A 288,358-nucleotide genomic window follows, 5' to 3' on the forward strand; every position below is an offset into this window, starting at 1 on the left:
TGCACGAAACTGAGGAGGCATCTATAATGTTTTTGCCATTTTGAAATTTTACAGTAGGATTATAGTCAATTTGCGTAGATACAATTGCATCAGAAGAAAATATATCACCTAACCAGTCAGAGGGGTAGGCGTGGAGAATGACATCGATATAATTTCGTTAAGCTGTTGTACGCTTTTTGGAAGACTTCCTTCACACTGTAAATTTACACGTGAAAAACAAATAAATCAAATCAAATCAAAATAATTCTGAACATCGGTTACTGTAAGGGGATTATCAGGATTAGCAAGCTCAATGCACTCATGCACGGCCTTGGCTGGCAGAGAAGTGGGTATAATCTCATACATCAGAACACTTACAGAAACGATACCACCTTTAATGAAGTGACGATTAAAAAGTGTTTGACTATCATTGTCAACAATCAGGGTATTACTAAAGATAGGTTGATTGAGGATGTCTTCTCTGGTCTCTGGTAGCCAGAAACGGCCTTGAATTAGCCGATCCCATGCTAACATGAGTTCACATGTGTAATACGGGCTTAGCTTATGAACAGACTTGCGGTTAGGAGTAATTTGAAAGATACCACGCCCAAGGCTCATATCTTCATACATATTCAAAAAATACAACATTAATTTTTGTAATTTAATATTAATGTTATTGCTTAATATCTGACTACAAAATTTAATTCTAAGAGCATCGCTTGTTAATTCAATGTCGCTCAAACTGAATCCCCCTCTGTCGATTGGTAAAAGCAAGTTAAGATACTTAATAGAAGGTTTTTTACCTCTCCAGATAAAATCGACTACACTCTGACGTAATGTGGTGATAAACCAATCAGGGACTGGTAAAACAGTAGTCAAATATACTAAGGGAGTTACGATGAGCGAATTTATTATGAGAGATTTACCCTTAAAAGATAATTTAAAAGGTATTTAAAAGGTAAAAAGGTCTATTTTAAGAATAAAACCTGGATTATTATATGAATTTACATACTCAATTACATTTTGCATACTAAGCACGTTTTCAGAAATATCTCTTGATTGAATACAACAAGTTTGATCTTCTGAAATAATATTCTTACTGATACTTGTGATTCGTTTGGCAGGCTTTTGCAATCATTTTGTAATCGACATTTGAGAGGCTTATTGGCCTCCAATTATTTAAACTACGAAGATCTCCTTTCTTGGGTATAAGGGTAAGTATACTTATTTTCATGGATTCACAGAGTTCGTTGTCATGGAATGATGTCTCAATGAGTCTAGTAAAAATATCGATAAAATCCCGCCAAAACACTTTGTAAAATTCAGCAGTTAGTCCATCTAGTCCTGGACTTTTGTTCGGTTCCATTGCTAACAGAGCGGCTTTCAACTCATCTAATGAAATATTTGCTTCACATGCTTCATCGTCCATTGGCGAGAGAAATCTTCTGAGTTCACAAAGTATCTGATTCCGCGATTCGTCGTCGGTTTCTCCGGCTTGGTAGAGGTTTGTATAAAACTTTACTTGTTCTTTCATAATTTCGTGTTGATCGGTGATGATTAAGCTCTGGTCAGTTAGTAGTTGTTTCATTACCTTCATTTTTTTCGTTGATTTTTCAAGATTAAAGAAAAACTTTGTTGATTTTTCACCCTCCTCGTGCCACTGAATTTTAGACCTGAGGAAGGTTCCTTGTAATTCTCTTAATGAAAGTTGGTTCGACTCATCTTCTAGGTTTTTAAAATGGGTACAGTCGTAATCGGAGAATTTTTGAGCTTTGTATTTCTCGTAGTCAATTTGTTTTGTTGTATAATTGTATTGATTGTATAATTGAGGATTAGCTTCAGTTTTTAAAGTTACCTTATGCGATTGAACACCACGAACTTCTGGGAGGGAAAATTATGTGATAATAATCCTGCATGAGAATGCATTACATGGGAGGGCAAGTAATCCCTTCGTTCGTGTAATGTCTCAGTAGAATCTCAATCAAACTTCAACCTATGGTCTCGTTTAATTTAACGATTCTACTTCCCCATTACACTTCACTACGGAACTACTTGAGATTTCAAAGCAGTGTTCAAGCGCATACGAACAGAAAGATTACAAACGAACACAAATTCAAAGTTCGTATCTTTTTTAAATTGCTTGCTGAGCAACAGAAACATTTCTTTTCTTTTTAAACAAGAACTGAGGTAATTTCATAACCACTTGGTACAAAGGATAACATAACATTCTTACTTTCCATACTTTGAAAATAAAAAAAGCCTGGATATAAATATCATCAATGTAGCTAAGGCAAGAAATACCCAATTTCCTGAGCTCAGCCAGAATAGGTTTGAGTAGTTTAGTAAAAATGCGAGGTGCTGAGGCCATCCCATTTTGTAGGCAAGTATACTGATAAAGTTTGTCTTTGAACGCAAGTCTCAAAAATTTTCGACTTAAGAACTAATAGGTACTGAATAATAGGCGTTTGCACTGCAGAAACACATGCACTTTTGGTATTAGCCTGGATATAAATATCATCAATGTAGCTCAGGCAAGAAATACCCAATTTCCTGAGCTCAGCCAGAATAGGTTTGAGTAGTTTTCTGAAGCTAATCCTCAATTATACAATCTCTCTTTTTAAAGTTACCAATAATTCAAAATTTGGAATTCACTGTCAATAACTTTAAAAACTAAGAAAACAAGCTCCACATTTAGTAAATGGCTTAATAATATTAACTAAAATATCATATAATTGATTTATTGTCGAAACGTTTAATTCGATTTTTAATTTTTTCTTCTCTTTTCTTTCTTCAGGGAGTCTTCTATATTGTTAAGCTATTGCATGCTTTATAGAAGACTTCCTTTCACCTTGTATATTTGCACGTGAAAAAAACAAAACAAAATAAACCAAATCAAATCAAACCAAATTCCTACCAAGAATAACAGACCAATGAACTTCATGTACAGGCGAAATTATAAACCAGATAAAATCAGGCTTTTTTAACTATGAAATCGAAAACAAAAACTGGAACGATGTTTTAAGCCAAACTGATGTTAATGCTGCTTAAAACACCTTTCTTTGAATCCTTTAATTATACCTATAATAATTGTTTTCCAATATGTTATGTAAGCAAAAGGAAACGACGTAAAAAGAAACATCCATGGATTACAAGTGGAATGTTGACATCTATCAAAAGAAAGAACAAGCTCTTTAAAAGTTATTTAACAGCACCTACTGATGTTAACAAGGCTACGTATAAGCATTATCGCAATAAGCTTAACCATATTATTAGATTTTCTAACAGATTGTATTTCTATGATAAATTCAAAAATAATAGAAATAATATAAGTGTAATTTGGAATACAATTAACGAAGTTCTAAACACCAACCGAAAAAAGGTGGATATCCTGCTGCTTTTAAACTGGTGATCAAGAAATAAGCAACGAGAATGACATTGCCAGCTACTTTAACAAATATTTTGTAAAAATTGGACCCTCACTTGCAAGAAATATTACAAATAAAGGTAGAACAGAATATATTATTCATAATAATAACAGAAACAGTCAATCTATGTTCATTAATCCTGTCAGTGAGGAAGAACTTTCAATAGTTGCTATTTACAGCCTGAAACCCAAAAAAGCAGCAGGATATGACGATTTTAAACCAGATATAATAAGAAATGTTATTCACTTTATCGCCAAACCATTGACTTATATTTGTAATTTATCTTTTACTTCTGGTACATTTCCAGATAAACTCAAGATTGCTAAGGTTATACCAATTTTTAAAAAAGGTGACCAAGATGTATATAAAAATTACCGTCCTATTTCTTTTTATCATGTTTTTCAAACATTATCGAAAGGCTTATGTACAATCGTATCTTTAAGTTTCTAACCAAGTTTAATATCCTGTGCAATGATCAATATGGCTTCCGCCCAAAGCATTCTACAGAACTTGCTTTGGCAAATGCTATTGAAAGAAATATGTACTAGTCTTGATAATACCAAAATATGTATTGGAGTGTTCCTTGATCTCTCCAAGGCATTTGATACTATTGACCATACCATTTTGCTAAGTAAATTATCTTTGTATGGTGTAAGGGGAACAACCCTTGACCGGTTGAGCAGCTATTTATCCAATAGACATCAGTATACTTCATACAAAAACTCTAAATCCGAACACGCTTTAACCCGTTGTGGTGTTCCACAGGGCTCAATATTAGGACCACTGTTGTTCATAATATATGTCAATGACATTTGCCAGGTGTCAACAATTGCCAAGACTATTTTGTTTGCTGATGATACCAATATTTTCTTTGAGTTCGAAAACGTACATAGAATACATGATACTGTCTCTACTGAATTAACTAAATTCACTTACTGGTTTGCTGCTAATAAGTTATCACTTAATGCAGACAAAACTAACTATATAGTATTTAATGGAAGAAGAACGCTTAACTGGAATAATGACATAATAATGGACGGTAAAGTAATGACACAAGTATCAACTACTAAATTCTAGGGGTTAATATTGATAGTAAACTTCCATGGAGTGACCATATTACAAAAGTTTGCAACAGCGTTGCAAGAGGTGCAGGAATTTTATTTTTTATTTATTTTTTTATTTTTTTGCCACAAAAGCCACAAAAGTTTTAGCAATGCTAAAACATTTCCTTCCCCAGAATATACTCAGAATGCTTTATCAAACTTTAATAGCACCACTGACATCTGTATTACTGCTTGATTATCTGGTCTGGTACAAGTGTTTCTCATTTAAGTCACCTTAAATTACTTCAAAAGAGTGCAATACGTCATATATCCCACGCAGCAACCCGTGAACATACAAGCCCCCTCTTTAAGAAACTCAATTTATTGAAATTAGATGACATTATAAAAGTTAATATTGCAACATTTACATACAAGGCTTGGAATGGATCATTGCCAATCAGTTTTCGAAATTTTTTAAATAGCAACACAGATTTCCATAATCATAATACCAGAACGGCTAGCAACGCACATTATAAATCATATAAAACACGCACTGGTATGTTAAGCCTCAGAAACCGTGCAACCAAAATTTGGAATTCTCTGTCAATAACTTTAAAAACTAAGAAAACAAACTCCACATTTAGTAAATGTCTTACTAAAGAAATTATCATGTCTTATTAATTATGATTTAGCTGCATAGTCGCATAGCAGCATATTCACATATTGAAGCGTATACGTATTGTTATTAACATTATTTTCACTATTTTCTATCTTTTCTTCATGGGAGTCTTCTGTTTTGTTAAGCCAGCATAGGCTTTTCATAAGACTTCCATTCACATTGTAATATTTATGTGAAAAAAAAACAAATAAATGAATGAATGAATATATATATATATATATATATATATATATATATATATATATATATATATATATATATATATATATAAACATTAGTGAGAGAGGAAAAATGTCCATATCTTATGGATGAAATAAATCTCTGTCTATCTAATATCCTCATCAATAAAAATACTGTTAAAAAGAGTTTCATCGTTCTCTTCGCGTAAGAGAGGGTTATGTTAAATTGGTTGGATAAGCATCTCCTCTCTTGGCATAAAGGGGACTTATAGGGTGCGAACACTCGCGCAAAAAGAAACGTATAATGCCGGTAATCTAACCTAGTTTCGAATGAGATGTAACAAAAGTGTTGGACACCACCATCGATCCCAGAAAATACACACACACAGCTTGCTAGACACTAGTGTACTAGTCAGTGCATACAGCTGCGGTCAATACCTACAACACAGTGTACAGACAATACAGCGATGGACATCTTAGGTCCAGCTAAAATATAACAAGGTATCACGTTTCATTACCGTACTGTACTGTCTGCACTTTGTAGCGACACGAACAAATCGTCACTTGCAAGCCACGGAAAGTTAACTTTTTCAGCTCGCCGAACGTGGTTTTGGGCGACTCTCCAATGCCTTTAAATTGAACCAATTTTGGCTCAACTACAAAACTCCCCAGCCCCCTAGCTGCCATCCATGCACTTAAAAGCTTCTTGAAGGATCTTATTACTTAATTTCTGTTTCATACGTTTTTAAAATAAACAATTAAGATGACAAGCAAGAAACATAACATATGTAAAGACATTCTAGTCATTCATGCTCTTCAACATGCAAGCCACAAAAAAAAAAAAAAAAAAAAAATCAAGATTGATAACGGGTCAAAAAAAGATGTTCTCCTGATGCTTTTTGGAACATTTCCCGAGATAGAATAACAATCGGGCGGATCGATATCGACTCTAATAGTAGTATGCCACCCTAAATCAAAAAACTTTATTGAAATGTGCAGACGACACTGCCATACAATTTTACAAACACATATTTTGTATAAAACGTGCGTAGGCTAACAATGGTTTTGTATTGTTTTAAAGAAAACATCTTGCCTTGCTGTGCGGCCTGATGTAGCCACCGAAATGGAGATGGAGTTCGTTTCTACAAAGACGAAAGATTTAGGAGACAAAATTTCAACTGCATGACGGTCTAGAGGCCTACCAAGCTGTTTGAGGTGGGGATAGGCATAGGGCCACAGGCACTACTACTAATCGGTACTAGGCTAGGCCTAGGCTTCAACAACTAGTATTACGGCAGTAAGAGTAGATCGGCATGTTTTGGTCATAAAGTCCAGGATTTCCTGTTTAGTTCCATTTTAGGCTTGGCTTACTACTTATTTGAGATCAAAGCAAACAAGCATAGGCCTATGGCTTCCCATGTCTACAGTAGGCCTACGACTGAGTTATACGACTGAGTTATAACAAGCCTAGCCTAGACCTACAGTAGTTATACCAGTGCAACCAATGTAACCAAGATTCTAAAGTCTGACTGTAGCTGGGCTGAGTTAGGCCTAATGGACCTATATGCAGACAATTAGCTGTGTATCTCAATCATAGGAATTGAAGTTGAATATGGCCATAAGAAGTAGCCTCCTACTAGTACTACTGTGGGCATAGCAATACATATTCAAAGTGGGACAAACTAAAACGAATGACAGCGAATGACCGAATGACAATTGACTTTGTACAGGGTAAATTATCATTTGCGAATGACAGCGAATGACAGCGAATGACAGCGAATGACAGCGAATGACAACGAATGACAACGAAGGACAGTGTTGAGTGGAGATAGAATGATTAACGGAGTGGAGTAAATGCGGTTATTGGTTTTCTGCCCAAAAATGATTGAGGAAAATCGCATGTTACGTGGTTGTAGGGTTTTGGTGTAATTTACGGATAGAAACCACAGGGAAAGATTTTGTGTGAGAATGCGCTTGAGTGCTGTGCTTTTTACCTCTGTATAGATTTATATAGAAAGATAACTGAAGCCGTTTCAAGATTATAGTATTGTTAGTTTCTAACAATTAATATCGGAAAAATGACGTTAAATTTACTTTTTAATATCAGACTTACAATTTCGCTTACTATAAGGTGCGTTTTTATCTTGTCCGTACTTTACTAGATCTAGATACCCACGAAGTCTGAACTGTGATATCCGGTTGAAGCAAATGTCTGTGCTGTCATTATTGTCATTCGTTTTAGTCAACGCATTTTTTTAGTGTGTACAACATATTGTCATTCGCTTTGTGCAACGCAATTGTCATTCGTTTTAGTAACACCCTTCAAAGTGGCTATTCTTACTACTAGTCGTAAGAATAATTTCCGACTACGCATGCGCAGTTGCTATTTTCACGACCAGAAGTACTATTTTTACGACGAGGAGTACTTAACAATAATTTCAGGTTAGGGTTAGAGTAAGCGTTAGGATTGAGGCTTAGGGTTATGTTTAGGGTTAGGGTTACTGTACCCCAGTACTATATGCGCAGTTGCTTTATTTACTTTACTGCGCTTGAATTTGCCTTTGTCGTAAGAATAGTTTATAAATAATTGTTACGACTAGTCGTAAAAATAGCCACGGCCATACATATTACTAGGTCTAATGCTATGCATGAAGGCCGAGACTGTCTATAGATGAACAGTCCTTCTCAAATTCACTCGAGCATTAAGAATTTGTTACTTGATAAACTACCCCAAATACTGCCACTAGGATTCATCCTTGAGCGCACCTAATTAATTCACCAGTCAACATGTATGATTGTAAACATAAGTGCTCTAAATCTAATGGCCAGCACTACTTTCCTGTGCTTGAAGACATGTTTGGCTTGACCACTGAAATAATACTGTGTGTGTTTAATCATGAATTTGTGCAGAGGAGCATTAAGTCTGCCTAGTATTACCAAATGGGGTAGATATTCAATATCCCCTTTTTTGGCCAACAACAGGTCGAGTCAGTTGGTATTGCAATTAGTATATGGAAGATGGTAATGGCTTAGCCTAAGATACTCCTAGGGTAAGCACCTAGCATGTTATGCAACAACGCTTTGATTGAAGATTTGTTAACAGACTTATCAGCCATAAGGCTAGTCCTAAATTAGCTAGGCCTTACTCAGTTACAGTTTCAGCCAAAAACTCCATTAGGCCTATACAATTTGGCCTACTGCCACTGGCTGAAGTTTAAAACGATAGGGTTAAGACTTAGACTAGACTCAGTGCATCAGCAGAAATCGTTTAAGTCAAAGACTATATTGCTAGTGTTTTGCAGGCCTGCCAACTCTCGCGGTTTACTGTACAACTCTCACTGCAAGTCTTCAAAATTTTACGAAAGTTTGTTATACCTTTGAGTTTGACATCAGTGTCCTCGAAATTGGGTCTGTTCACGTTTCACGGTTGCCAAAGGTAGCAAATTTTCAAATTACAGTACAGAACTTCTATTCTAAATGAAAGAAATATAATTAATATCTGCAATTCATGAATTAGGATTGACCAGACCTTAAAACTATTCTGGAAATTATATTCAAGATGGTAGAAAAGTGTGACAATCTATAAATTTTCTAAAAGTTGTTCTTTTCTTAATGGTGGTGCCACTCCACCATTAATCAAACATATGTTGTTCATTTAAAGGCAATAATAATGAGTAGACAAACATGTTATTAATTCATAACCTTACTGAAAAAGATATATAAACTCTTAATAGGTTCCAAGTTCGAAACAAAGAAAAGTGATCAACAAGACATAAATTTATTAAACACAAGCCATGCTTGTTATTATACTAAGCAATACATTTCAATGTGTAACGCGCAGGCACACAAAATTCTTAGTAGTTGCATATTTGCACGCACTGTACAAGAATTGTTGATTGTACGCACCTTATTAGCAGTGTAAGAATACCTGCTTTTAGCACATTCAGTCATCGAGTAATCTTTTGTTAACTTTCAATAAGTATTTTTCAGCATGATTGGAAATCCTTAATAGCAGTATATTGTCTACAAAACTCAGACATAAATCACTTGAACATCAGTTGGTATGATTGTGTATGGTTCTGAATGCTATTTTCCTCTTTTTTTTAGGTGGGTGTGGATATGATTGGACCCCTTGCAGAGACCATCAATGGAAATAAGTACATCATAACCCTATGTGACTATTTTTCAAAATGGCCAGAGGCTGTTGCTGTAAGAGACAAAACAGCATAAACTGTTGCAAACTTTCTGTTTGAAACCATGGCCAGGTATATATCCATCTACTTTGTTTTTACTTTACATAACATATTTTTGAAGTTAGTTATGCAGACCTGCATTTGTTCTCAGTTTTACCTGTGACCCAGAAAGCGGCCAAATGGTTACAGGAATTTCTTGAAGTTGTTTTATAAGTTAATGTTAATAAAATGTTAGTGGGATAACGGTCAGTGCATCCAAGACCATGTGTTATCTCAGTGCTTAACTTACTTGTTTTGAAAGAAGTGCTAAAAGAATCTCCTGATTAAACCACACGGCCACTCTGAAGATGCCAATAGTTTACTGCATTACTCATAACCAGTTCTTTAACAACTTGTTTAATTTTTCATTTATTTAAATTTGGGTGCATGAAAGTTGTCATCTCAGACCAAAGAGGAGAATTTGTTAATTCTCTGAACAAGTCCCTGTTTGACATGACAGGGGTGGGCCACAGAGTATCCTTCAGCTACCACCCACAGACCAATGGGCTGGATGAAAGATTCAACCAAACTCTGCAAAATGCAAATGTCACTCATCAAAGTTGTCAATCAAAACCAAGATGACTGGGATGAAACACTATCTTCCATTCTCATGGGGTACCGTACAGCAAAACATGGTTCTACAGGTCTTTCGCCTTTCGTTGTGATGTTTGGAAGGTTTGTAAAAATTCAAACCTACCATGCTGAATAGAGGTTTACATTTGTAAAGGTCATATATGGAGAAAAGCAATAAGGGACAAGAGAGTTTGGAAAAATCCTGCATAGCTACAGTACACTGATCCTCTATAGGATAAAATCTCATTTGACACATCCCAGGTCCTGGGAAAAACTGCTAAATAGAGGACCACCAATAACCCTATTTAAGTTACAAATCCTAAGTAAGTACAGCAAGTACAAAAGATGAACATTCATTAAACTATAAAAGCATGCCAATTAATTTAGATACATGCAATTAATGCCACTGATATTGGTTTTGTTTTTCAGTTATATATCATATTTTGGGCTGGTATGCAATTTGGACCTATAACAGCACAGAATATACTTTTGTTTTATATTTCTGCTGGTTTGAGTATGTGATGTGACTCAGATTTATGGTTCCAGGGTCTTAATAGTGAAAATAAAATATATAAAAATTTATTTATTCTTCAGTCAACAAAGTGTTGTGAATAATTGATTGTTAATTATCTTCATATATCCAGAGAGCCATTGTTACCAGTCGACATTGAAGACTCCATTGTCCAACCAGAATCTCCTGATGCAGCGATGCACAGCGGGAGAGGGTTTTTCAACTCATGTCACAGTCACAGGACATAATCAAAGGTTTTGTAAAAGAAAATATTGGCAAAGCCCAAGAACGGCAAAAAAAGAATTTTGATTAAAGGCAGCAATCAAAACAGGTAATTACATAATGCTATGTTGTGCATTGAAAACTGCACTGTAGTTAAATGAATGGCAACATATACATTGTATTATGATGTTTATGTATATATGCTGGATTTTGTTTTATTCAGAGCTTCAAAGTTGGTTCTATAAGTGTTCTCGTCCGGAATGCTAGAAAGGATGCCCGAAGAGGAGGGAAGCTGGAAAACTCTTGGCTTGGGCCGTATGAAGTCAAGGCTGTGAATGAGAAAGGGCTGTACACACATATTAACAGTTCCACAGGCCTTCCTTTGAAGAAGAAATTCAATCCATTTTACTTAAAGAATTTCGCACAAGTAAGATTCCTTTACAGTCTTTTTGTTTGGGAGGGGGGGGGGGGGGTCGGGAGAGGGGGTTGATTGGCATGATTCCTCCATAATTTTCTTAACAATAATCAGTAACTTGATGAGTTCTGTGCTGGCTTATGTGAGGGTAAGGGCTGTAGCTGTCTTCACACAATAAATCAATTTTGACTCAATGGCTTTAAAAAATGAAACATAATTGCCAACAATAAAAGAGAGAAGAATAAGTTAATTAGTAAACTCCAGTTTCCAGACAAATGTTTTCAAATATTTGATTTTATTTGCTTAGTTTCGAGAGGAGAATTTTATGTGATGTCAGTTTGAAACTCAGCAATTAAATGTTCAACTTCTAATTAGCTTCTTGCCAGATCAACTTGGTAAAACCACATATAGTAACTATTTTCTTTGGTGTAGGTATCATGCATGGTAATGAGTGGGCAGGGTTAACATGAAACTAGTATCAACATGTTGCTTGACCATTACAACATTTTAATCTCTGGTTTATTCTGCTGATTGAATGTTTGTAACGGGCGGGACCAAAATAGATTTTAGCTGACGTTCTCTTGTTAGCTCCAATCTGAAGAATGGTAGGTTGGTTTGAGGTGATCCTTGCAGCAATGATGAGCTAAGGAGGGTCGTTATTGCTTTTGGTGCAGATATTGTGCAACAAAATGAGTGGGCAGGGCTTAACATTAATAACTGTTAGCTTCAATCTGAAGAATGGTAGGTTGGTTTGAGGTGATCCTTGCTGCAATGACGAGCTAAGGAGGGTCGTTATTGCTTTTGGTGCAGATATCGTGCAACGAAATGAGTGGGCAGGGCTTAACATTAAAACCTGATCTGCAATTGCTCACCAACCATATGTGGTATGACTAAATTTTATTGTGCTGAGCAGGTTTGTTACACAATGCAATGTTTTCAGTACTATTATTTTGCTGCATATTGATGAGATGTGTGACAAAATAAGGTTCAGCTGAAATTTCCTTATAAACACAGAATCGGAAGAATTTTATTCCATTTGAGTTGATACTTAACATAATGATACCTCATAGCCTGCAGGAATGGTCCGTCTCGTTTTCTTGGCAGATATTTTCCACTTTCGCCCATGTTTGTTGCATCTCAATCATCATTTCCAGCTTTTTCTAATATTTGTAGAGCCTTAATTACTATTAAGTGTGTGCAAACCCCCTTCCCTCCCCCCACACACAAACAAACGCATACATAAATTACTCATGTTACATCATGGAAACCATAATGCATTTTACCTTGGTTGATTTTTCATATATTGAACAAACTAAATATTAAGAAAATGTCCCTTAACATATTACTTAATTCAAAAGGGAATTGCGATATAGCATCATTACGGTAATGTTGCTTTACCATTCCAATGTTGTTGTTATAGGAGAAATGATATACTGCTTAAATCTTCATGGTGGTGGCAGCAACCCAATGAGATTCCTGGCTTGCAGCCGACAATATCAGGAACTTGACCAAAGTTGGTTGAGTTGATAATCTAACACACTGTCTAGACTGAGTTTGCAGCAAGAACAGCCATCAAATTACCATTTCCCCAAAGAGTGGTGTAGCTGGGAACCACATTGCACTTTGCATGTGTGGTTGGAGTATTAATTTTATACAGGTTGTAAAACACTGCATGAAGTCACATTTATTCTTTCATCAACATTGATTCTATCATCACAGAAATCCTAAATGAAATAAAACTGTTAGCAAACTGCTTATCCACTAGAGAGCCTGTGTAATAGAATGTGTAAAAGTAAGTTGGCCTGACGTTTCGATCCTAGCAGGATCTTCTTCAGAGGCTAAATGACAGGTTACAGTAACAGAGGGGACAAAAACACGCACAGAATACAGACAGGTTAATGAGCACGGTGAACACAATGAGATGGATGAAAGGGGATTATAAGTAGAAAGCAACAGGAGAAGAGGAGAGGAAGGAGATAAACTGTGGAGGGACAAAGAGAGGATTAAAGGCACAGGGTGAGGAATAAACTGGAGAGGGACAAAGACAGAAAGGTGTGAAGAAAAATGGAGGGGAAGAGAGCTGTGAGAGGAAGAGTGAAAGGGGGGGGGGGAAGGGAGAAAGGGGAGAAGGAGTAGGGAACAGAGGAAAGTTAGTCATGTCCTTCCTGAATGTTCAGCCCATGAGGTTGAATGGTACGAAGGCGTTGCATCCAGAGCCTCTCTCTGCTGATACGTACTAGGTCAGGACGGCTACCTAAGGATTCAATCCCCTGTAGGGACATGTCGTTAATGGTATGGTTGGGAAGGTTAAAATGTTCTCCAACTGGGGTCTCAGCAGTGGCGGATCCAGGATTTCGCCGAAGGGGGGGCCCAGATGGGAAATGCCTAATCGTCGTCCTGGGGGAGGGGTCTAAGGGGAGTGGGTGCCCCCCTCCCCTTTGGGAAAATTTCACAAAATATGGAGGTCCTCGGTGCAATCTGGTGCTACTTTTCGTGAAAGTTTGGAGTAAAATTTATTTCCAATAAATCATGTATTCATGGTTTGCCGGGCATATATTTGCAATTTCGAGCAATGAGCTGGGATTTACGTCTTTGGGGAGTAGGTGGTGATGCAAACTACTTTTTACCATGCTACTCCAGGCCATTTCATCTTGGATGCCCCCTTCCAGATGGAGACTATTGATGCAGTCAGAGTGCCCCTCTCACCTTCACTTTATCAGAATGATGGTGTACTCTTTTTGCAAATTTATTTTACAAAAAATTACACGCACAGTGGCGTAGCTAGGATTTTTTGAGTGGGGGGCCATGGGGGGCTGTTCTTTCTTGTGGGGGGCGGAGTTTACTATCTAAGCGGAGCGCCACCTTGGTTGGCGCGGAGCGTACAGAGAAAATTTGAGATTTCAGCACCCCCCAGATCGCAGGAGATGGCACCTGTGAGGCAAAATAGCGACCAAAAAGATGTGCAACTTTGGTGACAGAAATGCAAAAAAAGTTTTTTCTCTTTCATGCTGATTGGCCTTGCCAACTCAGCCAGACTTTTAACTTGAGGGAAGTTGGCATCATTTGTCGTTTCAAGCTGTCAAGGCCTTTCTCCCAACTCAAACCCCTGTGGGCTACCGGTAGATTTGCAGGATATGCCCACATGTGGACTTAAATAGCATTAAAGGAAGGGGGTGGAAGACTAACACGCATCGATGTTTCGGTAATGGTCCACATTGATGGCTCGGTGCTTATTAGGCCATTTATTGGGTTTCTTGAGGCAGCTGTCATCAGAATCTGGCTTTTTGTGCCAATCGATGACCGATAACATGTATTGGTATGTAAATTTCTTCTTCATATATCTAGCAACACTCTAAAAACAAATGAGTGGATTTCATTCCATTGGAGTGATCACTCGGCGCACTTCAAATTAAGAGTAAAATTTAACTCTATTGGAGTTAACCCTCACTCCTAATATGAGTGAATATAACTCTATTAGGAGTTAAGATTTACTCCAATGGAGTGGAAATTCACTCTTATACCGGAATGTGCTCAGTGATCACTCCCATGGAGTGAAATTCACCTATGTTTTTATCAGTACAGTACAGTGCATATCATCATAGACGTACGTACGTACGTACTACGTACGTTCGTATATCAGACGCACTCGATACCCACGATACGATACGGTCCTGGAGAAACTATTTCCACTCATCATTTTTTAAGGCGATACAGTAGTGAGTATTGAACAGGCACAGCCGCATGTTTGCAGGAAATTCAGAATTCCCAATATTTTATATCTCTACCAGTAGTGAAAATCATGTTTCGACAGTTTCGTGGACATAAAAAGTTGTTTTGTGGAATATTCAATGACATATCAGGGGCGGATGCAGGATTTGTGACAGGGGGGGGGGGGGTCTGACTGGTCCAGCCGCGCCTGAACGTAAGACTATCTAAGCGGAGCGCCATCATCGGTTGGCGCGGAGCGTACAAGAAAATTTTTGGCTTTACAAACCCCCCAGATGGCCGGAAACGGCACTTCCCGAGTATTCTAAATAGCATGTACCTAGCCTGAAAATATGGATCTCATGTCTGCAATTTCAGGCCCCCCGTAGCTACGCCACTGATCACGCATGGGGCACTTTCCCTCGAACGCGGTAAAAAAAAAAAAAAAAAAAAAAAAATCAGGATTTTCAAAAAGGGGGGGCCCGGGCCCCCCGGGCCCCCCCCCTGGATCCGCCCCTGCTCAGTCTTCATGGTGTTGACTGTGGATCTGTGACCATAGAAACGCTTCTTGAGGGTGGTTTTGGTTTCGCCATGTTGGCGAAACCAAAACCACCCTCAAGAAGCGTTTCTATGGTCACAGATCCACAGTCAACACCATGAAGACTGAGACCCCAGTTGGAGAACATTTTAACCTTCCCAACCATACCATTAACGACATGTCCCTACAGGGGATTGAATCCTTAGGTAGCCGTCCTGACCTAGTACGTATCAGCAGAGAGAGGCTCTGGATGCAACGCCTTCGTACCATTCAACCTCATGGGCTGAACATTCAGGAAGGACATGACTAACTTTCCTCTGTTCCCTACTCCTTCTCCCCTTTCTCCCTTCCCCCCCCCCCTTTCACTCTTCCTCTCACAGCTCTCTTCCCCTCCATTTTTCTTCACACCTTTCTGTCTTTGTCCCTCTCCAGTTTATTCCTCACCCTGTGCCTTTAATCCTCTCTTTGTCCCTCCACAGTTTATCTCCTTCCTCTCCTCTTCTCCTGTTGCTTTCTACTTATAATCCCCTTTCATCCATCTCATTGTGTTCACCGTGCTCATTAACCTGTCTGTATTCTGTGCGTGTTTTTGTCCCCTCTGTTACTGTAACTTGTCATTTAGCCTCTGAAGAAGATCCTGCTAGGATCGAAACGTCAGGCCAACTTACTTTTACACATCACAGAAATCCTCATAGAGGCATACATTTCCAGAATAGGGACTGATATTGACCGACTTAAATTTCATCTGATCTTGAATTTGGTATGACCTCTATGTATTAACATATTCCTTAATTAATAAAGAAAAAAAATGCAAATTTGTATTCAATATCCAATAAATGTCTCGGAGCGTTTGAATTTTTTATTGCAAGAAAGAATTTTTTAACAAAAGGAATCGATATACATACAGTATGAACTTATCCACAGTGTACTAACACAAATAATTGCTGACCTGTGCTGTGATAGGTTTTTGAATATAGCTGTTGCATGTAATCCATAAATTTAATTATTCTATATTTCAGGAACTAGTAGCCAGTATCATCAGTACGAACACACCAGATGAGGTTAGCAGCCCAAGTTTGAATATGATTCAAATATCCAATAAAAGAAATTTGAATTAAAGGTAGTCTGTATAGGCAACAAATTATAGCATACTTTTCTGAAGATTTCAAAAATTACATTCCTTGAGATTCTTATTTCCAGATTGGTCTCAGACATTCGAAATGAACACACAAGATGACTGAATGTCTCAGTCAGGTAAATTTCCTCCAGGGTGGTAATGACAACAGTTTAAAATGTTGACCAAATGTGACCGTATTGGAACTTTTGGCATATTTGGGGCCAAACAAACCTCTGCCCCCCTGCACAATTTCCCACCCCAACCTATGTTCTATATTTCTCTTTCACAATATATGTTACCTTCTTACAGGGAGAAACATGATCAAGGTCAATACAGCCCCACAGTTATTGCATATATATCCAACTCTTGCAAAGAATACTGGTTTTTCTATTTCAAATTGAGTTTTCCGTTTCATTATTTTATGGATATAGATCCATGTTATTGTGAATTTCTTGATCGTGGAAAATCACTGGCCATGCTCGAAAAGTCACATTAAATATTGTTAAATGTTTTTATTTCAGGAACAAAGCAATCCTGTTACTGTAAAGGTAAGTAACCTAAGACAACCCATGCAGCTTTAGAAATAAATTCATTAAGGCAGGGATTGCAAGCTACGGAGGTGCAAGACTTCATGTGACTTGATCCTCCCCACCTGGAAATGTTGAAAAATGGAAGACTTTTAGTGTGCCAGGACCATATCCTTGACAAACTTCTATGCCTGGAGAAGGGAAAATCCCAACCTATATGGGCACAATTGCAAGGGGCATTTTGTGATGTTCCAACCCCATCCCAAGGATTGGCACTTATTGCAGAATATCATAATTTTCACTTCAACAATGAAGGTTTTAAGTTTTATTATCCCCCAAATATACTAGATTTGCAACATGGGCACTCTCTTTGTCAAGTTCATGATACCTCTACTCCTTTCTCCCAGTAGCATATTCCAACAAATGGTTATTAAGATATGATGTGTTTATCATTTTACTTGATGAGAGTAACTTTTCAGCTACAGAAGCTAGTGACAGACTTCCAAGAGAGTGCTTTGAAACATCAAGCAATCATAAAAAAATAGATACAAATGAATGCTGCAACCCTAAACTTTTCCACTTATATTGATGAGCCACCCATGTCAGATGTAGATTTCCTACAAATCTAAATTTTCCTTCTTTTATAGCTTCTTTGCAGCATCATTCAACTCTATGATGGACATAGCTCTGAATTAATGGAAGTAATCAAAGCTCTCTTCCACGCAGTTTCAACCTGAACTTCATGGGCCTCCTGTCTCGCAAGGTTGAAACAGATTCTTCCAGAGTTTGATTCAACTGCACAGGAGGATGCATTAGAATTCCTTGGTGCAGTTTACACATCATCATGCACTTCCTGTAACCAAAGCCAGTGCAAACTTTTAGATGAGTAAGAGATATAGATCGTTCTGTGAAAAGCATCAAAGCAACCCCCCAAAAAATAAGTGAACTTTTCAATGTATTATTTAAATTTATGCCATGTTGGCCCAAATATTCAAATTTGGTCACCTTTGGTCAAAATTCTATAAACTGTTTTTATTACAACTTTTGAGGAAATTTACCTCACGGGGACATTCAGTCATCTTGTGTGTTCATTAAGAATGTCTGAGAACAATTTGGACTAAGGGCCTACATGAAAGTAACTTGTTAAAAACTTCTAGCAATTATAGCATCCTATAATTTGGGGCATATACAGACTACCTTTAACATTGAAACTGATTGGGAATTTGCTCAGGTTTGCAGGGAATTAGTCATATTTAAAAGAGGTATCATGGCACAAGTTAGATCTGACTGATAAACTTGCATCAATACAATGAGGATGCACATTTTGTGAGGCTGGGTTTAGATGATAGTCTGTATCTGATTTATAAGTTTGTTGCTCTTAATAGTAATTCTGATAATTTTAAGTAAAAGCTGAATGAAAGTTTTCATTTATACCTGATAATCCAGAGGGTAAAGGAACAAATGGAAATTGCAATAGATATGCAACATTGTTGTAATGAGTAACTTATTTTTTCCTTTCCAGGTACTTCTTCTTACATACAACAAATGAGATGAAGTGGACTTCCTGCAATTAGACTTGGCACTGTCTGACAAACTCATATCCAGTAATTCCAATATATCCTAGTAACAAGGGCTATATGTCATGCTTGAGTATGCAGGGGCACCTTGAGGTGTCTCTAGATTGCAAAGATCTTGAAGGCTTTTGTGAGTCCTGGTGAGTTCCTGCAAACTCCCTGTTTTTTTCATATTGTTTTCATTCCATGCTGTTTTGTGTTATGTAAACTTGTTTCAATATGTAACACAATGCATTTTTGTGAAGTAGCAGTATGTGTGTTTATGAGTGTAATGCTAAGAGCCTGTCATTACGATAACTCAATAAACTGACAAATGAACAGTAGTCAAATTCTGAAACTATTAGTGATGTAAGTTAATGGCCAGAATTCATATGTTGGAAATTTTCAGGTTTAGAATCCAGCTTGAGTTGAAATGATCCCATTGAGCAGTTCTAAATACTGTATACAGGCATTTTTTCATATTGACTGTAGATCTCTGGTGTTATGTCTTTCACAATTTATTAATTTATTAAGTGTTGTGGAAAGAGTTAATTTCACATAGGGTGACATGTATATGTGAAATTAATTAACTAGTTAATTGTATTTAATCGTCCAGTGTGACAAAATTACACCAAATCACCATTGTCGCCCTAAGTGGTGAGTTTATGCTATGTCGTCCTAAGTGTTGTGAAAAGAGTTAAATTTACCTAGAGCAAAGATGTCGCCTGAGGAGCTTTATGTGCAATTCACTACTTTTTAATTAAATACTTTGATAATTGTATTAGGCAGAGGGATTATTATAAATAGCACACCATCAGTCCGGTTCTCCTTCAATACTTCTCTCCAGAAAGGACACAATTTTCTGGCCAATGGTTCAAGAACGGGATTGATAAAGTATACCTTTTGTATTAGAAACCATTACTTCATCTAGCCAAGGATGTGAAGAATTATTAGTCTCCAGTAGTTCTTGATTCAGTAGTTCATATTCAATTCATGTTGAGTTTTCAGGAACTATTACCAGTTATGCAATGAGTCAGGGCTAGAGTCACTAAATTTCAGAGAAATAAAGTAACTCAAACACAAGTTCATGGACAGTCTTCCCATAGATCTAGATTATGCAGTGACCAAGACCAAGATTCAACAAGTGATATCTTTATTAAGTATCTTGATAGTCACTAACTTTTTCATGTTTGCTGATAGTGGTTGTACCAGATGTCATTGTCTTAAACTCCACAAGTCACAAAGTAGCATTAATATTCGGCATAATTTTTTTTCTACTAGGGTCGTGAATGAGTGGAATGGTTTGCCTGAGAAAATTGTACTTGCAAGTACTGTAGTGTGAATGGGTTTAAGAATGCTTTGCACAAGCACTTTAAGCATTGTAATCGGGTCTGATCGTTTGTGTCATCAGTTTTCTTCCATCTCCTAAAGGGTCTTTGATGGGGACTTGAGTGTCCCTCCTGATCCTTTTTCTTTACTAAACTAATCTTAACTAATAAGGTCAAGCATAAAGTATGTGTGCTGTAGGCCTACGCAATTGCAGAAGCCAACCTTCTTAACCTTTTTGAACTAGCACTTTTAAGGTTAACTTAACCTTTTAGAAGGTTAGCTTAACTTTTTCTTTGCAAATGTAACACGAACACTGTTGAGCAAGAGTCGTGCCAGTGTGACAGGGAATAGTGTCCGGGCGTCTCACGGACACTATTCCACGGGAATTGTGTCCGTAGGACAACTTTCTCGGGGGGAATTGTGTCCGGCGGACAGTATTATCTGTCCGGACGGACACTATTAACTAGGAAAAAACGTCCGTGTGTGGTGATTTTCTGTCCGTGGACAGGGTGAGAGAATACTGAATAGCACGGATAAATGTGTCCTACAAGCTCTTCTGTATGGAAACGTAGTGTAAAAACATCAGGACAGCAAGGCTTCTTTGGAGTATGCCTTTTCATCTTAATTGGATTTCTTAATGGCAGGATTTATAGAGGAACTTTAGACCAATTTCGCTACATGATGAACGGCTGAAATATATGGTCATTAATGATTTCTTGCATGATACTATTTGGACAGACACAAATGAATGGAAATATCAATTTAATTTAAAATTTATTGCAAATTTAATTCTCCTTCATGTTCTCTGGTGCATAAGATAAATACATTTCTAAAAAATGACAAAAGTGCTGCAAGACTCGTGCAACATCCTACGTCTATTGTGACATAGAACAACTGTATCTGTTTCTTTATTTTTAGTACAAGCTGTTTCAAATACTTTGTTTTATAAAAATCATCCAATTTCCCTTCTACTTTTAATACTAATGCTTGACAACCATTGACAATAACAGATAGCCTCACATCTGGTAACTTTTGAAATCTTGGGGATCTCAAGACAAAATGACATTCACATGGGAAAAAAAGGTTACATAAATCAAAGTAAACCATGCTTTGGCGTCCACAGTTGTAGCCTAGCAGTATTTGTTGGTCAGGCAATCAATTAAAGGTAGACTATTGTTAATCCAATTATCGACAGGCTGTGAATGTTAACTATGGTGAAAATACTTGGGAATTCCTTTTCATGTGATATATTTTAAGATTGGGCAATGCCTAGCTGGTTGGAAATGGTACTTGGGAAGCAATATAAAATCATATGGTATAGGAGCAGAGGGTTTGTGTAGGGTGTTTTCGTGTGTTCATGACATGTCAACCATCGAATCATGATATATTGCCTGCACAGTCAGGCAGTGCATTATTCATTAGAAGGTATTTCCAAACGAATATCTCACCATGCACAACTGGTAATGATAAACACCAAAAACGTTTGTTGCTACGATGTATTGTTAATGGGCATAAAAGCCTCTAAGCTATATCAATTATTTTCAACAAAAATCAGCTGAAAGTTATGTTGCATTGGCTTTAAATATGCCAGATACTAAAATATGGTCACCTATGGTCAAAATTATTAAACTGTTTTTGTACCACCTGTAGGAAATTTACCTCACTGGGACATTCTGTCCTTTTGCATGTTCTTTTAAAATGTCTGAGAAAAATTTGGAGATTATAAAGACCTCAAGGAAAGTACTTCTTGATGTCACAATACAACTTTGTGGCCTATACAGACTACCTTCAAATGACATGCTGCTGGTCACACTAAGTATCAGGCTTAACATAAATACTGGGAAAGGAGGCTGTGTGAGAACCAGTTCTACTACACTCAGATTGTTTAGTGTTAGTCAAAGTATCTCAATGACTATTGTTCAAATGTTGGAAAAGAAAAAAAATCAATTAGGGCTAATTGGGAAATGCAAGCTGAAGCCAGTAAAATCATATTTGTACACAATTCACACAACTTGGTATCAGTTAACATTTCTCTTGCTTTTGTCTACATATTTGGCCCACCTTTTCCTTTGACATTAAATAAATATTCTTTGCACTTAAAGTTTGGTCTTGACACAGTCAACAGTATAATCACCTGAATCCTTTACTGGGGAGCATCCAAGGCCAGTAAACACTGGAAATAAAAATACACATACATACACATACATATATACACACACATACACACACGCATACACACATACATATACACACATATATATATACAAAACGTACAAGTGCAGCTGTCTACAATAAATTATCCAGATTACCATTTTGTAAATAAAATAGCAGCAAGATAAATAAAACTATAAAACTATCTATACACATTAATTCTGAATTTTGGTGTTATTGCTTTGTTTCTCAGATTATACCTAGTAGTTTCTCGAAGTAGAGAGTTAAGTTCGGTATGCAAAGAATGTCTGTCATTTCTCTGTATGCAATTTACACTTCTAATGAACTCATTTTTAGCAGCATTGTTTACAGTACTCATAAGAAAGTTAAAATCTATATTAAAAATTCTAGAACAATACTTTAAAAAAAGAAAAAAATTCTCTTATTATCTTTAATTAGTAAAAAGTGATACCAAGCAGAAACAGCATATATTAGGTGTGGTAAGATATTGGCAGTAAAAACTCTTTTGCTTACATCAACATGAAAATATGGAACTATATACGATAGAGTTGAGACTATGAAGTACACCCGTTTAAGTATTCTGCTTATATGACCAGTGAAACTTAGTTTGTCATCAATACAAACACCTAGATATACTGTATGATGAGTGCGTTCTACTTCCGCATCTTTAATTGAGATTTTAGTTAACTTACATGATACAAGACCTTTTCTACGAAAACGCTTATTCAGTTGCAACAACTACATAATGCATCACAGATAAAGAAACTATATCCCAGTTGTTACTTGCCTTGATATACTTGAATGGCATATGAGGACAGCTGTCAAGTAGCATGTATGCATAAACCAGACTGTGGTTCTATGATCCAACATGAGTATCCTTTCATATGAATGGGACATACTGACACACTTGATCTTTAGTAATACAGCAAGAAGTGACAAACAGTATATTCACAATGACAGATGCTGACACAAATGACCACTGATAGCCTGCTTGTACTCACTCAATGTGATACATACTACAGTAAATATGAGATTTCTTCCAGCTTCCTCATCTTGAGATATCAAGTTTTAAAGGTTTACAAACTTTGACCACTGTTAATCTCCACAATAACAAAGGCCTCTTTTAGCCATGTGGTATACTTACAGACTAAATATGATATCTGTTCAGCTTCCTTTCTTGAACTTATAATTTTTACAAGGTTTCACAACTTGAACCCTGTTTACCCTTTGACATCCACCCCAAAAATATAGGATATAATCAATATGATTCACATACATGCCAAATCTTACATTTTCCAAGCTTCCCTTCTAGAGATAGCGTGTTTGAAGCCAGGTGTCATACCGCACACACAAGTATTAACGCATAGGTTTATTAAATCAGCAAACAAATTAAGCATTGATATTGAGATGACGCAATATGACAAATCATTTTTTTCTAACCCATACCGTCACGACTCTAAGTTTATGCTTAGAACTAACAATGAATGTATGCTATATCAAGTGAGCTGGCTTCCCTCATCTTGGAAAGATAATTGTTCTGCTTGTTTTAGCCAGTTTTCTGATAATTAGTACCTATTCGTGTGACCAAAGCAAAGCATAGCAGAACAGAATTTAAAAAATTAGATGGTGAATGTAAAAATTCCATTTACCTGAAGAAAGACGAACTAACTGCCATTTACTGTCCTGGATGTGACACATGAGTTTATAGATTACAACTACCAATAGAACAACTTAATTTCTACGTGTGGTAAAATAAATGCTTGTTATGTGAGACTTTTGTTAGAATTTTGTCACCTTAGAGTCCTTTGAACTTCACAATCAACAAAAACAATCCCAGGATTTACTTATACCATCATTCTGACTGGAGTTCTCTGGGAACATTGCTCTTGATTCAACCTTACAATGCCATTACTAAATGCATTATAAGATAATAGAAATACTAATTCTATTCAGTATACTAATTGTGTGCACATTTTCCTCCTTGCCAGGGGGAGAAAAACAGACCCTTTGATATATATGGAGGGGGAGGAAGTGTGTGTGTGAGAGGGGGGGGGGGTTATGAATTGAATTGAAACCAATCTAGTGTGGTTTGAACAGAGGGAATGTGTGAATTAAATATTGCTTAATATAAGGACACTTATTGCCGGTTCCAAAAAGTGCTATCTGACGGCATTTATGCTTTGTTTTTCTTGTTGCTTGCTGTTTTTAATCTATCTTGCACATATAAACATACTTAAACTTTAAGCTGGATTTTTTTTTTCTGGAATTGTCTATCAGTGGGGGTGGGGGGACAAACAATAACGATATGCATGAAAGAAAGAAACCTTTTTATCATAAATTATCAAGTTCTTGTCTTAACCACTGGTTGTTATACTCAAACACCTGATCATCTCCAACCTCATCATATTCAGCTTGGATAGCCTCCCTTCCTATCCTGGTGAAATGCTCTGACCCTTGGCACCAACCTATACCTATACATAAAAGTTTAAAATTATTGACTGAATAGAGAAGTTAATAAGTAACCACATTCAAGCTAAAAAAATGCATGTTTACACCACATATCATATTGAAAAGATAATTGTGCATCAGGATCATTACTTTGGTAAGCTTTTGCGCAGTTGACTACAGGCTGCTTCAGCTTCTGTTTCGGTGCAACCTGTGACAAGGTGGTAGAGATGGTCCACAGCATGAGAGACAAGAACGTCATTGAGGTAATTCAGCCTGCAGAAAAGGACGCATGAATAGTAAGCATTGCTTCAAAGTTACAGAAATTAAATAGAAAGTAAATATTACTGTGAAAACATGATTTCAGCAATCATTACGAATGGGTACTTCAAATTAATGTATGTTGCAGCATTCGGTAATAACAAGGTGAAGCATTCAGACTAGCAATATTGTTTATTGCCACAAATGCAGATCTGATCCTCCATGAGCATGCGAGCATTCAGACTGTAGCAAATTGATCCCCCAATTGTGGGTCTGATCCACCGTGAGCATGTATGGAGTATATTCAGACTATAGCATGTTGTTCGCCCTTGTGGGTCTGATCCTCCTTAACCATGCAATAATTTATACTATAGGACGTTGATCACCCAAATTGTAGGGTCTAATCATCCTTGAGCATGCGAGAATGCAAACTATAGCAAGTTGATCGCCCTTGTACGTCTCGTCCTACTTGAGCATGTGAGATTCAGACTAGCAAGTTGATCACCTCATTTGTGGGGTCTGCTTGATCCTCCTTAAGCATGCGATTATTCAGAGTATAGCAACTTGAATCCCCAAGTGTGGGATCTGATCCTCCTTGAGCATGCGAGCATTCAGATATACAGTATGGCAAGTTGATAGCCTATTGACGTCTGTACACATTCCTGTGTATTGTATCAAGGCCAAGCTTAGAGTGAGATCTGATCAAGTGTGACCTATGTGCAGCACTAAGGTCACGTCTCGACGTAAGTCAGTGTTAGATTCAAATATTCTGGCAGGACGGGCCAACAGCTCAAGCACTCAATCACAGAAAGTAAAATTCATGACAAGGCAAGGCTTAGGGCGATAAACTTACAAACAATGATATGACCAGAAGGACTGGATCCCATTTTTCAATAAAAAGTTCCTTTAAATGCAGTGCTTAACCATTGAAAGTATACATATCATTACTATATAGCACAACAAAAGTTTGCAACAAGTAGCGAAACATCTAAAAGCGTTTGGCCGAGCGATGATGATAGGTAACAGGTAGAGCACCTTTATCATTAATATAATCAATATTTGTTTCTGCTTGAATTTTGAGAGTTGCTTAAGCACTACAAAATTTTGCTTGTAACTGCCAATGTATACCACTTAGGTTGGTATCAGTAACTGCATGATTATGGAGTGCATATAATCCCACTTTAATAAAATATTTAACACTTACTGTACTTCAAACTTTTTGAGTTTCTTCAATTGGTCATACAACTGCTTCGTGGAACTTGAAGAAAAACTGTTGCAAACAGATCTCTGTTGAATCAAAGCAAAGAACACAATCATAGCACACTGGAAACTTACTTAACCATGAATTGTAAAAATAGGCCTGGGGGGGGGGGAGTCTTAAAAAACAAATTTCCAGAGGACAAGAAATTCGGGCAAAAGTCCTGAAAAATTCGGGCAGCCTAAGAGGAGAAACATATATATATATATATATATATATATATATATATATATATATATAACTTAACCATGAATTGTAAAAATAGGCCTGGGGGGGGGGGGGGGAGTCTTAAAAAACAAATTTCCAGAGGACAAGAAATTCGGGCAAAAGTCTTGAAAATTTCGAATTTGAAAAATGCCCGAATATTTCCGTGTAACACCACCGTAAGCACAGCTCACCTGGGCTACCACGCTTTTGGCACGATCAATTTTTTTTCTAACTAGTCAACTGTATACCTGGACATCTCCGACATGAGTGTATATAAGAAACATTTTCTTTTTGATGGAATGGATGGTGGGGGGGGGGGGAGTGCCTACAAGCCTAGAAGTACAGGTTTATCATATTCTTTGTTACATTTTATACTGTTTTGTGAGACAAATTGCAGTCTCACCCGACACAGCGACATTATCCCGCCTACGTGTCGTTGAACAATGTATGTTTTTCTGGAGGTAGCTGAGTACTGTGTTAAAATAATAAATACGGTAACTAAATATGAGCTTAAAAAATATACTGTCCTATTTTTCCTCTTCAAAGTGATGTAACCATTTTTTCTTCTTCTAATTTGCCAAATTTTTGGGGAAGTGTAAATTTCTAAAATGTGAGGTTATAAAATAAAGAATGTTTATATGCAACTTGCAAGGCCTCAGATGTGCCGTTTCCGGCAATCTGAGAGGCTTTTTTTGCCAACAATTTTCTTGTACGCTACGCGCCAACCGATGGTGGCGCTCCGCTTAGATAGTGTCACGGGAACTTTCGGGCACAAAACTCTCTGCCCCCCCAAACTGAAATGGTCCCGTACGCCTATGACCTCGGCCCACAACATTAGGCTTCTGTACTAAATGTGGTACAATTACATATCATATATGCGATCGTTCCAAGCTTCTGAAATATTATGTTTAGGAAGGTGCGTTAGTGTAGGGACAGGTTAGAGGGGAGTGAGGTAACTTTGGCATTTTTTGACTTCAAATGACCTTTATGACCTCCGACAAAATCAAACAGTTTCTTTTACTCAATGTTATGCACTATCTTACCAAGTACGAGATCTGCCCAAGCTTCCAATATTGAGATACCATGTTTACAAGGTTTCACAATTTGACCCGAATGACCTTTGACCTCAAACAATACAATACGCTTCTTGTACTCAACAATGTACTCTTTTGCACAAACTATGGGATCAATCTAAGCTTTGATTTTTACAATGTGGGCGGTACAAAGACACGCACACACACGCCAGCATGAATGAATAGGTTACGATTATTATCAAAGCCAGGAAAGCTGCTCTTCAGAAATGGAACATTAAATTGCAGAGTTTCAAACTAACATCACATAAAATTATGTTCTCAAAACTAAAACAAATGAAATTTAATTTCTGAAAACAATTGTCAGGAAACTGAAGTTTTCTTCTAATTACCTTATTCCCGTCTTTATTATTGTTGGCAATAATGGTTAATTTGTTAGGCCATTAAGTCGAAACTGATTTATTGTGTGAAGACAGCTACAGCACTTTACCCTCACATAAGCCAGCAAATACTCAGAACTGATTAAGTTGCTGATTATTTTTAAGGAAATTCTGGAGGAATCATGCCAATCCTCCTCCTCCCCCACCCCCCCCCCCCCCAAAAAAAATACTGCAAAGAAATCTTACTTGTGCAAAATTCTTTAAGTAAAATTGAATTGAATTTCTTCTTCTGAGGAAGGCCTGTGGTACTGTTAATAAGTGTGTACAGTACTTTCTCATTCACAGCCTTCACTTCATACGACCCAATTAGCCAAGAGTTTTCGAGCTTCCCTCCTCTTCGGGCATCCTTTCTAGCATTCCGTACGAGAACACTGGAACCAACTTCGAAGCTCTGAATAAAATAAAATCCAGCAGATATACGTAAACATCATAATACAATGCATATGTTGCCATTCATTTAATTACAACTTCAATGTACAACATAGCATTATATAATTACCTTTTTTGGTGCCTATTATCCAAATTCTTTTTTTGCCATTCTTGGGCTTTGCCAATATTTTCTTTCACAACACCTTTGATTATGTCCCGCGACTGTGACATGTGTTGAAAAACCCTCTCCCACTGTGCATCGCTGCAGTCTGTAGTAGGAGCTTCTGGTAGGACAATGGAGTCTTCAATGTCGACTGGTCGCAATGGCTCTCTGGATATATGAAGATAAATTAACATTCAATTATTCACAACACTTTGTTGACTGAAGAATAAATAAATTTTTATATATTTTATTTTCACTATTAAGACCATTGAACCAGAAATTTGAGTCACATCACATACTCAAACCAGCACAAATATAAAACCCTTATATATATTCTGTGCTGTTATAGGTCCAACTTGCATACCAGTCAATTATGATAAATATATAGTATATGAAAAACAAAACCAATGTCAGTGGCATTAATTGCATGTATCTTTTAAGTTAATGGGCATGCATTTACAGTTTAATGAATGTTCATATTTTGTACTTGCTGCAGAGTGTACCATATACAGAGTTAATATTTATTTGTTTAGATATTGTAACTTACATTGGGTTATTGATGGTCCTCTATTTAGCGTTTTTTCCCAGGACCTGGGATGTGTCAAATTAGATTTTATCGTACAGAGGACTGGTGTAGCTATGCAAGATTTGTCCAAACTCTCTTATCCCTAATTGCTTTTTCTCTGTATATGGCCTTAGCAAATGTAAATCTCTATTCAGCAATGGCAGGTTTAAATTATTACAAACCTTCCAAACATCACAGCAAAAGGTGAAAGACCTATTGAACCATGTTTGGCTGTATGGTACCCCATGAGAATTGAAGACAGCATTTCATCTCAGTCATGTTGGTTTTCATTGACAACCTTGATGAGTGACCTTTGCAGAGTTTGGTTGAATCTTTCATCAAGCCCATTGGTCTGTGGGTGGTAGCTAGAGGATTCTCTGTGGTCTACCCCTATCATGTCAAACAGGGACTTGTTCAGAGCATTAACAAATTCTCCTCTCTGGTCTGAGATGACAATTTTCATGCACCCAAATCTAAATAAATGGAAACATTTAAATAACTATTGTTAAATATTGATTACGAGTAATGTAATGAACTACTGGCATCTGCAGAATGGCTGCATGGTTTAATCAGGAAATCATTTCAGCACTGATTTAAAAACAAAAGTAAGTTAAATGCACTGACCATATCCCACTAACATTTCATTGACATTAACTTAAGAAACAACTTCTATAAATTCCTGTAACCATTTGGCCGCTTTCTGGGTCACAGTTAAAACAGTGCAAATGCAGGTCTGCATAACTAATTCCATGTAAAGTAGAAACAAAAGTAGATGGATATTTACCTGGCCATGGTTTCAAACAAGTTTGCAACAGTTTTTTGCTGTTTTGTTTCTGTACAGCAACAGCCTCTGGCCATTTTGAAAAATAGTCACATAGGGTTTATATGATGTACTTATTTCCATTGATGGTCTCTGGAAGGGGTCCAATCATATCCACACCCATCTAAAAAAAGAAGTAAAATGGCATTCAGAACCATACACAATCTAATCATACGAACTGATGTTCAAGTGATTTATATCTGAGTTTTGTAAAATGCTAAACATTCAATTGTTTTTTTATTTTTTATTGTAACTCACACTGGAAGACTCTGTTACCAATTTTTTTCTTCATTACCAAACCTATTACTTACTGACTTGTTCAAACCCAGCTGTTATATGGAAGTCCAATGGGAAATCTCTGAAGTGAGATGCAAGTCACATGCAGTGATCTAGCTGACAACCTAGATGGTAATTGTCACTAGGGACTATCATAGGCCTGGTAACCATTTTCATCACCTTTGAATGTGGGGTGGGGGGGGGGGGACAGATGTATAAGTACCTGGATGAGTGATTGATAGTTAGTCAGAAAATTGCCTTGGAATCTGTCAGTGAGATGACAGGGTTACACCTAACTGATGTAGGAAGCATACATTGGTACAACCTCAGTGGCGTAGCCAGACTTTTCCATCTGGGGGGGGGGGGCAAAGGGGGGGCGAAGGGTCTGATTGGTGGGGCAGACTAAGCTAGTACAAAAGACATACCAAACAGTTTGCATGACAAATTGTGGCAAATCGGGTATTGTGTCAGCAATGTAGGGTACAGATGGTCACTCTAGTTAGCTGACGTTTTATGTTATTTCCACATAGGTTTTATTAACGATAAAACAGATCACTGAAAAAGTCATCGATAATTCTTTAAAAATCTGAATAGACTATGATCTTTCTGTCAGTATTCAAAGATGATCAGCATGACATCTGACTTGCCTGGGAGTGTAACCACCCCCCCCCCAATCAACAAAAAATGTTATCATTCCCCCTTCGGGCCCTTCTTTTGCACTTTCTAGGGCTCACTCAAACAGTCTAACGAAGCTTAATTCGCCTATTCTGATGACTGTCTGCAAACTTATCAACGAATTTCGCGCCCTATTTACAAGGTGACCATATTTTCGTGACTGAAATCGGGGACATTTATTGCGTGACTGATATGGGGGAGGGGTTTCCTTTGGAAAATTTTTAAGTGCCTAAGGTGCTTAGATGTAAAATGGTGATACTTTGAAGCACTTTCTAAACCAATTTACGCGGTTCTTTGAGAGCTTGTGATTTGCTCATGCTCACACTATAAGTGTCGTTGTGTCCCCGTAGTTGCCATTTATACGGTCGAAAGAGTGCTAGGCTAGATCGATCAATATTTTTAACAGTGTTTCCCCTTACACTGGCCCACCTGAAATACTGGTTATAAGTTCCGTTCTGCAACTGCACACTTGACTAAATTTTGTTTTTACAATTATTTCACTAATAATGTGGGATATTTTCGAAATTCCTGAACATTTTGACGAATCGGGGACACTTGTTCATCGGGGACAGCACACTGTAATCGGGGACTGTCCCCGAAAATCGGGGACGTCTGGTCACCTTGGGCCTATGAGCTCACTACGGAAACACAAACGTATATATAGACTACTAGGCTGTTCTGTGTTGAATGTACCTAACCCAAGAAACACATCGCGATTGGTCGCGTAGGCGTAGCAAAACGTTGTAAGTTTCAGTCAAAATGCAAATTGTTTCTAAATACTGTGATATTCATTCTGCCATACACTTCACTCACGTGTGAATCATTTCGGAACACAATCCAGGGATCAGGGATAACCTTGTGAACATAAACTGAACGTAGCCTCCGTTTGTGAGTGCCGCGGAGACCGTTTAATTAAATCGCCAACCCGTTTCCACATTTGACAATACAGAGACAGTGGCATTCTTTGCGCTGCTGCTTGGGTCAAATTATTTTTCAAGGCAATGTTCCCATGGAAGTGATTTTTATTTTGGCCACCCAATTTCGCAGATAGAGAATTAGGTAAAAGGTAAAGAATAAAAATTGCATAAAAACCATGGTAATATGCACATAGGCCCAGCAACATATTTAGTGTGCATTCAAGTTTTTTTTCTCAGTCAATAATTCCATTTGGGGGGGCAAGTGGGGGGGGGGGCGAGCATTTCAACTGGGGGGCTCCCCCCGCCCCCCTGCCCCCCCCTGCCCCCCCCCCCCCCCCCCCCCCCCCCGCTGGCTACGCCACTGTACAACCTATACTTTGGTATCTATATTGTAAGCATTTAGAAATGTTACAAATTAATCTTTGAAGGGAATTTGCAGATTTTTTTATATTAATGACAGAAATTCACACTGTAGAGTTACAGTATGGAAGGAAAGACTTCTTGGTTATTAACCAAGTAGCAAATTTTACTTAAATAGATGTTGAAATAAGCATATGGGTTCATTGGGGATGAATTTTGGACAAAAGGCTATGGCTCTGTTGGTACTTTAGTTATGAACTGCATATGAATGTACGTACCTAGGACATTTTCTCGGATACTTCTTTATGACAACAATTCAAGTACTGAACTCTGTTATGTTCATGTGTCATTCTTGCTTCATATCACAATTCAGTTTTCTTTTCATTTTGAAATTCATATCAGATAATTATGAAGTCCTATGTAAAGGTTTTCCTGTTGCTTTAATTATACGCAGCTAAAAAACATACCAAAATGCGTTCTTAGCGAAATTTGTGTTTATGGCTGCAGTACATGAAAATTCCCGACAGTACTGCGAGTCATTAAGTCTACTGAATGTACCACCATCATGATCATCTTTAATATATGCTTAGTAAATTATAACTTTAAGAACAAATGAATGAGCTAGATCTTTCATTCTCTGGACAATCTCCACACATACTCCTTATTCTCTTGCACTGGCCAACAAAGGGATGCAAACTTTAAGCATCGGTTGATAACTTGATATGCATATGGTGAATGACTTTGCAGTTACAATCATGCAAACAAATATTGCTTTTAGATGACAAAAAACAAAGTGATTTTGTGATAACTGTGCTGCTTGTGAACAGTATTTTCGACCCAGGCCTAGCATTAATAAGCTGAACGCATAAGGTGGTCCATATGTATTCCATTAACATGTAAGGCCTATGAGGTAGGATAGGTATTTGAAAAAAAAAACATGTTACACAACTTCCATTGCAGATTCCATCAAAATCAGGTGTACATGTGCCTCTGTGGCAGTAATGAGTGTCCGGGCGTCCGTAGGACACTTATTACTAGGAAATAGTGTCTCATTTGCGTGAATAGTGTCTCAGGGACACTTTCCCTTGCTTTCTACGCCACCGTGGAAAGTGTCCGGGTTCTCTTCAAAGAGCTTTAACGTGGTTCTGTTGAGTGACAAACATTTCTGGCCCTATCTACGTTCCCTTATTACTTAAAAGGAGGTAATTTACTAGCGAAGACCAGGTTGACAATGTTATATATCGGTCAGCATGCACCCTCAAAACTCGGTTAAAGTATAACTAATACTTCGAGTGTCGACTGTTGTGGGAAGAGGCGGCAAAATGTTATTATTATCATGGAGACTACACTCCAGAGGGACGCTGTCCGCTCTATTTCGATCGTCGACTGTCAGAAGGCTGCATAATGAATGTTAAACTTATCTTCCGAACTAATTAGTCATGTCTGTCTGACTCTGCTGCTTATCAATCGTTACTACCATTAGGGTAGTTGTTTGGAAGGTCGGAATTTCTAAACGTTGGAGAAAGATCAACCATGTAGGTCGAAGGTAAATGTATTTTAACCGATACGCGGCGGTGATAGTTCCCCGCCATCCGGAGCATGGAGGTCAAATCCGGGGTCAGAGCATGGAGTTGTTATGGAAAAGCTCCCTGGTCAGAGTCAATATATTTTATTCAGTACGCGGGAAATGTGGAAATCTCCCGCTCTACGTTCTAGGTGTGACATGCGTATTTGCATTCTACTGTAAAATGTATACTGCTGTTTACTCAGTGAAGTAAGCCGAATGTGCCGTCTACGTCGTTACATGTCGCAGGCCCAAAATTTCTTAGTAGCTGCATATATGCACGCACAGTAATTGCATTAAGAGTTGAGACCGTTAACTTACTTAGCCCGATCTGATATTACAAGATGACTTCTCCTGACCTGGATACCGATGACGAGTAGGCCTACATTATCATTGGAAAATATCTTTCGTCAGGACTGTTCCCTGAAAAGTCTACGTTAAATCGAGAAAGATCGATAAGGGGAAGATCAAAGAGTTTTAGACTGACGGGAGATGCCGATCTAGTTTACGTCGGCCCACATGGCAACGAAGATAGGCCCTTGGCCAAAGCCCACAAAATTAAAGCTTACAAGAAGGGTTTGGCAGTAAGTGTGTTATTTGTATAAAACTTTTAGGAATTATTTCCACTGAAGAAAATGATTCCATAGATATGCATATAACTTGAACTAAGTGCATTGGCCATTTGGGCCTTGCAGATTATAGGCCTAGGTATATATTATTATTTGTAATCACCTAAGAGTAGAACTGAAAAGTCTAAACTTTATTAGTGTTAGAGAATATCGTAATGCATAATTAGTCGGCAAGACACGAATAGTATTAGGCTACTATAGGCTAGCCTACTGTAGCCTAGGAGTAGGACTTCGAGAGTTAACCCTATTTGCAAATAATTTGCTTTATTCAAATTCAAGCCACTCCGATTGGCAATCTCTGAAATAAAGCCTACTTGGTATAATTTTTGTTACTCTGGTAGCTGCCAAAACTCCCAGATGAGCTGTCAGTTACATATCAGCTGTGTATTGTGTACCCATGCTACCATGAGTATACAAGCTTTTAATTTCAATAATGATTATGTGTTTGAAATTGCTAGGTTAAAAAAAAAAAAAAATCTTCAGGATAGGACTTTTCAGATTTTCTGAAAGATATGTCCTGGGATTAGTCCCCTTACTAGTTAAAACACAAGGTAGCAAGGAAGAGGGGGGGGGGGTCCCTGTCTTGTCCATTTGGAGGATCAATTAAATTAATGAGTGTTACTTTATTATCTCTTTCTTTTTAGAGGTTTTCCCATATTTTTTTAATTTATTGATGCCGGGATGTGCACAGACACTGCAGCAGGTCGAATATATGCTATAGGTAATCAGTTGGCCACCTGCCCATCACTTCATTGTCAGAAGGTTAGCTGTGTTGGCTAATAATTTTTAATAAGTTTAATGGGCCTCTTTGCTGGTGATATTTTAATTATGCAAACATGTACATGGTTATGGTATGAATATTCATTAAACATTCTTCCACAGTAATTAAGGTTGTTAATATATGCACAAAACAATGTTGCAATTAAATTAGTGCAGGTTAAACCATGGAGCTATAAACCTGGGATTATAGCTCCATGGACCAAGTTTATATCATTTATATTAAATTTGCAATGTATTATCACATTTAGACACTGCTTGGTGATATACTGTAGTATTGCTAGAATAGTGACCAGAATGGACCTAAAAAACTAATATAGGCCTAGTGTAATCTCTTTGACAAATTTGAGGGTGGGTGAATAAATTTCTATTCAGGAGGATAGCTGGTTGTTGAGAGAAACAATTGAGCAAATAAAATGCACAACAATTTGCTTTCATTTTATCCAACATGTTATCATGAACTTATTTGACCAAATGATAGGAGTATTTTGGTATAAGACCCTAATTTGAAAGAAAGGGATCTGAGAAGGTGGCTAAATCAATAGAAATATCAGGTTCATTTCAATTTCTGTAAGAGTCCTTGTAGGACACGAGTGGTGACAATTTCACCACCTAAGTATTATTTTCATCTGCATTTCAGCAGGAGGTGTGACAGGGAATAGTGTCCGGGCGTCTCACGGACACTATTCCACGGGAATTGTGTCCGTAGGACAACTTTCTCGGGGGGAATTGTGTCCGGCGGACAGTATTATCTGTCCGGACGGACACTATTAACTAGGAAAAAACGTCCGTGTGTGGTGATTTTCTGTCCGCGCGGACAGGATGAGAGAATAGCACGGATAAATGCGTCCTACAAGCTCTTCTGCATGGAAACGTAGTGCAAAAACATCAGGACTGCAAGGCTTCTTTGGAGTACGCCTTTTCATCTTAATTGCATTTCTTAATGGCAGGATTTATAGAGGAACTTTAGACCAATTTCACTACATGATGAACGGCTGAAATATATGGTCATTAATGATTTCTTGCATGATACTATTTGGACAGACACAAATGAATGGAAATATCAATTTAATTTAAAATTTATTGCAAATTTAATTCTCCTTCATGTTCTCTGCTGCATAAGATAAATACATTTCTATAAAATGACAAAAGTGCTGCAAGACTCGTGCAACATCCTACGTCTATTGTGACATAGAACAACTGTATCTGTTTCTTTATTTTTAGTACAAGCTGTTTCAAATACTTTGTTTTATAAAAAATCATCCGATTTCCCTTCTACTTTTAATACTTATGCTTGACAACCATTGACAACAACAGATAGCCTCACATCTAGTAACTTTTGAAATCTTGGGGATCTCAAGACAAAATGACATTCACATGGAAAAAAAGGTTACATAAATCAAAGTAAACCATGCTTTGGCGTCCACAGTTGTAGCCTAGCAGTATTTGTTGGTCAGGCAATCAATTCAAGGTAGACTACTGTTAATCCAATTATCGACAGGCTGTGAATGTGAACTATGGTGAAAATACTTGGGAATTCCTTTTCATGTGATATATTTTAAGATTGGGCAATGCCTAGCTGGTGGGAAATGGTACTTGGGAAGCAATATAAAATCATTTGGTATAGGAGCAGAGGGTTTGTGTAGGGTGTTTTCGTGTGTTCATGACATGTCAACGATCGAATCATGATATATTGCCTGCACAGTCAGGCAGTGCATTATTCATTAGAAGGTATTTCCAAACGAATATCTCACCATGCACAACTGGTATTGATAAACACCAAAAACGTTTGTTGCTACGATGTATTGTTAATGGACATAAAGGCCTCTAAGCTATATCATTTATTTTCAACAAAAATCAGCTGAAAGTATGTTGCATTGGCTTCAAATATGCCAGATACTAAAATATGGTCACCTATGGTCAAAATTATTAAACTGTTTTTGTACCACCTGTGGGAAATTTACCTCACTGGGACATTCTGTCCTTTTGCATGTTCTTTTAAAATGTCTGAGAAAAATTTGGAGATTATAAAGACCTCAAGGAAAGTACTTCTTGATATCACAATACAACTTTGTGGCCTATACAGACTACCTTCAAATGACATGCTGCTGGTCACACTAAGTATCAGGCTTAATATAAATACTGGGAAAGGAGGCTGTGTGAGAACCAGTTCTACTACACTCAGATTGTTTAGTGTTAGTCAAAGTATCTCAATGACTATTGTTCAAATGTTGGAAAAGAAAAAAAATGGAATTAGGGCTAATTGGGAAATGCAAGCTGAAGCCAGTGAAATCATATTTGTACACAATTCAGACAACTTGGTATCAGTTAACATTTCTCTTGCTTTTGTCTACATATTTGGCCCACCTTTTCCTTTGACATTAAATATTTTTTGCACTAAAAGTTTGGTCTTGACACAGTCAACAGTATAATCACTTGAATCCTTTACTGGGGAGCATCCAAGGCCAGTCAACATTGAAAATAAAAAAACACATATATACACATACATACATATGTACACGCATACAAACATATACACACATACATACACACATACATATATATATATATATATACAAAACGTACAAGTGCAGCTGTCTACAATAAATTATCCAGATAACCATTTTGTAAATAAATAGCAGCACGATAAATAAAACTATTTCTATACACATTAATTCTGAATTTTGGTGTTATTGCTTTGTTTCTCAGATTATACCTAGTAGTTTCTCGAAGTAGAGAGTTCAGTTCGGTTTGCAAAGAATGTCTGTCATTTCTCTGTATGCAATTTACACTTCTAATGAACTCATTTTTAGCAGCATTGTTTACAGTACTCATAAGAAAGTTAAAATCTATATTAAAAATTTTAGAACAATACTTTAAAAAAAAATTCTCTTATTATCTTTAATTCGTAAAAAGTGATACCAAGCAGAAACAGCATATATTAGGTGTGGTAAGATATTGGCAGTAAAAACTCTTTTCCTTACATCAACATGAAAATATGGAACTATATACGATAGAGTTGAGACTATGAAGTACACCCGTTTAAGTATTCTGCTTATATGACCAGTGAAACTTACTTTGTCATCAATACAAACACCTAGATATACTGTATGATGAGTGCGTTCTACTTCTGCATCTTTAATTGAGATTTTAGCTAACTTACATGATACAAGACCTTTTCTACGAAAACGCTTATTCAGTTGCAACAACTACATAATGCATCACAGATAAAGAAACTATATCCCAGTTGTTACTTGCCTTGATATACTTGAATGGCATATGAGGACAGCTGTCAAGTAGCATCTATGCATAAACCAGGCTGTGGTTTCTATGATCCAACGTATGAGTATCATTTCATATGAATGGGACATACTGACACACTTGATCTTAGTAATACAGCAAGAAGTGACAAACAGTATATTCACAATGACAGATGCTGACACAAATGACCACTGATAGCCTGCTTGTACTCACTCAATGTGATACATACTACAGTAAATATGAGATTTCTTCCACCTTCCTCATCTTGAGATATCAAGTTTAAAGGTTTACAAAATTTGACCACTGTTAATCTCCACAATAACAAAGGCCTCTTTTAGCCATGTGGTATACTTACAGACTAAATATGATATCTGTTCAGCTTCCTTTCTTGAACTTATAATTTACAAGATTTTCACAACTTGAACCCTGTTTACCCTTTGACATCCACCCCAAAAATGTAGGATATAATCAATATGATTCACATACATACCAAATCTTACATTTTCCAAGCTTCCCTTCTTTTTACCTGAAGAAAGACGAACTAACTGCCATTTACTGTCCTGGATGTGACATGAGTTTATAGATTACAACTACCAATAGAACACCTTAATTTCTATGTGTGGTAAAATATATGCTTGTTATGTGAGACTTTTGTTAGAATTTTGTCACCTTAGAGTCCTTTGAACTTCACAATCAACAAAAACAAGGGACAAACTAAAACGAATGACAGCGAATGACCGAATGACAATTGACTTTGTACAGGGTTAATTATCACTTGCGAATGACAGCGAATGACATCGAATGACAGCAAATGACAACGAATGACAACGAAGGACAGTGTTGAGTGGGGATAGAATGATTAACGGAGTGGAGTTATTGGTTTTCTGCGCAAAAATGATTTGAGGAAAATCGCATGGTTATAGGGTTTTGGTGTAATTTACGGATAGAAACCACAGGAAAGATTTTGTTTGAGAATGTGCTTGAGTGCTGTGCTTTTTACCTCTGTAGATTTATACAGAAAGATAACTGAAGCCGTTTCAAGATTATAGTATTGTTAGTTTCTAACAATTAATATCGGAAAAATGACGTTAAATTAACTTTTTAAAATCAGACTTACAATTTCGCTTGCTATAAGGTACGTTTTTATCTTGTGCGTACTATACTAGATCTAGATACCCACAAAGTCTGAACTGTGATATCCAGTTGAAGCAAATGTCTGTGCTGTCATTACTGTCATTCGTTTTAGTTAACGCAATTTTTTAGTGTGTACAACATATTGTCATTCGTTACGTGTAACGCAATTGTCATTCGTTTTAGTAACACCCCAAAAACAATCCCAGGATTTACTTATACCATCATTCTGACTGGAGATCTCTGGGAACATTGCTCTTGATTCAACCTTACAATGAAATTACTTATGCATTATAAGATAATAGAAATACTAATTCTATTCAGTATACTAATTGTGTGCATATTTTTCTCCTTGCCAGGGGGAGAAAAACAGACCCTTTGATATATATGGAGGAGGAAGTGTGTGTGTGAGGGGGGGGGGGGTTATGAATTGAATTGAAACCAATCTAGTATGGTTTGAACAGAGGGAATGTGTGAATTAAATATTGCTTAATATAAGGACACTTATTGCCGGTTCCAAAAAGTGATCTGACAACATTTATGCTTTGTTTTTCTTGTTGCTTGTTGTTTTTAATCTAACTTGCACATATAAACATACTTAAACTTCAAGCAGGATTTTTTTTCTGGAATTGTCTATCAGTGGGGGTGGGGGGACAAACAATAACGATATGCATGAAAGAAAGAAACCTTTTTATCATAAATTATCAAGATTCTTGTCTTAACCACTGGTTGTTATACTCAAACACCTGATCATCTCCAACCTCATCATATTCAGCTTGGATAGTCTCCCTTCCTATCCTGGTGAAATGCTCTGACCATTGGCACCAACCTATACCTAAACATAAAAGTTTAAAATAATTGACTGAATAGAGAAGTTAATAAGTAACCACATTCAAGCTAAAAAAATGCATGTTTACACCACATATCATATTGAAAAGATAATTGTGCATCAGGATCATTACTTTGGTAAGCTTTTGCCCAGTTGACTACAGGCTGCTTCAGCTTCCGTTTCGGTGCAACCTGTGACAAGGTGGTAGAGATGGTCCACAGCATGAGAGACAAGAACGTCATTGAGGTAATTCAGCCTGCAGAAAAGGATGCATGAATAGTAAGCATTGCTTCAAAGTTACAGAAATTAAATAGAAAGTAAATATTACTGTGAAAACATGATTTCAGCAATCATTACGAATGGGTACTTCAAATTAATGTATGTTGCAGCATTCGGTAATAACAAGGTGAAGCATTCAGACTAGCAATATTGTTTATTGCCACAAATGCAGATCTGATCCTCCATGAGCATGCGAGCATTCAGACTGATCCCCTAATTGTGGGTCTGATCCACCGTGAGCATGTATGGAGTATATTCAGACTAGCATGTCGTTCGCCTTGAGGGTCTGATCCTCCTTAACCATGCAATAATTTATACCATCGGATGTTGATCACCCAAATTGTAGGGTCTGATCATCCTTGAGCATGCGAGAATGCAAACTATAGCAAGTTGATCGCCCTTGTAGGTCTCGTCCTACTTGAGCATGTGAGATTCAGACTAGCAAGTTGATCACCTCATTTGTGGGGTCTGCTTGATCCTCCTTAAGCATGCGATTATTCAGAGTATAGCAACTTGAATCCCCAAATGTGGGATCTGATCCTCCTTGAGCATGCGAGCATTCAGATATACAGTATGGCAAGTTGATAGCCTATTGAAGTCTGTATGCATTCCTGTGTATTGTATCAAGGCCAAGCTTAGAGTGAGATCTGATCAAGTGTGACCTATTTGCAGCACTAAGGTCACGTCTCGACGTAAGTCAGTGTTAGATTCAAATTTTCTGGCAGGACAGGCCAACAGTATATATATATATCTATATATATATATCTATATATATATAGATATCTATATATATATATATAGAACGTTTTTCAAATTTTTGCCCGACAATTCATTGATTTTCTTTATTTAGCATCATGATGCCCGAATATTTCCGTGTAACACCACCGTAAGCGCAGCTCACCTGGGCTACCACGCTTTTTGCACGATCAATTTTTTTTCTAAGTAGTCAACTGTATACCTGGACATCTCCGACATGAGTGTATATAAGAAACATTTTCTTTTTGATGGAATGGATGGTGGGGGGGGGAGTGCCTACAAGCCTAGAAGTACAGGTTTATAATATTCTTTGTTACATTTTATACTGTTTTGTGAGACAAATTGCAGTCTCACCCGACATAGCGACATTATCCCGCCTACGTGTCGTTGAACAATGAATGTTTTTCTGGAGGTAGCTGAGTACTGTGTTATTATAATAAATACGTTAACTAAATATGAGCTTAAAAATATACTGTCCTATTTTTCCTCTTCAAAGTGATGTAACCATTTTTTCTTCTTCTAATTTGCCAAATTTTTGTGGGGAAGTGTAAATTTCTAAAATGTGAGATTATAAAAGAAAGAATGTTTATTTGCAACTTGCAAGGCCTCAGATGTGCCGTTCCCGGCAATCCGAGAGGCTTTTTTTGCCAAAAATGTTCCTGTACGCTACACGCCAACCGATGGTGGCGCTCCGCTTAGATAGTGTCACAGGAACTTTCGGACACAAAACTTTCTGCCCCCCAAACTAAAATGGTCCCGTACCCCTATGACCTCGGCCCACAACATTAGGCTTCTGACCCAAATGACCTTTGACCTCAAACAATACAAAACCCTTCTTGTACTCAACAATGTACTCTTTTGCACAAACTATGGGATCAATCTAAGCTTCGATTCTTGAGATATCGTGTTTACAATGTGGGCGGTACACACACGCCAGCATGAATGAATAGGTTACAATTATTATCAAAGCCAGGAAAGCTGCTCTTCAGAAGTTGAACATTAAATTGCAGAGTTTCAAACTGACATCACATAAAATTATCTTCTCGAATCTAAAACAAATGAAATTTAATTTCTGAAAACAATTGTCAGGAAACTGAAGTTTTCTTCTAATTAACTTATTCCTGTCTTTATTATTGTTGGCAATAATGGTTAATTTGTTAGGCCATTAAGTTGAAACTGATTTATTGTGTGAAGACAGCTACAGTCCTTTACCCTCACATAAGCCAGCAAATACTCAGAACTGATTAAGTTGCTGATTATTTTTAAGGAAATTCTGGAGGAATCATGCCAATCCTCCTCCTCCCCCACCCCTCCCCCCCAAAAAAAATACTGCAAAGAAATCTTACTTGTGCAAAATTCTTTAAGTAAAATTAAATTGAATTTCTTCTTCTGAGGAAGGCCTGTGGTACTGTTCATAAGTGTGTACAGTCCTTTCTCATTCACAGCCTTCACTTCATACGGCCCAATTAGCCGAGAGTTTTCAAGCTTCCCTCCTATTTGGGCATCCTTTCTAGCATTCCGTACGAGAACACTGGAACCAACTTCGAAGCTCTGAATAAAATAAAATCCAGCAGATATACGTAAACATCATAATACAATGCATATGTTGCCATTCATTTAACTACAACTTCAATATACAACATAGCATTATATAATTACCTTTTTTGGTGCCTATTATCCAAATTCTTTTTTTGCCGTTCTTGGGCTTTGCCAATATTTTCTTTCACAACACCTTTGATTATGTCCCACGACTGTGACATGAGTTGAAAAACCCTCTCCCGCTGTGCATCGCTGCAGTCTGTACTTAGGAGCTTCTGGTTGGACAATGGAGTCTTCAATGTCGACTGGTAGCATTGCTCTCTGGATATATGAAGATAAATTAACAATCAATTATTCACAACACTTTGTTGACTGAAGAATAAATAAATTTTTATATATTTTATTTTCACTATTAAGACCATTGAACCAGAAATTTGAGTCACATCACATACTCAAACCAGCACAAATATAAAACCCTTATATATATTCTGTGCTGTTATACGTCCAACTTGCATACCAGCCAATTATGATAAATATATAGTACAGTATATGAAAAACAGAACCAATGTCAGTGGCATTAATTGCATGTATCTTTTAAATTAATGGGCATGCATTTACAGTTTAATGAATGTTCATATTTTGTACTTGCTGCAGCGTGTACCATATACAGGGTTAATATTTATTTGTTTAGATATTGTAACTTAAATTGGGTTATTGATGGTCCTCTATTTAGCGGTTTTTCCCAGAACCTGGGATGTGTCAAATTAGATTTTATCATACAGAGGACTGGTGTAGCTATGCAAGATTTGTCCAAACTCTCTTATCCCTGATTGCTTTTCTCTGTATATGGTAGGTTTAAATTATTACAAACCTTCCAAACATCACAGCAAAAGGTGAAAGACCTATTGAACCATGTTTGGCTGTATGGTACCCCATGAGAATTGATGACAGCATTTCATCTCAGTCATCTTGGTTTTCATTGACAACCTTGATGAGTGACCTTTGCAGAGTTTGGTTGAATCTTTCATCAAGCCCATTGGTATGTGGGTGGTAGCTAGAGGATTCTCTGTGTTATACCCCTATCATGTCAAACAGGGACTTGTTCAGAGCATTAACAAATTCTCCTCTCTGGTCTGAGATGACAATTTTCATGCACCCAAATCTAAATAAATGGAAACATTTAAATAACTATTGTTAAAGTATTGATTACGAGTAATGTAATGAACTACTGGCATCTGCAGAATGGCTGCGTGGTTTAATCAGGAAATCATTTCAGCACTGATTTAAAAAAAAAAAATAAGTTAAAAGCACTGACCATATCCCACTAACATTTTCTTGACATTAACTTAAAAAACAACTTCTATAAATTCCTGTAACCATTTGGCCGCTTTCTGGGTCACAGTTAAAACAGTGCAAATGCAGGTCTGCGTAACTAATTCCATGTAAAGTAGATGGATATTTACCTGGCCATGGTTTCAAACAGAAAGTTTGCAACAGTTTTTGCTGTTTTGTTTCTTACAGCAACAGCCTCTGGCCATTTTGAAAAAAAGTCACATAGGGCTTATATGATGTACTTATTTCCATTGATGGTCTCTGGAAGGGGTCCAATCATATCCACACCCATCTAAAAAAAGAAGTAAAATGGCATTCAGAACCATACACAATCTAATCATACAACTGATGTTCAAGTGATTTATATCTGAGTTTTGTAAAATGCTAAACATTCAATTGTTTTTTTTATTTTTTATTGTAACTCACACTGGAAGACTCTGTTACCAATTTTTTTCTTCATTACCAAACCTATTACTTACTGACTTGTCAAACCCAACTGTTATATGGAAGTCCAATGGGAAATCTCTGAAGTGAGATGCAAATCACATGCAGTGGTCTAGCTGACAATCTAGCTGGTAATTGTCACTAGGGACTATCATAGGCCTGGTAACTATTTTCATCACCTTTGAATGTGGGGTGGGGGGGGGACATGTGGATGAGTGATTGATAGTTAGTCAGAAAATTGCCTTGGAAAATGTCAGTGAGATGACAGGGTTATACCTAACTGATGTAGGAAGCATACATTGGTACAACCATGGAGTTTACCTCCATTGTACAACCTGTACTTTGGTATATATATATTGTAAGCATTTAGAAATGTTAGAAATTAATCTTTGAAGGGAATTTGCAGAATTTTTTATATTAATGACAGAAATTCACACTGTAGAGTTACAGTATGGAAGGAAAGACTTCTTGGTTATTAACCAAGTAGCAAATTTTACTTAAATAGATGTTGAAATAAGCATATGGGTTCATTGGGGATGAATTTTGGACAAAAGGCTATGGCTTTGTTGGTACTTTAGTTATGAACTGCATATGAATGTACTACCTAGGACATTTTCTCGGATACTTCTTTATGACAACAATTCAACTACTGAACTCTGTTATGTTCATGTGTCATTCTTGCTTCATATCACAATTCAGTTTTCTTTTCATTTTGAAATTCATATCAGATAATTATGAAGTCCTATGTAAAGGTTTTCCTGTTGCTTTAATTATACGCAGCTAAAAAAAATACCAACATGTGTTCTTAGCGGAATTTGTGTTTATGGCTGCAGTACATGAAAATTTGCGACGGTACTGCAAGTCATTAAGTCTACTGAATAAACCACCATCATGATCATCTTTAATATATGCTTAGTAAATTATAACTTTAAGAACAAATGAATGAGCTAGATCTTTCATTCTCTGGACAATCTCCACACATACTCCTTATACTCTTGCACTGGCCAACAAAGGGATGCAAACTTTAAGCATCGGTTGATAACTTGATATGCATATGGTGAATGACTTTGCAGTTACAATCATACAAACAAATATTGCTTTTAGATGACAAAAAACAAAGTGATTTAGTAATAACTGTGCCGCTTGTGAACAGTATTTTCGACCCAGGCCTAGCATTTATAAGCTGAACGCATAAGGTGGTCCATATGTATTCCATTGACACGGTAAGGCCTATGAGCTAGGATAGGTATTTGAAGAAAAAATACATGTTACACAACTTCCATTGCAGATTCCATCAAAATCAGGTGTACATGTGCCTCCTGCTGAAATGCCGATGAAAATAATACTTAGGTGGTGAAATTGTCACCACTCGCGTCCTACAAGGACTCTTACAGAAATAGAAATGAACCGGTATTTCTATTGATATAGCCACCTTCTCAGATCCCTTTCTTTCAAATTAGGGTCTTATACCAAAATACTCCTATCATTTGGTCAAATAAGTTCATGATAACATGTGGGATAAAACGAAAGCAAATTGTTGTGCATTTTTATTTGCTCATTTTTCAATTGTTTTTCTCAACACCCAGCTATCCTCCTGAATAGAAATTTATTCACCCACCCTCAAATTTGTCAAAGAGATTACACTAGGCCTATATTAGTTTTTAGGTCCATTCTGGTCACTATTTTAGCAATACTACAGTATATCACCAAGCAGTGTCTTCATGTGATAATACATTGCAAATTTAATATAAATGATAAAAACTTGGTTTAACCATGGAGCTATAATCCCAGGTTTATAGCTCCATGGTTTAACCTGCACTAACTTAATTGCAACATTGTTTTGTGCATATATTAACAACCTTAATTACTGTGGTAGAATGTTTAATGAATATTCATACCATAACCATGTACATGTTTGCATAATTAAAATATCACCAGCAAAAAGGCCCATTAAATCGTACATTATTAGCCAACACAGCTAACCTTCTGACAATGAAGTGATGGGCAGGTGGCCAACTGATTACCTATAGCATATATTCGACCTGCTGCAGTGTCTGTGCACATCCCGGCACCAATGAATTAAAAAAATATGGGAAAACCTCTAAAAAGAAAGAGATAATAAAGTAACACTCATTAATTTAATTGATCCTCCAAAATGGACAAGACAGGGACCCCCCCCCTCTCCCTTGCTACCACGGTGTTTTAACTAGTAAGGGGACTAATCCCAGGGCATATCTTTCAGAAAATCTGAAAAAGTCCTATCCTGAAGATTTCTTTTTGTTTGTTACCTAGCAATTTCAAACACATAATCATTATTGAAATTGAAAGCTTGTATACTCATGGTAGCATGGGTACACACTACACAGCTGATATGTAACTGACAGCCGATCAGCCGAAGTCCTACTCCTAGGCTACAGTAGGCTAGCCTATAGTAGCCTAATACTATTCGTGTCTTGCCGACTAATTATGCATCACGATATTCTCTAACACTAATAAAGTTTAGACTTTTCAGTTCTACTCTTAGGTGATTACAAATAATAAAATATACCTATAATCTGCAAGGCCCAAATGGCCAATGCACTTAGTTCAAGTTATATGCATATCTATGGAATCATTTTGGCCTGACTTTGGAATCCGTACCATATGAATGTGCAAGCTTAATTAGAATCGGCAGAATAACAACTGTATAATCCGGCTGAACGTTTTCTTCAGTGGAAATAATTCCTAAAAGTTTTATACAAATAAACAAATAATACACTTACCGCCAAACCCTTCTTGTAAGCTTTAATTTTGTGGGCTTTGGCCAAGGGCCTACCTTCGTTGCCATGTGGGCCGACGTCAGTCTAAAGCTCTTCGATCTTCCCCTTATCGATCTTTCTAGGTTTAACGTAGACTTTTCAGCGTACAGTCCTGACGAAAGATATTTTCCAATGATAATGTAGGCCTACTCGTCATCGATATCCACCTCAGGAGAAGTCATCTTGTAACATCAGATCGGGCTAAGTAAGCTAACGGTCTCAACGCTTAATGCAATTACTGTGCGTGCAAATATTCAACTACTAAGAAATTTGGGCATGCGACATGTAACGTTAACGACGTAGACGGCACATTCGGCTTACTTCACTGAGTAAACAGCAGTATACATTTTACAGTAGAGTGCAAATACGCATGCGTGAAATAAAAACTTTGTCACACCTAGAACGTAGAGCGGGAGATTTCCACATTTCCCGCGTACTGAATAAAATATATTGACTCTGACCAGGAGTTTTTCCATAACAACTCCCTGCTCTGACCCTGGATTTGACCTCCATGCTCCGGATGGCGGGGAACTTTCCGCCGCCGCGTACCGGTTGAAATACATTTACCTTCAACCTACATGGTTGATCTTTCTCCAACGTTTAGAAATTCCGACCTTCCAAACAACTACCCTAATGGTAGTAACGATTGATAAGCAGCAGAGTCAGACAGACATGACTAATTAGTTCGGAAGATAAGTTTAACATTCATTATGCAGCCTTCTGACAGTCGACGATCGAAATAGAGCGGACAGCGTCCCTCTGGAGTGTAGTCTCCATGATAATAATAACATTTTGCCGCCTCTTCCCACAACAGTCGACACTAGAAGTATTAGTTATGCTTTAACCGAGTTTTGAGGGTGCATGCTGACCGATATATAACATTGTCAACCTGGTCTTCGCTAGTAAATTACCTCCTTTTAAGTAATAAGGGAACATAGATAGGGCCAGAAATGTTTGTCACTCAACAGAACCACGTTAAAGCTCTTTAAAGAGAACCCGGACACTTTCCACGGTGGCGTAGAAAGCAAGGGAAAGTGTCCCTGAGACACTATTCACGCAAATGAGACACTATTTCCTAGTAATATGTGTCCTACGGACGCCCGGACACTCATTACTGCCACACCTACACCATCAGTAAGCCAGGGGCACCAGCATATGGCATTATTTTCACAATGCTAACCCTGGCAGCTAAGAGAAGAGGCAGCAGAGTCCACATTCTGACATATATGCTCTTCAAAGTATTGTGCAAAGTAAAGAAATCTTAAGGACCAAACCATTTGACAGCTCCTACATATGCCACCACAGCCTACATGTGGAGAGAGGTGTCACATCTCTCAACAGTATCTTGCAGTGCAACACAGCAGAAAGCCTTGAAAGTTTGATGGCACTTGCCAAGTTTATGGTCATCAGCTTGATTGCCTACTTCCCTGACTGAGTGATACTGTTTTAACTCATAACAGTGAGTGTGGATAGACTCAGTTTACAAATTACTGGCATCACTGATAAATATTGTCATCTTCATCATCAGTGTAGTTTTTCATCCTAGAGTAACTGGTCATGAATCAGTTGATCTTTCTTATAGATACTGGACTGGTTTATGTTTTTAGTTCTACCATGTAGCTTGTACTTTCTCTCTCTGAGTTGTGCTCTCCTCCATCTGTATGCTCTGCCTCTCTTACGTAATTTATCACATTGCTGTTTTCTTTGCATCTATTTCAGAGTCTGGATAAATGGACTATTTGAGCTCACCTTCAATACTGCAGCTTCCATCTTCCTGGCTATGGACTCTTCAGGCACATTATATGTTATGTGTATGGAACTGTAGTCCCTGTACTGACCAATGCACGAAAGTGTGGTACTATGTTTTGGATTGGTCACAGTGAAAGCCTTATTGATGACATCTGCTTTTGAGCGGAAGTCTCAAAACGAGTGGACCATAATCATTTGCTGCAGGTGGGTGTCTCAGATATTTTGTTTAGCTTCCTGCTGTCAGTGTGGGATATTAGCAGAGAACCCTTTGCAGCATTTGGCATACATGGAAATGTGTACTTCCTGCCCCTCTTGCATACAAATGAATGCTTTTGGCAATATAAATGATTTCCACTGTAGTACTTTGCAATTAGGCATTCTAAACATGTTGATAAAGTGCTTTTGATATTTCAGATATAAGAAATTTATTGACCATAAAAATTGGCATTCAGTCCATCACAGTAAAACAGACAATAAAACAATCATAAATACATCGAAAATACATAAAATCTGATTCCTAAAACGAAAAATTAAGACTACTATGTCCATGTTCTGACACATATATTTGGCCTATTTCCTACATAATTCATTGGCAAGATTGAGATTAGCCCTTTGCAAGAAAGAATGCCTGTATCTCTCGGTTCAGCATCTCATGACAATTAGTCTGCCTGTTTGATTGCTGTAATCTACCCGATGCCCCAGAGGATGATGACATGATTGACTTCATAGTACACTGTGATACTCTGACAAGCAACTCATCTACTGAACTGAGGTCATGTGACCGACAAACTTTCCTTGCTTTAGAAACTAGTCTACTTAACTTGGTCATGTCTCTAGCAGTAGTATTTTCACCCCACGCGGCTAAACAGAATGTAATGGTGGTCTTGATTGCCGATTTTAATATAGAACAGAGAAATAAGAGTTGGTCTAGTCCGAATAAATTAAGCTTCTGTAATAGGAACATACGCTGATTAGTTTTTGCTAGAATACGTTTTACATGTTCATCCCACTCCAATTTATCAGTAATGGTTTCTCCCAGGTATTTATGAGATTGTCAAGCGCTTCTTAGTCACAGTTTTTGCAGGAACATATCAGAGGAGAATACTGCTTTAATATAGTCAGTGCTCTGCGGAGTGACTTGAGTAGGTGAACTTGATCTAACAGGTTAAGTTCACTTTCAGAATGAGTAGTTACAGCCATTGTACTACTGAACCTTTTACATGCCTTGCCATCAGCATCAGTTGTGAGACACTTGACCATTAGTGGATTCTTACCTGTAAGTAATTTGGATTCACAAATCTTTCCACCATTTTGTTCATCTGAGAAATAGGGCATCTTTGCTGAACAGCCCTCATTGCCTGGACTTTGTACCTTGTGATCCCTTCTTCTTTTCATTTCACCCATTAAGCACAACTTGTTACTGTGATGGTAACCAATAACAAATGTATCCATGGTGACATTCGCAACTACATATCTGCATTGGCTTGCAGGAGCAAATGGAGTCTTACTTCTTGCATTATACTTAGAGGGTTGTGATACTGATGATCATATTCTGCCTGAATTGGAAAGTCTTTGGAGAGGCCATGCAGTTGCAGTGTCTTCTTAATTAGAACCCTCTTTTGTGCCATATTCTTTTTGATTAATTTCTTTCATTACATGTAGGTACAAACTGGTTGTAGTGTACTGACCACAGGACTGGGAAGAGACATGCTGTTGAGCAATCTACGAGCTGCACTTGAACTGCCCACTACTCAGAGGCAGCGGGGGCTACCCTTTCCTGGGAAAGGCATCCATACCTGGTGCTCATCCTGTAGTAAGTAATGTTTATATGTACATGCTATTGTGTCTGGGCTGGGTAAAATATAATTCCTTATCCTAGGTTGCCAGGGTCAGCTCTGTGCATCGTTGTCTTTGTAGAGAGTTTCAGAGTATGTTTGGTAGACCAAACCAACTGTGAATAGGAAATAACGGCTTTCAAACAGCATGTGTGTGTATTTGATTAGATGTGTGTGTGCGTGAAGCTATGGGGTTGGAATGGGATTTATTGTGATTGGTTATTACCCAGTATGTGAACATAGAGCATTCGATATTATTTATAATTCCTTTTGAAACAGGATTACTGGAGCATGAAGTTGATGGACAAATTTAGGAATGAGAGGAACACATGCAAGCAGTAAAGAGGAGAAGAAACAGTTAAGTGACACCTGTTCCACTGAAAAATAACCAAGTAGATGACCCAGCTAGCAAACAAAGGCATAAAATGTAAGTACAGGTATAACTTTTGAGAATGAAGCTCATCTTGAGGAAAATAGACATCATTAAATAATTAACATACTAGACTAAAATTGCATTATGCAGTCCTATTCACAAATTTGATTTGATTTGTTTATCACGTGAATATATTCAGTGTGATAGGAAGTCCTCTAAAAAACCTTCAGATGGCTTAACAAAGTAGAGGACTCCCTGTAAAGAAAAGGAAAAAGAAAACAAAATATATAAGAAAAAATGAACATGTTCAATTAATAAGATGCAATCATTTTTTGAATAAAGTTTCTTCTGAATGATTTTGCAGAAGGTTTGTTTGTAATATTGTCTGATAGAGAATTCCATGTTTTGATTGTACGTGCCCTTAGTGGTAACATCCCCATTGTAGAATTATACCTGTTATAATGTGCATTGCCTGAAGATCTGGTATTGTAATGATGAATATCACTGTTACATATTAAGTAGTCATTAAAAGCATTTGGTAACAGTCCATTCCATGCCTTATAAGCAAATGTAGCAAGGTTAACCCTAATAATGTCATCAGCTTTTAACAACTTAGAACGCTTAAAAAGAGGATTTGTGTGGTCCCGTGGTTTGGCATGTGTGAGATGGCGGACTGCTCTCTTCTGTGTAATACAAATGGGATTCAGATTGGTATATCTAGTACCAGACCATATGTTACAACAATACGTAATATGTGGCTGGACTAATGTCTGATCGAGAATCTTTAATATGTGTTGTGGCAGATAATGCTTAGGCTTTGCTAAAACACCGGTGTTTTTTGCAACTTTTTTACAGACAGTTGTAATGTGGTCACACCATTTAAGTTAATGATCTATATATATGCCTAAAAATCTAGTACTATTGACTTGTTGTAGTCTTTTACTACCCATAGTAATATCAGCATTCCATGTAAAATTTTTAGAAGTATTAAAAACTATATAGTTTGTTTTATCAATATTCAATGATAATTTGTTGCCAGCGAACCAGTCGCTGAACTTGTCTAATTCAGTCGATACTTCAATATGAAATAAAGTTCTCGATTATGATACGAAGAAAATATTTGTGTCGTCAGCAAACAAAACAACTTTAACTTTATCAGAAACATTGGTAATGTCATTAACATATAGGATAAAAAGCAATGGACCAAGTATAGAGCCTTGTGGCACACCACATTGAATTCTCTCCGGTTGGGAATGAGCATTTTTGTAGGATGTATATTGGTAGCGGTTTGCTAAGTAACTGTCGAACTGTCGATCCAATAAGAGAGGTTCCTCTTATGCCGTAACGGTGTAATTTATTAAGCAGAATTGTGTGGTCTATTGTGTCAAAGGCCTTTGAGAGGTCCAGGAAAACCCCGACACAGGTACTATTCTTGTCAAGATTACTATACAAATTGTCAATGGCATCAGCTAATGCTAGCTCAGTGGAGTGTTCAGGACGGAATCCATACTGTTCCTGGCATAAAATGTTATATTTTGAAATAAAGTTAAAAATACGATTATACATAAGCCTTTCAACTATTTTGGAAAAACATGATAATAGTGATATAGGTGGATAATTTTCAAAGTTTTCTGAATCCCCTTTCTTAAAGACAGGGATGACCTTGGCAATTTTTAGCATATCAGGAAAAATATTGGTATTGAACGACAAATTACAAATGTGGGTTAATGGTTTGGTAATAAATAGGATAACTTGTCTTACAATACCAGGCTTAAAATCATCGTATCCAGCTGCTTTGTCGGGTTTCATGCAAGAGGCTGCTGTTTTTAACAACTCCTCCTCACTGACAGGATGAGAAAACATGGAATGAGTGTTAACATCAATGTTCACAGATTCCTGTGATTTACGTTTGTGGTTGATTTTACTTGCGAGTGATGGCCCCAGATTGACGAAAAAGTCATTAAATTTATTAGCAATGTCATGGTCGGTGTTAATCTCTTTGTCACCATCCTTGAAAAAGAGGGATACGATGATTGTTTATGACCTTTATGGAGTAGTTGGTTAATGGTATCCCATGTGCCTTTTGGGTTACTCCTTGCATTATCAAATTTATTGTTGAAATATAATTTTCTAGAAAATTTGATAACATGATTGAGCTTATTGCGATATTGAGAATAAATAGTTTTATTTACACCAGACGGGTTCTTAATATGTCTTTTAAATAGCTTATCTTTTCTTTCGATAGAAACTAGAATACCTGCAGTAATCTACAGGTGTCTCTTTGGACGTCTCTTAGATTTGGTGACGCATTGCTCAGGAAAGCATTGATTATATATGGCATTGAAATTGTTATAAAACATAGAATAGGCAATGTTTGCATCAGTTTGGGATGAAACATTTTCCCACGAAGCATCTCGGATTGTTGAGAAGAAATTCTGTACATTTGTTTTGCAGTAGTTCCTCACATACATAGGGCCCCTTTGCCTACTTTTGTGTATGGCAGTTTGGAGAAATAATGGATAATGGTCACTGAGATCGGTTACAAAGATACCAGTTATTAGTTTGCAGTCATCATTGGTTATAACATTATCTAAAAGAGTTGCAGAAGTGCAACCCACACGGGTAGGTTTGGTAATAGTAGGAAACAATCCACTGGCATATAGTAAGTTTAAAAAGTCAGCAGATTTAATATTGTCAGCAAGATCAATATTATAATCACCCATAATGTACACACTATGTCGTTCATTTGGGAGTTGGGTTAAAATTTTGTTTACGTGTGTCAGAAAAATATGCAGTGAACTTTTTGGAGGCCTATAAATTACGCCTATGGTATAATTTTTCATTGCTGATGTTATGTCAACCTCTATGAACATTGACAGAATCATTGAAAATGCTTATATCGTTTCTGAGTTTGACATTTAAATCGTTGTTATCAAATAAACAAACACCGCCACCTCTCCTTTCGGGACGATGCCTTTCAACAAGCGTATAGTTATTGATATGGATTAGGGGGGATATATCTGCAGTAAGCCAGGTTTCGGTAAATCCAATGACAGAGAAATCCTCCTTCAATAGAGACGTAAATGTAGTTATGTTGTCTAAGTTTTTGTTAAGGCTTCGACTATTATGGTGGAATAAAGACAATATGTGTTCGCTAGACATCTTGTTGTATGAGACAATATCGTAGTAATTGCATGCGATAGCTTCCTCCCCTGTTTCGAGGTATTTTGCAGCTTGCATCGCTATAAATAAATAAATGTATAACATGAACGCCATCATCTTTGCATAGGTTCTGCTGAAGAAATCCTTTGTTCTGACATTTCTCGCTCTGCTGAGATTAGGAATAAATGTTTTCTTCTTTAGTCTGATACTTTGAAAGCCGTCTTCGTCTAGGGATATTTGCCTTTTGTGGGGTTGGATGTTTCCCCTTTTTGTGCTTGCCCCCTCCATCCGCTGAGATCCAGTCTCCGGTTGTGTTCTCCGTTGTTCTACTACTTTTTGTGTTGGCAATGTCTTCTTTTGTTCAGTTCGCTGTTGTTGGTGGGTTTTCTTTGACTCCTGGTTAGGATTACTCGGGTGTCTGGAGTTCGCGTTATTGTTCTTCTTTGCTGTTGAATCTGTGTTTTGTTCGGATTTCTGTGCCCTGACCTCGTTAGCTTCTTGAATAGCGTGATCGTCCTGTTCAACTGACCCAGTGACTAATCCCTCAGACTGATATTGTGTTTCGTTTTCATGTGTATCTAGGGTCGAGCCAGCGTCTGTGTTGTCATGGCGACACTCTTCAAACGTCTCAGGACAATTAAAGCTTTTATGTCCAAGTTCTTGGCATTTAAAGCATCTGACCTTGGGGCAATTAGCTTCCCGGTGCCCTTGGACATCGCAAACTTTACATTTGTAGTTAGGACAGTTTCTCCTGATGTGATCGCTTTCCAAACACAGATTGCATACTTTAGTTTGACCATTGTGCTTTAAGTTCATATTAATCCCGTTAATTCTAATTGCGTAAGGCAAGCTCTTGTGTTCTTCAGGTAGTTCTAACTGTACATATCGTATTCCGTTCTCGATATTTGGGAATCTGGGTAAGGTCTTTCGTTTCCTTTCACCTCTTATTTTACACCCATACTCACAAAGTTTTCCTGTTAGATCTTTGTCCTGTATGAATGAAGGTACTCCGAAAACACTAACAGTTAGGAACGTTCTGTTGACACCAGTAGAAACTGATTCCCATTCACGAGGAGTCCACTGTCCAAAATAAGATCAGCTTGTTCCTTTGCTTTTAATGTGATAATCCAGCATCCCAAAGATTTCACACAACTTGCAATTCCATCTCTACCAACATCATTCATGATAGCATACAAAATTTCAGTATCTTTATATGAACTGTCGGCAACTCTGATGCTACACTCCTTTAATTTCTCCACTGTCGCAGAATCCGTACTAACAATCTTGTAGGCTAACGAACGTCGCAAGACGTCATTGCCGAGATCTCCAGCGGAAAAAGTATTCCAAAATTGGAATAAAATAAAATTTTCTGCTAAATATTGTCTCAATTAGTGTCTCAAATAATACAATTTGCAATGATGTAGTGAAAACCACACTCTATTTAACCTGGGAGATCATTAGAAAGTAGAAAATATAAGAGCTCCTCAAGGAACAGTGTTAACAGGTTGACGGTTGGTTATCCAATAACGGTTGGTTATCCAATTTTTTGACTTCATGAAGTCAGACCAACTTAAAATTGATCTCAAGGATTGGGCTTTTTGATAGGTCTATTTATATGTAGAGATATGCACTAGTTAATTGCAATTTCAGCCCTCCAAACTAGTGTAGGGATATGCACTAGTTAATTGCAATTTCAGCCCTCCAAACTAGTGTAGGGATATGCACTAGTTAATTGCAATTTCAGCCCTCCAAACTAGTGTAGGGATATGCAATAGTTTATTTGCAATTTCAGCCCTCCAAACTAGTGTAGGGATATGCACTAGTTTATTTGCAATTTCAGCCCTCCAAACTAGCGTAAGGATATGCATTAATTTATTTGCAATGTGACCCTTCAAACTGGTGTAAGGATATGCACTAGTTTATTTGCAATTTCAGCCTTCAAAACTCCAGGAAGTTGCGGGTAAGGAACCTGAAAAAGTTTGTGGTCAGGACCATTGACAACATGGTTTATACACGAAATCTAAGATTTATGTATATATCCAAAAATATCAGTTATTTTTAATTAACTTTCCCTGCGTCAGTTTATCATCAAAAGCTCTATGAGGTAATAACATGTTTCATTTGTAACTTTTCTAAGATTTTGACTGATATGATGCTTTTTTTGTAGTTTGACGTGAAGTTAGCTGTTGCAGAAAATGTACGTTTGCAGTGTATGCTGAGGGCAGCTATGGAGACCAGGTACAATCAGGTAAGTTCGTTCCTTACTTTTTAAACATCTTAGGTCCAAGCATGTGTTATATTATGTGATATGCCTGCTACTACTGTACTAGATGGAATAATTATTTCAGTATGTGAACGAAGACATTACAAGTATTCATATTTGCTTGCGTTTCATTTTTATATTGTAGGTGATTTCTGTTGGTAGACAGCATAGGGCTAGATAGGTTGTACATATTCTGCGGTATTTGCCAGTAGCACCCTCAGTTTTATCACAAGTTTTTGTAGTATAAGATGGCCGTGTCCATGTGTTCGATAAAGGTAACTGTTGTGTACATATTGTTGTTGGCGTTGGTACATAATAGTATTCCATGGCATTGGGATTAGTTGGTCATATGTACACTTAGAGTTGTAATAAATAAGCTGTATTGATTCCCTTCAGCTATCATCTATTGACAAAGCAAATATTTTTTTAGATGGTTATGGATTTTGGACAAATTTAAGATTTTATATCTTATTTTTTTTTTATCATATGTCGGTTATAGCCATGATTTTTAGAATAGAAGGTTTATTTTTGACATGAGATGCATTGTGGGTTGCATGGCATAAGCATTTAAAAGAGCCTTCTACTCCTTACTATTAAAGGAGCCATTCACTCTTTAATATTTTCTGAGCATTAAAGGAGTGTTCCAACATTTAAAAGCTAGTTTATGATTTTATCAAGCATTGTTTATTACACATTTGTTTTCCTTTTCCTCCTATTTTTTGATGTAGAGCTTGCTAGTGGGGAACAAAATACCAGCGCTTAAAGAGAAAAACTGAGTTCTGCCTTCCCTTGCCATACTATATCTCCCCCCCACCCCCCCCCCCCCCTTTGGATGTCGCAAGCAGACTTCTCTAACCACCCAATCCTTTACATATAAACAATGTCCAATCAATTGCCAGGTAGTGTTTATAGAGTTATAGAACAACAGTGTTTGTTTCAATTATCAAGGAGACTTCTCTGCATATGCTGGTCTTCTCTACTTTCAAATGCTTTCAAATGCTAGCTAATGGCTAACTTGATCAATTGTCTTGCATTCTTTTCTTGATATAGTTTTGCCTTCTTTTGTGTAATCTAAATAATTAAGTCACTCACTGTTTTATTTAAAGGCAACAATGAACTAAGGCATTTTTTTTGGATCAACAGATAACTTCTGGAGATGAGTGGAATAACCCCAATGTTGGATGCTTCTCGGCCAAAAGATGTTTTTCTCATCAACTTCAAAGCAGTTGCTACATATTGATAGATAGTGTTCAAAGTTAAAAGTCTGCCAAAGCAATAGTAATAAGAATAATAAATCCAGACCAGGTACTAAATGCATTTAACATGTGCACACTTCGGCAGCCGCTGCTGTGAGTATCCACCTTTATAATTACTTTCATGATTCTTAGAGCAGGTTCCTTTTTTCTTTACTTGGATTTTGATCACTTTTTTTTTTAAGATCTTTAGCTTGACTTGTCACATTTCGATTTGTTTTGACTAATACCTGGTTGACTTTATAAATTTGCTGACCACATAAAAGAAAAGAAAAAGAAGAAAAAAAACTACCTTAAAAGCAATGGTGTCATAGATTATGGAGGATTTTAAATGTTCTTTGAATATTCAATATGTTTGCCTAGCATTACCCTTCCTGCAAGTTGTTGACCAAAGCAAATCGTTAAAAGCAAAGATGTCATAGAATATGGAGGATTTTGAATTTTTTGCTTTGAATCTTGACAGGTCTCAACTATGAAGTGTGGCCTATTGCCGATCAGTCAAGATGCCTTGATTTGTGGTTAGGGTTGAAAATGGACAAGATTAGTCAACTCGAAACACAAAGTAAATGGTATGGATTGAGTTAATCTTTGTTATGACCCTCTCCTCTGAGAAAAGTTATCTGAAATTTTCAAACTGTTTCCAAGCAATATAATCAATTTGGAATTTTTATTGTCTTGGGAATGGTTGTATCTCCTAGCCTACACGGAACTTGATTTTGCCATTAGCATAGTCTACTTCTGTATCAATATGTAGTCATTACACTCTCCTCAACTCTCTCCACCCCCCAAGATTCCGCTTCTGTACAAACTTTTGTTTGCTATTTCCTGAGTCAAACTAGGCTCTGAGTAACAGCAGAAAGCCACCCGCAATAGCAAAGCCTGCTCCATGAAATGAAAAGAAAATAACAGCGGTTGAAAAAGTATGTTTGACTGGAATAATTGCTAGTCTTGATGCGACTTGCCGACTCCAAATTGGATTTATGGATTTGGATTAAGGCATAGTAGGGGATGTTTGCTTTCTAACATGTATGTGCACTAATAATGTTGACAGTCAGCGATAAAGTTCCCATAATATTCTTTTTGATGTCTGACCCCAAGGGCAAGGTTACCCACCTGGGAGATGTGTATGTCCTGAAGGTTCAGCAACACACTTTACTAGTGGGTTAGGATTTCAAATGGTGGGGGAAGTGGGGGGTGTTGATGGGCAGGAATGGGAGTACTTGGTTCTCTCTTCTCCCTGTAGCATCAAGAGTTGGTTGTCTGGGTTTTATCAACCTACAATTTTATCAATCGGTGTGTGTGTGTGTGTGGTTTTTTTTGTCGAGTCTTGGTAACAAACAATGGTCATTACAAAGTGGATTATCTGCTTTCTAATAAAGTTACCCTTACCTAACACGAATATAGTCGATAAGTATTCAAAAAGTATTCAAAGATTTCCTTAGTATTCAGAAAATTTACCATATAATACACAGTACAAAATAAGTATTCCAAAACAAATACGAATAACTATAAGCCTTCGTCAGAGCCAAAATATGTAAATGAGTGAAGTATTCGAATACCTGTTAGGTATTCAAATAGGTATTCAAATAGGTATTCGAATAGGTATTCGAGTAGATTTGGAATAGCTATTTGAATACTTAGCTCATTTACATATAAGTATTTGCTAATTTAAATAATTCGGCTGTGATGAATACTTATAGTTACTCGAATACTTATTCGCTAGTATTCAAATACTTGTATGCTAATTAGTTATTTTATGACGGCTTAACGGGTTTCTGAATACTTACTCGAATACTTATTGATTACTTGTATGCTAATCAGTTCCAAGTAAGGAGAGTTAGGAATTTGGCCAGCTTGTTGTCCTAGTTATTGATTAAAACTCTCCAAACAAATAATGAGAATAACCAGAATTCTGAAGTCTCCTTTTGTATTCAACAACTATAAAATTACAAAACAAAAATAAAATACAGCTTCTTCAATTTCATGTATCTTGGAGCATTCGTGCACTTGTATGCAAACCGTTTGTTCATCTCTTGTGGCTGTGGCTCTGTCCACTGGTTTCTGCCACACATACTGTGAATGTACTCTGAACATAAAACAAATAGAAATAATTAATAATGATAGGGCACAAATATACATTGGCACATTAACCACCCACCAGAAACGGAAAATATAATATATAATATTCAGTGCATAATACAAGGACGTCGGAACGCGGGGGAGAGATGGGTGGCTTTAGACCCCACTTTTTTTGCAAGCACGCATGTTTACACATGTCTTACAACATGTTGCAAAGTTTATATATAACCTTACTAGCCCTCCCCCCCACTGTAATAATTATTAAAATGATGAAAAATTTGGCTCCTTGCATATAACCACATATGAAAAACAGAAATGTAATCACATTAAACCCTGCATGCCCAACACTTAAACGTTTTGCATTTTTATAACGCTATTTCAATGGTAAGTAAAATCTCTGTAGTACGGTAAGAGAAACATCAGACTTGAACGTGAAGTTTGACGAGGTAAAACTAGGAAAATCCAATTACTGAATGTTTAAATAATTACCAAACATAGGCATTGCCCCATGCACGCATAAGAATAAGCTTAACTGTAGTAACCTTATAAGTTTAGGCCTAAACAAGAAATATACTACACATGTAGCCTTGTCTTATTTTAATTTGATTATTAATTTTATTAACTGCAAATATGCTGTTTATCATGGCACAAGACAGGAGAAAATTAGAAGCTGAACTTGGTTATTGTGCCACTGTCAGAATGTTTCAAATGATTACACATAGAAATGAAACAGAAAAAAGGTCAACATACCACTTATTTTGATGATTTTTCTAGAATACGGCCCCTTTCCTCTCCACTTTATCAAGCAGACTGCATTTTCAGTTGCATTTTCTTTGTCCAACACCGACTCTGTACTAAGCGGACTCCCCACGGTAGGTAGGGTTCTCCCCTTGTAGAGAGCGGACTCCCCATTTAGGGAGCCATTTCCACATGTAGGGAGGGTTCACCCAAGAAAGTTTTTTAAGTTGTGCTATTTACTACTTTTGTATTTTTATGGTAGCTTGAAGTGGATGGGTGTATATTTCCTCATGCCCCCGACCCCTTCCCACCCAGGATCATTTTACACACAGCAGACCCTTAGCAGGCCTCAAAAATTTGCTGTGAGAACTTTTAACATTCTTAAATCTCTCCTCCTTAGTATTACTATTCAATGTCCTCTTAGTGTTATGTTATGTGTCTTCTTAGTGCTATGTTATGTGTTCTGTCATTCTGACATCTTTGATAGATGTCCCAAAGAGTGTCTGCCGGTGAAGTTTCAGTAACCATATTACCCAGAAATGAAAAATTGATGAGGTCACACCTGCATCCAACAGAACGAGGCATTTAGCACTCATGCCACATGCTCCTTGCAGCTGGTGCCAGGACCGCGGTGGCAAAAGGCATGAATTTTTAATGCCTCATCCTTAATGGCAGAGAGACTATGAATAGAAGTGTTATAATGTTACCAACGAGAGTGTTGTCTACTCTTTGAATTTCAGATTAGGCAAGAGCGTTTTGGGGATAAGACGCACCCTGGACCCATCTTTGAAGTTCTGGCAGGTATAACTTATGGAGATGCTTGCAGAACACACGTGCGTTGGAATTTTCCTTGTCTCTGGCCCCCTCTACCTTCCATTCTTCTCCCCACCCCCTCTATTTATCTATTAAGTCCACATTCTTAAAGGATATCTCTTGTTTTAGATTATGAAGAGCAGAGCCACCCACCTATTTCTGTTTATAGATTGTTTATGATTTGCATACTAGTATAAAGTATACCAACTAAGTTTGGTAGTATGTCAGCTGATAAGGCTTTTTGTTTCATGGACAAGACCGTAATAAGTTGGTGTAGGGTTACACAGCAGTTGTACGGGTATGCTACTGTAGACAAGGACAGAATAAAGCGCCCTCGCTACCTGTTGTGTTCTAACGCGTCTCATACCAGCACAGCAGTGTCCTGTTTCATTTAAGCTTTTACACTGGTTCGAGAGTAAACCACCTGTATCAGCCGGATGACCCTCTAGTAATATTGTAAACATTGATCAAGATCTAATATGGTAAAGTTTGATCAAGGTACCAGTTTACTTAAGAATAGAAAGTCTTTTTTTTCTGTCTGTAGTTAGGTAATAGCTTGGCTGGCCTATCCCCCAATCCCAACAATTATTTTTATGTTATTTGATTAAGCAATATCTTGACTGCACCTACCAATGGGCTGCCAAAAACTTAAGTATCCTTGCTTAGAAAAATTTAAAAATCTTCATCATTAATCCAAAACAAGCACTAAGTAATAGAAAGAGAGAAAATAAAAGGGAGGGGGGGGGGGCAATTTTGTTTTATCAATGTGCCTGGTGTGACAGTCGTTAGGATATGATTCATGTGTACTTATTAAAGTGTTGTGAAAATGATGGATGGTCTCGACATTCCTTCCGTTAGGTTCTATGTAAGTAATATCAATGAATGTACCACAAGAAAGTACATGAGCTACGGGGAAAAGTTGAGATATTAGCCACTCCCCCCTCCTCCCCCACCCCACTCCACCCAGTAAAATGTGTGGGTAAATTGACACTGAAGCTAGTACTTGGACATGCCACTGGAGTTGCACTTCATGTTCAAATCAATAGGTTGAACAAACTTCCATTGATAAGATCGAATTAATTGATCAATCTCAACTTACTAAAGCCAGCTTACTCGGAAACAAATATCTTTCAGTTATGGCTTTTTTTGATATTCTTCATTAATGATTACACAAAGTGATTGGTTTTAAGTGTAGAAATCATGTCACCTTTTATGTGAGTCATAAATCAATGCTTTGCTTTACTTTTGTTGGTGAACCCGGTTTGATCAGTGCTGTTCTACCAACCTCTACCCCCCCACCTATACCCACCCCCCAAATTGCAGTTGTTTTCGGATTGGTTTGACTAGACTCACATGTTTGAAAGACTTGCCTGCAGGTTTTGTTTACTTTTCAATTGAGTGCTTTGTTTTGAAATTATTTTTGAAGTGATATTGTTTTCGTAAGCTTCACTTTCACCCTTTTTTTGCATGAAAAAATGTTTTTATGGTAATGTGTGTATCTTTGCTGAACATCAGATAGAAAAAAAAATACAAGAAGATAATTTCATAATGAAACTATAGTTTAGAGAATTAATACCCAGGAGATTCTCAAAGAATATTATTTTAGATTTGCCAGATTTTCTGAAAACATCAGTTCTAATCCTGCCAGACTCTATGTTTATTGTTCAGTTAAAGTAGCATTCAGCTTGAAAAATCCCAATAAAAAACCAAACCATGTATTCCATATCAAATACGAACATAATTGATGTTCAAATGATAAAAATTACACAAAGAGGAAGTTTTAACCTCCGACTATGTCCATATTAGCTGTTAGCGTTAGTCTTTACCATGTTTTTACTGTTTCTAGCTTTAGTGTTTGGCTAACAAACAGTTTAAAACAAAAAAAATGGGGAAAAAAGTGCTCCTTTAATCTAAATTGCCTGCATGGAATATAGCTCCACTTTTAGTCAAATTACAGTAGTGCATGTCACCTTTAAACCCTGTCTTTCTTCAATCTCCTTAAACTAGATCCCCCAAAATTGCTTGACTTTCTCTCCAAACTGGGATGTTGCGTCGACCAAAAAGAGGGGAGAAAGGAGAAACTGTTTTCTTTCTTAATTCAGCCATCTTTTTGGGCATTTGCTACAATGATGTGATTTTGCTGTGACGTTGTCACAACTTGTCACAAAGTGTCACAATTCTGTATTTACTCTGTCGTTGTCGTTGATGTTGTTGCAAGTTTTGGTTTTCCTTCCCCACTCGGTCGACCAGGGTGCGCCACTGTCGGATTCTCGTGACGATATGTAACCAGGCCAACAGGAATAGGAAATAAATTTAATAACAAAACAAGAACAATAGCGCATCTTGGGAATAAAAGCAACCAAAATTTCATCATTTTGTCACGGTGGATTTATATTGCAGACTTGAGGTTTCCGTATTATCTATGAGGACATTGTTAGAACAAACATCAGTAGCAACTGAAGTTCTCTCTCACCCTGTTTACTTCATCCATTTTCATTTTTCTTGGTGGTGATGGGTGTGGGGAAGTAGGGGGGGGGGTTAAATGCCACCCTGAATATTTAAAATATGCAAAATTCTTAAAACCACAGAAAGATCAAATGTAAGAGAGGATTAAGATGTCATAATTTAATTTTCATATAGCAGAAGGGACAGAGGTGATCAGGCTAATTAGCCATGTGAAGTTGCACCTCTTTGGGCGTGGGTTGGAAGGGGAGAAATACACCAAGGGTTTTGTACAGAAATATTGCATAATATTGCCTTCACCTGGTGGTAATTAGAATTGAATGAAAAGTGTAGTACGTTAAATGCTACTTCACAAAATTGATTGACCTTTTAGCTTTTAGTTCAGGCTTCGTCTCTGAAATGCTCTCTCAACCGATTCTCCATTCAGTGATAAAAGGACATCTGGATTCAACTTTTAAGTCTCTGCTTGTTTGTTTGTTTCTGTCCTCTCTAAATATGAAAGTCTCAATATCTGTCCCATCCATGTTTTGCCATGCCAAGCATCATATATTTAAGGACTAATTGCACCCATTTCGACGGTGCTGAAGGAAAACTCATTAAAGTGTTTTTAGGGAACTATCCAGTAGCTACTTGACCCGACTGTCAACTTATTTTCTATGGTTTCAATTTTTTCTTTAAATCCATTGGGATATGGGTATTTTGAGTTTTTCATATGACGTAAACACAAACAAAAATGTTGGTCATGAATAGCACACAGCTCCTCTGTTTTTACTTACATTTCAAAACTGAGTAAATTGGTTGGTTTTATAACTTGCCTCGTAGTTGTGTTCTGATGAATATCCTTCATTGTTTGTACTTACTTTCATGTGATATTTAGGTATAAAGCCCCATTATGCCTTCCATTATAAACACGAACAAACTGTTCCCTAACCCTATTTTGGTACCATTGTGTAGTTAATAAGCAGACAATCTTGTAGGTGCATTGTTTGCCAAATATTTTTGGCCGAATCTCAGAGAACGAGCGAGAATAGAAACCTCCAAAACATTATTATTCAGACCGTCCAGATGGAATGCATAGTGGGACTTAAACATCAAAGGACAAGATGTACAGTGACCTTTGAGTTAATGTTATATATTCTTTGATGGTATGATATTCCTTTTATTACCCTTATATTTCTTACATCATGGTGAAGCATGTAAAACCTACCTTTATAATCCCCACCGGTTTCATACACAGTGTATCAAAGACTGGAACAGTATGATCTATCTCTTTAACTGTTTCCATTCATTTAGAAGATAGTACAGTATTCAAATGGTGGCCTTTACTGTAGAGTTTACTCTGTTGTTCACTCTGATAGTTGAGTATAATTAAGTGACATAATATATGCTGCAAGACACTTGGGGCGATATTTTATGAAGGAAGTACGTTCCTTTGTAGCTACTTGTTCTGTTTGCTATATGATCTAACTGTTAACAATGAATTATTTGACAACCTGTAGGCTTTATTTTCACACTCAAATGAGTACTTATTAATGATTACCCACATTGTTGATTATTATAGATGTGATTGAACACACAATATCACAACCTAATTAAAAGGCTTGTATTAGTATAAATCTCTCTCCAGAGGCTCCAGTTCACTGTACTTTCATCAAGGGATGTCATTTTCTTATCATGTTTTCAGTTTTAGTACTTTTATCTTTTATGTTACTGTTTAATTATCATTCAATTATGGTGTGTATGTATGCATGCTGTTGATAAATAAAAAGGATTCCAGCTTCCACGGAGTGGTAAAATAAATGGCTGTCCTTTGAGTTTCAATTATAAAGCTAAGATTTATATCAGAGCTGTAACATTATGTAAATGTGGTTTTCTGTTTCTTAATCTTGGCGTCCAATTGCACTACACATCCAACAAGTGCAGATACCCCCTCCCCCCACTCCAAAGATAAGAATGGGGTTACACGGCCCTTGTAATAATAATAATGAGCAGTTATTTTTACAAAGCTTAACCAAACACAAATGTAGGAGAAGCCCGCACAGGCGTATGGATCACAACTTACACTACGGGTGGCTTCCAATTCAACATTTTATATAAAATTTAGAAACTCATTTCAGATGGGAAAACTGTAGACTGCTCTTGGATGATTAAACCCACCTTACATAGAACCTCCTGATTGCCAAACCTCATTGCTTCAAATGCCATTGCCTTTATCCACTTGATCACAGCACCAGTGGTTCATCCTAGATGAAACCTGGCAGAGGGAGGGGGGGGGGCACCTAAGATACAGTTACAGCAACTGAAGTAGATATAACTATTGATTCTATTAAAATTTAGCAAACCTCTACTTTACCCAACCTCTACTTCAAGACATGCATAAGGAACAGATGCCCTAGAACTCTGCACAAAAGGGTAAGACTATCACAGAAACAGTGAATTTCATTTAATAAATTCATTTATATTGGAGAATGGGTTAAAAATTCAGACCCTTTATCTAAAGAATCTCAAATGTGACATTTTATCACAAAATTCAAGCAGTTTTTGCCAAAATTTGTTGTATCTGAAAATGTTCATGCAGCTAGCTAAACAATTTTAGGCTGACATTTTTATGTCAAGATTCGCCCTCAAAAAGTGTAAATTATTATCTTTAGAATGTCTGTCCCATGGATACGCCAGACCTACACCCTCGCCCCCCCCCCCGGGTTGATCATGACAGTAGGCCAACTGTCTCGCCTAGGCCTAATGCCAGACCAACCCATTCGGGTAATGATATATTGGTCATTAAAACAACTTTTCTGGCGAGATTCGCAGCGAACTCAATAAATAATTATCTTGAACAACATGTTTAATGACCTTAGGCCTATGTTATGAGACCATTTGAATTGTTTCGTTGTAAATGTAATTATTTCAAATGGATATGCATCTAGCATGTCATTGCTAGTTTTTTTTTTTTTTTTTTTTCAATTAATACGTTGATATATTATGCGGTGTTTGTCCCACATGGCTTGCCATAGACGCACACGGTCGTGGTCAAAGGTTAAGCAACGGAGCGCGAATTGTGATCTGTATATAAAGCTTACGAAGGGTTACACGAGCAGTGCAGTTCGCTTCCTGGCAGCCGTTTGCTAACAATTCATACGTAATTGTAATTTGTAGCCTATTCTGTATGGGGGGGGGGGGGGGGTAACTGCCAAAGAATGTGAATGGCAGATATATTCGCCAGCTCGAAGGTTGTGTATTAGTTTTGTGGAGCAAGTTAGTACTTCACATTGTTTGAGTCAGCGAGCGTGAGAAATTACGCTAGCCTATCATATAATAGTATCGCTTAGGCCTAACGATAGGCTAGCTCACGTAGGCACTGGCGATACTAGTTGGAATGCTAATCTAGGCCTAATATGATATTCACTAGACAATTAACGTAAGTAAAGTAAGTCACTTTATATCTTCCGACAAAATACTAGACCTAGCTGGTTGGGCCTAATTACTTTCTGGTTTAGGCTAGTACAGTTAGGCTAGGCCTAACTTAATTAGCCTAGGCCTAAATGTCTTTAAATTCCTACCAGAGTAGCCTACCATAGCCTAGGCTATGCCATCTAGCACTTAACACTAACAGTAACACATCCTCAAGAAACTAACTCGCAGCCGGACAAATTAGCTTAGGATGAAAGCTCTCCCTCTTTCCTTTTTTTTGTTTTCCATCATGACAGGCAAGGCTGTTGGTTTCTTCTCCAACTTTCAAGAATAAAAACAATAGTTTCCTTCCCTGAAATTATTTTTAGGGGTTGAAACCAACGTTTTTCAGGGGAGGAAAGAAATACGGCTTGGCTGTGGAAAGAATTAATTTAGGTATAGTGAAGCAACTGTACGTATAGTAAATGTGTCTTGTGATTTAGGAGAGTTTGGTGAAAGAAAGGAACATATTTCAAAGAGACACTTGTACTTGTAGTAATTGAAGAAACTGGTAAATAGGAAAACAAGGAGAGGAACCAAGGAGGGCATACCTACTGTATAGGCTAAATTGTCTATGTTATTTCATTCCCACAATGAATGCCATACAAGCAAACAACCCATTACCACTATGAATTCCACGCATGTAAATTACCCCATGTTCGCATACAATCCTATGCAAACAATCCGGCCTAGCCTATTCACAAACATTTTTTATCTTCCAATCACTGAACAGTTACACAAGGAAGATACCTGGTCACATTTTCTATTTTCATACTATCACAACTTTCTTTAGCTTACTCTAAAAGAATATGCAGTCAGAGCCCGGTATGACTAATTACCATACCGGACCCATTCGGACCATATCGTACCATACCGGACCATATCGGACCATACCGGGTATGAATAAGTACCATACCGGACCCATATCGTACCATACCGGACCCAACCGGAGGCAAAATAAATGACCATCAGACACCACCGGACTATATATCAAATGCTTATTTTTTATCCTTAAATGAATCCCGAAAACAATGAAGTCTATTTGGAATGAAATAATTCACTTGTTTATGAACTTTGAGGTATAGGCATTACAAGAGAGATACTAACAATTTTTGTCCATTCGAAATAGCTTTGAGTTTGACCCACAGAAATTCATTAAAAGTTCTAAATTAGGATTAGATCTCGTACTGAAATATCGCTGACCTAATAAGGTGATCAAGAGTACAATTTTTATGTAGAAAAAGGGCACATTTTTAACCTGAGGAAAAGTGGGGGGGGCACGTGTCCCCTGTCCCCCCGGTTCCGCCGCCCTTGCCTCTCACATAATCCTGCAGAAAGGGACCCTGTGGCCTGATGCGTCAGGACAAAGGAAGGCGGACGTAGATTCCTGGGGGACTTGGATTCCTGTTACACCGGCCCCATTTGGGTAAAATGGCCAGCTGAACCCAGATTTGTTGTCAACATCCATCCCAAATTCCAATTTTGAGATGAATGTTGACACATAACCAGCATTTTAATGATAAAATATAATAAATATGACTCCGGTGGTGTCTGATGGTCATTTATTTCGCCTCCGGTTCGGTATGGTACGGTATGGTCCGAATGGGTCCGGTATGGTAATTATTCATACTCGATATGGTCCGAATGGGTCCGGTATGGTAATTATTCATACCCGATATGGTCCGGTATTGTCCGATTGGGTCCGATATGGTAATTAGTCATACCCGTCAGAGCCTACAGAACAACAGTCTCCTCCCTTGAAAATAGTAAGTTAGTTTCCTTAACCATGTTATTTTTCACCCTTAACTTTACCTTTCTCCCTTTAAATCTTTTCTTACAGTTATTCCACTTACAACATCTATTCTTTCCACATAGCCTAGCCAATATGCCTCCCATGAAAAACCTTAGTCAACTCCCCAGGATATGTTAGTTTCCAGTGAAAACGTACTTGACTCCCCTATGATGTAGGGGAGGTAAGTTACTCATCTTCATGAAATCATTTACATTTATAAGTTACTCAACAAGTGGGAGGAAAATAACGTTGTTAGGGGAGGGAACAAATGGCCCCAGGCTAGGCCTACCACCAAATGAAAATGGGAAACCTAGGCTAGCCTACCAAAGCGAAGGCTAGAAAGAGATGAGGACGAACTAGCCTATCCTAGGCTCCAAATACAAGCAACGGTACTTTGTAAAATGAAATTCTCAAGCAATTAGGCCTAGCTCTGTGGTCTAATTGATGTTAGTGATGGTTCAAGTATGGAGAAAACTCTCCATGAAAGCTGATGTTACCTAGCATATAGGCAACTAAATTGATATACATGTATTAATTTAATCAACTAGCATAATTTTGACCTGAAGCTAGGCTTAACAGTATTGGTCCAACTCTCGGCATATCTTTATCAGATCATAGCCTTCTTTTGATGCCTAAGGCATGATTTTATGGTCTGCAGAACTGTTTCACTGAAACTTTGATTATTATTAAACCGAATTCAAACTTTGCTAAGTCAACCTCTCATTGTTGAGTAATTGTCTTTAATTTGGTTTTTAATTTGAAAACATTGATTGAAAGTTGTGAGGAACACAACTCATGGTAAACACATATTAAGAGTATTGAGAGATAAGTACAAGATATAGTATCTCTGTCCTTGTTGATATAGAATATTATTACACAGGTGCTAGAAGTCATGGAAGCACATGAGGGTTTACCATGAATATACTAATATGTTGTTGGTGATCTTTGCTAAGTGTACATGTTGTAGCTTAATTGTCGGTCCTTATTTCACTTGTCAAGTTTCTCGTTTCAAGAATGATGTTTATTTCAGACATATTTCAATTTTCCAGTTCCTCATGAATGTGCTTGCTAAGTTTGTTTAAACTAGTACATGCTCTCCAAATTGTTTGGCTGATGAAATGTTCTCAAAATGTGTTGAATTCATTCCTTTCAATCAGCTTGACTATTATAGTGAACAATATACATCAAAGGAAGCTTTGGCATTTTACAAAGTACTCCATAGGTTTGATAGCAATGTCTAGTAAGGTTCATTAAAGAGTCATATTGCAAGTATTAAAAATAAACAGGCACTTAGTAACAAAAAGAGGTACAGTTTATTCATGTTTTTAAACATTCATCAAAAAGGTATCTGCATACGCAAACTGGAAGATGATCTTATGTAAAACTACTTTAAAAGAAATACTAAAATTTATTTCACACCAAAGGTATATATATACTGTACATATTGCTTTGATATTTGTCTTTACAGCATTGCATTGGCCACACTGATTCACAAGGAGACTCCATGAACTGTGACTGTAACATCCTGCTGGAGGTCTGAGACATTGAAGATTCTGTAATGCTTCCGTTTGGGTATGCAGTTTACTATAGTAACACAGAAATATTTTTTAAGCTCTGGTATTTGTTTCGTTTATTTCTGCCATTAAACCACAATCATATACATTTGTTTATACATAATTATATCAATGAGGCAGCAGTCAGGGTTGTTTAGGTAGTCAGGGGAAGGGAGGGGAGGAAGGGAGGGAGTGTATAAAAATGAGTCTAGTTGCAATGTCTATCTGCTTTCCAATATATGAAATCTTCTTATCTTTTACAATACTGTCTCAGGTGAAAGAAGAAGATGAAGAGAATTGAAGGAAAATTGTGAGTCTTGGATGTCTGTAATGAAGCTGGATCAGGTTTAGAACAAGTGGTTGAAAGATCATAAACTCCACCAAATACGAGAAGATCCTTCAAGCCTGTCCTCTACAGAGAGATCTGGAAGTGTTATCTGGAGGTGATGTAACAGAAATTGGAGAAAAAGTAAGATTCAAGGAAAACATCAGTGTGAGCCAGTATCATGAACATCAGTCTTGTCCCCTCAACAGTTGATTGTTGTCAAGATCAGTGCTAAATGTAGGAGACACGGTGCCTTAGCCTGCTGGAACCAGTCGGTATTTGGTGTGGTCTGTTTTTGTGCTAACTGTATGAGACACAGTGCCTTAGCCTATTGAAAAAGGTAATTGGTGTGGTGTGTTTTTGTGCTAATTGTATGAGACACAGTGCCTTAGCCTGTTGGAACAAGTTGGCATTTGGTGTGGTCAGTTTTTGTGCTAAATGTACGAGACACAGTGCCTTAGCCTGTTGGAACCAGTCGGTATTTGGTGTTGTCTGTTTTTGTGCTAAGTGTACGAGACACAGTGCCTTAGCCTGTTGGAACCAGTGGGTATTTGGTGTGTTCTTGTTTTTGTGCTAAATGTATGAGACATGGTGCCTTAGCCTGTTGGAACCAGTCGGTATTTGATGTTGTTTTTTTTTGTGCTAAACTACTATTCTTACAGAAAGGCTGAACAAGTTCCAGGATATAGTTTGTACAGAGTGACACATTCCACTCATTCCAAGCAACCATGACAACATCAAAATGAAGCTAATTGGTTTCTTAGTTTATTGGCATGAGATGCTAATTAATGTAGTCTGTTTTTGTGCTAAATTATTGAGACATGGTGCCTTAGTTTATTGGTATTAGTTTTTAATTAGAAATGTACGAGACATTTTTGTGCTAAATGTATAAGTCCTCAGCCTTAGCCTATTGGAACCAGTCGGTAATTGGTGTGGTGTATTAAATTGATAAGTTCTGCCTTAGTTTATTGATATGAGTTGCTAATTAGTGTGGTCTGTTTTGTGCTAAATTAATGAAACCTGTTGCCTTAGTTCGTTGGAATGAATTTGTAATAAGTATTTTGGTTGTCTAAAATTAATGAGACATTGTACCTAGTTTGATGGAACGAGTTGGTATTTAGTGAGGTCTTTCTTGAGAGTTGTTCAAACCAGTGTCCAATAACTTTGATCTGACCATAAAATTCCATTTCTTTCACAAATTGCCCCTCTAGAAGAGTATACATGTTTTGTCTCACGGCTGACAGTTTGATTGTTAACAGGGTTTGACTTTTTTTACCTTTGCTGTTACTTTGAAGAAAAGTGACTAATTTGTTTTGTATTCCTCTCCTTTCATCAGAGATCTGTGGCCTATGTTGCTCAACAAGCTTGGATCCAAAATGATACTGTGAGAGGAAACGTTCTGTTTGGTAAAGATCTGAACTCCACCAAATACGAGAAGATCCTTCAAGCTTGTCCTCTACAGAGAGATCTGGAAGTGTTATCTGGAGGCGATTTAACAGAAATTGGAGAAAAATTACGTTTCAAGGGAAACATCAGTGTAAGCCAGTATCATGAACATCAGTCTTGTCCTCTCAACAGTTGATTGTCAAGATCAGTGCTAAATGTACGAGACACGGTGCCTTAGCCTGTTGGAACCAGTCGGTACTTTGGTGTGGTCTGTTTCGTGATAAATTATAAAAGAGACATTGTGCCTTAGTTTGGTGGAATGAGTAGCTAATTAGTGTGGTCTGTTTGTGCTAAATCGAAGAGGAGTACTGTGATAATTTGTTGGTAGTTAGTGTGGTGTGTTTGTATTAAATTTATAAGTTTTGCCTTAGTTTATTGATATGATTTGCTAACTAGTGTGGTCTGTTTTGTGCTAAATTAATGAGACCCGGTGCCTTAGTTTGTTGGAATCATTTTGTAATTAGTAATTTGGTTGTCTTAAATTGATGATTGTTGCCTTAGATTGTTGGAAAGAGTTGCCAATTAGTGTGGTCTGGGTTGTGGTAAATTAAAAAGACAGTTGATTGTTGTCAAGATCAGAAAACTCAAAGATGAGCTGATTTGATGGAAAAACACCAGCTAAGCTGGAAAGCTGCAATATACAGTCAAGGTTAGTCATAAGAAAGAAAGGTTCATAAAAATGTAATATATATTTAGTTGTTTCCACCAGTAAAGTTTCAATCACAGCCTAAAATTTGTTGGAATTAGTTTTGTATTCCTCTCCTTTCATCAGAGATCTGTGGCCTATGTTGCTCAACAAGCTTGGATCCAAAATGATACTGTGAGAGGAAACGTTCTGTTTGGTAAAGATCTCAACTCCACCAAATACGAGAAGATCCTTCAAGCTTGTCCTCTACAGAGATATCTGGAAGTGTTATCTGGAGGTGATTTAACAAAAATTGGAGAAAAATTACGTTTCAAGGGAAACATCAGTGTAAGCCAGTATCATGAACATCAGTCTTGTCCTCTCAACAGTTGATTGTCAAGATCAGTGCTAAATGTACGAGACACGGTGCCTTAGCCTGTTGGAACCAGTCGGTACTTTGGTGTGGTCTGTTTCGTGATAAATTAAAGAGACATTGTGCCTTAGTTTGGTGGAATGAGTAGCTAATTAGTGTGGTCTGTTTGTGCTAAATTGAAGAGGAGTATTGTGATAATTTGTTGGTAGTTAGTGTGGTGTGTTTGTATTAAATTTATAAGTTTTGCCTTAGTTTATTGATATGATTTGCTAACTAGTGTGGTCTGTTTTGTGCTAAATTAATGAGACCCGGTGCCTTAGTTTGTTGGAATCATTTTGTAATTAGTAATTTGGTTGTCTTAAATTGATGATTGTTGCCTTAGATTGTTGGAAAGAGTTGCCAATTAGTGTGGTCTGGGTTGTGGTATATTAAAAAGACAGTTGATTGTTGTCAAGATCAGAAAACTCAAAGATGAGCTGATTTGATGGAAAAACACCAGCTAAGCTGGAAAGCTGCAATATACAGTCAAGGTTAGTCATAAGAAAGAAAGGTTCATAAAAATGTAATATATATTTAATTGTGTTTCCACCAGTAAAGTTTCAATCACAGCCTAAAATTTGTTGGAATTAGTTGCTAATTAGTGTTTAATGTTTTGTGCTAAATGTACGAGACTTACTTTGAAGAAAACTGGCTAATTTCTTTTGCATTCCTCTCCTTTCCTTAGGGTTCTGTGGATTATGTTGGTCAACAGTTAGCTTTTTGACATAGCGCCACCCCATCATCCTTCACTCTATGACTTACTCGCCATTTACAAAACGTACGCGTCCTTGGATACCAACACGACGCTGCCGAGTACACTTTTGATTCATAGTGTGTCTCTTCAAAAGGAGTTCCTATTCTTTCCATCCGCTGTCTTAGGCTGGAGACTAATTCTTTCTGGTAAGTGAAGTTTATGATCAATTTCATTGTATAGAAGCCATTTAAGACCCGTAGGGAGGGGCTGTTTTGCCAATATGACAACCCCTTACCTACCTATAACCGCCCCCCTAAACAAAAATGATTTTGACATCGACATTAATGACTGGATCCCTCTACAAAAATAGCAGAAAAAGACAACGTCCAATCTACGTTGAAATAAACCCATCTCCTAACTCCAAACCAACCACCAAAAAGTCCGCTCAAACAATCATTGTATCAGGAATCTTACCAGAACTATCAAAAAACCCAGTGAACACTTGCTAAAATAATCAATTAAGAAAAACCAAATGCCATGATCTCAAATATAAACCGTCTTCGTAGTAACGACATCCTAATCACCCCCATGAACCTAAATCTGCAAATACCCTCCTGAAACCATGGCCTCAAAAGACTAAACTAGGCAACCCCAAACCAAGAATCCCCCAAAAAGTATGACAGAGAAACTTCTCCGTAGTAGCCTGTGGCATAAACCCTGAAATTCAAATCAAAGATATTGAACAAGAACTCAAAGACCAAGAATACACCACAATACAAACTAAAAGACTCATTAGTCATGCCACAAACAATACAACTTGGAAAGTAAAAATGACGTTTGAAGAACAAGAGCCTCAACAAACCCTAATCAAACAAGGTTTCTACTTAGGATACTCTAAACACAAAACAGAAGAATACCACGAACCCTCCCCAAATCACTCAATGTTTCAAATGTCAACTTTTTGGACACACCCAACATACTTGCAAAATTCAAACCAGATGTCTCAGATGTGGCGAAAACCACAGAGTTAAAGATTGTCCCAAACCAAAAGAAAACCCAAAATGTGCCAATTGCTCAGGGACTCATGTCACCCTTTACAAAGGATGCCCAAAATTTAAAGAAGCTAAAACTGAAAATAATAACAAACAACAAGAACAAAGAACCAATTTTACCCCTAAAATTGAAATAACAAATAAAATCGTCACTGAAAAAAAACTTAATATCGCAACCTTTGTAATTGAATTAGTACAATACACCTTCCAAAAAGCCAACATTAATATTAAATCTGACGACCTTGCCAGTTAGGCCACCGTGTTAGCACTAAAACACCTAAACTTAAATATCCCAGAAACTGTAATTATGGAACGTCTCCACCATCCTTCAATATTTAGCCCTCCTCAATCACCTACATGACAAGCACACTCCCTCCTTCGGTCAAGTTCCTCCACCTAAACATCAACAGTATCCTTCCAAAATTAAGCCTCCTACTTACTATATTCGCCAACCACTCCCCGGATATCATTTCGTTAAACGAAACTAAACTTAATAAAAATTCCCACCTTAGCATCCCTGGTTACCAAACTTTTAGACACGATAACTCTCGCTCTATGGGAGGAGTACTTATTGCTGAAAAAAACAACCTCAAAGCCACCCTCCTCCCAAACAAACCCAAACAATTGAAATTGTACAATAAACCTCTCCACATTATTAGCTATTATAGTCCCCAAATGAGCCCATATCCACAATCAAAAAAAGTTCTAATAAAAATACAATACTACTAGGAGATTTAAATGCCCACCACATCATTTTTGGTAGCACCAAAATATCTGAAAAAGGCATATCCCTCTTAGAAATATGTGATAAACACAACTTAACAATAATTAACCAAAATACCAAAACTAGGATAAACCCAATAAACAATAATACTGAACTACTTGACTACACCATAACCTCAAACCACCTTGCAACTAAAACTCATTCGATTCAAATCCTAGAAGATGACCTAATCAGTGACCATTTTCCACTCCTTTTTGAGCTAGACATAAACCTCAGTCGCATCCAAAATAACGAATTAACGTATAATTACAATAAAACAGACTGGACATCATTTAAAAAGGGATCATCACAAAAAACACTATTGCCAATTACCACAACAACAAGCTAAATTACATCGGCATATATTGTGACAGCATTGCCCAACATACTGTATCTTTAATACCTTCAAACAACACTGCCCATTAAAAACAAAACAGAAATCCAAAACTAAATAGGAATATTCTTACACTAAATAACTCAGACGTCGCCTACATAGAACCTATATGATCTCCCCAGATCCAACTCTAAAAACCTAAAGTAACCAACCTAAAAAACAAATAAATAGACAAATATCGGCGGTCGACCAAAACCGAATCCAAAACAAATTCGATTCAATCATTAATGACAAAAACCCAAAACACTTTTGGAAAAATTAAAAAAATATCATAAACCCATTACAACCCAAACACAGGTAATACAGACGAATGCCTTAGAGATAAAGTAGGTAACCTCATCACAAAAACCTAAGACCAAATAAAGCTTAGTGAATCATACTTGAAAACTATATTCAATATCTTAGATGGCCCTCCATACGATAACAGATTCCAACACAAGATAGACCGTACAATTATCTGTAATGCAACCAGCTTTATCCCCAACTTCTAAGGATGTCTGAACAAAAACATCCCTCTACTCAAAGAAATAGATATAAATGATTGGTATAGTGCCACTGAATATGCAATAATGCCTCCTCCCCTGGTCTTGACAACATAAATGACCTAATGCTAAAAGATTCCCCTCCGTCGGCCTCCGATATTCATTAACTCTCATATTTTCCCATTATTTAACAAACTCCTTAGACTGGGTCATTTCCCAACCCTGTGGAAATCCGCCAAAATGATTTTAATACCGAAACTAAGTAAAGACACAACAAAATTCAAAACTATCAACCAATTAGTCTCCTACCAGCCTTAGGTAAGATTTTCGAAAGAATTATAGATAACCGCACCAGAAACCACCTTGGGCAAATTAATCACTTTGCCCGTATCAATCAGGCTAATTCCGCGCACACAAATCTACAATAACCAAACTTTCCACCTTTCCAAAAAAATTCGCATCGGCTTCATAAAAAAACATGATACCACTGCCCTCTTCCTTGATGCCGAAAAGGCGTTCGACAAAACTTTGCACAACGGCATAAGAATTTAACTACTTAACTTTAATCTCCCCTCCAATTACACCAGACTTCTTTCCTCTTTCTTTAGTGAGCGCAATGCCAAAATATGCTACCAAAACCAACAATCAAAACCTATTCCACTTGGTGCAGGTACTCCACAGGGCGCTGTTCTCAGCCCCCTCCCCTGCACCCTATTTGTTAATGATTTGAACATCCCCCCTCTATCTGAATGCAACTATAGTCAGTACACTGACGACATAGCCATTTGGAGCACCAGTCAAAATATCTATATGACGGAACTAAATATTAAAAGAGCAATTACACATCTCGAAAATTGGTGCTTGATGTGGAGAACAAAAATATATCCCTCAAAATCTAACCTAGCCAATTTCTCCATAATAAACTCAAAATACCATAACCATATTTCCCAAATTAATCTTTTCAACACCTCAATCACTGCTACTCCTAATGCAACCTCCCTTGGTACCACTTTCGATAGCAAATTATCGTTTAATCTACTTTGTAACAGAACTGCAGGACGCTGCTGGTTCCAACTTAAATCCATTCAAATCCTCTCACACAAATATAACTTCCCTCCAAACAATTATCCAAATCTATAAATCCAAAGTAAAACTGATTCTCAGTTACGGGAGAATCTCCCTGCTTACCATCTCTAATCCCAATAAACAAATTTTAAACAGAATCCACACCACAGTTTATCGACTCGCACTCAAAATCCCTACCTATATTGCTACTTTGTACGCTCTCCGTGCAGGAAACACAAAATCTACTTTCACTCGAATTAAAAAAAAAGGTAACTAATTTCATTTATTTCATTTCATTTATTGATTTTTGTTCTATTTTAACATAAGTATGACATATGACATAGAAGGAGATAAGAAACAAAACTTGTGAAACGAAGTGTACTAAAAATCCCTATAGGGCTTGTCGGGTAGTGACACTCCCTAAAAACTTAATGTGGAAGACATCATGATTAGATTTTGGTTTTATTTAATCAGTAGGTGGAGATAGAGGAATTGGACACTCTTGCACAAGATATCAACGGCTTGAAGTACTCTGCTCAGACGGCCTCCATTCTAGGTATGTACTTAATAATAATATAATAATAATCATAATAATAATAATAATATTCAATTTACTGTGTTTGGAAAGAAACTTTTTGCTGCTTTGGATGAAGATTAAGGATTCTTGTTTTTCAAAAGGCAAAATGCAAGATGGACTATATATGAAAGGATGAATACCAAAAAATTAAGAAAAGAAATTGGGTGGGGGGAGGGGGAATCAGGCAGAGACCATCATGTTACTACCCTGTTAATTTTGTGTAGGACGCTGGTTAATTTAAAAGGAAGAAATCCCTTTAGTACCCTTGAGTTTCTGAAAGGGTTCTTCTTTGGGATAACGGTGGAGAGACATATCCATGTTCTCTTTTGGGTCTGATCGTCAGGAAAATGCAGATTAAACTGCAGTGTCCATTTGGAACCTGGGAATTGAACCCTGCTACTGGAACAAATGTATTCCATCAGAGCATAGACAATGATTCAGAGAAATATGACCTTTATATTAATAATCTGTTGTTTTCTTTCCCAAATTTTTCTCTTTGGTTAAACAATGAGTGAAAAGATTCATTCGGTTGGAAGCAGCACCGTCCCTTTTCACACCTTTTTATTGGGGGGGGGGGGGGGGAAGAGACCTATTAGCCCTTAGGGTCTGAAAATATTACAATAGGATTATTGTGGTGGACAGGACAGACAATAGTTATTTTTGCTTGTAGCTGAATGTATGATGTCCAGGGATCACAAGGAAGTATCAAAAGCCCGATCAAAACTGCCATTTTTTGTACTATCGAAATTTGTCAGAATATAGAAATTGAAAGCCAAAATATAAAGAGTTTATCTGGACTTGTAGACTGCGATTGAACCAGTCTCTGTCATCTACAAATAATAGAAAGTGGGTATCCATTTCTGTTTGTGACAGCAATAACAAAAAATGACTGCAAATTAACAAGTTTTTGTAAACTTTCTCTATTCAGGGATTCAAATCCCAAATTCCACTCGAATATACCCCCCTACTTATGAACTGTCACGTAGCTCAAGGTGACAAACTTACTACAAAGATGAGAATAGGCCTTAGGTGGTTCCTAATTCAATGACGTTTCTCACAGTTAATTGAATTGACTTCCCCCACCTTCCGGATTATCCTCACCCATAGAAAATACCCTTCACCCAAGAATACTTTAAAAAAAAACCATGGCTTACCAAGAACCTCTCTGCGTTCATTTTTCAGATTCCAATGAACCTTCCATCAGCAAAGGAATGGCGCAACTCGGTCTGAAGGACAATCGACCGCTGGCGGAATGGCTTGAATGGTACAACGCCAACCAGCCGGACCTGGCCGCCAAGCCCAACTTCACCACATTTCCACTGGACTTTAAGCCGTCACCGTGCAAACCGCTCTTCTTTGACATAGCTCTGAACCATATAGAGTTACCCTCCTTGGACGAGAAACTGGAACAGAATAAATCTTCCCCGCAGAGGGGTCTGGGTGGGTTCCTGCATGGATGGTGGAGCGGGGGTGAAAAGTAACTCTCGATTTGCCACGATGTCGGAAAAAGGATTTCGGAAAATAGGTCTTTTGTATACATAAGCCGGTAGTATTTGGGAGGGCTCTCACTCTTCTCCTGCATGTGCTGTAATCATCTTTTATTTAAGTTTTATTTGATTTCATTTGTTTTTTTTAGTATAGAAAACTACACCTTGTTGCAATGCAAACACAAAGATGGGGGAAGGCCAAAAGAATAACACTCACTTTTTTAATGTGGCCTGGCAAACAAAATTTGAAGAATATCCAAAATGGGAATTGGAATTTTATATATTTTGGATTTGGTGTTTGTGTGTTTATCTTGTTTAGAGAAAAAGAAGAAAAAAACAGCATCTTTATTTGATGGGGCTTTAAAGTTTTAAAAATGGGTTTCGGGTGTTGATTTCTTGGTCTACAAACATTGTGGTGCCAAGTGTGGCCAACTCCTTTTTGTTGGGAACTTGTCGTCAAGCAAACCTATGGATTCAAGCCCTGTCTGGCTAAAGTAAGATGGGGTTATTATTTTTATCTAGGAGAAATCAATTCTTTTTCCCCTCATGTTGAAATGGTCTTCCAAATGTTTAAAAAAAAAATGTCCAAAAAGAATGTACTGGTGTGAATTGGATAGCCACCTGGTGTGAAGTAAAAAGGCCATAGGCTTATCCCATATGTACATGTGACTGCTTAGTATCATTAAATAACTGCCCTCCAGGCTGATATTATAAATAATAGAAACATTATAGAAAATAACTATCTGTTGTCACCCAACCATCTCAATAGTAGATGCAGGTATCACTAAGAATGTTTATGAAATATGTATTGCATGTTTTGATTAGTATTTGCATAATAATTTGATGAGGCATATCCTGTTTCTGGACAGGTAGTTGAAGGGTATTAACTGTGGTGGGAGGGATGAAGGTATATCCTGTCCATGAACTGATTTGTCATTAAAAAAAGAAGCTATTTCAAAGTATCACTCTTTTTTCTTCCTTTTTTTCCTCTTCCTTTTACATGAGTATTGTAAAAGGAAAAGCAGAGGTTGAGTTTGAGCCAGGGACCTTGAGATGCAAAAGCAAAAGTCTTTACCACTAGACCATTAAGTGCGCCTCTGGATTTTAAAGCTTTACAAATATTTAAAGATCCTGCTGTTTGGACTTAGTCGTTTTTGTAAAACATTTTCTCCACTACTCCTCCCCCGACTACCGATTGGCTAGTCGGGGGGAGGGGTGGCGGCGAACTCCACTTGTCCGCGCGTGAACCTTGTCAGGGGGAGGGGTGGCGGCGATCTCCACTTGTCCGCGCCTTTACCTTGTCAGGGAGGGGGGCAGCGACCTCGCCTTGTCCACACCTTCACCCCTCTCACCTTGGTACTCACCTTGGTACTCACCTTACCCACCTGTCAGGAGGGGGGCCGCCCACCTTCGGGATTCACCTTATCCACTTGTCAGAACTCCTTTTGCAAATACTCACCTGGGACTTGAACTGATGCAATCCAAACCAATCGCTTACTGAACGATGGAATAACCAATTACACCATTTTGGTTCCCTCTGGAGAAACTTTGTTTCTTATATTTATACTTCCACTCCCTCCAGAGGGTAGAAAAGTAAAAGGCTCTGTCTGGACATGAACCGCAGACATGATGCTCTGTCTGGGGTTCGAACCGGAGACATGGAGTTTGTCTGTCTCTCCAGTCCAGAGCACTACCAACTGCGCCACTAGAACTGTTGAGAATTAATGCTCGTTTCTAATATTTAAACTTCAGAATCCAGAATGGAATCAGTAAAAGAGCAAAAATATAAAATGCTCTGTCTGGGGTTCGAACCGGAGACATGGAGTTTGTCTGTCTCTCCAGTCCAGAGCACTACCAACTGCGCCACTAGAACTGTTGAGAATTAATGCTCGTTTCTAATATTTAAACTTCAGAGTCCAGAATGGAATCAGTAAAAGAGCAAAAATATAAAATGCTCTGTCTGGGGTTCGAACCGGAGACATGGAGTTTGTCTGTCTCTCCAGTCCAGAGCACTACCAACTGCGCCACTAGAACTGTTGAGAATTAATGCTCGTTTCTAACATTTAAACTTCAGAGTCCAGAATGGAATCAGTAAAAGAGCAAAAATATAAAATGCTCTGTCTGGGGTTCGAACCGGAGACATGGAGTTTGTCTGTCTCTCCAGTCCAGAGCACTACCAACTGCGCCACTAGAACTGTTGAGAATTAATGCTCGTTTCTAATATTTAAACTTCAGAGTCCAGAATGGAATCAGTAAAAGAGCAAAAATATAAAATGCTCTGTCTGGGGTTCGAACCGGAGACATGGAGTTTGTCTGTCTCTCCAGTCCAGAGCACTACCAACTGCGCCACGAGAACTGTTGAGATTTAATACTTGTTTCTAATATTTATTCTTCACAACATTAGAAGGCAAATAAATAGAAAATCAACTGCATCATCTGGTGTTTGAATTCAAGACAAGGAGTATGTCTCATTTTTTTTCAGTTTATTGACAATTTCATTGTACAAACAATTAAAAATATGCAAAATTATACAACATAACAACTTCGCCACAGTAACTGTTAATTGAGAAATGATAGGCTTTTCTAATATTTTAACTGCAAAATGAGGAAAAGAAATACCAAAACAATACATCCTCTGGGAGTTGAATTCTAGACAGAGAGTTTGTCTTACCTTCTAAGTACATAACACTAACCACAGTAACTGTTTAGAAATAATTATTAGTTATTTGATTTGATTTATTTTGTTTTTTCACGTGCAAATATACAATGTGAAAGGAAGTCTTCTATAAAGCATACAATAGCTTAACAAAGTAGAAGACTGGTCAGAAAAGCATTATTTGGACAATTGCTTCCCATCTAGCAAAAACATATCCCTAACAAACAGTAAACCGCGTCGTAAAAGCTTTTTTTGTTATAAACAATGGTATTATCAATTCTAATAAAATTATTAGGGATTTGCACACCCAATTTCCGATGGTTTCTTAAAGGTAGCTAAGCTTACTCAAAACCATACAAATTTGTCCAATGAAGGTATTTTTAAATACAAGAAATATCCTGGTCATGAAAATTATAATTAAAAAGCAACTCTTTACCGGACGGCGACAGAGAGGAATACAATAACGCTTGACCCAAGAGGTTTTGAGAGCACCAACAAAGCCGTGAACATATATTTTTTTTAAACCCCCCTTTTCAATGGGGTTATACATAGTAATTTTCCTTACTTTATCAGTTTTCCCGTTCGAAATAAATCAAAAATAGTACTTTGGATCTTTTCAATAAAATCTTTTGGAGGGCTATGCAGATTCCTTGGGACCACGTGTCTCCCGCACGGAAGCAGATATGGACCTGGGAGTTGCAAATTTGGGCTCCTGAGCATCGGTTACCCCCTGTTACGTCATTTGGGCGAAATCGATTTTGGATCGATTTTTGGTCAGTTTTGGCAAAACTGCAAATCAGGTTTTTTGCCCCCCCTTCCCGCACGCCCCAACACAGCACCTAATTCCAAAAAAAACTTCAGATTCGTAATCAGCTTGTCGCGAACTACCAGAAAAGATACACATTTATCGCTTTTGCGACAATTTTTTTTTCACCTCAAAGAAAAGTAAGACCGAAAACTTTTACGACGAACAAAGGTTATAAAACCTTTTGTTGTCCCTAAAAGTTTTTCGCTTTTCTATTGTTCCTCAGAAGTTGCAAACTGAGCGAAATAAGTGTCATAAGAGGGTGCTCGACGCATCTTGCCAGTGATAGGCCTACGTGATTTCAAAGCAGTCAAATCAAACCTTTGTTTGTCATCTTGAGTTTTATCTTGACATTTATGAATAAATGGGTCAATTTTGGCAAAAAACTGCAAGAGGTACGTACCCCTTACGGTTTTTTTTTAGGTGAAAACACTTTTTGTCGCAAAGGCGATAAATGTGTATCTTTTCTGGTAGTTCGCGACACGCTGATTACGAATCTGAAGTTTATTTTGGAATTGGGTGTTGTGTGGGGGCGTGCGGGAGGGGGGGGGGCAAAAAAACCTGATATATGATTTATGAAAAACTGTAGAAATCATAGGCCTATAAACAACAAGACTTTCCCGGTCAGATAATTACACGAAATTTGTGTATAACAAAGACAAGGGTGTCTTCTACTCCACGTCTTATTTCAATGTTGATGGGTGTTTCAGAGAGGACAAGAGAGGGGGCTGAAAAGAGGGGTTTTTCAAAATTGTGCACTTATAAAGAATACGTATTTCTATCGGGTCTTTTGCAGTGTCGGAGCTAGGGGTATTGGTCGAGGGGGCGAGGATGGTCTGTAGGGGCGCTTTCGACACTATCTAAGCGGAGCGCCACCACGGGTTGGCGCGGAGCGTAGAGAAATATTTGAATAAAGATGCTCCCTAGATCGCCGGAAATGACCCTTGCCGGGCCTTGCTAATATGCAGATAAATGAAGAATAAATAGGTGTCATCGCCAAAAAAAATGTGACAAATGTCAATAGGTAGATGAGAGCGCATTAAAAACGTCAATAATCGCATATAAATAAAAAGTGGTATAAAGCTGAAAAGGGCGCCAGCAGTCCATTTGAGTCCGTCAGGGGGGCATCCGCCCCCCTGACTGTATGGACGCTCCGCCACTGCCAGATAGACCACCCAACCCCCCCTCCCCCTTCCATGGTACGCCATTTGACGCAAGAATAACACACCCTCAATGCAACCTATAGCTAATGGACACGTTCGTGGTATGATTATAGTCCCCCAAATGAGCCCATATCCACCGATATAATAAAAAAAAATGTTCTAATAAAAAATAAAAAAACTCCTAGTAAATGCCCACCACATTATTTTTTTCTGAAAAAGGCAAGTCTCTCTTAGAAATATGTGATAAATACAACTTAACGATAATTAACCAAAATACCAAACCTAGGATGAACCCAATAAACAATATTACAGAACTACTTGACTACCCATATAACCTCAAATCACCTCGCAACTAAAACACATTCGATACAAATCCTAGAAGATGACTAAATCAGTGACCATTTTCCACTCGTTTTTGAGCTAGACATAAACCTCAACTGCGTACCAAATAACGAATTTGTATTTGTATTTGTATATTTATTTGTTTCATCACAATTTACAGTGTGACGGGAAGTCTCCTATAAAGCCTGTAAGGCTTAACAAATTGACGTATAACTACAATAAAACAGACTCCCAAAATACAACAACCAAAACAACGAGCTAAATTACATCGACAATTACTGTGACAGCGTTGCCCATCATATTTTCTATACTTTCAAAAGACACTGTCCCTTAAAAACAAAACAGAAAACGAAAACTAAATAAGAATATTCTTACACTTATGAAACTCAGACGTCGCCTACGTAGAACTTATATCATCTCCCGAGACCCAACTCTAAAAACCCAAATTAACCAACTTAAATAGCAATAAACAGACAAATATTGGCGGATGAACAACCGCGTCCAAAACAACTGCGATTTAATCATTAATGATAAAAACCCGAAACACTTTTGGAAAATTAAAAAAAAAAAAATTATTAACCCCATTACAACACCAAACACAGGTAAAACAGACCAAGGCCTTAGAGATAACGTAGGTAACCTCATCACAAAAACTCAAGACCAAATAAAGCTAATTGAATCGTACTTTAAAAGTATATTCAATATCTACGATGGCCCTCCATACGATATCAGCTGTAAACACGAAATAGACCGTACAATTATCAGTAATGCAACCAGCTTTAACACCAACCCATTAGGATGTCTCACAAAAACATCCCTCTGCTCAATAAAATAGATATAAACAATTGGTATAGTGCCACTAAAACATGCATCCTCCACTGGTCCTGACAACATAAATGACCAAATGCCTAAAAACTCCCCTCCGATATTCATTAACTCTCATATTTTCCCACTATTTAACGAACTCCTTACACTGGGTTATTTCCCAACCCCATGGAAATCCGCTAAAAAGATTTTAATACCGAAACTAAGTAAAGACCGCACCAAAATTCAAAACTATCGACCAGTTAGTCTCCTCCCAGCCTTAGGTAAGATTTTCGAAAGAATTATAGATAACCGCGCACCATAACCCACCTAGAGCAAATTAATCACCTTTCCCGTATCAATCGGGCTAATTCCGCGCACACAAATCTACAATAAACCAAACTTTCTGCTTATTTTTTTAGCCTCTGAAGAAGATCCTGCTAGGATCGAAACTTTTACACATTCTATTGCACAGGCTCTCTAGTGGATAAGCAGTTTGCTAACAGTTTTATTTTATTTTCATTCTGCTTATCTTTTAGGCAGAACAAAGGTTTGTGAATCCTTTGTTCGTTTTAAAAGTTTTTTTCGGGTTTCTATTGTTCCTCTGAAGTTGCAAACTGACCAAAAACGAGGCCGATAGAGAGCGCTCGACGCATCTTGCCAGTCATACGTTATTTCAAAGCAGTCAAATCAAACCTTTCTTATTCATAAATGTTCTCCAGTTTCACGGTGTTGTTCCTCGGAAATTGTATGCTAAGCGATAGAAGTGTTCAATGTTTTAATCGTAATTTTTTCTTCAAAAATGGAACGGAGGGTGCTAAAATACTGCCTGATACTGTTGTTTTAACTGGTTGTTGTATATTAATAGTTTTCAACCGCTCCGCGACATGAGCTATGCAGATTCAGGAAACGTTGCCTTGACCATTACTTTAGCAACAAGGCAATCAAAAGAATTAAGATCTTTCAAGGACTCAAAAATGTAGAATTTATATTCCAAAATGTTTCAATACCCAGAGAGAACAGTCTTCCTATGTGAAATAAAGACATACAGACAGGGCCGTCTTAAGAAATCACCGGGCCCTGGGCCCGGCAATGGAGCGGGCCCCTCAATCAAGTGAGTTCGAAAAAAGTTGCGTGAAAAATTGACATCCTTGACAATCGCTCAAGCATAGACATGCCTGCATTTACCACCCCTCCCTATGTCGCGCATAAAGGATAAAACTTTAGCTGAATAACATACGTGATATATCTAAAAGCTGAAATACATTATAAAAGAGTAATCTTCCAATATTTCATGTCAAACTCTCAAGTGTTTCACCAACTCTCGTCATAAGTTGTCAAGTATCGAATTCAATCAGGCATAATGGCCTATTCAATAAGTTTTCCTCCCAGATTAAGACATGGGGTTACTACGATTGCGGGGCCCCTGACATCGCGGGGCCCTGGACCAGGGCCCAGTGGGCCCATGCGTTAAGACGGCCCTGCATACAGATCCTCTATGTATGAGCACATGGACATATTCTTTGATCAATTTGAGCAAGAAAAGCAGCTCTGCCACCCCTTTAATAATTAATGAGTTACATGACATTGTTTTATTTTCACTATGAAACATTTTCACAAGTCACTGCCAAACCTAGAGTCATGTAGTATTAATCACTGAAAATAATGCCAATTTTAAGACCATTTGAAATATGAAGTTCAATAAAGGTGTACGTGTTGAGTTATCCTGTTTACAAGTACAGCATTTTGAACATCTCCCTCCGTTCCATTTTGAAGAAAAAAATAGCATTATTTCTCAACAGTTGCTGTGACGCAGTGGTTAGCAAGGGCGTAGGAACCGGGGGATGGGCTGGATCTAACTGCGCCAAGGTTCAATACAGGGGAACTTGAAATGCAGCTATTGGTCAAGACAAATTGGTGGGGACACGGTATATCATGTCCCCACTACTGAAAAAGTTGATGGGGACGCGTCCCGCTGTCCGCACCAGGATCTGCGCCCATGGTTTAGAGGCTGTTCATCCTGGAACGCCATTTTCATGCTCACTTATATGATGTGATATCTGCTGTTTGCTTAACAAATTCGAATAATTGAAATGAGACTGAAATAAATAACTTTGATTTGTTTATTGTGCAATTCCCGACATTCTTTTCATTTCGAAAGACGCAGTTTCAAGTTCAGTACACTGAAGGTTTCGATTCTCTATCTGCCTTCAGTTTAGGTAAGATCTTGGGATATTCATCCCTAGATATCGCTGGATATTGCTAGAAATCCATACAGCACAGTGTTCTTGGAATGTCTTGGGATTTTTCGGGCCTGATCTTGGGAAATTGCAAAATCGGGAGTGGTTACACTCCATTTAGGTCAGTGCACGTATGGCAAGCCGTTTTAACATTTACCTCGCAATTCGACTTAAGTCGAATACATTTCACTTAAGTGGAATTCAATATCACTTAAGCAGAATACTATTTAACTTACGTGGAATTCTATTTCACTTAAGTGGAATACCATTCCACTTAAGCTTAATTGTATTTTACTTAAGCTGAATTCATCAACTTGTCACTGCATCTTACTTAAGCTTAATCTATTTCACTTAAGGGGATTGTATTTCACTTAAGTGGAAATGCATTTCACTTAAGTGGAATTGTATTCTACTTAAGTGGATACAATTCCACTTAAGTGGAATTTCCTTTCTATTTCACTTAAGTGGAATACAATTCCACTTAAGTGAAATGTGATTGGATAGTCTATTTCACTTAAGTGGAATGTGATTGGCTAGTCTATTCCACTTAAGTACGTGGAATGTGATTGGCTAGTACATTCAACGTCAAACTTTGCCCATGCCTTTGCGCGCCATTATAAACAACTTGCCGCGATACGTGGTGTCGATATGTGCACAATGAATATCGGCTGTCCATCGGGATCCAGCTAGCACTTAACATCCGTGCAAGGTGAGTACGTACATACCTGACCTGGTACCAGATGAATACCATTTCCAAAATAACATTACCCTAAATTGTATTTATATATAAGCCACATGTCAACACTTCCACTTAAGTGGAATTGTATTCTACTTTGGCAGAATAGAATTCCACTTAAGTGAAATTGACGAACAAAAGATATTATTCCACTTAAGTGAAATTGTATTCCACTTAAGTGGAATACAATTCCACTTAGGTGGAAATGCATTCCACTTAAATGGAATTGTATTTCACTTAAGTGAAATACAATTCCACTTAAGTGGAATGCATTTCCACTAAAGTGAAATACAATTCCACTTAAGTGGGAGGCATATCCACTTAAGTGAAATAGAAATGTCCATTTCCACTTAAGAGAAATGGAATTCTACTTAAGGGATATTGAATTCCACTTAAGTGGAATACATTTTACTTAAGTGGAATAACATTTCACTTAAGTAGAATGTATTCCACTTAAGTGAAATGTATTCGACTTAAGTCTAATTGCGAGGTAAATGTTAAAGGGCTTGCCATATGCACGACTTCTAGCATCACTAATACACAGCCCGATCACTAGACTCGTTATCTATCGATGAAGTGGTGTGTTGCCGGATTTTGTCAAGGTTTTGGTACTACGGGCGAAGGTTGTTTAAGTTTTGTAACCCATCGGGAAGTGATAAGAGGGGTGGGGCGTAGGGGTTGTGGGGGGTGGGTGGTGGGGCATTTTCACGCAGATTGGAACAATCTCAAGAAGTGAAAGGTGCATCCGCCTGCCCCCCCCCCCACGCACTACATGATATTCACAGGAGATGTGCTCAATTCTCCAATCACATGCGGAATTTATTTTTAGATTCATTGTATGAGTTACGGATCATATAGATCCTGGTCTAATACCGAAACGCATCGTGTTCCCGACGACTCGATCGAGTTCCAGACCAGCCACAGTTGGTTTCATAGCACAATTGTACAATTGTTTATATATATATATATATATATATATATATATATATATATATATATATATATATATATATTCGATATATATATATATATATATATATATTCGATATATATATATATATATATATTCGATATATATATTCGATATATATATTCGATATATATATATATATATACATAGGCGTACGAGGCGGGGGGGCAGACTGCCCCCCAAATTTCCAGAGGACAAGAAATTCGGGCAAAAGGCGTGAAAAATTCGGGCAGCCTAAGAGGAGAAAGAAAATATATATATAGGCCTATATATATTTTTTTTTTCTCCTCTTAGGCTGCCCGAATTTTTCAGGACTTTTGCCCGAATTTCTTGTCCTCTGAAAAAATATATAAATATATATATATATATATATATATATATATATATATATATATATATATATATATATTTATATATATATAAATATGCAGTAGCTTGCCCGAATCTTTTTCAAAGTTTTGCCCGACAATTCCATGATTTTCTTTATTTAGCATCATGATGCCCGAATATTTCCGTGTAACACTACCGTAAGCGCAGTTCATCTGGGCTACCACGCTTTTTGCACGATCAATTTTTTTCTAATTAGTCAATTGTATACCTGGACCAAGGGCGGCGGAACCGGGGGGGGGGGGACAGGGGGCAGGTTAAAACTGTGCCTTTTTTCTACATAAAAATTGAGGTGCCTCAAGTTAGCAAGAGGCCAGGGAACCAGAATGAACACTCGGGAAGGGCCGTTTCGGGCCATCTGAGAGGTTTGTAAAACCAAACATTTTCTAGTACGCTCCGCGCCAACCGATGGTGGCGCTCCGCTCAGATAGTCGTGCATACAATGATACAACTTTGCAAATCCTGGCTAAGCCCGTGACTTTTAATGAATTTCTGTGGGCCAAACTCAAGGCTATTTCGAATGGAAAAAATTGGTTAAGATATTAACAAGAAAAAAACTCTAATTCGGAAGATTCCTACATTAGCAACTAGCATGATTTTACCACATTTTGTCTCAAAAGAAAACTTGTTCCTTGTTTCCCAATTTGCGCATTGGATATTGCAGTGCTAGTATACATATTTTCCTTCGGGGGGGGGGGGGGGGCGTTGATGGAGTGATGTGTATACACAAATAAGATAATACAAGATATACAGTTATAAAGGGTACTAAATATAAGGCTGCATCAGTCCAATCGAATTTCTGCAAAGTGCCCTTTGATGTCGGTGCCCCCCCCCCCAGATTAAAAGTGCTTCCGCCGCCCGTGACCTGGACATCCCCAACATGAGTGTATATAAGAAACATTTTCTTTTTCATGGATGGTGGGGAGGGGGGGGGGTGCCTACAAGCCTAGAAGTACAGGTTTATCGTATTCTTTGTTAAATTTTATACTTTTTTGTGAGACAAATTGCAGTCTCACCCGACACAGCGCCTACGTGTCGTTGAACAATGTATGTTTTTCTGGAGGTAGCTGAGTACAGTGTTAAAATAATAAATAAGGTAACTAAATAGGAGCTTAAAAAATATACTGTCCCATTTTTCCCCTTCAAAGTGATTTTACCATATTTTCTTCTTCTAATTTACCAAATTTTTGGGGAAGTGTAAATTTCTAAAACGTGAGATTATAAAATAAAGAATGTTTAGATGCAACTTGCAAGGCCTCAGAAGTGCCGTTTCCGGCAATTTGAGAGGCATTGTGTGCCAAAAAATTTCTTGTACGCTACGCGCCAACCGATGGTGGCGCTCCGCTTAGATAGTGTCACGGGAACTTTCGGGCACAAAAAGTTCTGCCCCCCAAACTGAAATGGTCCCGTACGCCTATATATATATATATATATATATATATATATATATATATATATATCGAATCACTTTCCGATTCTTCTTCAACTTTAGTCCTATTTCTAAACCCTTCGGGGGAAACTTCCATCAGCTTGTCATTTTGGATCGATGAAGCGTTCGGCACGTCGCTACCAGAATTGGAACAAACTTTTCTGTCTTCTTCTGCCTTCAGGAGGTTATCGTCTGGTAAGCCTTTCCTGATCTGGTAAGAGTTAGACTGTACTTAACTCGGAGGTGAGATGGAGGCTTTCATGTCCATAATGAGACTAGAGTAGGGATCTGAATCGGCTACAGGGGCTTGGGATTCCAATTTATTGTCTCTGTCTGATGTTTCGTCATCTTCCCAAGTCTCTTCCAAATTTAAGTCTTCTGGAGGTCTCTCGGTGAGCTGTTCCATGGTGGACACCATAGGGGTTCTGTCCATAAAAGAGTATGAAAGAAAATTACTAGATAGGAATACACAAGCCATGTAGACGTAAGAACTCTGCATAAAGTGTAGATCATGCATATTACATTTGAAGACTCGAATGAGTCAACGATAGCCAGTAATTTTAAGGGCGAAAACGGATTGCTTTTGGTGATAGGAGGGGATGGGGGATTAACACTTTCTTGGTGGGAAAGAGTCAGAGCCACAGACAGAGATCTAAGAACATTTAATGATTTCCCTAACTTATGTAATGTCAGAAATGTCAATTTTTTTATATTATTATTTATAACCCATGTCTAGTATTGTTGTATCAACTACAGTAGTTACAGAATATTATTATAAAATGTAAAAAAAAATGTAAAAGTTTTTGATTGCAATAGATTTACAAGCTATATTACAATGGAAAGACATGAAGGAAAAATTCATAAAAAAGATGACTTTAGAAACAAAGTTTAACAAACCTCAGTTAATTTGTTGTGAATGGTTGAAAAACAGTGCTATCAGACCAGGCTAGATTTTTTATGCCACTTTTAATTTGTACGGGACAACCCATTAATTTGCCGAGGTTCATCGGTTTAGAGTGACAAGACTATTTAGTCTAATACTTTATCCATTTAGCTGAGTTCCTCAGATCCAGCACAAAATCACAAAAAGATATTTACCTGTCTCAAATGACATGTTTACAGTGGTAGTACAAATTTGTCAACTTTTGGATAGATGGTGTTTAATTTTCTTTCAATGGGTGCAAGGGTGTTGTTGTTTTAATATCAAGTTAAAGGAACATGCTTTGGTTGAGTGAGAATTTATGTAAAGCAATGGGTTAACAAAACTTAACATTAACATTAAAGCCTGTTCTAGAAGAGCTGATAACATCATCAAGTTAGCCTTTAAAGGAACATATCGGAGGTTTAGCATATTTTAACAGTGAATAGCTTGGAACTGGATCAGCAGTGTGTGAGTGTAAAATCTCAAATTTAGTTTAGTTTAGTTTAGTAGAAAAAAAGGATCAGGAGGGACACTTAAGTCTCCATCAAGGACCCTATAAAGAGAGGGAAAAAACTGAAGACACAAACACTCAGACCCGATTACAATGCTTAAAGTGCTTGTGGAAAGCATTCTTAAACCCATTGACACTACTTGCAAGTACAACTTTCTCAGGCAAACTATTCCACTCATTCACAACCCTATTAGAAAAAAAGTTATGCCGAATATTAATCCTACTATGCGACTTTTGAAGTTTAGGACAATGACCTCTTGTACAACTACTGTTTGCCAACATGAAAAAGTCAGTAAATGATAAATTGTCGAAACCATACACAATCTTGAAAACCTGGATCAAGTCCCCACGTAACCTCCTAAGCTCCAGTGTGGTGAGATTCAACAGTTGTAACCGCCTATAATAAGGAACCCTCTTTAAGGAACTAATCCTTGTAGCCCTCTTCTGGACATTTTCAAGTACTTCCTTATCCTTAACAAAATATGGGTTCCAAGCCTGCACAGCATACTCCAGATGAGGCCTAACCAACTGCTTATAAAGCCTAACTACGATGTCCTCTTTCAGAAAACTGAAGTTCCTCTTGATCATACCCAAAACCCTATTACCTCTTTTAGCAGCTTCAAGACAATGTTTAGAAGGTTGCAGAGATGAGTCAATGTAGATACCTAGGTCTCTTTCAACAGAGACCTCCTCTAAATCCACACCCTTTAAGATTGTATGTAAACTTTTGGGTACTACTACCAATGTGCATTACCTTACATTTATCAATATTAAAAAGCATTTGCCACCCCTGAGACCAGGAAAAAACCTGATCCAAATCCATTTAAAACTTCTCATAATAGCTTTTGGAAGAGACCTCAGAATACAATTTAGTGTCATCAGCAAACTTCTTAGCTTTACACAAAATATCTCCGTCGAATTCACACCAATGTGTCAAAGGATGGATCATTCTTATCGTAATGGTGTAGGTTTGATATTTTTATGGATTTAAATATAAAATCATAGCCCTACCCTTGTGAATGTAAATATGTTGCAATTACCATAAATTCTGTTTTAGCGCAATTTGTCTCAGATTATTTCACCTTCAAATTGTCCTGGATGTGAAAAAGTTCCAGGACACTGGACACTTAATAGGCATTAATTAATGGAAAATAGCATTCCAGTAACATAGACATGAACAACAACAAAAAACCAAAATGACATTTTATGCTCTTGCTCTCTCTCAATCACATTCATTGTGTTCTTCTCGTCTAAAAAAACTTCAATAGAGCATAAAGCTTATTAGAAAAAAAGTTCAATGTAACCAGTTGATACGAATGTCATCACGGTGTTTTAATGTAATTTCTAAGTAGACATTCGGCATATGGTATATTCACTCAAACCTACACATCTCTCCTCCATCAGTTAACACAGTTTCCTACATTTTGTATGGTTTGACAATTTATCCTTCACTTGCTTTTTTCATGTTTGCTAATAGTAGTTGTACCAAAGGTCATTGACGTTAACTCCAAAAGTTACAAAGTAGGATTAATATTCAGCATAACTTTTTTTCTAATAGGGTTGTGAATGAGTGGAACGGTTTGCCTGAGAAAGTTGTACTTGCAAGAAGTAAAAATGGATTAAAGAAAACTTTTGGACAAGCACTTTAAGCATTGTAATCGGGTCTAAGTGTTTGTGTTTTCTGTGTTTTTTCTCTCCTATAGGGTTCTTGATGGGGACTTACGTGTCCCTCCTGATCCTTTTTCTACTAACCTTAACTAGCCAAATATGCTGTTCAATTCAGGAGTAAGGACTGGAAAGGTAACTATATACGTAATATGTCTGACAATGATATGCAGCTCAATGCATAGTAAAGCCTTTAATATTGCTGCAGTAGTGACCGAATATGAAACACTGTTTAAGACACAGGATTATATGTAAAATGTTGCACTTACACAACATCACAAAGTACACTTTGAACAATTCAAATTTAAAGGCCTTATACATGTCAAAACAACAATTTTAACATATGCATGCACGATTATATTTATGAATAAGCAGATGCTAATTGAGACTACAAGAACATCCAAAATTCTGCTTTAACTGGTTTGTAAATTTGATAACAAAACGTAAAAAATGGTAAATTTGACATATCAAAGGGTGATATCATCAGTCATCTTCCCATTTGACTTCTTTAAATCTCATATTAATAAAATTTAAATAGTCATAGCTGTAATCATTCCTTTAATTGGATATTACTTTTCATCGAACATCGATATTTCATCACGACAGATCAAGAACTAACATCTTAAATTGCCTTCGTCTGTTCTTTCCCTTGTCCATCAAAGACATGAACAATCATAGACCACTGTCATCTGACGCTTCCAATGCATAAAGAGGCATTGGTACCGCCAAACCCAAAAGAGTTGGTGAGTCCAATCCGTCTACCATCTCCCAGCCAAACCTGAGATTTATTAGGCACATAATTCAGATCAAATTCATCGTCTGTCTCTTCTAGATTAATTGTTGGAGGCAGCTGACCCTGCAAGAGAGGAAAATTGGAGATGAAAAAAAAAAAATACTTTAGGGAGGAGTAGAAATAGTTTAAATAACTTCACAGTGGTACTAAAGATTATGTATGTATGTATGTAGTTTAGATCCTCCTGCAAGCAGGAACTCGCGAAGAAGCCATCCGCAAGCTGATCGAATTCAGTCTCTTACATTCATATTTAATGTCCATGATTATGAATTGTCAATTGTCAACAACTCTGTAACTGGACGACATAAATTAATCTTTGAGTGACTCGAACTCGGGATCTTATGATTGAAAGGCACCGGCGCTAACCACTGAGCTAACACTCCAACCAGCAATCGATGCTCAATGTGAAGTGTAGATTTAAATTATATTTTAACACGGAAGATAAGTTATTATCACTTACATGTTGACATGCTAGTACAGTGAATATTGCTTCTAATGCTCCAGCAGCACCTAACAGATGACCCGTCGCTCCTTTGGTGGAAGACACAGCCAGGTTGTTGGCATGGGAACCAAAGACAGACTTGATTGCCCGATTCTCAATTTCATCGCCTGTAGGAGAAGTGATGAAATACTTGTTTATCACCCAGTGCCACATTAACAACCTCTGGTGATCCTACAGCACCATATTCTTTCCACATCCCCATTAAAGTGTGAATGCACAACCCAAAACTAGAAGTCTTTCTTGGCAGTGTTCACAGCAGTCTGTGACCTCAGGGGTATGCTTCACCTTTCAAGCCCCTTGAATTTGGGGGGCCTTAAGCACTGATCTGATCTTCCCATTGCATAATCTGGTACTGATCATACCCATTTGTACCATATTTTGACAGTTACCTGTCACAAATAATCAGCATGGCAAATTACACCTCAACAATTACCATGTGGCAGCCACTTTCTCCTTCTGTTAAATCTGCTCAGATACCTTATTCTTTTAGAAGAGATCAACAGTCATTTGGGGTCATTGGGTTAAAATTTTAAGCAATTATTTGTGAGCTACTCTTCTTCCTGGCCATCTCTTGTGAATTTGTTCTTTTGCTGATTGCGTTCTATCCCTTTCTTATTTCTTATTTCCTTTTTATTACTTTTCAGCTTCTTCTCTGTCCTGTTTCTTTCTTTCCTTATATTTTGTAAATATCTTTTGTTGAATTGAGATTCTTATCATTCTTCACTATTTTTTGGGGGGTTCTATGGTCACTAGCCTTATTAACAGAATCACTATTTTCATACTATGTTATTTTATTACTGTGCCGTATGTTATGTTGTTTTTTTTCTGTACAATAATATGAGATATAAATCTGAATGTAATTGTTAATGAACATGTTCTGGTCAATTTGTTTAGTATCCAGAGTTATAATCTTTCTCATCTGGTAATTCACAAAATCACCAAAAATTAATCTGCAAATGTAAAATGTCCCTTAAAAATGTATGACAACTTATTACGGTACCATCGGGAGCAATAAATATACAGTTAATGTTTCAAACTCTATAAAAAATCATTGCCCCATTGGGTGCATAAAAAACTTAGTCTCTCATTAGAGTACTAGCAAATTTTCCAGGAAATGAATTGGACTTCTCAAATCTGTTAAATTTAATGGAGTACTTCAAAATATTAAGAAATCCATTCACCAAGTGCAGCCACTGGTTAAAGCAGTAAACAGTTTGGAGGGCGGGACAGGAGGGAAGAACTACTACTTGCAGCAAGCAAACAGGAAATTTGATCAAATAAAGGGCACAACTCTCTTTCCAACCAAACTACCTTAACTCAGTGCTGTGATTCTCTCCAACCCAATAACCCCATCCCCCCTCCATCTTTGTGATGTGATCAGATCTTGATGTTAACAATTGCAATGAATTTTAAACTTACTTCAACATTTTTAATATATTTGACATTTATTAATGACTACTCCCTTTAAATGGTAAACATCAAACTGGAATGTAACTGCTGTTTCATTGGGTGTCAAACCCACTACCTGAATGTTACAATACTTTCACCTTACCTAGAGGTGTTGAAGTTGCATGAGCATTAACATATCCAACATCCTCGACTCTGACACGTGCATCCCTCAGGGCAGCCTTCATGCATCGTTGTGCACCGAATCCATCTCCCCTAGGGGCGGTGATGTGACTGGCATCACCTGTCATTGGATGGGAAAAAGTTTAATTACAAAACTAGCAGAGCTTGGGACAGTAGTAACTAGACTTCACAGGACAATGTATCATAGGTTAACTCATTTGTTTACATTAAATGTAAAGTTGTAAGTGGTAAACCAATGTAGAACATGAAATATGGTCCTTTATTTACTGGTACCATTAGCATTGAATTTCCCGCATCTGCATATATCAAACTAGACTTTTACAGGGAGAATACTGAAAATGAGTACTTTAGTTCTCAAAAGAAACAAGAAAACACGTATAACAATAATTGTGCAATAAATTAATATACATGTGACCATCAAATAAATTTGTAAATATTCCAATTGAAAAAAGGAACCAGTAAAATTCTTTTGTACAAAAAATGGAAAAGTTGTAGATGAATCTTTTGAGAAACTAAAGCTTTGTTGATATTAGACTCCCTTGTGATTTTGATTTTTTTATGTTTCTAGCAAAATATCCCATTTTCCTTGTTTATTCTGTTTGATTCACAGCACTTTGTTATCATCTATTATTCTAACAAGATTCCTTTTATTTCTACAAATGTCGCTCAACCTCACCTGAAAGACCGTAGCCGAGTATCTCTGCTAGAATGTTTGCCCCTCTACTCTCCGCATGATTCCACTCCTAAGTGAGAGAAAACATGACAAGTGTTAGCTTTAAAGAGTCAGATAAGAAAGGAAATTATCAATTTACAGTTTACAAATTGATTGTTTATTTGTATCAATGGCTTTCCTATACCTGACATTCCAACACTCAGAGTCTTACTGGGCTTTACAATAGGTTGTAAAATCTCCTGGTTTCAGGTACCAACCCCCTGGGTTTTGTCTTTTCAAATCTCTCCAGATTTACAAATTTAGGGGTTGACAGGTCTGTCAAATAACTTTCAATGGTTAAACTGTCAAACCAAGACACACAAGCTGTGAACAATTCAGCACGTTGCTGTCTGAGCATTACACAGCACCACATCTATGGGTCCTTTATAGAGTATCCCAAAGGATGCAGCCACAATCCAGTGCACACAACTATATACACAAGCTATATACATAAGTCCCTGTTTATACACCTGGTTGCTAAGAGGCAATTGAGCTAAAGTGCCCTGTACAAGTAAACAATACTTTGATCTGATCGATTGTGGAATCCTGCCACTAAGCAACATCCATCCTCCCCTCCCCCACCCCCACCCCACTATAAACTGTCCCTACCCTTGATCTTGCAGACACACATACTACTAGTAGCTAAAATAAATCCATATTTCAACAGGCAAATTGTTGACTGACAATTGTAACCATCTAAATATGGGTATTTTATGGGGATTGATCAGATCAACCTTAGCAGACCAAACCTCTAATATGAGAACTGCTGCCCCTTCAGCCATCACAAAACCATCTCTCTTTGCATCATAAGGTCTGGAAGATTCTTGTGGTCTGTCATTATACTTGGTGCTGAGAGCACGTGCCCTGGGAAATATAAATGATAAGGGATCAAAGTTTTTGACCAAGGATCCTAAATGTCTACTCAGAGGGCAGCACATTTGTATTCTTTGCTGTCACATGTTTTTATATGTTAATCATCCAAAGAGCTGTTAAATATAGTTTACTGTAGAAGATTACTATAACATCCTAACATATGGGCACAACAAGTATATTCATAAATTCCATCGAATCTGTTTCCTTATTTCAGCATTTACTTCTGAGAATATAAAGACAGTTATTGTCTAGCTGAAACATTTGCTAAGGCATGCCACACAGACAAAACTGTGATAAATAATAAATTATTATTTGATCCTTAACCATGACATGAATGCATTGTTATTATCATGTAAAACTTTCACTTAGTCATTTTTTTTCTGACAAAATAATAAAAATATTTATGAATAGTTAAGGATAAAATTTGTTGGTAAAACAGATCACTTGTGAAGATATAACTATTTAACAGGTTTCAGCAAAGTAAAAGATGTTTTCCCGTCTTCACATTTCTATCTGTTAGATTTTGTTTTCTTCCTTTTGACAGATACAGAAGAAGAAAAATCTGATACTAATCTTGAGGAAAACAACAATCACTTGCATTTCTTAATACCTTGAAAAGCCTGCCATCGCTACCGGACATATGCAGGCCTCCGCTCCTCCTGCTACCATGACTTTGGCATCACCATTACGGATAAACCTCATGGCATCACCAACTGCGTGACAGCCTGTGGTGCATGCAGTCGACACACAGTGGTTAGGTCCCTATGAGAAAAGGAATACAAAATAGTTAGAGAAAACTTCCAGATACTACCAGTGGTATTAGCAGATGGGTCTCACCTGGTGGGGGTGCATGGAAGGAGCAGCTACGTTATGTAGAGGGGCAAGAGTTCTCATATAGGTCATGACAGATGTGTACATAACAGATCTATGCGATATATAGTTTACATAGTAATCTGGTGGGGAAGGGGCCCTGTTGAGGAGGGATAGGAGTAGTACCATCGTGGAGAGGTAAGGACGATGGGTACAACCTCTACCTGTCGATTTTGTATTATAGCAAAAATTGGCAACAAGTAATACGTGTCTTACTTTTTCTAAACGAAAACAGAAGATTTAATGAAGGGAGACATTCAATATATCTCAATCATGGATTCTATATAGATCTGAATAGGAAAGAGGCCAAATAACCACATGGGGCAGACCACAGCAGAAGGGATTATTTGATTGTCCCCTTCTGATTCCTTCCTTTCTCAGTGTACATCACTCTTACCTGGAAGCCATACCTGATGCCAATGTGTCCAGCTGTGAGATTAGGTAAGATCCTTGGCACAAAGAAAGGACTGACTTTGCGGTACCCCTGTAGACAAATGGAAAACAAAAGGTAATATTAAAGGATGTCACTGGTTCTTTAAACTAATGTCACTGGTAATGATACAGTGACTTAATGGGGGACACTAATTGGTATCATGGAGAGAGAAGAGGAGAATAAAGTCTTTTCTTTCTGCACTATGTGCTGAACTTATTGTCACAGGTAATGATGATACAGTAATCTATAAAGAAATACAGACGTTGTCAGGGATGGCATAAAGGAGGGTGGGGGAGTGTCACAAGTAAAGGAGTAATCCCCCACCTGGACACGTCTCAATCTGCTTAGCGTTCGACACCCGAGACGAATGACATAAATAAATGACAGACCACCAAGAATTTTGCGAAATGAAACATATAATTTATTTACAACTCGACCAATGACTTTTTGGTCTCGACAAAAGAAACATATAAATACCCAACACAAAAATACACACGTCGGTTAGCATTCGCTAACCCGACCAACCCTTCCAAATAACTCTACTAAGGATTTGCCCTATCGCTTAATTTTTCCCTATCGCTTAGATTTCTTCTCTATCTCTTAGATTTCTTCTCTATCGCTTAGATTTCTTCTCAATCGCTTAGATTTCTTCTCTATCGCTTAGATTTCTTCCGGCTGGTACCCTGCAGGAAGCTCCAGACGGTATGGCGAGCCCCTCACACCAGCGTAGCCGTCGGGCCCCAACACTGCAACCGGGATCGTCCTATTAGTAAATCCCGGATTAACTTGGTCAAACGGCCAGGGACGTAACACACAGTAAAACGGCCCTTTGCGGTGTACATATACACAGAAATGTGTCCAAAATGATTTCGTCGAATAAGACAAGAACGGATACACACAGTAATCCTCAGGATACGCTGATATGGCTTAGGCTAAAACGCAACGCCACAAAATATCAACGTTCCCAGTCTTTAGGCTCATACAAAGAAGCCTAGGCTCATACAAAGAAGCCTGGATAACGGCTAACACACAGAAGCCGAGGGATAAGACGGCGAAGACCGGACGGTGGTGAGACTCACACAGAATGCCTCATCCAACCACACCCCAATCCTTATATAGCGACCTTAAGTTGACCCCTGCCCTTACCCGCCAAAGCACAATCTACGAATTCCGATGGACCCGTTTCCCATTATGCACTTGCTCGGATCTACATACATTACCCGAGAAGAACCCGTCTCCCCATTGTTCACCTCCTGGAATTTGCATACATTACTCGAAAGAAGAAATGAACAATTTGCAAAGGCCTAGGCTGCCCTGTGGAAATTTCCACCCACAAGGAATGCTAAAATACAATGCAGGCGTGACACCACCCCCTCCTAAAACATGATAGTTTACTATCATGTACTAACTTTTAAGAATACTATTCTGGACATCGACTTAGAAAATCAGCACCATGATTTTCCGAGCCTTTGACAGCCTTGATCACAAAGCTGTAGGGCTGCAAAGACAAAGCCCATCGTAGGACTCTGTTGTTCTTAATCTTAGTACACGTCATGTACGTAAGAGGCTGGTGATCAGTTTCCAACAAAAACTCTACCCCATACAAATACACGTGAAACTTTTCCACGGCCCACACAAGAGCCAAACACTCTTTTTCAATTGTAGAATACTTTACTTCCCTTGGCTGTAACTTTCTACTAGCATAACAAATAGGAAATCTTTCCCCACTTTCTTCTTGCATTAAAATAGCACCTATGCCTATATCTGATGCATCTGTGCACAAAATGAAACACTTACTTAAGTCTGGTAACTTGAGAATAGGGGCAGATGCTAACCTGCTTTTCAAAGTTTTGAAGGCGATTTCTTGCGCTTCACCCCACTCTACCTTATTTGACTTAGACCCCTTAGTTAAATCTGTGAGAGGGGCAGAAATGGCAGCAAAATTTGAAATAAAACGACGGTAATATCCGACCAGTCCCATGAAAGAACGAACATCTTTCTTTGTTCGCGGGGTGGACGTATTCATGATCTTTTCAACTTTATCCGGTTGGGGTTTGAGAACTCCCTCTCCAACCAAATGACCCAAAAAATCCAACGAAGCATACCCAAAGAAACATTTCGTGGGACGCACCGTCAGCCCTGCTCGTCTGATACGATCAAGCACCCCCTCAACTGTACTTAGGTGATCTCCCCAATTTTCTGTATAGATCAGAACGTCGTCAATGTAATTGACTACGTTGGGTATCCCCTCAAGCAACCTGCGCATCATGCGTGTAAACACCGCAGAAGCGTTGATGATGCCGAATGGCATCACCTTAAATTGATAGAGGCCGTCATGGGTAACAAACGCCGTTTTAGGTCTGTCGGTTTTAGCCACTGGGATTTGCCAGTATCCCTTTGTCAAATCTAGCTTAGAAAGGAACCTCCCTTTGCTTATTTTGACCATTAGTTCCTCCTGATTGGGAATTGGTTCTGGATCATACATGGTGACTTTATTTAATTTACGAAAGTCTACACAAAACCTGTTCGTCCCGTCCCTCTTTCTAACCAAAACTATGGGAGAAGCGTAAGGCGAGCTTGACCGCTCCACAATACCCATTTTCAGCATAGTCTGAACCTCTTCAGTTACAACTTTACGCATACTATGAGCTAACGGATATGGCTTACTTCTAATCGGATCATCCGTTGTGACTGGTATGGTATGCTCGATTAGATTAGTGCTACCAGGCAAACCAATAAGTACATCTTCAAAATTAGACAACACTGTTTTGAGCTGTTTTTGCTCACCCTCATCTAAACGATCACATATGTTTGCATCAGTACAACCCTCGGTCGACTCGAGCGGAGGATTATCAATTCCTAATATTTGCAACTCCTTTTCCTCCTCAGCTAAGACACTCAAACCTACTGTGTCTCTTGAAACATACTTTTTCAAAAGATTAGCATGAAAGGTCTTGACCTTACCCTGTACGTCAATTCTATAATCATTCACGCCTATCTTAGCCAATACACCGTATGGACCGCGCCACTGCATGGTCAACTTGTTTGAATCCGTGGGGAGCAGAATCAAAACCTTGTCCCCAGCCTTAAATCTCCTATCTTTAGTTTTCGAGTCGTAATACTTCTTGTATCTAGCGGACGATTTTGCTAATTCATCCCTTGCTAATTTGCACGTTTCATCTAACCTCTCCCTAAGGTCTAGGATATACTGATAAGTAGTCTTTACTTCCTCTTCATCCACCTCGCCCGACCACAATTCCCTTAAAATGGTCATGGGACCTCTCACGGTCCTACCATAGAGTAATTCAAAGGGAGAAAAGGCTAGCGACTCCTGTGGGACCTCCCTGTAAGCAAAGAGTAACGCTGGCAAAAACCGATCCCAATCCTTGGGACGTTCAGCGCACATTCTTTTCAGCATTCTTTTCAGAGTCCCATTGAAGCGCTCCACTAAACCGTTACACATGGGGTGATACGGTGTTGTGGTTAACTGTTTGATCTGAAGAAGGCGACTTATCTCTTTCATTAATTCACTAGTGAATTGCGTTCCCATATCCGTGAGTATTTCTGCGGGAATTCCAACCCTAGAGAATATCTCTAACAAGGCCTCGGCAACACATTCTGTAGATATCCCTGATAAGGCTATTGCCTCTGGAAACCTAGTAGCATAATCTACCAAAGTTAGGATATAGCGGTTACCTCTGTCGGTAATTGGAGCGATTGGCCCCACTAAATCTATTGCTACTCGTTGAAATGGTGTGTCAATTAACGGCATTCTCCCTAATGGAGCTTTACCTACACGCCCCTTTGATACGGTTTTCTGACAAATGTCACAAGACGCGCAAAAGCGTTTGACGTCGCCTTGAATACCAGGCCAGTAAAAATTGCTTGCAACACGATCTTGAGTTTTCTTTGCACCCAAGTGCCCTGAAAGCGGCGAATCATGTGCAATACTAAGTACATTCTGTCGATACCGTTTTGGAACTACAATTTGTTTGAACAATTTTCCATTCTCAACTCGTGGTGAGGTAAATCTACGAAACAGGACAGCATTTTTCACTTTGAAAGAAGTTTCATTACCACCTCTTGTTAATCTGACTTTGGCCTCTTTAGCATCACTGAAAAATTTGAGAAATTCCGCCTCTTCCCGTTGTTCTTTTGAAAGATCCTCCCTTGTCAAACCATTTTCAAAAAACTTCCCCGAAGTCTTAAGTGGCGATAAAGGTCTTTCCCTTTTTGCCTTTTGACCTCTAGTTTGAACTGCACCACTAATGGATTCTGACAGCGACTCTTCAGTTTGTAGCCTCGAAGAAGGCTGCCATTTTGGGTTGGGATCAATGGACCCTCTTACGCCCTCTATATTACCTAAGATTACATCGTAAATTGGGCTGTTCATGACAAGAGCCTCCACCTCCCCAACATAAAAAGGAGAGTCCAACAACACTCTAGCGACTGGCACATCGCGAATCGTACCATCGAGCAATACACAACGCCTATTTTCGCCCGTAAATTTACTTTCATCCACAAACTTTCTTCTAACGACCACCGTGCTACAGCCGGTGTCCCTGAGCACCATCGTCCTGTGACCTTCCAATAACCCCTCCATTACTGGCATATTTTCATTTACACAAACCGCGCTTATAACTGGCAAATTTTGTGCCCCCATTGGTTCATGACCTCTATGAGCTTGGCATGCGCCCGCGCTTTCATCGCGCTTCTTAGAGTTTTTCTTGTCCTGCGCATTAGGATTTTCGCAACCGGCCGCCCTCTCAAAATTACCACGACCCCTTGGCGGATTATTCCTTTGCGCTCTACAGTCGCGGGACACGTGACCGTATTCATTACAAGTATAACACCTTTTACTCTTAGCCCAATCTTTAGACTGATCATTTTGTTCGGCTTGCGAACTCTTCGCATTTACCGCGGCAGGCCTTTTGTCAACCTTTTTACCCCAATTCTTCCCATGAGCTTCAATGTACTGATCGGCCAATTTTGCTACGTCGTCTAGGCTTTTTGGCTGTCTCTCTTTTACAAACACACCTAGATCTCTATTGAACCCATTGAAAAGCTGTTTCTTTAGCATCAAGCCACACAACCCTTCGTAAGACTTAGTGGTATTAGTTAACTCCACCCACCTAGTCAAAAACCCTTTCATTCTCTCCACAAACTGAAGGTAGGTCTCACCACCTTCCGGTCTAGAATACCTGAATTTCCTACGAAAACCCTCTCCGTTCAAATCATACTTTCTGAGCAATGATGACTTTAATCTGTCGTAATCCTTAACATGCTCGTCTGGTAAGCGAGAATATACTGACAACGCTTTCCCTGTGAGGACAGAGCTAAGCAAAACAGCCCATTGCGTTTTAGGAATTTCGAGAGATGTCATAAATCTCTCGAATCGTTTTAGATACGAGTCTATGTCGTCACACTTTTCATCAAACGCCGGCAAATCCGGTCGTTTGCGATAGAATTCTTGAACAGAACTTGAACTGACAGAATGTTGTGTAGCATTTTCTTCAGCAATTCTCAGCTCTAATTCTTTTAATTCCCTAGCATGCTCTCTCTCAAGTACTCTTTCTTCCCTTGCCCCATTTGACTTTGTTTCAGCAAATTCATTAAGGTCTTTTCCTTCGAAGCCCAGTGTCTTTCCTAATTCTACGAATTCCTGAAAACTCATGGCTACAGAAAAGCTACAAAAATATTCACTACTGAAATCACATAAACCTCGGCACCCCCAACTCCCTTGACCTAACGTCAAGAGAACCAATATAGCATGTGCTGTAATACATATCATTTCATGAGAAATATGATGCAATTAAATACATTTGCAAACAGTCAAAGAAGTCAAATCATTTACACATGTCAACAGCAATCGGATGCAGAAAGTCGAGCAGCTAGAGATTGATTTTACCCTGCACTTCCACCAAAAAGTGTCACAAGTAAAGGAGTAATCCCCCACCTGGACACGTCTCAATCTGCTTAGCGTTCGACACCCGAGACGAATGACATAAATAAATGACAGACCACCAAGAATTTTGCGAAATGAAACATATAATTTATTTACAACTCGACCAATGACTTTTTGGTCTCGACAAAAGAAACATATAAATACCCAACACAAAAATACACACGTCGGTTAGCATTCGCTAACCCGACCAACCCTTCCAAATAACTCTACTAAGGATTTGCCCTATCGCTTAATTTTTCCCTATCGCTTAGATTTCTTCTCTATCTCTTAGATTTCTTCTCTATCGCTTAGATTTCTTCTCAATCGCTTAGATTTCTTCTCTATCGCTTAGATTTCTTCCGGCTGGTACCCTGCAGGAAGCTCCAGACGGTATGGCGAGCCCCTCACACCAGCGTAGCCGTCGGGCCCCAACACTGCAACCGGGATCGTCCTATTAGTAAATCCCGGATTAACTTGGTCAAACGGCCAGGGACGTAACACACAGTAAAACGGCCCTTTGCGGTGTACATATACACAGAAATGTGTCCAAAATGATTTCGTCGAATAAGACAAGAACGGATACACACAGTAATCCTCAGGATACGCTGATATGGCTTAGGCTAAAACGCAACGCCACAAAATATCAACGTTCCCAGTCTTTAGGCTCATACAAAGAAGCCTAGGCTCATACAAAGAAGCCTGGATAACGGCTAACACACAGAAGCCGAGGGATAAGACGGCGAAGACCGGACGGTGGTGAGACTCACACAGAATGCCTCATCCAACCACACCCCAATCCTTATATAGCGACCTTAAGTTGACCCCTGCCCTTACCCGCCAAAGCACAATCTACGAATTCCGATGGACCCGTTTCCCATTATGCACTTGCTCGGATCTACATACATTACCCGAGAAGAACCCGTCTCCCCATTGTTCACCTCCTGGAATTTGCATACATTACTCGAAAGAAGAAATGAACAATTTGCAAAGGCCTAGGCTGCCCTGTGGAAATTTCCACCCACAAGGAATGCTAAAATACAATGCAGGCGTGACAGGGAGAGAACAAGAGAATGTCTTAACTTTTTGCAGGCTATGCTGCAAAAATGACTGCAGTTCTATAAGTTTATACAAACCAAAATGTCTCCCACAAGAAAAATCTGCAAATCCTTCCTTGTTCCCTTACACATGCTGATCCATTCAAGTTCTATCACATTGTAATGTGTGATTGAATTAATGTTGGCGTCAACTGTGCGTGTGTGACGGTGTTAACAATGTTTATGCGTGTGTCGGTTGTGCGTGTTGCTTGGGATGTGTGTGGTGCATGATTTGTTTGAATGGTGCGTGTTGCGCATGTTTTCTTTAAATAGGGTTTGGAACGGATTAGGAGGCAGTTATTACTTAGAGTATATAAAGACAAGACGTGTCCTGTTATATTGGTATTACTTTGTTTGTAAAGATAAGATATCTTGGTAAGACTACTTTGAAGTTTGGCAACAAATACACTTTGACGTAGTGACAAATATTGCCCTCTGGTGACTGGACTCTTTATTTATTTGTTAAACACATAAACGTATAACTGACCAGTAAGTGTTGTTCACTGCATGTTCTAGATTGATGCAAATCAAAATCATTTCTTTTCATTAAGGAAAATGGAACAAAACAGATGACTTACCTTTGTCTCTAGTGTTCTACCAGTGTCAACAATTTCCTGGAGTCCTGGTAAACTGACACCAACAGCCATACCCTACAAAACAGAATCATTATTATAACCAATTGGACAAGATATTTAAAGATTCTTTCAGGTTATCGCTTGGACAAAAAATTCTTATTGTATTTCTTGATGGTCCAAACAAATATTGATGCCCACAAAAGGTAGCAAAAACAACAACCAAGGTGTATATGGCAGGAGAGCTGTGTGGGTTTGGTGAATAGAACACCAGCTTTGGGCCATTAAAATTTAACTTTGAGTGGATCAACGGCCTACTACTATTTTTTGTTTAATTTCAGTTCCTCCAAGGTGATGGGGCGATGCCAATCTACTATTTTGAAGGTACAGTATTTACTTACATTGCAATCTGTATATGATGTAAACAACAAGTCCTTCACGTGATGATCTCAAAAGCTTACGTGATTGTCCAAACAGAAATTTGGTCATTGCATACAATCGAAGTACTGGTCAAAAGCTTGCCCTAGAGATGGGCTAATTTAATTGAATTAAGACAGGTAAGAAAAAGCAACTAAAGAGTTTGCAGAACTACTCAGATTGAGTGCTTTTATTTTTTTCTCTCTTTTATATTGTTTATTTCTTCTATTTTATATTTTATATTTTGATCTTTTTCTTTCTCATATTCAACATTTGTTCACTCAAAATCAATAGCTTACTGTGTCCAGTTTATCTTGATCTGATGTCGGTTTCCATTTGGCTTGACAGAGGGCTTCCTCTGAGGCAACAAGAGCGAACTGAGTCACATCTTCTGCTATCTTCAACTCCTACAGGATAAGTAAAAGCAAGAGATTTTCAGAATCTTCATCATCCTTCTTATAAACAGTTGTCTTTTTTACAATAACCAATTCCCACTCCACTCAAGAGTCACCCAGTTTATGACTTTGAAGTTCTGTAGTAAAACCTCGGCAGAGTGCTGTCTCCTGGTCCAAAGAGTTGCAATTAAAATACTGGTTGTTATCTGTATGCAATGTTAACAAGGCTAGATACAACTGGACAACTACATAATTCAGTGCTGGAAGTAAACAAAGGCTGTTGTATTTCTCCACGATAGCCTACAAAAGCACCCATCGTGGAAGGTCACAACGGCTGTCTTGCCCAAATTCTTTGGCTGTAATTTGGCAGCTGTGCCCTTTCACTTGAATGCAATTCCAAGTAAATAAATAAAACCATTTTACAAAATGAAGTCCACAAAATAAACTTCCACAAGATAAAGATCAGTTAATATCAAACTATGAGTCACATATATGTGTTTGCATACTTCGTGATTTTTACATTATGTTAGCAGAGTTAAAACATGATTGAACCAACCAATAGTATGTGTTATGTGTTCTGCTTCATATTCATAATATCACATAAAGCTAATACTGATGTTTCTTTGACTGTCCAGCAACATAATTGTTTTTGGCCTTGGTGCCCTACTACCAAACAATGTTTGACCTTGGTGCCCTATTTGATGACCTTGGGGCCCTCCCAAATTTATAACAAAGAGGCCCAATGGCCTTGCCCTGACCAAGCCTTACTTTCAGCCTTGTAACTAGGCTACACTAATAGCTGATAGTTTTTTGTGTTTTTTAAATAATCTGCCTGGATTAAAACTATTATCTCATAAATTTAGTAAGAAAGACTCTTTCCAAAGTTCAAGAAAACTGGGTTGTAAATAAATATGTTGTAGATACAATCAATCATTGTTACTTTATCACTTAAAGCCACATTTTTGAATAGCTAAGTTTACTTGCAATGACATTTGTTTCCTTGTTGCCTACCAAAAAAATATGCCTGTACATGTATAGGTTGAATATAAATATTTTAAAAAGTAGATAATTTGATGGTTTTGATATTGTAAATGGTGATATCAGGAGCTAAACTGGGGGCACCTACTAGTAACCCCCCCCCCAAAAAAAATGTGACTTAAGATTGTACTATCTCAGTTCAACAAAAGGCTAAATTGGGATAAATTTTACACACTTTCACTCATACTGTACTCACAGCTTTCGTAAGGTGACTCGGAGCATGAAACTGGCCGTCGCCCTCGCCCCTTGGAACCAATCCAGCTGTTGGTAAGCATCAAATAATATTGATAAAAGCACATTAAATATAATCGAATAACAAATGCAGATTAAAAATGTAAATATAACAATTACGTATATAAACCACACCAAGCAATATTGGGTACAGAAATATTTTACTGTCCAGATGAATGATATCGAACGGATTAATCATGCTCATTTTGATGAGAGCATATATGTGGATCTAAGGTAATACTAATAAAACAATTATTGATTAATTGATTGATTTATTTTATTTTATTTCATCATGTGAATATATATAATGTGATAGGAAGTCCTCTAAAAAACCTTCAGATGGCTTAACAAAGTACAGGGATGAGACTGAGCCGGGGAAAAAAAATCTGAAATTTATCGATCAAATTTAGAATTTTTTTGTCAGGTAAGGAGGGCTTAAATGCAAAATGGTGGACTCTAGATGGAATCTATCACATCACGGAACTCGCCAAAAAAGTGTGGAATTTCTGCTTGTATAATTTATCCATTAGCTTTTTTGAACCAAAAAAGGGCTTTTTTGCTTGCTTTGTGCTACTTGATTCCACCACTGGTCAAATTCGGTGTTCCTTCCCTTCACAGTCCAGCATGTTCGGCAAAAAAAAAAAAAAAAAAAAAAAAAAAAATTAAATAAAAATAATAATAAAAAATAATAAAAAACGCGAATTACGAGAAAAAACGCGAAAATCAAAAAAAAAAAATCGGAAATCCGCGTTTCCGCGGAAGAGTCTCATGCCTGAAAGTTGAGGACTACCTGTAAAGAAAAGGAAAAAGAAAACAAAATGTATAAGAAAATATGAACATTTTCGATTAATAAGATGCAATTATTGGTTGAATAAAGTTTCTTCTGAATGATTTTGCAAAGGGTTTATTTGTAATAGCGTCTGATAGAGAATTCCATGTTTTGATTGTACGTGCCCTTAGTGATAACATCCCCATTGTAGAATTATATCTGTTATATATAATGTGCATTGCCTGAAAATCTGGTATTGTAATGATGAACATCACTGTTACTTATTAAGTAGTCATGAAAAGCATTGAACAACAAGTAAACGACAACAACGATAACAGTCCATTCCATGCCTTATAAGCAAATGTAGCAAGATTAACCCTAATAATGTCATCAGTTTTTAACAACCTAGAACGCTTAAAAAGAGGATTTGTGTGGTCCTGTGGTTTGGCATGTGTTATATGGCGGACTGCTCTCTTCTGCGTAATATAACTGGGATTCAGATTGGTAGATCTAGTACCAGACCATATGTTACAACAATACGTAATATGTGGCAGGACTAATGTCTGGTAGAGAATCTTTAATATGTGTTGTAGCAGATAATGCTTAAGCTTAGCTAAAACACCGGTGTTTTTTGCAACTTTTTTACAGACAGTTGTAATGTGTTCACACCATTTAAGTTTATGATCTATATAAACGCCTAAAAATCTAGTGCTTTTGACTTGTTGTAGTCGTTGACCGCCCATAGTTATATCAGCATTCCATGTAAAATTGTAAGAAGTATTAAAAACTATATAGTTTGTTTTATCAATATTCAATGATAATTTGTTGCCAGCAAACCAGTCGCTGGACTTGTCTAATTCAGTTGATACTTCAATATGAAATAAAGTACTCGATTGTGGTACGAAGAAGATATTTGTGTCGTCAGCAAACAAAACAACTTTAACTTTACCAGAAACTTTGGTAATGTCATTGACATAAAGGATGAAAAACAATGGACCAAGAATAGAGCCTTGTGGCACACCACATTGTATTCTCTCCGGTATTCTCTCCGGTATTATCATCACTGATTACAAAACGTTTTTTGTCGAAAACTTTACATTGAGTAGAAATGTAAATATTGACAAACATGATTTCATACTGATTATAGACATGAATTCTGATTAAACATGATTTGTAAACTATCGAGGATACTAATAACTCAGTGACCAGTGAAAAGATTCGCCAAAGTTGTTTTGGCTACCCACAAAAGACATGAAAACGAAATAAATGGTTCAGTTCTTTCATCCTCAAACATCTTACCTACTTTACTTGGTATTCCTTCATATTTTTCTCCACTCAGCAATCCAATGCCACTCTTGCCTTGAAGTAATTTTGACCATACATTGCTGACACCAATCCCCAACGGTGTTACAACTCCTGGAAGATATAAATTATTCACAACAGACTGTGATGGTATGAAAATAATGATTTCAGACAACAACTAAAAATGAACAAGTTCTGATAAGTTTGGTCATCTTCATAACATTCGGGTAATGTGATTACTTTGTACTGTAATTGGACACTGTAAGTTATCAGTGTTACTGTAACCTACAGTGCAGACTACCCTGCATTTTTATCTTTTTAGCCGTGACCAACTGATCATGGTTTGGTAAGAGATGTCTGACATTCTCCCTGAAGTTCCACCAAGATCATAAAGCTTCTTATACCAGATAAAAACTTGTGCTGAAGGGGGGCGGGGGAGGTGTTGGAGGGGGGGCTTTGATTTAAGTCCTTGTGATCCTTTGTGATGATTTCCACTTCCAGGGTCTGGTTACTAATACTAGTTTAGTTTCTAGTTTAGTAGAAAAAAAGGATCAGGAGGGACACTTAAGTCCCCATCAAGGACCCTATAGAGAGAGAAAAGAAAAACTGAAGACCAAACACTCAGACCCGATTACAATGCTTAAAGTGCTTGTCCAAAGCATTCTTAAACCCATTGACACTACTTGCAAGTAAAACTTTCTCAGGCAAATCATTCACAACCCTATTAGAAATAAAGTTATGCTGAATATTAATCCTACTATGTGACTTTTGGAGTTTAAGACAATAACCTCTGGTACAACTACTGTTAGCAAACATGAAAAAGTCGGTAAAGGATAAATTGTCGAAACCATACACAATCTTGAAAACCTGGATCAAGTCCCCAAGTAACCTCCTAAGCTCTAGTGTGGTGAGATTCAACAGTTGTAACCGGCTATAATAAGGAACACTCTTTAAGGAACTAATCATCCTAGTAGCCCTCCCCTGGACCTTTTCAAGAACTTCCTTATCCTTAGCAAAATATGAGTTCCAAGCCTGCACAGCATTCTCCAGATGAGGCCTAACCAACTGCTTATAAAGCCTAACTACGATGTCCTCTTTCAGAAAACTGAAGTTCCTCTTGATCATACCTAAAACCCTATTATATACCTCTTTTAGTAGCTTCAAGACAATGTTTAGAAGGTTGCAGAGATGAGTCAATGTAGATACCTAGGTCTCTTTCAACAGAGACCTCCTGTAACTCCACACCGTTAAGATTGTATATAAACTTTTGGTTACTGTACTACCAATGTGCATTACATTGCATTTATCGATATTAAAAAGCATTTGCCACCCCTGAGACCAGGAAAAAACCTGATCCAAATCCGTTTGAAACTTCTCATAATAGCTTTTGGAAGAGACCTCAGAATACAATTTGGAGTCATCAGCAAACTTTTTAGCTGTACACAAAATATCTCTGTCGATGTCATTTATATAGCAACAAACAACAAGGGACCCACTACAGACCATTGTGGAACCCCACTAGTAACGTCCTGCCAAGAAGAAGCACAGCCTTTAATTACCACCCTCTGTTTCCTATTACCAAGCCAATTCTCGATCCAAGACAGTAAATTCCCGGTAGAAATACTAGATGATGGTAGGCCTATACTGTAAATTCGCTTTAGTAATAGCATTAAAGTTATTTTAAAAGATAACTGTGATCTAGATCTATCATCTAGCTTACTTTGCTCGGTGGCTTAGTGCTTTCAATTCAGCTATGTGATTTCATCAATTAGTTGATCAGATTCCGCGGGAAATAGAAAATTTATACTTGTAAAGGTTGGGAGTCAAACTGCTCAAAGCAAGGAAAAATTTCCCTTACTCTGTGGAATAATCCATGAAAGTGTCTCAGATCACAAAATTGATGATGCCTTGTTTTGGCTGCATTTGTTCATGCTTTGTATATTGAAATTGTGAATGAAAGTGGTTACAATTTGACTATTTGTGCAACTACATATGTATAACACAGTAACGCGAATTTAGTGAACACGCGAAGTTACAGTACCGTACACCATGCTATTACTACACAGCAATCTAAGTAGGCTAGGCCTAATCGCGAATCTAGTACATGCACAACTCTGTAACCTTCATAATTGAGATAATATGACAATCCACTTACCTATTCCTGTTACTCCAACCCTCACTCTACCACTTTCACTCACTATACCACTCGAGCTACTTTGGCTTCTAAATGGAATATTTAAAGTTCTTTTCGCGCTACAGAAGAGAAATAAAGATGCAGGCCCGACCACGGTCTTCATTTTCTTCTCTTCGAGATCGAGTTGAAGTTCGAAAACCCCACATCAAGCAAATTCGGTCCAGTATTCGTCACAGAGAAATGGTAATCGATCATTGGGTGCTATGGAGGTATTTGTTTAATTGTTTTGGATGGACTTAAAGTTACTTCACACATCTCGCTTCTACAACCGTCTAAATGACTGATATTCATAGCGAGATTTCAAATAAACAAATAGGAGAGTTTGTTTTCACAGTGAGTTTTTCAAACTAACATGATTGATGAAAGAGATGCCCTTGGCAATTATTATTTAGGCAAATACAAATAGCGCCACTAACTTTACAACAACATTAATTTTCTATCAGGATGAATTTTCACGGGAAGGAACTGGATGAGTGGTAGAAAGAAAAAAAAAAAACTTGAATATGGTTAATATTTCAGCGAATGTCCGGTAAATATTCGCAGCTTTTGAACATCGGCTTTTCTGATACCCAAATGTGGGATTCCGTTACAACCACATACGTACACAGGAGGGCAGAGAGGGCTAATGCCCCACCACATGCACCGACATACCTCTACTTACTTAGAAAAATGGGGGTAATGAGTACATAGCCTACGTTTCTATTTGTTACTCGTCAACGAGGGATTTACTACACGGCAGTACTAAATCATTCAACTGGATCCATTGTATTAGCAGAAGAGTGTTTGGCAAACAAATGATAAAAGTTCGTTTCATTCACCAGACAATACATCTAATTTCCGATCTTATTTCTTTTCTTTTATAGAAAGTCACACACTCAAAACTTGCACAGTTTAAAGAAGGGAAAACATATGACATGAAACGTTCGAAAATTCCATGTCTCATCTGGGCCACCGTAATTTCTACCATAATTAAATAATGCTTGTGAAGGCCCAAAAACACCTCGGTCCTCCTGTCCCTCGCATAATGTTTATAGCATACTACCCAAGTATGGAGTATAAACCAGCATGCACGGTCACGTGAAACCTCTCAGGTATTATGAGCATGACTAAATAACTCATTTAAAGCATGAGAAACATGCTCATTTCAACTATCCGCGGGTTAACGTAACACAGTTTGGGCAAATGTTACCATTTTAAAATAACTAGATGTTAACCAAAACAGTCTCAGTACCGTGCTTTCATCACAGGATAATGCACGAACGGGTGTATGGCGCAAGTAATGCACGAAGCCGTATAGAGTTACTGTAGTTCATCCAAAAATAGCGTTGAGCCCCCCGTTCCTACGGAAGCGTAGAAGAGACATGGTGATAAAAGAGAAACAAACTCGTCAAAATGACAAAATTCAGAAAAATGACGTTTTGCCGAGTTTAACAATTCGTCAAAACGACAAAATTATTAAATTTGCCGAGATACAACAAGTCGTCAAAATGACAAAATTCTAAAAATTGACGTTTTGCCGAGATACAACAAGTCGTCAAATTGACAAAATTCTGAAAATTGACATTTTGCCGAGATACAACAAGTCGTCAAAATGACAAAATTCCAAAAATTGACGTTTTGCCGAGATACAACAACTCAATACGTCAATTTTCAGAATTTTGTCATTTTGACGACTTGTTGTATCTCGGCAAAACGTCAATTTTCAGAATTTTGTCATTTGACGACATGTTGTAACTCGGCAAAACGTCAATTTTCAAAATTTTGTCATTTTGACAACTTGTTGTATCTCGGCAAAATGTTAATTTCCAGAATTTTGTCATTTTGACGACTTGTTTTATCTCGAAAAAACGTCAATTTTCATTTTTTTGTCATTTTGACAACTTGTTGTATCTCAGCAAAACGTCAATTTTCAGATTTTTGTCATTTTGATGAGTTATTGTATCTCGGCAAATTTAATAATTTTGTCGTTTTGACGAGTTGTTAAACTCGGCAAAACGTCATTTTTCTGAATTTTGTCATTTTGACGAGTTTGTTTCTCTTTCATCACCATGTCCCTTCTACGCTTCCGTACGTTCCTGCATTATCCGTGTGATAAACTCACGGTAGACTGTTGGTTGATCATGTTCAAAACACAAAATAAGTATCAATGTTCATGTTAGTTGTTAAACTTTAATAACAACGTAGAAAGGAAATAACCAACATTTGTCTCGAAACAGTACCCCGTATTTAACTTTTATTATAGTTAGGAGTATCAAAACAAACTGGTGTCAAGAAAATAAAAAGAATGACGTACACTACTACGCAGTAAATTGAAAATAACGTTATACAATTAAGCCTGAACGATGTTACGTAAAGCATAGTATACAGAGGGAGCACAGAGCTTCTCCCGTCCAATTGCTCTTTGTTCAATCGATCCCCGTCCTATCGCTCCCCGTCCTATCGCTTCCCGTCCTATCAATCTCCGACCCGTCCAGATTTTTAGCATTAGGAAGCATCGCAATCGGGTTTCCTGTTAAATTTAAATATATACATTACATCCTTGATTGAGTCATTTAGATAATTGACAAAATCTGTAACTATAGACATCGGATTTGAAATCAAATTTGCTCTATATAGGCCTACTTTTTCGAACATTATATAAGTTTAGCAAGTTCTAAATGATTATTGTGCCATGGCTTATTCGTTTGGATTTTACGTCATGAAACAAACATGCTGCTTTTGTCACGCCCGAGGAGCTGGAGAACAGCATAGCAGCCTGTATTGTCACGTGCAGGCGCGGCGGAACGGAAAAATTATTTGGGGGGCTAATGTGTGGAGACTATCTAAGCGGAGCGCCACCACCGGTTGGCGCGGAGCGTACACGAAAATTTTGGGTTTTTTCAAACCCCCAGATGGCCGGAAACGGCACTTTCCGAGTGTTTTATGCTGCGAATACCTAGCCCTAAAATATGGGTCTCAAGCCTGCAATTTCTCAGATTGCACGTAAAAGTCTGTAAAAACATTGTAATTTGTATATTCGATGGTTTTTTAAGAGAGTAGCTATTACTCGTAGTGTACTCGCAAAGATGTTTTTGAGTGTAGTAAGGGCAGTGGCGGAACTAGAGTATTGGTCAGGGAGGGCAAGAATGGTCTGTAGGGGCGCTTTCGACACTATCTAAGCGGAGCGCCACCACAGGTTGGCGCGGAGCGTACATACAATTTTTGAGTAAAGATACTCCCTAGATTGCAGGAAATGACCCTTTCCGGGGCCTTGCTAATTTGCAGATAAACGGAGAATAAAAAGGTGTCGTCGCCATTTTGTCGGAAAATTACACCAACAGAATATGACAAATGTCAATAGGTATATGAGAGCGCAATAAAATAGTCAAAAATCGCGAATAAGTAAAAAGTAGTGAAAAGCTGAAAAGGGAGCCAGCAGTCCATTTGAGTCCGTCAGGGGGGGGGGGGGCATCCGCCCCTGACTGTATATATGGACGCTCCGCCACTAAGTAAGGGGATGTTGGAGAACTGGCTGAAATGAGGCAAGTCATTGGCCTAAGACGAAGTTGTGTTACGCTTACCGGTACTCACACTCACTGCTTCCACTTTTCACTGGGCGTGAAGACGCGGTTGGGGTGACAATGTGGTCTATAGCCAGGTGACGGGCCGAGGGTCCCCCAGCAATTACTAAAATTATTACACCTATAGAGTATACGTGTGCATCGGACAGATCGACAAGTATGCATTGAAAAATGGGCAGATGCACGTTTCGGAGCCTTGGTAAATATTGGGGGGCTTATCATGCATTTGCCCCCTCAACTTTTTTATTGGGGGGGGCTGAGCCCCCCCCAAGCCCCCCGGTTCCGCCGCCACTGGTCACGTGACATTATGAGATACAACAAAAAAAAACTTGCTAAGAAAAGCGGTGACTACATAGCACCTGTGCACGGAAACTAAACAACCAAACCAACCAAACTGTTTGTTAAGCTGTTGTACGCTTTTTGGAAGACTTCCTTCACACTGTAAATTTACACGTGAAAAACAAATAAATAAATCAAATCAAACTACTGCGTCAGAAGAAAGACGAGTGTACAGCATGTACACTAAACACCAATAAATTTAGAGATTCATTTTCTCTTTATTGTATATATATATATATATATATATATATATATATATATATAGGAGGCTGAAAGTTTTTTCACTGTTCTTGATTTTCCAACTCATTACGATTTTCATTTATATATATATATATATATATATATATATATATATATATATATATATATATATATATTGATTTTTTTTTTTTTTTTTTTTGTTATCAAATTTCATCACTAAGCCCAATTTAAGCGGGGAACAAAATTTCGCTTTGTTTTGGTTTCAGGCGCGTAGCCAGGAATTTGCCAAAACTGTAGGCAAACTATCAGAGCCGTAGATACGGCATTGAAAACTATCTAAGCTTAGCGCCACCATTTTTGGAGCGAAGCATACAAGAAAATTTTGGCTGAAAATGCCTCCCAGATCGCTGTAAATGGCACTTCCCAGGCCTTGTAAATTGCATCTTCAGCATTTTCTTTTTTGAAATTACTAACAATATCGTAAAAACATAAAAAAAGAAATTAAATAGGGAACCCATATCGATGTGGATCATATATATGAGTGTACAAACAGATACTTACTGTACACGCATACACAATAGATGCACAGACATGATAATAATGATGAGTGGCAACTATACGGTCACAGATCAAAGAAACGACCTCGAAGTGTCATTTACCTCATGCAGCATGTGTTGGATGAAGGTTTCGCCACCGCCAAACATGATTTGGATAAATAATGTCACGCATTATTTTCTATTCATAGCCACACAAAATAAACTATGCCACCAAATATTGGTGGGATATTATATACTATATCCCCTACCTAAAATATTGGGGGAGACTTGTCCCCGTCCCTCCCCCCCCCTCCCTCATGATTGCCGCCCATGTGCGAAACTAACTGTTTCACTGTCGGTTATCGGTATACATGTTTATGTCTTTGTATTCCTTCTTGAAACTGTATGGCTGAGTCATTTCTGTTGGTGGAATTGAACCACCTGCAAAATAAATTCTGCATCACCTGAACAGATTTGTGAAATTGCTAAAACAGTTAGCAAAAGAGAAATCAAAAGCAATAGAACCATGTAAACTGAAGCCGTTTAAATCATTCCCAAGTGTTAACCATTTTGTGAACACAAGTAACTTCAAATGCCAGTGTCCACACTGTAAGAATTTCACTTACCGTAACCACATACCGCACAACTTTCCCTAACACAGAGAACTAGGCTAGTGCAATTATACTACACAATACACATGCTATGAAAGTGAAGGTTACAGAATTGAACACTCTTGAATTCCTGATATATAGGCCACAACTCTGGTTTTCAGCAGAAAGTTGATATTGGAGTTCACACTTCCAGCTGTAAAGCTGGGTGCTTATCACTCTTATGTACACAAATTACATGGCCAGGCAAGACCACTTTTTAATTACCCTGGGATAACTTCAGAGTTGGCTTCTTTGCAGAGTGATTAAATATTATGTTACTGTCATTCCAAAGAAAGATTTATACCTTCTTAGACAGATAAGACTCATAGCCAGGAAATCAGAGACAGTGGATTTGTTGACTCAAATGATTATCATTGGATGCAAGGCTGCATAATTTGTGTCAATTTCTGTAGGGGCATATCATGTCATGTCTGCCTAATTTTCTGCAACCCCAGTTTCTTGTGCCCTATTGCATTCCTTCTTGTACCATTGCAAGTAACAAACATGTTAGCTAGCAATGCTTCCTTTTTAAAACATTTTTGTAACAATTAATGATAAACATTATTTAGCCTAGGAAGCTGGCTTATGTAGTATGATTATATTTTGAAGTTGATCAACCAGACAACCACTTACCTAACATCATAATATGCTATTCAATTAGTATTAGGTAAAAACATCATAAACTTGGAAAAACATTGAAACACTTGGCAACAAATAGGTTGCTATATGATGTTGCTCACCGCTCAGGGAGTGACATTTAACGAGAAAATCAAAAGTTGTTCTACCATGTGCTATGACAGTGAACTTGCGAATTTGCTCTTCGGTTTGAGATGAAATTAACATGTACCTGTAGCATTTCAAGGCGTTTTCATCTCCCGTAGGATCTGACTTGCAGGCTGGTTGTTGCTGTGAATGTCATGTCAGTTCATAAGGGGGTAATTAACAACACTGCAAATACTTTGTGCTCAATCTCTCATTGAATTATTTACCTAATCAGCCAAGAAACAACATTTATTGTTTTTTCTAAGTCTGCTTAAGTTTACTTTCTTAAGGCCACATAGCTAATGATGGTAAAACCAAGATATTTACACAAGAAGCAGTTCCTGCTGAATATGCCATTCTAAAACCATTGCCATGGAGTTTTGCATATTGTAATATAGTATGTATATCCCCATCATATTACTTTAAACATTTGCTTCCATGCCTCTTTGTCTTAAGAGTAACTGCTTACTTCCTGTTCATGACTTATTCACCCTACACCCACATCATATTCGTAGAAGCCCCCTTTGTCTTAATTCCATGAAATACTCATGCTTAAACACAGATGACAACCTGTTGCATCTCATGTGTATTACAAATAAGGTTAGTCATGGTCATCTCCATGTGCCTTAGTAATTATAAGTAAGACCAAGAGTTTATGTCACAGAGAGGTTATTGCCCCCTCACAGGAAGTTGAAATGACTTAAATACTGTTGTTTTTTAATATGTAAAAGACTAAGATTCCAGACTTCAGAGACTGTACTTCAGATACACTCCAGCAATAAAGCTCATATTCTATACAATTATATCTATGTCTGGAGTTTCTCTTTATCTGTTGTTCATTATACTTATTTAATAACGGAGCCCAAACTAATTGAGCCGGAGCACACCCCAACGTAACAATATATACATTCACAAAGCGAAAGAACATATTAAAATTGGGGCCAACATAGTACTGTACAGTAGGTCTTTTAAAGGAATCTCTAACAAGATGAACAATCAAATATTTACTCTTTACTTCTTTAGCTTCCAAGGGCAAACTTGTTAATTGAGACAAATGTTATCAATCTGCGCAGTAGTAGCATGGTGGGCTCATAATTGACGCACCTAAAAGGCATTGAAGAGTCCCCCCAGACTGAGTGCAGCCATCTGAAAAAGTTAACTTTATGTTGCTTGCAAGTGACCTTTTGTTTGTGTAGCTACAAAATGCAGACAAAAATGAAACGTGATACCTTGTTATTTATTTTTTAGCCGGACCTAAGATGTCCATCGCTGTATCGTTTATACACTGTGCTGTGGGTATTGACCGCAGCTGTACATACTGACTGTACATTTGTGTCCAATTACCGATGGTAGCAAGCTGTGTGTGTATTTTCTAGGATCAATAGTGGTGTCTAGCACTTCTGTTACACCTCATTCGAAACTAGGTCAGATTATCGGCATTAGACGTTTCTTTTTGCATGAGTCTTCACACCCTTTAATGATTTGATTAATAATGTCTATCAACGAAAAGTACAAATCACTCAACTGTATGAGATTTTTATATGTGTAGTTCCTCAAAGTTGAAATGATCTAAAAGTATTTATTTTTTGTGACTACGCATCGTACACTGAAGCAGAATTAGGCCACAAAATGTATTCCGTGTCAAGTTCTTTCATACCCCCGCCTACACTGACGCATTCATCAATAAGCTAAAGTTCTGTAATGTTGGCCTAAGTATACATTTATTGACTTTTGATGCTGTTTGCTTTGCTCTGAGCCGCTAAGCTCTGACAGATCAGTCTCAGAGAGTAGTGGTATCATATTAAGGTAATTTTGGTTATTTTTAGGGAGTAACATTTTCAAATACCAAGAAACTTGCAAAACTGGGGGAAGGCTTTTAAAAAAACACAATTTGATCAGCACATATCTGTAATGGATTCAAATTCATGGAATATATAACTCTGCTTCGCTGCAAAAAGTTTAGGTTCCCTTCTGTAACACACTAGTAATCTATTTGGAGGTGCGTCAATTGCGGGGGTGTGTCAATTATGAAACCTTCACTATATATCCTAGCAAAGTGATGAGTGCAAAGAAGACTGATTATAACTAGACGAAAACAAAGTATGTTAAAAGACTCTTTGGTTACTTGGTGGTTGGAAATAAATAAACAAAGTCATTCATCTTAATAATTCTTACCTACCACAGCAACTGCTGGGAAAGTTGGTTGAACCTCTGGAAGTATCAAGATCATGAGCCTACCAGCCTTATGCAATACAAAGTTTGATGATTCCAAATACTCCATAAATCGCCATATGGTACTATAAGTTTAAAGATAAGTCACCAAGAAAAAGTCTTTAGTTTTACCACGAAATGGAACTAAACGCTACATTGTTATAGCTGCAGTACACCAGTGTACAGAATGGGATTTCGTGGAACCAGTCCATGTATTATCCGATTAACGAAAACAATTGGCGAATTTTAGCCAAATTTCTCTTCAAAGGCCAAGTCATTCTGCTGTGATAAACTAATGAGTTGCTCCTGACAATTCCTCCTGGAGCTTCGGTGACTTCATTTTTCCATCCCCCCACCCCGATGTGCGTCACGAAATATGAAAATGAAAGAACTTTTCGACGAACATCCCGCTGCATTAATAACTCCGGTGAATGAATCTGGTGATAAATCTGAATCCTGGGATGAATTCTGGGATTAATCTGAATCCTGGGATGAATCCTGTGAAGGCTGTGATGAATCCTGTGATGAATCCTGGGATAAATCTGAATCCTGGAACGAATCCTATGATGTATCCTGGGATGAATCCTGTGATGAATCTGAATCCTGGGATGAATCCTGTGATGAATCTATTATCTAAATCCTCTGATGAATCCTGGGATGAGTCCTGTGATAAATCTTAATCCTGGGATGAATCCTGTGATGAATCCCAATCCTGGGATGAATCCTGTGATGAATCCTGGGATGAATCCTGTGATGAATCCTGGGATAGCTTCAGGTTGGTAACTTTGCGATCCGCGTTATGGTGGCATACTCTTATTAGAGTCTATATCAATCCGCCCGATTGTTCGCCTTCAGGAAAAGTGCCAAAAAGCAACGGGGGAACATCTTTTGTGACCTGTTATCAATCATAATCTAGTTTTTATGGCTTGCATGTTGAAAAGCATCATTGGAAGTACATGTGGTGAGAAAAGTGGGTCAATTGAGGAAATTTTAGACCCCTTTAGGCCTCCCAGGAGCAGCGTAGGAAATTTGTTTACCAATGAGTGAAGAGGTTTGTTTACAAGTGACGAAAAGTTCCGGCTCGGAAAGCAAAAAATCTACATGGTCATGATACGGAAAATTGATAGTGCCATGAAAGGCCAACTTGTCAGCTATGCGGTGATGGGTAGCGTTTAGCTAGTGAAAACTTCTATCTAGACTTAGAGACCACATGACTGGGCGTATACTACCATAGGAACATAGACTTGTCAAATCGTTTCCTATGGAACGCCTAAAGGGCTGTAATTTTTTTGATAATTCACTATGTCGTCGAATAAAATTTGACTGAAACTGAGATATTAGGCCGATTAAGCTCCCCGTGTAGGCACTTGCTGTAAAAGATCGGCAAAAGACGTCATCACCCGGGTTTCGAACCACGGATGCAAAAAAGAGGCTCGATCATCAGCTCGCACAGTGCGCCAAGCCATCGCGCCACTGTATGGACTGAGATATTAGGTGGATTAACTAATACTTACAGCTCCCCGTGTAGGCACTTGCTGTAAAAGATCGGCAAAAGACGTCATCACCCGGGTTTCGAACCACGGATGCAAAAGAGAGCCTCGATCATCAGCTCGCACAGTGCGCCAAGCCATCGCGCCACTGTATGGACTGAGATATTAGGTGGATTAACTAATACTTACAGCTCCCCGTGTAGGCACTTGCTGTAAAAGATCGGCAAAAGACGTCATCACCCGGGTTTCGAACCACGGATGCAAAAGAGAGCCTCGATCATCAGCTCGCACAGTGCGCCAAGCCATCGCGCCACGGTATGGACTGAGATATTAGGTGGATTAACTAATACTTACAGCTCCCCGTGTAGGCACTTGCTGTAAAAGATCGGCAAAAGACGTCATCACCCGGGTTTCGAACCACGGATGCAAAAGAGAGCCTCGATCATCAGCTCGCACAGTGCGCCAAGCCATCGCGCCACGGTATGGACTGAGATATTAGGTGGATTAACTAATACTTACAGCTCCCCGTGTAGGCACTTGCTGTAAAAGATCGGCAAAAGACGTCATCACCCGGGTTTCGAACCACGGATGCAAAAGAGAGCCTCGATCATCAGCTCGCACAGTGCGCCAAGCCATCGCGCCACGGTATGGACTGAGATATTAGGTGGATTAACTAATACTTACAGCTCCCCGTGTAGGCACTTGCTGTAAAAGATCGGCAAAAGACGTCATCACCCGGGTTTCGAACCACGGATGCAAAAGAGAGCCTCGATCATCAGCTCGCACAGTGCGCCAAGCCATCGCGCCACGGTATGGACTGAGATATTAGGTGGATTAACTAATACTTACAGCTCCCCGTGTAGGCACTTGCTGTAAAAGATCGGCAAAAGACGTCATCACCCGGGTTTCGAACCACGGATGCAAAAGAGAGCCTCGATCATCAGCTCGCACAGTGCGCCAAGCCATCGCGCCACTGTATGGACTGAGATATTAGGTGGATTAACTAATACTTACAGCTCCCCGTGTAGGCACTTGCTGTAAAAGATCGGCAAAAGACGTCATCACCCGGGTTTCGAACCACGGATGCAAAAGAGAGCCTCGATCATCAGCTCGCACAGTGCGCCAAGCCATCGCGCCACGGTATGGACTGAGATATTAGGTGGATTAACTAATACTTACAGCTCCCCGTGTAGGCACTTGCTGTAAAAGATCGGCAAAAGACGTCATCACCCGGGTTTCGAACCACGGATGCAAAAGAGAGCCTCGATCATCAGCTCGCACAGTGCGCCAAGCCATCGCGCCACGGTATGGACTGAGATATTAGGTGGATTAACTAATACTTACAGCTCCCCGTGTAGGCACTTGCTGTAAAAGATCGGCAAAAGACGTCATCACCCGGGTTTCGAACCACGGATGCAAAAGAGAGCCTCGATCATCAGCTCGCACAGTGCGCCAAGCCATCGCGCCACGGTATGGACTGAGATATTAGGTGGATTAACTAATACTTACAGCTCCCCGTGTAGGCACTTGCTGTAAAAGATCGGCAAAAGACGTCATCACCCGGGTTTCGAACCACGGATGCAAAAGAGAGCCTCGATCATCAGCTCGCACAGTGCGCCAAGCCATCGCGCCACGGTATGGACTGAGATATTAGGTGGATTAACTAATACTTACAGCTCCCCGTGTAGGCACTTGCTGTAAAAGATCGGCAAAAGACGTCATCACCCGGGTTTCGAACCACGGATGCAAAAGAGAGCCTCGATCATCAGCTCGCACAGTGCGCCAAGCCATCGCGCCACGGTATGGACTGAGATATTAGGTGGATTAACTAATACTTACAGCTCCCCGTGTAGGCACTTGCTGTAAAAGATCGGCAAAAGACGTCATCACCCGGGTTTCGAACCACGGATGCAAAAGAGAGCCTCGATCATCAGCTCGCACAGTGCGCCAAGCCATCGCGCCACGGTATGGACTGAGATATTAGGTGGATTAACTAATACTTACAGCTCCCCGTGTAGGCACTTGCTGTAAAAGATCGGCAAAAGACGTCATCACCCGGGTTTCGAACCACGGATGCAAAAGAGAGCCTCGATCATCAGCTCGCACAGTGCGCCAAGCCATCGCGCCACGGTATGGACTGAGATATTAGGTGGATTAACTAATACTTACAGCTCCCCGTGTAGGCACTTGCTGTAAAAGATCGGCAAAAGACGTCATCACCCGGGTTTCGAACCACGGATGCAAAAGAGAGCCTCGATCATCAGCTCGCACAGTGCGCCAAGCCATCGCGCCACGGTATGGACTGAGATATTAGGTGGATTAACTAATACTTACAGCTCCCCGTGTAGGCACTTGCTGTAAAAGATCGGCAAAAGACGTCATCACCCGGGTTTCGAACCACGGATGCAAAAGAGAGCCTCGATCATCAGCTCGCACAGTGCGCCAAGCCATCGCGCCACGGTATGGACTGAGATATTAGGTGGATTAACTAATACTTACAGCTCCCCGTGTAGGCACTTGCTGTAAAAGATCGGCAAAAGACGTCATCACCCGGGTTTCGAACCACGGATGCAAAAGAGAGCCTCGATCATCAGCTCGCACAGTGCGCCAAGCCATCGCGCCACGGTATGGACTGAGATATTAGGTGGATTAACTAATACTTACAGCTCCCCGTGTAGGCACTTGCTGTAAAAGATCGGCAAAAGACGTCATCACCCGGGTTTCGAACCACGGATGCAAAAAAGAGGCTCGATCATCAGCTCGCACAGTGCGCCAAGCCATCGCGCCACTGTATGGACTGAGATATTAGGTGGATTAACTAATACTTACAGCTCCCCGTGTAGGCACTTGCTGTAAAAGATCGGCAAAAGACGTCATCACCCGGGTTTCGAACCACGGATGCAAAAGAGAGCCTCGATCATCAGCTCGCACAGTGCGCCAAGCCATCGCGCCACTGTATGGACTGAGATATTAGGTGGATTAACTAATACTTACAGCTCCCCGTGTAGGCACTTGCTGTAAAAGATCGGCAAAAGACGTCATCACCCGGGTTTCGAACCACGGATGCAAAAAAGAGGCTCGATCATCAGCTCGCACAGTGCGCCAAGCCATCGCGCCACTGTATGGACTGAGATATTAGGTGGATTAACTAATACTTACAGCTCCCCGTGTAGGCACTTGCTGTAAAAGATCGGCAAAAGACGTCATCACCCGGGTTTCGAACCACGGATGCAAAAGAGAGCCTCGATCATCAGCTCGCACAGTGCGCCAAGCCATCGCGCCACTGTATGGACTGAGATATTAGGTGGATTAACTAATACTTACAGCTCCCCGTGTAGGCACTTGCTGTAAAAGATCGGCAAAAGACGTCATCACCCGGGTTTCGAACCACGGATGCAAAAGAGAGCCTCGATCATCAGCTCGCACAGTGCGCCAAGCCATCGCGCCACGGTATGGACTGAGATATTAGGTGGATTAACTAATACTTACAGCTCCCCGTGTAGGCACTTGCTGTAAAAGATCGGCAAAAGACGTCATCACCCGGGTTTCGAACCACGGATGCAAAAGAGAGCCTCGATCATCAGCTCGCACAGTGCGCCAAGCCATCGCGCCACGGTATGGACTGAGATATTAGGTGGATTAACTAATACTTACAGCTCCCCGTGTAGGCACTTGCTGTAAAAGATCGGCAAAAGACGTCATCACCCGGGTTTCGAACCACGGATGCAAAAGAGAGCCTCGATCATCAGCTCGCACAGTGCGCCAAGCCATCGCGCCACGGTATGGACTGAGATATTAGGTGGATTAACTAATACTTACAGCTCCCCGTGTAGGCACTTGCTGTAAAAGATCGGCAAAAGACGTCATCACCCGGGTTTCGAACCACGGATGCAAAAGAGAGCCTCGATCATCAGCTCGCACAGTGCGCCAAGCCATCGCGCCACGGTATGGACTGAGATATTAGGTGGATTAACTAATACTTACAGCTCCCCGTGTAGGCACTTGCTGTAAAAGATCGGCAAAAGACGTCATCACCCGGGTTTCGAACCACGGATGCAAAAGAGAGCCTCGATCATCAGCTCGCACAGTGCGCCAAGCCATCGCGCCACGGTATGGACTGAGATATTAGGTGGATTAACTAATACTTACAGCTCCCCGTGTAGGCACTTGCTGTAAAAGATCGGCAAAAGACGTCATCACCCGGGTTTCGAACCACGGATGCAAAAGAGAGCCTCGATCATCAGCTCGCACAGTGCGCCAAGCCATCGCGCCACGGTATGGACTGAGATATTAGGTGGATTAACTAATACTTACAGCTCCCCGTGTAGGCACTTGCTGTAAAAGATCGGCAAAAGACGTCATCACCCGGGTTTCGAACCACGGATGCAAAAGAGAGCCTCGATCATCAGCTCGCACAGTGCGCCAAGCCATCGCGCCACGGTATGGACTGAGATATTAGGTGGATTAACTAATACTTACAGCTCCCCGTGTAGGCACTTGCTGTAAAAGATCGGCAAAAGACGTCATCACCCGGGTTTCGAACCACGGATGCAAAAGAGAGCCTCGATCATCAGCTCGCACAGTGCGCCAAGCCATCGCGCCACGGTATGGACTGAGATATTAGGTGGATTAACTAATACTTACAGCTCCCCGTGTAGGCACTTGCTGTAAAAGATCGGCAAAAGACGTCATCACCCGGGTTTCGAACCACGGATGCAAAAGAGAGCCTCGATCATCAGCTCGCACAGTGCGCCAAGCCATCGCGCCACGGTATGGACTGAGATATTAGGTGGATTAACTAATACTTACAGCTCCCCGTGTAGGCACTTGCTGTAAAAGATCGGCAAAAGACGTCATCACCCGGGTTTCGAACCACGGATGCAAAAGAGAGCCTCGATCATCAGCTCGCACAGTGCGCCAAGCCATCGCGCCACGGTATGGACTGAGATATTAGGTGGATTAACTAATACTTACAGCTCCCCGTGTAGGCACTTGCTGTAAAAGATCGGCAAAAGACGTCATCACCCGGGTTTCGAACCACGGATGCAAAAAAGAGGCTCGATCATCAGCTCGCACAGTGCGCCAAGCCATCGCGCCACTGTATGGACTGAGATATTAGGTGGATTAACTAATACTTACAGCTCCCCGTGTAGGCACTTGCTGTAAAAGATCGGCAAAAGACGTCATCACCCGGGTTTCGAACCACGGATGCAAAAGAGAGCCTCGATCATCAGCTCGCACAGTGCGCCAAGCCATCGCGCCACTGTATGGACTGAGATATTAGGTGGATTAACTAATACTTACAGCTCCCCGTGTAGGCACTTGCTGTAAAAGATCGGCAAAAGACGTCATCACCCGGGTTTCGAACCACGGATGCAAAAGAGAGCCTCGATCATCAGCTCGCACAGTGCGCCAAGCCATCGCGCCACGGTATGGACTGAGATATTAGGTGGATTAACTAATACTTACAGCTCCCCGTGTAGGCACTTGCTGTAAAAGATCGGCAAAAGACGTCATCACCCGGGTTTCGAACCACGGATGCAAAAGAGAGCCTCGATCATCAGCTCGCACAGTGCGCCAAGCCATCGCGCCACGGTATGGACTGAGATATTAGGTGGATTAACTAATACTTACAGCTCCCCGTGTAGGCACTTGCTGTAAAAGATCGGCAAAAGACGTCATCACCCGGGTTTCGAACCACGGATGCAAAAGAGAGCCTCGATCATCAGCTCGCACAGTGCGCCAAGCCATCGCGCCACGGTATGGACTGAGATATTAGGTGGATTAACTAATACTTACAGCTCCCCGTGTAGGCACTTGCTGTAAAAGATCGGCAAAAGACGTCATCACCCGGGTTTCGAACCACGGATGCAAAAGAGAGCCTCGATCATCAGCTCGCACAGTGCGCCAAGCCATCGCGCCACGGTATGGACTGAGATATTAGGTGGATTAACTAATACTTACAGCTCCCCGTGTAGGCACTTGCTGTAAAAGATCGGCAAAAGACGTCATCACCCGGGTTTCGAACCACGGATGCAAAAGAGAGCCTCGATCATCAGCTCGCACAGTGCGCCAAGCCATCGCGCCACGGTATGGACTGAGATATTAGGTGGATTAACTAATACTTACAGCTCCCCGTGTAGGCACTTGCTGTAAAAGATCGGCAAAAGACGTCATCACCCGGGTTTCGAACCACGGATGCAAAAAAGAGGCTCGATCATCAGCTCGCACAGTGCGCCAAGCCATCGCGCCACTGTATGGACTGAGATATTAGGTGGATTAACTAATACTTACAGCTCCCCGTGTAGGCACTTGCTGTAAAAGATCGGCAAAAGACGTCATCACCCGGGTTTCGAACCACGGATGCAAAAGAGAGCCTCGATCATCAGCTCGCACAGTGCGCCAAGCCATCGCGCCACTGTATGGACTGAGATATTAGGTGGATTAACTAATACTTACAGCTCCCCGTGTAGGCACTTGCTGTAAAAGATCGGCAAAAGACGTCATCACCCGGGTTTCGAACCACGGATGCAAAAGAGAGCCTCGATCATCAGCTCGCACAGTGCGCCAAGCCATCGCGCCACGGTATGGACTGAGATATTAGGTGGATTAACTAATACTTACAGCTCCCCGTGTAGGCACTTGCTGTAAAAGATCGGCAAAAGACGTCATCACCCGGGTTTCGAACCACGGATGCAAAAGAGAGCCTCGATCATCAGCTCGCACAGTGCGCCAAGCCATCGCGCCACGGTATGGACTGAGATATTAGGTGGATTAACTAATACTTACAGCTCCCCGTGTAGGCACTTGCTGTAAAAGATCGGCAAAAGACGTCATCACCCGGGTTTCGAACCACGGATGCAAAAGAGAGCCTCGATCATCAGCTCGCACAGTGCGCCAAGCCATCGCGCCACGGTATGGACTGAGATATTAGGTGGATTAACTAATACTTACAGCTCCCCGTGTAGGCACTTGCTGTAAAAGATCGGCAAAAGACGTCATCACCCGGGTTTCGAACCACGGATGCAAAAGAGAGCCTCGATCATCAGCTCGCACAGTGCGCCAAGCCATCGCGCCACGGTATGGACTGAGATATTAGGTGGATTAACTAATACTTACAGCTCCCCGTGTAGGCACTTGCTGTAAAAGATCGGCAAAAGACGTCATCACCCGGGTTTCGAACCACGGATGCAAAAGAGAGCCTCGATCATCAGCTCGCACAGTGCGCCAAGCCATCGCGCCACGGTATGGACTGAGATATTAGGTGGATTAACTAATACTTACAGCTCCCCGTGTAGGCACTTGCTGTAAAAGATCGGCAAAAGACGTCATCACCCGGGTTTCGAACCACGGATGCAAAAGAGAGCCTCGATCATCAGCTCGCACAGTGCGCCAAGCCATCGCGCCACGGTATGGACTGAGATATTAGGTGGATTAACTAATACTTACAGCTCCCCGTGTAGGCACTTGCTGTAAAAGATCGGCAAAAGACGTCATCACCCGGGTTTCGAACCACGGATGCAAAAGAGAGCCTCGATCATCAGCTCGCACAGTGCGCCAAGCCATCGCGCCACGGTATGGACTGAGATATTAGGTGGATTAACTAATACTTACAGCTCCCCGTGTAGGCACTTGCTGTAAAAGATCGGCAAAAGACGTCATCACCCGGGTTTCGAACCACGGATGCAAAAGAGAGCCTCGATCATCAGCTCGCACAGTGCGCCAAGCCATCGCGCCACGGTATGGACTGAGATATTAGGTGGATTAACTAATACTTACAGCTCCCCGTGTAGGCACTTGCTGTAAAAGATCGGCAAAAGACGTCATCACCCGGGTTTCGAACCACGGATGCAAAAAAGAGGCTCGATCATCAGCTCGCACAGTGCGCCAAGCCATCGCGCCACTGTATGGACTGAGATATTAGGTGGATTAACTAATACTTACAGCTCCCCGTGTAGGCACTTGCTGTAAAAGATCGGCAAAAGACGTCATCACCCGGGTTTCGAACCACGGATGCAAAAGAGAGCCTCGATCATCAGCTCGCACAGTGCGCCAAGCCATCGCGCCACTGTATGGACTGAGATATTAGGTGGATTAACTAATACTTACAGCTCCCCGTGTAGGCACTTGCTGTAAAAGATCGGCAAAAGACGTCATCACCCGGGTTTCGAACCACGGATGCAAAAGAGAGCCTCGATCATCAGCTCGCACAGTGCGCCAAGCCATCGCGCCACGGTATGGACTGAGATATTAGGTGGATTAACTAATACTTACAGCTCCCCGTGTAGGCACTTGCTGTAAAAGATCGGCAAAAGACGTCATCACCCGGGTTTCGAACCACGGATGCAAAAGAGAGCCTCGATCATCAGCTCGCACAGTGCGCCAAGCCATCGCGCCACGGTATGGACTGAGATATTAGGTGGATTAACTAATACTTACAGCTCCCCGTGTAGGCACTTGCTGTAAAAGATCGGCAAAAGACGTCATCACCCGGGTTTCGAACCACGGATGCAAAAGAGAGCCTCGATCATCAGCTCGCACAGTGCGCCAAGCCATCGCGCCACGGTATGGACTGAGATATTAGGTGGATTAACTAATACTTACAGCTCCCCGTGTAGGCACTTGCTGTAAAAGATCGGCAAAAGACGTCATCACCCGGGTTTCGAACCACGGATGCAAAAGAGAGCCTCGATCATCAGCTCGCACAGTGCGCCAAGCCATCGCGCCACGGTATGGACTGAGATATTAGGTGGATTAACTAATACTTACAGCTCCCCGTGTAGGCACTTGCTGTAAAAGATCGGCAAAAGACGTCATCACCCGGGTTTCGAACCACGGATGCAAAAGAGAGCCTCGATCATCAGCTCGCACAGTGCGCCAAGCCATCGCGCCACGGTATGGACTGAGATATTAGGTGGATTAACTAATACTTACAGCTCCCCGTGTAGGCACTTGCTGTAAAAGATCGGCAAAAGACGTCATCACCCGGGTTTCGAACCACGGATGCAAAAGAGAGCCTCGATCATCAGCTCGCACAGTGCGCCAAGCCATCGCGCCACGGTATGGACTGAGATATTAGGTGGATTAACTAATACTTACAGCTCCCCGTGTAGGCACTTGCTGTAAAAGATCGGCAAAAGACGTCATCACCCGGGTTTCGAACCACGGATGCAAAAGAGAGCCTCGATCATCAGCTCGCACAGTGCGCCAAGCCATCGCGCCACGGTATGGACTGAGATATTAGGTGGATTAACTAATACTTACAGCTCCCCGTGTAGGCACTTGCTGTAAAAGATCGGCAAAAGACGTCATCACCCGGGTTTCGAACCACGGATGCAAAAGAAGGCCTCGATCATCAGCTCGCACAGTGCGCCAAGCCATCGCGCCACGGTATGGACTGAGATATTAGGTGGATTAACTAATACTTACAGCTCCCCGTGTAGGCACTTGCTGTAAAAGATCGGCAAAAGACGTCATCACCCGGGTTTCGAACCACGGATGCAAAAGAGAGCCTCGATCATCAGCTCGCACAGTGCGCCAAGCCATCGCGCCACGGTATGGACTGAGATATTAGGTGGATTAACTAATACTTACAGCTCCCCGTGTAGGCACTTGCTGTAAAAGATCGGCAAAAGACGTCATCACCCGGGTTTCGAACCACGGATGCAAAAGAGAGCCTCGATCATCAGCTCGCACAGTGCGCCAAGCCATCGCGCCACGGTATGGACTGAGATATTAGGTGGATTAACTAATACTTACAGCTCCCCGTGTAGGCACTTGCTGTAAAAGATCGGCAAAAGACGTCATCACCCGGGTTTCGAACCACGGATGCAAAAGAGAGCCTCGATCATCAGCTCGCACAGTGCGCCAAGCCATCGCGCCACGGTATGGACTGAGATACTAGGTGGATTAACTAATACTTACAGCTCCCCGTGTAGGCACTTGCTGTAAAAGATCGGCAAAAGACGTCATCACCCGGGTTTCGAACCACGGATGCAAAAGAGAGCCTCGATCATCAGCTCGCACAGTGCGCCAAGCCATCGCGCCACGGTATGGACTGAGATATTAGGTGGATTAACTAATACTTACAGCTCCCCGTGTAGGCACTTGCTGTAAAAGATCGGCAAAAGACGTCATCACCCGGGTTTCGAACCACGGATGCAAAAGAGAGCCTCGATCATCAGCTCGCACAGTGCGCCAAGCCATCGCGCCACGGTATGGACTGAGATATTAGGTGGATTAACTAATACTTACAGCTCCCCGTGTAGGCACTTGCTGTAAAAGATCGGCAAAAGACGTCATCACCCGGGTTTCGAACCACGGATGCAAAAGAGAGCCTCGATCATCAGCTCGCACAGTGCGCCAAGCCATCGCGCCACGGTATGGACTGAGATATTAGGTGGATTAACTAATACTTACAGCTCCCCGTGTAGGCACTTGCTGTAAAAGATCGGCAAAAGACGTCATCACCCGGGTTTCGAACCACGGATGCAAAAGAGAGCCTCGATCATCAGCTCGCACAGTGCGCCAAGCCATCGCGCCACGGTATGGACTGAGATATTAGGTGGATTAACTAATACTTACAGCTCCCCGTGTAGGCACTTGCTGTAAAAGATCGGCAAAAGACGTCATCACCCGGGTTTCGAACCACGGATGCAAAAGAGAGCCTCGATCATCAGCTCGCACAGTGCGCCAAGCCATCGCGCCACGGTATGGACTGAGATATTAGGTGGATTAACTAATACTTACAGCTCCCCGTGTAGGCACTTGCTGTAAAAGATCGGCAAAAGACGTCATCACCCGGGTTTCGAACCACGGATGCAAAAGAGAGCCTCGATCATCAGCTCGCACAGTGCGCCAAGCCATCGCGCCACGGTATGGACTGAGATATTAGGTGGATTAACTAATACTTACAGCTCCCCGTGTAGGCACTTGCTGTAAAAGATCGGCAAAAGACGTCATCACCCGGGTTTCGAACCACGGATGCAAAAGAGAGCCTCGATCATCAGCTCGCACAGTGCGCCAAGCCATCGCGCCACGGTATGGACTGAGATATTAGGTGGATTAACTAATACTTACAGCTCCCCGTGTAGGCACTTGCTGTAAAAGATCGGCAAAAGACGTCATCACCCGGGTTTCGAACCACGGATGCAAAAGAGAGCCTCGATCATCAGCTCGCACAGTGCGCCAAGCCATCGCGCCACGGTATGGACTGAGATATTAGGTGGATTAACTAATACTTACAGCTCCCCGTGTAGGCACTTGCTGTAAAAGATCGGCAAAAGACGTCATCACCCGGGTTTCGAACCACGGATGCAAAAGAGAGCCTCGATCATCAGCTCGCACAGTGCGCCAAGCCATCGCGCCACGGTATGGACTGAGATATTAGGTGGATTAACTAATACTTACAGCTCCCCGTGTAGGCACTTGCTGTAAAAGATCGGCAAAAGACGTCATCACCCGGGTTTCGAACCACGGATGCAAAAGAGAGCCTCGATCATCAGCTCGCACAGTGCGCCAAGCCATCGCGCCACGGTATGGACTGAGATATTAGGTGGATTAACTAATACTTACAGCTCCCCGTGTAGGCACTTGCTGTAAAAGATCGGCAAAAGACGTCATCACCCGGGTTTCGAACCACGGATGCAAAAGAGAGCCTCGATCATCAGCTCGCACAGTGCGCCAAGCCATCGCGCCACGGTATGGACTGAGATATTAGGTGGATTAACTAATACTTACAGCTCCCCGTGTAGGCACTTGCTGTAAAAGATCGGCAAAAGACGTCATCACCCGGGTTTCGAACCACGGATGCAAAAGAGAGCCTCGATCATCAGCTCGCACAGTGCGCCAAGCCATCGCGCCACGGTATGGACTGAGATATTAGGTGGATTAACTAATACTTACAGCTCCCCGTGTAGGCACTTGCTGTAAAAGATCGGCAAAAGACGTCATCACCCGGGTTTCGAACCACGGATGCAAAAGAGAGCCTCGATCATCAGCTCGCACAGTGCGCCAAGCCATCGCGCCACGGTATGGACTGAGATATTAGGTGGATTAACTAATACTTACAGCTCCCCGTGTAGGCACTTGCTGTAAAAGATCGGCAAAAGACGTCATCACCCGGGTTTCGAACCACGGATGCAAAAGAGAGCCTCGATCATCAGCTCGCACAGTGCGCCAAGCCATCGCGCCACGGTATGGACTGAGATATTAGGTGGATTAACTAATACTTACAGCTCCCCGTGTAGGCACTTGCTGTAAAAGATCGGCAAAAGACGTCATCACCCGGGTTTCGAACCACGGATGCAAAAGAGAGCCTCGATCATCAGCTCGCACAGTGCGCCAAGCCATCGCGCCACGGTATGGACTGAGATATTAGGTGGATTAACTAATACTTACAGCTCCCCGTGTAGGCACTTGCTGTAAAAGATCGGCAAAAGACGTCATCACCCGGGTTTCGAACCACGGATGCAAAAGAGAGCCTCGATCATCAGCTCGCACAGTGCGCCAAGCCATCGCGCCACGGTATGGACTGAGATATTAGGTGGATTAACTAATACTTACAGCTCCCCGTGTAGGCACTTGCTGTAAAAGATCGGCAAAAGACGTCATCACCCGGGTTTCGAACCACGGATGCAAAAAAGAGGCTCGATCATCAGCTCGCACAGTGCGCCAAGCCATCGCGCCACTGTATGGACTGAGATATTAGGTGGATTAACTAATACTTACAGCTCCCCGTGTAGGCACTTGCTGTAAAAGATCGGCAAAAGACGTCATCACCCGGGTTTCGAACCACGGATGCAAAAGAGAGCCTCGATCATCAGCTCGCACAGTGCGCCAAGCCATCGCGCCACGGTATGGACTGAGATATTAGGTGGATTAACTAATACTTACAGCTCCCCGTGTAGGCACTTGCTGTAAAAGATCGGCAAAAGACGTCATCACCCGGGTTTCGAACCACGGATGCAAAAGAGAGCCTCGATCATCAGCTCGCACAGTGCGCCAAGCCATCGCGCCACGGTATGGACTGAGATATTAGGTGGATTAACTAATACTTACAGCTCCCCGTGTAGGCACTTGCTGTAAAAGATCGGCAAAAGACGTCATCACCCGGGTTTCGAACCACGGATGCAAAAGAGAGCCTCGATCATCAGCTCGCACAGTGCGCCAAGCCATCGCGCCACGGTATGGACTGAGATATTAGGTGGATTAACTAATACTTACAGCTCCCCGTGTAGGCACTTGCTGTAAAAGATCGGCAAAAGACGTCATCACCCGGGTTTCGAACCACGGATGCAAAAGAGAGCCTCGATCATCAGCTCGCACAGTGCGCCAAGCCATCGCGCCACGGTATGGACTGAGATATTAGGTGGATTAACTAATACTTACAGCTCCCCGTGTAGGCACTTGCTGTAAAAGATCGGCAAAAGACGTCATCACCCGGGTTTCGAACCACGGATGCAAAAGAGAGCCTCGATCATCAGCTCGCACAGTGCGCCAAGCCATCGCGCCACGGTATGGACTGAGATATTAGGTGGATTAACTAATACTTACAGCTCCCCGTGTAGGCACTTGCTGTAAAAGATCGGCAAAAGACGTCATCACCCGGGTTTCGAACCACGGATGCAAAAGAGAGCCTCGATCATCAGCTCGCACAGTGCGCCAAGCCATCGCGCCACGGTATGGACTGAGATATTAGGTGGATTAACTAATACTTACAGCTCCCCGTGTAGGCACTTGCTGTAAAAGATCGGCAAAAGACGTCATCACCCGGGTTTCGAACCACGGATGCAAAAGAGAGCCTCGATCATCAGCTCGCACAGTGCGCCAAGCCATCGCGCCACGGTATGGACTGAGATATTAGGTGGATTAACTAATACTTACAGCTCCCCGTGTAGGCACTTGCTGTAAAAGATCGGCAAAAGACGTCATCACCCGGGTTTCGAACCACGGATGCAAAAGAAGGCCTCGATCATCAGCTCGCACAGTGCGCCAAGCCATCGCGCCACGGTATGGACTGAGATATTAGGTGGATTAACTAATACTTACAGCTCCCCGTGTAGGCACTTGCTGTAAAAGATCGGCAAAAGACGTCATCACCCGGGTTTCGAACCACGGATGCAAAAGAGAGCCTCGATCATCAGCTCGCACAGTGCGCCAAGCCATCGCGCCACGGTATGGACTGAGATATTAGGTGGATTAACTAATACTTACAGCTCCCCGTGTAGGCACTTGCTGTAAAAGATCGGCAAAAGACGTCATCACCCGGGTTTCGAACCACGGATGCAAAAGAGAGCCTCGATCATCAGCTCGCACAGTGCGCCAAGCCATCGCGCCACGGTATGGACTGAGATACTAGGTGGATTAACTAATACTTACAGCTCCCCGTGTAGGCACTTGCTGTAAAAGATCGGCAAAAGACGTCATCACCCGGGTTTCGAACCACGGATGCAAAAGAGAGCCTCGATCATCAGCTCGCACAGTGCGCCAAGCCATCGCGCCACGGTATGGACTGAGATATTAGGTGGATTAACTAATACTTACAGCTCCCCGTGTAGGCACTTGCTGTAAAAGATCGGCAAAAGACGTCATCACCCGGGTTTCGAACCACGGATGCAAAAGAGAGCCTCGATCATCAGCTCGCACAGTGCGCCAAGCCATCGCGCCACGGTATGGACTGAGATATTAGGTGGATTAACTAATACTTACAGCTCCCCGTGTAGGCACTTGCTGTAAAAGATCGGCAAAAGACGTCATCACCCGGGTTTCGAACCACGGATGCAAAAGAGAGCCTCGATCATCAGCTCGCACAGTGCGCCAAGCCATCGCGCCACGGTATGGACTGAGATATTAGGTGGATTAACTAATACTTACAGCTCCCCGTGTAGGCACTTGCTGTAAAAGATCGGCAAAAGACGTCATCACCCGGGTTTCGAACCACGGATGCAAAAGAGAGCCTCGATCATCAGCTCGCACAGTGCGCCAAGCCATCGCGCCACGGTATGGACTGAGATATTAGGTGGATTAACTAATACTTACAGCTCCCCGTGTAGGCACTTGCTGTAAAAGATCGGCAAAAGACGTCATCACCCGGGTTTCGAACCACGGATGCAAAAGAGAGCCTCGATCATCAGCTCGCACAGTGCGCCAAGCCATCGCGCCACGGTATGGACTGAGATATTAGGTGGATTAACTAATACTTACAGCTCCCCGTGTAGGCACTTGCTGTAAAAGATCGGCAAAAGACGTCATCACCCGGGTTTCGAACCACGGATGCAAAAGAAGGCCTCGATCATCAGCTCGCACAGTGCGCCAAGCCATCGCGCCACGGTATGGACTGAGATATTAGGTGGATTAACTAATACTTACAGCTCCCCGTGTAGGCACTTGCTGTAAAAGATCGGCAAAAGACGTCATCACCCGGGTTTCGAACCACGGATGCAAAAGAGAGCCTCGATCATCAGCTCGCACAGTGCGCCAAGCCATCGCGCCACGGTATGGACTGAGATATTAGGTGGATTAACTAATACTTACAGCTCCCCGTGTAGGCACTTGCTGTAAAAGATCGGCAAAAGACGTCATCACCCGGGTTTCGAACCACGGATGCAAAAGAGAGCCTCGATCATCAGCTCGCACAGTGCGCCAAGCCATCGCGCCACGGTATGGACTGAGATATTAGGTGGATTAACTAATACTTACAGCTCCCCGTGTAGGCACTTGCTGTAAAAGATCGGCAAAAGACGTCATCACCCGGGTTTCGAACCACGGATGCAAAAGAGAGCCTCGATCATCAGCTCGCACAGTGCGCCAAGCCATCGCGCCACGGTATGGACTGAGATATTAGGTGGATTAACTAATACTTACAGCTCCCCGTGTAGGCACTTGCTGTAAAAGATCGGCAAAAGACGTCATCACCCGGGTTTCGAACCACGGATGCAAAAGAGAGCCTCGATCATCAGCTCGCACAGTGCGCCAAGCCATCGCGCCACTGTATGGACTGAGATATTAGGTGGATTAACTAATACTTACAGCTCCCCGTGTAGGCACTTGCTGTAAAAGATCGGCAAAAGACGTCATCACCCGGGTTTCGAACCACGGATGCAAAAGAGAGCCTCGATCATCAGCTCGCACAGTGCGCCAAGCCATCGCGCCACTGTATGGACTGAGATATTAGGTGGATTAACTAATACTTACAGCTCCCCGTGTAGGCACTTGCTGTAAAAGATCGGCAAAAGACGTCATCACCCGGGTTTCGAACCACGGATGCAAAAGAGAGCCTCGATCATCAGCTCGCACAGTGGGCCAAGCCATCGCGCCACGGTATGGACTGAGATATTAGGTGGATTAACTAATACTTACAGCTCCCCGTGTAGGCACTTGCTGTAAAAGATCGGCAAAAGACGTCATCACCCGGGTTTCGAACCACGGATGCAAAAGAGAGCCTCGATCATCAGCTCGCACAGTGCGCCAAGCCATCGCGCTACTGTATGGACTGAGATATTAGGTGGATTAACTAATACTTACAGCTCCCCGTGTAGGCACTTGCTGTAAAAGATCGGCAAAAGACGTCATCACCCGGGTTTCGAACCACGGATGCAAAAGAGAGCCTCGATCATCAGCTCGCACAGTGCGCCAAGCCATCGCGCCACGGTATGGACTGAGATATTAGGTGGATTAACTAATACTTACAGCTCCCCGTGTAGGCACTTGCTGTAAAAGATCGGCAAAAGACGTCATCACCCGGGTTTCGAACCACGGATGCAAAAGAGAGCCTCGATCATCAGCTCGCACAGTGCGCCAAGCCATCGCGCCACTGTATGGACTGAGATATTAGGTGGATTAACTAATACTTACAGCTCCCCGTGTAGGCACTTGCTGTAAAAGATCGGCAAAAGACGTCATCACCCGGGTTTCGAACCACTGATGCAAAAGAGAGCCTCGATCATCAGCTCGCACAGTGCGCCAAGCCATCGCGCCACGGTATGGACTGAGATATTAGGTGGATTAACTAATACTTACAGCTCCCCGTGTAGGCACTTGCTGTAAAAGATCGGCAAAAGACGTCATCACCCGGGTTTCGAACCACGGATGCAAAAGAGAGCCTCGATCATCAGCTCGCACAGTGCGCCAAGCCATCGCGCCACTGTATGGACTGAGATATTAGGTGGATTAACTAATACTTACAGCTCCCCGTGTAGGCACTTGCTGTAAAAGATCGGCAAAAGACGTCATCACCCGGGTTTCGAACCACGGATGCAAAAGAGAGCCTCGATCATCAGCTCGCACAGTGCGCCAAGCCATCGCGCCACGGTATGGACTGAGATATTAGGTGGATTAACTAATACTTACAGCTCCCCGTGTAGGCACTTGCTGTAAAAGATCGGCAAAAGACGTCATCACCCGGGTTTCGAACCACGGATGCAAAAGAGAGCCTCGATCATCAGCTCGCACAGTGCGCCAAGCCATCGCGCCACGGTATGGACTGAGATATTAGGTGGATTAACTAATACTTACAGCTCCCCGTGTAGGCACTTGCTGTAAAAGATCGGCAAAAGACGTCATCACCCGGGTTTCGAACCACGGATGCAAAAGAGAGCCTCGATCATTAGCTCGCACAGTGCGCCAAGCCATCGCGCCACGGTATGGACTGAGATATTAGGTGGATTAACTAATACTTACAGCTCCCCGTGTAGGCACTTGCTGTAAAAGATCGGCAAAAGACGTCATCACCCGGGTTTCGAACCACGGATGCAAAAGAGAGCCTCGATCATCAGCTCGCACAGTGCGCCAAGCCATCGCGCCACTGTATGGACTGAGATATTAGGTGGATTAACTAATACTTACAGCTCCCCGTGTAGGCACTTGCTGTAAAAGATCGGCAAAAGACGTCATCACCCGGGTTTCGAACCACGGATGCAAAAGAGAGCCTCGATCATCAGCTCGCACAGTGCGCCAAGCCATCGCGCCACGGTATGGACTGAGATATTAGGTGGATTAACTAATACTTACAGCTCCCCGTGTAGGCACTTGCTGTAAAAGATCGGCAAAAGACGTCATCACCCGGGTTTCGAACCACGGATGCAAAAGAGAGCCTCGATCATCAGCTCGCACAGTGCGCCAAGCCATCGCGCCACTGTATGGACTGAGATATTAGGTGGATTAACTAATACTTACAGCTCCCCGTGTAGGCACTTGCTGTAAAAGATCGGCAAAAGACGTCATCACCCGGGTTTCGAACCACGGATGCAAAAGAGAGCCTCGATCATCAGCTCGCACAGTGCGCCAAGCCATCGCGCCACGGTATGGACTGAGATATTAGGTGGATTAACTAATACTTACAGCTCCCCGTGTAGGCACTTGCTGTAAAAGATCGGCAAAAGACGTCATCACCCGGGTTTCGAACCACGGATGCAAAAGAGAGCCTCGATCATCAGCTCGCACAGTGCGCCAAGCCATCGCGCCACGGTATGGACTGAGATATTAGGTGGATTAACTAATACTTACAGCTCCCCGTGTAGGCACTTGCTGTAAAAGATCGGCAAAAGACGTCATCACCCGGGTTTCGAACCACGGATGCAAAAGAGAGCCTCGATCATCAGCTCGCACAGTGCGCCAAGCCATCGCGCCACGGTATGGACTGAGATATTAGGTGGATTAACTAATACTTACAGCTCCCCGTGTAGGCACTTGCTGTAAAAGATCGGCAAAAGACGTCATCACCCGGGTTTCGAACCACGGATGCAAAAGAGAGCCTCGATCATCAGCTCGCACAGTGCGCCAAGCCATCGCGCCACGGTATGGACTGAGATATTAGGTGGATTAACTAATACTTACAGCTCCCCGTGTAGGCACTTGCTGTAAAAGATCGGCAAAAGACGTCATCACCCGGGTTTCGAACCACGGATGCAAAAGAGAGCCTCGATCATCAGCTCGCACAGTGCGCCAAGCCATCGCGCCACGGTATGGACTGAGATATTAGGTGGATTAACTAATACTTACAGCTCCCCGTGTAGGCACTTGCTGTAAAAGATCGGCAAAAGACGTCATCACCCGGGTTTCGAACCACGGATGCAAAAGAGAGCCTCGATCATCAGCTCGCACAGTGCGCCAAGCCATCGCGCCACGGTATGGACTGAGATATTAGGTGGATTAACTAATACTTACAGCTCCCCGTGTAGGCACTTGCTGTAAAAGATCGGCAAAAGACGTCATCACCCGGGTTTCGAACCACGGATGCAAAAGAGAGCCTCGATCATCAGCTCGCACAGTGCGCCAAGCCATCGCGCCACGGTATGGACTGAGATATTAGGTGGATTAACTAATACTTACAGCTCCCCGTGTAGGCACTTGCTGTAAAAGATCGGCAAAAGACGTCATCACCCGGGTTTCGAACCACGGATGCAAAAGAGAGCCTCGATCATCAGCTCGCACAGTGCGCCAAGCCATCGCGCCACGGTATGGACTGAGATATTAGGTGGATTAACTAATACTTACAGCTCCCCGTGTAGGCACTTGCTGTAAAAGATCGGCAAAAGACGTCATCACCCGGGTTTCGAACCACGGATGCAAAAGAGAGCCTCGATCATCAGCTCGCACAGTGCGCCAAGCCATCGCGCCACGGTATGGACTGAGATATTAGGTGGATTAACTAATACTTACAGCTCCCCGTGTAGGCACTTGCTGTAAAAGATCGGCAAAAGACGTCATCACCCGGGTTTCGAACCACGGATGCAAAAGAGAGCCTCGATCATCAGCTCGCACAGTGCGCCAAGCCATCGCGCCACGGTATGGACTGAGATATTAGGTGGATTAACTAATACTTACAGCTCCCCGTGTAGGCACTTGCTGTAAAAGATCGGCAAAAGACGTCATCACCCGGGTTTCGAACCACGGATGCAAAAGAGAGCCTCGATCATCAGCTCGCACAGTGCGCCAAGCCATCGCGCCACGGTATGGACTGAGATATTAGGTGGATTAACTAATACTTACAGCTCCCCGTGTAGGCACTTGCTGTAAAAGATCGGCAAAAGACGTCATCACCCGGGTTTCGAACCACGGATGCAAAAGAGAGCCTCGATCATCAGCTCGCACAGTGCGCCAAGCCATCGCGCCACGGTATGGACTGAGATATTAGGTGGATTAACTAATACTTACAGCTCCCCGTGTAGGCACTTGCTGTAAAAGATCGGCAAAAGACGTCATCACCCGGGTTTCGAACCACGGATGCAAAAGAGAGCCTCGATCATCAGCTCGCACAGTGCGCCAAGCCATCGCGCCACGGTATGGACTGAGATATTAGGTGGATTAACTAATACTTACAGCTCCCCGTGTAGGCACTTGCTGTAAAAGATCGGCAAAAGACGTCATCACCCGGGTTTCGAACCACGGATGCAAAAGAGAGCCTCGATCATCAGCTCGCACAGTGCGCCAAGCCATCGCGCCACGGTATGGACTGAGATATTAGGTGGATTAACTAATACTTACAGCTCCCCGTGTAGGCACTTGCTGTAAAAGATCGGCAAAAGACGTCATCACCCGGGTTTCGAACCACGGATGCAAAAGAGAGCCTCGATCATCAGCTCGCACAGTGCGCCAAGCCATCGCGCCACGGTATGGACTGAGATATTAGGTGGATTAACTAATACTTACAGCTCCCCGTGTAGGCACTTGCTGTAAAAGATCGGCAAAAGACGTCATCACCCGGGTTTCGAACCACGGATGCAAAAGAGAGCCTCGATCATCAGCTCGCACAGTGCGCCAAGCCATCGCGCCACGGTATGGACTGAGATATTAGGTGGATTAACTAATACTTACAGCTCCCCGTGTAGGCACTTGCTGTAAAAGATCGGCAAAAGACGTCATCACCCGGGTTTCGAACCACGGATGCAAAAGAGAGCCTCGATCATCAGCTCGCACAGTGCGCCAAGCCATCGCGCCACGGTATGGACTGAGATATTAGGTGGATTAACTAATACTTACAGCTCCCCGTGTAGGCACTTGCTGTAAAAGATCGGCAAAAGACGTCATCACCCGGGTTTCGAACCACGGATGCAAAAGAGAGCCTCGATCATCAGCTCGCACAGTGCGCCAAGCCATCGCGCCACTGTATGGACTGAGATATTAGGTGGATTAACTAATACTTACAGCTCCCCGTGTAGGCACTTGCTGTAAAAGATCGGCAAAAGACGTCATCACCCGGGTTTCGAACCACGGATGCAAAAGAGAGCCTCGATCATCAGCTCGCACAGTGCGCCAAGCCATCGCGCCACGGTATGGACTGAGATATTAGGTGGATTAACTAATACTTACAGCTCCCCGTGTAGGCACTTGCTGTAAAAGATCGGCAAAAGACGTCATCACCCGGGTTTCGAACCACGGATGCAAAAGAGAGCCTCGATCATCAGCTCGCACAGTGCGCCAAGCCATCGCGCCACGGTATGGACTGAGATATTAGGTGGATTAACTAATACTTACAGCTCCCCGTGTAGGCACTTGCTGTAAAAGATCGGCAAAAGACGTCATCACCCGGGTTTCGAACCACGGATGCAAAAGAGAGCCTCGATCATCAGCTCGCACAGTGCGCCAAGCCATCGCGCCACGGTATGGACTGAGATATTAGGTGGATTAACTAATACTTACAGCTCCCCGTGTAGGCACTTGCTGTAAAAGATCGGCAAAAGACGTCATCACCCGGGTTTCGAACCACGGATGCAAAAGAGAGCCTCGATCATCAGCTCGCACAGTGCGCCAAGCCATCGCGCCACGGTATGGACTGAGATATTAGGTGGATTAACTAATACTTACAGCTCCCCGTGTAGGCACTTGCTGTAAAAGATCGGCAAAAGACGTCATCACCCGGGTTTCGAACCACGGATGCAAAAGAGAGCCTCGATCATCAGCTCGCACAGTGCGCCAAGCCATCGCGCCACTGTATGGACTGAGATATTAGGTGGATTAACTAATACTTACAGCTCCCCGTGTAGGCACTTGCTGTAAAAGATCGGCAAAAGACGTCATCACCCGGGTTTCGAACCACGGATGCAAAAGAGAGCCTCGATCATCAGCTCGCACAGTGCGCCAAGCCATCGCGCCACGGTATGGACTGAGATATTAGGTGGATTAACTAATACTTACAGCTCCCCGTGTAGGCACTTGCTGTAAAAGATCGGCAAAAGACGTCATCACCCGGGTTTCGAACCACGGATGCAAAAGAGAGCCTCGATCATCAGCTCGCACAGTGCGCCAAGCCATCGCGCCACTGTATGGACTGAGATATTAGGTGGATTAACTAATACTTACAGCTCCCCGTGTAGGCACTTGCTGTAAAAGATCGGCAAAAGACGTCATCACCCGGGTTTCGAACCACGGATGCAAAAGAGAGCCTCGATCATCAGCTCGCACAGTGCGCCAAGCCATCGCGCCACGGTATGGACTGAGATATTAGGTGGATTAACTAATACTTACAGCTCCCCGTGTAGGCACTTGCTGTAAAAGATCGGCAAAAGACGTCATCACCCGGGTTTCGAACCACGGATGCAAAAGAGAGCCTCGATCATCAGCTCGCACAGTGCGCCAAGCCATCGCGCCACTGTATGGACTGAGATATTAGGTGGATTAACTAATACTTACAGCTCCCCGTGTAGGCACTTGCTGTAAAAGATCGGCAAAAGACGTCATCACCCGGGTTTCGAACCACGGATGCAAAAGAGAGCCTCGATCATCAGCTCGCACAGTGCGCCAAGCCATCGCGCCACTGTATGGACTGAGATATTAGGTGGATTAACTAATACTTACAGCTCCCCGTGTAGGCACTTGCTGTAAAAGATCGGCAAAAGACGTCATCACCCGGGTTTCGAACCACGGATGCAAAAGAGAGCCTCGATCATCAGCTCGCACAGTGCGCCAAGCCATCGCGCCACGGTATGGACTGAGATATTAGGTGGATTAACTAATACTTACAGCTCCCCGTGTAGGCACTTGCTGTAAAAGATCGGCAAAAGACGTCATCACCCGGGTTTCGAACCACGGATGCAAAAGAGAGCCTCGATCATCAGCTCGCACAGTGCGCCAAGCCATCGCGCTACTGTATGGACTGAGATATTAGGTGGATTAACTAATACTTACAGCTCCCCGTGTAGGCACTTGCTGTAAAAGATCGGCAAAAGACGTCATCACCCGGGTTTCGAACCACGGATGCAAAAGAGAGCCTCGATCATCAGCTCGCACAGTGCGCCAAGCCATCGCGCCACGGTATGGACTGAGATATTAGGTGGATTAACTAATACTTACAGCTCCCCGTGTAGGCACTTGCTGTAAAAGATCGGCAAAAGACGTCATCACCCGGGTTTCGAACCACGGATGCAAAAGAGAGCCTCGATCATCAGCTCGCACAGTGCGCCAAGCCATCGCGCCACTGTATGGACTGAGATATTAGGTGGATTAACTAATACTTACAGCTCCCCGTGTAGGCACTTGCTGTAAAAGATCGGCAAAAGACGTCATCACCCGGGTTTCGAACCACTGATGCAAAAGAGAGCCTCGATCATCAGCTCGCACAGTGCGCCAAGCCATCGCGCCACTGTATGGACTGAGATATTAGGTGGATTAACTAATACTTACAGCTCCCCGTGTAGGCACTTGCTGTAAAAGATCGGCAAAAGACGTCATCACCCGGGTTTCGAACCACGGATGCAAAAGAGAGCCTCGATCATCAGCTCGCACAGTGCGCCAAGCCATCGCGCCACTGTATGGACTGAGATATTAGGTGGATTAACTAATACTTACAGCTCCCCGTGTAGGCACTTGCTGTAAAAGATCGGCAAAAGACGTCATCACCCGGGTTTCGAACCACGGATGCAAAAGAGAGCCTCGATCATCAGCTCGCACAGTGCGCCAAGCCATCGCGCCACGGTATGGACTGAGATATTAGGTGGATTAACTAATACTTACAGCTCCCCGTGTAGGCACTTGCTGTAAAAGATCGGCAAAAGACGTCATCACCCGGGTTTCGAACCACGGATGCAAAAGAGAGCCTCGATCATCAGCTCGCACAGTGCGCCAAGCCATCGCGCCACGGTATGGACTGAGATATTAGGTGGATTAACTAATACTTACAGCTCCCCGTGTAGGCACTTGCTGTAAAAGATCGGCAAAAGACGTCATCACCCGGGTTTCGAACCACGGATGCAAAAGAGAGCCTCGATCATCAGCTCGCACAGTGCGCCAAGCCATCGCGCCACGGTATGGACTGAGATATTAGGTGGATTAACTAATACTTACAGCTCCCCGTGTAGGCACTTGCTGTAAAAGATCGGCAAAAGACGTCATCACCCGGGTTTCGAACCACGGATGCAAAAGAGAGCCTCGATCATCAGCTCGCACAGTGCGCCAAGCCATCGCGCCACGGTATGGACTGAGATATTAGGTGGATTAACTAATACTTACAGCTCCCCGTGTAGGCACTTGCTGTAAAAGATCGGCAAAAGACGTCATCACCCGGGTTTCGAACCACGGATGCAAAAGAGAGCCTCGATCATCAGCTCGCACAGTGCGCCAAGCCATCGCGCCACGGTATGGACTGAGATATTAGGTGGATTAACTAATACTTACAGCTCCCCGTGTAGGCACTTGCTGTAAAAGATCGGCAAAAGACGTCATCACCCGGGTTTCGAACCACGGATGCAAAAGAGAGCCTCGATCATCAGCTCGCACAGTGCGCCAAGCCATCGCGCCACGGTATGGACTGAGATATTAGGTGGATTAACTAATACTTACAGCTCCCCGTGTAGGCACTTGCTGTAAAAGATCGGCAAAAGACGTCATCACCCGGGTTTCGAACCACGGATGCAAAAGAGAGCCTCGATCATCAGCTCGCACAGTGCGCCAAGCCATCGCGCCACGGTATGGACTGAGATATTAGGTGGATTAACTAATACTTACAGCTCCCCGTGTAGGCACTTGCTGTAAAAGATCGGCAAAAGACGTCATCACCCGGGTTTCGAACCACGGATGCAAAAGAGAGCCTCGATCATCAGCTCGCACAGTGCGCCAAGCCATCGCGCCACGGTATGGACTGAGATATTAGGTGGATTAACTAATACTTACAGCTCCCCGTGTAGGCACTTGCTGTAAAAGATCGGCAAAAGACGTCATCACCCGGGTTTCGAACCACGGATGCAAAAGAGAGCCTCGATCATCAGCTCGCACAGTGCGCCAAGCCATCGCGCCACGGTATGGACTGAGATATTAGGTGGATTAACTAATACTTACAGCTCCCCGTGTAGGCACTTGCTGTAAAAGATCGGCAAAAGACGTCATCACCCGGGTTTCGAACCACGGATGCAAAAGAGAGCCTCGATCATCAGCTCGCACAGTGCGCCAAGCCATCGCGCCACGGTATGGACTGAGATATTAGGTGGATTAACTAATACTTACAGCTCCCCGTGTAGGCACTTGCTGTAAAAGATCGGCAAAAGACGTCATCACCCGGGTTTCGAACCACGGATGCAAAAGAGAGCCTCGATCATCAGCTCGCACAGTGCGCCAAGCCATCGCGCCACGGTATGGACTGAGATATTAGGTGGATTAACTAATACTTACAGCTCCCCGTGTAGGCACTTGCTGTAAAAGATCGGCAAAAGACGTCATCACCCGGGTTTCGAACCACGGATGCAAAAGAGAGCCTCGATCATCAGCTCGCACAGTGCGCCAAGCCATCGCGCCACGGTATGGACTGAGATATTAGGTGGATTAACTAATACTTACAGCTCCCCGTGTAGGCACTTGCTGTAAAAGATCGGCAAAAGACGTCATCACCCGGGTTTCGAACCACGGATGCAAAAGAGAGCCTCGATCATCAGCTCGCACAGTGCGCCAAGCCATCGCGCCACGGTATGGACTGAGATATTAGGTGGATTAACTAATACTTACAGCTCCCCGTGTAGGCACTTGCTGTAAAAGATCGGCAAAAGACGTCATCACCCGGGTTTCGAACCACGGATGCAAAAGAGAGCCTCGATCATCAGCTCGCACAGTGCGCCAAGCCATCGCGCCACTGTATGGACTGAGATATTAGGTGGATTAACTAATACTTACAGCTCCCCGTGTAGGCACTTGCTGTAAAAGATCGGCAAAAGACGTCATCACCCGGGTTTCGAACCACGGATGCAAAAGAGAGCCTCGATCATCAGCTCGCACAGTGCGCCAAGCCATCGCGCCACGGTATGGACTGAGATATTAGGTGGATTAACTAATACTTACAGCTCCCCGTGTAGGCACTTGCTGTAAAAGATCGGCAAAAGACGTCATCACCCGGGTTTCGAACCACGGATGCAAAAGAGAGCCTCGATCATCAGCTCGCACAGTGCGCCAAGCCATCGCGCCACTGTATGGACTGAGATATTAGGTGGATTAACTAATACTTACAGCTCCCCGTGTAGGCACTTGCTGTAAAAGATCGGCAAAAGACGTCATCACCCGGGTTTCGAACCACGGATGCAAAAGAGAGCCTCGATCATCAGCTCGCACAGTGCGCCAAGCCATCGCGCCACGGTATGGACTGAGATATTAGGTGGATTAACTAATACTTACAGCTCCCCGTGTAGGCACTTGCTGTAAAAGATCGGCAAAAGACGTCATCACCCGGGTTTCGAACCACGGATGCAAAAGAGAGCCTCGATCATCAGCTCGCACAGTGCGCCAAGCCATCGCGCCACTGTATGGACTGAGATATTAGGTGGATTAACTAATACTTACAGCTCCCCGTGTAGGCACTTGCTGTAAAAGATCGGCAAAAGACGTCATCACCCGGGTTTCGAACCACGGATGCAAAAGAGAGCCTCGATCATCAGCTCGCACAGTGCGCCAAGCCATCGCGCCACTGTATGGACTGAGATATTAGGTGGATTAACTAATACTTACAGCTCCCCGTGTAGGCACTTGCTGTAAAAGATCGGCAAAAGACGTCATCACCCGGGTTTCGAACCACGGATGCAAAAGAGAGCCTCGATCATCAGCTCGCACAGTGCGCCAAGCCATCGCGCCACGGTATGGACTGAGATATTAGGTGGATTAACTAATACTTACAGCTCCCCGTGTAGGCACTTGCTGTAAAAGATCGGCAAAAGACGTCATCACCCGGGTTTCGAACCACGGATGCAAAAGAGAGCCTCGATCATCAGCTCGCACAGTGCGCCAAGCCATCGCGCCACTGTATGGACTGAGATATTAGGTGGATTAACTAATACTTACAGCTCCCCGTGTAGGCACTTGCTGTAAAAGATCGGCAAAAGACGTCATCACCCGGGTTTCGAACCACGGATGCAAAAGAGAGCCTCGATCATCAGCTCGCACAGTGCGCCAAGCCATCGCGCCACGGTATGGACTGAGATATTAGGTGGATTAACTAATACTTACAGCTCCCCGTGTAGGCACTTGCTGTAAAAGATCGGCAAAAGACGTCATCACCCGGGTTTCGAACCACGGATGCAAAAGAGAGCCTCGATCATCAGCTCGCACAGTGCGCCAAGCCATCGCGCCACTGTATGGACTGAGATATTAGGTGGATTAACTAATACTTACAGCTCCCCGTGTAGGCACTTGCTGTAAAAGATCGGCAAAAGACGTCATCACCCGGGTTTCGAACCACGGATGCAAAAGAGAGCCTCGATCATCAGCTCGCACAGTGCGCCAAGCCATCGCGCCACGGTATGGACTGAGATATTAGGTGGATTAACTAATACTTACAGCTCCCCGTGTAGGCACTTGCTGTAAAAGATCGGCAAAAGACGTCATCACCAGGGTTTCGAACCACGGATGCAAAAGAGAGCCTCGATCATCAGCTCGCACAGTGCGCCAAGCCATCGCGCCACGGTATGGACTGAGATATTAGGTGGATTAACTAATACTTACAGCTCCCCGTGTAGGCACTTGCTGTAAAAGATCGGCAAAAGACGTCATCACCCGGGTTTCGAACCACGGATGCAAAAGAGAGCCTCGATCATCAGCTCGCACAGTGCGCCAAGCCATCGCGCCACTGTATGGACTGAGATATTAGGTGGATTAACTAATACTTACAGCTCCCCGTGTAGGCACTTGCTGTAAAAGATCGGCAAAAGACGTCATCACCCGGGTTTCGAACCACGGATGCAAAAGAGAGCCTCGATCATCAGCTCGCACAGTGCGCCAAGCCATCGCGCCACGGTATGGACTGAGATATTAGGTGGATTAACTAATACTTACAGCTCCCCGTGTAGGCACTTGCTGTAAAAGATCGGCAAAAGACGTCATCACCCGGGTTTCGAACCACGGATGCAAAAGAGAGCCTCGATCATCAGCTCGCACAGTGCGCCAAGCCATCGCGCCACTGTATGGACTGAGATATTAGGTGGATTAACTAATACTTACAGCTCCCCGTGTAGGCACTTGCTGTAAAAGATCGGCAAAAGACGTCATCACCCGGGTTTCGAACCACGGATGCAAAAGAGAGCCTCGATCATCAGCTCGCACAGTGCGCCAAGCCATCGCGCCACGGTATGGACTGAGATATTAGGTGGATTAACTAATACTTACAGCTCCCCGTGTAGGCACTTGCTGTAAAAGATCGGCAAAAGACGTCATCACCCGGGTTTCGAACCACGGATGCAAAAGAGAGCCTCGATCATCAGCTCGCACAGTGCGCCAAGCCATCGCGCCACTGTATGGACTGAGATATTAGGTGGATTAACTAATACTTACAGCTCCCCGTGTAGGCACTTGCTGTAAAAGATCGGCAAAAGACGTCATCACCCGGGTTTCGAACCACGGATGCAAAAGAGAGCCTCGATCATCAGCTCGCACAGTGCGCCAAGCCATCGCGCCACGGTATGGACTGAGATATTAGGTGGATTAACTAATACTTACAGCTCCCCGTGTAGGCACTTGCTGTAAAAGATCGGCAAAAGACGTCATCACCCGGGTTTCGAACCACGGATGCAAAAGAGAGCCTCGATCATCAGCTCGCACAGTGCGCCAAGCCATCGCGCCACTGTATGGACTGAGATATTAGGTGGATTAACTAATACTTACAGCTCCCCGTGTAGGCACTTGCTGTAAAAGATCGGCAAAAGACGTCATCACCCGGGTTTCGAACCACGGATGCAAAAGAGAGCCTCGATCATCAGCTCGCACAGTGCGCCAAGCCATCGCGCCACGGTATGGACTGAGATATTAGGTGGATTAACTAATACTTACAGCTCCCCGTGTAGGCACTTGCTGTAAAAGATCGGCAAAAGACGTCATCACCCGGGTTTCGAACCACGGATGCAAAAGAGAGCCTCGATCATCAGCTCGCACAGTGCGCCAAGCCATCGCGCCACTGTATGGACTGAGATATTAGGTGGATTAACTAATACTTACAGCTCCCCGTGTAGGCACTTGCTGTAAAAGATCGGCAAAAGACGTCATCACCCGGGTTTCGAACCACGGATGCAAAAGAGAGCCTCGATCATCAGCTCGCACAGTGCGCCAAGCCATCGCGCCACGGTATGGACTGAGATATTAGGTGGATTAACTAATACTTACAGCTCCCCGTGTAGGCACTTGCTGTAAAAGATCGGCAAAAGACGTCATCACCCGGGTTTCGAACCACGGATGCAAAAGAGAGCCTCGATCATCAGCTCGCACAGTGCGCCAAGCCATCGCGCCACTGTATGGACTGAGATATTAGGTGGATTAACTAATACTTACAGCTCCCCGTGTAGGCACTTGCTGTAAAAGATCGGCAAAAGACGTCATCACCCGGGTTTCGAACCACGGATGCAAAAGAGAGCCTCGATCATCAGCTCGCACAGTGCGCCAAGCCATCGCGCCACGGTATGGACTGAGATATTAGGTGGATTAACTAATACTTACAGCTCCCCGTGTAGGCACTTGCTGTAAAAGATCGGCAAAAGACGTCATCACCCGGGTTTCGAACCACGGATGCAAAAGAGAGCCTCGATCATCAGCTCGCACAGTGCGCCAAGCCATCGCGCCACTGTATGGACTGAGATATTAGGTGGATTAACTAATACTTACAGCTCCCCGTGTAGGCACTTGCTGTAAAAGATCGGCAAAAGACGTCATCACCCGGGTTTCGAACCACGGATGCAAAAGAGAGCCTCGATCATCAGCTCGCACAGTGCGCCAAGCCATCGCGCCACGGTATGGACTGAGATATTAGGTGGATTAACTAATACTTACAGCTCCCCGTGTAGGCACTTGCTGTAAATGATCGGCAAAAGACGTCATCACCCGGGTTTCGAACCACGGATGCAAAAGAGAGCCTCGATCATCAGCTCGCACAGTGCGCCAAGCCATCGCGCCACTGTATGGACTGAGATATTAGGTGGATTAACTAATACTTACAGCTCCCCGTGTAGGCACTTGCTGTAAAAGATCGGCAAAAGACGTCATCACCCGGGTTTCGAACCACGGATGCAAAAGAGAGCCTCGATCATCAGCTCGCACAGTGCGCCAAGCCATCGCGCCACTGTATGGACTGAGATATTAGGTGGATTAACTAATACTTACAGCTCCCCGTGTAGGCACTTGCTGTAAAAGATCGGCAAAAGACGTCATCACCCGGGTTTCGAACCACGGATGCAAAAGAGAGCCTCGATCATCAGCTCGCACAGTGCGCCAAGCCATCGCGCCACTGTATGGACTGAGATATTAGGTGGATTAACTAATACTTACAGCTCCCCGTGTAGGCACTTGCTGTAAAAGATCGGCAAAAGACGTCATCACCCGGGTTTCGAACCACGGATGCAAAAGAGAGCCTCGATCATCAGCTCGCACAGTGCGCCAAGCCATCGCGCCACGGTATGGACTGAGATATTAGGTGGATTAACTAATACTTACAGCTCCCCGTGTAGGCACTTGCTGTAAAAGATCGGCAAAAGACGTCATCACCCGGGTTTCGAACCACGGATGCAAAAGAGAGCCTCGATCATCAGCTCGCACAGTGCGCCAAGCCATCGCGCCACTGTATGGACTGAGATATTAGGTGGATTAACTAATACTTACAGCTCCCCGTGTAGGCACTTGCTGTAAAAGATCGGCAAAAGACGTCATCACCCGGGTTTCGAACCACGGATGCAAAAGAGAGCCTCGATCATCAGCTCGCACAGTGCGCCAAGCCATCGCGCCACGGTATGGACTGAGATATTAGGTGGATTAACTAATACTTACAGCTCCCCGTGTAGGCACTTGCTGTAAAAGATCGGCAAAAGACGTCATCACCCGGGTTTCGAACCACGGATGCAAAAGAGAGCCTCGATCATCAGCTCGCACAGTGCGCCAAGCCATCGCGCCACTGTATGGACTGAGATATTAGGTGGATTAACTAATACTTACAGCTCCCCGTGTAGGCACTTGCTGTAAAAGATCGGCAAAAGACGTCATCACCCGGGTTTCGAACCACGGATGCAAAAGAGAGCCTCGATCATCAGCTCGCACAGTGCGCCAAGCCATCGCGCCACGGTATGGACTGAGATATTAGGTGGATTAACTAATACTTACAGCTCCCCGTGTAGGCACTTGCTGTAAAAGATCGGCAAAAGACGTCATCACCCGGGTTTCGAACCACGGATGCAAAAGAGAGCCTCGATCATCAGCTCGCACAGTGCGCCAAGCCATCGCGCCACTGTATGGACTGAGATATTAGGTGGATTAACTAATACTTACAGCTCCCCGTGTAGGCACTTGCTGTAAAAGATCGGCAAAAGACGTCATCACCCGGGTTTCGAACCACGGATGCAAAAGAGAGCCTCGATCATCAGCTCGCACAGTGCGCCAAGCCATCGCGCCACTGTATGGACTGAGATATTAGGTGGATTAACTAATACTTACAGCTCCCCGTGTAGGCACTTGCTGTAAAAGATCGGCAAAAGACGTCATCACCCGGGTTTCGAACCACGGATGCAAAAGAGAGCCTCGATCATCAGCTCGCACAGTGCGCCAAGCCATCGCGCCACGGTATGGACTGAGATATTAGGTGGATTAACTAATACTTACAGCTCCCCGTGTAGGCACTTGCTGTAAAAGATCGGCAAAAGACGTCATCACCCGGGTTTCGAACCACGGATGCAAAAGAGAGCCTCGATCATCAGCTCGCACAGTGCGCCAAGCCATCGCGCCACTGTATGGACTGAGATATTAGGTGGATTAACTAATACTTACAGCTCCCCGTGTAGGCACTTGCTGTAAAAGATCGGCAAAAGACGTCATCACCCGGGTTTCGAACCACGGATGCAAAAGAGAGCCTCGATCATCAGCTCGCACAGTGCGCCAAGCCATCGCGCCACGGTATGGACTGAGATATTAGGTGGATTAACTAATACTTACAGCTCCCCGTGTAGGCACTTGCTGTAAAAGATCGGCAAAAGACGTCATCACCCGGGTTTCGAACCACGGATGCAAAAGAGAGCCTCGATCATCAGCTCGCACAGTGCGCCAAGCCATCGCGCCACTGTATGGACTGAGATATTAGGTGGATTAACTAATACTTACAGCTCCCCGTGTAGGCACTTGCTGTAAAAGATCGGCAAAAGACGTCATCACCCGGGTTTCGAACCACGGATGCAAAAGAGAGCCTCGATCATCAGCTCGCACAGTGCGCCAAGCCATCGCGCCACGGTATGGACTGAGATATTAGGTGGATTAACTAATACTTACAGCTCCCCGTGTAGGCACTTGCTGTAAAAGATCGGCAAAAGACGTCATCACCCGGGTTTCGAACCACGGATGCAAAAGAGAGCCTCGATCATCAGCTCGCACAGTGCGCCAAGCCATCGCGCCACGGTATGGACTGAGATATTAGGTGGATTAACTAATACTTACAGCTCCCCGTGTAGGCACTTGCTGTAAAAGATCGGCAAAAGACGTCATCACCCGGGTTTCGAACCACGGATGCAAAAGAGAGCCTCGATCATCAGCTCGCACAGTGCGCCAAGCCATCGCGCCACGGTATGGACTGAGATATTAGGTGGATTAACTAATACTTACAGCTCCCCGTGTAGGCACTTGCTGTAAAAGATCGGCAAAAGACGTCATCACCCGGGTTTCGAACCACGGATGCAAAAGAGAGCCTCGATCATCAGCTCGCACAGTGCGCCAAGCCATCGCGCCACGGTATGGACTGAGATATTAGGTGGATTAACTAATACTTACAGCTCCCCGTGTAGGCACTTGCTGTAAAAGATCGGCAAAAGACGTCATCACCCGGGTTTCGAACCACGGATGCAAAAGAGAGCCTCGATCATCAGCTCGCACAGTGCGCCAAGCCATCGCGCCACGGTATGGACTGAGATATTAGGTGGATTAACTAATACTTACAGCTCCCCGTGTAGGCACTTGCTGTAAAAGATCGGCAAAAGACGTCATCACCCGGGTTTCGAACCACGGATGCAAAAGAGAGCCTCGATCATCAGCTCGCACAGTGCGCCAAGCCATCGCGCCACGGTATGGACTGAGATATTAGGTGGATTAACTAATACTTACAGCTCCCCGTGTAGGCACTTGCTGTAAAAGATCGGCAAAAGACGTCATCACCCGGGTTTCGAACCACGGATGCAAAAGAGAGCCTCGATCATCAGCTCGCACAGTGCGCCAAGCCATCGCGCCACTGTATGGACTGAGATATTAGGTGGATTAACTAATACTTACAGCTCCCCGTGTAGGCACTTGCTGTAAAAGATCGGCAAAAGACGTCATCACCCGGGTTTCGAACCACGGATGCAAAAGAGAGCCTCGATCATCAGCTCGCACAGTGCGCCAAGCCATCGCGCCACGGTATGGACTGAGATATTAGGTGGATTAACTAATACTTACAGCTCCCCGTGTAGGCACTTGCTGTAAAAGATCGGCAAAAGACGTCATCACCCGGGTTTCGAACCACGGATGCAAAAGAGAGCCTCGATCATCAGCTCGCACAGTGCGCCAAGCCATCGCGCCACTGTATGGACTGAGATATTAGGTGGATTAACTAATACTTACAGCTCCCCGTGTAGGCACTTGCTGTAAAAGATCGGCAAAAGACGTCATCACCCGGGTTTCGAACCACGGATGCAAAAGAGAGCCTCGATCATCAGCTCGCACAGTGCGCCAAGCCATCGCGCCACTGTATGGACTGAGATATTAGGTGGATTAACTAATACTTACAGCTCCCCGTGTAGGCACTTGCTGTAAAAGATCGGCAAAAGACGTCATCACCCGGGTTTCGAACCACGGATGCAAAAGAGAGCCTCGATCATCAGCTCGCACAGTGCGCCAAGCCATCGCGCCACGGTATGGACTGAGATATTAGGTGGATTAACTAATACTTACAGCTCCCCGTGTAGGCACTTGCTGTAAAAGATCGGCAAAAGACGTCATCACCCGGGTTTCGAACCACGGATGCAAAAGAGAGCCTCGATCATCAGCTCGCACAGTGCGCCAAGCCATCGCGCCACGGTATGGACTGAGATATTAGGTGGATTAACTAATACTTACAGCTCCCCGTGTAGGCACTTGCTGTAAAAGATCGGCAAAAGACGTCATCACCCGGGTTTCGAACCACGGATGCAAAAGAGAGCCTCGATCATCAGCTCGCACAGTGCGCCAAGCCATCGCGCCACGGTATGGACTGAGATATTAGGTGGATTAACTAATACTTACAGCTCCCCGTGTAGGCACTTGCTGTAAAAGATCGGCAAAAGACGTCATCACCCGGGTTTCGAACCACGGATGCAAAAGAGAGCCTCGATCATCAGCTCGCACAGTGCGCCAAGCCATCGCGCCACGGTATGGACTGAGATATTAGGTGGATTAACTAATACTTACAGCTCCCCGTGTAGGCACTTGCTGTAAAAGATCGGCAAAAGACGTCATCACCCGGGTTTCGAACCACGGATGCAAAAGAGAGCCTCGATCATCAGCTCGCACAGTGCGCCAAGCCATCGCGCCACGGTATGGACTGAGATATTAGGTGGATTAACTAATACTTACAGCTCCCCGTGTAGGCACTTGCTGTAAAAGATCGGCAAAAGACGTCATCACCCGGGTTTCGAACCACGGATGCAAAAGAGAGCCTCGATCATCAGCTCGCACAGTGCGCCAAGCCATCGCGCCACGGTATGGACTGAGATATTAGGTGGATTAACTAATACTTACAGCTCCCCGTGTAGGCACTTGCTGTAAAAGATCGGCAAAAGACGTCATCACCCGGGTTTCGAACCACGGATGCAAAAGAGAGCCTCGATCATCAGCTCGCACAGTGCGCCAAGCCATCGCGCCACGGTATGGACTGAGATATTAGGTGGATTAACTAATACTTACAGCTCCCCGTGTAGGCACTTGCTGTAAAAGATCGGCAAAAGACGTCATCACCCGGGTTTCGAACCACGGATGCAAAAGAGAGCCTCGATCATCAGCTCGCACAGTGCGCCAAGCCATCGCGCCACGGTATGGACTGAGATATTAGGTGGATTAACTAATACTTACAGCTCCCCGTGTAGGCACTTGCTGTAAAAGATCGGCAAAAGACGTCATCACCCGGGTTTCGAACCACGGATGCAAAAGAGAGCCTCGATCATCAGCTCGCACAGTGCGCCAAGCCATCGCGCCACGGTATGGACTGAGATATTAGGTGGATTAACTAATACTTACAGCTCCCCGTGTAGGCACTTGCTGTAAAAGATCGGCAAAAGACGTCATCACCCGGGTTTCGAACCACGGATGCAAAAGAGAGCCTCGATCATCAGCTCGCACAGTGCGCCAAGCCATCGCGCCACGGTATGGACTGAGATATTAGGTGGATTAACTAATACTTACAGCTCCCCGTGTAGGCACTTGCTGTAAAAGATCGGCAAAAGACGTCATCACCCGGGTTTCGAACCACGGATGCAAAAGAGAGCCTCGATCATCAGCTCGCACAGTGCGCCAAGCCATCGCGCCACTGTATGGACTGAGATATTAGGTGGATTAACTAATACTTACAGCTCCCCGTGTAGGCACTTGCTGTAAAAGATCGGCAAAAGACGTCATCACCCGGGTTTCGAACCACGGATGCAAAAGAGAGCCTCGATCATCAGCTCGCACAGTGCGCCAAGCCATCGCGCCACGGTATGGACTGAGATATTAGGTGGATTAACTAATACTTACAGCTCCCCGTGTAGGCACTTGCTGTAAAAGATCGGCAAAAGACGTCATCACCCGGGTTTCGAACCACGGATGCAAAAGAGAGCCTCGATCATCAGCTCGCACAGTGCGCCAAGCCATCGCGCCACGGTATGGACTGAGATATTAGGTGGATTAACTAATACTTACAGCTCCCCGTGTAGGCACTTGCTGTAAAAGATCGGCAAAAGACGTCATTACCCGGGTTTCGAACCACGGATGCAAAAGAGAGCCTCGATCATCAGCTCGCACAGTGCGCCAAGCCATCGCGCCACTGTATGGACTGAGATATTAGGTGGATTAACTAATACTTACAGCTCCCCGTGTAGGCACTTGCTGTAAAAGATCGGCAAAAGACGTCATCACCCGGGTTTCGAACCACGGATGCAAAAGAGAGCCTCGATCATCAGCTCGCACAGTGCGCCAAGCCATCGCGCCACGGTATGGACTGAGATATTAGGTGGATTAACTAATACTTACAGCTCCCCGTGTAGGCACTTGCTGTAAAAGATCGGCAAAAGACGTCATCACCCGGGTTTCGAACCACGGATGCAAAAGAGAGCCTCGATCATCAGCTCGCACAGTGCGCCAAGCCATCGCGCCACTGTATGGACTGAGATATTAGGTGGATTAACTAATACTTACAGCTCCCCGTGTAGGCACTTGCTGTAAAAGATCGGCAAAAGACGTCATCACCCGGGTTTCGAACCACGGATGCAAAAGAGAGCCTCGATCATCAGCTCGCACAGTGCGCCAAGCCATCGCGCCACGGTATGGACTGAGATATTAGGTGGATTAACTAATACTTACAGCTCCCCGTGTAGGCACTTGCTGTAAAAGATCGGCAAAAGACGTCATCACCCGGGTTTCGAACCACGGATGCAAAAGAGAGCCTCGATCATCAGCTCGCACAGTGCGCCAAGCCATCGCGCCACTGTATGGACTGAGATATTAGGTGGATTAACTAATACTTACAGCTCCCCGTGTAGGCACTTGCTGTAAAAGATCGGCAAAAGACGTCATCACCCGGGTTTCGAACCACGGATGCAAAAGAGAGCCTCGATCATCAGCTCGCACAGTGCGCCAAGCCATCGCGCCACTGTATGGACTGAGATATTAGGTGGATTAACTAATACTTACAGCTCCCCGTGTAGGCACTTGCTGTAAAAGATCGGCAAAAGACGTCATCACCCGGGTTTCGAACCACGGATGCAAAAGAGAGCCTCGATCATCAGCTCGCACAGTGCGCCAAGCCATCGCGCCACGGTATGGACTGAGATATTAGGTGGATTAACTAATACTTACAGCTCCCCGTGTAGGCACTTGCTGTAAAAGATCGGCAAAAGACGTCATCACCCGGGTTTCGAACCACGGATGCAAAAGAGAGCCTCGATCATCAGCTCGCACAGTGCGCCAAGCCATCGCGCCACGGTATGGACTGAGATATTAGGTGGATTAACTAATACTTACAGCTCCCCGTGTAGGCACTTGCTGTAAAAGATCGGCAAAAGACGTCATCACCCGGGTTTCGAACCACGGATGCAAAAGAGAGCCTCGATCATCAGCTCGCACAGTGCGCCAAGCCATCGCGCCACGGTATGGACTGAGATATTAGGTGGATTAACTAATACTTACAGCTCCCCGTGTAGGCACTTGCTGTAAAAGATCGGCAAAAGACGTCATCACCCGGGTTTCGAACCACGGATGCAAAAGAGAGCCTCGATCATCAGCTCGCACAGTGCGCCAAGCCATCGCGCCACGGTATGGACTGAGATATTAGGTGGATTAACTAATACTTACAGCTCCCCGTGTAGGCACTTGCTGTAAAAGATCGGCAAAAGACGTCATCACCCGGGTTTCGAACCACGGATGCAAAAGAGAGCCTCGATCATCAGCTCGCACAGTGCGCCAAGCCATCGCGCCACGGTATGGACTGAGATATTAGGTGGATTAACTAATACTTACAGCTCCCCGTGTAGGCACTTGCTGTAAAAGATCGGCAAAAGACGTCATCACCCGGGTTTCGAACCACGGATGCAAAAGAGAGCCTCGATCATCAGCTCGCACAGTGCGCCAAGCCATCGCGCCACGGTATGGACTGAGATATTAGGTGGATTAACTAATACTTACAGCTCCCCGTGTAGGCACTTGCTGTAAAAGATCGGCAAAAGACGTCATCACCCGGGTTTCGAACCACGGATGCAAAAGAGAGCCTCGATCATCAGCTCGCACAGTGCGCCAAGCCATCGCGCCACGGTATGGACTGAGATATTAGGTGGATTAACTAATACTTACAGCTCCCCGTGTAGGCACTTGCTGTAAAAGATCGGCAAAAGACGTCATCACCCGGGTTTCGAACCACGGATGCAAAAGAGAGCCTCGATCATCAGCTCGCACAGTGCGCCAAGCCATCGCGCCACGGTATGGACTGAGATATTAGGTGGATTAACTAATACTTACAGCTCCCCGTGTAGGCACTTGCTGTAAAAGATCGGCAAAAGACGTCATCACCCGGGTTTCGAACCACGGATGCAAAAGAGAGCCTCGATCATCAGCTCGCACAGTGCGCCAAGCCATCGCGCCACGGTATGGACTGAGATATTAGGTGGATTAACTAATACTTACAGCTCCCCGTGTAGGCACTTGCTGTAAAAGATCGGCAAAAGACGTCATCACCCGGGTTTCGAACCACGGATGCAAAAGAGAGCCTCGATCATCAGCTCGCACAGTGCGCCAAGCCATCGCGCCACGGTATGGACTGAGATATTAGGTGGATTAACTAATACTTACAGCTCCCCGTGTAGGCACTTGCTGTAAAAGATCGGCAAAAGACGTCATCACCCGGGTTTCGAACCACGGATGCAAAAGAGAGCCTCGATCATCAGCTCGCACAGTGCGCCAAGCCATCGCGCCACTGTATGGACTGAGATATTAGGTGGATTAACTAATACTTACAGCTCCCCGTGTAGGCACTTGCTGTAAAAGATCGGCAAAAGACGTCATCACCCGGGTTTCGAACCACGGATGCAAAAGAGAGCCTCGATCATCAGCTCGCACAGTGCGCCAAGCCATCGCGCCACGGTATGGACTGAGATATTAGGTGGATTAACTAATACTTACAGCTCCCCGTGTAGGCACTTGCTGTAAAAGATCGGCAAAAGACGTCATCACCCGGGTTTCGAACCACGGATGCAAAAGAGAGCCTCGATCATCAGCTCGCACAGTGCGCCAAGCCATCGCGCCACGGTATGGACTGAGATATTAGGTGGATTAACTAATACTTACAGCTCCCCGTGTAGGCACTTGCTGTAAAAGATCGGCAAAAGACGTCATCACCCGGGTTTCGAACCACGGATGCAAAAGAGAGCCTCGATCATCAGCTCGCACAGTGCGCCAAGCCATCGCGCCACGGTATGGACTGAGATATTAGGTGGATTAACTAATACTTACAGCTCCCCGTGTAGGCACTTGCTGTAAAAGATCGGCAAAAGACGTCATCACCCGGGTTTCGAACCACGGATGCAAAAGAGAGCCTCGATCATCAGCTCGCACAGTGCGCCAAGCCATCGCGCCACGGTATGGACTGAGATATTAGGTGGATTAACTAATACTTACAGCTCCCCGTGTAGGCACTTGCTGTAAAAGATCGGCAAAAGACGTCATCACCCGGGTTTCGAACCACGGATGCAAAAGAGAGCCTCGATCATCAGCTCGCACAGTGCGCCAAGCCATCGCGCCACGGTATGGACTGAGATATTAGGTGGATTAACTAATACTTACAGCTCCCCGTGTAGGCACTTGCTGTAAAAGATCGGCAAAAGACGTCATCACCCGGGTTTCGAACCACGGATGCAAAAGAGAGCCTCGATCATCAGCTCGCACAGTGCGCCAAGCCATCGCGCCACGGTATGGACTGAGATATTAGGTGGATTAACTAATACTTACAGCTCCCCGTGTAGGCACTTGCTGTAAAAGATCGGCAAAAGACGTCATCACCCGGGTTTCGAACCACGGATGCAAAAGAGAGCCTCGATCATCAGCTCGCACAGTGCGCCAAGCCATCGCGCCACTGTATGGACTGAGATATTAGGTGGATTAACTAATAATTACAGCTCCCCGTGTAGGCACTTGCTGTAAAAGATCGGCAAAAGACGTCATCACCCGGGTTTCGAACCACGGATGCAAAAGAGAGCCTCGATCATCAGCTCGCACAGTGCGCCAAGCCATCGCGCCACGGTATGGACTGAGATATTAGGTGGATTAACTAATACTTACAGCTCCCCGTGTAGGCACTTGCTGTAAAAGATCGGCAAAAGACGTCATCACCCGGGTTTCGAACCACGGATGCAAAAGAGAGCCTCGATCATCAGCTCGCACAGTGCGCCAAGCCATCGCGCCACGGTATGGACTGAGATATTAGGTGGATTAACTAATACTTACAGCTCCCCGTGTAGGCACTTGCTGTAAAAGATCGGCAAAAGACGTCATCACCCGGGTTTCGAACCACGGATGCAAAAGAGAGCCTCGATCATCAGCTCGCACAGTGCGCCAAGCCATCGCGCCACGGTATGGACTGAGATATTAGGTGGATTAACTAATACTTACAGCTCCCCGTGTAGGCACTTGCTGTAAAAGATCGGCAAAAGACGTCATCACCCGGGTTTCGAACCACGGATGCAAAAGAGAGCCTCGATCATCAGCTCGCACAGTGCGCCAAGCCATCGCGCCACGGTATGGACTGAGATATTAGGTGGATTAACTAATACTTACAGCTCCCCGTGTAGGCACTTGCTGTAAAAGATCGGCAAAAGACGTCATCACCCGGGTTTCGAACCACGGATGCAAAAGAGAGCCTCGATCATCAGCTCGCACAGTGCGCCAAGCCATCGCGCCACTGTATGGACTGAGATATTAGGTGGATTAACTAATACTTACAGCTCCCCGTGTAGGCACTTGCTGTAAAAGATCGGCAAAAGACGTCATCACCCGGGTTTCGAACCACGGATGCAAAAGAGAGCCTCGATCATCAGCTCGCACAGTGCGCCAAGCCATCGCGCCACGGTATGGACTGAGATATTAGGTGGATTAACTAATACTTACAGCTCCCCGTGTAGGCACTTGCTGTAAAAGATCGGCAAAAGACGTCATCACCCGGGTTTCGAACCACGGATGCAAAAGAGAGCCTCGATCATCAGCTCGCACAGTGCGCCAAGCCATCGCGCCACGGTATGGACTGAGATATTAGGTGGATTAACTAATACTTACAGCTCCCCGTGTAGGCACTTGCTGTAAAAGATCGGCAAAAGACGTCATCACCCGGGTTTCGAACCACGGATGCAAAAGAGAGCCTCGATCATCAGCTCGCACAGTGCGCCAAGCCATCGCGCCACTGTATGGACTGAGATATTAGGTGGATTAACTAATACTTACAGCTCCCCGTGTAGGCACTTGCTGTAAAAGATCGGCAAAAGACGTCATCACCCGGGTTTCGAACCACGGATGCAAAAGAGAGCCTCGATCATCAGCTCGCACAGTGCGCCAAGCCATCGCGCCACGGTATGGACTGAGATATTAGGTGGATTAACTAATACTTACAGCTCCCCGTGTAGGCACTTGCTGTAAAAGATCGGCAAAAGACGTCATCACCCGGGTTTCGAACCACGGATGCAAAAGAGAGCCTCGATCATCAGCTCGCACAGTGCGCCAAGCCATCGCGCCACTGTATGGACTGAGATATTAGGTGGATTAACTAATACTTACAGCTCCCCGTGTAGGCACTTGCTGTAAAAGATCGGCAAAAGACGTCATCACCCGGGTTTCGAACCACGGATGCAAAAGAGAGCCTCGATCATCAGCTCGCACAGTGCGCCAAGCCATCGCGCCACGGTATGGACTGAGATATTAGGTGGATTAACTAATACTTACAGCTCCCCGTGTAGGCACTTGCTGTAAAAGATCGGCAAAAGACGTCATCACCCGGGTTTCGAACCACGGATGCAAAAGAGAGCCTCGATCATCAGCTCGCACAGTGCGCCAAGCCATCGCGCCACGGTATGGACTGAGATATTAGGTGGATTAACTAATACTTACAGCTCCCCGTGTAGGCACTTGCTGTAAAAGATCGGCAAAAGACGTCATCACCCGGGTTTCGAACCACGGATGCAAAAGAGAGCCTCGATCATCAGCTCGCACAGTGCGCCAAGCCTACGCGCCACGGTATGGACTGAGATATTAGGTGGATTAACTAATACTTACAGCTCCCCGTGTAGGCACTTGCTGTAAAAGATCGGCAAAAGACGTCATCACCCGGGTTTCGAACCACGGATGCAAAAGAGAGCCTCGATCATCAGCTCGCACAGTGCGCCAAGCCATCGCGCCACTGTATGGACTGAGATATTAGGTGGATTAACTAATACTTACAGCTCCCCGTGTAGGCACTTGCTGTAAAAGATCGGCAAAAGACGTCATCACCCGGGTTTCGAACCACGGATGCAAAAGAGAGCCTCGATCATCAGCTCGCACAGTGCGCCAAGCCATCGCGCCACGGTATGGACTGAGATATTAGGTGGATTAACTAATACTTACAGCTCCCCGTGTAGGCACTTGCTGTAAAAGATCGGCAAAAGACGTCATCACCCGGGTTTCGAACCACGGATGCAAAAGAGAGCCTCGATCATCAGCTCGCACAGTGCGCCAAGCCATCGCGCCACTGTATGGACTGAGATATTAGGTGGATTAACTAATACTTACAGCTCCCCGTGTAGGCACTTGCTGTAAAAGATCGGCAAAAGACGTCATCACCCGGGTTTCGAACCACGGATGCAAAAGAGAGCCTCGATCATCAGCTCGCACAGTGCGCCAAGCCATCGCGCCACGGTATGGACTGAGATATTAGGTGGATTAACTAATACTTACAGCTCCCCGTGTAGGCACTTGCTGTAAAAGATCGGCAAAAGACGTCATCACCCGGGTTTCGAACCACGGATGCAAAAGAGAGCCTCGATCATCAGCTCGCACAGTGCGCCAAGCCATCGCGCCACTGTATGGACTGAGATATTAGGTGGATTAACTAATACTTACAGCTCCCCGTGTAGGCACTTGCTGTAAAAGATCGGCAAAAGACGTCATCACCCGGGTTTCGAACCACGGATGCAAAAGAGAGCCTCGATCATCAGCTCGCACAGTGCGCCAAGCCATCGCGCCACGGTATGGACTGAGATATTAGGTGGATTAACTAATACTTACAGCTCCCCGTGTAGGCACTTGCTGTAAAAGATCGGCAAAAGACGTCATCACCCGGGTTTCGAACCACGGATGCAAAAGAGAGCCTCGATCATCAGCTCGCACAGTGCGCCAAGCCATCGCGCCACGGTATGGACTGAGATATTAGGTGGATTAACTAATACTTACAGCTCCCCGTGTAGGCACTTGCTGTAAAAGATCGGCAAAAGACGTCATCACCCGGGTTTCGAACCACGGATGCAAAAGAGAGCCTCGATCATCAGCTCGCACAGTGCGCCAAGCCATCGCGCCACTGTATGGACTGAGATATTAGGTGGATTAACTAATACTTACAGCTCCCCGTGTAGGCACTTGCTGTAAAAGATCGGCAAAAGACGTCATCACCCGGGTTTCGAACCACGGATGCAAAAGAGAGCCTCGATCATCAGCTCGCACAGTGCGCCAAGCCATCGCGCCACGGTATGGACTGAGATATTAGGTGGATTAACTAATACTTACAGCTCCCCGTGTAGGCACTTGCTGTAAAAGATCGGCAAAAGACGTCATCACCCGGGTTTCGAACCACGGATGCAAAAGAGAGCCTCGATCATCAGCTCGCACAGTGCGCCAAGCCATCGCGCCACGGTATGGACTGAGATATTAGGTGGATTAACTAATACTTACAGCTCCCCGTGTAGGCACTTGCTGTAAAAGATCGGCAAAAGACGTCATCACCCGGGTTTCGAACCACGGATGCAAAAGAGAGCCTCGATCATCAGCTCGCACAGTGCGCCAAGCCATCGCGCCACTGTATGGACTGAGATATTAGGTGGATTAACTAATACTTACAGCTCCCCGTGTAGGCACTTGCTGTAAAAGATCGGCAAAAGACGTCATCACCCGGGTTTCGAACCACGGATGCAAAAGAGAGCCTCGATCATCAGCTCGCACAGTGCGCCAAGCCATCGCGCCACGGTATGGACTGAGATATTAGGTGGATTAACTAATACTTACAGCTCCCCGTGTAGGCACTTGCTGTAAAAGATCGGCAAAAGACGTCATCACCCGGGTTTCGAACCACGGATGCAAAAGAGAGCCTCGATCATCAGCTCGCACAGTGCGCCAAGCCATCGCGCCACGGTATGGACTGAGATATTAGGTGGATTAACTAATACTTACAGCTCCCCGTGTAGGCACTTGCTGTAAAAGATCGGCAAAAGACGTCATCACCCGGGTTTCGAACCACGGATGCAAAAGAGAGCCTCGATCATCAGCTCGCACAGTGCGCCAAGCCATCGCGCCACGGTATGGACTGAGATATTAGGTGGATTAACTAATACTTACAGCTCCCCGTGTAGGCACTTGCTGTAAAAGATCGGCAAAAGACGTCATCACCCGGGTTTCGAACCACGGATGCAAAAGAGAGCCTCGATCATCAGCTCGCACAGTGCGCCAAGCCATCGCGCCACGGTATGGACTGAGATATTAGGTGGATTAACTAATACTTACAGCTCCCCGTGTAGGCACTTGCTGTAAAAGATCGGCAAAAGACGTCATCACCCGGGTTTCGAACCACGGATGCAAAAGAGAGCCTCGATCATCAGCTCGCACAGTGCGCCAAGCCATCGCGCCACGGTATGGACTGAGATATTAGGTGGATTAACTAATACTTACAGCTCCCCGTGTAGGCACTTGCTGTAAAAGATCGGCAAAAGACGTCATCACCCGGGTTTCGAACCACGGATGCAAAAGAGAGCCTCGATCATCAGCTCGCACAGTGCGCCAAGCCATCGCGCCACGGTATGGACTGAGATATTAGGTGGATTAACTAATACTTACAGCTCCCCGTGTAGGCACTTGCTGTAAAAGATCGGCAAAAGACGTCATCACCCGGGTTTCGAACCACGGATGCAAAAGAGAGCCTCGATCATCAGCTCGCACAGTGCGCCAAGCCATCGCGCCACGGTATGGACTGAGATATTAGGTGGATTAACTAATACTTACAGCTCCCCGTGTAGGCACTTGCTGTAAAAGATCGGCAAAAGACGTCATCACCCGGGTTTCGAACCACGGATGCAAAAGAGAGCCTCGATCATCAGCTCGCACAGTGCGCCAAGCCATCGCGCCACGGTATGGACTGAGATATTAGGTGGATTAACTAATACTTACAGCTCCCCGTGTAGGCACTTGCTGTAAAAGATCGGCAAAAGACGTCATCACCCGGGTTTCGAACCACGGATGCAAAAGAGAGCCTCGATCATCAGCTCGCACAGTGCGCCAAGCCATCGCGCCACGGTATGGACTGAGATATTAGGTGGATTAACTAATACTTACAGCTCCCCGTGTAGGCACTTGCTGTAAAAGATCGGCAAAAGACGTCATCACCCGGGTTTCGAACCACGGATGCAAAAGAGAGCCTCGATCATCAGCTCGCACAGTGCGCCAAGCCATCGCGCCACGGTATGGACTGAGATATTAGGTGGATTAACTAATACTTACAGCTCCCCGTGTAGGCACTTGCTGTAAAAGATCGGCAAAAGACGTCATCACCCGGGTTTCGAACCACGGATGCAAAAGAGAGCCTCGATCATCAGCTCGCACAGTGCGCCAAGCCATCGCGCCACGGTATGGACTGAGATATTAGGTGGATTAACTAATACTTACAGCTCCCCGTGTAGGCACTTGCTGTAAAAGATCGGCAAAAGACGTCATCACCCGGGTTTCGAACCACGGATGCAAAAGAGAGCCTCGATCATCAGCTCGCACAGTGCGCCAAGCCATCGCGCCACGGTATGGACTGAGATATTAGGTGGATTAACTAATACTTACAGCTCCCCGTGTAGGCACTTGCTGTAAAAGATCGGCAAAAGACGTCATCACCCGGGTTTCGAACCACGGATGCAAAAGAGAGCCTCGATCATCAGCTCGCACAGTGCGCCAAGCCATCGCGCCACGGTATGGACTGAGATATTAGGTGGATTAACTAATACTTACAGCTCCCCGTGTAGGCACTTGCTGTAAAAGATCGGCAAAAGACGTCATCACCCGGGTTTCGAACCACGGATGCAAAAGAGAGCCTCGATCATCAGCTCGCACAGTGCGCCAAGCCATCGCGCCACGGTATGGACTGAGATATTAGGTGGATTAACTAATACTTACAGCTCCCCGTGTAGGCACTTGCTGTAAAAGATCGGCAAAAGACGTCATCACCCGGGTTTCGAACCACGGATGCAAAAGAGAGCCTCGATCATCAGCTCGCACAGTGCGCCAAGCCATCGCGCCACGGTATGGACTGAGATATTAGGTGGATTAACTAATACTTACAGCTCCCCGTGTAGGCACTTGCTGTAAAAGATCGGCAAAAGACGTCATCACCCGGGTTTCGAACCACGGATGCAAAAGAGAGCCTCGATCATCAGCTCGCACAGTGCGCCAAGCCATCGCGCCACGGTATGGACTGAGATATTAGGTGGATTAACTAATACTTACAGCTCCCCGTGTAGGCACTTGCTGTAAAAGATCGGCAAAAGACGTCATCACCCGGGTTTCGAACCACGGATGCAAAAGAGAGCCTCGATCATCAGCTCGCACAGTGCGCCAAGCCATCGCGCCACGGTATGGACTGAGATATTAGGTGGATTAACTAATACTTACAGCTCCCCGTGTAGGCACTTGCTGTAAAAGATCGGCAAAAGACGTCATCACCCGGGTTTCGAACCACGGATGCAAAAGAGAGCCTCGATCATCAGCTCGCACAGTGCGCCAAGCCATCGCGCCACGGTATGGACTGAGATATTAGGTGGATTAACTAATACTTACAGCTCCCCGTGTAGGCACTTGCTGTAAAAGATCGGCAAAAGACGTCATCACCCGGGTTTCGAACCACGGATGCAAAAGAGAGCCTCGATCATCAGCTCGCACAGTGCGCCAAGCCATCGCGCCACGGTATGGACTGAGATATTAGGTGGATTAACTAATACTTACAGCTCCCCGTGTAGGCACTTGCTGTAAAAGATCGGCAAAAGACGTCATCACCCGGGTTTCGAACCACGGATGCAAAAGAGAGCCTCGATCATCAGCTCGCACAGTGCGCCAAGCCATCGCGCCACGGTATGGACTGAGATATTAGGTGGATTAACTAATACTTACAGCTCCCCGTGTAGGCACTTGCTGTAAAAGATCGGCAAAAGACGTCATCACCCGGGTTTCGAACCACGGATGCAAAAGAGAGCCTCGATCATCAGCTCGCACAGTGCGCCAAGCCATCGCGCCACGGTATGGACTGAGATATTAGGTGGATTAACTAATACTTACAGCTCCCCGTGTAGGCACTTGCTGTAAAAGATCGGCAAAAGACGTCATCACCCGGGTTTCGAACCACGGATGCAAAAGAGAGCCTCGATCATCAGCTCGCACAGTGCGCCAAGCCATCGCGCCACGGTATGGACTGAGATATTAGGTGGATTAACTAATACTTACAGCTCCCCGTGTAGGCACTTGCTGTAAAAGATCGGCAAAAGACGTCATCACCCGGGTTTCGAACCACGGATGCAAAAGAGAGCCTCGATCATCAGCTCGCACAGTGCGCCAAGCCATCGCGCCACGGTATGGACTGAGATATTAGGTGGATTAACTAATACTTACAGCTCCCCGTGTAGGCACTTGCTGTAAAAGATCGGCAAAAGACGTCATCACCCGGGTTTCGAACCACGGATGCAAAAGAGAGCCTCGATCATCAGCTCGCACAGTGCGCCAAGCCATCGCGCCACGGTATGGACTGAGATATTAGGTGGATTAACTAATACTTACAGCTCCCCGTGTAGGCACTTGCTGTAAAAGATCGGCAAAAGACGTCATCACCCGGGTTTCGAACCACGGATGCAAAAGAGAGCCTCGATCATCAGCTCGCACAGTGCGCCAAGCCATCGCGCCACTGTATGGACTGAGATATTAGGTGGATTAACTAATACTTACAGCTCCCCGTGTAGGCACTTGCTGTAAAAGATCGGCAAAAGACGTCATCACCCGGGTTTCGAACCACGGATGCAAAAGAGAGCCTCGATCATCAGCTCGCACAGTGCGCCAAGCCATCGCGCCACGGTATGGACTGAGATATTAGGTGGATTAACTAATACTTACAGCTCCCCGTGTAGGCACTTGCTGTAAAAGATCGGCAAAAGACGTCATCACCCGGGTTTCGAACCACGGATGCAAAAGAGAGCCTCGATCATCAGCTCGCACAGTGCGCCAAGCCATCGCGCCACTGTATGGACTGAGATATTAGGTGGATTAACTAATACTTACAGCTCCCCGTGTAGGCACTTGCTGTAAAAGATCGGCAAAAGACGTCATCACCCGGGTTTCGAACCACGGATGCAAAAGAGAGCCTCGATCATCAGCTCGCACAGTGCGCCAAGCCATCGCGCCACTGTATGGACTGAGATATTAGGTGGATTAACTAATACTTACAGCTCCCCGTGTAGGCACTTGCTGTAAAAGATCGGCAAAAGACGTCATCACCCGGGTTTCGAACCACGGATGCAAAAGAGAGCCTCGATCATCAGCTCGCACAGTGCGCCAAGCCATCGCGCCACGGTATGGACTGAGATATTAGGTGGATTAACTAATACTTACAGCTCCCCGTGTAGGCACTTGCTGTAAAAGATCGGCAAAAGACGTCATCACCCGGGTTTCGAACCACGGATGCAAAAGAGAGCCTCGATCATCAGCTCGCACAGTGCGCCAAGCCATCGCGCCACTGTATGGACTGAGATATTAGGTGGATTAACTAATACTTACAGCTCCCCGTGTAGGCACTTGCTGTAAAAGATCGGCAAAAGACGTCATCACCCGGGTTTCGAACCACGGATGCAAAAGAGAGCCTCGATCATCAGCTCGCACAGTGCGCCAAGCCATCGCGCCACTGTATGGACTGAGATATTAGGTGGATTAACTAATACTTACAGCTCCCCGTGTAGGCACTTGCTGTAAAAGATCGGCAAAAGACGTCATCACCCGGGTTTCGAACCACGGATGCAAAAGAGAGCCTCGATCATCAGCTCGCACAGTGCGCCAAGCCATCGCGCCACGGTATGGACTGAGATATTAGGTGGATTAACTAATACTTACAGCTCCCCGTGTAGGCACTTGCTGTAAAAGATCGGCAAAAGACGTCATCACCCGGGTTTCGAACCACGGATGCAAAAGAGAGCCTCGATCATCAGCTCGCACAGTGCGCCAAGCCATCGCGCCACGGTATGGACTGAGATATTAGGTGGATTAACTAATACTTACAGCTCCCCGTGTAGGCACTTGCTGTAAAAGATCGGCAAAAGACGTCATCACCCGGGTTTCGAACCACGGATGCAAAAGAGAGCCTCGATCATCAGCTCGCACAGTGCGCCAAGCCATCGCGCCACTGTATGGACTGAGATATTAGGTGGATTAACTAATACTTACAGCTCCCCGTGTAGGCACTTGCTGTAAAAGATCGGCAAAAGACGTCATCACCCGGGTTTCGAACCACGGATGCAAAAGAGAGCCTCGATCATCAGCTCGCACAGTGCGCCAAGCCATCGCGCCACGGTATGGACTGAGATATTAGGTGGATTAACTAATACTTACAGCTCCCCGTGTAGGCACTTGCTGTAAAAGATCGGCAAAAGACGTCATCACCCGGGTTTCGAACCACGGATGCAAAAGAGAGCCTCGATCATCAGCTCGCACAGTGCGCCAAGCCATCGCGCCACTGTATGGACTGAGATATTAGGTGGATTAACTAATACTTACAGCTCCCCGTGTAGGCACTTGCTGTAAAAGATCGGCAAAAGACGTCATCACCCGGGTTTCGAACCACGGATGCAAAAGAGAGCCTCGATCATCAGCTCGCACAGTGCGCCAAGCCATCGCGCCACGGTATGGACTGAGATATTAGGTGGATTAACTAATACTTACAGCTCCCCGTGTAGGCACTTGCTGTAAAAGATCGGCAAAAGACGTCATCACCCGGGTTTCGAACCACGGATGCAAAAGAGAGCCTCGATCATCAGCTCGCACAGTGCGCCAAGCCATCGCGCCACGGTATGGACTGAGATATTAGGTGGATTAACTAATACTTACAGCTCCCCGTGTAGGCACTTGCTGTAAAAGATCGGCAAAAGACGTCATCACCCGGGTTTCGAACCACGGATGCAAAAGAGAGCCTCGATCATCAGCTCGCACAGTGCGCCAAGCCATCGCGCCACTGTATGGACTGAGATATTAGGTGGATTAACTAATACTTACAGCTCCCCGTGTAGGCACTTGCTGTAAAAGATCGGCAAAAGACGTCATCACCCGGGTTTCGAACCACGGATGCAAAAGAGAGCCTCGATCATCAGCTCGCACAGTGCGCCAAGCCATCGCGCCACTGTATGGACTGAGATATTAGGTGGATTAACTAATACTTACAGCTCCCCGTGTAGGCACTTGCTGTAAAAGATCGGCAAAAGACGTCATCACCCGGGTTTCGAACCACGGATGCAAAAGAGAGCCTCGATCATCAGCTCGCACAGTGCGCCAAGCCATCGCGCCACGGTATGGACTGAGATATTAGGTGGATTAACTAATACTTACAGCTCCCCGTGTAGGCACTTGCTGTAAAAGATCGGCAAAAGACGTCATCACCCGGGTTTCGAACCACGGATGCAAAAGAGAGCCTCGATCATCAGCTCGCACAGTGCGCCAAGCCATCGCGCCACGGTATGGACTGAGATATTAGGTGGATTAACTAATACTTACAGCTCCCCGTGTAGGCACTTGCTGTAAAAGATCGGCAAAAGACGTCATCACCCGGGTTTCGAACCACGGATGCAAAAGAGAGCCTCGATCATCAGCTCGCACAGTGCGCCAAGCCATCGCGCCACGGTATGGACTGAGATATTAGGTGGATTAACTAATACTTACAGCTCCCCGTGTAGGCACTTGCTGTAAAAGATCGGCAAAAGACGTCATCACCCGGGTTTCGAACCACGGATGCAAAAGAGAGCCTCGATCATCAGCTCGCACAGTGCGCCAAGCCATCGCGCCACGGTATGGACTGAGATATTAGGTGGATTAACTAATACTTACAGCTCCCCGTGTAGGCACTTGCTGTAAAAGATCGGCAAAAGACGTCATCACCCGGGTTTCGAACCACGGATGCAAAAGAGAGCCTCGATCATCAGCTCGCACAGTGCGCCAAGCCATCGCGCCACGGTATGGACTGAGATATTAGGTGGATTAACTAATACTTACAGCTCCCCGTGTAGGCACTTGCTGTAAAAGATCGGCAAAAGACGTCATCACCCGGGTTTCGAACCACGGATGCAAAAGAGAGCCTCGATCATCAGCTCGCACAGTGCGCCAAGCCATCGCGCCACGGTATGGACTGAGATATTAGGTGGATTAACTAATACTTACAGCTCCCCGTGTAGGCACTTGCTGTAAAAGATCGGCAAAAGACGTCATCACCCGGGTTTCGAACCACGGATGCAAAAGAGAGCCTCGATCATCAGCTCGCACAGTGCGCCAAGCCATCGCGCCACGGTATGGACTGAGATATTAGGTGGATTAACTAATACTTACAGCTCCCCGTGTAGGCACTTGCTGTAAAAGATCGGCAAAAGACGTCATCACCCGGGTTTCGAACCACGGATGCAAAAGAGAGCCTCGATCATCAGCTCGCACAGTGCGCCAAGCCATCGCGCCACGGTATGGACTGAGATATTAGGTGGATTAACTAATACTTACAGCTCCCCGTGTAGGCACTTGCTGTAAAAGATCGGCAAAAGACGTCATCACCCGGGTTTCGAACCACGGATGCAAAAGAGAGCCTCGATCATCAGCTCGCACAGTGCGCCAAGCCATCGCGCCACGGTATGGACTGAGATATTAGGTGGATTAACTAATACTTACAGCTCCCCGTGTAGGCACTTGCTGTAAAAGATCGGCAAAAGACGTCATCACCCGGGTTTCGAACCACGGATGCAAAAGAGAGCCTCGATCATCAGCTCGCACAGTGCGCCAAGCCATCGCGCCACGGTATGGACTGAGATATTAGGTGGATTAACTAATACTTACAGCTCCCCGTGTAGGCACTTGCTGTAAAAGATCGGCAAAAGACGTCATCACCCGGGTTTCGAACCACGGATGCAAAAGAGAGCCTCGATCATCAGCTCGCACAGTGCGCCAAGCCATCGCGCCACGGTATGGACTGAGATATTAGGTGGATTAACTAATACTTACAGCTCCCCGTGTAGGCACTTGCTGTAAAAGATCGGCAAAAGACGTCATCACCCGGGTTTCGAACCACGGATGCAAAAGAGAGCCTCGATCATCAGCTCGCACAGTGCGCCAAGCCATCGCGCCACGGTATGGACTGAGATATTAGGTGGATTAACTAATACTTACAGCTCCCCGTGTAGGCACTTGCTGTAAAAGATCGGCAAAAGACGTCATCACCCGGGTTTCGAACCACGGATGCAAAAGAGAGCCTCGATCATCAGCTCGCACAGTGCGCCAAGCCATCGCGCCACGGTATGGACTGAGATATTAGGTGGATTAACTAATACTTACAGCTCCCCGTGTAGGCACTTGCTGTAAAAGATCGGCAAAAGACGTCATCACCCGGGTTTCGAACCACGGATGCAAAAGAGAGCCTCGATCATCAGCTCGCACAGTGCGCCAAGCCATCGCGCCACGGTATGGACTGAGATATTAGGTGGATTAACTAATACTTACAGCTCCCCGTGTAGGCACTTGCTGTAAAAGATCGGCAAAAGACGTCATCACCCGGGTTTCGAACCACGGATGCAAAAGAGAGCCTCGATCATCAGCTCGCACAGTGCGCCAAGCCATCGCGCCACGGTATGGACTGAGATATTAGGTGGATTAACTAATACTTACAGCTCCCCGTGTAGGCACTTGCTGTAAAAGATCGGCAAAAGACGTCATCACCCGGGTTTCGAACCACGGATGCAAAAGAGAGCCTCGATCATCAGCTCGCACAGTGCGCCAAGCCATCGCGCCACGGTATGGACTGAGATATTAGGTGGATTAACTAATACTTACAGCTCCCCGTGTAGGCACTTGCTGTAAAAGATCGGCAAAAGACGTCATCACCCGGGTTTCGAACCACGGATGCAAAAGAGAGCCTCGATCATCAGCTCGCACAGTGCGCCAAGCCATCGCGCCACGGTATGGACTGAGATATTAGGTGGATTAACTAATACTTACAGCTCCCCGTGTAGGCACTTGCTGTAAAAGATCGGCAAAAGACGTCATCACCCGGGTTTCGAACCACGGATGCAAAAGAGAGCCTCGATCATCAGCTCGCACAGTGCGCCAAGCCATCGCGCCACGGTATGGACTGAGATATTAGGTGGATTAACTAATACTTACAGCTCCCCGTGTAGGCACTTGCTGTAAAAGATCGGCAAAAGACGTCATCACCCGGGTTTCGAACCACGGATGCAAAAGAGAGCCTCGATCATCAGCTCGCACAGTGCGCCAAGCCATCGCGCCACGGTATGGACTGAGATATTAGGTGGATTAACTAATACTTACAGCTCCCCGTGTAGGCACTTGCTGTAAAAGATCGGCAAAAGACGTCATCACCCGGGTTTCGAACCACGGATGCAAAAGAGAGCCTCGATCATCAGCTCGCACAGTGCGCCAAGCCATCGCGCCACGGTATGGACTGAGATATTAGGTGGATTAACTAATACTTACAGCTCCCCGTGTAGGCACTTGCTGTAAAAGATCGGCAAAAGACGTCATCACCCGGGTTTCGAACCACGGATGCAAAAGAGAGCCTCGATCATCAGCTCGCACAGTGCGCCAAGCCATCGCGCCACGGTATGGACTGAGATATTAGGTGGATTAACTAATACTTACAGCTCCCCGTGTAGGCACTTGCTGTAAAAGATCGGCAAAAGACGTCATCACCCGGGTTTCGAACCACGGATGCAAAAGAGAGCCTCGATCATCAGCTCGCACAGTGCGCCAAGCCATCGCGCCACGGTATGAACTGAGATATTAGGTGGATTAACTAATACTTACAGCTCCCCGTGTAGGCACTTGCTGTAAAAGATCGGCAAAAGACGTCATCACCCGGGTTTCGAACCACGGATGCAAAAGAGAGCCTCGATCATCAGCTCGCACAGTGCGCCAAGCCATCGCGCCACGGTATGGACTGAGATATTAGGTGGATTAACTAATACTTACAGCTCCCCGTGTAGGCACTTGCTGTAAAAGATCGGCAAAAGACGTCATCACCCGGGTTTCGAACCACGGATGCAAAAGAGAGCCTCGATCATCAGCTCGCACAGTGCGCCAAGCCATCGCGCCACGGTATGGACTGAGATATTAGGTGGATTAACTAATACTTACAGCTCCCCGTGTAGGCACTTGCTGTAAAAGATCGGCAAAAGACGTCATCACCCGGGTTTCGAACCACGGATGCAAAAGAGAGCCTCGATCATCAGCTCGCACAGTGCGCCAAGCCATCGCGCCACGGTATGGACTGAGATATTAGGTGGATTAACTAATACTTACAGCTCCCCGTGTAGGCACTTGCTGTAAAAGATCGGCAAAAGACGTCATCACCCGTGTTTCGAACCACGGATGCAAAAGAGAGCCTCGATCATCAGCTCGCACAGTGCGCCAAGCCATCGCGCCACGGTATGGACTGAGATATTAGGTGGATTAACTAATACTTACAGCTCCCCGTGTAGGCACTTGCTGTAAAAGATCGGCAAAAGACGTCATCACCCGGGTTTCGAACCACGGATGCAAAAGAGAGCCTCGATCATCAGCTCGCACAGTGCGCCAAGCCATCGCGCCACTGTATGGACTGAGATATTAGGTGGATTAACTAATACTTACAGCTCCCCGTGTAGGCACTTGCTGTAAAAGATCGGCAAAAGACGTCATCACCCGGGTTTCGAACCACGGATGCAAAAGAGAGCCTCGATCATCAGCTCGCACAGTGCGCCAAGCCATCGCGCCACTGTATGGACTGAGATATTAGGTGGATTAACTAATACTTACAGCTCCCCGTGTAGGCACTTGCTGTAAAAGATCGGCAAAAGACGTCATCACCCGGGTTTCGAACCACGGATGCAAAAGAGAGCCTCGATCATCAGCTCGCACAGTGCGCCAAGCCATCGCGCCACGGTATGGACTGAGATATTAGGTGGATTAACTAATACTTACAGCTCCCCGTGTAGGCACTTGCTGTAAAAGATCGGCAAAAGACGTCATCACCCGGGTTTCGAACCACGGATGCAAAAGAGAGCCTCGATCATCAGCTCGCACAGTGCGCCAAGCCATCGCGCCACGGTATGGACTGAGATATTAGGTGGATTAACTAATACTTACAGCTCCCCGTGTAGGCACTTGCTGTAAAAGATCGGCAAAAGACGTCATCACCCGGGTTTCGAACCACGGATGCAAAAGAGAGCCTCGATCATCAGCTCGCACAGTGCGCCAAGCCATCGCGCCACGGTATGGACTGAGATATTAGGTGGATTAACTAATACTTACAGCTCCCCGTGTAGGCACTTGCTGTAAAAGATCGGCAAAAGACGTCATCACCCGGGTTTCGAACCACGGATGCAAAAGAGAGCCTCGATCATCAGCTCGCACAGTGCGCCAAGCCATCGCGCCACGGTATGGACTGAGATATTAGGTGGATTAACTAATACTTACAGCTCCCCGTGTAGGCACTTGCTGTAAAAGATCGGCAAAAGACGTCATCACCCGGGTTTCGAACCACGGATGCAAAAGAGAGCCTCGATCATCAGCTCGCACAGTGCGCCAAGCCATCGCGCCACGGTATGGACTGAGATATTAGGTGGATTAACTAATACTTACAGCTCCCCGTGTAGGCACTTGCTGTAAAAGATCGGCAAAAGACGTCATCACCCGGGTTTCGAACCACGGATGCAAAAGAGAGCCTCGATCATCAGCTCGCACAGTGCGCCAAGCCATCGCGCCACGGTATGGACTGAGATATTAGGTGGATTAACTAATACTTACAGCTCCCCGTGTAGGCACTTGCTGTAAAAGATCGGCAAAAGACGTCATCACCCGGGTTTCGAACCACGGATGCAAAAGAGAGCCTCGATCATCAGCTCGCACAGTGCGCCAAGCCATCGCGCCACGGTATGGACTGAGATATTAGGTGGATTAACTAATACTTACAGCTCCCCGTGTAGGCACTTGCTGTAAAAGATCGGCAAAAGACGTCATCACCCGGGTTTCGAACCACGGATGCAAAAGAGAGCCTCGATCATCAGCTCGCACAGTGCGCCAAGCCATCGCGCCACGGTATGGACTGAGATATTAGGTGGATTAACTAATACTTACAGCTCCCCGTGTAGGCACTTGCTGTAAAAGATCGGCAAAAGACGTCATCACCCGGGTTTCGAACCACGGATGCAAAAGAGAGCCTCGATCATCAGCTCGCACAGTGCGCCAAGCCATCGCGCCACGGTATGGACTGAGATATTAGGTGGATTAACTAATACTTACAGCTCCCCGTGTAGGCACTTGCTGTAAAAGATCGGCAAAAGACGTCATCACCCGGGTTTCGAACCACGGATGCAAAAGAGAGCCTCGATCATCAGCTCGCACAGTGCGCCAAGCCATCGCGCCACGGTATGGACTGAGATATTAGGTGGATTAACTAATACTTACAGCTCCCCGTGTAGGCACTTGCTGTAAAAGATCGGCAAAAGACGTCATCACCCGGGTTTCGAACCACGGATGCAAAAGAGAGCCTCGATCATCAGCTCGCACAGTGCGCCAAGCCATCGCGCCACGGTATGGACTGAGATATTAGGTGGATTAACTAATACTTACAGCTCCCCGTGTAGGCACTTGCTGTAAAAGATCGGCAAAAGACGTCATCACCCGGGTTTCGAACCACGGATGCAAAAGAGAGCCTCGATCATCAGCTCGCACAGTGCGCCAAGCCATCGCGCCACGGTATGGACTGAGATATTAGGTGGATTAACTAATACTTACAGCTCCCCGTGTAGGCACTTGCTGTAAAAGATCGGCAAAAGACGTCATCACCCGGGTTTCGAACCACGGATGCAAAAGAGAGCCTCGATCATCAGCTCGCACAGTGCGCCAAGCCATCGCGCCACGGTATGGACTGAGATATTAGGTGGATTAACTAATACTTACAGCTCCCCGTGTAGGCACTTGCTGTAAAAGATCGGCAAAAGACGTCATCACCCGGGTTTCGAACCACGGATGCAAAAGAGAGCCTCGATCATCAGCTCGCACAGTGCGCCAAGCCATCGCGCCACGGTATGGACTGAGATATTAGGTGGATTAACTAATACTTACAGCTCCCCGTGTAGGCACTTGCTGTAAAAGATCGGCAAAAGACGTCATCACCCGGGTTTCGAACCACGGATGCAAAAGAGAGCCTCGATCATCAGCTCGCACAGTGCGCCAAGCCATCGCGCCACGGTATGGACTGAGATATTAGGTGGATTAACTAATACTTACAGCTCCCCGTGTAGGCACTTGCTGTAAAAGATCGGCAAAAGACGTCATCACCCGGGTTTCGAACCACGGATGCAAAAGAGAGCCTCGATCATCAGCTCGCACAGTGCGCCAAGCCATCGCGCCACGGTATGGACTGAGATATTAGGTGGATTAACTAATACTTACAGCTCCCCGTGTAGGCACTTGCTGTAAAAGATCGGCAAAAGACGTCATCACCCGGGTTTCGAACCACGGATGCAAAAGAGAGCCTCGATCATCAGCTCGCACAGTGCGCCAAGCCATCGCGCCACGGTATGGACTGAGATATTAGGTGGATTAACTAATACTTACAGCTCCCCGTGTAGGCACTTGCTGTAAAAGATCGGCAAAAGACGTCATCACCCGGGTTTCGAACCACGGATGCAAAAGAGAGCCTCGATCATCAGCTCGCACAGTGCGCCAAGCCATCGCGCCACGGTATGGACTGAGATATTAGGTGGATTAACTAATACTTACAGCTCCCCGTGTAGGCACTTGCTGTAAAAGATCGGCAAAAGACGTCATCACCCGGGTTTCGAACCACGGATGCAAAAGAGAGCCTCGATCATCAGCTCGCACAGTGCGCCAAGCCATCGCGCCACGGTATGGACTGAGATATTAGGTGGATTAACTAATACTTACAGCTCCCCGTGTAGGCACTTGCTGTAAAAGATCGGCAAAAGACGTCATCACCCGGGTTTCGAACCACGGATGCAAAAGAGAGCCTCGATCATCAGCTCGCACAGTGCGCCAAGCCATCGCGCCACGGTATGGACTGAGATATTAGGTGGATTAACTAATACTTACAGCTCCCCGTGTAGGCACTTGCTGTAAAAGATCGGCAAAAGACGTCATCACCCGGGTTTCGAACCACGGATGCAAAAGAGAGCCTCGATCATCAGCTCGCACAGTGCGCCAAGCCATCGCGCCACGGTATGGACTGAGATATTAGGTGGATTAACTAATACTTACAGCTCCCCGTGTAGGCACTTGCTGTAAAAGATCGGCAAAAGACGTCATCACCCGGGTTTCGAACCACGGATGCAAAAGAGAGCCTCGATCATCAGCTCGCACAGTGCGCCAAGCCATCGCGCCACGGTATGGACTGAGATATTAGGTGGATTAACTAATACTTACAGCTCCCCGTGTAGGCACTTGCTGTAAAAGATCGGCAAAAGACGTCATCACCCGGGTTTCGAACCACGGATGCAAAAGAGAGCCTCGATCATCAGCTCGCACAGTGCGCCAAGCCATCGCGCCACGGTATGGACTGAGATATTAGGTGGATTAACTAATACTTACAGCTCCCCGTGTAGGCACTTGCTGTAAAAGATCGGCAAAAGACGTCATCACCCGGGTTTCGAACCACGGATGCAAAAGAGAGCCTCGATCATCAGCTCGCACAGTGCGCCAAGCCATCGCGCCACGGTATGGACTGAGATATTAGGTGGATTAACTAATACTTACAGCTCCCCGTGTAGGCACTTGCTGTAAAAGATCGGCAAAAGACGTCATCACCCGGGTTTCGAACCACGGATGCAAAAGAGAGCCTCGATCATCAGCTCGCACAGTGCGCCAAGCCATCGCGCCACGGTATGGACTGAGATATTAGGTGGATTAACTAATACTTACAGCTCCCCGTGTAGGCACTTGCTGTAAAAGATCGGCAAAAGACGTCATCACCCGGGTTTCGAACCACGGATGCAAAAGAGAGCCTCGATCATCAGCTCGCACAGTGCGCCAAGCCATCGCGCCACGGTATGGACTGAGATATTAGGTGGATTAACTAATACTTACAGCTCCCCGTGTAGGCACTTGCTGTAAAAGATCGGCAAAAGACGTCATCACCCGGGTTTCGAACCACGGATGCAAAAGAGAGCCTCGATCATCAGCTCGCACAGTGCGCCAAGCCATCGCGCCACGGTATGGACTGAGATATTAGGTGGATTAACTAATACTTACAGCTCCCCGTGTAGGCACTTGCTGTAAAAGATCGGCAAAAGACGTCATCACCCGGGTTTCGAACCACGGATGCAAAAGAGAGCCTCGATCATCAGCTCGCACAGTGCGCCAAGCCATCGCGCCACGGTATGGACTGAGATATTAGGTGGATTAACTAATACTTACAGCTCCCCGTGTAGGCACTTGCTGTAAAAGATCGGCAAAAGACGTCATCACCCGGGTTTCGAACCACGGATGCAAAAGAGAGCCTCGATCATCAGCTCGCACAGTGCGCCAAGCCATCGCGCCACGGTATGGACTGAGATATTAGGTGGATTAACTAATACTTACAGCTCCCCGTGTAGGCACTTGCTGTAAAAGATCGGCAAAAGACGTCATCACCCGGGTTTCGAACCACGGATGCAAAAGAGAGCCTCGATCATCAGCTCGCACAGTGCGCCAAGCCATCGCGCCACGGTATGGACTGAGATATTAGGTGGATTAACTAATACTTACAGCTCCCCGTGTAGGCACTTGCTGTAAAAGATCGGCAAAAGACGTCATCACCCGGGTTTCGAACCACGGATGCAAAAGAGAGCCTCGATCATCAGCTCGCACAGTGCGCCAAGCCATCGCGCCACGGTATGGACTGAGATATTAGGTGGATTAACTAATACTTACAGCTCCCCGTGTAGGCACTTGCTGTAAAAGATCGGCAAAAGACGTCATCACCCGGGTTTCGAACCACGGATGCAAAAGAGAGCCTCGATCATCAGCTCGCACAGTGCGCCAAGCCATCGCGCCACGGTATGGACTGAGATATTAGGTGGATTAACTAATACTTACAGCTCCCCGTGTAGGCACTTGCTGTAAAAGATCGGCAAAAGACGTCATCACCCGGGTTTCGAACCACGGATGCAAAAGAGAGCCTCGATCATCAGCTCGCACAGTGCGCCAAGCCATCGCGCCACGGTATGGACTGAGATATTAGGTGGATTAACTAATACTTACAGCTCCCCGTGTAGGCACTTGCTGTAAAAGATCGGCAAAAGACGTCATCACCCGGGTTTCGAACCACGGATGCAAAAGAGAGCCTCGATCATCAGCTCGCACAGTGCGCCAAGCCATCGCGCCACGGTATGGACTGAGATATTAGGTGGATTAACTAATACTTACAGCTCCCCGTGTAGGCACTTGCTGTAAAAGATCGGCAAAAGACGTCATCACCCGGGTTTCGAACCACGGATGCAAAAGAGAGCCTCGATCATCAGCTCGCACAGTGCGCCAAGCCATCGCGCCACGGTATGGACTGAGATATTAGGTGGATTAACTAATACTTACAGCTCCCCGTGTAGGCACTTGCTGTAAAAGATCGGCAAAAGACGTCATCACCCGGGTTTCGAACCACGGATGCAAAAGAGAGCCTCGATCATCAGCTCGCACAGTGCGCCAAGCCATCGCGCCACGGTATGGACTGAGATATTAGGTGGATTAACTAATACTTACAGCTCCCCGTGTAGGCACTTGCTGTAAAAGATCGGCAAAAGACGTCATCACCCGGGTTTCGAACCACGGATGCAAAAGAGAGCCTCGATCATCAGCTCGCACAGTGCGCCAAGCCATCGCGCCACTGTATGGACTGAGATATTAGGTGGATTAACTAATACTTACAGCTCCCCGTGTAGGCACTTGCTGTAAAAGATCGGCAAAAGACGTCATCACCCGGGTTTCGAACCACGGATGCAAAAGAGAGCCTCGATCATCAGCTCGCACAGTGCGCCAAGCCATCGCGCCACTGTATGGACTGAGATATTAGGTGGATTAACTAATACTTACAGCTCCCCGTGTAGGCACTTGCTGTAAAAGATCGGCAAAAGACGTCATCACCCGGGTTTCGAACCACGGATGCAAAAGAGAGCCTCGATCATCAGCTCGCACAGTGCGCCAAGCCATCGCGCCACTGTATGGACTGAGATATTAGGTGGATTAACTAATACTTACAGCTCCCCGTGTAGGCACTTGCTGTAAAAGATCGGCAAAAGACGTCATCACCCGGGTTTCGAACCACGGATGCAAAAGAGAGCCTCGATCATCAGCTCGCACAGTGCGCCAAGCCATCGCGCCACTGTATGGACTGAGATATTAGGTGGATTAACTAATACTTACAGCTCCCCGTGTAGGCACTTGCTGTAAAAGATCGGCAAAAGACGTCATCACCCGGGTTTCGAACCACGGATGCAAAAGAGAGCCTCGATCATCAGCTCGCACAGTGCGCCAAGCCATCGCGCCACTGTATGGACTGAGATATTAGGTGGATTAACTAATACTTACAGCTCCCCGTGTAGGCACTTGCTGTAAAAGATCGGCAAAAGACGTCATCACCCGGGTTTCGAACCACGGATGCAAAAGAGAGCCTCGATCATCAGCTCGCACAGTGCGCCAAGCCATCGCGCCACTGTATGGACTGAGATATTAGGTGGATTAACTAATACTTACAGCTCCCCGTGTAGGCACTTGCTGTAAAAGATCGGCAAAAGACGTCATCACCCGGGTTTCGAACCACGGATGCAAAAGAGAGCCTCGATCATCAGCTCGCACAGTGCGCCAAGCCATCGCGCCACTGTATGGACTGAGATATTAGGTGGATTAACTAATACTTACAGCTCCCCGTGTAGGCACTTGCTGTAAAAGATCGGCAAAAGACGTCATCACCCGGGTTTCGAACCACGGATGCAAAAGAGAGCCTCGATCATCAGCTCGCACAGTGCGCCAAGCCATCGCGCCACTGTATGGACTGAGATATTAGGTGGATTAACTAATACTTACAGCTCCCCGTGTAGGCACTTGCTGTAAAAGATCGGCAAAAGACGTCATCACCCGGGTTTCGAACCACGGATGCAAAAGAGAGCCTCGATCATCAGCTCGCACAGTGCGCCAAGCCATCGCGCCACTGTATGGACTGAGATATTAGGTGGATTAACTAATACTTACAGCTCCCCGTGTAGGCACTTGCTGTAAAAGATCGGCAAAAGACGTCATCACCCGGGTTTCGAACCACGGATGCAAAAGAGAGCCTCGATCATCAGCTCGCACAGTGCGCCAAGCCATCGCGCCACTGTATGGACTGAGATATTAGGTGGATTAACTAATACTTACAGCTCCCCGTGTAGGCACTTGCTGTAAAAGATCGGCAAAAGACGTCATCACCCGGGTTTCGAACCACGGATGCAAAAGAGAGCCTCGATCATCAGCTCGCACAGTGCGCCAAGCCATCGCGCCACTGTATGGACTGAGATATTAGGTGGATTAACTAATACTTACAGCTCCCCGTGTAGGCACTTGCTGTAAAAGATCGGCAAAAGACGTCATCACCCGGGTTTCGAACCACGGATGCAAAAGAGAGCCTCGATCATCAGCTCGCACAGTGCGCCAAGCCATCGCGCCACTGTATGGACTGAGATATTAGGTGGATTAACTAATACTTACAGCTCCCCGTGTAGGCACTTGCTGTAAAAGATCGGCAAAAGACGTCATCACCCGGGTTTCGAACCACGGATGCAAAAGAGAGCCTCGATCATCAGCTCGCACAGTGCGCCAAGCCATCGCGCCACTGTATGGACTGAGATATTAGGTGGATTAACTAATACTTACAGCTCCCCGTGTAGGCACTTGCTGTAAAAGATCGGCAAAAGACGTCATCACCCGGGTTTCGAACCACGGATGCAAAAGAGAGCCTCGATCATCAGCTCGCACAGTGCGCCAAGCCATCGCGCCACGGTATGGACTGAGATATTAGGTGGATTAACTAATACTTACAGCTCCCCGTGTAGGCACTTGCTGTAAAAGATCGGCAAAAGACGTCATCACCCGGGTTTCGAACCACGGATGCAAAAGAGAGCCTCGATCATCAGCTCGCACAGTGCGCCAAGCCATCGCGCCACTGTATGGACTGAGATATTAGGTGGATTAACTAATACTTACAGCTCCCCGTGTAGGCACTTGCTGTAAAAGATCGGCAAAAGACGTCATCACCCGGGTTTCGAACCACGGATGCAAAAGAGAGCCTCGATCATCAGCTCGCACAGTGCGCCAAGCCATCGCGCCACGGTATGGACTGAGATATTAGGTGGATTAACTAATACTTACAGCTCCCCGTGTAGGCACTTGCTGTAAAAGATCGGCAAAAGACGTCATCACCCGGGTTTCGAACCACGGATGCAAAAGAGAGCCTCGATCATCAGCTCGCACAGTGCGCCAAGCCATCGCGCCACTGTATGGACTGAGATATTAGGTGGATTAACTAATACTTACAGCTCCCCGTGTAGGCACTTGCTGTAAAAGATCGGCAAAAGACGTCATCACCCGGGTTTCGAACCACGGATGCAAAAGAGAGCCTCGATCATCGGTCGCACAGTGCGCCAAGCCATCGCGCCACTGTATGGACTGAGATATTAGGTGGATTAACTAATACTTACAGCTCCCCGTGTAGGCACTTGCTGTAAAAGATCGGCAAAAGACGTCATCACCCGGGTTTCGAACCACGGATGCAAAAGAGAGCCTCGATCATCAGCTCGCACAGTGCGCCAAGCCATCGCGCCACGGTATGGACTGAGATATTAGGTGGATTAACTAATACTTACAGCTCCCCGTGTAGGCACTTGCTGTAAAAGATCGGCAAAAGACGTCATCACCCGGGTTTCGAACCACGGATGCAAAAGAGAGCCTCGATCATCAGCTCGCACAGTGCGCCAAGCCATCGCGCCACTGTATGGACTGAGATATTAGGTGGATTAACTAATACTTACAGCTCCCCGTGTAGGCACTTGCTGTAAAAGATCGGCAAAAGACGTCATCACCCGGGTTTCGAACCACGGATGCAAAAGAGAGCCTCGATCATCAGCTCGCACAGTGCGCCAAGCCATCGCGCCACGGTATGGACTGAGATATTAGGTGGATTAACTAATACTTACAGCTCCCCGTGTAGGCACTTGCTGTAAAAGATCGGCAAAAGACGTCATCACCCGGGTTTCGAACCACGGATGCAAAAGAGAGCCTCGATCATCAGCTCGCACAGTGCGCCAAGCCATCGCGCCACGGTATGGACTGAGATATTAGGTGGATTAACTAATACTTACAGCTCCCCGTGTAGGCACTTGCTGTAAAAGATCGGCAAAAGACGTCATCACCCGGGTTTCGAACCACGGATGCAAAAGAGAGCCTCGATCATCAGCTCGCACAGTGCGCCAAGCCATCGCGCCACGGTATGGACTGAGATATTAGGTGGATTAACTAATACTTACAGCTCCCCGTGTAGGCACTTGCTGTAAAAGATCGGCAAAAGACGTCATCACCCGGGTTTCGAACCACGGATGCAAAAGAGAGCCTCGATCATCAGCTCGCACAGTGCGCCAAGCCATCGCGCCACGGTATGGACTGAGATATTAGGTGGATTAACTAATACTTACAGCTCCCCGTGTAGGCACTTGCTGTAAAAGATCGGCAAAAGACGTCATCACCCGGGTTTCGAACCACGGATGCAAAAGAGAGCCTCGATCATCAGCTCGCACAGTGCGCCAAGCCATCGCGCCACGGTATGGACTGAGATATTAGGTGGATTAACTAATACTTACAGCTCCCCGTGTAGGCACTTGCTGTAAAAGATCGGCAAAAGACGTCATCACCCGGGTTTCGAACCACGGATGCAAAAGAGAGCCTCGATCATCAGCTCGCACAGTGCGCCAAGCCATCGCGCCACGGTATGGACTGAGATATTAGGTGGATTAACTAATACTTACAGCTCCCCGTGTAGGCACTTGCTGTAAAAGATCGGCAAAAGACGTCATCACCCGGGTTTCGAACCACGGATGCAAAAGAGAGCCTCGATCATCAGCTCGCACAGTGCGCCAAGCCATCGCGCCACGGTATGGACTGAGATATTAGGTGGATTAACTAATACTTACAGCTCCCCGTGTAGGCACTTGCTGTAAAAGATCGGCAAAAGACGTCATCACCCGGGTTTCGAACCACGGATGCAAAAGAGAGCCTCGATCATCAGCTCGCACAGTGCGCCAAGCCATCGCGCCACGGTATGGACTGAGATATTAGGTGGATTAACTAATACTTACAGCTCCCCGTGTAGGCACTTGCTGTAAAAGATCGGCAAAAGACGTCATCACCCGGGTTTCGAACCACGGATGCAAAAGAGAGCCTCGATCATCAGCTCGCACAGTGCGCCAAGCCATCGCGCCACTGTATGGACTGAGATATTAGGTGGATTAACTAATACTTACAGCTCCCCGTGTAGGCACTTGCTGTAAAAGATCGGCAAAAGACGTCATCACCCGGGTTTCGAACCACGGATGCAAAAGAGAGCCTCGATCATCAGCTCGCACAGTGCGCCAAGCCATCGCGCCACGGTATGGACTGAGATATTAGGTGGATTAACTAATACTTACAGCTCCCCGTGTAGGCACTTGCTGTAAAAGATCGGCAAAAGACGTCATCACCCGGGTTTCGAACCACGGATGCAAAAGAGAGCCTCGATCATCAGCTCGCACAGTGCGCCAAGCCATCGCGCCACTGTATGGACTGAGATATTAGGTGGATTAACTAATACTTACAGCTCCCCGTGTAGGCACTTGCTGTAAAAGATCGGCAAAAGACGTCATCACCCGGGTTTCGAACCACGGATGCAAAAGAGAGCCTCGATCATCAGCTCGCACAGTGCGCCAAGCCATCGCGCCACGGTATGGACTGAGATATTAGGTGGATTAACTAATACTTACAGCTCCCCGTGTAGGCACTTGCTGTAAAAGATCGGCAAAAGACGTCATCACCCGGGTTTCGAACCACGGATGCAAAAGAGAGCCTCGATCATCAGCTCGCACAGTGCGCCAAGCCATCGCGCCACGGTATGGACTGAGATATTAGGTGGATTAACTAATACTTACAGCTCCCCGTGTAGGCACTTGCTGTAAAAGATCGGCAAAAGACGTCATCACCCGGGTTTCGAACCACGGATGCAAAAGAGAGCCTCGATCATCAGCTCGCACAGTGCGCCAAGCCATCGCGCCACGGTATGGACTGAGATATTAGGTGGATTAACTAATACTTACAGCTCCCCGTGTAGGCACTTGCTGTAAAAGATCGGCAAAAGACGTCATCACCCGGGTTTCGAACCACGGATGCAAAAGAGAGCCTCGATCATCAGCTCGCACAGTGCGCCAAGCCATCGCGCCACGGTATGGACTGAGATATTAGGTGGATTAACTAATACTTACAGCTCCCCGTGTAGGCACTTGCTGTAAAAGATCGGCAAAAGACGTCATCACCCGGGTTTCGAACCACGGATGCAAAAGAGAGCCTCGATCATCAGCTCGCACAGTGCGCCAAGCCATCGCGCCACGGTATGGACTGAGATATTAGGTGGATTAACTAATACTTACAGCTCCCCGTGTAGGCACTTGCTGTAAAAGATCGGCAAAAGACGTCATCACCCGGGTTTCGAACCACGGATGCAAAAGAGAGCCTCGATCATCAGCTCGCACAGTGCGCCAAGCCATCGCGCCACGGTATGGACTGAGATATTAGGTGGATTAACTAATACTTACAGCTCCCCGTGTAGGCACTTGCTGTAAAAGATCGGCAAAAGACGTCATCACCCGGGTTTCGAACCACGGATGCAAAAGAGAGCCTCGATCATCAGCTCGCACAGTGCGCCAAGCCATCGCGCCACGGTATGGACTGAGATATTAGGTGGATTAACTAATACTTACAGCTCCCCGTGTAGGCACTTGCTGTAAAAGATCGGCAAAAGACGTCATCACCCGGGTTTCGAACCACGGATGCAAAAGAGAGCCTCGATCATCAGCTCGCACAGTGCGCCAAGCCATCGCGCCACGGTATGGACTGAGATATTAGGTGGATTAACTAATACTTACAGCTCCCCGTGTAGGCACTTGCTGTAAAAGATCGGCAAAAGACGTCATCACCCGGGTTTCGAACCACGGATGCAAAAGAGAGCCTCGATCATCAGCTCGCACAGTGCGCCAAGCCATCGCGCCACGGTATGGACTGAGATATTAGGTGGATTAACTAATACTTACAGCTCCCCGTGTAGGCACTTGCTGTAAAAGATCGGCAAAAGACGTCATCACCCGGGTTTCGAACCACGGATGCAAAAGAGAGCCTCGATCATCAGCTCGCACAGTGCGCCAAGCCATCGCGCCACGGTATGGACTGAGATATTAGGTGGATTAACTAATACTTACAGCTCCCCGTGTAGGCACTTGCTGTAAAAGATCGGCAAAAGACGTCATCACCCGGGTTTCGAACCACGGATGCAAAAGAGAGCCTCGATCATCAGCTCGCACAGTGCGCCAAGCCATCGCGCCACTGTATGGACTGAGATATTAGGTGGATTAACTAATACTTACAGCTCCCCGTGTAGGCACTTGCTGTAAAAGATCGGCAAAAGACGTCATCACCCGGGTTTCGAACCACGGATGCAAAAGAGAGCCTCGATCATCAGCTCGCACAGTGCGCCAAGCCATCGCGCCACGGTATGGACTGAGATATTAGGTGGATTAACTAATACTTACAGCTCCCCGTGTAGGCACTTGCTGTAAAAGATCGGCAAAAGACGTCATCACCCGGGTTTCGAACCACGGATGCAAAAGAGAGCCTCGATCATCAGCTCGCACAGTGCGCCAAGCCATCGCGCCACGGTATGGACTGAGATATTAGGTGGATTAACTAATACTTACAGCTCCCCGTGTAGGCACTTGCTGTAAAAGATCGGCAAAAGACGTCATCACCCGGGTTTCGAACCACGGATGCAAAAGAGAGCCTCGATCATCAGCTCGCACAGTGCGCCAAGCCATCGCGCCACTGTATGGACTGAGATATTAGGTGGATTAACTAATACTTACAGCTCCCCGTGTAGGCACTTGCTGTAAAAGATCGGCAAAAGACGTCATCACCCGGGTTTCGAACCACGGATGCAAAAGAGAGCCTCGATCATCAGCTCGCACAGTGCGCCAAGCCATCGCGCCACGGTATGGACTGAGATATTAGGTGGATTAACTAATACTTACAGCTCCCCGTGTAGGCACTTGCTGTAAAAGATCGGCAAAAGACGTCATCACCCGGGTTTCGAACCACGGATGCAAAAGAGAGCCTCGATCATCAGCTCGCACAGTGCGACAAGCCATCGCGCCACGGTATGGACTGAGATATTAGGTGGATTAACTAATACTTACAGCTCCCCGTGTAGGCACTTGCTGTAAAAGATCGGCAAAAGACGTCATCACCCGGGTTTCGAACCACGGATGCAAAAGAGAGCCTCGATCATCAGCTCGCACAGTGCGACAAGCCATCGCGCCACGGTATGGACTGAGATATTAGGTGGATTAACTAATACTTACAGCTCCCCGTGTAGGCACTTGCTGTAAAAGATCGGCAAAAGACGTCATCACCCGGGTTTCGAACCACGGATGCAAAAGAGAGCCTCGATCATCAGCTCGCACAGTGCGCCAAGCCATCGCGCCACGGTATGGACTGAGATATTAGGTGGATTAACTAATACTTACAGCTCCCCGTGTAGGCACTTGCTGTAAAAGATCGGCAAAAGACGTCATCACCCGGGTTTCGAACCACGGATGCAAAAGAGAGCCTCGATCATCAGCTCGCACAGTGCGCCAAGCCATCGCGCCACGGTATGGACTGAGATATTAGGTGGATTAACTAATACTTACAGCTCCCCGTGTAGGCACTTGCTGTAAAAGATCGGCAAAAGACGTCATCACCCGGGTTTCGAACCACGGATGCAAAAGAGAGCCTCGATCATCAGCTCGCACAGTGCGCCAAGCCATCGCGCCACTGTATGGACTGAGATATTAGGTGGATTAACTAATACTTACAGCTCCCCGTGTAGGCACTTGCTGTAAAAGATCGGCAAAAGACGTCATCACCCGGGTTTCGAACCACGGATGCAAAAGAGAGCCTCGATCATCAGCTCGCACAGTGCGCCAAGCCATCGCGCCACGGTATGGACTGAGATATTAGGTGGATTAACTAATACTTACAGCTCCCCGTGTAGGCACTTGCTGTAAAAGATCGGCAAAAGACGTCATCACCCGGGTTTCGAACCACGGATGCAAAAGAGAGCCTCGATCATCAGCTCGCACAGTGCGCCAAGCCATCGCGCCACGGTATGGACTGAGATATTAGGTGGATTAACTAATACTTACAGCTCCCCGTGTAGGCACTTGCTGTAAAAGATCGGCAAAAGACGTCATCACCCGGGTTTCGAACCACGGATGCAAAAGAGAGCCTCGATCATCAGCTCGCACAGTGCGCCAAGCCATCGCGCCACGGTATGGACTGAGATATTAGGTGGATTAACTAATACTTACAGCTCCCCGTGTAGGCACTTGCTGTAAAAGATCGGCAAAAGACGTCATCACCCGGGTTTCGAACCACGGATGCAAAAGAGAGCCTCGATCATCAGCTCGCACAGTGCGCCAAGCCATCGCGCCACGGTATGGACTGAGATATTAGGTGGATTAACTAATACTTACAGCTCCCCGTGTAGGCACTTGCTGTAAAAGATCGGCAAAAGACGTCATCACCCGGGTTTCGAACCACGGATGCAAAAGAGAGCCTCGATCATCAGCTCGCACAGTGCGCCAAGCCATCGCGCCACGGTATGGACTGAGATATTAGGTGGATTAACTAATACTTACAGCTCCCCGTGTAGGCACTTGCTGTAAAAGATCGGCAAAAGACGTCATCACCCGGGTTTCGAACCACGGATGCAAAAGAGAGCCTCGATCATCAGCTCGCACAGTGCGCCAAGCCATCGCGCCACGGTATGGACTGAGATATTAGGTGGATTAACTAATACTTACAGCTCCCCGTGTAGGCACTTGCTGTAAAAGATCGGCAAAAGACGTCATCACCCGGGTTTCGAACCACGGATGCAAAAGAGAGCCTCGATCATCAGCTCGCACAGTGCGCCAAGCCATCGCGCCACGGTATGGACTGAGATATTAGGTGGATTAACTAATACTTACAGCTCCCCGTGTAGGCACTTGCTGTAAAAGATCGGCAAAAGACGTCATCACCCGGGTTTCGAACCACGGATGCAAAAGAGAGCCTCGATCATCAGCTCGCACAGTGCGCCAAGCCATCGCGCCACGGTATGGACTGAGATATTAGGTGGATTAACTAATACTTACAGCTCCCCGTGTAGGCACTTGCTGTAAAAGATCGGCAAAAGACGTCATCACCCGGGTTTCGAACCACGGATGCAAAAGAGAGCCTCGATCATCAGCTCGCACAGTGCGCCAAGCCATCGCGCCACGGTATGGACTGAGATATTAGGTGGATTAACTAATACTTACAGCTCCCCGTGTAGGCACTTGCTGTAAAAGATCGGCAAAAGACGTCATCACCCGGGTTTCGAACCACGGATGCAAAAGAGAGCCTCGATCATCAGCTCGCACAGTGCGCCAAGCCATCGCGCCACGGTATGGACTGAGATATTAGGTGGATTAACTAATACTTACAGCTCCCCGTGTAGGCACTTGCTGTAAAAGATCGGCAAAAGACGTCATCACCCGGGTTTCGAACCACGGATGCAAAAGAGAGCCTCGATCATCAGCTCGCACAGTGCGCCAAGCCATCGCGCCACGGTATGGACTGAGATATTAGGTGGATTAACTAATACTTACAGCTCCCCGTGTAGGCACTTGCTGTAAAAGATCGGCAAAAGACGTCATCACCCGGGTTTCGAACCACGGATGCAAAAGAGAGCCTCGATCATCAGCTCGCACAGTGCGCCAAGCCATCGCGCCACGGTATGGACTGAGATATTAGGTGGATTAACTAATACTTACAGCTCCCCGTGTAGGCACTTGCTGTAAAAGATCGGCAAAAGACGTCATCACCCGGGTTTCGAACCACGGATGCAAAAGAGAGCCTCGATCATCAGCTCGCACAGTGCGCCAAGCCATCGCGCCACGGTATGGACTGAGATATTAGGTGGATTAACTAATACTTACAGCTCCCCGTGTAGGCACTTGCTGTAAAAGATCGGCAAAAGACGTCATCACCCGGGTTTCGAACCACGGATGCAAAAGAGAGCCTCGATCATCAGCTCGCACAGTGCGCCAAGCCATCGCGCCACGGTATGGACTGAGATATTAGGTGGATTAACTAATACTTACAGCTCCCCGTGTAGGCACTTGCTGTAAAAGATCGGCAAAAGACGTCATCACCCGGGTTTCGAACCACGGATGCAAAAGAGAGCCTCGATCATCAGCTCGCACAGTGCGCCAAGCCATCGCGCCACGGTATGGACTGAGATATTAGGTGGATTAACTAATACTTACAGCTCCCCGTGTAGGCACTTGCTGTAAAAGATCGGCAAAAGACGTCATCACCCGGGTTTCGAACCACGGATGCAAAAGAGAGCCTCGATCATCAGCTCGCACAGTGCGCCAAGCCATCGCGCCACGGTATGGACTGAGATATTAGGTGGATTAACTAATACTTACAGCTCCCCGTGTAGGCACTTGCTGTAAAAGATCGGCAAAAGACGTCATCACCCGGGTTTCGAACCACGGATGCAAAAGAGAGCCTCGATCATCAGCTCGCACAGTGCGCCAAGCCATCGCGCCACGGTATGGACTGAGATATTAGGTGGATTAACTAATACTTACAGCTCCCCGTGTAGGCACTTGCTGTAAAAGATCGGCAAAAGACGTCATCACCCGGGTTTCGAACCACGGATGCAAAAGAGAGCCTCGATCATCAGCTCGCACAGTGCGCCAAGCCATCGCGCCACTGTATGGACTGAGATATTAGGTGGATTAACTAATACTTACAGCTCCCCGTGTAGGCACTTGCTGTAAAAGATCGGCAAAAGACGTCATCACCCGGGTTTCGAACCACGGATGCAAAAGAGAGCCTCGATCATCAGCTCGCACAGTGCGCCAAGCCATCGCGCCACGGTATGGACTGAGATATTAGGTGGATTAACTAATACTTACAGCTCCCCGTGTAGGCACTTGCTGTAAAAGATCGGCAAAAGACGTCATCACCCGGGTTTCGAACCACGGATGCAAAAGAGAGCCTCGATCATCAGCTCGCACAGTGCGCCAAGCCATCGCGCCACGGTATGGACTGAGATATTAGGTGGATTAACTAATACTTACAGCTCCCCGTGTAGGCACTTGCTGTAAAAGATCGGCAAAAGACGTCATCACCCGGGTTTCGAACCACGGATGCAAAAGAGAGCCTCGATCATCAGCTCGCACAGTGCGCCAAGCCATCGCGCCACGGTATGGACTGAGATATTAGGTGGATTAACTAATACTTACAGCTCCCCGTGTAGGCACTTGCTGTAAAAGATCGGCAAAAGACGTCATCACCCGGGTTTCGAACCACGGATGCAAAAGAGAGCCTCGATCATCAGCTCGCACAGTGCGCCAAGCCATCGCGCCACTGTATGGACTGAGATATTAGGTGGATTAACTAATACTTACAGCTCCCCGTGTAGGCACTTGCTGTAAAAGATCGGCAAAAGACGTCATCACCCGGGTTTCGAACCACGGATGCAAAAGAGAGCCTCGATCATCAGCTCGCACAGTGCGCCAAGCCATCGCGCCACTGTATGGACTGAGATATTAGGTGGATTAACTAATACTTACAGCTCCCCGTGTAGGCACTTGCTGTAAAAGATCGGCAAAAGACGTCATCACCCGGGTTTCGAACCACGGATGCAAAAGAGAGCCTCGATCATCAGCTCGCACAGTGCGCCAAGCCATCGCGCCACGGTATGGACTGAGATATTAGGTGGATTAACTAATACTTACAGCTCCCCGTGTAGGCACTTGCTGTAAAAGATCGGCAAAAGACGTCATCACCCGGGTTTCGAACCACGGATGCAAAAGAGAGCCTCGATCATCAGCTCGCACAGTGCGCCAAGCCATCGCGCCACGGTATGGACTGAGATATTAGGTGGATTAACTAATACTTACAGCTCCCCGTGTAGGCACTTGCTGTAAAAGATCGGCAAAAGACGTCATCACCCGGGTTTCGAACCACGGATGCAAAAGAGAGCCTCGATCATCAGCTCGCACAGTGCGCCAAGCCATCGCGCCACGGTATGGACTGAGATATTAGGTGGATTAACTAATACTTACAGCTCCCCGTGTAGGCACTTGCTGTAAAAGATCGGCAAAAGACGTCATCACCCGGGTTTCGAACCACGGATGCAAAAGAGAGCCTCGATCATCAGCTCGCACAGTGCGCCAAGCCATCGCGCCACTGTATGGACTGAGATATTAGGTGGATTAACTAATACTTACAGCTCCCCGTGTAGGCACTTGCTGTAAAAGATCGGCAAAAGACGTCATCACCCGGGTTTCGAACCACGGATGCAAAAGAGAGCCTCGATCATCAGCTCGCACAGTGCGCCAAGCCATCGCGCCACGGTATGGACTGAGATATTAGGTGGATTAACTAATACTTACAGCTCCCCGTGTAGGCACTTGCTGTAAAAGATCGGCAAAAGACGTCATCACCCGGGTTTCGAACCACGGATGCAAAAGAGAGCCTCGATCATCAGCTCGCACAGTGCGCCAAGCCATCGCGCCACGGTATGGACTGAGATATTAGGTGGATTAACTAATACTTACAGCTCCCCGTGTAGGCACTTGCTGTAAAAGATCGGCAAAAGACGTCATCACCCGGGTTTCGAACCACGGATGCAAAAGAGAGCCTCGATCATCAGCTCGCACAGTGCGCCAAGCCATCGCGCCACGGTATGGACTGAGATATTAGGTGGATTAACTAATACTTACAGCTCCCCGTGTAGGCACTTGCTGTAAAAGATCGGCAAAAGACGTCATCACCCGGGTTTCGAACCACGGATGCAAAAGAGAGCCTCGATCATCAGCTCGCACAGTGCGACAAGCCATCGCGCCACTGTATGGACTGAGATATTAGGTGGATTAACTAATACTTACAGCTCCCCGTGTAGGCACTTGCTGTAAAAGATCGGCAAAAGACGTCATCACCCGGGTTTCGAACCACGGATGCAAAAGAGAGCCTCGATCATCAGCTCGCACAGTGCGACAAGCCATCGCGCCACTGTATGGACTGAGATATTAGGTGGATTAACTAATACTTACAGCTCCCCGTGTAGGCACTTGCTGTAAAAGATCGGCAAAATACGTCATCACCCGGGTTTCGAACCACGGATGCAAAAGAGAGCCTCGATCATCAGCTCGCACAGTGCGCCAAGCCATCGCGCCACGGTATGGACTGAGATATTAGGTGGATTAACTAATACTTACAGCTCCCCGTGTAGGCACTTGCTGTAAAAGATCGGCAAAAGACGTCATCACCCGGGTTTCGAACCACGGATGCAAAAGAGAGCCTCGATCATCAGCTCGCACAGTGCGCCAAGCCATCGCGCCACGGTATGGACTGAGATATTAGGTGGATTAACTAATACTTACAGCTCCCCGTGTAGGCACTTGCTGTAAAAGATCGGCAAAAGACGTCATCACCCGGGTTTCGAACCACGGATGCAAAAGAGAGCCTCGATCATCAGCTCGCACAGTGCGCCAAGCCATCGCGCCACGGTATGGACTGAGATATTAGGTGGATTAACTAATACTTACAGCTCCCCGTGTAGGCACTTGCTGTAAAAGATCGGCAAAAGACGTCATCACCCGGGTTTCGAACCACGGATGCAAAAGAGAGCCTCGATCATCAGCTCGCACAGTGCGCCAAGCCATCGCGCCACTGTATGGACTGAGATATTAGGTGGATTAACTAATACTTACAGCTCCCCGTGTAGGCACTTGCTGTAAAAGATCGGCAAAAGACGTCATCACCCGGGTTTCGAACCACGGATGCAAAAGAGAGCCTCGATCATCAGCTCGCACAGTGCGCCAAGCCATCGCGCCACGGTATGGACTGAGATATTAGGTGGATTAACTAATACTTACAGCTCCCCGTGTAGGCACTTGCTGTAAAAGATCGGCAAAAGACGTCATCACCCGGGTTTCGAACCACGGATGCAAAAGAGAGCCTCGATCATCAGCTCGCACAGTGCGCCAAGCCATCGCGCCACGGTATGGACTGAGATATTAGGTGGATTAACTAATACTTACAGCTCCCCGTGTAGGCACTTGCTGTAAAAGATCGGCAAAAGACGTCATCACCCGGGTTTCGAACCACGGATGCAAAAGAGAGCCTCGATCATCAGCTCGCACAGTGCGCCAAGCCATCGCGCCACGGTATGGACTGAGATATTAGGTGGATTAACTAATACTTACAGCTCCCCGTGTAGGCACTTGCTGTAAAAGATCGGCAAAAGACGTCATCACCCGGGTTTCGAACCACGGATGCAAAAGAGAGCCTCGATCATCAGCTCGCACAGTGCGCCAAGCCATCGCGCCACGGTATGGACTGAGATATTAGGTGGATTAACTAATACTTACAGCTCCCCGTGTAGGCACTTGCTGTAAAAGATCGGCAAAAGACGTCATCACCCGGGTTTCGAACCACGGATGCAAAAGAGAGCCTCGATCATCAGCTCGCACAGTGCGCCAAGCCATCGCGCCACGGTATGGACTGAGATATTAGGTGGATTAACTAATACTTACAGCTCCCCGTGTAGGCACTTGCTGTAAAAGATCGGCAAAAGACGTCATCACCCGGGTTTCGAACCACGGATGCAAAAGAGAGCCTCGATCATCAGCTCGCACAGTGCGCCAAGCCATCGCGCCACGGTATGGACTGAGATATTAGGTGGATTAACTAATACTTACAGCTCCCCGTGTAGGCACTTGCTGTAAAAGATCGGCAAAAGACGTCATCACCCGGGTTTCGAACCACGGATGCAAAAGAGAGCCTCGATCATCAGCTCGCACAGTGCGCCAAGCCATCGCGCCACGGTATGGACTGAGATATTAGGTGGATTAACTAATACTTACAGCTCCCCGTGTAGGCACTTGCTGTAAAAGATCGGCAAAAGACGTCATCACCCGGGTTTCGAACCACGGATGCAAAAGAGAGCCTCGATCATCAGCTCGCACAGTGCGCCAAGCCATCGCGCCACGGTATGGACTGAGATATTAGGTGGATTAACTAATACTTACAGCTCCCCGTGTAGGCACTTGCTGTAAAAGATCGGCAAAAGACGTCATCACCCGGGTTTCGAACCACGGATGCAAAAGAGAGCCTCGATCATCAGCTCGCACAGTGCGCCAAGCCATCGCGCCACGGTATGGACTGAGATATTAGGTGGATTAACTAATACTTACAGCTCCCCGTGTAGGCACTTGCTGTAAAAGATCGGCAAAAGACGTCATCACCCGGGTTTCGAACCACGGATGCAAAAGAGAGCCTCGATCATCAGCTCGCACAGTGCGCCAAGCCATCGCGCCACGGTATGGACTGAGATATTAGGTGGATTAACTAATACTTACAGCTCCCCGTGTAGGCACTTGCTGTAAAAGATCGGCAAAAGACGTCATCACCCGGGTTTCGAACCACGGATGCAAAAGAGAGCCTCGATCATCAGCTCGCACAGTGCGCCAAGCCATCGCGCCACGGTATGGACTGAGATATTAGGTGGATTAACTAATACTTACAGCTCCCCGTGTAGGCACTTGCTGTAAAAGATCGGCAAAAGACGTCATCACCCGGGTTTCGAACCACGGATGCAAAAGAGAGCCTCGATCATCAGCTCGCACAGTGCGCCAAGCCATCGCGCCACGGTATGGACTGAGATATTAGGTGGATTAACTAATACTTACAGCTCCCCGTGTAGGCACTTGCTGTAAAAGATCGGCAAAAGACGTCATCACCCGGGTTTCGAACCACGGATGCAAAAGAGAGCCTCGATCATCAGCTCGCACAGTGCGCCAAGCCATCGCGCCACGGTATGGACTGAGATATTAGGTGGATTAACTAATACTTACAGCTCCCCGTGTAGGCACTTGCTGTAAAAGATCGGCAAAAGACGTCATCACCCGGGTTTCGAACCACGGATGCAAAAGAGAGCCTCGATCATCAGCTCGCACAGTGCGCCAAGCCATCGCGCCACGGTATGGACTGAGATATTAGGTGGATTAACTAATACTTACAGCTCCCCGTGTAGGCACTTGCTGTAAAAGATCGGCAAAAGACGTCATCACCCGGGTTTCGAACCACGGATGCAAAAGAGAGCCTCGATCATCAGCTCGCACAGTGCGCCAAGCCATCGCGCCACGGTATGGACTGAGATATTAGGTGGATTAACTAATACTTACAGCTCCCCGTGTAGGCACTTGCTGTAAAAGATCGGCAAAAGACGTCATCACCCGGGTTTCGAACCACGGATGCAAAAGAGAGCCTCGATCATCAGCTCGCACAGTGCGCCAAGCCATCGCGCCACTGTATGGACTGAGATATTAGGTGGATTAACTAATACTTACAGCTCCCCGTGTAGGCACTTGCTGTAAAAGATCGGCAAAAGACGTCATCACCCGGGTTTCGAACCACGGATGCAAAAGAGAGCCTCGATCATCAGCTCGCACAGTGCGCCAAGCCATCGCGCCACGGTATGGACTGAGATATTAGGTGGATTAACTAATACTTACAGCTCCCCGTGTAGGCACTTGCTGTAAAAGATCGGCAAAAGACGTCATCACCCGGGTTTCGAACCACGGATGCAAAAGAGAGCCTCGATCATCAGCTCGCACAGTGCGCCAAGCCATCGCGCCACGGTATGGACTGAGATATTAGGTGGATTAACTAATACTTACAGCTCCCCGTGTAGGCACTTGCTGTAAAAGATCGGCAAAAGACGTCATCACCCGGGTTTCGAACCACGGATGCAAAAGAGAGCCTCGATCATCAGCTCGCACAGTGCGCCAAGCCATCGCGCCACGGTATGGACTGAGATATTAGGTGGATTAACTAATACTTACAGCTCCCCGTGTAGGCACTTGCTGTAAAAGATCGGCAAAAGACGTCATCACCCGGGTTTCGAACCACGGATGCAAAAGAGAGCCTCGATCATCAGCTCGCACAGTGCGCCAAGCCATCGCGCCACGGTATGGACTGAGATATTAGGTGGATTAACTAATACTTACAGCTCCCCGTGTAGGCACTTGCTGTAAAAGATCGGCAAAAGACGTCATCACCCGGGTTTCGAACCACGGATGCAAAAGAGAGCCTCGATCATCAGCTCGCACAGTGCGCCAAGCCATCGCGCCACGGTATGGACTGAGATATTAGGTGGATTAACTAATACTTACAGCTCCCCGTGTAGGCACTTGCTGTAAAAGATCGGCAAAAGACGTCATCACCCGGGTTTCGAACCACGGATGCAAAAGAGAGCCTCGATCATCAGCTCGCACAGTGCGCCAAGCCATCGCGCCACGGTATGGACTGAGATATTAGGTGGATTAACTAATACTTACAGCTCCCCGTGTAGGCACTTGCTGTAAAAGATCGGCAAAAGACGTCATCACCCGGGTTTCGAACCACGGATGCAAAAGAGAGCCTCGATCATCAGCTCGCACAGTGCGCCAAGCCATCGCGCCACGGTATGGACTGAGATATTAGGTGGATTAACTAATACTTACAGCTCCCCGTGTAGGCACTTGCTGTAAAAGATCGGCAAAAGACGTCATCACCCGGGTTTCGAACCACGGATGCAAAAGAGAGCCTCGATCATCAGCTCGCACAGTGCGCCAAGCCATCGCGCCACGGTATGGACTGAGATATTAGGTGGATTAACTAATACTTACAGCTCCCCGTGTAGGCACTTGCTGTAAAAGATCGGCAAAAGACGTCATCACCCGGGTTTCGAACCACGGATGCAAAAGAGAGCCTCGATCATCAGCTCGCACAGTGCGCCAAGCCATCGCGCCACGGTATGGACTGAGATATTAGGTGGATTAACTAATACTTACAGCTCCCCGTGTAGGCACTTGCTGTAAAAGATCGGCAAAAGACGTCATCACCCGGGTTTCGAACCACGGATGCAAAAGAGAGCCTCGATCATCAGCTCGCACAGTGCGCCAAGCCATCGCGCCACGGTATGGACTGAGATATTAGGTGGATTAACTAATACTTACAGCTCCCCGTGTAGGCACTTGCTGTAAAAGATCGGCAAAAGACGTCATCACCCGGGTTTCGAACCACGGATGCAAAAGAGAGCCTCGATCATCAGCTCGCACAGTGCGCCAAGCCATCGCGCCACGGTATGGACTGAGATATTAGGTGGATTAACTAATACTTACAGCTCCCCGTGTAGGCACTTGCTGTAAAAGATCGGCAAAAGACGTCATCACCCGGGTTTCGAACCACGGATGCAAAAGAGAGCCTCGATCATCAGCTCGCACAGTGCGCCAAGCCATCGCGCCACGGTATGGACTGAGATATTAGGTGGATTAACTAATACTTACAGCTCCCCGTGTAGGCACTTGCTGTAAAAGATCGGCAAAAGACGTCATCACCCGGGTTTCGAACCACGGATGCAAAAGAGAGCCTCGATCATCAGCTCGCACAGTGCGCCAAGCCATCGCGCCACGGTATGGACTGAGATATTAGGTGGATTAACTAATACTTACAGCTCCCCGTGTAGGCACTTGCTGTAAAAGATCGGCAAAAGACGTCATCACCCGGGTTTCGAACCACGGATGCAAAAGAGAGCCTCGATCATCAGCTCGCACAGTGCGCCAAGCCATCGCGCCACGGTATGGACTGAGATATTAGGTGGATTAACTAATACTTACAGCTCCCCGTGTAGGCACTTGCTGTAAAAGATCGGCAAAAGACGTCATCACCCGGGTTTCGAACCACGGATGCAAAAGAGAGCCTCGATCATCAGCTCGCACAGTGCGCCAAGCCATCGCGCCACGGTATGGACTGAGATATTAGGTGGATTAACTAATACTTACAGCTCCCCGTGTAGGCACTTGCTGTAAAAGATCGGCAAAAGACGTCATCACCCGGGTTTCGAACCACGGATGCAAAAGAGAGCCTCGATCATCAGCTCGCACAGTGCGCCAAGCCATCGCGCCACGGTATGGACTGAGATATTAGGTGGATTAACTAATACTTACAGCTCCCCGTGTAGGCACTTGCTGTAAAAGATCGGCAAAAGACGTCATCACCCGGGTTTCGAACCACGGATGCAAAAGAGAGCCTCGATCATCAGCTCGCACAGTGCGCCAAGCCATCGCGCCACGGTATGGACTGAGATATTAGGTGGATTAACTAATACTTACAGCTCCCCGTGTAGGCACTTGCTGTAAAAGATCGGCAAAAGACGTCATCACCCGGGTTTCGAACCACGGATGCAAAAGAGAGCCTCGATCATCAGCTCGCACAGTGCGCCAAGCCATCGCGCCACGGTATGGACTGAGATATTAGGTGGATTAACTAATACTTACAGCTCCCCGTGTAGGCACTTGCTGTAAAAGATCGGCAAAAGACGTCATCACCCGGGTTTCGAACCACGGATGCAAAAGAGAGCCTCGATCATCAGCTCGCACAGTGCGCCAAGCCATCGCGCCACGGTATGGACTGAGATATTAGGTGGATTAACTAATACTTACAGCTCCCCGTGTAGGCACTTGCTGTAAAAGATCGGCAAAAGACGTCATCACCCGGGTTTCGAACCACGGATGCAAAAGAGAGCCTCGATCATCAGCTCGCACAGTGCGCCAAGCCATCGCGCCACGGTATGGACTGAGATATTAGGTGGATTAACTAATACTTACAGCTCCCCGTGTAGGCACTTGCTGTAAAAGATCGGCAAAAGACGTCATCACCCGGGTTTCGAACCACGGATGCAAAAGAGAGCCTCGATCATCAGCTCGCACAGTGCGCCAAGCCATCGCGCCACGGTATGGACTGAGATATTAGGTGGATTAACTAATACTTACAGCTCCCCGTGTAGGCACTTGCTGTAAAAGATCGGCAAAAGACGTCATCACCCGGGTTTCGAACCACGGATGCAAAAGAGAGCCTCGATCATCAGCTCGCACAGTGCGCCAAGCCATCGCGCCACGGTATGGACTGAGATATTAGGTGGATTAACTAATACTTACAGCTCCCCGTGTAGGCACTTGCTGTAAAAGATCGGCAAAAGACGTCATCACCCGGGTTTCGAACCACGGATGCAAAAGAGAGCCTCGATCATCAGCTCGCACAGTGCGCCAAGCCATCGCGCCACGGTATGGACTGAGATATTAGGTGGATTAACTAATACTTACAGCTCCCCGTGTAGGCACTTGCTGTAAAAGATCGGCAAAAGACGTCATCACCCGGGTTTCGAACCACGGATGCAAAAGAGAGCCTCGATCATCAGCTCGCACAGTGCGCCAAGCCATCGCGCCACGGTATGGACTGAGATATTAGGTGGATTAACTAATACTTACAGCTCCCCGTGTAGGCACTTGCTGTAAAAGATCGGCAAAAGACGTCATCACCCGGGTTTCGAACCACGGATGCAAAAGAGAGCCTCGATCATCAGCTCGCACAGTGCGCCAAGCCATCGCGCCACGGTATGGACTGAGATATTAGGTGGATTAACTAATACTTACAGCTCCCCGTGTAGGCACTTGCTGTAAAAGATCGGCAAAAGACGTCATCACCCGGGTTTCGAACCACGGATGCAAAAGAGAGCCTCGATCATCAGCTCGCACAGTGCGCCAAGCCATCGCGCCACGGTATGGACTGAGATATTAGGTGGATTAACTAATACTTACAGCTCCCCGTGTAGGCACTTGCTGTAAAAGATCGGCAAAAGACGTCATCACCCGGGTTTCGAACCACGGATGCAAAAGAGAGCCTCGATCATCAGCTCGCACAGTGCGCCAAGCCATCGCGCCACGGTATGGACTGAGATATTAGGTGGATTAACTAATACTTACAGCTCCCCGTGTAGGCACTTGCTGTAAAAGATCGGCAAAAGACGTCATCACCCGGGTTTCGAACCACGGATGCAAAAGAGAGCCTCGATCATCAGCTCGCACAGTGCGCCAAGCCATCGCGCCACGGTATGGACTGAGATATTAGGTGGATTAACTAATACTTACAGCTCCCCGTGTAGGCACTTGCTGTAAAAGATCGGCAAAAGACGTCATCACCCGGGTTTCGAACCACGGATGCAAAAGAGAGCCTCGATCATCAGCTCGCACAGTGCGCCAAGCCATCGCGCCACGGTATGGACTGAGATATTAGGTGGATTAACTAATACTTACAGCTCCCCGTGTAGGCACTTGCTGTAAAAGATCGGCAAAAGACGTCATCACCCGGGTTTCGAACCACGGATGCAAAAGAGAGCCTCGATCATCAGCTCGCACAGTGCGCCAAGCCATCGCGCCACGGTATGGACTGAGATATTAGGTGGATTAACTAATACTTACAGCTCCCCGTGTAGGCACTTGCTGTAAAAGATCGGCAAAAGACGTCATCACCCGGGTTTCGAACCACGGATGCAAAAGAGAGCCTCGATCATCAGCTCGCACAGTGCGCCAAGCCATCGCGCCACGGTATGGACTGAGATATTAGGTGGATTAACTAATACTTACAGCTCCCCGTGTAGGCACTTGCTGTAAAAGATCGGCAAAAGACGTCATCACCCGGGTTTCGAACCACGGATGCAAAAGAGAGCCTCGATCATCAGCTCGCACAGTGCGCCAAGCCATCGCGCCACGGTATGGACTGAGATATTAGGTGGATTAACTAATACTTACAGCTCCCCGTGTAGGCACTTGCTGTAAAAGATCGGCAAAAGACGTCATCACCCGGGTTTCGAACCACGGATGCAAAAGAGAGCCTCGATCATCAGCTCGCACAGTGCGCCAAGCCATCGCGCCACGGTATGGACTGAGATATTAGGTGGATTAACTAATACTTACAGCTCCCCGTGTAGGCACTTGCTGTAAAAGATCGGCAAAAGACGTCATCACCCGGGTTTCGAACCACGGATGCAAAAGAGAGCCTCGATCATCAGCTCGCACAGTGCGCCAAGCCATCGCGCCACGGTATGGACTGAGATATTAGGTGGATTAACTAATACTTACAGCTCCCCGTGTAGGCACTTGCTGTAAAAGATCGGCAAAAGACGTCATCACCCGGGTTTCGAACCACGGATGCAAAAGAGAGCCTCGATCATCAGCTCGCACAGTGCGCCAAGCCATCGCGCCACGGTATGGACTGAGATATTAGGTGGATTAACTAATACTTACAGCTCCCCGTGTAGGCACTTGCTGTAAAAGATCGGCAAAAGACGTCATCACCCGGGTTTCGAACCACGGATGCAAAAGAGAGCCTCGATCATCAGCTCGCACAGTGCGCCAAGCCATCGCGCCACGGTATGGACTGAGATATTAGGTGGATTAACTAATACTTACAGCTCCCCGTGTAGGCACTTGCTGTAAAAGATCGGCAAAAGACGTCATCACCCGGGTTTCGAACCACGGATGCAAAAGAGAGCCTCGATCATCAGCTCGCACAGTGCGCCAAGCCATCGCGCCACGGTATGGACTGAGATATTAGGTGGATTAACTAATACTTACAGCTCCCCGTGTAGGCACTTGCTGTAAAAGATCGGCAAAAGACGTCATCACCCGGGTTTCGAACCACGGATGCAAAAGAGAGCCTCGATCATCAGCTCGCACAGTGCGCCAAGCCATCGCGCCACGGTATGGACTGAGATATTAGGTGGATTAACTAATACTTACAGCTCCCCGTGTAGGCACTTGCTGTAAAAGATCGGCAAAAGACGTCATCACCCGGGTTTCGAACCACGGATGCAAAAGAGAGCCTCGATCATCAGCTCGCACAGTGCGCCAAGCCATCGCGCCACGGTATGGACTGAGATATTAGGTGGATTAACTAATACTTACAGCTCCCCGTGTAGGCACTTGCTGTAAAAGATCGGCAAAAGACGTCATCACCCGGGTTTCGAACCACGGATGCAAAAGAGAGCCTCGATCATCAGCTCGCACAGTGCGCCAAGCCATCGCGCCACGGTATGGACTGAGATATTAGGTGGATTAACTAATACTTACAGCTCCCCGTGTAGGCACTTGCTGTAAAAGATCGGCAAAAGACGTCATCACCCGGGTTTCGAACCACGGATGCAAAAGAGAGCCTCGATCATCAGCTCGCACAGTGCGCCAAGCCATCGCGCCACGGTATGGACTGAGATATTAGGTGGATTAACTAATACTTACAGCTCCCCGTGTAGGCACTTGCTGTAAAAGATCGGCAAAAGACGTCATCACCCGGGTTTCGAACCACGGATGCAAAAGAGAGCCTCGATCATCAGCTCGCACAGTGCGCCAAGCCATCGCGCCACGGTATGGACTGAGATATTAGGTGGATTAACTAATACTTACAGCTCCCCGTGTAGGCACTTGCTGTAAAAGATCGGCAAAAGACGTCATCACCCGGGTTTCGAACCACGGATGCAAAAGAGAGCCTCGATCATCAGCTCGCACAGTGCGCCAAGCCATCGCGCCACGGTATGGACTGAGATATTAGGTGGATTAACTAATACTTACAGCTCCCCGTGTAGGCACTTGCTGTAAAAGATCGGCAAAAGACGTCATCACCCGGGTTTCGAACCACGGATGCAAAAGAGAGCCTCGATCATCAGCTCGCACAGTGCGCCAAGCCATCGCGCCACGGTATGGACTGAGATATTAGGTGGATTAACTAATACTTACAGCTCCCCGTGTAGGCACTTGCTGTAAAAGATCGGCAAAAGACGTCATCACCCGGGTTTCGAACCACGGATGCAAAAGAGAGCCTCGATCATCAGCTCGCACAGTGCGCCAAGCCATCGCGCCACGGTATGGACTGAGATATTAGGTGGATTAACTAATACTTACAGCTCCCCGTGTAGGCACTTGCTGTAAAAGATCGGCAAAAGACGTCATCACCCGGGTTTCGAACCACGGATGCAAAAGAGAGCCTCGATCATCAGCTCGCACAGTGCGCCAAGCCATCGCGCCACGGTATGGACTGAGATATTAGGTGGATTAACTAATACTTACAGCTCCCCGTGTAGGCACTTGCTGTAAAAGATCGGCAAAAGACGTCATCACCCGGGTTTCGAACCACGGATGCAAAAGAGAGCCTCGATCATCAGCTCGCACAGTGCGCCAAGCCATCGCGCCACGGTATGGACTGAGATATTAGGTGGATTAACTAATACTTACAGCTCCCCGTGTAGGCACTTGCTGTAAAAGATCGGCAAAAGACGTCATCACCCGGGTTTCGAACCACGGATGCAAAAGAGAGCCTCGATCATCAGCTCGCACAGTGCGCCAAGCCATCGCGCCACGGTATGGACTGAGATATTAGGTGGATTAACTAATACTTACAGCTCCCCGTGTAGGCACTTGCTGTAAAAGATCGGCAAAAGACGTCATCACCCGGGTTTCGAACCACGGATGCAAAAGAGAGCCTCGATCATCAGCTCGCACAGTGCGCCAAGCCATCGCGCCACGGTATGGACTGAGATATTAGGTGGATTAACTAATACTTACAGCTCCCCGTGTAGGCACTTGCTGTAAAAGATCGGCAAAAGACGTCATCACCCGGGTTTCGAACCACGGATGCAAAAGAGAGCCTCGATCATCAGCTCGCACAGTGCGCCAAGCCATCGCGCCACGGTATGGACTGAGATATTAGGTGGATTAACTAATACTTACAGCTCCCCGTGTAGGCACTTGCTGTAAAAGATCGGCAAAAGACGTCATCACCCGGGTTTCGAACCACGGATGCAAAAGAGAGCCTCGATCATCAGCTCGCACAGTGCGCCAAGCCATCGCGCCACGGTATGGACTGAGATATTAGGTGGATTAACTAATACTTACAGCTCCCCGTGTAGGCACTTGCTGTAAAAGATCGGCAAAAGACGTCATCACCCGGGTTTCGAACCACGGATGCAAAAGAGAGCCTCGATCATCAGCTCGCACAGTGCGCCAAGCCATCGCGCCACGGTATGGACTGAGATATTAGGTGGATTAACTAATACTTACAGCTCCCCGTGTAGGCACTTGCTGTAAAAGATCGGCAAAAGACGTCATCACCCGGGTTTCGAACCACGGATGCAAAAGAGAGCCTCGATCATCAGCTCGCACAGTGCGCCAAGCCATCGCGCCACGGTATGGACTGAGATATTAGGTGGATTAACTAATACTTACAGCTCCCCGTGTAGGCACTTGCTGTAAAAGATCGGCAAAAGACGTCATCACCCGGGTTTCGAACCACGGATGCAAAAGAGAGCCTCGATCATCAGCTCGCACAGTGCGCCAAGCCATCGCGCCACGGTATGGACTGAGATATTAGGTGGATTAACTAATACTTACAGCTCCCCGTGTAGGCACTTGCTGTAAAAGATCGGCAAAAGACGTCATCACCCGGGTTTCGAACCACGGATGCAAAAGAGAGCCTCGATCATCAGCTCGCACAGTGCGCCAAGCCATCGCGCCACGGTATGGACTGAGATATTAGGTGGATTAACTAATACTTACAGCTCCCCGTGTAGGCACTTGCTGTAAAAGATCGGCAAAAGACGTCATCACCCGGGTTTCGAACCACGGATGCAAAAGAGAGCCTCGATCATCAGCTCGCACAGTGCGCCAAGCCATCGCGCCACGGTATGGACTGAGATATTAGGTGGATTAACTAATACTTACAGCTCCCCGTGTAGGCACTTGCTGTAAAAGATCGGCAAAAGACGTCATCACCCGGGTTTCGAACCACGGATGCAAAAGAGAGCCTCGATCATCAGCTCGCACAGTGCGCCAAGCCATCGCGCCACGGTATGGACTGAGATATTAGGTGGATTAACTAATACTTACAGCTCCCCGTGTAGGCACTTGCTGTAAAAGATCGGCAAAAGACGTCATCACCCGGGTTTCGAACCACGGATGCAAAAGAGAGCCTCGATCATCAGCTCGCACAGTGCGCCAAGCCATCGCGCCACGGTATGGACTGAGATATTAGGTGGATTAACTAATACTTACAGCTCCCCGTGTAGGCACTTGCTGTAAAAGATCGGCAAAAGACGTCATCACCCGGGTTTCGAACCACGGATGCAAAAGAGAGCCTCGATCATCAGCTCGCACAGTGCGCCAAGCCATCGCGCCACGGTATGGACTGAGATATTAGGTGGATTAACTAATACTTACAGCTCCCCGTGTAGGCACTTGCTGTAAAAGATCGGCAAAAGACGTCATCACCCGGGTTTCGAACCACGGATGCAAAAGAGAGCCTCGATCATCAGCTCGCACAGTGCGCCAAGCCATCGCGCCACGGTATGGACTGAGATATTAGGTGGATTAACTAATACTTACAGCTCCCCGTGTAGGCACTTGCTGTAAAAGATCGGCAAAAGACGTCATCACCCGGGTTTCGAACCACGGATGCAAAAGAGAGCCTCGATCATCAGCTCGCACAGTGCGCCAAGCCATCGCGCCACGGTATGGACTGAGATATTAGGTGGATTAACTAATACTTACAGCTCCCCGTGTAGGCACTTGCTGTAAAAGATCGGCAAAAGACGTCATCACCCGGGTTTCGAACCACGGATGCAAAAGAGAGCCTCGATCATCAGCTCGCACAGTGCGCCAAGCCATCGCGCCACGGTATGGACTGAGATATTAGGTGGATTAACTAATACTTACAGCTCCCCCTGTAGGCACTTGCTGTAAAAGATCGGCAAAAGACGTCATCACCCGGGTTTCGAACCACGGATGCAAAAGAGAGCCTCGATCATCAGCTCGCACAGTGCGCCAAGCCATCGCGCCACTGTATGGACTGAGATATTAGGTGGATTAACTAATACTTACAGCTCCCCGTGTAGGCACTTGCTGTAAAAGATCGGCAAAAGACGTCATCACCCGGGTTTCGAACCACGGATGCAAAAGAGAGCCTCGATCATCAGCTCGCACAGTGCGCCAAGCCATCGCGCCACGGTATGGACTGAGATATTAGGTGGATTAACTAATACTTACAGCTCCCCGTGTAGGCACTTGCTGTAAAAGATCGGCAAAAGACGTCATCACCCGGGTTTCGAACCACGGATGCAAAAGAGAGCCTCGATCATCAGCTCGCACAGTGCGCCAAGCCATCGCGCCACGGTATGGACTGAGATATTAGGTGGATTAACTAATACTTACAGCTCCCCGTGTAGGCACTTGCTGTAAAAGATCGGCAAAAGACGTCATCACCCGGGTTTCGAACCACGGATGCAAAAGAGAGCCTCGATCATCAGCTCGCACAGTGCGCCAAGCCATCGCGCCACTGTATGGACTGAGATATTAGGTGTATTAACTAATACTTACAGCTCCCCGTGTAGGCACTTGCTGTAAAAGATCGGCAAAAGACGTCATCACCCGGGTTTCGAACCACGGATGCAAAAGAGAGCCTCGATCATCAGCTCGCACAGTGCGCCAAGCCATCGCGCCACGGTATGGACTGAGATATTAGGTGGATTAACTAATACTTACAGCTCCCCGTGTAGGCACTTGCTGTAAAAGATCGGCAAAAGACGTCATCACCCGGGTTTCGAACCACGGATGCAAAAGAGAGCCTCGATCATCAGCTCGCACAGTGCGCCAAGCCATCGCGCCACGGTATGGACTGAGATATTAGGTGGATTAACTAATACTTACAGCTCCCCGTGTAGGCACTTGCTGTAAAAGATCGGCAAAAGACGTCATCACCCGGGTTTCGAACCACGGATGCAAAAGAGAGCCTCGATCATCAGCTCGCACAGTGCGCCAAGCCATCGCGCCACGGTATGGACTGAGATATTAGGTGGATTAACTAATACTTACAGCTCCCCGTGTAGGCACTTGCTGTAAAAGATCGGCAAAAGACGTCATCACCCGGGTTTCGAACCACGGATGCAAAAGAGAGCCTCGATCATCAGCTCGCACAGTGCGCCAAGCCATCGCGCCACGGTATGGACTGAGATATTAGGTGGATTAACTAATACTTACAGCTCCCCGTGTAGGCACTTGCTGTAAAAGATCGGCAAAAGACGTCATCACCCGGGTTTCGAACCACGGATGCAAAAGAGAGCCTCGATCATCAGCTCGCACAGTGCGCCAAGCCATCGCGCCACGGTATGGACTGAGATATTAGGTGGATTAACTAATACTTACAGCTCCCCGTGTAGGCACTTGCTGTAAAAGATCGGCAAAAGACGTCATCACCCGGGTTTCGAACCACGGATGCAAAAGAGAGCCTCGATCATCAGCTCGCACAGTGCGCCAAGCCATCGCGCCACGGTATGGACTGAGATATTAGGTGGATTAACTAATACTTACAGCTCCCCGTGTAGGCACTTGCTGTAAAAGATCGGCAAAAGACGTCATCACCCGGGTTTCGAACCACGGATGCAAAAGAGAGCCTCGATCATCAGCTCGCACAGTGCGCCAAGCCATCGCGCCACGGTATGGACTGAGATATTAGGTGGATTAACTAATACTTACAGCTCCCCGTGTAGGCACTTGCTGTAAAAGATCGGCAAAAGACGTCATCACCCGGGTTTCGAACCACGGATGCAAAAGAGAGCCTCGATCATCAGCTCGCACAGTGCGCCAAGCCATCGCGCCACGGTATGGACTGAGATATTAGGTGGATTAACTAATACTTACAGCTCCCCGTGTAGGCACTTGCTGTAAAAGATCGGCAAAAGACGTCATCACCCGGGTTTCGAACCACGGATGCAAAAGAGAGCCTCGATCATCAGCTCGCACAGTGCGCCAAGCCATCGCGCCACGGTATGGACTGAGATATTAGGTGGATTAACTAATACTTACAGCTCCCCGTGTAGGCACTTGCTGTAAAAGATCGGCAAAAGACGTCATCACCCGGGTTTCGAACCACGGATGCAAAAGAGAGCCTCGATCATCAGCTCGCACAGTGCGCCAAGCCATCGCGCCACGGTATGGACTGAGATATTAGGTGGATTAACTAATACTTACAGCTCCCCGTGTAGGCACTTGCTGTAAAAGATCGGCAAAAGACGTCATCACCCGGGTTTCGAACCACGGATGCAAAAGAGAGCCTCGATCATCAGCTCGCACAGTGCGCCAAGCCATCGCGCCACGGTATGGACTGAGATATTAGGTGGATTAACTAATACTTACAGCTCCCCGTGTAGGCACTTGCTGTAAAAGATCGGCAAAAGACGTCATCACCCGGGTTTCGAACCACGGATGCAAAAGAGAGCCTCGATCATCAGCTCGCACAGTGCGCCAAGCCATCGCGCCACGGTATGGACTGAGATATTAGGTGGATTAACTAATACTTACAGCTCCCCGTGTAGGCACTTGCTGTAAAAGATCGGCAAAAGACGTCATCACCCGGGTTTCGAACCACGGATGCAAAAGAGAGCCTCGATCATCAGCTCGCACAGTGCGCCAAGCCATCGCGCCACGGTATGGACTGAGATATTAGGTGGATTAACTAATACTTACAGCTCCCCGTGTAGGCACTTGCTGTAAAAGATCGGCAAAAGACGTCATCACCCGGGTTTCGAACCACGGATGCAAAAGAGAGCCTCGATCATCAGCTCGCACAGTGCGCCAAGCCATCGCGCCACGGTATGGACTGAGATATTAGGTGGATTAACTAATACTTACAGCTCCCCGTGTAGGCACTTGCTGTAAAAGATCGGCAAAAGACGTCATCACCCGGGTTTCGAACCACGGATGCAAAAGAGAGCCTCGATCATCAGCTCGCACAGTGCGCCAAGCCATCGCGCCACGGTATGGACTGAGATATTAGGTGGATTAACTAATACTTACAGCTCCCCGTGTAGGCACTTGCTGTAAAAGATCGGCAAAAGACGTCATCACCCGGGTTTCGAACCACGGATGCAAAAGAGAGCCTCGATCATCAGCTCGCACAGTGCGCCAAGCCATCGCGCCACGGTATGGACTGAGATATTAGGTGGATTAACTAATACTTACAGCTCCCCGTGTAGGCACTTGCTGTAAAAGATCGGCAAAAGACGTCATCACCCGGGTTTCGAACCACGGATGCAAAAGAGAGCCTCGATCATCAGCTCGCACAGTGCGCCAAGCCATCGCGCCACGGTATGGACTGAGATATTAGGTGGATTAACTAATACTTACAGCTCCCCGTGTAGGCACTTGCTGTAAAAGATCGGCAAAAGACGTCATCACCCGGGTTTCGAACCACGGATGCAAAAGAGAGCCTCGATCATCAGCTCGCACAGTGCGCCAAGCCATCGCGCCACGGTATGGACTGAGATATTAGGTGGATTAACTAATACTTACAGCTCCCCGTGTAGGCACTTGCTGTAAAAGATCGGCAAAAGACGTCATCACCCGGGTTTCGAACCACGGATGCAAAAGAGAGCCTCGATCATCAGCTCGCACAGTGCGCCAAGCCATCGCGCCACGGTATGGACTGAGATATTAGGTGGATTAACTAATACTTACAGCTCCCCGTGTAGGCACTTGCTGTAAAAGATCGGCAAAAGACGTCATCACCCGGGTTTCGAACCACGGATGCAAAAGAGAGCCTCGATCATCAGCTCGCACAGTGCGCCAAGCCATCGCGCCACGGTATGGACTGAGATATTAGGTGGATTAACTAATACTTACAGCTCCCCGTGTAGGCACTTGCTGTAAAAGATCGGCAAAAGACGTCATCACCCGGGTTTCGAACCACGGATGCAAAAGAGAGCCTCGATCATCAGCTCGCACAGTGCGCCAAGCCATCGCGCCACGGTATGGACTGAGATATTAGGTGGATTAACTAATACTTACAGCTCCCCGTGTAGGCACTTGCTGTAAAAGATCGGCAAAAGACGTCATCACCCGGGTTTCGAACCACGGATGCAAAAGAGAGCCTCGATCATCAGCTCGCACAGTGCGCCAAGCCATCGCGCCACGGTATGGACTGAGATATTAGGTGGATTAACTAATACTTACAGCTCCCCGTGTAGGCACTTGCTGTAAAAGATCGGCAAAAGACGTCATCACCCGGGTTTCGAACCACGGATGCAAAAGAGAGCCTCGATCATCAGCTCGCACAGTGCGCCAAGCCATCGCGCCACGGTATGGACTGAGATATTAGGTGGATTAACTAATACTTACAGCTCCCCGTGTAGGCACTTGCTGTAAAAGATCGGCAAAAGACGTCATCACCCGGGTTTCGAACCACGGATGCAAAAGAGAGCCTCGATCATCAGCTCGCACAGTGCGCCAAGCCATCGCGCCACGGTATGGACTGAGATATTAGGTGGATTAACTAATACTTACAGCTCCCCGTGTAGGCACTTGCTGTAAAAGATCGGCAAAAGACGTCATCACCCGGGTTTCGAACCACGGATGCAAAAGAGAGCCTCGATCATCAGCTCGCACAGTGCGCCAAGCCATCGCGCCACGGTATGGACTGAGATATTAGGTGGATTAACTAATACTTACAGCTCCCCGTGTAGGCACTTGCTGTAAAAGATCGGCAAAAGACGTCATCACCCGGGTTTCGAACCACGGATGCAAAAGAGAGCCTCGATCATCAGCTCGCACAGTGCGCCAAGCCATCGCGCCACGGTATGGACTGAGATATTAGGTGGATTAACTAATACTTACAGCTCCCCGTGTAGGCACTTGCTGTAAAAGATCGGCAAAAGACGTCATCACCCGGGTTTCGAACCACGGATGCAAAAGAGAGCCTCGATCATCAGCTCGCACAGTGCGCCAAGCCATCGCGCCACGGTATGGACTGAGATATTAGGTGGATTAACTAATACTTACAGCTCCCCGTGTAGGCACTTGCTGTAAAAGATCGGCAAAAGACGTCATCACCCGGGTTTCGAACCACGGATGCAAAAGAGAGCCTCGATCATCAGCTCGCACAGTGCGCCAAGCCATCGCGCCACGGTATGGACTGAGATATTAGGTGGATTAACTAATACTTACAGCTCCCCGTGTAGGCACTTGCTGTAAAAGATCGGCAAAAGACGTCATCACCCGGGTTTCGAACCACGGATGCAAAAGAGAGCCTCGATCATCAGCTCGCACAGTGCGCCAAGCCATCGCGCCACGGTATGGACTGAGATATTAGGTGGATTAACTAATACTTACAGCTCCCCGTGTAGGCACTTGCTGTAAAAGATCGGCAAAAGACGTCATCACCCGGGTTTCGAACCACGGATGCAAAAGAGAGCCTCGATCATCAGCTCGCACAGTGCGCCAAGCCATCGCGCCACGGTATGGACTGAGATATTAGGTGGATTAACTAATACTTACAGCTCCCCGTGTAGGCACTTGCTGTAAAAGATCGGCAAAAGACGTCATCACCCGGGTTTCGAACCACGGATGCAAAAGAGAGCCTCGATCATCAGCTCGCACAGTGCGCCAAGCCATCGCGCCACGGTATGGACTGAGATATTAGGTGGATTAACTAATACTTACAGCTCCCCGTGTAGGCACTTGCTGTAAAAGATCGGCAAAAGACGTCATCACCCGGGTTTCGAACCACGGATGCAAAAGAGAGCCTCGATCATCAGCTCGCACAGTGCGCCAAGCCATCGCGCCACGGTATGGACTGAGATATTAGGTGGATTAACTAATACTTACAGCTCCCCGTGTAGGCACTTGCTGTAAAAGATCGGCAAAAGACGTCATCACCCGGGTTTCGAACCACGGATGCAAAAGAGAGCCTCGATCATCAGCTCGCACAGTGCGCCAAGCCATCGCGCCACGGTATGGACTGAGATATTAGGTGGATTAACTAATACTTACAGCTCCCCGTGTAGGCACTTGCTGTAAAAGATCGGCAAAAGACGTCATCACCCGGGTTTCGAACCACGGATGCAAAAGAGAGCCTCGATCATCAGCTCGCACAGTGCGCCAAGCCATCGCGCCACGGTATGGACTGAGATATTAGGTGGATTAACTAATACTTACAGCTCCCCGTGTAGGCACTTGCTGTAAAAGATCGGCAAAAGACGTCATCACCCGGGTTTCGAACCACGGATGCAAAAGAGAGCCTCGATCATCAGCTCGCACAGTGCGCCAAGCCATCGCGCCACGGTATGGACTGAGATATTAGGTGGATTAACTAATACTTACAGCTCCCCGTGTAGGCACTTGCTGTAAAAGATCGGCAAAAGACGTCATCACCCGGGTTTCGAACCACGGATGCAAAAGAGAGCCTCGATCATCAGCTCGCACAGTGCGCCAAGCCATCGCGCCACGGTATGGACTGAGATATTAGGTGGATTAACTAATACTTACAGCTCCCCGTGTAGGCACTTGCTGTAAAAGATCGGCAAAAGACGTCATCACCCGGGTTTCGAACCACGGATGCAAAAGAGAGCCTCGATCATCAGCTCGCACAGTGCGCCAAGCCATCGCGCCACGGTATGGACTGAGATATTAGGTGGATTAACTAATACTTACAGCTCCCCGTGTAGGCACTTGCTGTAAAAGATCGGCAAAAGACGTCATCACCCGGGTTTCGAACCACGGATGCAAAAGAGAGCCTCGATCATCAGCTCGCACAGTGCGCCAAGCCATCGCGCCACGGTATGGACTGAGATATTAGGTGGATTAACTAATACTTACAGCTCCCCGTGTAGGCACTTGCTGTAAAAGATCGGCAAAAGACGTCATCACCCGGGTTTCGAACCACGGATGCAAAAGAGAGCCTCGATCATCAGCTCGCACAGTGCGCCAAGCCATCGCGCCACGGTATGGACTGAGATATTAGGTGGATTAACTAATACTTACAGCTCCCCGTGTAGGCACTTGCTGTAAAAGATCGGCAAAAGACGTCATCACCCGGGTTTCGAACCACGGATGCAAAAGAGAGCCTCGATCATCAGCTCGCACAGTGCGCCAAGCCATCGCGCCACGGTATGGACTGAGATATTAGGTGGATTAACTAATACTTACAGCTCCCCGTGTAGGCACTTGCTGTAAAAGATCGGCAAAAGACGTCATCACCCGGGTTTCGAACCACGGATGCAAAAGAGAGCCTCGATCATCAGCTCGCACAGTGCGCCAAGCCATCGCGCCACGGTATGGACTGAGATATTAGGTGGATTAACTAATACTTACAGCTCCCCGTGTAGGCACTTGCTGTAAAAGATCGGCAAAAGACGTCATCACCCGGGTTTCGAACCACGGATGCAAAAGAGAGCCTCGATCATCAGCTCGCACAGTGCGCCAAGCCATCGCGCCACGGTATGGACTGAGATATTAGGTGGATTAACTAATACTTACAGCTCCCCGTGTAGGCACTTGCTGTAAAAGATCGGCAAAAGACGTCATCACCCGGGTTTCGAACCACGGATGCAAAAGAGAGCCTCGATCATCAGCTCGCACAGTGCGCCAAGCCATCGCGCCACGGTATGGACTGAGATATTAGGTGGATTAACTAATACTTACAGCTCCCCGTGTAGGCACTTGCTGTAAAAGATCGGCAAAAGACGTCATCACCCGGGTTTCGAACCACGGATGCAAAAGAGAGCCTCGATCATCAGCTCGCACAGTGCGCCAAGCCATCGCGCCACGGTATGGACTGAGATATTAGGTGGATTAACTAATACTTACAGCTCCCCGTGTAGGCACTTGCTGTAAAAGATCGGCAAAAGACGTCATCACCCGGGTTTCGAACCACGGATGCAAAAGAGAGCCTCGATCATCAGCTCGCACAGTGCGCCAAGCCATCGCGCCACGGTATGGACTGAGATATTAGGTGGATTAACTAATACTTACAGCTCCCCGTGTAGGCACTTGCTGTAAAAGATCGGCAAAAGACGTCATCACCCGGGTTTCGAACCACGGATGCAAAAGAGAGCCTCGATCATCAGCTCGCACAGTGCGCCAAGCCATCGCGCCACGGTATGGACTGAGATATTAGGTGGATTAACTAATACTTACAGCTCCCCGTGTAGGCACTTGCTGTAAAAGATCGGCAAAAGACGTCATCACCCGGGTTTCGAACCACGGATGCAAAAGAGAGCCTCGATCATCAGCTCGCACAGTGCGCCAAGCCATCGCGCCACGGTATGGACTGAGATATTAGGTGGATTAACTAATACTTACAGCTCCCCGTGTAGGCACTTGCTGTAAAAGATCGGCAAAAGACGTCATCACCCGGGTTTCGAACCACGGATGCAAAAGAGAGCCTCGATCATCAGCTCGCACAGTGCGCCAAGCCATCGCGCCACGGTATGGACTGAGATATTAGGTGGATTAACTAATACTTACAGCTCCCCGTGTAGGCACTTGCTGTAAAAGATCGGCAAAAGACGTCATCACCCGGGTTTCGAACCACGGATGCAAAAGAGAGCCTCGATCATCAGCTCGCACAGTGCGCCAAGCCATCGCGCCACGGTATGGACTGAGATATTAGGTGGATTAACTAATACTTACAGCTCCCCGTGTAGGCACTTGCTGTAAAAGATCGGCAAAAGACGTCATCACCCGGGTTTCGAACCACGGATGCAAAAGAGAGCCTCGATCATCAGCTCGCACAGTGCGCCAAGCCATCGCGCCACTGTATGGACTGAGATATTAGGTGGATTAACTAATACTTACAGCTCCCCGTGTAGGCACTTGCTGTAAAAGATCGGCAAAAGACGTCATCACCCGGGTTTCGAACCACGGATGCAAAAGAGAGCCTCGATCATCAGCTCGCACAGTGCGCCAAGCCATCGCGCCACTGTATGGACTGAGATATTAGGTGGATTAACTAATACTTACAGCTCCCCGTGTAGGCACTTGCTGTAAAAGATCGGCAAAAGACGTCATCACCCGGGTTTCGAACCACGGATGCAAAAGAGAGCCTCGATCATCAGCTCGCACAGTGCGCCAAGCCATCGCGCCACTGTATGGACTGAGATATTAGGTGGATTAACTAATACTTACAGCTCCCCGTGTAGGCACTTGCTGTAAAAGATCGGCAAAAGACGTCATCACCCGGGTTTCGAACCACGGATGCAAAAGAGAGCCTCGATCATCAGCTCGCACAGTGCGCCAAGCCATCGCGCCACTGTATGGACTGAGATATTAGGTGGATTAACTAATACTTACAGCTCCCCGTGTAGGCACTTGCTGTAAAAGATCGGCAAAAGACGTCATCACCCGGGTTTCGAACCACGGATGCAAAAGAGAGCCTCGATCATCAGCTCGCACAGTGCGCCAAGCCATCGCGCCACTGTATGGACTGAGATATTAGGTGGATTAACTAATACTTACAGCTCCCCGTGTAGGCACTTGCTGTAAAAGATCGGCAAAAGACGTCATCACCCGGGTTTCGAACCACGGATGCAAAAGAGAGCCTCGATCATCAGCTCGCACAGTGCGCCAAGCCATCGCGCCACTGTATGGACTGAGATATTAGGTGGATTAACTAATACTTACAGCTCCCCGTGTAGGCACTTGCTGTAAAAGATCGGCAAAAGACGTCATCACCCGGGTTTCGAACCACGGATGCAAAAGAGAGCCTCGATCATCAGCTCGCACAGTGCGCCAAGCCATCGCGCCACTGTATGGACTGAGATATTAGGTGGATTAACTAATACTTACAGCTCCCCGTGTAGGCACTTGCTGTAAAAGATCGGCAAAAGACGTCATCACCCGGGTTTCGAACCACGGATGCAAAAGAGAGCCTCGATCATCAGCTCGCACAGTGCGCCAAGCCATCGCGCCACTGTATGGACTGAGATATTAGGTGGATTAACTAATACTTACAGCTCCCCGTGTAGGCACTTGCTGTAAAAGATCGGCAAAAGACGTCATCACCCGGGTTTCGAACCACGGATGCAAAAGAGAGCCTCGATCATCAGCTCGCACAGTGCGCCAAGCCATCGCGCCACTGTATGGACTGAGATATTAGGTGGATTAACTAATACTTACAGCTCCCCGTGTAGGCACTTGCTGTAAAAGATCGGCAAAAGACGTCATCACCCGGGTTTCGAACCACGGATGCAAAAGAGAGCCTCGATCATCAGCTCGCACAGTGCGCCAAGCCATCGCGCCACTGTATGGACTGAGATATTAGGTGGATTAACTAATACTTACAGCTCCCCGTGTAGGCACTTGCTGTAAAAGATCGGCAAAAGACGTCATCACCCGGGTTTCGAACCACGGATGCAAAAGAGAGCCTCGATCATCAGCTCGCACAGTGCGCCAAGCCATCGCGCCACTGTATGGACTGAGATATTAGGTGGATTAACTAATACTTACAGCTCCCCGTGTAGGCACTTGCTGTAAAAGATCGGCAAAAGACGTCATCACCCGGGTTTCGAACCACGGATGCAAAAGAGAGCCTCGATCATCAGCTCGCACAGTGCGCCAAGCCATCGCGCCACTGTATGGACTGAGATATTAGGTGGATTAACTAATACTTACAGCTCCCCGTGTAGGCACTTGCTGTAAAAGATCGGCAAAAGACGTCATCACCCGGGTTTCGAACCACGGATGCAAAAGAGAGCCTCGATCATCAGCTCGCACAGTGCGCCAAGCCATCGCGCCACTGTATGGACTGAGATATTAGGTGGATTAACTAATACTTACAGCTCCCCGTGTAGGCACTTGCTGTAAAAGATCGGCAAAAGACGTCATCACCCGGGTTTCGAACCACGGATGCAAAAGAGAGCCTCGATCATCAGCTCGCACAGTGCGCCAAGCCATCGCGCCACTGTATGGACTGAGATATTAGGTGGATTAACTAATACTTACAGCTCCCCGTGTAGGCACTTGCTGTAAAAGATCGGCAAAAGACGTCATCACCCGGGTTTCGAACCACGGATGCAAAAGAGAGCCTCGATCATCAGCTCGCACAGTGCGCCAAGCCATCGCGCCACTGTATGGACTGAGATATTAGGTGGATTAACTAATACTTACAGCTCCCCGTGTAGGCACTTGCTGTAAAAGATCGGCAAAAGACGTCATCACCCGGGTTTCGAACCACGGATGCAAAAGAGAGCCTCGATCATCCGCTCGCACAGTGCGCCAAGCCATCGCGCCACGGTATGGACTGAGATATTAGGTGGATTAACTAATACTTACAGCTCCCCGTGTAGGCACTTGCTGTAAAAGATCGGCAAAAGACGTCATCACCCGGGTTTCGAACCACGGATGCAAAAGAGAGCCTCGATCATCCGCTCGCACAGTGCGCCAAGCCATCGCGCCACTGTATGGACTGAGATATTAGGTGGATTAACTAATACTTACAGCTCCCCGTGTAGGCACTTGCTGTAAAAGATCGGCAAAAGACGTCATCACCCGGGTTTCGAACCACGGATGCAAAAGAGAGCCTCGATCATCAGCTCGCACAGTGCGCCAAGCCATCGCGCCACTGTATGGACTGAGATATTAGGTGGATTAACTAATACTTACAGCTCCCCGTGTAGGCACTTGCTGTAAAAGATCGGCAAAAGACGTCATCACCCGGGTTTCGAACCACGGATGCAAAAGAGAGCCTCGATCATCAGCTCGCACAGTGCGCCAAGCCATCGCGCCACTGTATGGACTGAGATATTAGGTGGATTAACTAATACTTACAGCTCCCCGTGTAGGCACTTGCTGTAAAAGATCGGCAAAAGACGTCATCACCCGGGTTTCGAACCACGGATGCAAAAGAGAGCCTCGATCATCAGCTCGCACAGTGCGCCAAGCCATCGCGCCACGGTATGGACTGAGATATTAGGTGGATTAACTAATACTTACAGCTCCCCGTGTAGGCACTTGCTGTAAAAGATCGGCAAAAGACGTCATCACCCGGGTTTCGAACCACGGATGCAAAAGAGAGCCTCGATCATCAGCTCGCACAGTGCGCCAAGCCATCGCGCCACGGTATGGACTGAGATATTAGGTGGATTAACTAATACTTACAGCTCCCCGTGTAGGCACTTGCTGTAAAAGATCGGCAAAAGACGTCATCACCCGGGTTTCGAACCACGGATGCAAAAGAGAGCCTCGATCATCAGCTCGCACAGTGCGCCAAGCCATCGCGCCACGGTATGGACTGAGATATTAGGTGGATTAACTAATACTTACAGCTCCCCGTGTAGGCACTTGCTGTAAAAGATCGGCAAAAGACGTCATCACCCGGGTTTCGAACCACGGATGCAAAAGAGAGCCTCGATCATCAGCTCGCACAGTGCGCCAAGCCATCGCGCCACTGTATGGACTGAGATATTAGGTGGATTAACTAATACTTACAGCTCCCCGTGTAGGCACTTGCTGTAAAAGATCGGCAAAAGACGTCATCACCCGGGTTTCGAACCACGGATGCAAAAGAGAGCCTCGATCATCAGCTCGCACAGTGCGCCAAGCCATCGCGCCACTGTATGGACTGAGATATTAGGTGGATTAACTAATACTTACAGCTCCCCGTGTAGGCACTTGCTGTAAAAGATCGGCAAAAGAAGTCATCACCCGGGTTTCGAACCACGGATGCAAAAGAGAGCCTCGATCATCAACTCGCACAGTGCGCCAAGCCATCGCGCCACTGTATGGACTGAGATATTAGGTGGATTAACTAATACTTACAGCTCCCCGTGTAGGCACTTGCTGTAAAAGATCGGCAAAAGACGTCATCACCCGGGTTTCGAACCACGGATGCAAAAGAGAGCCTCGATCATCAGCTCGCACAGTGCGCCAAGCCATCGCGCCACGGTATGGACTGAGATATTAGGTGGATTAACTAATACTTACAGCTCCCCGTGTAGGCACTTGCTGTAAAAGATCGGCAAAAGACGTCATCACCCGGGTTTCGAACCACGGATGCAAAAGAGAGCCTCGATCATCAGCTCGCACAGTGCGCCAAGCCATCGCGCCACGGTATGGACTGAGATATTAGGTGGATTAACTAATACTTACAGCTGCCCGTGTAGGCACTTGCTGTAAAAGATCGGCAAAAGACGTCATCACCCGGGTTTCGAACCACGGATGCAAAAGAGAGCCTCGATCATCAGCTCGCACAGTGCGCCAAGCCATCGCGCCACGGTATGGACTGAGATATTAGGTGGATTAACTAATACTTACAGCTGCCCGTGTAGGCACTTGCTGTAAAAGATCGGCAAAAGACGTCATCACCCGGGTTTCGAACCACGGATGCAAAAGAGAGCCTCGATCATCAGCTCGCACAGTGCGCCAAGCCATCGCGCCACGGTATGGACTGAGATATTAGGTGGATTAACTAATACTTACAGCTGCCCGTGTAGGCACTTGCTGTAAAAGATCGGCAAAAGACGTCATCACCCGGGTTTCGAACCACGGATGCAAAAGAGAGCCTCGATCATCAGCTCGCACAGTGCGCCAAGCCATCGCGCCACGGTATGGACTGAGATATTAGGTGGATTAACTAATACTTACAGCTGCCCGTGTAGGCACTTGCTGTAAAAGATCGGCAAAAGACGTCATCACCCGGGTTTCGAACCACGGATGCAAAAGAGAGCCTCGATCATCAGCTCGCACAGTGCGCCAAGCCATCGCGCCACTGTATGGACTGAGATATTAGGTGGATTAACTAATACTTACAGCTCCCCGTGTAGGCACTTGCTGTAAAAGATCGGCAAAAGACGTCATCACCCGGGTTTCGAACCACGGATGCAAAAGAGAGCCTCGATCATCAGCTCGCACAGTGCGCCAAGCCATCGCGCCACGGTATGGACTGAGATATTAGGTGGATTAACTAATACTTACAGCTCCCCGTGTAGGCACTTGCTGTAAAAGATCGGCATAAGACGTCATCACCCGGGTTTCGAACCACGGATGCAAAAGAGAGCCTCGATCATCAGCTCGCACAGTGCGCCAAGCCATCGCGCCACGGTATGGACTGAGATATTAGGTGGATTAACTAATACTTACAGCTCCCCGTGTAGGCACTTGCTGTAAAAGATCGGCAAAAGACGTCATCACCCGGGTTTCGAACCACGGATGCAAAAGAGAGCCTCGATCATCAGCTCGCACAGTGCGCCAAGCCATCGCGCCACGGTATGGACTGAGATATTAGGTGGATTAACTAATACTTACAGCTCCCCGTGTAGGCACTTGCTGTAAAAGATCGGCAAAAGACGTCATCACCCGGGTTTCGAACCACGGATGCAAAAGAGAGCCTCGATCATCAGCTCGCACAGTGCGCCAAGCCATCGCGCCACGGTATGGACTGAGATATTAGGTGGATTAACTAATACTTACAGCTCCCCGTGTAGGCACTTGCTGTAAAAGATCGGCAAAAGACGTCATCACCCGGGTTTCGAACCACGGATGCAAAAGAGAGCCTCGATCATCAGCTCGCACAGTGCGCCAAGCCATCGCGCCACGGTATGGACTGAGATATTAGGTGGATTAACTAATACTTACAGCTCCCCGTGTAGGCACTTGCTGTAAAAGATCGGCAAAAGACGTCATCACCCGGGTTTCGAACCACGGATGCAAAAGAGAGCCTCGATCATCAGCTCGCACAGTGCGCCAAGCCATCGCGCCACGGTATGGACTGAGATATTAGGTGGATTAACTAATACTTACAGCTCCCCGTGTAGGCACTTGCTGTAAAAGATCGGCAAAAGACGTCATCACCCGGGTTTCGAACCACGGATGCAAAAGAGAGCCTCGATCATCAGCTCGCACAGTGCGCCAAGCCATCGCGCCACGGTATGGACTGAGATATTAGGTGGATTAACTAATACTTACAGCTCCCCGTGTAGGCACTTGCTGTAAAAGATCGGCAAAAGACGTCATCACCCGGGTTTCGAACCACGGATGCAAAAGAGAGCCTCGATCATCAGCTCGCACAGTGCGCCAAGCCATCGCGCCACGGTATGGACTGAGATATTAGGTGGATTAACTAATACTTACAGCTCCCCGTGTAGGCACTTGCTGTAAAAGATCGGCAAAAGACGTCATCACCCGGGTTTCGAACCACGGATGCAAAAGAGAGCCTCGATCATCAGCTCGCACAGTGCGCCAAGCCATCGCGCCACGGTATGGACTGAGATATTAGGTGGATTAACTAATACTTACAGCTCCCCGTGTAGGCACTTGCTGTAAAAGATCGGCAAAAGACGTCATCACCCGGGTTTCGAACCACGGATGCAAAAGAGAGCCTCGATCATCAGCTCGCACAGTGCGCCAAGCCATCGCGCCACGGTATGGACTGAGATATTAGGTGGATTAACTAATACTTACAGCTGCCCGTGTAGGCACTTGCTGTAAAAGATCGGCAAAAGACGTCATCACCCGGGTTTCGAACCACGGATGCAAAAGAGAGCCTCGATCATCAGCTCGCACAGTGCGCCAAGCCATCGCGCCACTGTATGGACTGAGATATTAGGTGGATTAACTAATACTTACAGCTCCCCGTGTAGGCACTTGCTGTAAAAGATCGGCAAAAGACGTCATCACCCGGGTTTCGAACCACGGATGCAAAAGAGAGCCTCGATCATCAGCTCGCACAGTGCGCCAAGCCATCGCGCCACGGTATGGACTGAGATATTAGGTGGATTAACTAATACTTACAGCTCCCCGTGTAGGCACTTGCTGTAAAAGATCGGCATAAGACGTCATCACCCGGGTTTCGAACCACGGATGCAAAAGAGAGCCTCGATCATCAGCTCGCACAGTGCGCCAAGCCATCGCGCCACGGTATGGACTGAGATATTAGGTGGATTAACTAATACTTACAGCTCCCCGTGTAGGCACTTGCTGTAAAAGATCGGCAAAAGACGTCATCACCCGGGTTTCGAACCACGGATGCAAAAGAGAGCCTCGATCATCAGCTCGCACAGTGCGCCAAGCCATCGCGCCACGGTATGGACTGAGATATTAGGTGGATTAACTAATACTTACAGCTCCCCGTGTAGGCACTTGCTGTAAAAGATCGGCAAAAGACGTCATCACCCGGGTTTCGAACCACGGATGCAAAAGAGAGCCTCGATCATCAGCTCGCACAGTGCGCCAAGCCATCGCGCCACGGTATGGACTGAGATATTAGGTGGATTAACTAATACTTACAGCTCCCCGTGTAGGCACTTGCTGTAAAAGATCGGCAAAAGACGTCATCACCCGGGTTTCGAACCACGGATGCAAAAGAGAGCCTCGATCATCAGCTCGCACAGTGCGCCAAGCCATCGCGCCACGGTATGGACCGAGATATTAGGTGGATTAACTAATACTTACAGCTCCCCGTGTAGGCACTTGCTGTAAAAGATCGGCAAAAGACGTCATCACCCGGGTTTCGAACCACGGATGCAAAAGAGAGCCTCGATCATCAGCTCGCACAGTGCGCCAAGCCATCGCGCCACGGTATGGACTGAGATATTAGGTGGATTAACTAATACTTACAGCTCCCCGTGTAGGCACTTGCTGTAAAAGATCGGCAAAAGACGTCATCACCCGGGTTTCGAACCACGGATGCAAAAGAGAGCCTCGATCATCAGCTCGCACAGTGCGCCAAGCCATCGCGCCACGGTATGGACTGAGATATTAGGTGGATTAACTAATACTTACAGCTCCCCGTGTAGGCACTTGCTGTAAAAGATCGGCAAAAGACGTCATCACCCGGGTTTCGAACCACGGATGCAAAAGAGAGCCTCGATCATCAGCTCGCACAGTGCGCCAAGCCATCGCGCCACTGTATGGACTGAGATATTAGGTGGATTAACTAATACTTACAGCTCCCCGTGTAGGCACTTGCTGTAAAAGATCGGCAAAAGACGTCATCACCCGGGTTTCGAACCACGGATGCAAAAGAGAGCCTCGATCATCAGCTCGCACAGTGCGCCAAGCCATCGCGCCACTGTATGGACTGAGATATTAGGTGGATTAACTAATACTTACAGCTCCCCGTGTAGGCACTTGCTGTAAAAGATCGGCAAAAGACGTCATCACCCGGGTTTCGAACCACGGATGCAAAAGAGAGCCTCGATCATCAGCTCGCACAGTGCGCCAAGCCATCGCGCCCGTGTATGGACTGAGATATTAGGTGGATTAACTAATACTTACAGCTCCCCGTGTAGGCACTTGCTGTAAAAGATCGGCAAAAGACGTCATCACCCGGGTTTCGAACCACGGATGCAAAAGAGAGCCTCGATCATCAGCTCGCACAGTGCGCCAAGCCATCGCGCCACGGTATGGACTGAGATATTAGGTGGATTAACTAATACTTACAGCTCCCCGTGTAGGCACTTGCTGTAAAAGATCGGCAAAAGACGTCATCACCCGGGTTTCGAACCACGGATGCAAAAGAGAGCCTCGATCATCAGCTCGCACAGTGCGCCAAGCCATCGCGCCACTGTATGGACTGAGATATTAGGTGGATTAACTAATACTTACAGCTCCCCGTGTAGGCACTTGCTGTAAAAGATCGGCAAAAGACGTCATCACCCGGGTTTCGAACCACGGATGCAAAAGAGAGCCTCGATCATCAGCTCGCACAGTGCGCCAAGCCATCGCGCCACGGTATGGACTGAGATATTAGGTGGATTAACTAATACTTACAGCTCCCCGTGTAGGCACTTGCTGTAAAAGATCGGCAAAAGACGTCATCACCCGGGTTTCGAACCACGGATGCAAAAGAGAGCCTCGATCATCAGCTCGCACAGTGCGCCAAGCCATCGCGCCACTGTATGGACTGAGATATTAGGTGGATTAACTAATACTTACAGCTCCCCGTGTAGGCACTTGCTGTAAAAGATCGGCAAAAGACGTCATCACCCGGGTTTCGAACCACGGATGCAAAAGAGAGCCTCGATCATCAGCTCGCACAGTGCGCCAAGCCATCGCGCCACTGTATGGACTGAGATATTAGGTGGATTAACTAATACTTACAGCTCCCCGTGTAGGCACTTGCTGTAAAAGATCGGCAAAAGACGTCATCACCCGGGTTTCGAACCACGGATGCAAAAGAGAGCCTCGATCATCAGCTCGCACAGTGCGCCAAGCCATCGCGCCACGGTATGGACTGAGATATTAGGTGGATTAACTAATACTTACAGCTCCCCGTGTAGGCACTTGCTGTAAAAGATCGGCAAAAGACGTCATCACCCGGGTTTCGAACCACGGATGCAAAAGAGAGCCTCGATCATCAGCTCGCACAGTGCGCCAAGCCATCGCGCCACGGTATGGACTGAGATATTAGGTGGATTAACTAATACTTACAGCTCCCCGTGTAGGCACTTGCTGTAAAAGATCGGCAAAAGACGTCATCACCCGGGTTTCGAACCACGGATGCAAAAGAGAGCCTCGATCATCAGCTCGCACAGTGCGCCAAGCCATCGCGCCACGGTATGGACTGAGATATTAGGTGGATTAACTAATACTTACAGCTCCCCGTGTAGGCACTTGCTGTAAAAGATCGGCAAAAGACGTCATCACCCGGGTTTCGAACCACGGATGCAAAAGAGAGCCTCGATCATCAGCTCGCACAGTGCGCCAAGCCATCGCGCCACGGTATGGACTGAGATATTAGGTGGATTAACTAATACTTACAGCTCCCCGTGTAGGCACTTGCTGTAAAAGATCGGCAAAAGACGTCATCACCCCGGGTTTCGAACCACGGATGCAAAAGAGAGCCTCGATCATCAGCTCGCACAGTGCGCCAAGCCATCGCGCCACGGTATGGACTGAGATATTAGGTGGATTAACTAATACTTACAGCTCCCCGTGTAGGCACTTGCTGTAAAAGATCGGCAAAAGACGTCATCACCCGGGTTTCGAACCACGGATGCAAAAGAGAGCCTCGATCATCAGCTCGCACAGTGCGCCAAGCCATCGCGCCACGGTATGGACTGAGATATTAGGTGGATTAACTAATACTTACAGCTCCCCGTGTAGGCACTTGCTGTAAAAGATCGGCAAAAGACGTCATCACCCGGGTTTCGAACCACGGATGCAAAAGAGAGCCTCGATCATCAGCTCGCACAGTGCGCCAAGCCATCGCGCCACGGTATGGACTGAGATATTAGGTGGATTAACTAATACTTACAGCTCCCCGTGTAGGCACTTGCTGTAAAAGATCGGCAAAAGACGTCATCACCCGGGTTTCGAACCACGGATGCAAAAGAGAGCCTCGATCATCAGCTCGCACAGTGCGCCAAGCCATCGCGCCACGGTATGGACTGAGATATTAGGTGGATTAACTAATACTTACAGCTCCCCGTGTAGGCACTTGCTGTAAAAGATCGGCAAAAGACGTCATCACCCGGGTTTCGAACCACGGATGCAAAAGAGAGCCTCGATCATCAGCTCGCACAGTGCGCCAAGCCATCGCGCCACGGTATGGACTGAGATATTAGGTGGATTAACTAATACTTACAGCTCCCCGTGTAGGCACTTGCTGTAAAAGATCGGCAAAAGACGTCATCACCCGGGTTTCGAACCACGGATGCAAAAGAGAGCCTCGATCATCAGCTCGCACAGTGCGCCAAGCCATCGCGCCACGGTATGGACTGAGATATTAGGTGGATTAACTAATACTTACAGCTCCCCGTGTAGGCACTTGCTGTAAAAGATCGGCAAAAGACGTCATCACCCGGGTTTCGAACCACGGATGCAAAAGAGAGCCTCGATCATCAGCTCGCACAGTGCGCCAAGCCATCGCGCCACGGTATGGACTGAGATATTAGGTGGATTAACTAATACTTACAGCTCCCCGTGTAGGCACTTGCTGTAAAAGATCGGCAAAAGACGTCATCACCCGGGTTTCGAACCACGGATGCAAAAGAGAGCCTCGATCATCAGCTCGCACAGTGCGCCAAGCCATCGCGCCACGGTATGGACTGAGATATTAGGTGGATTAACTAATACTTACAGCTCCCCGTGTAGGCACTTGCTGTAAAAGATCGGCAAAAGACGTCATCACCCGGGTTTCGAACCACGGATGCAAAAGAGAGCCTCGATCATCAGCTCGCACAGTGCGCCAAGCCATCGCGCCACGGTATGGACTGAGATATTAGGTGGATTAACTAATACTTACAGCTCCCCGTGTAGGCACTTGCTGTAAAAGATCGGCAAAAGACGTCATCACCCGGGTTTCGAACCACGGATGCAAAAGAGAGCCTCGATCATCAGCTCGCACAGTGCGCCAAGCCATCGCGCCACGGTATGGACTGAGATATTAGGTGGATTAACTAATACTTACAGCTCCCCGTGTAGGCACTTGCTGTAAAAGATCGGCAAAAGACGTCATCACCCGGGTTTCGAACCACGGATGCAAAAGAGAGCCTCGATCATCAGCTCGCACAGTGCGCCAAGCCATCGCGCCACGGTATGGACTGAGATATTAGGTGGATTAACTAATACTTACAGCTCCCCGTGTAGGCACTTGCTGTAAAAGATCGGCAAAAGACGTCATCACCCGGGTTTCGAACCACGGATGCAAAAGAGAGCCTCGATCATCAGCTCGCACAGTGCGCCAAGCCATCGCGCCACGGTATGGACTGAGATATTAGGTGGATTAACTAATACTTACAGCTCCCCGTGTAGGCACTTGCTGTAAAAGATCGGCAAAAGACGTCATCACCCGGGTTTCGAACCACGGATGCAAAAGAGAGCCTCGATCATCAGCTCGCACAGTGCGCCAAGCCATCGCGCCACGGTATGGACTGAGATATTAGGTGGATTAACTAATACTTACAGCTCCCCGTGTAGGCACTTGCTGTAAAAGATCGGCAAAAGACGTCATCACCCGGGTTTCGAACCACGGATGCAAAAGAGAGCCTCGATCATCAGCTCGCACAGTGCGCCAAGCCATCGCGCCACGGTATGGACTGAGATATTAGGTGGATTAACTAATACTTACAGCTCCCCGTGTAGGCACTTGCTGTAAAAGATCGGCAAAAGACGTCATCACCCGGGTTTCGAACCACGGATGCAAAAGAGAGCCTCGATCATCAGCTCGCACAGTGCGCCAAGCCATCGCGCCACGGTATGGACTGAGATATTAGGTGGATTAACTAATACTTACAGCTCCCCGTGTAGGCACTTGCTGTAAAAGATCGGCAAAAGACGTCATCACCCGGGTTTCGAACCACGGATGCAAAAGAGAGCCTCGATCATCAGCTCGCACAGTGCGCCAAGCCATCGCGCCACGGTATGGACTGAGATATTAGGTGGATTAACTAATACTTACAGCTCCCCGTGTAGGCACTTGCTGTAAAAGATCGGCAAAAGACGTCATCACCCGGGTTTCGAACCACGGATGCAAAAGAGAGCCTCGATCATCAGCTCGCACAGTGCGCCAAGCCATCGCGCCACGGTATGGACTGAGATATTAGGTGGATTAACTAATACTTACAGCTCCCCGTGTAGGCACTTGCTGTAAAAGATCGGCAAAAGACGTCATCACCCGGGTTTCGAACCACGGATGCAAAAGAGAGCCTCGATCATCAGCTCGCACAGTGCGCCAAGCCATCGCGCCACGGTATGGACTGAGATATTAGGTGGATTAACTAATACTTACAGCTCCCCGTGTAGGCACTTGCTGTAAAAGATCGGCAAAAGACGTCATCACCCGGGTTTCGAACCACGGATGCAAAAGAGAGCCTCGATCATCAGCTCGCACAGTGCGCCAAGCCATCGCGCCACGGTATGGACTGAGATATTAGGTGGATTAACTAATACTTACAGCTCCCCGTGTAGGCACTTGCTGTAAAAGATCGGCAAAAGACGTCATCACCCGGGTTTCGAACCACGGATGCAAAAGAGAGCCTCGATCATCAGCTCGCACAGTGCGCCAAGCCATCGCGCCACGGTATGGACTGAGATATTAGGTGGATTAACTAATACTTACAGCTCCCCGTGTAGGCACTTGCTGTAAAAGATCGGCAAAAGACGTCATCACCCGGGTTTCGAACCACGGATGCAAAAGAGAGCCTCGATCATCAGCTCGCACAGTGCGCCAAGCCATCGCGCCACGGTATGGACTGAGATATTAGGTGGATTAACTAATACTTACAGCTCCCCGTGTAGGCACTTGCTGTAAAAGATCGGCAAAAGACGTCATCACCCGGGTTTCGAACCACGGATGCAAAAGAGAGCCTCGATCATCAGCTCGCACAGTGCGCCAAGCCATCGCGCCACGGTATGGACTGAGATATTAGGTGGATTAACTAATACTTACAGCTCCCCGTGTAGGCACTTGCTGTAAAAGATCGGCAAAAGACGTCATCACCCGGGTTTCGAACCACGGATGCAAAAGAGAGCCTCGATCATCAGCTCGCACAGTGCGCCAAGCCATCGCGCCACGGTATGGACTGAGATATTAGGTGGATTAACTAATACTTACAGCTCCCCGTGTAGGCACTTGCTGTAAAAGATCGGCAAAAGACGTCATCACCCGGGTTTCGAACCACGGATGCAAAAGAGAGCCTCGATCATCAGCTCGCACAGTGCGCCAAGCCATCGCGCCACGGTATGGACTGAGATATTAGGTGGATTAACTAATACTTACAGCTCCCCGTGTAGGCACTTGCTGTAAAAGATCGGCAAAAGACGTCATCACCCGGGTTTCGAACCACGGATGCAAAAGAGAGCCTCGATCATCAGCTCGCACAGTGCGCCAAGCCATCGCGCCACGGTATGGACTGAGATATTAGGTGGATTAACTAATACTTACAGCTCCCCGTGTAGGCACTTGCTGTAAAAGATCGGCAAAAGACGTCATCACCCGGGTTTCGAACCACGGATGCAAAAGAGAGCCTCGATCATCAGCTCGCACAGTGCGCCAAGCCATCGCGCCACGGTATGGACTGAGATATTAGGTGGATTAACTAATACTTACAGCTCCCCGTGTAGGCACTTGCTGTAAAAGATCGGCAAAAGACGTCATCACCCGGGTTTCGAACCACGGATGCAAAAGAGAGCCTCGATCATCAGCTCGCACAGTGCGCCAAGCCATCGCGCCACGGTATGGACTGAGATATTAGGTGGATTAACTAATACTTACAGCTCCCCGTGTAGGCACTTGCTGTAAAAGATCGGCAAAAGACGTCATCACCCGGGTTTCGAACCACGGATGCAAAAGAGAGCCTCGATCATCAGCTCGCACAGTGCGCCAAGCCATCGCGCCACGGTATGGACTGAGATATTAGGTGGATTAACTAATACTTACAGCTCCCCGTGTAGGCACTTGCTGTAAAAGATCGGCAAAAGACGTCATCACCCGGGTTTCGAACCACGGATGCAAAAGAGAGCCTCGATCATCAGCTCGCACAGTGCGCCAAGCCATCGCGCCACTGTATGGACTGAGATATTAGGTGGATTAACTAATACTTACAGCTCCCCGTGTAGGCACTTGCTGTAAAAGATCGGCAAAAGACGTCATCACCCGGGTTTCGAACCACGGATGCAAAAGAGAGCCTCGATCATCAGCTCGCACAGTGCGCCAAGCCATCGCGCCACGGTATGGACTGAGATATTAGGTGGATTAACTAATACTTACAGCTGCCCGTGTAGGCACTTGCTGTAAAAGATCGGCAAAAGACGTCATCACCCGGGTTTCGAACCACGGATGCAAAAGAGAGCCTCGATCATCAGCTCGCACAGTGCGCCAAGCCATCGCGCCACGGTATGGACTGAGATATTAGGTGGATTAACTAATACTTACAGCTCCCCGTGTAGGCACTTGCTGTAAAAGATCGGCAAAAGACGTCATCACCCGGGTTTCGAACCACGGATGCAAAAGAGAGCCTCGATCATCAGCTCGCACAGTGCGCCAAGCCATCGCGCCACGGTATGGACTGAGATATTAGGTGGATTAACTAATACTTACAGCTCCCCGTGTAGGCACTTGCTGTAAAAGATCGGCAAAAGACGTCATCACCCGGGTTTCGAACCACGGATGCAAAAGAGAGCCTCGATCATCAGCTCGCACAGTGCGCCAAGCCATCGCGCCACGGTATGGACTGAGATATTAGGTGGATTAACTAATACTTACAGCTCCCCGTGTAGGCACTTGCTGTAAAAGATCGGCAAAAGACGTCATCACCCGGGTTTCGAACCACGGATGCAAAAGAGAGCCTCGATCATCAGCTCGCACAGTGCGCCAAGCCATCGCGCCACGGTATGGACTGAGATATTAGGTGGATTAACTAATACTTACAGCTCCCCGTGTAGGCACTTGCTGTAAAAGATCGGCAAAAGACGTCATCACCCGGGTTTCGAACCACGGATGCAAAAGAGAGCCTCGATCATCAGCTCGCACAGTGCGCCAAGCCATCGCGCCACGGTATGGACTGAGATATTAGGTGGATTAACTAATACTTACAGCTCCCCGTGTAGGCACTTGCTGTAAAAGATCGGCAAAAGACGTCATCACCCGGGTTTCGAACCACGGATGCAAAAGAGAGCCTCGATCATCAGCTCGCACAGTGCGCCAAGCCATCGCGCCACGGTATGGACTGAGATATTAGGTGGATTAACTAATACTTACAGCTCCCCGTGTAGGCACTTGCTGTAAAAGATCGGCAAAAGACGTCATCACCCGGGTTTCGAACCACGGATGCAAAAGAGAGCCTCGATCATCAGCTCGCACAGTGCGCCAAGCCATCGCGCCACGGTATGGACTGAGATATTAGGTGGATTAACTAATACTTACAGCTCCCCGTGTAGGCACTTGCTGTAAAAGATCGGCAAAAGACGTCATCACCCGGGTTTCGAACCACGGATGCAAAAGAGAGCCTCGATCATCAGCTCGCACAGTGCGCCAAGCCATCGCGCCACGGTATGGACTGAGATATTAGGTGGATTAACTAATACTTACAGCTCCCCGTGTAGGCACTTGCTGTAAAAGATCGGCAAAAGACGTCATCACCCGGGTTTCGAACCACGGATGCAAAAGAGAGCCTCGATCATCAGCTCGCACAGTGCGCCAAGCCATCGCGCCACGGTATGGACTGAGATATTAGGTGGATTAACTAATACTTACAGCTCCCCGTGTAGGCACTTGCTGTAAAAGATCGGCAAAAGACGTCATCACCCGGGGTTCGAACCACGGATGCAAAAGAGAGCCTCGATCATCAGCTCGCACAGTGCGCCAAGCCATCGCGCCACGGTATGGACTGAGATATTAGGTGGATTAACTAATACTTACAGCTGCCCGTGTAGGCACTTGCTGTAAAAGATCGGCAAAAGACGTCATCACCCGGGTTTCGAACCACGGATGCAAAAGAGAGCCTCGATCATCAGCTCGCACAGTGCGCCAAGCCATCGCGCCACGGTATGGACTGAGATATTAGGTGGATTAACTAATACTTACAGCTCCCCGTGTAGGCACTTGCTGTAAAAGATCGGCAAAAGACGTCATCACCCGGGTTTCGAACCACGGATGCAAAAGAGAGCCTCGATCATCAGCTCGCACAGTGCGCCAAGCCATCGCGCCACTGTATGGACTGAGATATTAGGTGGATTAACTAATACTTACAGCTCCCCGTGTAGGCACTTGCTGTAAAAGATCGGCAAAAGACGTCATCACCCGGGTTTCGAACCACGGATGCAAAAGAGAGCCTCGATCATCAGCTCGCACAGTGCGCCAAGCCATCGCGCCACTGTATGGACTGAGATATTAGGTGGATTAACTAATACTTACAGCTCCCCGTGTAGGCACTTGCTGTAAAAGATCGGCAAAAGACGTCATCACCCGGGTTTCGAACCACGGATGCAAAAGAGAGCCTCGATCATCAGCTCGCACAGTGCGCCAAGCCATCGCGCCACTGTATGGACTGAGATATTAGGTGGATTAACTAATACTTACAGCTCCCCGTGTAGGCACTTGCTGTAAAAGATCGGCAAAAGACGTCATCACCCGGGTTTCGAACCACGGATGCAAAAGAGAGCCTCGATCATCAGCTCGCACAGTGCGCCAAGCCATCGCGCCACGGTATGGACTGAGATATTAGGTGGATTAACTAATACTTACAGCTCCCCGTGTAGGCACTTGCTGTAAAAGATCGGCAAAAGACGTCATCACCCGGGTTTCGAACCACGGATGCAAAAGAGAGCCTCGATCATCAGCTCGCACAGTGCGCCAAGCCATCGCGCCACTGTATGGACTGAGATATTAGGTGGATTAACTAATACTTACAGCTCCCCGTGTAGGCACTTGCTGTAAAAGATCGGCAAAAGACGTCATCACCCGGGTTTCGAACCACGGATGCAAAAGAGAGCCTCGATCATCAGCTCGCACAGTGCGCCAAGCCATCGCGCCACGGTATGGACTGAGATATTAGGTGGATTAACTAATACTTACAGCTCCCCGTGTAGGCACTTGCTGTAAAAGATCGGCAAAAGACGTCATCACCCGGGTTTCGAACCACGGATGCAAAAGAGAGCCTCGATCATCAGCTCGCACAGTGCGCCAAGCCATCGCGCCACGGTATGGACTGAGATATTAGGTGGATTAACTAATACTTACAGCTCCCCGTGTAGGCACTTGCTGTAAAAGATCGGCAAAAGACGTCATCACCCCGGGTTTCGAACCACGGATGCAAAAGAGAGCCTCGATCATCAGCTCGCACAGTGCGCCAAGCCATCGCGCCACGGTATGGACTGAGATATTAGGTGGATTAACTAATACTTACAGCTCCCCGTGTAGGCACTTGCTGTAAAAGATCGGCAAAAGACGTCATCACCCGGGTTTCGAACCACGGATGCAAAAGAGAGCCTCGATCATCAGCTCGCACAGTGCGCCAAGCCATCGCGCCACGGTATGGACTGAGATATTAGGTGGATTAACTAATACTTACAGCTCCCCGTGTAGGCACTTGCTGTAAAAGATCGGCAAAAGACGTCATCACCCGGGTTTCGAACCACGGATGCAAAAGAGAGCCTCGATCATCAGCTCGCACAGTGCGCCAAGCCATCGCGCCACGGTATGGACTGAGATATTAGGTGGATTAACTAATACTTACAGCTCCCCGTGTAGGCACTTGCTGTAAAAGATCGGCAAAAGACGTCATCACCCGGGTTTCGAACCACGGATGCAAAAGAGAGCCTCGATCATCAGCTCGCACAGTGCGCCAAGCCATCGCGCCACGGTATGGACTGAGATATTAGGTGGATTAACTAATACTTACAGCTCCCCGTGTAGGCACTTGCTGTAAAAGATCGGCAAAAGACGTCATCACCCCGGGTTTCGAACCACGGATGCAAAAGAGAGCCTCGATCATCAGCTCGCACAGTGCGCCAAGCCATCGCGCCACGGTATGGACTGAGATATTAGGTGGATTAACTAATACTTACAGCTCCCCGTGTAGGCACTTGCTGTAAAAGATCGGCAAAAGACGTCATCACCCGGGTTTCGAACCACGGATGCAAAAGAGAGCCTCGATCATCAGCTCGCACAGTGCGCCAAGCCATCGCGCCACGGTATGGACTGAGATATTAGGTGGATTAACTAATACTTACAGCTCCCCGTGTAGGCACTTGCTGTAAAAGATCGGCAAAAGACGTCATCACCCGGGTTTCGAACCACGGATGCAAAAGAGAGCCTCGATCATCAGCTCGCACAGTGCGCCAAGCCATCGCGCCACGGTATGGACTGAGATATTAGGTGGATTAACTAATACTTACAGCTCCCCGTGTAGGCACTTGCTGTAAAAGATCGGCAAAAGACGTCATCACCCGGGTTTCGAACCACGGATGCAAAAGAGAGCCTCGATCATCAGCTCGCACAGTGCGCCAAGCCATCGCGCCACGGTATGGACTGAGATATTAGGTGGATTAACTAATACTTACAGCTCCCCGTGTAGGCACTTGCTGTAAAAGATCGGCAAAAGACGTCATCACCCGGGTTTCGAACCACGGATGCAAAAGAGAGCCTCGATCATCAGCTCGCACAGTGCGCCAAGCCATCGCGCCACGGTATGGACTGAGATATTAGGTGGATTAACTAATACTTACAGCTCCCCGTGTAGGCACTTGCTGTAAAAGATCGGCAAAAGACGTCATCACCCGGGTTTCGAACCACGGATGCAAAAGAGAGCCTCGATCATCAGCTCGCACAGTGCGCCAAGCCATCGCGCCACGGTATGGACTGAGATATTAGGTGGATTAACTAATACTTACAGCTCCCCGTGTAGGCACTTGCTGTAAAAGATCGGCAAAAGACGTCATCACCCGGGTTTCGAACCACGGATGCAAAAGAGAGCCTCGATCATCAGCTCGCACAGTGCGCCAAGCCATCGCGCCACGGTATGGACTGAGATATTAGGTGGATTAACTAATACTTACAGCTCCCCGTGTAGGCACTTGCTGTAAAAGATCGGCAAAAGACGTCATCACCCGGGTTTCGAACCACGGATGCAAAAGAGAGCCTCGATCATCAGCTCGCACAGTGCGCCAAGCCATCGCGCCACGGTATGGACTGAGATATTAGGTGGATTAACTAATACTTACAGCTCCCCGTGTAGGCACTTGCTGTAAAAGATCGGCAAAAGACGTCATCACCCGGGTTTCGAACCACGGATGCAAAAGAGAGCCTCGATCATCAGCTCGCACAGTGCGCCAAGCCATCGCGCCACGGTATGGACTGAGATATTAGGTGGATTAACTAATACTTACAGCTCCCCGTGTAGGCACTTGCTGTAAAAGATCGGCAAAAGACGTCATCACCCGGGTTTCGAACCACGGATGCAAAAGAGAGCCTCGATCATCAGCTCGCACAGTGCGCCAAGCCATCGCGCCACGGTATGGACTGAGATATTAGGTGGATTAACTAATACTTACAGCTCCCCGTGTAGGCACTTGCTGTAAAAGATCGGCAAAAGACGTCATCACCCGGGTTTCGAACCACGGATGCAAAAGAGAGCCTCGATCATCAGCTCGCACAGTGCGCCAAGCCATCGCGCCACGGTATGGACTGAGATATTAGGTGGATTAACTAATACTTACAGCTCCCCGTGTAGGCACTTGCTGTAAAAGATCGGCAAAAGACGTCATCACCCGGGTTTCGAACCACGGATGCAAAAGAGAGCCTCGATCATCAGCTCGCACAGTGCGCCAAGCCATCGCGCCACGGTATGGACTGAGATATTAGGTGGATTAACTAATACTTACAGCTCCCCGTGTAGGCACTTGCTGTAAAAGATCGGCAAAAGACGTCATCACCCGGGTTTCGAACCACGGATGCAAAAGAGAGCCTCGATCATCAGCTCGCACAGTGCGCCAAGCCATCGCGCCACGGTATGGACTGAGATATTAGGTGGATTAACTAATACTTACAGCTCCCCGTGTAGGCACTTGCTGTAAAAGATCGGCAAAAGACGTCATCACCCGGGTTTCGAACCACGGATGCAAAAGAGAGCCTCGATCATCAGCTCGCACAGTGCGCCAAGCCATCGCGCCACGGTATGGACTGAGATATTAGGTGGATTAACTAATACTTACAGCTCCCCGTGTAGGCACTTGCTGTAAAAGATCGGCAAAAGACGTCATCACCCGGGTTTCGAACCACGGATGCAAAAGAGAGCCTCGATCATCAGCTCGCACAGTGCGCCAAGCCATCGCGCCACGGTATGGACTGAGATATTAGGTGGATTAACTAATACTTACAGCTCCCCGTGTAGGCACTTGCTGTAAAAGATCGGCAAAAGACGTCATCACCCGGGTTTCGAACCACGGATGCAAAAGAGAGCCTCGATCATCAGCTCGCACAGTGCGCCAAGCCATCGCGCCACGGTATGGACTGAGATATTAGGTGGATTAACTAATACTTACAGCTCCCCGTGTAGGCACTTGCTGTAAAAGATCGGCAAAAGACGTCATCACCCGGGTTTCGAACCACGGATGCAAAAGAGAGCCTCGATCATCAGCTCGCACAGTGCGCCAAGCCATCGCGCCACGGTATGGACTGAGATATTAGGTGGATTAACTAATACTTACAGCTCCCCGTGTAGGCACTTGCTGTAAAAGATCGGCAAAAGACGTCATCACCCGGGTTTCGAACCACGGATGCAAAAGAGAGCCTCGATCATCAGCTCGCACAGTGCGCCAAGCCATCGCGCCACGGTATGGACTGAGATATTAGGTGGATTAACTAATACTTACAGCTCCCCGTGTAGGCACTTGCTGTAAAAGATCGGCAAAAGACGTCATCACCCGGGTTTCGAACCACGGATGCAAAAGAGAGCCTCGATCATCAGCTCGCACAGTGCGCCAAGCCATCGCGCCACGGTATGGACTGAGATATTAGGTGGATTAACTAATACTTACAGCTCCCCGTGTAGGCACTTGCTGTAAAAGATCGGCAAAAGACGTCATCACCCGGGTTTCGAACCACGGATGCAAAAGAGAGCCTCGATCATCAGCTCGCACAGTGCGCCAAGCCATCGCGCCACGGTATGGACTGAGATATTAGGTGGATTAACTAATACTTACAGCTCCCCGTGTAGGCACTTGCTGTAAAAGATCGGCAAAAGACGTCATCACCCGGGTTTCGAACCACGGATGCAAAAGAGAGCCTCGATCATCAGCTCGCACAGTGCGCCAAGCCATCGCGCCACGGTATGGACTGAGATATTAGGTGGATTAACTAATACTTACAGCTCCCCGTGTAGGCACTTGCTGTAAAAGATCGGCAAAAGACGTCATCACCCGGGTTTCGAACCACGGATGCAAAAGAGAGCCTCGATCATCAGCTCGCACAGTGCGCCAAGGCATCGCGCCACTGTATGGACTGAGATATTAGGTGGATTAACTAATACTTACAGCTCCCCGTGTAGGCACTTGCTGTAAAAGATCGGCAAAAGACGTCATCACCCGGGTTTCGAACCACGGATGCAAAAGAGAGCCTCGATCATCAGCTCGCACAGTGCGCCAAGCCGTCGCGCCACTGTATGGACTGAGATATTAGGTGGATTAACTAATACTTACAGCTCCCCGTGTAGGCACTTGCTGTAAAAGATCGGCAAAAGACGTCATCACCCGGGTTTCGAACCACGGATGCAAAAGAGAGCCTCGATCATCAGCTCGCACAGTGCGCCAAGCCATCGCGCCACTGTATGGACTGAGATATTAGGTGGATTAACTAATACTTACAGCTCCCCGTGTAGGCACTTGCTGTAATTGATCGGCAAAAGACGTCATCACCCGGGTTTCGAACCACGGATGCAAAAGAGAGCCTCGATCATCAGCTCGCACAGTGCGCCAAGCCATCGCGCCACTGTATGGACTGAGATATTAGGTGGATTAACTAATACTTACAGCTCCCCGTGTAGGCACTTGCTGTAAAAGATCGGCAAAAGACGTCATCACCCGGGTTTCGAACCACGGATGCAAAAGAGAGCCTCGATCATCAGCTCGCACAGTGCGCCAAGCCATCGCGCCACGGTATGGACTGAGATATTAGGTGGATTAACTAATACTTACAGCTCCCCGTGTAGGCACTTGCTGTAAAAGATCGGCAAAAGACGTCATCACCCGGGTTTCGAACCACGGATGCAAAAGAGAGCCTCGATCATCAGCTCGCACAGTGCGCCAAGCCATCGCGCCACGGTATGGACTGAGATATTAAGGTGGATTAACTAATACTTACAGCTCCCCGTGTAGGCACTTGCTGTAAAAGATCGGCAAAAGACGTCATCACCCGGGTTTCGAACCACGGATGCAAAAGAGAGCCTCGATCATCAGCTCGCACAGTGCGCCAAGCCATCGCGCCACGGTATGGACTGAGATATTAAGGTGGATTAACTAATACTTACAGCTCCCCGTGTAGGCACTTGCTGTAAAAGATCGGCAAAAGACGTCATCACCCGGGTTTCGAACCACGGATGCAAAAGAGAGCCTCGATCATCAGCTCGCACAGTGCGCCAAGCCATCGCGCCACGGTATGGACTGAGATATTAGGTGGATTAACTAATACTTACAGCTCCCCGTGTAGGCACTTGCTGTAAAAGATCGGCAAAAGACGTCATCACCCGGGTTTCGAACCACGGATGCAAAAGAGAGCCTCGATCATCAGCTCGCACAGTGCGCCAAGCCATCGCGCCACTGTATGGACTGAGATATTAGGTGGATTAACTAATACTTACAGCTCCCCGTGTAGGCACTTGCTGTAAAAGATCGGCAAAAGACGTCATCACCCGGGTTTCGAACCACGGATGCAAAAGAGAGCCTCGATCATCAGCTCGCACAGTGCGCCAAGCCATCGCGCCACTGTATGGACTGAGATATTAGGTGGATTAACTAATACTTACAGCTCCCCGTGTAGGCACTTGCTGTAAAAGATCGGCAAAAGACGTCATCACCCGGGTTTCGAACCACGGATGCAAAAGAGAGCCTCGATCATCAGCTCGCACAGTGCGCCAAGCCATCGCGCCACGGTATGGACTGAGATATTAGGTGGATTAACTAATACTTACAGCTCCCCGTGTAGGCACTTGCTGTAAAAGATCGGCAAAAGACGTCATCACCCGGGTTTCGAACCACGGATGCAAAAGAGAGCCTCGATCATCAGCTCGCACAGTGCGCCAAGCCATCGCGCCACGGTATGGACTGAGATATTAGGTGGATTAACTAATACTTACAGCTCCCCGTGTAGGCACTTGCTGTAAAAGATCGGCAAAAGACGTCATCACCCGGGTTTCGAACCACGGATGCAAAAGAGAGCCTCGATCATCAGCTCGCACAGTGCGCCAAGCCATCGCGCCACGGTATGGACTGAGATATTAGGTGGATTAACTAATACTTACAGCTCCCCGTGTAGGCACTTGCTGTAAAAGATCGGCAAAAGACGTCATCACCCGGGTTTCGAACCACGGATGCAAAAGAGAGCCTCGATCATCAGCTCGCACCGTGCGCCAAGCCATCGCGCCACTGTATGGACTGAGATATTAGGTGGATTAACTAATACTTACAGCTCCCCGTGTAGGCACTTGCTGTAAAAGATCGGCAAAAGACGTCATCACCCGGGTTTCGAACCACGGATGCAAAAGAGAGCCTCGATCATCAGCTCGCACAGTGCGCCAAGCCATCGCGCCACGGTATGGACTGAGATATTAGGTGGATTAACTAATACTTACAGCTCCCCGTGTAGGCACTTGCTGTAAAAGATCGGCAAAAGACGTCATCACCCGGGTTTCGAACCACGGATGCAAAAGAGAGCCTCGATCATCAGCTCGCACAGTGCGCCAAGCCATCGCGCCACGGTATGGACTGAGATATTAGGTGGATTAACTAATACTTACAGCTCCCCGTGTAGGCACTTGCTGTAAAAGATCGGCAAAAGACGTCATCACCCGGGTTTCGAACCACGGATGCAAAAGAGAGCCTCGATCATCAGCTCGCACAGTGCGCCAAGCCATCGCGCCACTGTATGGACTGAGATATTAGGTGGATTAACTAATACTTACAGCTCCCCGTGTAGGCACTTGCTGTAAAAGATCGGCAAAAGACGTCATCACCCGGGTTTCGAACCACGGATGCAAAAGAGAGCCTCGATCATCAGCTCGCACAGTGCGCCAAGCCATCGCGCCACGGTATGGACTGAGATATTAGGTGGATTAACTAATACTTACAGCTCCCCGTGTAGGCACTTGCTGTAAAAGATCGGCAAAAGACGTCATCACCCGGGTTTCGAACCACGGATGCAAAAGAGAGCCTCGATCATCAGCTCGCACAGTGCGCCAAGCCATCGCGCCACGGTATGGACTGAGATATTAGGTGGATTAACTAATACTTACAGCTCCCCGTGTAGGCACTTGCTGTAAAAGATCGGCAAAAGACGTCATCACCCGGGTTTCGAACCACGGATGCAAAAGAGAGCCTCGATCATCAGCTCGCACAGTGCGCCAAGCCATCGCGCCACGGTATGGACTGAGATATTAGGTGGATTAACTAATACTTACAGCTCCCCGTGTAGGCACTTGCTGTAAAAGATCGGCAAAAGACGTCATCACCCGGGTTTCGAACCACGGATGCAAAAGAGAGCCTCGATCATCAGCTCGCACAGTGCGCCAAGCCATCGCGCCACGGTATGGACTGAGATATTAGGTGGATTAACTAATACTTACAGCTCCCCGTGTAGGCACTTGCTGTAAAAGATCGGCAAAAGACGTCATCACCCGGGTTTCGAACCACGGATGCAAAAGAGAGCCTCGATCATCAGCTCGCACAGTGCGCCAAGCCATCGCGCCACGGTATGGACTGAGATATTAGGTGGATTAACTAATACTTACAGCTCCCCGTGTAGGCACTTGCTGTAAAAGATCGGCAAAAGACGTCATCACCCGGGTTTCGAACCACGGATGCAAAAGAGAGCCTCGATCATCAGCTCGCACAGTGCGCCAAGCCATCGCGCCACGGTATGGACTGAGATATTAGGTGGATTAACTAATACTTACAGCTCCCCGTGTAGGCACTTGCTGTAAAAGATCGGCAAAAGACGTCATCACCCGGGTTTCGAACCACGGATGCAAAAGAGAGCCTCGATCATCAGCTCGCACAGTGCGCCAAGCCATCGCGCCACGGTATGGACTGAGATATTAGGTGGATTAACTAATACTTACAGCTCCCCGTGTAGGCACTTGCTGTAAAAGATCGGCAAAAGACGTCATCACCCGGGTTTCGAACCACGGATGCAAAAGAGAGCCTCGATCATCAGCTCGCACAGTGCGCCAAGCCATCGCGCCACGGTATGGACTGAGATATTAGGTGGATTAACTAATACTTACAGCTCCCCGTGTAGGCACTTGCTGTAAAAGATCGGCAAAAGACGTCATCACCCGGGTTTCGAACCACGGATGCAAAAGAGAGCCTCGATCATCAGCTCGCACAGTGCGCCAAGCCATCGCGCCACGGTATGGACTGAGATATTAGGTGGATTAACTAATACTTACAGCTCCCCGTGTAGGCACTTGCTGTAAAAGATCGGCAAAAGACGTCATCACCCGGGTTTCGAACCACGGATGCAAAAGAGAGCCTCGATCATCAGCTCGCACAGTGCGCCAAGCCATCGCGCCACGGTATGGACTGAGATATTAGGTGGATTAACTAATACTTACAGCTCCCCGTGTAGGCACTTGCTGTAAAAGATCGGCAAAAGACGTCATCACCCGGGTTTCGAACCACGGATGCAAAAGAGAGCCTCGATCATCAGCTCGCACAGTGCGCCAAGCCATCGCGCCACGGTATGGACTGAGATATTAGGTGGATTAACTAATACTTACAGCTCCCCGTGTAGGCACTTGCTGTAAAAGATCGGCAAAAGACGTCATCACCCGGGTTTCGAACCACGGATGCAAAAGAGAGCCTCGATCATCAGCTCGCACAGTGCGCCAAGCCATCGCGCCACGGTATGGACTGAGATATTAGGTGGATTAACTAATACTTACAGCTCCCCGTGTAGGCACTTGCTGTAAAAGATCGGCAAAAGACGTCATCACCCGGGTTTCGAACCACGGATGCAAAAGAGAGCCTCGATCATCAGCTCGCACAGTGCGCCAAGCCATCGCGCCACGGTATGGACTGAGATATTAGGTGGATTAACTAATACTTACAGCTCCCCGTGTAGGCACTTGCTGTAAAAGATCGGCAAAAGACGTCATCACCCGGGTTTCGAACCACGGATGCAAAAGAGAGCCTCGATCATCAGCTCGCACAGTGCGCCAAGCCATCGCGCCACGGTATGGACTGAGATATTAGGTGGATTAACTAATACTTACAGCTCCCCGTGTAGGCACTTGCTGTAAAAGATCGGCAAAAGACGTCATCACCCGGGTTTCGAACCACGGATGCAAAAGAGAGCCTCGATCATCAGCTCGCACAGTGCGCCAAGCCATCGCGCCACGGTATGGACTGAGATATTAGGTGGATTAACTAATACTTACAGCTCCCCGTGTAGGCACTTGCTGTAAAAGATCGGCAAAAGACGTCATCACCCGGGTTTCGAACCACGGATGCAAAAGAGAGCCTCGATCATCAGCTCGCACAGTGCGCCAAGCCATCGCGCCACGGTATGGACTGAGATATTAGGTGGATTAACTAATACTTACAGCTCCCCGTGTAGGCACTTGCTGTAAAAGATCGGCAAAAGACGTCATCACCCGGGTTTCGAACCACGGATGCAAAAGAGAGCCTCGATCATCAGCTCGCACAGTGCGCCAAGCCATCGCGCCACGGTATGGACTGAGATATTAGGTGGATTAACTAATACTTACAGCTCCCCGTGTAGGCACTTGCTGTAAAAGATCGGCAAAAGACGTCATCACCCGGGTTTCGAACCACGGATGCAAAAGAGAGCCTCGATCATCAGCTCGCACAGTGCGCCAAGCCATCGCGCCACGGTATGGACTGAGATATTAGGTGGATTAACTAATACTTACAGCTCCCCGTGTAGGCACTTGCTGTAAAAGATCGGCAAAAGACGTCATCACCCGGGTTTCGAACCACGGATGCAAAAGAGAGCCTCGATCATCAGCTCGCACAGTGCGCCAAGCCATCGCGCCACGGTATGGACTGAGATATTAGGTGGATTAACTAATACTTACAGCTCCCCGTGTAGGCACTTGCTGTAAAAGATCGGCAAAAGACGTCATCACCCGGGTTTCGAACCACGGATGCAAAAGAGAGCCTCGATCATCAGCTCGCACAGTGCGCCAAGCCATCGCGCCACTGTATGGACTGAGATATTAGGTGGATTAACTAATACTTACAGCTCCCCGTGTAGGCACTTGCTGTAAAAGATCGGCAAAAGACGTCATCACCCGGGTTTCGAACCACGGATGCAAAAGAGAGCCTCGATCATCAGCTCGCACAGTGCGCCAAGCCATCGCGCCACGGTATGGACTGAGATATTAGGTGGATTAACTAATACTTACAGCTCCCCGTGTAGGCACTTGCTGTAAAAGATCGGCAAAAGACGTCATCACCCGGGTTTCGAACCACGGATGCAAAAGAGAGCCTCGATCATCAGCTCGCACAGTGCGCCAAGCCATCGCGCCACGGTATGGACTGAGATATTAGGTGGATTAACTAATACTTACAGCTCCCCGTGTAGGCACTTGCTGTAAAAGATCGGCAAAAGACGTCATCACCCGGGTTTCGAACCACGGATGCAAAAGAGAGCCTCGATCATCAGCTCGCACAGTGCGCCAAGCCATCGCGCCACGGTATGGACTGAGATATTAGGTGGATTAACTAATACTTACAGCTCCCCGTGTAGGCACTTGCTGTAAAAGATCGGCAAAAGACGTCATCACCCGGGTTTCGAACCACGGATGCAAAAGAGAGCCTCGATCATCAGCTCGCACAGTGCGCCAAGCCATCGCGCCACGGTATGGACTGAGATATTAGGTGGATTAACTAATACTTACAGCTCCCCGTGTAGGCACTTGCTGTAAAAGATCGGCAAAAGACGTCATCACCCGGGTTTCGAACCACGGATGCAAAAGAGAGCCTCGATCATCAGCTCGCACAGTGCGCCAAGCCATCGCGCCACGGTATGGACTGAGATATTAGGTGGATTAACTAATACTTACAGCTCCCCGTGTAGGCACTTGCTGTAAAAGATCGGCAAAAGACGTCATCACCCGGGTTTCGAACCACGGATGCAAAAGAGAGCCTCGATCATCAGCTCGCACAGTGCGCCAAGCCATCGCGCCACGGTATGGACTGAGATATTAGGTGGATTAACTAATACTTACAGCTCCCCGTGTAGGCACTTGCTGTAAAAGATCGGCAAAAGACGTCATCACCCGGGTTTCGAACCACGGATGCAAAAGAGAGCCTCGATCATCAGCTCGCACAGTGCGCCAAGCCATCGCGCCACTGTATGGACTGAGATATTAGGTGGATTAACTAATACTTACAGCTCCCCGTGTAGGCACTTGCTGTAAAAGATCGGCAAAAGACGTCATCACCCGGGTTTCGAACCACGGATGCAAAAGAGAGCCTCGATCATCAGCTCGCACAGTGCGCCAAGCCATCGCGCCACGGTATGGACTGAGATATTAGGTGGATTAACTAATACTTACAGCTCCCCGTGTAGGCACTTGCTGTAAAAGATCGGCAAAAGACGTCATCACCCGGGTTTCGAACCACGGATGCAAAAGAGAGCCTCGATCATCAGCTCGCACAGTGCGCCAAGCCATCGCGCCACTGTATGGACTGAGATATTAGGTGGATTAACTAATACTTACAGCTCCCCGTGTAGGCACTTGCTGTAATTGATCGGCAAAAGACGTCATCACCCGGGTTTCGAACCACGGATGCAAAAGAGAGCCTCGATCATCAGCTCGCACAGTGCGCCAAGCCATCGCGCCACTGTATGGACTGAGATATTAGGTGGATTAACTAATACTTACAGCTCCCCGTGTAGGCACTTGCTGTAAAAGATCGGCAAAAGACGTCATCACCCGGGTTTCGAACCACGGATGCAAAAGAGAGCCTCGATCATCAGCTCGCACAGTGCGCCAAGCCATCGCGCCACTGTATGGACTGAGATATTAGGTGGATTAACTAATACTTACAGCTCCCCGTGTAGGCACTTGCTGTAAAAGATCGGCAAAAGACGTCATCACCCGGGTTTCGAACCACGGATGCAAAAGAGAGCCTCGATCATCAGCTCGCACAGTGCGCCAAGCCATCGCGCCACTGTATGGACTGAGATATTAGGTGGATTAACTAATACTTACAGCTCCCCGTGTAGGCACTTGCTGTAAAAGATCGGCAAAAGACGTCATCACCCGGGTTTCGAACCACGGATGCAAAAGAGAGCCTCGATCATCAGCTCGCACAGTGCGCCAAGCCATCGCGCCACTGTATGGACTGAGATATTAGGTGGATTAACTAATACTTACAGCTCCCCGTGTAGGCACTTGCTGTAAAAGATCGGCAAAAGACGTCATCACCCGGGTTTCGAACCACGGATGCAAAAGAGAGCCTCGATCATCAGCTCGCACAGTGCGCCAAGCCATCGCGCCACGGTATGGACTGAGATATTAGGTGGATTAACTAATACTTACAGCTCCCCGTGTAGGCACTTGCTGTAAAAGATCGGCAAAAGACGTCATCACCCGGGTTTCGAACCACGGATGCAAAAGAGAGCCTCGATCATCAGCTCGCACAGTGCGCCAAGCCATCGCGCCACGGTATGGACTGAGATATTAGGTGGATTAACTAATACTTACAGCTCCCCGTGTAGGCACTTGCTGTAAAAGATCGGCAAAAGACGTCATCACCCGGGTTTCGAACCACGGATGCAAAAGAGAGCCTCGATCATCAGCTCGCACAGTGCGCCAAGCCATCGCGCCACGGTATGGACTAAGATATTAGGTGGATTAACTGATACTTACAGCTCCCCGTGTAGGCACTTGCTGTAAAAGATCGGCAAAAGACGTCATCACCCGGGTTTCGAACCACGGATGCAAAAGAGAGCCTCGATCATCAGCTCGCACAGTGCGCCAAGCCATCGCGCCACGGTATGGACTGAGATATTAGGTGGATTAACTGATACTTACAGCTCCCCGTGTAGGCACTTGCTGTAAAAGATCGGCAAAAGACGTCATCACCCGGGTTTCGAACCACGGATGCAAAAGAGAGCCTCGATCATCAGCTCGCACAGTGCGCCAAGCCATCGCGCCACGGTATGGACTGAGATATTAGGTGGATTAACTAATACTTACAGCTCCCCGTGTAGGCACTTGCTGTAAAAGATCGGCAAAAGACGTCATCACCCGGGTTTCGAACCACGGATGCAAAAGAGAGCCTCGATCATCAGCTCGCACAGTGCGCCAAGCCATCGCGCCACTGTATGGACTGAGATATTAGGTGGATTAACTAATACTTACAGCTCCCCGTGTAGGCACTTGCTGTAAAAGATCGGCAAAAGACGTCATCACCCGGGTTTCGAACCACGGATGCAAAAGAGAGCCTCGATCATCAGCTCGCACAGTGCGCCAAGCCATCGCGCCACTGTATGGACTGAGATATTAGGTGGATTAACTAATACTTACAGCTCCCCGTGTAGGCACTTGCTGTAAAAGATCGGCAAAAGACGTCATCACCCGGGTTTCGAACCACGGATGCAAAAGAGAGCCTCGATCATCAGCTCGCACAGTGCGCCAAGCCATCGCGCCACTGTATGGACTGAGATATTAGGTGGATTAACTAATACTTACAGCTCCCCGTGTAGGCACTTGCTGTAAAAGATCGGCAAAAGACGTCATCACCCGGGTTTCGAACCACGGATGCAAAAGAGAGCCTCGATCATCAGCTCGCACAGTGCGCCAAGCCATCGCGCCACTGTATGGACTGAGATATTAGGTGGATTAACTAATACTTACAGCTCCCCGTGTAGGCACTTGCTGTAAAAGATCGGCAAAAGACGTCATCACCCGGGTTTCGAACCACGGATGCAAAAGAGAGCCTCGATCATCAGCTCGCACAGTGCGCCAAGCCATCGCGCCACGGTATGGACTGAGATATTAGGTGGATTAACTAATACTTACAGCTCCCCGTGTAGGCACTTGCTGTAAAAGATCGGCAAAAGACGTCATCACCCGGGTTTCGAACCACGGATGCAAAAGAGAGCCTCGATCATCAGCTCGCACAGTGCGCCAAGCCATCGCGCCACGGTATGGACTGAGATATTAGGTGGATTAACTAATACTTACAGCTCCCCGTGTAGGCACTTGCTGTAAAAGATCGGCAAAAGACGTCATCACCCGGGTTTCGAACCACGGATGCAAAAGAGAGCCTCGATCATCAGCTCGCACAGTGCGCCAAGCCATCGCGCCACGGTATGGACTGAGATATTAGGTGGATTAACTAATACTTACAGCTCCCCGTGTAGGCACTTGCTGTAAAAGATCGGCAAAAGACGTCATCACCCGGGTTTCGAACCACGGATGCAAAAGAGAGCCTCGATCATCAGCTCGCACAGTGCGCCAAGCCATCGCGCCACGGTATGGACTGAGATATTAGGTGGATTAACTAATACTTACAGCTCCCCGTGTAGGCACTTGCTGTAAAAGATCGGCAAAAGACGTCATCACCCGGGTTTCGAACCACGGATGCAAAAGAGAGCCTCGATCATCAGCTCGCACAGTGCGCCAAGCCATCGCGCCACGGTATGGACTGAGATATTAGGTGGATTAACTAATACTTACAGCTCCCCGTGTAGGCACTTGCTGTAAAAGATCGGCAAAAGACGTCATCACCCGGGTTTCGAACCACGGATGCAAAAGAGAGCCTCGATCATCAGCTCGCACAGTGCGCCAAGCCATCGCGCCACGGTATGGACTGAGATATTAGGTGGATTAACTAATACTTACAGCTCCCCGTGTAGGCACTTGCTGTAAAAGATCGGCAAAAGACGTCATCACCCGGGTTTCGAACCACGGATGCAAAAGAGAGCCTCGATCATCAGCTCGCACAGTGCGCCAAGCCATCGCGCCACGGTATGGACTGAGATATTAGGTGGATTAACTAATACTTACAGCTCCCCGTGTAGGCACTTGCTGTAAAAGATCGGCAAAAGACGTCATCACCCGGGTTTCGAACCACGGATGCAAAAGAGAGCCTCGATCATCAGCTCGCACAGTGCGCCAAGCCATCGCGCCACGGTATGGACTGAGATATTAGGTGGATTAACTAATACTTACAGCTCCCCGTGTAGGCACTTGCTGTAAAAGATCGGCAAAAGACGTCATCACCCGGGTTTCGAACCACGGATGCAAAAGAGAGCCTCGATCATCAGCTCGCACAGTGCGCCAAGCCATCGCGCCACGGTATGGACTGAGATATTAGGTGGATTAACTAATACTTACAGCTCCCCGTGTAGGCACTTGCTGTAAAAGATCGGCAAAAGACGTCATCACCCGGGTTTCGAACCACGGATGCAAAAGAGAGCCTCGATCATCAGCTCGCACAGTGCGCCAAGCCATCGCGCCACGGTATGGACTGAGATATTAGGTGGATTAACTAATACTTACAGCTCCCCGTGTAGGCACTTGCTGTAAAAGATCGGCAAAAGACGTCATCACCCGGGTTTCGAACCACGGATGCAAAAGAGAGCCTCGATCATCAGCTCGCACAGTGCGCCAAGCCATCGCGCCACGGTATGGACTGAGATATTAGGTGGATTAACTAATACTTACAGCTCCCCGTGTAGGCACTTGCTGTAAAAGATCGGCAAAAGACGTCATCACCCGGGTTTCGAACCACGGATGCAAAAGAGAGCCTCGATCATCAGCTCGCACAGTGCGCCAAGCCATCGCGCCACGGTATGGACTGAGATATTAGGTGGATTAACTAATACTTACAGCTCCCCGTGTAGGCACTTGCTGTAAAAGATCGGCAAAAGACGTCATCACCCGGGTTTCGAACCACGGATGCAAAAGAGAGCCTCGATCATCAGCTCGCACAGTGCGCCAAGCCATCGCGCCACGGTATGGACTGAGATATTAGGTGGATTAACTAATACTTACAGCTCCCCGTGTAGGCACTTGCTGTAAAAGATCGGCAAAAGACGTCATCACCCGGGTTTCGAACCACGGATGCAAAAGAGAGCCTCGATCATCAGCTCGCACAGTGCGCCAAGCCATCGCGCCACGGTATGGACTGAGATATTAGGTGGATTAACTAATACTTACAGCTCCCCGTGTAGGCACTTGCTGTAAAAGATCGGCAAAAGACGTCATCACCCGGGTTTCGAACCACGGATGCAAAAGAGAGCCTCGATCATCAGCTCGCACAGTGCGCCAAGCCATCGCGCCACGGTATGGACTGAGATATTAGGTGGATTAACTAATACTTACAGCTCCCCGTGTAGGCACTTGCTGTAAAAGATCGGCAAAAGACGTCATCACCCGGGTTTCGAACCGCGGATGCAAAAGAGAGCCTCGATCATCAGCTCGCACAGTGCGCCAAGCCATCGCGCCACGGTATGGACTGAGATATTAGGTGGATTAACTAATACTTACAGCTCCCCGTGTAGGCACTTGCTGTAAAAGATCGGCAAAAGACGTCATCACCCGGGTTTCGAACCACGGATGCAAAAGAGAGCCTCGATCATCAGCTCGCACAGTGCGCCAAGCCATCGCGCCACGGTATGGACTGAGATATTAGGTGGATTAACTAATACTTACAGCTCCCCGTGTAGGCACTTGCTGTAAAAGATCGGCAAAAGACGTCATCACCCGGGTTTCGAACCACGGATGCAAAAGAGAGCCTCGATCATCAGCTCGCACAGTGCGCCAAGCCATCGCGCCACGGTATGGACTGAGATATTAGGTGGATTAACTAATACTTACAGCTCCCCGTGTAGGCACTTGCTGTAAAAGATCGGCAAAAGACGTCATCACCCGGGTTTCGAACCACGGATGCAAAAGAGAGCCTCGATCATCAGCTCGCACAGTGCGCCAAGCCATCGCGCCACGGTATGGACTGAGATATTAGGTGGATTAACTAATACTTACAGCTCCCCGTGTAGGCACTTGCTGTAAAAGATCGGCAAAAGACGTCATCACCCGGGTTTCGAACCACGGATGCAAAAGAGAGCCTCGATCATCAGCTCGCACAGTGCGCCAAGCCATCGCGCCACGGTATGGACTGAGATATTAGGTGGATTAACTAATACTTACAGCTCCCCGTGTAGGCACTTGCTGTAAAAGATCGGCAAAAGACGTCATCACCCGGGTTTCGAACCACGGATGCAAAAGAGAGCCTCGATCATCAGCTCGCACAGTGCGCCAAGCCATCGCGCCACGGTATGGACTGAGATATTAGGTGGATTAACTAATACTTACAGCTCCCCGTGTAGGCACTTGCTGTAAAAGATCGGCAAAAGACGTCATCACCCGGGTTTCGAACCACGGATGCAAAAGAGAGCCTCGATCATCAGCTCGCACAGTGCGCCAAGCCATCGCGCCACGGTATGGACTGAGATATTAGGTGGATTAACTAATACTTACAGCTCCCCGTGTAGGCACTTGCTGTAAAAGATCGGCAAAAGACGTCATCACCCGGGTTTCGAACCACGGATGCAAAAGAGAGCCTCGATCATCAGCTCGCACAGTGCGCCAAGCCATCGCGCCACGGTATGGACTGAGATATTAGGTGGATTAACTAATACTTACAGCTCCCCGTGTAGGCACTTGCTGTAAAAGATCGGCAAAAGACGTCATCACCCGGGTTTCGAACCACGGATGCAAAAGAGAGCCTCGATCATCAGCTCGCACAGTGCGCCAAGCCATCGCGCCACGGTATGGACTGAGATATTAGGTGGATTAACTAATACTTACAGCTCCCCGTGTAGGCACTTGCTGTAAAAGATCGGCAAAAGACGTCATCACCCGGGTTTCGAACCACGGATGCAAAAGAGAGCCTCGATCATCAGCTCGCACAGTGCGCCAAGCCATCGCGCCACGGTATGGACTGAGATATTAGGTGGATTAACTAATACTTACAGCTCCCCGTGTAGGCACTTGCTGTAAAAGATCGGCAAAAGACGTCATCACCCGGGTTTCGAACCACGGATGCAAAAGAGAGCCTCGATCATCAGCTCGCACAGTGCGCCAAGCCATCGCGCCACGGTATGGACTGAGATATTAGGTGGATTAACTAATACTTACAGCTCCCCGTGTAGGCACTTGCTGTAAAAGATCGGCAAAAGACGTCATCACCCGGGTTTCGAACCACGGATGCAAAAGAGAGCCTCGATCATCAGCTCGCACAGTGCGCCAAGCCATCGCGCCACGGTATGGACTGAGATATTAGGTGGATTAACTAATACTTACAGCTCCCCGTGTAGGCACTTGCTGTAAAAGATCGGCAAAAGACGTCATCACCCGGGTTTCGAACCACGGATGCAAAAGAGAGCCTCGATCATCAGCTCGCACAGTGCGCCAAGCCATCGCGCCACGGTATGGACTGAGATATTAGGTGGATTAACTAATACTTACAGCTCCCCGTGTAGGCACTTGCTGTAAAAGATCGGCAAAAGACGTCATCACCCGGGTTTCGAACCACGGATGCAAAAGAGAGCCTCGATCATCAGCTCGCACAGTGCGCCAAGCCATCGCGCCACGGTATGGACTGAGATATTAGGTGGATTAACTAATACTTACAGCTCCCCGTGTAGGCACTTGCTGTAAAAGATCGGCAAAAGACGTCATCACCCGGGTTTCGAACCACGGATGCAAAAGAGAGCCTCGATCATCAGCTCGCACAGTGCGCCAAGCCATCGCGCCACGGTATGGACTGAGATATTAGGTGGATTAACTAATACTTACAGCTCCCCGTGTAGGCACTTGCTGTAAAAGATCGGCAAAAGACGTCATCACCCGGGTTTCGAACCACGGATGCAAAAGAGAGCCTCGATCATCAGCTCGCACAGTGCGCCAAGCCATCGCGCCACGGTATGGACTGAGATATTAGGTGGATTAACTAATACTTACAGCTCCCCGTGTAGGCACTTGCTGTAAAAGATCGGCAAAAGACGTCATCACCCGGGTTTCGAACCACGGATGCAAAAGAGAGCCTCGATCATCAGCTCGCACAGTGCGCCAAGCCATCGCGCCACGGTATGGACTGAGATATTAGGTGGATTAACTAATACTTACAGCTCCCCGTGTAGGCACTTGCTGTAAAAGATCGGCAAAAGACGTCATCACCCGGGTTTCGAACCACGGATGCAAAAGAGAGCCTCGATCATCAGCTCGCACAGTGCGCCAAGCCATCGCGCCACGGTATGGACTGAGATATTAGGTGGATTAACTAATACTTACAGCTCCCCGTGTAGGCACTTGCTGTAAAAGATCGGCAAAAGACGTCATCACCCGGGTTTCGAACCACGGATGCAAAAGAGAGCCTCGATCATCAGCTCGCACAGTGCGCCAAGCCATCGCGCCACGGTATGGACTGAGATATTAGGTGGATTAACTAATACTTACAGCTCCCCGTGTAGGCACTTGCTGTAAAAGATCGGCAAAAGACGTCATCACCCGGGTTTCGAACCACGGATGCAAAAGAGAGCCTCGATCATCAGCTCGCACAGTGCGCCAAGCCATCGCGCCACGGTATGGACTGAGATATTAGGTGGATTAACTAATACTTACAGCTCCCCGTGTAGGCACTTGCTGTAAAAGATCGGCAAAAGACGTCATCACCCGGGTTTCGAACCACGGATGCAAAAGAGAGCCTCGATCATCAGCTCGCACAGTGCGCCAAGCCATCGCGCCACGGTATGGACTGAGATATTAGGTGGATTAACTAATACTTACAGCTCCCCGTGTAGGCACTTGCTGTAAAAGATCGGCAAAAGACGTCATCACCCGGGTTTCGAACCACGGATGCAAAAGAGAGCCTCGATCATCAGCTCGCACAGTGCGCCAAGCCATCGCGCCACGGTATGGACTGAGATATTAGGTGGATTAACTAATACTTACAGCTCCCCGTGTAGGCACTTGCTGTAAAAGATCGGCAAAAGACGTCATCACCCGGGTTTCGAACCACGGATGCAAAAGAGAGCCTCGATCATCAGCTCGCACAGTGCGCCAAGCCATCGCGCCACGGTATGGACTGAGATATTAGGTGGATTAACTAATACTTACAGCTCCCCGTGTAGGCACTTGCTGTAAAAGATCGGCAAAAGACGTCATCACCCGGGTTTCGAACCACGGATGCAAAAGAGAGCCTCGATCATCAGCTCGCACAGTGCGCCAAGCCATCGCGCCACGGTATGGACTGAGATATTAGGTGGATTAACTAATACTTACAGCTCCCCGTGTAGGCACTTGCTGTAAAAGATCGGCAAAAGACGTCATCACCCGGGTTTCGAACCACGGATGCAAAAGAGAGCCTCGATCATCAGCTCGCACAGTGCGCCAAGCCATCGCGCCACGGTATGGACTGAGATATTAGGTGGATTAACTAATACTTACAGCTCCCCGTGTAGGCACTTGCTGTAAAAGATCGGCAAAAGACGTCATCACCCGGGTTTCGAACCACGGATGCAAAAGAGAGCCTCGATCATCAGCTCGCACAGTGCGCCAAGCCATCGCGCCACCAATGGACTGAGATATTAGGTGGATTAACTAATACTTACAGCTCCCCGTGTAGGCACTTGCTGTAAAAGATCGGCAAAAGACGTCATCACCCGGGTTTCGAACCACGGATGCAAAAGAGAGCCTCGATCATCAGCTCGCACAGTGCGCCAAGCCATCGCGCCACGGTATGGACTGAGATATTAGGTGGATTAACTAATACTTACAGCTCCCCGTGTAGGCACTTGCTGTAAAAGATCGGCAAAAGACGTCATCACCCGGGTTTCGAACCACGGATGCAAAAGAGAGCCTCGATCATCAGCTCGCACAGTGCGCCAAGCCATCGCGCCACGGTATGGACTGAGATATTAGGTGGATTAACTAATACTTACAGCTCCCCGTGTAGGCACTTGCTGTAAAAGATCGGCAAAAGACGTCATCACCCGGGTTTCGAACCACGGATGCAAAAGAGAGCCTCGATCATCAGCTCGCACAGTGCGCCAAGCCATCGCGCCACGGTATGGACTGAGATATTAGGTGGATTAACTAATACTTACAGCTCCCCGTGTAGGCACTTGCTGTAAAAGATCGGCAAAAGACGTCATCACCCGGGTTTCGAACCACGGATGCAAAAGAGAGCCTCGATCATCAGCTCGCACAGTGCGCCAAGCCATCGCGCCACGGTATGGACTGAGATATTAGGTGGATTAACTAATACTTACAGCTCCCCGTGTAGGCACTTGCTGTAAAAGATCGGCAAAAGACGTCATCACCCGGGTTTCGAACCACGGATGCAAAAGAGAGCCTCGATCATCAGCTCGCACAGTGCGCCAAGCCATCGCGCCACTGTATGGACTGAGATATTAGGTGGATTAACTAATACTTACAGCTCCCCGTGTAGGCACTTGCTGTAAAAGATCGGCAAAAGACGTCATCACCCGGGTTTCGAACCACGGATGCAAAAGAGAGCCTCGATCATCAGCTCGCACAGTGCGCCAAGCCATCGCGCCACTGTATGGACTGAGATATTAGGTGGATTAACTAATACTTACAGCTCCCCGTGTAGGCACTTGCTGTAAAAGATCGGCAAAAGACGTCATCACCCGGGTTTCGAACCACGGATGCAAAAGAGAGCCTCGATCATCAGCTCGCACAGTGCGCCAAGCCATCGCGCCACCAATGGACTGAGATATTAGGTGGATTAACTAATACTTACAGCTCCCCGTGTAGGCACTTGCTGTAAAAGATCGGCAAAAGACGTCATCACCCGGGTTTCGAACCACGGATGCAAAAGAGAGCCTCGATCATCAGCTCGCACAGTGCGCCAAGCCATCGCGCCACGGTATGGACTGAGATATTAGGTGGATTAACTAATACTTACAGCTCCCCGTGTAGGCACTTGCTGTAAAAGATCGGCAAAAGACGTCATCACCCGGGTTTCGAACCACGGATGCAAAAGAGAGCCTCGATCATCAGCTCGCACAGTGCGCCAAGCCATCGCGCCACGGTATGGACTGAGATATTAGGTGGATTAACTAATACTTACAGCTCCCCGTGTAGGCACTTGCTGTAAAAGATCGGCAAAAGACGTCATCACCCGGGTTTCGAACCACGGATGCAAAAGAGAGCCTCGATCATCAGCTCGCACAGTGCGCCAAGCCATCGCGCCACGGTATGGACTGAGATATTAGGTGGATTAACTAATACTTACAGCTCCCCGTGTAGGCACTTGCTGTAAAAGATCGGCAAAAGACGTCATCACCCGGGTTTCGAACCACGGATGCAAAAGAGAGCCTCGATCATCAGCTCGCACAGTGCGCCAAGCCATCGCGCCACGGTATGGACTGAGATATTAGGTGGATTAACTAATACTTACAGCTCCCCGTGTAGGCACTTGCTGTAAAAGATCGGCAAAAGACGTCATCACCCGGGTTTCGAACCACGGATGCAAAAGAGAGCCTCGATCATCAGCTCGCACAGTGCGCCAAGCCATCGCGCCACGGTATGGACTGAGATATTAGGTGGATTAACTAATACTTACAGCTCCCCGTGTAGGCACTTGCTGTAAAAGATCGGCAAAAGACGTCATCACCCGGGTTTCGAACCACGGATGCAAAAGAGAGCCTCGATCATCAGCTCGCACAGTGCGCCAAGCCATCGCGCCACGGTATGGACTGAGATATTAGGTGGATTAACTAATACTTACAGCTCCCCGTGTAGGCACTTGCTGTAAAAGATCGGCAAAAGACGTCATCACCCGGGTTTCGAACCACGGATGCAAAAGAGAGCCTCGATCATCAGCTCGCACAGTGCGCCAAGCCATCGCGCCACGGTATGGACTGAGATATTAGGTGGATTAACTAATACTTACAGCTCCCCGTGTAGGCACTTGCTGTAAAAGATCGGCAAAAGACGTCATCACCCGGGTTTCGAACCACGGATGCAAAAGAGAGCCTCGATCATCAGCTCGCACAGTGCGCCAAGCCATCGCGCCACGGTATGGACTGAGATATTAGGTGGATTAACTAATACTTACAGCTCCCCGTGTAGGCACTTGCTGTAAAAGATCGGCAAAAGACGTCATCACCCGGGTTTCGAACCACGGATGCAAAAGAGAGCCTCGATCATCAGCTCGCACAGTGCGCCAAGCCATCGCGCCACGGTATGGACTGAGATATTAGGTGGATTAACTAATACTTACAGCTCCCCGTGTAGGCACTTGCTGTAAAAGATCGGCAAAAGACGTCATCACCCGGGTTTCGAACCACGGATGCAAAAGAGAGCCTCGATCATCAGCTCGCACAGTGCGCCAAGCCATCGCGCCACGGTATGGACTGAGATATTAGGTGGATTAACTAATACTTACAGCTCCCCGTGTAGGCACTTGCTGTAAAAGATCGGCAAAAGACGTCATCACCCGGGTTTCGAACCACGGATGCAAAAGAGAGCCTCGATCATCAGCTCGCACAGTGCGCCAAGCCATCGCGCCACGGTATGGACTGAGATATTAGGTGGATTAACTAATACTTACAGCTCCCCGTGTAGGCACTTGCTGTAAAAGATCGGCAAAAGACGTCATCACCCGGGTTTCGAACCACGGATGCAAAAGAGAGCCTCGATCATCAGCTCGCACAGTGCGCCAAGCCATCGCGCCACGGTATGGACTGAGATATTAGGTGGATTAACTAATACTTACAGCTCCCCGTGTAGGCACTTGCTGTAAAAGATCGGCAAAAGACGTCATCACCCGGGTTTCGAACCACGGATGCAAAAGAGAGCCTCGATCATCAGCTCGCACAGTGCGCCAAGCCATCGCGCCACGGTATGGACTGAGATATTAGGTGGATTAACTAATACTTACAGCTCCCCGTGTAGGCACTTGCTGTAAAAGATCGGCAAAAGACGTCATCACCCGGGTTTCGAACCACGGATGCAAAAGAGAGCCTCGATCATCAGCTCGCACAGTGCGCCAAGCCATCGCGCCACGGTATGGACTGAGATATTAGGTGGATTAACTAATACTTACAGCTCCCCGTGTAGGCACTTGCTGTAAAAGATCGGCAAAAGACGTCATCACCCGGGTTTCGAACCACGGATGCAAAAGAGAGCCTCGATCATCAGCTCGCACAGTGCGCCAAGCCATCGCGCCACGGTATGGACTGAGATATTAGGTGGATTAACTAATACTTACAGCTCCCCGTGTAGGCACTTGCTGTAAAAGATCGGCAAAAGACGTCATCACCCGGGTTTCGAACCACGGATGCAAAAGAGAGCCTCGATCATCAGCTCGCACAGTGCGCCAAGCCATCGCGCCACGGTATGGACTGAGATATTAGGTGGATTAACTAATACTTACAGCTCCCCGTGTAGGCACTTGCTGTAAAAGATCGGCAAAAGACGTCATCACCCGGGTTTCGAACCACGGATGCAAAAGAGAGCCTCGATCATCAGCTCGCACAGTGCGCCAAGCCATCACGCCACGGTATGGACTGAGATATTAGGTGGATTAACTAATACTTACAGCTCCCCGTGTAGGCACTTGCTGTAAAAGATCGGCAAAAGACGTCATCACCCGGGTTTCGAACCACGGATGCAAAAGAGAGCCTCGATCATCAGCTCGCACAGTGCGCCAAGCCATCGCGCCACGGTATGGACTGAGATATTAGGTGGATTAACTAATACTTACAGCTCCCCGTGTAGGCACTTGCTGTAAAAGATCGGCAAAAGACGTCATCACCCGGGTTTCGAACCACGGATGCAAAAGAGAGCCTCGATCATCAGCTCGCACAGTGCGCCAAGCCATCGCGCCACGGTATGGACTGAGATATTAGGTGGATTAACTAATACTTACAGCTCCCCGTGTAGGCACTTGCTGTAAAAGATCGGCAAAAGACGTCATCACCCGGGTTTCGAACCACGGATGCAAAAGAGAGCCTCGATCATCAGCTCGCACAGTGCGCCAAGCCATCGCGCCACGGTATGGACTGAGATATTAGGTGGATTAACTAATACTTACAGCTCCCCGTGTAGGCACTTGCTGTAAAAGATCGGCAAAAGACGTCATCACCCGGGTTTCGAACCACGGATGCAAAAGAGAGCCTCGATCATCAGCTCGCACAGTGCGCCAAGCCATCGCGCCACGGTATGGACTGAGATATTAGGTGGATTAACTAATACTTACAGCTCCCCGTGTAGGCACTTGCTGTAAAAGATCGGCAAAAGACGTCATCACCCGGGTTTCGAACCACGGATGCAAAAGAGAGCCTCGATCATCAGCTCGCACAGTGCGCCAAGCCATCGCGCCACGGTATGGACTGAGATATTAGGTGGATTAACTAATACTTACAGCTCCCCGTGTAGGCACTTGCTGTAAAAGATCGGCAAAAGACGTCATCACCCGGGTTTCGAACCACGGATGCAAAAGAGAGCCTCGATCATCAGCTCGCACAGTGCGCCAAGCCATCGCGCCACGGTATGGACTGAGCTATTAGGTGGATTAACTAATACTTACAGCTCCCCGTGTAGGCACTTGCTGTAAAAGATCGGCAAAAGACGTCATCACCCGGGTTTCGAACCACGGATGCAAAAGAGAGCCTCGATCATCAGCTCGCACAGTGCGCCAAGCCATCGCGCCACGGTATGGACTGAGCTATTAGGTGGATTAACTAATACTTACAGCTCCCCGTGTAGGCACTTGCTGTAAAAGATCGGCAAAAGACGTCATCACCCGGGTTTCGAACCACGGATGCAAAAGAGAGCCTCGATCATCAGCTCGCACAGTGCGCCAAGCCATCGCGCCACGGTATGGACTGAGCTATTAGGTGGATTAACTAATACTTACAGCTCCCCGTGTAGGCACTTGCTGTAAAAGATCGGCAAAAGACGTCATCACCCGGGTTTCGAACCACGGATGCAAAAGAGAGCCTCGATCATCAGCTCGCACAGTGCGCCAAGCCATCGCGCCACGGTATGGACTGAGCTATTAGGTGGATTAACTAATACTTACAGCTCCCCGTGTAGGCACTTGCTGTAAAAGATCGGCAAAAGACGTCATCACCCGGGTTTCGAACCACGGATGCAAAAGAGAGCCTCGATCATCAGCTCGCACAGTGCGCCAAGCCATCGCGCCACGGTATGGACTGAGCTATTAGGTGGATTAACTAATACTTACAGCTCCCCGTGTAGGCACTTGCTGTAAAAGATCGGCAAAAGACGTCATCACCCGGGTTTCGAACCACGGATGCAAAAGAGAGCCTCGATCATCAGCTCGCACAGTGCGCCAAGCCATCGCGCCACGGTATGGACTGAGCTATTAGGTGGATTAACTAATACTTACAGCTCCCCGTGTAGGCACTTGCTGTAAAAGATCGGCAAAAGACGTCATCACCCGGGTTTCGAACCACGGATGCAAAAGAGAGCCTCGATCATCAGCTCGCACAGTGCGCCAAGCCATCGCGCCACGGTATGGACTGAGATATTAGGTGGATTAACTAATACTTACAGCTCCCCGTGTAGGCACTTGCTGTAAAAGATCGGCAAAAGACGTCATCACCCGGGTTTCGAACCACGGATGCAAAAGAGAGCCTCGATCATCAGCTCGCACAGTGCGCCAAGCCATCGCGCCACGGTATGGACTGAGATATTAGGTGGATTAACTAATACTTACAGCTCCCCGTGTAGGCACTTGCTGTAAAAGATCGGCAAAAGACGTCATCACCCGGGTTTCGAACCACGGATGCAAAAGAGAGCCTCGATCATCAGCTCGCACAGTGCGCCAAGCCATCGCGCCACGGTATGGACTGAGATATTAGGTGGATTAACTAATACTTACAGCTCCCCGTGTAGGCACTTGCTGTAAAAGATCGGCAAAAGACGTCATCACCCGGGTTTCGAACCACGGATGCAAAAGAGAGCCTCGATCATCAGCTCGCACAGTGCGCCAAGCCATCGCGCCACGGTATGGACTGAGATATTAGGTGGATTAACTAATACTTACAGCTCCCCGTGTAGGCACTTGCTGTAAAAGATCGGCAAAAGACGTCATCACCCGGGTTTCGAACCACGGATGCAAAAGAGAGCCTCGATCATCAGCTCGCACAGTGCGCCAAGCCATCGCGCCACGGTATGGACTGAGATATTAGGTGGATTAACTAATACTTACAGCTCCCCGTGTAGGCACTTGCTGTAAAAGATCGGCAAAAGACGTCATCACCCGGGTTTCGAACCACGGATGCAAAAGAGAGCCTCGATCATCAGCTCGCACAGTGCGCCAAGCCATCGCGCCACGGTATGGACTGAGATATTAGGTGGATTAACTAATACTTACAGCTCCCCGTGTAGGCACTTGCTGTAAAAGATCGGCAAAAGACGTCATCACCCGGGTTTCGAACCACGGATGCAAAAGAGAGCCTCGATCATCAGCTCGCACAGTGCGCCAAGCCATCGCGCCACGGTATGGACTGAGATATTAGGTGGATTAACTAATACTTACAGCTCCCCGTGTAGGCACTTGCTGTAAAAGATCGGCAAAAGACGTCATCACCCGGGTTTCGAACCACGGATGCAAAAGAGAGCCTCGATCATCAGCTCGCACAGTGCGCCAAGCCATCGCGCCACGGTATGGACTGAGATATTAGGTGGATTAACTAATACTTACAGCTCCCCGTGTAGGCACTTGCTGTAAAAGATCGGCAAAAGACGTCATCACCCGGGTTTCGAACCACGGATGCAAAAGAGAGCCTCGATCATCAGCTCGCACAGTGCGCCAAGCCATCGCGCCACGGTATGGACTGAGATATTAGGTGGATTAACTAATACTTACAGCTCCCCGTGTAGGCACTTGCTGTAAAAGATCGGCAAAAGACGTCATCACCCGGGTTTCGAACCACGGATGCAAAAGAGAGCCTCGATCATCAGCTCGCACAGTGCGCCAAGCCATCGCGCCACGGTATGGACTGAGATATTAGGTGGATTAACTAATACTTACAGCTCCCCGTGTAGGCACTTGCTGTAAAAGATCGGCAAAAGACGTCATCACCCGGGTTTCGAACCACGGATGCAAAAGAGAGCCTCGATCATCAGCTCGCACAGTGCGCCAAGCCATCGCGCCACGGTATGGACTGAGATATTAGGTGGATTAACTAATACTTACAGCTCCCCGTGTAGGCACTTGCTGTAAAAGATCGGCAAAAGACGTCATCACCCGGGTTTCGAACCACGGATGCAAAAGAGAGCCTCGATCATCAGCTCGCACAGTGCGCCAAGCCATCGCGCCACGGTATGGACTGAGATATTAGGTGGATTAACTAAACTTACAGCTCCCCGTGTAGGCACTTGCTGTAAAAGATCGGCAAAAGACGTCATCACCCGGGTTTCGAACCACGGATGCAAAAGAGAGCCTCGATCATCAGCTCGCACAGTGCGCCAAGCCATCGCGCCACGGTATGGACTGAGATATTAGGTGGATTAACTAATACTTACAGCTCCACGTGTAGGCACTTGCTGTAAAAGATCGGCAAAAGACGTCATCACCCGGGTTTCGAACCACGGATGCAAAAGAGAGCCTCGATCATCAGCTCGCACAGTGCGCCAAGCCATCGCGCCACGGTCTGGACTGAGATATTAGGTGGATTAACTAATACTTACAGCTCCACGTGTAGGCACTTGCTGTAAAAGATCGGCAAAAGACGTCATCACCCGGGTTTCGAACCACGGATGCAAAAGAGAGCCTCGATCATCAGCTCGCACAGTGCGCCAAGCCATCGCGCCACGGTCTGGACTGAGATATTAGGTGGATTAACTAATACTTACAGCTCCCCGTGTAGGCACTTGCTGTAAAAGATCGGCAAAAGACGTCATCACCCGGGTTTCGAACCACGGATGCAAAAGAGAGCCTCGATCATCAGCTCGCACAGTGCGCCAAGCCATCGCGCCACGGTCTGGACTGAGATATTAGGTGGATTAACTAATACTTACAGCTCCCCGTGTAGGCACTTGCTGTAAAAGATCGGCAAAAGACGTCATCACCCGGGTTTCGAACCACGGATGCAAAAGAGAGCCTCGATCATCAGCTCGCACAGTGCGCCAAGCCATCGCGCCACGGTCTGGACTGAGATATTAGGTGGATTAACTAATACTTACAGCTCCCCGTGTAGGCACTTGCTGTAAAAGATCGGCAAAAGACGTCATCACCCGGGTTTCGAACCACGGATGCAAAAGAGAGCCTCGATCATCAGCTCGCACAGTGCGCCAAGCCATCGCGCCACGGTATGGACTGAGATATAAGGTGGATTAACTAATACTTACAGCTCCCCGTGTAGGCACTTGCTGTAAAAGATCGGCAAAAGACGTCATCACCCGGGTTTCGAACCACGGATGCAAAAGAGAGCCTCGATCATCAGCTCGCACAGTGCGCCAAGCCATCGCGCCACGGTATGGACTGAGATATTAGGTGGATTAACTAATACTTACAGCTCCCCGTGTAGGCACTTGCTGTAAAAGATCGGCAAAAGACGTCATCACCCGGGTTTCGAACCACGGATGCAAAAGAGAGCCTCGATCATCAGCTCGCACAGTGCGCCAAGCCATCGCGCCACGGTATGGACTGAGATATTAGGTGGATTAACTAATACTTACAGCTCCCCGTGTAGGCACTTGCTGTAAAAGATCGGCAAAAGACGTCATCACCCGGGTTTCGAACCACGGATGCAAAAGAGAGCCTCGATCATCAGCTCGCACAGTGCGCCAAGCCATCGCGCCACGGTATGGACTGAGATATTAGGTGGATTAACTAATACTTACAGCTCCCCGTGTAGGCACTTGCTGTAAAAGATCGGCAAAAGACGTCATCACCCGGGTTTCGAACCACGGATGCAAAAGAGAGCCTCGATCATCAGCTCGCACAGTGCGCGAAGCCATCGCGCCACGGTATGGACTGAGATATTAGGTGGATTAACTAATACTTACAGCTCCCCGTGTAGGCACTTGCTGTAAAAGATCGGCAAAAGACGTCATCACCCGGGTTTCGAACCACGGATGCAAAAGAGAGCCTCGATCATCAGCTCGCACAGTGCGCGAAGCCATCGCGCCACGGTATGGACTGAGATATTAGGTGGATTAACTAATACTTACAGCTCCCCGTGTAGGCACTTGCTGTAAAAGATCGGCAAAAGACGTCATCACCCGGGTTTCGAACCACGGATGCAAAAGAGAGCCTCGATCATCAGCTCGCACAGTGCGCCAAGCCATCGCGCCACGGTATGGACTGAGATATTAGGTGGATTAACTAATACTTACAGCTCCCCGTGTAGGCACTTGCTGTAAAAGATCGGCAAAAGACGTCATCACCCGGGTTTCGAACCACGGATGCAAAAGAGAGCCTCGATCATCAGCTCGCACAGTGCGCCAAGCCATCGCGCCACTGTATGGACTGAGATATTAGGTGGATTAACTAATACTTACAGCTCCCCGTGTAGGCACTTGCTGTAAAAGATCGGCAAAAGACGTCATCACCCGGGTTTCGAACCACGGATGCAAAAGAGAGCCTCGATCATCAGCTCGCACAGTGCGCCAAGCCATCGCGCCACTGTATGGACTGAGATATTAGGTGGATTAACTAATACTTACAGCTCCCCGTGTAGGCACTTGCTGTAAAAGATCGGCAAAAGACGTCATCACCCGGGTTTCGAACCACGGATGCAAAAGAGAGCCTCGATCATCAGCTCGCACAGTGCGCCAAGCCATCGCGCCACTGTATGGACTGAGATATTAGGTGGATTAACTAATACTTACAGCTCCCCGTGTAGGCACTTGCTGTAAAAGATCGGCAAAAGACGTCATCACCCGGGTTTCGAACCACGGATGCAAAAGAGAGCCTCGATCATCAGCTCGCACAGTGCGCCAAGCCATCGCGCCACGGTATGGACTGAGATATTAGGTGGATTAACTAATACTTACAGCTCCACGTGTAGGCACTTGCTGTAAAAGATCGGCAAAAGACGTCATCACCCGGGTTTCGAACCACGGATGCAAAAGAGAGCCTCGATCATCAGCTCGCACAGTGCGCCAAGCCATCGCGCCACTGTATGGACTGAGATATTAGGTGGATTAACTAATACTTACAGCTCCCCGTGTAGGCACTTGCTGTAAAAGATCGGCAAAAGACGTCATCACCCGGGTTTCGAACCACGGATGCAAAAGAGAGCCTCGATCATCAGCTCGCACAGTGCGCCAAGCCATCGCGCCACTGTATGGACTGAGATATTAGGTGGATTAACTAATACTTACAGCTCCCCGTGTAGGCACTTGCTGTAAAAGATCGGCAAAAGACGTCATCACCCGGGTTTCGAACCACGGATGCAAAAGAGAGCCTCGATCATCAGCTCGCACAGTGCGCCAAGCCATCGCGCCACGGTATGGACTGAGATATTAGGTGGATTAACTAATACTTACAGCTCCACGTGTAGGCACTTGCTGTAAAAGATCGGCAAAAGACGTCATCACCCGGGTTTCGAACCACGGATGCAAAAGAGAGCCTCGATCATCAGCTCGCACAGTGCGCCAAGCCATCGCGCCACGGTATGGACTTAGATATTAGGTGGATTAACTAATACTTACAGCTCCCCGTGTAGGCACTTGCTGTAAAAGATCGGCAAAAGACGTCATCACCCGGGTTTCGAACCACGGATGCAAAAGAGAGCCTCGACCATCAGCTCGCACAGTGCGCCAAGCCATCGCGCCACGGTATGGACTGAGATATTAGGTGGATTAACTAATACTTACAGCTCCCCGTGTAGGCACTTGCTGTAAAAGATCGGCAAAAGACGTCATCACCCGGGTTTCGAACCACGGATGCAAAAGAGAGCCTCGACCATCAGCTCGCACAGTGCGCCAAGCCATCGCGCCACGGTATGGACTGAGATATTAGGTGGATTAACTAATACTTACAGCTCCCCGTGTAGGCACTTGCTGTAAAAGATCGGCAAAAGACGTCATCACCCGGGTTTCGAACCACGGATGCAAAAGAGAGCCTCGATCATCAGCTCGCACAGTGCGCCAAGCCATCGCGCCACGGTATGGACTGAGATATTAGGTGGATTAACTAATACTTACAGCTCCCCGTGTAGGCACTTGCTGTAAAAGATCGGCAAAAGACGTCATCACCCGGGTTTCGAACCACGGATGCAAAAGAGAGCCTCGATCATCAGCTCGCACAGTGCGCCAAGCCATCGCGCCACGGTATGGACTGAGATATTAGGTGGATTAACTAATACTTACAGCTCCCCGTGTAGGCACTTGCTGTAAAAGATCGGCAAAAGACGTCATCACCCGGGTTTCGAACCACGGATGCAAAAGAGAGCCTCGATCATCAGCTCGCACAGTGCGCCAAGCCATCGCGCCACGGTATGGACTGAGATATTAGGTGGATTAACTAATACTTACAGCTCCCCGTGTAGGCACTTGCTGTAAAAGATCGGCAAAAGACGTCATCACCCGGGTTTCGAACCACGGATGCAAAAGAGAGCCTCGATCATCAGCTCGCACAGTGCGCCAAGCCATCGCGCCACGGTATGGACTGAGATATTAGGTGGATTAACTAACACTTACAGCTCCCCGTGTAGGCACTTGCTGTAAAAGATCGGCAAAAGACGTCATCACCCGGGTTTCGAACCACGGATGCAAAAGAGAGCCTCGATCATCAGCTCGCACAGTGCGCCAAGCCATCGCGCCACGGTATGGACTGAGATATTAGGTGGATTAACTAACACTTACAGCTCCCCGTGTAGGCACTTGCTGTAAAAGATCGGCAAAAGACGTCATCACCCGGGTTTCGAACCACGGATGCAAAAGAGAGCCTCGATCATCAGCTCGCACAGTGCGCCAAGCCATCGCGCCACTGTATGGACTGAGATATTAGGTGGATTAACTAACACTTACAGCTCCCCGTGTAGGCACTTGCTGTAAAAGATCGGCAAAAGACGTCATCACCCGGGTTTCGAACCACGGATGCAAAAGAGAGCCTCGATCATCAGCTCGCACAGTGCGCCAAGCCATCGCGCCACTGTATGGACTGAGATATTAGGTGGATTAACTAACACTTACAGCTCCCCGTGTAGGCACTTGCTGTAAAAGATCGGCAAAAGACGTCATCACCCGGGTTTCGAACCACGGATGCAAAAGAGAGCCTCGATCATCAGCTCGCACAGTGCGCCAAGCCATCGCGCCACTGTATGGACTGAGATATTAGGTGGATTAACTAACACTTACAGCTCCCCGTGTAGGCACTTGCTGTAAAAGATCGGCAAAAGACGTCATCACCCGGGTTTCGAACCACGGATGCAAAAGAGAGCCTCGATCATCAGCTCGCACAGTGCGCCAAGCCATCGCGCCACTGTATGGACTGAGATATTAGGTGGATTAACTAACACTTACAGCTCCCCGTGTAGGCACTTGCTGTAAAAGATCGGCAAAAGACGTCATCACCCGGGTTTCGAACCACGGATGCAAAAGAGAGCCTCGATCATCAGCTCGCACAGTGCGCCAAGCCATCGCGCCACGGTATGGACTGAGATATTAGGTGGATTAACTAATACTTACAGCTCCCCGTGTAGGCACTTGCTGTAAAAGATCGGCAAAAGACGTCATCACCCGGGTTTCGAACCACGGATGCAAAAGAGAGCCTCGATCATCAGCTCGCACAGTGCGCCAAGCCATCGCGCCACGGTATGGACTGAGATATTAGGTGGATTAACTAATACTTACAGCTCCCCGTGTAGGCACTTGCTGTAAAAGATCGGCAAAAGACGTCATCACCCGGGTTTCGAACCACGGATGCAAAAGAGAGCCTCGATCATCAGCTCGCACAGTGCGCCAAGCCATCGCGCCACGGTATGGACTGAGATATTAGGTGGATTAACTAATACTTACAGCTCCCCGTGTAGGCACTTGCTGTAAAAGATCGGCAAAAGACGTCATCACCCGGGTTTCGAACCACGGATGCAAAAGAGAGCCTCGATCATCAGCTCGCACAGTGCGCCAAGCCATCGCGCCACGGCATGGACTGAGATATTAGGTGGATTAACTAATACTTACAGCTCCCCGTGTAGGCACTTGCTGTAAAAGATCGGCAAAAGACGTCATCACCCGGGTTTCGAACCACGGATGCAAAAGAGAGCCTCGATCATCAGCTCGCACAGTGCGCCAAGCCATCGCGCCACGGTATGGACTGAGATATTAGGTGGATTAACTAATACTTACAGCTCCCCGTGTAGGCACTTGCTGTAAAAGATCGGCAAAAGACGTCATCACCCGGGTTTCGAACCACGGATGCGAAAGAGAGCCTCGATCATCAGCTCGCACAGTGCGCCAAGCCATCGCGCCACGGTATGGACTGAGATATTAGGTGGATTAACTAATACTTACAGCTCCCCGTGTAGGCACTTGCTGTAAAAGATCGGCAAAAGACGTCATCACCCGGGTTTCGAACCACGGATGCGAAAGAGAGCCTCGATCATCAGCTCGCACAGTGCGCCAAGCCATCGCGCCACGGTATGGACTGAGATATTAGGTGGATTAACTAATACTTACAGCTCCCCGTGTAGGCACTTGCTGTAAAAGATCGGCAAAAGACGTCATCACCCGGGTTTCGAACCACGGATGCAAAAGAGAGCCTCGATCATCAGCTCGCACAGTGCGCCAAGCCATCGCGCCACGGTATGGACTGAGATATTAGGTGGATTAACTAACACTTACAGCTCCCCGTGTAGGCACTTGCTGTAAAAGATCGGCAAAAGACGTCATCACCCGGGTTTCGAACCACGGATGCAAAAGAGAGCCTCGATCATCAGCTCGCACAGTGCGCCAAGCCATCGCGCCACGGTATGGACTGAGATATTAGGTGGATTAACTAACACTTACAGCTCCCCGTGTAGGCACTTGCTGTAAAAGATCGGCAAAAGACGTCATCACCCGGGTTTCGAACCACGGATGCAAAAGAGAGCCTCGATCATCAGCTCGCACAGTGCGCCAAGCCATCGCGCCACTGTATGGACTGAGATATTAGGTGGATTAACTAACACTTACAGCTCCCCGTGTAGGCACTTGCTGTAAAAGATCGGCAAAAGACGTCATCACCCGGGTTTCGAACCACGGATGCAAAAGAGAGCCTCGATCATCAGCTCGCACAGTGCGCCAAGCCATCGCGCCACTGTATGGACTGAGATATTAGGTGGATTAACTAACACTTACAGCTCCCCGTGTAGGCACTTGCTGTAAAAGATCGGCAAAAGACGTCATCACCCTGGTTTCGAACCACGGATGCAAAAGAGAGCCTCGATCATCAGCTCGCACAGTGCGCCAAGCCATCGCGCCACTGTATGGACTGAGATATTAGGTGGATTAACTAACACTTACAGCTCCCCGTGTAGGCACTTGCTGTAAAAGATCGGCAAAAGACGTCATCACCCGGGTTTCGAACCACGGATGCAAAAGAGAGCCTCGATCATCAGCTCGCACAGTGCGCCAAGCCATCGCGCCACTGTATGGACTGAGATATTAGGTGGATTAACTAACACTTACAGCTCCCCGTGTAGGCACTTGCTGTAAAAGATCGGCAAAAGACGTCATCACCCGGGTTTCGAACCACGGATGCAAAAGAGAGCCTCGATCATCAGCTCGCACAGTGCGCCAAGCCATCGCGCCACTGTATGGACTGAGATATTAGGTGGATTAACTAACACTTACAGCTCCCCGTGTAGGCACTTGCTGTAAAAGATCGGCAAAAGACGTCATCACCCGGGTTTCGAACCACGGATGCAAAAGAGAGCCTCGATCATCAGCTCGCACAGTGCGCCAAGCCATCGCGCCACTGTATGGACTGAGATATTAGGTGGATTAACTAACACTTACAGCTCCCCGTGTAGGCACTTGCTGTAAAAGATCGGCAAAAGACGTCATCACCCGGGTTTCGAACCACGGATGCAAAAGAGAGCCTCGATCATCAGCTCGCACAGTGCGCCAAGCCATCGCGCCACTGTATGGACTGAGATATTAGGTGGATTAACTAACACTTACAGCTCCCCGTGTAGGCACTTGCTGTAAAAGATCGGCAAAAGACGTCATCACCCGGGTTTCGAACCACGGATGCAAAAGAGAGCCTCGATCATCAGCTCGCACAGTGCGCCAAGCCATCGCGCCACTGTATGGACTGAGATATTAGGTGGATTAACTAACACTTACAGCTCCCCGTGTAGGCACTTGCTGTAAAAGATCGGCAAAAGACGTCATCACCCGGGTTTCGAACCACGGATGCAAAAGAGAGCCTCGATCATCAGCTCGCACAGTGCGCCAAGCCATCGCGCCACTGTATGGACTGAGATATTAGGTGGATTAACTAACACTTACAGCTCCCCGTGTAGGCACTTGCTGTAAAAGATCGGCAAAAGACGTCATCACCCGGGTTTCGAACCACGGATGCAAAAGAGAGCCTCGATCATCAGCTCGCACAGTGCGCCAAGCCATCGCGCCACTGTATGGACTGAGATATTAGGTGGATTAACTAACACTTACAGCTCCCCGTGTAGGCACTTGCTGTAAAAGATCGGCAAAAGACGTCATCACCCGGGTTTCGAACCACGGATGCAAAAGAGAGCCTCGATCATCAGCTCGCACAGTGCGCCAAGCCATCGCGCCACTGTATGGACTGAGATATTAGGTGGATTAACTAACACTTACAGCTCCCCGTGTAGGCACTTGCTGTAAAAGATCGGCAAAAGACGTCATCACCCGGGTTTCGAACCACGGATGCAAAAGAGAGCCTCGATCATCAGCTCGCACAGTGCGCCAAGCCATCGCGCCACTGTATGGACTGAGATATTAGGTGGATTAACTAACACTTACAGCTCCCCGTGTAGGCACTTGCTGTAAAAGATCGGCAAAAGACGTCATCACCCGGGTTTCGAACCACGGATGCAAAAGAGAGCCTCGATCATCAGCTCGCACAGTGCGCCAAGCCATCGCGCCACTGTATGGACTGAGATATTAGGTGGATTAACTAACACTTACAGCTCCCCGTGTAGGCACTTGCTGTAAAAGATCGGCAAAAGACGTCATCACCCGGGTTTCGAACCACGGATGCAAAAGAGAGCCTCGATCATCAGCTCGCACAGTGCGCCAAGCCATCGCGCCACTGTATGGACTGAGATATTAGGTGGATTAACTAACACTTACAGCTCCCCGTGTAGGCACTTGCTGTAAAAGATCGGCAAAAGACGTCATCACCCGGGTTTCGAACCACGGATGCAAAAGAGAGCCTCGATCATCAGCTCGCACAGTGCGCCAAGCCATCGCGCCACTGTATGGACTGAGATATTAGGTGGATTAACTAACACTTACAGCTCCCCGTGTAGGCACTTGCTGTAAAAGATCGGCAAAAGACGTCATCACCCGGGTTTCGAACCACGGATGCAAAAGAGAGCCTCGATCATCAGCTCGCACAGTGCGCCAAGCCATCGCGCCACTGTATGGACTGAGATATTAGGTGGATTAACTAACACTTACAGCTCCCCGTGTAGGCACTTGCTGTAAAAGATCGGCAAAAGACGTCATCACCCGGGTTTCGAACCACGGATGCAAAAGAGAGCCTCGATCATCAGCTCGCACAGTGCGCCAAGCCATCGCGCCACTGTATGGACTGAGATATTAGGTGGATTAACTAATACTTACAGCTCCCCGTGTAGGCACTTGCTGTAAAAGATCGGCAAAAGACGTCATCACCCGGGTTTCGAACCACGGATGCAAAAGAGAGCCTCGATCATCAGCTCGCACAGTGCGCCAAGCCATCGCGCCACTGTATGGACTGAGATATTAGGTGGATTAACTAATACTTACAGCTCCCCGTGTAGGCACTTGCTGTAAAAGATCGGCAAAAGACGTCATCACCCGGGTTTCGAACCACGGATGCAAAAGAGAGCCTCGATCATCAGCTCGCACAGTGCGCCAAGCCATCGCGCCACGGTATGGACTGAGATATTAGGTGGATTAACTAATACTTACAGCTCCCCGTGTAGGCACTTGCTGTAAAAGATCGGCAAAAGACGTCATCACCCGGGTTTCGAACCACGGATGCAAAAGAGAGCCTCGATCATCAGCTCGCACAGTGCGCCAAGCCATCGCGCCACGGTATGGACTGAGATATTAGGTGGATTAACTAATACTTACAGCTCCCCGTGTAGGCACTTGCTGTAAAAGATCGGCAAAAGACGTCATCACCCGGGTTTCGAACCACGGATGCAAAAGAGAGCCTCGATCATCAGCTCGCACAGTGCGCCAAGCCATCGCGCCACTGTATGGACTGAGATATTAGGTGGATTAACTAATACTAACAGCTCCCCGTGTAGGCACTTGCTGTAAAAGATCGGCAAAAGACGTCATCACCCCGGTTTCGAACCACGGATGCAAAAGAGAGCCTCGATCATCAGCTCGCACAGTGCGCCAAGCCATCGCGCCACTGTATGGACTGAGATATTAGGTGGATTAACTAATACTTACAGCTCCCCGTGTAGGCACTTGCTGTAAAAGATCGGCAAAAGACGTCATCACCCGGGTTTCGAACCACGGATGCAAAAGAGAGCCTCGATCATCAGCTCGCACAGTGCGCCAAGCCATCGCGCCACTGTATGGACTGAGATATTAGGTGGATTAACTAATACTTACAGCTCCCCGTGTAGGCACTTGCTGTAAAAGATCGGCAAAAGACGTCATCACCCGGGTTTCGAACCACGGATGCAAAAGAGAGCCTCGATCATCAGCTCGCACAGTGCGCCAAGCCATCGCGCCACTGTATGGACTGAGATATTAGGTGGATTAACTAATACTTACAGCTCCCCGTGTAGGCACTTGCTGTAAAAGATCGGCAAAAGACGTCATCACCCGGGTTTCGAACCACGGATGCAAAAGAGAGCCTCGATCATCAGCTCGCACAGTGCGCCAAGCCATCGCGCTACTGTATGGACTGAGATATTAGGTGGATTAACTAATACTTACAGCTCCCCGTGTAGGCACTTGCTGTAAAAGATCGGCAAAAGACGTCATCACCCGGGTTTCGAACCACGGATGCAAAAGAGAGCCTCGATCATCAGCTCGCACAGTGCGCCAAGCCATCGCGCCACTGTATGGACTGAGATATTAGGTGGATTAACTAATACTTACAGCTCCCCGTGTAGGCACTTGCTGTAAAAGATCGGCAAAAGACGTCATCACCCGGGTTTCGAACCACGGATGCAAAAGAGAGCCTCGATCATCAGCTCGCACAGTGCGCCAAGCCATCGCGCCACGGTATGGACTGAGATATTAGGTGGATTAACTAATACTTACAGCTCCCCGTGTAGGCACTTGCTGTAAAAGATCGGCAAAAGACGTCATCACCCGGGTTTCGAACCACGGATGCAAAAGAGAGCCTCGATCATCAGCTCGCACAGTGCGCCAAGCCATCGCGCCACGGTATGGACTGAGATATTAGGTGGATTAACTAATACTTACAGCTCCCCGTGTAGGCACTTGCTGTAAAAGATCGGCAAAAGACGTCATCACCCGGGTTTCGAACCACGGATGCAAAAGAGAGCCTCGATCATCAGCTCGCACAGTGCGCCAAGCCATCGCGCCACGGTATGGACTGAGATATTAGGTGGATTAACTAACACTTACAGCTCCCCGTGTAGGCACTTGCTGTAAAAGATCGGCAAAAGACGTCATCACCCGGGTTTCGAACCACGGATGCAAAAGAGAGCCTCGATCATCAGCTCGCACAGTGCGCCAAGCCATCGCGCCACGGTATGGACTGAGATATTAGGTGGATTAACTAATACTTACAGCTCCCCGTGTAGGCACTTGCTGTAAAAGATCGGCAAAAGACGTCATCACCCGGGTTTCGAACCACGGATGCAAAAGAGAGCCTCGATCATCAGCTCGCACAGTGCGCCAAGCCATCGCGCCACGGTATGGACTGAGATATTAGGTGGATTAACTAATACTTACAGCTCCCCGTGTAGGCACTTGCTGTAAAAGATCGGCAAAAGACGTCATCACCCGGGTTTCGAACCACGGATGCAAAAGAGAGCCTCGATCATCAGCTCGCACAGTGCGCCAAGCCATCGCGCCACGGTATGGACTGAGATATTAGGTGGATTAACTAATACTTACAGCTCCCCGTGTAGGCACTTGCTGTAAAAGATCGCCAAAAGACGTCATCACCCGGGTTTCGAACCACGGATGCAAAAGAGAGCCTCGATCATCAGCTCGCACAGTGCGCCAAGCCATCGCGCCACGGTATGGACTGAGATATTAGGTGGATTAACTAATACTTACAGCTCCCCGTGTAGGCACTTGCTGTAAAAGATCGCCAAAAGACGTCATCACCCGGGTTTCGAACCACGGATGCAAAAGAGAGCCTCGATCATCAGCTCGCACAGTGCGCCAAGCCATCGCGCCACGGTATGGACTGAGATATTAGGTGGATTAACTAATACTTACAGCTCCCCGTGTAGGCACTTGCTGTAAAAGATCGCCAAAAGACGTCATCACCCGGGTTTCGAACCACGGATGCAAAAGAGAGCCTCGATCATCAGCTCGCACAGTGCGCCAAGCCATCGCGCCACGGTATGGACTGAGATATTAGGTGGATTAACTAATACTTACAGCTCCCCGTGTAGGCACTTGCTGTAAAAGATCGGCAAAAGACGTCATCACCCGGGTTTCGAACCACGGATGCAAAAGAGAGCCTCGATCATCAGCTCGCACAGTGCGCCAAGCCATCGCGCCACGGTATGGACTGAGATATTAGGTGGATTAACTAATACTTACAGCTCCCCGTGTAGGCACTTGCTGTAAAAGATCGGCAAAAGACGTCATCACCCGGGTTTCGAACCACGGATGCAAAAGAGAGCCTCGATCATCAGCTCGCACAGTGCGCCAAGCCATCGCGCCACGGTATGGACTGAGATATTAGGTGGATTAACTAATACTTACAGCTCCCCGTGTAGGCACTTGCTGTAAAAGATCGGCAAAAGACGTCATCACCCGGGTTTCGAACCACGGATGCAAAAGAGAGCCTCGATCATCAGCTCGCACAGTGCGCCAAGCCATCGCGCCACGGTATGGACTGAGATATTAGGTGGATTAACTAATACTTACAGCTCCCCGTGTAGGCACTTGCTGTAAAAGATCGGCAAAAGACGTCATCACCCGGGTTTCGAACCACGGATGCAAAAGAGAGCCTCGATCATCAGCTCGCACAGTGCGCCAAGCCATCGCGCCACGGTATGGACTGAGATATTAGGTGGATTAACTAATACTTACAGCTCCCCGTGTAGGCACTTGCTGTAAAAGATCGGCAAAAGACGTCATCACCCGGGTTTCGAACCACGGATGCAAAAGAGAGCCTCGATCATCAGCTCGCACAGTGCGCCAAGCCATCGCGCCACGGTATGGACTGAGATATTAGGTGGATTAACTAATACTTACAGCTCCCCGTGTAGGCACTTGCTGTAAAAGATCGGCAAAAGACGTCATCACCCGGGTTTCGAACCACGGATGCAAAAGAGAGCCTCGATCATCAGCTCGCACAGTGCGCCAAGCCATCGCGCCACGGTATGGACTGAGATATTAGGTGGATTAACTAATACTTACAGCTCCCCGTGTAGGCACTTGCTGTAAAAGATCGGCAAAAGACGTCATCACCCGGGTTTCGAACCACGGATGCAAAAGAGAGCCTCGATCATCAGCTCGCACAGTGCGCCAAGCCATCGCGCCACGGTATGGACTGAGATATTAGGTGGATTAACTAATACTTACAGCTCCCCGTGTAGGCACTTGCTGTAAAAGATCGGCAAAAGACGTCATCACCCGGGTTTCGAACCACGGATGCAAAAGAGAGCCTCGATCATCAGCTCGCACAGTGCGCCAAGCCATCGCGCCACGGTATGGACTGAGATATTAGGTGGATTAACTAATACTTACAGCTCCCCGTGTAGGCACTTGCTGTAAAAGATCGGCAAAAGACGTCATCACCCGGGTTTCGAACCACGGATGCAAAAGAGAGCCTCGATCATCAGCTCGCACAGTGCGCCAAGCCATCGCGCCACGGTATGGACTGAGATATTAGGTGGATTAACTAATACTTACAGCTCCCCGTGTAGGCACTTGCTGTAAAAGATCGGCAAAAGACGTCATCACCCGGGTTTCGAACCACGGATGCAAAAGAGAGCCTCGATCATCAGCTCGCACAGTGCGCCAAGCCATCGCGCCACGGTATGGACTGAGATATTAGGTGGATTAACTAATACTTACAGCTCCCCGTGTAGGCACTTGCTGTAAAAGATCGGCAAAAGACGTCATCACCCGGGTTTCGAACCACGGATGCAAAAGAGAGCCTCGATCATCAGCTCGCACAGTGCGCCAAGCCATCGCGCCACGGTATGGACTGAGATATTAGGTGGATTAACTAATACTTACAGCTCCCCGTGTAGGCACTTGCTGTAAAAGATCGGCAAAAGACGTCATCACCCGGGTTTCGAACCACGGATGCAAAAGAGAGCCTCGATCATCAGCTCGCACAGTGCGCCAAGCCATCGCGCCACGGTATGGACTGAGATATTAGGTGGATTAACTAATACTTACAGCTCCCCGTGTAGGCACTTGCTGTAAAAGATCGGCAAAAGACGTCATCACCCGGGTTTCGAACCACGGATGCAAAAGAGAGCCTCGATCATCAGCTCGCACAGTGCGCCAAGCCATCGCGCCACGGTATGGACTGAGATATTAGGTGGATTAACTAATACTTACAGCTCCCCGTGTAGGCACTTGCTGTAAAAGATCGGCAAAAGACGTCATCACCCGGGTTTCGAACCACGGATGCAAAAGAGAGCCTCGATCATCAGCTCGCACAGTGCGCCAAGCCATCGCGCCACGGTATGGACTGAGATATTAGGTGGATTAACTAATACTTACAGCTCCCCGTGTAGGCACTTGCTGTAAAAGATCGGCAAAAGACGTCATCACCCGGGTTTCGAACCACGGATGCAAAAGAGAGCCTCGATCATCAGCTCGCACAGTGCGCCAAGCCATCGCGCCACGGTATGGACTGAGATATTAGGTGGATTAACTAATACTTACAGCTCCCCGTGTAGGCACTTGCTGTAAAAGATCGGCAAAAGACGTCATCACCCGGGTTTCGAACCACGGATGCAAAAGAGAGCCTCGATCATCAGCTCGCACAGTGCGCCAAGCCATCGCGCCACGGTATGGACTGAGATATTAGGTGGATTAACTAATACTTACAGCTCCCCGTGTAGGCACTTGCTGTAAAAGATCGGCAAAAGACGTCATCACCCGGGTTTCGAACCACGGATGCAAAAGAGAGCCTCGATCATCAGCTCGCACAGTGCGCCAAGCCATCGCGCCACGGTATGGACTGAGATATTAGGTGGATTAACTAATACTTACAGCTCCCCGTGTAGGCACTTGCTGTAAAAGATCGGCAAAAGACGTCATCACCCGGGTTTCGAACCACGGATGCAAAAGAGAGCCTCGATCATCAGCTCGCACAGTGCGCCAAGCCATCGCGCCACGGTATGGACTGAGATATTAGGTGGATTAACTAATACTTACAGCTCCCCGTGTAGGCACTTGCTGTAAAAGATCGGCAAAAGACGTCATCACCCGGGTTTCGAACCACGGATGCAAAAAAGAGCCTCGTTCATCAGCTCGCACAGTGCGCCAAGCCATCGCGCCACTGTATGGACTGAGATATTAGGTGGATTAACTAATACTTACAGCTCCCCGTGTAGGCACTTGCTGTAAAAGATCGGCAAAAGACGTCATCACCCGGGTTTCGAACCACGGATGCAAAAGAGAGCCTCGATCATCAGCTCGCACAGTGCGCCAAGCCATCGCGCCACTGTATGGACTGAGATATTAGGTGGATTAACTAATACTTACAGCTCCCCGTGTAGGCACTTGCTGTAAAAGATCGGCAAAAGACGTCATCACCCGGGTTTCGAACCACGGATGCAAAAGAGAGCCTCGATCATCAGCTCGCACAGTGCGCCAAGCCATCGCGCCACTGTATGGACTGAGATATTAGGTGGATTAACTAATACTTACAGCTCCCCGTGTAGGCACTTGCTGTAAAAGATCGGCAAAAGACGTCATCACCCGGGTTTCGAACCACGGATGCAAAAGAGAGCCTCGATCATCAGCTCGCACAGTGCGCCAAGCCATCGCGCCACTGTATGGACTGAGATATTAGGTGGATTAACTAATACTTACAGCTCCCCGTGTAGGCACTTGCTGTAAAAGATCGGCAAAAGACGTCATCACCCGGGTTTCGAACCACGGATGCAAAAGAGAGCCTCGATCATCAGCTCGCACAGTGCGCCAAGCCATCGCGCCACTGTATGGACTGAGATATTAGGTGGATTAACTAATACTTACAGCTCCCCGTGTAGGCACTTGCTGTAAAAGATCGGCAAAAGACTTCATCACCCGGGTTTCGAACCACGGATGCAAAAGAGAGCCTCGATCATCAGCTCGCACAGTGCGCCAAGCCATCGCGCCACTGTATGGACTGAGATATTAGGTGGATTAACTAATACTTACAGCTCCCCGTGTAGGCACTTGCTGTAAAAGATCGGCAAAAGACGTCATCACCCGGGTTTCGAACCACGGATGCAAAAGAGAGCCTCGATCATCAGCTCGCACAGTGCGCCAAGCCATCGCGCCACTGTATGGACTGAGATATTAGGTGGATTAACTAATACTTACAGCTCCCCGTGTAGGCACTTGCTGTAAAAGATCGGCAAAAGACGTCATCACCCGGGTTTCGAACCACGGATGCAAAAGAGAGCCTCGATCATCAGCTCGCACAGTGCGCCAAGCCATCGCGCCACGGTATGGACTGAGATATTAGGTGGATTAACTAATACTTACAGCTCCCCGTGTAGGCACTTGCTGTAAAAGATCGGCAAAAGACGTCATCACCCGGGTTTCGAACCACGGATGCAAAAGAGAGCCTCGATCATCAGCTCGCACAGTGCGCCAAGCCATCGCGCCACGGTATGGACTGAGATATTAGGTGGATTAACTAATACTTACAGCTCCCCGTGTAGGCACTTGCTGTAAAAGATCGGCAAAAGACGTCATCACCCGGGGTTCGAACCACGGATGCAAAAGAGAGCCTCGATCATCAGCTCGCACAGTGCGCCAAGCCATCGCGCCACGGTATGGACTGAGATATTAGGTGGATTAACTAATACTTACAGCTCCCCGTGTAGGCACTTGCTGTAAAAGATCGGCAAAAGACGTCATCACCCGGGTTTCGAACCACGGATGCAAAAGAGAGCCTCGATCATCAGCTCGCACAGTGCGCCAAGCCATCGCGCCACGGTATGGACTGAGATATTAGGTGGATTAACTAATACTTACAGCTCCCCGTGTAGGCACTTGCTGTAAAAGATCGGCAAAAGACGTCATCACCCGGGGTTCGAACCACGGATGCAAAAGAGAGCCTCGATCATCAGCTCGCAGAGTGCGCCAAGCCATCGCGCCACGGTATGGACTGAGATATTAGGTGGATTAACTAATACTTACAGCTCCCCGTGTAGGCACTTGCTGTAAAAGATCGGCAAAAGACGTCATCACCCGGGTTTCGAACCACGGATGCAAAAGAGAGCCTCGATCATCAGCTCGCACAGTGCGCCAAGCCATCGCGCCACGGTATGGACTGAGATATTAGGTGGATTAACTAATACTTACAGCTCCCCGTGTAGGCACTTGCTGTAAAAGATCGGCAAAAGACGTCATCACCCGGGTTTCGAACCACGGATGCAAAAGAGAGCCTCGATCATCAGCTCGCACAGTGCGCCAAGCCATCGCGCCACGGCATGGACTGAGATATTAGGTGGATTAACTAATACTTACAGCTCCCCGTGTAGGCACTTGCTGTAAAAGATCGGCAAAAGACGTCATCACCCGGGTTTCGAACCACGGATGCAAAAGAGAGCCTCGATCATCAGCTCGCACAGTGCGCCAAGCCATCGCGCCACGGTATGGACTGAGATATTAGGTGGATTAACTAATACTTACAGCTCCCCGTGTAGGCACTTGCTGTAAAAGATCGGCAAAAGACGTCATCACCCGGGTTTCGAACCACGGATGCAAAAGAGAGCCTCGATCATCAGCTCGCACAGTGCGCCAAGCCATCGCGCCACGGTATGGACTGAGATATTAGGTGGATTAACTAATACTTACAGCTCCCCGTGTAGGCACTTGCTGTAAAAGCTCGGCAAAAGACGTCATCACCCGGGTTTCGAACCACGGATGCAAAAGAGAGCCTCGATCATCAGCTCGCACAGTGCGCCAAGCCATCGCGCCACGGTATGGACTGAGATATTAGGTGGATTAACTAATACTTACAGCTCCCCGTGTAGGCACTTGCTGTAAAAGCTCGGCAAAAGACGTCATCACCCGGGTTTCGAACCACGGATGCAAAAGAGAGCCTCGATCATCAGCTCGCACAGTGCGCCAAGCCATCGCGCCACGGTATGGACTGAGATATTAGGTGGATTAACTAATACTTACAGCTCCCCGTGTAGGCACTTGCTGTAAAAGCTCGGCAAAAGACGTCATCACCCGGGTTTCGAACCACGGATGCAAAAGAGAGCCTCGATCATCAGCTCGCACAGTGCGCCAAGCCATCGCGCCACCGTATGGACTGAGATATTAGGTGGATTAACTAATACTTACAGCTCCCCGTGTAGGCACTTGCTGTAAAAGCTGGGCAAAAGACGTCATCACCCGGGTTTCGAACCACGGATGCAAAAGAGAGCCTCGATCATCAGCTCGCACAGTGCGCCAAGCCTTCGCGCCACGGTATGGACTGAGATATTAGGTGGATTAACTAATACTTACAGCTCCCCGTGTAGGCACTTGCTGTAAAAGATCGGCAAAAGACGTCATCACCCGGGTTTCGAACCACGGATGCAAAAGAGAGCCTCGATCATCAGCTCGCACAGTGCGCCAAGCCATCGCGCCACGGTATGGACTGAGATATTAGGTGGATTAACTAATACTTACAGCTCCCCGTGTAGGCACTTGCTGTAAAAGATCGGCAAAAGACGTCATCACCCGGGTTTCGAACCACGGATGCAAAAGAGAGCCTCGATCATCAGCTCGCACAGTGCGCCAAGCCATCGCGCCACTGTATGGACTGAGATATTAGGTGGATTAACTAATACTTACAGCTCCCCGTGTAGGCACTTGCTGTAAAAGATCGGCAAAAGACGTCATCACCCGGGTTTCGAACCACGGATGCAAAAGAGAGCCTCGATCATCAGCTCGCACAGTGCGCCAAGCCATCGCGCCACGGTATGGACTGAGATATTAGGTGGATTAACTAATACTTACAGCTCCCCGTGTAGGCACTTGCTGTAAAAGATCGGCAAAAGACGTCATCACCCGGGTTTCGAACCACGGATGCAAAAGAGAGCCTCGATCATCAGCTCGCACAGTGCGCCAAGCCATCGCGCCACGGTATGGACTGAGATATTAGGTGGATTAACTAATACTTACAGCTCCCCGTGTAGGCACTTGCTGTAAAAGATCGGCAAAAGACGTCATCACCCGGGTTTCGAACCACGGATGCAAAAGAGAGCCTCGATCATCAGCTCGCACAGTGCGCCAAGCCATCGCGCCACGGTATGGACTGAGATATTAGGTGGATTAACTAATACTTACAGCTCCCCGTGTAGGCACTTGCTGTAAAAGATCGGCAAAAGACGTCATCACCCGGGTTTCGAACCACGGATGCAAAAGAGAGCCTCGATCATCAGCTCGCACAGTGCGCCAAGCCATCGCGCCACGGTATGGACTGAGATATTAGGTGGATTAACTAATACTTACAGCTCCCCGTGTAGGCACTTGCTGTAAAAGATCGGCAAAAGACGTCATCACCCGGGTTTCGAACCACGGATGCAAAAGAGAGCCTCGATCATCAGCTCGCACAGTGCGCCAAGCCATCGCGCCACGGTATGGACTGAGATATTAGGTGGATTAACTAATACTTACAGCTCCCCGTGTAGGCACTTGCTGTAAAAGATCGGCAAAAGACGTCATCACCCGGGTTTCGAACCACGGATGCAAAAGAGAGCCTCGATCATCAGCTCGCACAGTGCGCCAAGCCATCGCGCCACGGTATGGACTGAGATATTAGGTGGATTAACTAATACTTACAGCTCCCCGTGTAGGCACTTGCTGTAAAAGATCGGCAAAAGACGTCATCACCCGGGTTTCGAACCACGGATGCAAAAGAGAGCCTCGATCATCAGCTCGCACAGTGCGCCAAGCCATCGCGCCACGGTATGGACTGAGATATTAGGTGGATTAACTAATACTTACAGCTCCCCGTGTAGGCACTTGCTGTAAAAGATCGGCAAAAGACGTCATCACCCGGGTTTCGAACCACGGATGCAAAAGAGAGCCTCGATCATCAGCTCGCACAGTGCGCCAAGCCATCGCGCCACGGTATGGACTGAGATATTAGGTGGATTAACTAATACTTACAGCTCCCCGTGTAGGCACTTGCGGTAAAAGATCGGCAAAAGACGT

At 45.5% G+C, this 288,358-nt stretch overlaps 1 protein-coding gene and 3 long non-coding RNA genes across 30 annotated transcripts; 2 read left to right on the forward strand and 2 right to left on the reverse strand.

The window, feature by feature from the left end:
• The first annotated feature begins 6,142 nt into the window (after positions 1–6,142).
• Positions 6,143–28,199, forward strand: LOC139960852 (uncharacterized). 10 transcript variants are annotated; one of them, XR_011790629.1, is made up of 8 exons: positions 6,143–6,520; positions 9,413–10,212; positions 10,755–10,952; positions 11,067–11,270; positions 16,521–16,562; positions 17,140–17,166; positions 17,793–18,859; positions 28,127–28,199. It is a non-coding gene; the product is annotated as an uncharacterized lncRNA (long non-coding RNA). The 10 variants fall into 10 exon arrangements; XR_011790628.1 differs by lacking the exon at positions 28,127–28,199 and adding an exon at positions 19,546–21,533; XR_011790634.1 differs by lacking the exon at positions 28,127–28,199 and adding an exon at positions 16,185–16,261 and having other exon boundaries at positions 6,145–6,520; positions 16,521–16,621; positions 17,793–21,533.
• LOC139960853 (uncharacterized) lies at positions 24,447–45,771 on the reverse strand. Of its 2 annotated transcripts, none has more exons than XR_011790637.1 (7): positions 44,863–45,771; positions 29,813–30,359; positions 29,121–29,411; positions 28,341–28,541; positions 28,028–28,232; positions 26,110–26,192; positions 24,447–24,920 (listed from the first exon to the last, which is right to left on the reverse strand). It is a non-coding gene; the product is annotated as an uncharacterized lncRNA (long non-coding RNA). The 2 variants fall into 2 exon arrangements; XR_011790636.1 differs by having other exon boundaries at positions 29,723–30,359.
• A 2,682-nt stretch (positions 45,772–48,453) lies between these two features.
• On the forward strand, positions 48,454–89,922 carry LOC139960851 (uncharacterized). Of its 14 annotated transcripts, none has more exons than XR_011790614.1 (14): positions 48,454–49,278; positions 50,737–50,887; positions 51,189–51,336; positions 56,612–56,692; positions 57,851–58,529; positions 61,518–61,610; positions 69,344–69,476; positions 70,764–70,867; positions 71,123–71,317; positions 72,510–72,710; positions 73,392–73,542; positions 74,342–74,556; positions 78,581–78,662; positions 79,866–89,922. It is a non-coding gene; the product is annotated as an uncharacterized lncRNA (long non-coding RNA). The 14 variants fall into 14 exon arrangements; XR_011790613.1 differs by having other exon boundaries at positions 57,851–58,056; positions 58,424–58,529; positions 69,344–70,867; XR_011790616.1 differs by having other exon boundaries at positions 69,344–70,867; positions 72,510–72,776.
• A 1,766-nt stretch (positions 89,923–91,688) lies between these two features.
• On the reverse strand, positions 91,689–123,199 carry LOC139960854 (3-oxoacyl-[acyl-carrier-protein] synthase, mitochondrial-like). 4 transcript variants are annotated; one of them, XR_011790639.1, is made up of 13 exons: positions 122,753–123,199; positions 112,333–112,449; positions 110,230–110,294; positions 108,900–109,007; positions 108,190–108,261; positions 100,538–100,624; positions 99,881–100,032; positions 99,147–99,261; positions 98,362–98,428; positions 97,648–97,785; positions 96,054–96,202; positions 95,420–95,656; positions 91,689–92,127 (listed from the first exon to the last, which is right to left on the reverse strand). XR_011790639.1 is itself a non-coding variant. In XM_071959483.1 (12 exons), exons 1-12 carry the CDS (start codon positions 114,630–114,632, stop codon positions 95,486–95,488), a joined length of 1,383 nt encoding a protein of 460 aa, XP_071815584.1. In that variant the 5' UTR covers positions 114,633–114,672; the 3' UTR covers positions 92,516–95,485. The 4 variants fall into 4 exon arrangements, 1 of the variants encoding a protein (XP_071815584.1); XR_011790638.1 differs by lacking the exon at positions 122,753–123,199 and adding an exon at positions 114,491–114,672; XR_011790640.1 differs by lacking the exons at positions 112,333–112,449; positions 122,753–123,199 and adding an exon at positions 114,491–114,673.
• Between the last annotated feature and the right edge of the window lie 165,159 nt (positions 123,200–288,358).

This window comes from Apostichopus japonicus, chromosome 20, assembly GCF_037975245.1.
Source record: "Apostichopus japonicus isolate 1M-3 chromosome 20, ASM3797524v1, whole genome shotgun sequence".
NCBI classification, from domain to species: domain Eukaryota; kingdom Metazoa; phylum Echinodermata; class Holothuroidea; order Aspidochirotida; family Stichopodidae; genus Apostichopus; species Apostichopus japonicus.

Bases quoted from the DNA above. Each gene is read 5' to 3' on its own strand.
- LOC139960854 (XM_071959483.1), bottom strand. From the start codon at position 114,632: ATGAAGACCGTGGTCGGGCCTGCATCTTTATTTCTCTTCTGTAGCGCG. The intron at 99,262-99,880 runs GTATTAAGAAAT...TATATTTCCCAG, and splicing joins GCGATGGCAGGCTTTTCAAG to GGCACGTGCTCTCAGCACCA. The intron at 95,657-96,053 runs GTAAGTGATAAT...CCTCTCTTGCAG, and splicing joins CTGTACTAGCATGTCAACAT to GGTCAGCTGCCTCCAACAAT.